This window comes from Neopsephotus bourkii, unplaced genomic scaffold, assembly GCF_033783945.1.
Source record: "Neopsephotus bourkii isolate Nb327-2 ecotype Australia unplaced genomic scaffold, CSIRO-AGI_Nbou_v1 NB_1358, whole genome shotgun sequence".
In the NCBI taxonomy this organism is placed as follows: domain Eukaryota; kingdom Metazoa; phylum Chordata; class Aves; order Psittaciformes; family Psittacidae; genus Neopsephotus; species Neopsephotus bourkii.
Genome location: NW_026901837.1, coordinates 4,329,029 through 4,541,054, shown reverse-complemented (window position 1 = coordinate 4,541,054; position 212,026 = coordinate 4,329,029). Strand labels below are relative to the sequence as shown.

General features: G+C 42.7%; 2 protein-coding genes and 1 long non-coding RNA gene across 8 annotated transcripts; 2 read left to right on the top strand and 1 right to left on the bottom strand.

The window, feature by feature from the left end:
- The first annotated feature begins 24,881 nt into the window (after window positions 1-24,881).
- Window positions 24,882-167,531, top strand: FYN (FYN proto-oncogene, Src family tyrosine kinase). Of its 3 annotated transcripts, none has more exons than XM_061366828.1 (14): window positions 24,882-25,278; window positions 87,670-87,739; window positions 110,904-111,038; window positions 125,929-126,186; window positions 126,786-126,882; window positions 130,940-131,038; window positions 132,131-132,234; window positions 136,743-136,892; window positions 140,704-140,859; window positions 144,394-144,573; window positions 146,374-146,450; window positions 146,553-146,706; window positions 155,003-155,134; window positions 164,570-167,531. In XM_061366828.1, exons 4-14 carry the CDS (start codon window positions 125,940-125,942, stop codon window positions 164,776-164,778), a joined length of 1,605 nt encoding a protein of 534 aa, XP_061222812.1. In that variant the 5' UTR covers window positions 24,882-25,278; window positions 87,670-87,739; window positions 110,904-111,038; window positions 125,929-125,939; the 3' UTR covers window positions 164,779-167,531. The 3 variants fall into 3 exon arrangements, with proteins under 3 accessions (XP_061222812.1, XP_061222810.1, XP_061222811.1); XM_061366826.1 differs by lacking the exon at window positions 140,704-140,859 and adding an exon at window positions 140,068-140,232; XM_061366827.1 differs by lacking the exons at window positions 110,904-111,038; window positions 140,704-140,859 and adding an exon at window positions 140,068-140,232.
- LOC133219488 (uncharacterized) lies at window positions 166,101-186,634 on the bottom strand. Its single transcript, XR_009727453.1, has 4 exons — window positions 186,495-186,634; window positions 186,345-186,396; window positions 170,736-170,797; window positions 166,101-166,372 (listed from the first exon to the last, which is right to left on the bottom strand). It is a non-coding gene; the product is annotated as an uncharacterized LOC133219488 (long non-coding RNA).
- Window positions 174,311-201,346, top strand: TRAF3IP2 (TRAF3 interacting protein 2). 4 transcript variants are annotated; one of them, XR_009727452.1, is made up of 11 exons: window positions 174,311-174,524; window positions 182,204-182,290; window positions 182,555-183,310; window positions 186,478-186,667; window positions 188,901-189,076; window positions 190,456-190,544; window positions 192,292-192,360; window positions 194,663-194,779; window positions 195,777-195,863; window positions 195,959-196,033; window positions 200,745-200,808. XR_009727452.1 is itself a non-coding variant. In XM_061366824.1 (11 exons), exons 3-11 carry the CDS (start codon window positions 182,275-182,277, stop codon window positions 200,889-200,891), a joined length of 1,635 nt encoding a protein of 544 aa, XP_061222808.1. In that variant the 5' UTR covers window positions 174,311-174,524; window positions 175,041-175,143; window positions 182,204-182,274; the 3' UTR covers window positions 200,892-201,346. The 4 variants fall into 4 exon arrangements, 3 of the variants coding, with proteins under 3 accessions (XP_061222808.1, XP_061222807.1, XP_061222809.1); XM_061366824.1 differs by lacking the exon at window positions 195,777-195,863 and adding an exon at window positions 175,041-175,143 and having other exon boundaries at window positions 200,745-201,346; XM_061366823.1 differs by lacking the exon at window positions 195,777-195,863 and having other exon boundaries at window positions 200,745-201,346.
- Window positions 201,347-212,026: the final 10,680 nt, after the last annotated feature.

Below are 212,026 nucleotides of genomic sequence, written 5' to 3'. Positions count from 1 at the left end.
GCACAGGGTTCAGGTTCAACCATACAACGGTGCCTGCCAAGGAAAAAACAGAAGCTTGTGTTTGACAAGATCTGGGGGGCATTTTTCATCATTTCAAAGCCTGTATCAGAAACCCATTCTGTTCCCTGCCCAGTACCACATTGTTAAAGGGTCTCTCCCAGTGTGTACCAGCACAAGTCACCACCAGGGCAACTGCTGCCAAGTAAGTTTCCTATTATGGAGAGCTAAAATCCTCAGACTAGAGGAGCTTTTGATTTGGGTTGGGTTGGGGTTTTCCTTGATACAAAAAAAGCCTGTGGTATTTTGGTTCACCCACAAACCAGGCCAGTTGGCTGCCTAAAAGTCATGACAATCCTGTTTCTTTACGTGGATGCATAAGGAGCAGATGAGGGGCACAGGCTCCCTCCTCACACTTTGCTGCTCACCCCACAGCCCTGAGTGGGGAATGCTCAGTCTGCCCTTCCTCCCATTGAGTAGCCCAAATGGAAAAAGGATGTAGTACATTTAGAGATCAATGGCTGAGAATGAAATCTCATACAATTTCAAGCTGCTCTTGAAAGATTAAAAAAGTTCAGTACTTTTTGGTGGCTGGGCCCGTTACACCAGTAGCAGACCTAGTATGGGCAATAATGTGAAGATGTATAGACTGCATTTTTTAAAAGGGACTATCCTCAATGACAACTGAGTAATTTAACACCTTGCACTGTGCTGTTACATTTTCATTTAGCAACTACGTGAAAAGTCATCATATCCCATTTTTAGATGGCCACCTCCCTGTTCACACTGATCTTTATAACAAGCACACAAATGCCCTTCTATATTTAAAGTGGGCTCTTCACAGAACCCTGGAAATTTCCACAAGACAGAGAGTTGAGGCCGGATATGGACAAGCACATAAGTCCCAGTTTCTGTAAAGTTTGCCTAAACTTTCAGGACCCATTCTCTATTCCCAAGCTTCCTCCACTCTGCTGGCACTGTCCCCATCCTCCCCCTTCCCTGCTCTCTACCCCAGCAAGAGGGGGGTGGCTCTGGCACACTCACCCTTTCATTTCCCAGTGCATCAATTGTAGGGATTTTCCAGAGGGTTTTTTTTAGATACACCTGTCGTTTGTTCAGCCAGTGCCACAAAAACATATAAACCTGTTTTACCTGAAAGGGGAAAGCAGGCTAGCCTCTCTCTGCAATTAAATTGAGCTGTCTGTCAGCTTTCAGCCAAGAAAAAGATGCCAGCTAGATTGAAGGAATCATTTACCTGACTGACATCTGAAGAGAAACAGAGTTGAATCCCCTAAATGAAACTTTCTCTGCAGCCACAGGGCAAAAGATCTATCCTGTTCCCACGGTTTTGGCTGTTCCACTCCAAGTCTGTGTGAGGAATGGTGGCTCTGATCTGTTCTTACTTTAAATAAATTGGCTGGCCCATCCCTAACCAAAATCAGTGTTTAAAATGTGACAGAGAAGCAGCTGTCCAAAAGCTAACAATGAGCTGATGACCCAGATGTGGAAAGTAACTGCCAAAATCTCAGGCTGTAAAATACATGTATTCAAAATTAGTATTACATAAATATTGCTAGATACCAATACAGAAGCTACAGAAATAGGCTGGGAAATTGTACTGATTATTTTATAGATTTTATATGTGCTAAGTACTCTTTAAATAAATTAAAAAAAAAAAAGAGAAGTGAAGCAATAGCAAAAATTGCACTTGATGGGAAATCAACTGGCTAGAATCCATGCTGGTCAGAAAGAGAATGATTGCATGTTATAATGAGTTGTGCTGAGCAATAACTGAGTGGAGAAATGGAAGGAAAATTGAACAGCAACATCTTTCTGTCTTCCCTAACAAGACAATGTCTCAAAATTTAGCAACACTTTTGAGATGGTAAAAAGTAGCTTCAAAGCAATCAACAGGAGAGGCGGCAGCCCAGAGCTGCAGAGTCCAGACAGAATGGAAAAAACTATGCTGAATTTGGTTGCTCACATATTCTGTCCCTATACAATGGATGCAACATGAAAAGAAAGTGGTAAGTCCAGAGTGAAGGCTTGCAATAAGGTCAAAAATGAAATCCAAGACAGGAAATAGATGAGCAGAAGGGCAGCACCATCTTCTGATCACCTGTGTTAACCAGCAAGACCTCTCCCATGTTTGCATTTGTTTTTGCATATTGATGTGAGCTCTAGACTTGGAGCCAAGGGACTGAATTTTTATTAGACACAGTCTGTCAAAGTGTAGATTACAGTAGCGTAGCAAGGTTTGAACAGCCTCTGTCTAACTCAGCAGGACTATGACTGCTCTCTATAAATACACACTGGGTGGGGGTAACTGTCAGGGTGTGGGGAGAGCTATTTCAGCTAAAAGAGATTTCACAAGAAGAACGAACGGCTGTGAAGCGGCCAGGGATGAATGCAGTCAAAGCCTCAGCCTACAGAGGGGATAGGCTGTGCTGTCCCTGGTTTGGAAACAGTGTCTGCCTCACTAGGCACAGCCTGGCTTTGCCCTGGTCCAGCAGGAGCAGCAGGTGGGCTTGAATGTGCGGTGATACAAAGGATGGGTGTGAGAAGTGATTCAAAGCCTGCAGGCTTCGCCGAGGTGTGTCTGGGCACCTCTGTGCTCCCAGGAGGATGAGGGCTGAGGGCAGCATCCGTCTGCATGCTGGGGACACCAAAGTTCCCAGCACAGAGCCAGTGGTACACACTGTCACCCTGGTACCATGTGCCTGTCTAGCAGCATCAGCATCTCGGGTCCATGCAGAACAGCTGCACATTGAGTAAAGCTTTCCCAAATACCTTGACTGAAGAGCCCAGATATCAAACCAGGGGATGGGGCATCCCCGCGAGGAAGCTGTCAGCACCAGTGACATCAAAATAAACACTAAAAATTAAATAAATATTAAAAATACTCAGGGACATACTACAGTGTACTTCTTCAATTCTAGTGTACAGAAACTCTCAGTACACAGCTGGACAAAGTTTTTCCACTTGAACACTGAATTATCTGGCTTGAACATGATCCACATTGCTCCCCTCAGAACAGAGCAGAAAAGTGGAGGAAGAGGGAAAGCTCCACCGTGAAGGATGGCAAAGAAGGTCGTAAATGTGGCATATGACAGGGGAGGAGATTCTAATGTACCAGCACCCCAGGGCTCTGCCACCAGTCTGAGGGAGGCCAATGTACTGCCCTGATGGGGGACTACATACCCCTTCTGCTCCATTGGCATGTCCCCAGTGCGCAGGGGGTGCTGGGCACGGGCACAGCTAGCCCATCATGCTCCCATCCCTGCTGCCAATTCACAGCAGGATGGCAAAGCTCATGGACCTACAGCCCTCATGTGGGTTGGTCCCTAAGTGTCTGCCTGCAGTACAAGTTTTCCTCTCACCAGTAAAGTAATTTTAGCAATTAGCTGGACCGTTACCATTACATTTAAAAGGCTACTGTCAGCTTACAGGTGGCCCTTTTCTTTTTTTCTTTTTTTCTTTTCTTTTTTTTTTTTTTTTAACCAGAACTTGAAATAAATGTCTTGAAAGGTTTGTTGGGGAGGGGGAGTCTGTTCTAGTAAAAGCAGCTGGGTTCAGGCGAATAAATATTATGTTACTATGCAATAGCCACAGCACAAACAAGGCAGCACTAGAAACCTAAATCAGAACCACCCAAACTAAAAACTGCATTTCAGTCCCCAAGCGGAGAAACAAACACAGAATGTAAAGGGAGATTTTTTTTAACTCATCTCAAGTCTAATAATTTCAGGTATTGCTGATAGTGCTAGTAAAGAAGTATGCATTTAAAATAAATAGAATTTTTCAGTACTGAAAGCAAGAACATAAACTTCAGAGTATAAAAGTTTCCGAAAGTAAAACTCTTCCATTTCCAAAACCAAAAGATAGCAGAAGAAATCTGATAAACATTGGACTCTTGGGTTTACACAGGCTTAGTCTGAAGTATGTGCGCAGAGCAGGAAAGCAATTCGCCCTTAAGAAACAGTGATCTCTAAACTGAATCTTCTTGTTGGTGTCCATCTAAATTCACTTCATTCTGTGATCTGTGGCAAGATCACACCAGAAAGCAGACCTTTGGTTTGCAGTCATGGCTTAGCAGCAGCATCACAGCACAATGTAAAATAAAGCTGTCACCAGACCTATACCGTCTTCCACTGCAATTTCAGAGGTTCACCTTAATGGTTTAAACTTATTCTGACTGAACAATTCTAGCGCTGTTGGATTTTGGAGCCACCTCAGAGTGGTGATTTGGAGACTTCCAGTGCTGGATTTACTCAAACAAGCAAATAAACAGTTCTTGTTGTGCATTTGTTTACATCTAATATCTGCCTGCCTTTTTGGCAAGACATAATGGCATAATTTGTAAAATGTGTAGTTTTGTTACGCCTGTTTGGAAATCTCACCTAGACAGACTATTTCAGCTGGTCAGTTTTCACCATAGTAGTACACAGTACGTAGTAAACAGTAAAATACTTTTCTTCAGACATGTAATCTTCAGACGTGATCTACAGACAACCAAGCGTTTATCAGCCTCCCCATCTGACTTCCTACATTTTGTATCAAAGCCCTTCACTTCTCTGGTGATGCTTTCAGATAAACATAAGTGGCTTTTCCTAAACGTGGGCTTTATATATAAATGATCTCATTCATAAGAGAAATTATGCTGTAAAAGGGATGGCAAAGAGAGAATAGCTGAACGGTGTGCCAGCTGGGGTATGTGATGGTACAATTTAAGAGGATGGTGGTGCACTGAAGGAAGGCTTGATCAGTACCAGCCCAGCTCACCCAGGACAATCCATCTGCTTGAGCCACGCACCCCATACAACTGGCTGGGAATATGGGAGTTCTGCTACAGCTCACAACGGAAATCATCTATTCCCCACAAATTTCAGTTATCTCACACATTCCTTCTTGACACACTATCTTTTGAAGCTCCATCTACCAGAGTTCTGTGGAAAAGCCTTCTTATCTGGAGCAGGCTCCTCACTGCAGTACAAGCAGAATCAGCCTTGGCCAGGGTTACCTGAAAATCTAACCTGAACTGCTGGTTTTCCATGCTTCCTAGCCACTGCTCTCCTCTCTTACCCCTCAGAACAGTGATGTTTATTATCACAGCTTATTGATGGCAGTGCCGGGATTTGTTTTCTTTCCTTTCAGCTGGCTACTGGAGGGGTCCTGCTGAGAGCAACAAACATCCTCATCCATTCTCAGGAATCAAAATCCACCCTGAAGTGATATTTTGGGAGTGGAAACAATCAGCTTCAAAGGAAAACTGACCATAGAAACTGTTTCTGAGCAGCACTGCTGATTCCAAAACTGTAGAGAGCAATTTAGGCTAGTAAGTCACCCAAGGGGAAGAGAAGCCCCCACATCCCTTACATGTGCCTCAGTGTTCAGAGCTTGGCATTAATGTGCCACCTGCATTCATGTCTTAAAACCAGTCCAGGCTTATCTGCTCTCAGGAGGTAACTTTTAGATGCCAAACAGCACTTTTAGCTCAATTCTGCCTTAAAAGCAGATTAAAATCACTTCTTCAAAACTTGCAACAAGAGGTATGGAGTTACAGCAGTAAATAACTTTAGAAGTATATTATTGTATGCTAATGCAATGCATTCTCTCATAGGAGAATGGCAGCCCCTTAATTGAATAGGAGGGAAATATTCCCATCCCTGTACATAGAGTATTGGGTCTCTCCCAGTGATAGTTCATACCACGTGGCCTAAAATTCCTGTTTTCCTCTCTCCAAGCTTGCAGCAAATGGAAGCACTTGTTTAGGTGAGAGCCTGTCTAGAAAGATGCTATTCTGAATAGCAGTCCCATAGAGAAGGAGGAAGACAACATGGCTTAGGTAGAAGAGATAGAAGACTGAAAGGTTGAGTCCGATCTTTTGCAAGTAGGTATGAATATGAAAAGAAGTAGATAGCCCTGGAAGAAGCTAAGCAGCTCTTTTCAGCTCCATTATGGGAGGCCTCCTTCTAGCTCCTCTTGCCCTTCTACCCGTGGCCACCAGCTATCCAAGTGTAAATCCCAGGTACGGCTACATGAGACGTATGCTGTCAAATTTTTACCACTACCAAGTGTGCATCAGTTGTATGCAAACCTTAAGGAGAGAGAGAAGAAGGCAGGGGAAATCACAGCTCTCTGTGTGATGGAGTGGAATAGCAAGATGAGCAGCACAAGGAAGAGACATGACTCCACCGGGGTCACCAGGGCTCCTGGTTGCTGCTGTCGGCTCCAGCTTCAGACCTGGAAGCACTGTGGAGGATCTGGGCACACATAAAAATAGTGTGTGGAAGAGTCCATATTTTATTAGCTGCTTTCCTGTTTTACATTTGCTGCTGGGCTGCTTTAAACCACATCCCAGGGTCTGAGTGAGGTTAATGCAGAGCTGTTGTGCCAATTCCTGCCTCCCTGGAGAGGAAATCCCCTCCCTCATCTTTCATAGCACCCAAGTGCTGCCAAGGGATCATCACGGGGCTTAGCACAGAGCTCGTGTTGATGCTGTCTGACTGTCGATCGTCCTTTGTTGTTATTCCTGCACTTTTCTGCCTAAGCAACAACTGCAGTAACTTTCCACCTCCAGGTTAAATCACCACCAAATCAAAACCAGGATTTCCATGATGTCGCACACACCTGTTTCTGGCTGTATTTTGCTTTGTTTGTCTCAGTTAAGAGACGTGAAAATCTAGCCAGTGAGTAAATCTGCCCTAAACTTTGACTATCGGCTAGGAGATGGACAGACAGACTCCAGGCATGGAGGGGACGTGCCCAGATGTGTCACTGCCAAGCTGCCTGATGCTGGAGAGATATCCCTTGTCATATAAGGCTTTTTTTAACTTCTCTCCACAGATCAAAAGCCCTGTAGACAAACTAATGTTGTTTGCCTCAGAACCATTTCTGCCAGAGGAAAGAAGAGAGTACCTGCTTGGGGACATCTGCTCTACATAGTCACTTCAGGCAGAAAAAGGGGAGCAGAGAACAGAGGCAACCAGAGTAACAAGCCACATCTTTCCTAAGCAATTTTTGCCTTTTTCTCCTTGGTCAGGAGGGCTTTTGGTCACAGCTGTCTATACAACCATTCAGAAAAGGGAGAGGGAAGCTGGTGTTTTGCACCATTTGGTCCTAGCGCTGGCAGAAGTACCCAGTTACTTCCCTCTCTAATCATCAACTAAAGAGCCTCATCAGATTTACAGTTTTTTAGGGACTCACACTGCCAGTACAGCAACTACAATGGTCTTTTTTGTTTAGGGGTGCCATGGGATTTACACAAAACCGCTAAAGCCTGGTGCTCACACAGGTAGTGGGGAAAAGTAACCAAAGCCCACGCAAAGCCACCCTGAGAAGGCCCTGGGCAATATGAAAGACAAAAAGGTGGAAAGCAGCAGGACAGGGAATGCTAGCATTGACCAGTTCTGCTTTGTTTTGGGGTGTGATCCAGCTACAGCATGAGCCTGGGTGATTCTCCCAAGGAAGGAGGGATCTCCCCAAGGATGAGTTTCTAAAAGAAGCTCAGTTTCTGCAGCCAGTTACTACACAAAACTTGGCAACTTGCAGCACTAAGCCTTTTGAAGGTGTTTTCTTCCCTCCTCTGTCTGTCCCTACCACTGAATGCACACCATGCCTGGGACCCCAGAGAGGAATCAGGGCAGGAAAACAGTTTGACTAGGAAATCTTTCCAATGTCAACATCCTCCATCCTGGGGCCTTGCTTTCCGGGAAAAGATGGACTTTGTATACACACGTTTGAGTGGACTGGGCTTAAAGGCAAAGATCCTTCTTGTGGGTTGAAAAAAAAAGATGAAAGGTATTCTACAGACTAAACAGGTAGGGCTCCCTGAGTAATCCAGTGATGTGTTTAGCAGCATTTAGCAACATATTTATTTAGACTGAACAAAGCCTTGGGCATTTCAATGCCCAGGGAAGCCCTGGAGCCACAGGATCCCGCATCTTCATCAACACTGCGAGCTGATGCTCCAGTCCTCAGAGAAAGCTGTGGTGAGTGATTAGGGATACACAGGCTATTCAAACTCTCAGGACCTGGGCTAGAACACCCATGGCTATGCAGATTCCTAAGGCTTTTGTGTCCCCAGCCTAAATTTCTACCAGAGCAGCAGAAAGCTGGCTTGATAAACTGCTCTAACTTCTCCATGTAGCCAGTCCAGCTAGGGCAGAGACAAGAAAGTGAACCAGCACCTTAAGCCTGAAAGTCAGACCAGTAGTGGCTGCTCCTGAAGAACAACCAAGCAGGATCTGCTGAACTGCACCGGTTAGTTGAACCAGTGGTTAGGAATTGCCACAGCATCATTGTCTCTCTACCATGCCTCATCCCTTCTCAATCTTAAGGCTGATGAAAGGAAATTCTTGACGCAAAGTTACCCAAATTAAGCTTCCCTTAGGGACAGATATCTCTGCCTAAAAAAGAATTTATAAAACAGGGACATTCATGACTGCCATGCTGAAATACTGCCATTTCAACAGACATGCTGTTAATTCTTCAAGACAGGAAGGCATGAGCATTTCAAGAGTACACAACACCAATAAGCAGGTTACGTCACAAGAGTGAGATGCATATTATTTTGAAGGAAGTTCTGTCCATAACTAAAAATAAACCGATGTTGTTTCCCTGTTAGAACTTCCTGTGAATCTTTAAAAAATACAGAGACACAACCAAGTCATTCTGTTTGAAGGAAATATTTGAGGTCATTAGCAACTTGCCTGCTGGGAGGTTCTCAGATCCAGATGTCTTTGTGGTAAATTTGCACAGAGCATTTGATATCCTATTTATCACCTCATTTACAAACCATCTGCAACTTGTAAAGTCAGCACTGCATTAAGAGAGGCATGACTAGTGGTAGCTCTGCTTAAATAGACAAGTATTGGGTTAAAATGAGGTTTCATTGTTAACTGAAAAGTTAACTTCCAGACATAGTTCCTAATTTAAAACATCTGAAAAATTAATATTCTCATTTGGGCATTTTTCCAGACCAGATGGTAATGCCTGGATGCTCTCTGGACAAACTATCTCATCTAGAGTAAGTGGCTAAATGTTTGGCTCACATTACACACATACTGCTGTAATGTATGTAAGTGAAGAATGATGTTGTGTTTATTAATCAACCCAGAATTAGTTCAGCATCCTGCATCATAGGTTTTTATTCCACTGTTGCTCCTGGCTTGCTAAAACCAGAGCACTTGTGTCACACTTTCTGACACTCCCCAAATACTTTGGCAGTTTCAGACTTGGATGACTCCAATTGCTTTCCTTTTGGAGAACTTCTTGAATCCCTTCAGCACTTGTCGAATTTACATCTTAAATATGCTATTAGTCTGATGCTTTTTTTTTTTTCCTAGAATGAGTGAAGATCTCCTAACTTATTTGTATTCCATGGACATAAACAGACTGAAAACACAGAGAGACTGCATGCACAGTGCTCCCTGCTCCTGGAACCTTCCTTCCAGTGGGTCTCCACTCCTTTGGTTTGGTTCTCAGGCTTTCCTTATGACACCTTCAAATAGTGCCTCTGTTCATAATTAATGAGAGCTTGAGCAGTCCATGGAAGGAAGTCACTTGCACCTCATCTTGACAGAAACTTGGGCTTACAAGGCTGATGGGCTCCAATGGACTCCAGGAAGCCATGCAGAAGAATTTTTATTAATATATATAAAATGATCGTACTGTCCTATATGATGCTGACGATGTCTCTGCTGGAGAATATCAGCCTGTTTGGGGCACAAAGCTTCAAAAAGGTGTAATCAGACAGAAACAAAAATGTGAGGGTGTAAGAAACTTGACCAGCTAGGAAAGGTTGAAGCTTGATCAATCTAGCAAAAAAACTCCAAAACACTAAGGAGAGATATTAAGATCCTTTAAGGCCAAAAGAGATGCAAAAAGTGAGAAAATAAATTAGTCATATGTTCTTTGGAGATAGGACAAGAGTAATTAATTTTGATTGCAGCAAGAGAGACTGAGGGTTGGTGCTAGAGACAGGTTCTTCTAGCAATAAGGACAGTAAATGCTGGAAAAGGTTGCCTAGGGAGGTTGTGGAATATCCGTCACTCTTGGTTTCTAAGAGTGATTTGACAGATGCAGGTTGGGAATCATTCTGGTATAGCACGACCTGCCTTTGGGCAAGGACTGAGGACAAGTTTATTCCTCAAGACACCATCCAGAGCTATTTATTTAACACTTGGTGATAATATGCCTTGTAGACAGAGAGGATTAAATACTACAAAGAAAAATATCTGAAGAGGGGGGAAAATAGTCTTGGACAATGTCAAGTGTTGGGGAGGTAAATGTGTGTTTTAGTCTTCAAAGAGTCATCTCTTCTGCTTTTGTTTTGTATAAAGCTGCTATAAATGATCACTTTATAGTCAGCATTAAGAATCTTGTTGACTTCAGAATGGTCACTTAGAATGAATAAGCTAGGTGGGTGCTGCAGTAATTTCAGATACGTTACTGAATTTCTTATATCTGTCCCAGTGGTGGGCCTCATGAGAGGAAGTGCATCTATTGCCTGGCAGAGCAAAGGGTTGTGCTGTAAAATGTTCAGAATATTTTTTAAGACATTGAAAGCTTGAAGTAAAAGATTTTGGGGCTTTGTTTATTTGATTGATTTAACAAAAAAAAAAAAATCCCCAACAAAATATACGCATGCAAAACCCAAAAGCAAACCAAACAAAAAACAACCAGACAACAACAAAGAATAAAATAGGCACACAAAAATCCCAGCTTCAGGAAGCAGAACTGAAATTTAAGGACCATGTACAGAAATGAAGAGAGACTTAAGTTAGTCATAAAGGTCTATGCTAAAAATATTAGAGATGTGGTCACAGTTCAGGTCATGGAGTTTCAACTTATCATGTCTCATACGACGCAGAAGGATTTCAGAGTATCCAGTAGGTGGGGAGATTGATAGGTTATCCCACTGCCCACAGGGGAAAGCGTCTGTCGCGCAAGGCTGAAGGACCATCTTTCAGCATTCCATTTGAATGGAATTCAGAACTTTTTCTTTACGTCTTAAATTATCCAGTACTTTTGCATAAGCCTCCTAAATCTTCTTCACTGTTACTTCAGTAAAATCCAGTACCACATCCATCATCCTAAGGTGCCTTCCCCAATAGCAGCTCATTAACAGATTTTCCAAATTCTGACTTCACTGATGTACAGGATTTAATGAACTGTTGAGATTCAAAGCAGAATTCAGTGATGGGAAAATTGAGGTCTAAAACAGCAAAGACATAAGATGACATATTTCTAAGGGCTTCACAGCCTTTATTTCTGTGAATATTCTCATCTGCACTAGTACAAACTGGGAGCAACTCCACTAAATATAGCGAGTGCACATCAGTGTAGTCCCACTGTGACATTATGATTGGTCCTGAAAGTGCTCTCATCAATTATCATTTAGATGCTACCTTTTTGAAAGCCTCTATCAATAACTGGTAAGAAAACAACTTAAATAAAGAAACTTCACAGTTCTACTCACGACAGAATGCCATTTTTTAAAAAGAGATTACCTATATTTTTTCATTTATGAAGCTGGTGTGCTTTGCAAATGCCTAGAGCACAGTCAAAGTACTTTAAGCATTTACAAGATGAATATTGCTAGCATGGGCATATTGTATGAAAAGTGTCTAAGTAGATGAAAAAATGGAATTTGAGACCTTTTGGGTAGTCTGGAGGTAAAGAAACAAAGGACTGCTTAAAATGACATACAGGCTGTTTTAACAGTCAGGATTTTCAAACCATGGGAAGTGGACTTCTAATAGGAATTAATGCTTCCATTTTCTTTCCAATATGCTCAAATCTGTCATAAATTGCAAAGTCCATTCAGAAGCAAACAAAAACTTAGAGAAATCCCTCTGGTACTAGTGTAAGCTTTAAACTCAGGTCTGACCAATGGAATGGTTTGTATATTTTAAGATAACTTTAATTAAGAAACTTTTCTATCAAGCTTTATATATGCACATGTGTGTGTGTGTATATATATGTATATATATACAGATATATAAAAGTGTCTCATAAACCACATGCAACTTAGTAATTTCTTTTTCCAAATGGAAAGTTTAACAAGCCTGAATGCAGTTTTAAGTTTTTAGGGTTTTTAGGGTTATTTCTTGAAAGAGAAAAGTAGGGGTTTAGTCCATTCAGTATAAAGAGAAAGCATAAATAACAGATCTAAATTACAGCCTAAGTCTCCCAAGTTAGTGTAACAAAAAATTGGAGGGGAAGGGGAAAAAATAAAGAGAATGGCTTTGTGTCTGAATGACAGCAGTAGGGGAAGATGAATAAAGAAAAGTGAATGCTGTGTGTTTGTATAAAGTAGAATAATTTATAGAGTTTGAAAGTCGTTGAACGCTCTTACCATTGATATATGAATACTCTTGATAGAGGAAAAGACCCTTGGTGAAGAATAAAGAAATTGCTAGATTTCAGTACTCAAAAAGTGTTTATGAAAAACCCATGCTGCATAAAAATAAAGATCACAGATCGTTATAAATGAGTACAATTAGTCGTAGTTATATAAATGTAAGTATACATTCAATTTGTGTGTACATATTAAAGGGAAATACATTAAGAGAGAAAACTGCTTTTCAGAGTAAGATGTAACACTGAGCAAAATTACAACACAAATAGGATATGTCTTTCACAGGAGAAAGCCTGAATACCTGAATTGCTATAGAGGACCCGGGAGCTGCCAGCATGAACTGTATTGGACTGAGGACTCACCACAGCACATTTCTCCTTCTTGGTCATCAGTGAGGGTGCTAACATTGACGTCCCATACTCCAGTGGCAGCTTCACTTGCGTAGAAATGCAGATGGCTGATTCTGTGTACAGTAACTATTGGAGTCAAACACAGTAACTTACGTTTTTTTACTTTTCCCCTGCTTCATTTGGTCCAGTGAAGCACTTCCAACATCCTGCTGCACAGTTCAGGCACCCAGGCCAGCTTGCTCATCTGTTTTTAGCACTAAACTGAGGCTGTTCAGGTGAATGTGAAGAGGTATCTATATGGCAAGGGTCTTCTTGGTCCCCTACTTTTTTTATTAGCTCTGTCAAGTATCCTGAAGTCTCCTGAATTTGTGCCTGAGCCTTGAGTCATGAGTTGGTTAAGCTCTTCACAGCTACATCCACCAGTGCCTTTATTCTTATGTGAATGTTTAAATATGAAACATGAATGTTGTTGTTACTATATATGAGATACATCCTCAGTGGTATTTATTGGATGTTTTGAGCATCTCACCCAGCTTTTGACTGACCAAGCAGACCAACAAAATAGTTCTCGAGAGCTGTTTCTAGCATTTAATTTGTACCTTCAAACAGCTACTAATTAAAAAAAAAAAAAAAAAAAAAAAAAAACTTACTACAATATGCTTTCTTCCTTCCTTGCAACTTTGAAACTCTTCCATAATTGTCCTAGCAGAGATTGTATCACTATCAATAACTAATCCCTAGACTGGACGATGACAACTGTAGATAGGCAGCGTAACACCAGCTACCGCATTTCCTGACTGTAGTTCCAAGACAACTTTGCTCTTTGGTGTCAAGTTGGTGCAACTGCTAGGAAAGCCGGCTGGGTTTGTAATTCTGCAAAGGCCCATCTACACTTGCAGTGTAAGTATATCTCAGGTAAGTCCAGTGAGCATGCCAGAGTCAGGGCTACCCTAGAAATAGCAGCCAGCTCTGGAAGTGTGGGAGAACAGTGGAAGAATGATGGGTACCTCCTGTGCTCCTTCCCCACACAGGAGGATAGGGTTCAGGTCTGAGCCCTCTGTGCAATGGTGACAAGGACCAAAAGCTTTTCAGAGGGCTCTTTTTTCAACAGCAAGACTCACTGCAAATTGGGATATGTATTATGAATAAGCAAGGCACTATTCAAACACTGTTTTTCTAGGTCTGTCCGGGCATAGCACCTCCTACAGACATCCTTTCATATCAGGCCATAAGCTCATAAGCCTCTCCAGTTGGTAAAAGGAAAGAGGGACCTTTCATGCTTTCTGTAAGGACACTGAAGGAGGAGCAGCTCTGCCTCTCCTTGTCACCCAGGATGTGAGCAACAGCTGGGTCAGACGTGCTTTTTATTCCCAGATTTTTACACAAACAGCATAGCAGGCCTCCACAAAGAACTCCATCTAGCAAAGCATATACTTGTCACCCCAGCTGCTGACTTCCAAACTAATATTAAGGAGAATAGGAATTAAATTCTGTTAATGGTATGGACAAAATAATGATTATGGGCAAGTTTCAGCTTCTACATAGGCAAGTCCTTCATTCTTAGTGTCTGCCTTTCTCTTCCAAGAGAAACTTACATTTAGCAGCTCTAGTTGCTTTTACAGTTAGATCTACTCCAAGGAGCATAGCATTAACATGCCTGAACCCACCAGATGCCAAAAGTCTTGACCTGAATTGGTGGTTCATGGCATGAGGCATACGAAGCACCCAGCAGAAATCTTTGTTTGGGTCCCTGAAGCAGCATAGCTTCACCCAAGTAGCAGGTTTGTTCAAAAAAAAAGCAGCAGGATGATACGGCTCTCCCATTGCAGAAGAGTTAATGGGATGCTCACTGGTGGAGCTCTGCAGTGTGCTGCACTGCAGTGTTAAGTGGCAATATCCTCAGCTTCCTAGTTGCCATTAATACTGATTAGATCTTGTGTCTCTGCACTTAGAAGAGATGTGGAACACAACACAAGTACTGTGCCAGCAACAGCTCAAAAGAATAGCCCAGATCAAAACAAGGAGAATAAGACATAGATTGCCAATTTTCTGGACATTTGGGGATTGTTTATGGAGGGTTTCCCAGCTCTAGTATTTCAGTGATAATATCTGGCAAATGCACGTTTTGCAGAGAAAAACATGCACAGAGATTCAGAAGACTGAGTAAGGGCACACCATACATGGTGTGATATAAAATACTAGTTTTACCTAACTGACCTGTTTCTCTGCATCCGTGAGATGTTCATAGTCAAGTTCCTTTTATTTCTCACTGTGCTGAACCGAGGAATTCCCTTTTCCCTACAGAAACTGACTCAGTGGGCAATTAACATGGTTTTTTGCTCTTTTTGTAGGACTGAGAATCTGGTCCGTTTGACTCCCAGCATCTGTGAGGTGTTGAAATACAAGCCTCTGAAAATTAGATTGCTTTGTTAAAAAATCAGCTTTCACTTAAAATATTCCAAAACCAAGGATGTCCAAGTAACTTTTGCATGCCTCAAAGCACAACAATATAACAGGCCTCACAGAGAAAAGGGAGACTCTTGGCTTGAGATTTACATTTTCCTTTCTTTAAATTTAAATAATAAAAATATTTCTCAAAGTATAAATCTCTTGGGCACCATCAAGTTATGTCAGCAAATAATTCATTAAAGAACATTAGCTCTACTACTGCTGTTTGAAGTGTCAGAGGTTTCTGTGACTGAAACGGCCTGTTATTCCCAAGGATAGAGAAAAGAAGAGCACGATGCTGTTTCAGATCACAGTGGATTAAAACCAAACCAAACCAAACGGTCCTTAATAAGGAGATAACAGTGAGGGAACTCATTCTAGCAGATTCTAGAGCACTGTAATAGCATACCACCATTCGTAGTAGGGTAAGGCTCTGCTCCCTTCCTATGCACAAATTGCTTGATTGCACTTACTGCCACAGTTTGTTTCCTAATATTCAGCATGACGTTTCATGTTTCTAGCCTTGGGCTTAAGTGAGTTTGATCCAGCCTGGCCTGAAATTATTGGAAAGACTGCATTTATTTCAGTGTCCCCTTTTTCTTATTGCTGCAGCCTCTTGGCTTCTCCAGTGATTTCTCTCGCTTTCATTTTGGCTGGCCTTCAAGTCCTTCCAAAACATCATGCCTCTTGTTCTGTACACAAGCACAGGCAGAAAGAGGGAGAGACAAGATAATAAACTGTTCAGCTCAATCCCTTTGCCATGTGAACTGGCCAAGGGGCACAGATTGGTTCATTTGGCAGTGGTGGAGGGAATGAACCAGGCCCCCCTTTTCAGCAGCCCTCAGCAGTCACCCCAGCCTCCTCCACTACTCCCACTCTGCTGCAGTTGCTAGTAACAGCATAGTGCTACACTGCAGCTCTCAGCATTTAGTGTAGTCAAACACTACACAATGTGTAGTCAAACACTACACATTGAGTTTTTGAGGTCCCTAAGTGCGATTCCACATCCAGTCCTGATATAATGCCCCCTATTTTGGTGATTTTCGCTGTAACATTTGATTTTGTCCCCCAAAAATGAGATAAGAGTGTGAATACTGTTCCTTGTTTACATTATAGTATTTACCCTACTACCTACAGAGATAGTATCACTTTGGATGACCTGTTTGCTTGGCTGCAAACTCCCTGGATTTGTGAGGTATTATAAAAAGTCAGGTGTACACTTTCCAGGTACGCTATACTGAAACATTAGGTTTTTCTCCCATTGACAGTCAACGGCTTTGCACTTCTGGTGCTGTGGTATTTAGTCATTATGGGCTGATAGATTTTGCCTGGCTTTATCAATCTAACATACATTCTCAGAGGAGTATAGCTTGTCCACAGTGTAGGCTTTAGCCCATCAGTGCTTCCCTTTTGTTGTATTTCTTGCTATCACTATTGCTGCTGTTTTCTGGAGCTGAGTACCAAAGCTATATATTCATCTTGATAGCAAGCATTTTTACCAGACTGCTGTTAACACTTTCTGCAGGGAATGTTTCTCCATTCAGAAATGGCTTGACATATGTTTTCTTTTTAGCAGCTTTCCTTAACGGGGCTACAGCAATTTTAGGCAGTGATTGAGCTTTGTCATTGTAACATGATGGTGACATAGAAGTCCTCTTCCAAGGTAAGTCATCTGAATAGAGTGGCCTGAGTCAGGGCCATTATCTGAAGGCAGTGAGGGTACCAGGCCTGCTGAAATGATTCCTGCTGTGGTCAGTGCAGTGTCTGATAGTTGCTTGCTCCCCAGCAGCCCAAAAGACAGGCCACAATGTGTGCACAGACAGAGAGGGATGAGCAGCCAAGGCAGTTTCAGGGCCTCAGTTAGGTCAGCTTTGTTAGGCAGTAGTGGAAAGCATCTGCAGTGTAGATGGGTGGGAATGAGCAGAAGTTGAATTTTGTCTGAGGCACTTTACACAGGGACTGACTCCTGGTCCCAATTTCCAAGTGGAACAGACTAGATCATGTTCATTCCTCTGTAGGGTAGGCACCTACACAGAAGATCACTCTGAAGAAAGCCACATTTGAGTCATCCAAGAGAAGCCAGGAGTGACAATTGAACAGTGTGGACAGTGTGCTCAAGTTCATTCCTACTCTATCCCTTATTTAGAGCACAGACAACCTAAATGCTATGTCCATTTCATCAGCTTTGGGTTGATTTTGCATATTCCCATGTGATAGGAAACTGTTTACCAGGTCTTTGATATCCCTGGTCATGTCTGCCAAACAGGGACATCTCCAGGTTTTTGGAGACACACTTCAGTTTCAGAAGGCACTCTGAGGAAGGTTCTGTAATCCAAGCACTGGGAGCCAACTGTCTTTAACTATGATGCTATCTTGTATGTTCAGATTGCCTTGATAACTCAAGTATTCTATGCATGTGGGTGGGAGTTCCCCTTTGGCATGTGCCCAGCTCTATAAAATGATAGATATGAGCACTTGTTTCATATGGTTTGTTCTCAGATTCCTTTCAGATGCTTCGTTGACAATGGTAAATAATTGGCTTGATTGCTTTCTGTGCCTTTCTGTTATACTTTTTTTCTAGCAATTTGAGCATCACACATTTTGGTTCATTTGCTGTACTTTCATGACCAGGAAATGAAATGAGCTATGTATATCTAAGTCCCTCTTTTCATTGTGTACTTCAAAAATGTAGCATTGAAGTTTCAGCATCATGGACAGACGCTAGCAATAACTCCTTTAAAATGCTATCTAGCGATTCAATGTTGTTTTCTACTTCAATTGCTTTACATCCCCAAACTTAATGATGAAACAACTCACAGTGAACACAGTAGCTAGACTTTTTTCAGTATGGGTGCCTCTTGGTTCTGTGGTGATAATGAACTCAGTCCAAAAGCTGCCAGCTGTCTCTACTGCAGGAATTGGTGCTCCAAAACACAACTCACATCATGTGGTTGCCTTTTCTTTTACACTGTTGTATTTGGGGACAGGATAAATGATCACCTGTCCTTGGTGATATGTAATAGCTATATGTGTTAACCGCATCTCTGTCATCTTCTTTTTCTTCAGAGGTCAGCAGCTGTCTGGTGGTGGGGAAACAGCAGAAATAAAGTCTGCTAGTTTAAAAGCTTAATATTAAATCCTGTCAGAAATAATATTTAGATGCAGTTCTGTTGCTTGTACCTCTTTGGCACATAATCCTTGGGAGGTCAGCAAATGCCTGTGAAGGACATGACAGAAAAGTGCATTCTACTGTGTCTTCACCAAAATTTTAATCCATTTCCTGAACTCTTTCAAAACAGGTTGTGGCCATAATCAGCTCCAGGTGCTGCCATGTGGTTTCCTTGTTGGTGCAGCAGAAGGTTGTGTCTACTCCCACAGACACAGTTAGTTGTAGATCCAACTAATCCCACTCCTATTGTTGATGGGCATTACTGCTGCTGCAGGTGGAATCCTAAATGCCATTCCCAACTTTATCAAGATGAGGCCCATAATCTTGCAGGGGAGCCATGTGACTTACTTGAGTGCTCTTGCCATTACCACTGTTTGCCACGAAGCGCTGGGAGCTGTTCTGCTTCTCCAAAGCAGATAAGCCTCCTCCAGGAAGGTATAGCCACAAACTCCAGTTGTCTGTAAATGTGCAGCTTGTTTGGCTATGGTGTTTGCCCAGCTTTTCCTCATACAGTTACAGCATGTGGAAAGTGGCAGCACACTCAGGGAAGTGTTCAGGGACCCCTGAAAAGGCACTTTTGGGCACAGTTTGTTTGATTACCAGCCAATTCTCATAAGCTCTCAAATGAAAGAAGCACTGAAGAGAAGCAGAGCATAGGCATCTGAAAAGAAAGAGCATCCTGTTGGGTAGGAAAAGTGCACAAGAGAAGGGTGCAGCAAAACACTCATGCACAGAGAGTTATCATGATCTGTGTAACAAAAGATGTTTATCCTGCCCGAGCTGATACAGTCATTCACATGGTGACACCCACAACAGCCCTGTTAACCTCACCCTCAAGGGACTCAATTCTGACGGCAGCTTGAATTTTATACCATCCTATCACCATTACAGTACTCTAGCTGGCTCTGGTTGACTGAGTTCGTCTCTCAAACAGGGCTGAGGAAGTCTTTATCACTTCAGATATTTACTATTGCTCTGCTATTTGTTTTGCATTTGGTTTCCCGAGGGGTTTTTTGTTTGTGTCACAGGGTTTAATTTGTGACAGGGTTTTTTTTATGCCATTTTGTATTTGTGTCTTGAAGTTGCCTGAGGTTTACAGCAGCATTTCTTTTTCCACACCTTTGCAGTTCATTAATATTATGTACCTGCAAAATCTCACTCTTGGTCTCACTTCCTGCTTCCTTGACAATGTTGGTTTATATTTTTTCTTTTCTCACTACATTTGATCTTAATAACCTCACTTTCCATGATTATTTTATTCAAAGCCTTTATGCAGGGCACCCTTTATTAACCATCAGATTATTCATGTTTCCCTTTCTATTTCATTTGTCTAGTTTTTTACCTTTATGCATTTGGTTTTTACATTCATATTGGTACATGTTATCTCTCTTCTACTTAGTGGATTAACAGTTCTAGATCTGGTCCATCTTGAATTTTGCATTTACACGGGAAACTGTGTGTTACCCTTACATACAGCTCCAGCTTTTGGAGGTTTGTTGAGGAATCTTCTTTCAAATCTTTAAAAATCTTATACTCAAATCCTTTCAGATTTGATAACCACATGAATCTTGAACTGTCAGCAAGATGATTATCTGTTCCAGCCTTGGTTGCATGTGCAGAGCAGATACTCTTTCTTGGTGGAAACAGTCTCAGAGAGTGTTTAGATCTTCACTTGGGTACTCATCAGCTTAGTGCTGATGCATCTGTTCAACATGTGGCTGCATGTCTATCTCAGAAAGCAGTGTAGTTGCATTTATTTTGTTTCTCCTTCTGCCTGGCTTTGCTACATCCTATATCTGTTTTCCACTGCAAGTTAGGGTATGTCCAAATGATGAGCATGGTCTATTCATACAGACAGCTATGGCACAGTGCAATGATTATTGTTTTTCGTCAGCTTAAGGATCTAGAATTCATCCTTAATGATGGATACAATTACAATTCCCAAGCTGAAAAGGCTCCCAATTAGAAATTAAGCCGATGAGGGTGCACGTTCACTTTGGCATTGTCAACTAAATAGTCAATTTAAATACAAGAGGTGAGAACGAGGCGAGATGAGGGCGGTGGCATTCAAACCTGCAGCTCCACAACAGCAGCCCCTGGTGCTGCCAGTGCGATGACAGCCAAGGGGATAGCTGCTTCGTGGGAGATTCACAGTGAATCACATCCGTTTGCAGGTGCCAGCAGACACATTGTGGTCAAAGAGCACTGCTGGCTTGGATGTATTTTCCTTGGAGATAACAGCAGTGGAAAAGGCTCTGATTAATATGCTGAAAACAAATATGAATCTTATTAATCCTTACTTGGAATTCTGTCCAGAAGTCATCATGTCATTAGGAATAAAGCTAGTATCAATAAAGCAGTACTTCAAGGCCCTAGGTATGTGACTGGGATGAATGGATGAGGCAATAGAGTGAAGACAGCCTCTATGAGCATGAGCAGAAATGGGCAGTTTTGGGAAAGAAGGCAAGACAATCTGTGTGAAGTTGGGGCCCTGCCACCAGCACTCCATTGTCTGCAGGTAGCTGGAAACCTGCCTGTAAGAGATGCACTTTGTACCCTCCTAGTTGTTGTCCCAGACTGATGATCACAGCCGCTGCTTCTGGGTGGGAACTCAGCAGCCTCCAGGAGGAGTGCAGGCAGCCAAACAACTTTCCCAACTCTCTAATAAGCTCATTAGCATATGTCTTTGCTAACGATACATATGGAACCAGGCTACTCCCATATGACAGATCTCTGGGTTATTTTACCATTAAAAAACCTCAAACTGGGAAATGACATCCAAAAATAGATCAAAAGAACATGAGAAGTGAAAGGTCAGGAGTTCAACAGTTGAGTAGTGCCAGAACTGGGGGGTTTACATAACCTTGCCATATCCTCCCCGAGTGGATGCAGTAGTTAGTCACAGGCTCATGGGTCTTTTTTTTTCCAGAGAATCCTGACTCATTTAGTGATGTAATAGCCAAAAGGATTAAAGAAAAAAAATAGAAATACTGGTTTTTTTTCACATTCAGGAGGTGGCACTGTGCAGAAATCCAGCCCCGCAGTGGAAACAGAATTATTAGTTTTCTTTATGGGCTTCTACCTGCCCAGAATATCTTTAATTAATGTATAAAAATAGTAATAATCATGTTGCACAAGTAAGAAGACATTGTTATCCTCATTTTACATGTTGGGGACAGAAGCATTAAAGTCAAAGTTTTCTCTTGGGTAATATGAGGTATCTTTATGGGGTAAGTGATTTCTTAGCACCTACTTACATTTTAGACCTGAAGACTGCTATTGCTGGTTCTGTTACACAGTGTGGCTTGGAGACAAACAGTGACAGGCAAGAAAGAATTTACCTCTATTTTTTGGTATTTGGGGATAATCCTTTGGAAAGGGAACAAAAAGCCCTATGTGGACCTATTTTTTGGAAGACAGAGTGTATGTCTGCAGTTTATCAATGCATCTGCTATATGGTTGGTCTCTATAAGTAAATGAAGAAAGTGGTATTTAAGAATAAACTCAGGCTTTTTGCTCCAGGTTTATTTCATCACAGGGAGCCGTTCTTCCCAGCATATCCCTGATGTTTAGCAGAGGACTACTGCTGACAGCAGGAGGAGGATGATGACGTATCTTTAAGTGTATTAACTGTTCTTAATTTCTACAAAATTATGTAATGCAACATATACACTGCCTCACGTATCTCTGAAAAGATACTGTCCCAAAAAAAGTATTAATATATTCCTTGGCCGGATTATAGACGCACTGCTGTTCCCAGTGTCCTTCTCCTGCAGGATCCTTACTGTCATTTAAAAAATATTTTAACTGAAAGTCAGCACTTTTTACCAACTTTCACAGAGAGTTTAAAATGCTTATTTGGGTAAGTAAAAAATATACTTTTTTCCCTAACTTTAGTAGGATGTGAATGTTAATATCTCTGGAAGTTATTAAAAGATTGGTTTAATATTTTCATGTTATTCCTGGATTTCTGCAGGTAGCCCCATATGTGTTGTTTTTTCCCCATGATAGTGTGCAGCTACGGAGAATGCAAACACCTCCAGAGCTTATAAACAGATGTTTAACTTTCAGCAAATGCATGATCCCATTTGAAGATGTTACTCTTATAGTTTATCATATGCTTTGCTGGTTTGGGAAAACCTCTGTGCAGTGTCTAAGGGAACACTTCTTCTAATTTGTGCTTTAGGAATATTCTAGGTCAATATGAAAAACAGGCAGGTATGAACATTGAAAGTAGGCCCTCTACAGCAATAAGGAAGACCTCTTCTGCTTATTCTTTAAAGACATAATTGCAATGAAGTTTCTTCTGTCTACCTGCTTCCACAAATGGTCTATTACACAAAACGCAATGTGCTCTTTTCCAAGCCCTGCCAATACCCTTCCTCCAGCTTCCTCATACTAGCATGATTAGTGTTGACAAGCAGGATGAAGAGCTCAGCTCAAACCCTTCCCTTCCACTTCCAGGCTGCTGTTCCCACCTCAAAGAGGGTGTCCCCAGGGAGGCGGACCTGCCACCTCAACATCCCCTTGCACTAATTACCTGTGAGTCAGCCGGACCCATTTAGTACACCCCAGCCAAAACACCTCCTGAAAACACAGTGGGATGTTTCAGGCAAATACTGTCAGCCTCTTAAAATACTGTAGGCAAGTTCAGATACTTTTTTTCTTCACTACTCTGTAATTATTATTATAATATGCTGTACATGACAGGCTATAGGTGGTAAAATACACACAGCCAAAACAAATGGAAGCATCGCTGAGTGAGCAATGTAGACAGGGAGGAAGTGTAAGAGAGGATATAAAATGGTGAAGCCGATTAGTGACCTATTAGCCTGTAATTAGTGTACTGGTTTCAGTAAAGAATTTGAACATGACATTTGATTATCCTTCCAAAACACAGTCTGTACCTTCTATATGGTAAAATAAACTCTTTTTAAAAATAAGATCCTCTCAGCGTAAAGGCTAGGAAGGAGACTAAAAATGAGATGTCTAGGAGCCTGAAAATTTTGTTTGTTTAAATATCTATAGTCAGGTTTTAAATGAAAGTGACATGAGTGACATTCTCTTTTGAAATTTCCAACCTCTTGAAATTCTTTATATGCATTAGTGGGACAAACTCTGTAGGGTCCTGAAATGTAAGGATCAGGAATCGCCTACATACAACCTACATGGTCACCTAGACAGAGAAGTGAAGCACTTTTTTTTTTTATTGTAAACACAGAGCTGTAGACATCCTGGTAGGAAACAAGGTTACACCAGAACCTGTAAAACTGTAATTTCATCAGGAAATCAAATCAAGATAAAATAATTCTCTGGTTAAATACTGGCAGACAAAAATCAAATCCAGGCAGGAGAGAGAAATTTAAACCTTATTTATTGAAAACTTTCATTAGCTCTCTTTGCTATTTCAATGTTTCATTTAGTTTCTCTGCATCTGTATTTTACATGTCCCTTCTGTTCTTGTTGGAGCCTAAACTGTGATTTCTTCAGTGCTAAGGCAGAAAAGCTTTCCAGGAGATGAGTGATGGTGAGATGTGCCAATCTGTCAACACGGGAGCATCCGAGGTCACAGGCAGGGTAGTACTGGAGATGGGACCTAAAGCCGGAGTGTGCAGTGCTGTCAGTGGGCGTTGGAGGTGGACGCAAGCACCTTGAGAAATGCTGGGAGGAGTTAAGGCAGTGCTGAGGCCCTGAAGGGAACAGAGTGTACAGACACCTTTCCAGTCACCTGCTTGTAGAGCAAGGTGGAGGACAGCAAAGCCTGCATGTTACTGGGTACGCTGCAAGACTGGAGCCCCAGCAGAGGTGGCTAGCCGTGATGTGGGGACAGCAGGTACACCCCTGGAAGATGGCCATGGCAGGGCTGCACTCCTCCCCATACGGCCAGCTGAAACACCCTGTAATTAAACGTGAAAACTGGAATAAAACCATACCTCTAGAAGAGACCTGTGTATTTCATTGCCATTATTGCCTTATAACCCACTATTGCCAATTTCCCAAGAATTCCCACGAATTAGAGATAAAAAATCATAATAGTAAAACAAGACGCCGTCTTTCACAAAGAGGCATAATCTGATTAAGATTGTTCTCCCATTCATCGGGCTGTCGAGACGCTCAGCTCCCGCTCCCTCCTCCCCGCGGCACGCCGGCGGGGGACACGCAGCGGGGCGCCCAGCAACGGCAACCGCTCTGGCGACTGCAGCGGCTGGCCGCGACCCCCACCATGGGCTGGCCACCCTTTCTTTTCCTCCTCCTCCTTCTTCCACCTCGCCTCTCTTCACGGACAGCCTGGGGCAGCCTCCGACACGGCCCCGCCAGGCTTCCACGGACCGCCCGAAGCGGCTGCCACTGACTGTAGGCGACGGCCGGGCGCTGCCCTGTCCGCCACCCCGGCCAGCGGGCTCCGAGGGGTTGCCTAGCCCGCCCCGCCTCCCCCTCCGCCCGCCAATCAGAGAGGAGACGTCTGCCGGCCGCGGCTCGCCATAGGCCAGCGGAGCCGCCAGTCTGGGGCCACCCCCGCGGAGGGGCGCGGCGGGCGGGGGGAGGTGGTTGCCGGCTCCGTGCGGGAGAGCGGGGCCGGGCGGCGGCGGTGGCGCTGCGGTTGCGCCATCTGTCAGGAGCCCCGGTGGGAGGGAGCGCCCGAGCCGCGCTCACCCGGGCGGAGCGGAGAGGAAGCGAGGCGGCGGCGGCGGCGGCAGCACCACCACCACCACCGCGGAGAGCCCGTGCGAGCTCATCCCTACCCAGGCTGCGGCTCTGCCGCCGCACGAATCCGGCGCCTCCGCCCCCGGCCGGGGCTCGGCGCAGCGAGTCTGCCCGCGGGGAGAGGCAGTAGCGCCCCTCGCTGCGGGCGGGCGGGCGGAGGCAGCCGGCGGAGGAGCGAGGGAAGGAGGATGTGAGTGCGGCGGCGCCGCCCCGGCCCCGCGCTGCGCCGAGCAGAGCTGCCTCAGGTAACGGAGGGGCCGGAGCCCGGCGCGCCGACGCCGCCCTGGGGGGAGCAGAAGCGGGAGGATGGATGGATGATGGATGGATGGGTACATGGATGGAGGGATGGATGGATGCTGCAGCGCGTTCGTTTCCTTTGTGCACCCGAGCAGTGATGGGGTGCGGGGGCTCCTGGGGAGGGGAGGCGGCCGCACTGTTGCGGGTATCCCCCACTCACACATATGCCGAAGCTCTGCCGAGAGCCGCCGGCCGCGGCCTGCAGCGCGGGGAGGACCGGGGGCAGCGGCGGAGACCGCGGTGCGGGGCTGGGGCTGGGCGGACGCTGAGCCCTGCGTGCCCGATGATCGCCCGTGTCCGTGTCCCCCACCCCCAGGGCCGCCAGCCGTGGAGAGGGGAGGGGACACAGCACAGGGCTGTAGTTGTTGTCGCCGAACTGCGAAAAAGGGGAGGGGGGCGATAAATAAAAAGACCTTCTCTCCTTCTGAAATAAATCGTATAGGATTTGCTCGTCTGTGACAAAGGCCTCTTTCAGGGAAGAAAGAAGGGACGCACAAAATGCCCAAGGGTGGTAGGATGTGAAAAGAGTCTTGTTTCTTGTCTTTCCCCTAGAGCCTCTCTGTTCCTTCCCAGATGAAGCCGCTGAGCTGGTGCCAGTTCCTTTCCAGCCACATTTTAGATTAGCGAGAGATACCAAACACCACACCGTGGGTGCCAGCATTTTGCTGTGTCTGCAGAGCTATAGTGTACTCGTCACCCGACCTCCTTAATAACGCTCAGTTTGGTCTCCTTCCTCGGCACCTAGCCTTATTTCTGCCCTGTGTGGATTTTGCATGTGTGTGAGCGCTAGGAGAGGGCCGGGGGTCACTTTGTGAAAACAAGACCATACTATCTTGGTCTGTTCAGTGGTGGCAGGGAGGGCAAGGCTGAGTCGGTGCTGGAGGAGAAGGGTTAGGCTGAGTGGAAAGCAATCCTCTGCAGTTGTTCATCAATCACTCTGATATGCTCTGATCCCTAAAATGCTAAATAACAAGTGGGAACGGACCAGGCTTTCAAAATGCATACAACAGGACTGGGAACGCCTTTGAGACCTTGTCATTTTCCCCCTTGTATACAACCTCCTTAACTTCCACAACCTTCCCTCCACCATCGCTGCAGCTGTAACACTTTCCAGCATCTCCCCCCACCCTCCCCTGACCCAATTTTTTTTTCTTTTTTCTCCCCTTTTTTCTTTCTTTTTTTTTCCTTGATATCTTTTTAACTAGCGCTTTGTGGCCAAAGCTCAGAACAATTGCAGGTGAAGATCTGTTTGTTTATGTGCTGGCGGAGGAAGTGTTTTCATTAAGCTTGACTTGTCTGATCTCCCATGAGGAGGAACAGTAAGCTAAAGGGACACTGTCAACTTGAAATCCGGAGAATGTGCATGATGAATGGAGCGCTGTGTCCAATATTACACCCACCGTTGAGCTCCCTGCTGGAGAGCTGTGGTTTTTATAAGCCTGTCTTCTGACTGTGTGGGTTTGTCATGCAGTGAAGGAGTAAAAACACACTTCAAACAAAGTTCTGTTAAGTGAACAAAAGAGGCCAGAAGAAAAATACCAGAGTGGGAAAGGAGGGAAGGCAGCATCTCCAACTTCTCAGTTACATCTATTAACAACCACGGCTTGGCCCAGTTGGAAACTGGAAGGGGGAGGAGCTCATTTTCACACTTGGACATTTACTTTGTATCAGTAAAGTCGAAAGGTTATTAACTTCCCTCCAGTGATACAAGAGTTTCCAGCACCTTGATGTACCTGGTCAGAAAGCTGGTAATACTCGATGAGTATCAGTAATTTGGTGCCTTTTCACGATTTTTTAAGAACAATTTTAAGAAGGGAGACTCTTCGAAAAAAATAATAATAGGGTCCTTCTTGAGCCTCTTTTTAACCCACAAAGCTATGATTTTGATGAAAAAGAGACAGGAAGATTGCCTAATTCTGTATTTTATTGATAGTAGGCTTCAGATTTCTCTTAGTTTGTCAAAATGTTCACGTTTCCTAGACAGTGCCTGTAAGCCTGCTGTTTCTCCTCCTCTAACAAATTACTGTCTTATCTACATGGCTCATCTTTGGCAAAAAATAAGAATTTCCAATGTGAGGTTGTGTAATGGTAGGCCACTGGCTGTGATGTTTTGCAGTTTATGCTTCGGGCATGTTGTTTCAGAAATTCTGTGTTGCCCGCTGGTGGAAGATGTAGTGGCATGAAATACCAGTTAAGTATACAGCCCTGAACAGGCTTCCCTGGAAATCTTTTTGATGTTGAATAAATGCATGTCTTCAGTGAAGGATAAACAACTTTGGTGTATGGGCATGGCAGTCAGTGTAAGACAAGAGTGAAGAAGCTGGTACTGCAAAGTTGCATATTAATCATTTTCATTTTAAGTATCTTTAAAGTTAGGACCGATTCACTAATTTCTATTTCAATTGAGTAAGATAAAACATTGCTGAGGAACTAGTTGTTCTTGAGATACTATACTAGATTTCACAACCTGTTTATGCGAAATCCCTGAATAGTGTCATTCAAAATGCGTAAGTGGAGTCTGATACTGGCCTCTGTGGCCACTGGCCCTATGGCTTAGTTTAATTAAGCTGAATATAATAATCTGGATGTGGCATGGTCTGCACTGGGTTTACAGTGTAATAAAATTGTGGCTAGACAAGTGAAAACCGTCTGGTGCCTTTGTAATGATTTAACATTGTAATATGGTACATCTACAATATCATATATTTAGTTGTGTTTAAGGAAGGCTTTAAAGCTCTCGGCCACTTTACACCTGATTGCTTTTATTTAACCAGCATCTTCACTTTACTGTCTTGCTCATTGTAGTGCTTTTACTTCAGGGAGAGAAAGAGTTGTACACATGTGTTTTTCCCTTCCTCCTTCTCTCTGGGGCATGCATTAATATTTGATTCAAACTTGTTTTGTAAAGTTCTGCTTAATTCAGTTTGGGCACTACTTTGAATGTATAATAATGGCGTTTGTTTGTGTCATGGACAGCAGTTTGTAATTTGCTTTATGGGCAGGTCTGCTGCCGGCAGTGTATATTGTCCAAGTGACCTTTCTTTGAGAGGGAGGAAACCAATAACTCCTGTCCCTTCCCCACCCTGCAGCTCCCACAGAATTGGCTCACAAGTAATTTTGACCCATTACTCCAAAATCAGGGCTTGAACCAACAAATCTAATTCACCCTAGCTGTCTCATGGAAATCCAGCAATTAAGGCCTCCTTTGGTGTCAAAAAAACTACAAATCTGTGTCACGCAAGTCTGTGATTTACTTGGGGTAAAGCCCACAAAACGATGTGCATGTTTTTAGCATGGAGCATTCTGAGGGCTTGCTACCAGGGTGGTTATGACCCCTGTAGATCTCACACGCCTCAGTAGGGGACAGGACGTAGCTGCTGGCTGTGCTGTCCTGAACATATTGTGCACCTCAGAGCCACACTGCCAGTGGTCCATGTGCCAAGGAAAATGCTGCCAGGACCACCCAATGCAAAGGGCCTCAGACGGAGGTGAACCACCAGTGCTGTGTCTGCCTGTGTCCTGGGTGTTTCGCTTGGTACCACAGTGGCTTGCTTTTAGAGACTAAAAGGATCATAATAATAATAAACAAATAAATAAAAAAAACCAAACCACTTTGTATTTCAATAGGTGACAAGTGGTTTCATGCTGGTAAGCTGCCTCTCAGTTTGAGAGTGGTCAAGTAAAACCTGTCTGCAGGAAATGTCCTTGAACCCTGAAACTAGAAACAGGCCTGATCTAATGGGAGCTTGCAGCCAAGGAGAAGTGTCCTGTGGTTCTCCTTTTCACCGGCCACAGGAAAACAATGACATTTTGAAAAGGATTTTTGGAACTTGCCTTCGCTTGGAATGGGAAAGAAAACTGAAACATATCAGCACTTATACTGGGGTAACTGAAAAATAAAATTAGTCCAAGTCAATCAAAACATGCCACCTCATGTTGCTTGTGACGGTTTTGAGTGGTAATTTGTGATGACAGCAAGGATTTCAACTCAAAATATGAGCACCTGTTTGGAACAAAATAGAACCTTTGACACCTTGACTTTTAATTGAAGTCTAAAACCAGCAACAGTTTTACAGAGCTTTTAGATATGGATAGAATTTTCTTGCCGAAGATGACTGTCAGATTTTTCCTGACCAGCTCTATTCCTTGTATACCACGAATTTGAATAAATGTTTTTCATCTGAGAAAGCCATCAAAAGCTAGCCTGGCAATATCAACTGGTTGGAGTTAGATGGCCTTAGTGAAATTGTTTTTCCAACAGCAGAGGGGACAGCAAATGAATTTTTGATTTGCTGTCCTTCCCAAAATGCAGCTCTATTTCTTTTATCAAAGGCATCTCAATTTGAATGGATCTACTCATGTTGTTCGTGACAGGGTGATATGAGGTTACCCTACATTTTCCAGCTCAGCTTCTCCTGATTCAGGGAATTCTCGCACCTCTGAAAGTTGCTTGTTCAACACTATAATTTTCTAGAGTATCTGTGAGTAATAAGTCCTACTTGATTAAACCAGTAACCTAAATTTTTAGGCAAGTCAGTTGATGTTCTTCATGTTAAGTCATGGTTAGTATGCTGAGCTATACAAGGCAGTTGTGATGTGAGTGTTTTGATGGGAACAGGGAAAGTCACCCCTCTACCCTAATTTTTTGGTATTGCTGGGGTTTTTAGGAGGCAGCAATGACTGGATGACTTTTCTAGCCCAGGGAAATTCTTTGTCCCATCTTGCTTTAGATACCCTGTGGCTACAACCAGAAAGGATTGATGTTGAAAAGTGGCTGTTGAAGTGATATGCTGAGTGCTTTGAAGTACAAAGCAGCCCAGCCAGAGCTCCTCAAAGGAGCCAGAGCTACTTTTAATAGTATCCGATCCTGTGCTGTGAAAGCTGTTACTGGGCTTTCCCCAAAATCCATGATCCTGTGGTGAGGGTCACTACCAGCAGCCAGCCCTGAACAAGGGCTCTATCTTGCATAGTATGCTTTCCTTCACAGCTCTTGTGGTGGCCTGGGAAGGAGCTTCCTCAATTCTCAATGCTGCCTTGCAGCAGAGCATGAGAGGTCTAAAAGACATAAACATCTAAAGCCTTCAGGGTTGTAACAATTTATCTGAACCTGAAATTGAGACCTTACATTTCAGGCAGAGTGTACCATCAGTACTGAAACTTACAGAAGCACTTGAAAAAAATGTTGTTTTATTCACTAAAACTATGTCATTTGCAGTGGTGAATTTGGAAAGTGTTCTGAAGCTGAAAGTGATGGTAATGGCACCAGCACAACATACGAAGAAGCAGAGAAGTAGCTGGGATGAAAGGACTTTGAATAGACCAAGGGAAGAACTAGCTGAAGCAGGCAGAGGAAGCTGCTTGTGTGTGTGAGTGAGGACATTTGCTTCAATAGTGGTGTTTGGCACCACTTAAACTTGCATATAACTCTTAGCAATTTTTGGAGGAGGAAACCTCAAATGATTGGCTTGACGTGGATGAAGTATCTTCTGTTTGAAATTGTCCTTTTCCTCTTGGCTTCAGTTTTCCCATGTTAACAGATTTTACCAAAATAGTTCTGAAACCTTTTTGTTATGGTCCAAGCTGAAAACATCATTGCCAGATAATTTTTATCTTGTCAGGCCTCAGTTTGCTGTGTGAAGCTATACAGACGTTAAACAGGGTATGAGAATAAAGAGTAAATTAAATACCCGTTCAGTTTTCTTTAAGAAAAACTTTTTTGTTCCATTAAAGTTCTCTAATGACTGTATGTGGTGGTTCCTAGCACCCCTTTTCTTTGAATTTCTATTATTTTATTTGTGGGGGGGTTGTTTTGTTTTGGTTTTTTTTAATTATTATTATTATTTTAAGCAAACAAAATTTAGAATTCATTTGAAGGCTTTTTATTGCCTTAATAAAGACCTGCCAACCTCCCTTGTTTTTAGAACAACCTGTGTGTGAAAGAGCACTTTGCATAACGTTGATCTTTGACTTGCAGCTGTACCACTTACAAAAGAGGCAGCTCTGAAGGTTTTCCTGGCATGACTTAGAACATCATGTAGTTCCTATCTTGGCTTCTGATATCATTGTACAGATAATTGTTGATTTTTTTTTTTAATCCCTTCCCTCCCTCCCCCTCCTCCCAAATATGTTGTTTTCTTCCCTTTGTGAGTGACCTTTAGACTGCAGAATTGCTCTGGGGATTGTAATTGAAGTTGATGCTATTGCCCAAAAATAATTGGGAAGACTTGTTGCTGGTTAGTCCAGAAGTTCTCCAAGCCAGAAGCCACAACAGCATGCTGTGTTGCAGCACCGTGCTGGGAGGTGAAAGCGTTGGGCACCTAGCTGAAGCTCAGATTAGTAATGACGTTGGTGAATGACCTTGTTTGGGTTCCTGGCCATCAGTGAGGTGCACAGTAATAATGCTCATGGACTTTTTCTGTCTCTTTTTAGCCCTTATGAACTTCACAATCATGTTAACAAGGGCTGTAGCTATCTCTGTATCAGCCAAAATCCTGCAACTCTGGGGGCTGTGTTAACTTTCAAGAAATAATGGAAAGTATCACTTCTCCGCAGAAGTACTTTTCCTTCTTCCGTGACAACTTAATCCCATTCCTGGTCATTTCTTAGGATTTAGCATAAGACCAGCTGATAACCCTGATTCGGAGATGGCAATGATTGTGTCCTACAGCCAGCTGCTTTCACCCCCGAGGGAGGAGAGAGCAGGTGTAAGAGAAAGCAGCTCTCAAATTGTTAAAAGAAAGAATATTTGTTCCTGGGACTGGGTTTTTCTTTGTGAGTGCCTCTAACTAGGAAGCAGTGATAATTTTTTTTTCCAGGAGAAAAAAAAAAAGCAAGCATCTCTAAGACTTGTAATGAAAACCCTTATTGTTTGACTGGGCAACTAGACTGTTTCTTGTCTTAAATTGCATGTAAGTGCTCAGTGTTGATTTTTAATGGAGGATTTTTTTATAGTGAATGACCTCTTATACTTTCAGACCTTTCTGTGGACAGGTCCTCTGGCATGCTGTCACTGTATGCTAATGATATTTGAAAAGAGGTAACAACTGAATAATAAGATTAGAGAGGGGAAGCCCACATCCAGTCAGATTTTTGTCTGCAGACCAGCAAAAATGCCAGTTCTGTTGCTTTTCTGCTGTCATGGAAAGTAACTGAAAACTCCCAAGTTTCCTTCTGGGGTTTGGCTGTGAGATAGCCAATAGATTATGAAATTTCTGGTCATTATCACTCTGGGCAGCATTTGAATTGGTGATTTCAGCAAGAGACATCCCAGGTCCATTTCCAAATTCATGGATAACGTGCTGTTTCCACCCTTCAAGAATGAATAAAATGATGTGAAGCTAATTCTTTGAAAAGCACAGTATCTGAGGTCATTCATAGTTTTCATTAAAAACCTTTAGCTGAATGTGCAGGCCTTTTGTTTCAGATATTAAGTTACCCAGGTGTCTGAATGGTGAGTGATCTTATATTCATAACACCTCAAGCTTTGAACTGGTGAGGAGGAATAGCAACTGGATTTTTATTATTTAATTCCTTTTCTATTTTATTCAGAAAGACTGAGACAAACTGCCTTTAAAAGAAAAAATCAAACATGTGTTTAATTAAACTCATTTTATTAGCTGCAATCACTCCTGAAAAAATCTGTAAGCCCATCAGCATAAAGTTGGCATAAGGTCAACGTACAGAAGTTAGCAAACTGAAGAGCCAGATTTAACTCTCAGTGTTAACAGGCTGTATGCTCTCAAGAAACTCTACACATCACATTGGTTTCAGTTTCTTTTGACCGCCTCTCTAGAAGTTTCCCTTTTGTAGGAAATGTAGCGAACCCAAAAATTTATCTGAGAAAAAAGCTGCTAAATATTGTGACCTTGTGGATACATCCCTTACATCTGAAGGTCAAAAATGAGCTTTTATGCACTGGGGGAGGTAGAAGACAAGCATTGACTGTTTTTCTTGCTTAGGGCAGCATTACCGGACATGCTTAAAAAATGCAGAACTGCTTGTCCTAATGTTCAAGTGGGCCTGCCAAAAAGGAACAAATAGGGTTGCGGACAAAGTGCACAGGGAAGACCGTGTCCCTTTTCTTCCTTCTCCTCAGTCACTGCAGGCAGGATGGAGAGAGAATTGGTATGCATTACTTCATGACTTGACATTCAGGACAATTTGCTGCCATTCCTGTAAAAGGTTAAAACCCTTTTGTTTATGTGCTTTTATTGAAAACTGGGGGCTTCCTTCCACACACATCAGTGTGATTCAGTGACTTCTTTAAGGGTAGGGTGACCTTGTCTCTGCTCTTGCTATGTTTTCAGCAAGTCTTAATTTGAACTGTTGTAAAGTTACATTGTTTGGGTTTCTGTTTCCTCCCCATGCACAGAATCATAGAATAGAATCATAGAATAGTTAGGGTTGGAAAGGACCTTAAGATCATCAAGTTCCAACCCCCCTGCCATGGGCAGGGACACCTCACACTAAAACACGTCACCCAAGGCTCTGTCCAACGTGGCCTTGAACACTGCCAGGGACTGAGCATTCACCACTTCCCTGGGCAACCCATTCCAGTGCCTCACCACTCTAACAGTAAAGAACTTCCTCCTTTTATCCAGTCTAAACTTCCGTTTAAGTTTTAACCCGTTACCCCTTGTCCTGTCACTACAGTTCCTAATGAAGAGTCCCTCCCCAGCATCCTTACAGCCCCTCTTCAGATACCATGAGGTTTCCGTGCAGCCTTCTCTTCTCCAGGCTGAACAGCCCCAACTTTCTCAGGCTGTCTTCATACAGGAGGTGCTCCAGTCCCCTGATCATCCTCGTGGCCTTTCTCTGGACTTGTTCCAACAGTTCCATGTCCTTTTTATGTTGAAAACACTAGAACTGTACACAGTACTCCAAAAGAGTTAGTTTTGCTTTATGAAGCTGTCTGTATAGCTGTAGGTATTAAACAAGTCAGCCAGCTTTTGCTTTTGTAGTGAACTCCTCCACAATTTGCCTTGTAAGTTTGTGTCCTACAAAAGACAAGTTTTCATCCTTTTAGAGCTAATGTGGCACAGTGAGACTATGCCAAGAATAATCTGGACCTGAATGTGATGGTGGGTCAAAAAAGCACTGCTTCGTGTTTACTTCCTTGAGTAGAACAGGCCTCAGACTGGAGATGTGTCCGCATGGCACTATGTGGAGGTGGACAGAAGAGCTTGTGTGTAAGAGTCATGATAGCCCCAGCAGCCCAGGAGGAATGTCCTGCTAATGTGCCTGCACTGTTTCCAGGACCACCATGATGTCTTCACAGCTGGTGTGAGTGAATCTGTGCAGCAATATGTGGTGCTGTTGAGGCTGTACTTTACCTTTTGACAGAAAAAGAGACATGCGAGCAATGACCTGAAAGAGTGGATTAACTAGATGAATGTTTTGTTATTTGTTTGTTTGTTTGTTCTTTACATTATCTGCCCCACTGCAGAAAGGTGGTTATGTTCTTCAGGAGCTCTGATAACAGCTACCAACAAGCTTTAAAATTATATGGTGCTGCAATTGTATGCAGCGTTTATTTTCAGTCTTTCTTAAAGGAGGATGTGATCACCAGTCAAATTGTATCACCATGTGAATGGGGGAGTACTTCTTGATGAGCGAGTTGTTTCCAAAGTGAAGTGATTTAGAGGGCTTGCTGTCTCAGATTTCCTTCAAAGGGTTAATATGTTTTGTAGATTTTTTAGTGCCACTGGACCATTGTTAACACTCTCTTCCAAAAGTGAAATAACACGGATCTTAAGTGAGCAACTCTGCGAGGGTAGTAAGATCTGTGTTTGCTAGTAATGTAGTCACCCCAAACTGCAAGAGTAAGCATGTCTTCTGCGGTCAGCAATACATTGCCACTGTGGTGCATCATTTCTGAGAAAATATCTGGAAGATGGCAGTCAAACCCCATGATGCAGATACTTTATGATTGTTGGTATGGGAACTTGCTGAACCTGTGTATATGGTGACAAGTACATAGCTTTGTGCTCTTTCACATCATGGTTTAAATCTGGGGTGGGGGGAACCAGTAGTTTTCTTTGAAGGAATAGTCACCTGCAATTTTTTGCTTCTTTTTATTCCCCCAGTCCTATTGTTGGGTTTTTTTTTTCTATATCTAAGCTCTCTCTAAAGCTAACAGACTTCTCTTCTAAAAGTATTTTTTAATGAAGTACTTTCTTCTGTTAAACCACTTTTTAATAGTCCTCTGCTAAGGAGTTCTTCTTTTTAAAATTTAAACAGGAGAATCTAGGTTTGAAGGGACCTCTGGAAATCATCTGCCTGCACAGAACAGGGCTAACCTCAAAGCCGGGTCTAACTTCAAAGCCAGGGCCTTGTCCAGTTGGCTTTTGAGTATCTCCCAGGATGGATTGAAAAAACCCATCTCTCTTGATCTTTCCTTCATAAATCAAGTGCTGCAGCATCTTGGTGGCCATCCACTGGACTCACTCCAGTATGTCAATCTTTCTTTTCCCAGGACTCCCAAAACCAGAACAAGTACTGCAGATGTGGTCTCACAAAGGCTGCATAGAAAGGAATAATTACTTCTCTCCACCTGCTGGCTAATTAAATTGCTTATTTGGTGCCAGATCTTCAGTTGCTGTCAAGTGTCTTCACTTCTCTCAAGCTGGAAGGGTGGAAACCCTCCCTTTCAGGGGAATGCTTGTAAGCTTCTCTGTCACCTCAAAAGATCTGGAACAGAGATGGCCCTTTGCTTTAATTGTCTGAAGCAGATGACAAAACCAGGGTTTACATACACAAAACTGCAAAGGTTTCCATTTCCCTGTAGTGATTTTTTTCACCAGACTTTCATGCTGCATACAGCAATATAACCTGAAGTAGTAAGATTGTATCACAGTGATTATTTTGCTAAAACGGTGAAGAAAATGCATAATAAACAGCATGTGCAAAGAGATTCATTGTGTGTATTCTGTTTGTTTTCCTAGCAGTACTTTAGCTATTAGCTAAGTTACCCACTTTAAATTTAGTGTTTGGTAGCAAATATGAGGATTGAAATAACAGGCGTGCCACCCAGATGAACCTCAGGAGCTGTGAGACAGTAACATGTGCTTAACATTTTAAATGCAGGCATTTCTTCACCATCAGATTTCTGAGACTCTGTCACTGGAAGTTGTAGGTGACTGAAATACATGTGACTAGCTATAGTCTGTGCCTTTTAGGGGTTTAATCTTTTTACACAGTTTTATTTTTATTTTTTTTATATTTTTTCAAACACACACAAAATAAAAGATTTATCTTAATGGATTGAGTCCGTAAATTAACATTTGCCTGAAAAAAAAACAAACCAGAAAAATTGGAACACAGGAGTAGCCCACAATCATCCCCAAACCTGTGCATGTGGGACTTGTCCTGCAGTTGCTGCTGCTTTGAGGAGCATGAGTCTCATCTCACATCCCCTAGCTTAGATATTGTCATGACCCAGTGTGGAAGAGCAGCTGAAGGCATAGGTCTTCTACATCCATATGCCTGCTTTAATATCTAAGATATTACTATTTATCTTAGGGAATTCTGGCTCCCCAAAACCTGTGGTGAGCTAAGCACCTGGCATGGTGAGTGGACAGTGTCTGCTGCTTGGTCAAATGATGGCAAGGGAGGTGGCTGGGCTGCGTGGTTGCTGTGCCACAGGGACCTCCTGGGTATCTTGGTAAAAACAAGAAAGAAGCCTTAAAACCCCAGCGGGTGTAAAAGGAATCATTGGTAGAGAGGCTTGAGCTGAGAAGTTGGACAAGGCAGGGGAATTGTCAGGCTTCCCGCATCCTCTTCAGTACCTGATCTTACCAGGGAAATTCTTAAAAATCTCCCTTCCTACACTGGCAGTTGCCACCACTGTTTTCCTCCTGTGATTTTCCTTTGGGTATTTGTTCTAGCTCTGTGGCACTGACTGTGGCTGCCAGAGGCTCTTTTAGAGGTCTTTCTTTCACCTGGTTTGTTACCGTAACCCTGCTTACAGCAATCCTCTCTTCATGCTGCTTACCTCAGTCTTCTCTGTTGCTCCCTTCCTTGCCTTGCCCACAAATCCTCTCATAAACAAATGAGCTGTTTATCCTTGACCTAATGGGTGTTCACAGTGCTCCAATCATAATGCTGCAGAAGTGCTTATATTCACGGCAATTAAAAAATAAAAAGGTGGATTATTTTTTGCCCTACCCCGAGAATTAGTTGTGCATTTTCACTCCATGTAGTTGTCACTGTAGGTTGAGTTGGTCGGGCTCTGAGGTAAGAAGCTTCTCCTGGTACAGAAGTGAACCTTGAGCTATACAGCTCATTCAGGCTACCCAGGCATCGTTGCGTAGTAGAAGAACAGTGTGCAATAGCTATGCCGAAGTGAAGGCTTACTGCTAAACTGGTCCCTGTATTGTGTAGAGACGTGGAGTTTTGCCTGTTGACAGTAATAAATGCACCCCCTTCCAGATCTGTCAGGGACCTTCCCCACTCCTATTGGTCTATTGGCAGTGCTGGAGAACAGCTCACGCCATGGCCACTCAGGTGAGGTTGAACATCTCGGGAGCATGCGTACTTTTGTTTATTTGCTATTATTTTAGTCAGAAGCTGGGGTCTCTTGGTGCTGTATGTAAGCTTTCATAGAGGAGATGGTGAGAGTTGAAAGCATTTTGAATTTTTGTTCCAGTTTGGATTTATGTTGTGTGAAAAGCTCACCAGCTTTCTGATGTTTGGTGGCAGCTTGAGTAAAATAGTTTCAGTGGGAAGATGAGGGGGATGCATATCAACTCGTACTTAATATTTGTTTAAACAGGTTATGCAAGATAACTTCAGTTATAGTTAGCAAACTAGAAAAGTTACAAGAGGTGTCCTTCTTCAAAGAGTGTAAAGTATATTATTTTGGTAGAAACTCTAGGAGATGAGGTAACAGCACTGAGCACAGGAAATCAATACCTCCTCCAAGACAATGCCAGCACCTTCAGTCTGCTGAGTCCTGTCCCTGACTGCTCTTCTGAGTAAAATTTGGATGGTGGCAGGACTGGAAGCAAATGTTAAGAACCCTAGATATTTAAATACTGCAGTGGTTTTGGAAGAGAAGAGGAGGCTAGAATTTGCTGAAGATGTTACATGGGTTCATTGGGCCACCAAGTCCAACACAGGCTAGTGGAAGCTGATGCTGAAGATCTGAAAGGTTGCTGTATTTTTCTCATGGAATAAATGTGTGTGTGCTTGTTAACACCTTCTAATTAAAATCGCACTGGAGATCAGTTCCACCAGTGTGACGCAGGTGTTTTTAACATATGTAGTTTGATTGCCCTGCCTGGAAGACTAGTTGTTAGAGTTGATTTGTGGCTAATGTATGCTGTTTTGAAATTGCTGGTACATAGATGGGTGTAATCAGGAGGCTGATCCTAAAAATGTTCTCAGTTCTGTTCTTCTATTGATGTTGGTAGATGTTTCTAAGCAATGCACTGACTTCTTTGTATATTGTTTTTAATGTGTCTGGAAAAAAAAAAAAAAGAAATAAAGAAGCAAAGGCCTCTATAAAAGGAGTGGTAAGAACTGGGGCATTGCTCAGTACGAGGCACTTGAGGCTATCCCGGTGTGCTGTCTGGGGAGAATAAGTAATTTAAAACCACTTTCTCTGTTTTGCAATAGTGCAAGCATTAGCTGTGCTGCCCAGACAAACAAGCCCACCCACTCCCCTCCCCCAGCCAAATATCATACCCTTCTGAAGATGCGGATGCCTTCCAGGATAGCTGACCTTGAGCTGTTCAAGCACACCCACTGCCTGTGTGCAATACATGTATGAACCAAAAGTGTCAGAAATGGGACTTTTATGTTGTAGATGTGAATCAGATTATTTTTATTTTTTTCTGTCGTTGTCTCATGACTTTATTCTCTGACAAGCTTGTGATGGCTTACTGCTTGGAAAGCAGCTCCTTAGCTTTTGACCTTAAGCACATCATGTGTTGACTGCTGTTTTAAGGTGATGCTTTATTCTCTGTTGTAGGAATTTCCAAGTGGTAATCTTGTAGAGAATCACTTTTTAGCAGCTTAAAACCAATTATCACATTTGCTAGAGGCAAAACAAGGGATACAATGTATTTAAAAAAGGAGGATGGTTAGGGGGGATCTCAAATAACTTACCCTCTAAACCTTAATTTTGCAAATTACCTTTGCTAATGCACTTAAATCTGAGTATGTGCCATATGCTAAGACTAGAGGTTTAGGATATGCCATTGCCTGTATATGTAGATACTGGTTTTAAACAGTTTTTTCTTTGGGTTTTGGGGGTAGTGGGAGCATGTGTTAAAGAAAGAATCTGATCCCTTTTAGAATCAAGGGGAGAAAGACCTGGATAATAATTTTTACTAGTTAGTAGTGGCTGAGTCCTGGAAAAAGCCCAGCATAAACCTTCTTGGCAGTAGTTCTTGATGTTTATTTCCTTTTTTTCTTTACCTGCTGTTCTCAAGAAACTGCTAACCTAATTTTGACATTCCTATGAGACCTCATTTCTGATGAGTTTCCAGAATTCCCAAAATAAATTTCAAGTTCCTGGTTGGCACCTGTGGGTTGGGTTTCTTTGCTTCAGTTTTTTAATACCATTTAATTTTTTCCTTCTTTACAAACTTGCTTTCTTTAGGAAGAATATTTATCAAATAAATGAAGCTTAATACTATGAAGTAGAATAAATTCTTCAGGTCTACATAATGAATACTTGAAGATTTATGCCACTTTTATGGCTTTCTGAAACTGTACCTGCAGTCTCCTCTCTCTCTTGCTGTAGTGTGAGAGACCACACAATACGGTTGACTGTATATTGCAAAATCTGAAAAGTATTAAAGAGTATAGTGTGTGTGGTGGTTAATATAGAAAGGAACGGTAAAGGCATGGATTGTTTTATATTCCTGATTTCCTGTAGGAATAAGCCTTACACAGTTCTTTCACTTGTCCTTCAAATTTGAAGCCTTTTGATCTCTCAGTGTAAATTTGAAGACTGCTGTGAGTGATCTTCATGACCTATTTATTTTCAGGAGAGGCAGGTGTTCAGAGGAGACACTATGCTTTTAACCCTCCTGGAGGGACAGTCAAACTCAGTGCTTATGGATGTCAGACTAGAGTGCTGCAAAACTGAGTGAGCACGTCTGTTTTGCTCAACTAGCCACAGCTCTTCTCTTATCTCTTTAGGATGTCAGGAGATACAAAAGAAAAGGATAGGTGAAAGGGAAGGCTCCCTTGGGTCCAAGCAACTAGAAAGTGAAGGGGGAGAAGAGGTGGATGCATTGGTCAGAAATGAAGCTTCATTGGCCCGATGACTACTACTTGGTATTTGCATTCAATGACCCTTACTTCTAGGAAGTTCAAAACTGTGGCCACTTGATATCTGACGCAAGTTTTTTTTTCCCCTTAAATGCAGAATCTTTGTCAGTAGACTTATTTATCAGGCTTTTATAGAGCAAAAGTAATCCAAGCCACTTGAACTCACAATGCTCAATAGAGGATTTTAAACTCTGATAGCCAGTTTGCCTTCTAGGCATACCCAGCAATCTCCCAGACTTGCTCTACCATCCAGTCAGCATTTTAGTGACATGACTTGACTGCATCTGCGCCTGAGTAATGCTCCTCCTGAAGTCTGTCAGAAAAATATTTGACTAATGTGTAACCAGAAATAATGCCTTACTATGTTTAAATTCATGTGGGTAATACCCATAATATGCAAATCTCTTCTTCTTAGAACAGGGATTTTTAACATCCTAAGAGTGAAGTTTCATTTGTATCTTTTTCATTCTCCAGTCCCGTAACTGTCTGCCTTGTCCCTTTAAGGTCCCACCAGTCTGATATCAGTGACAATTATGGGAACTGCTAGGTATAAGAGAAATTTGGGGCTAAAAGGAGGAGAAAGGGGAGAACACAACACTTTTCATTCTCTTTCTAGGCTGAGGTTTCTATCTTTGTGTTTTAATGTAGCCCTTTCCTCTGAGAGTATCAGGCTCTGACTGTTCATATTTGTTCTGTGTTCTATGAACAGCAAAGGTACCAATCAACATGCTGCTTTTTTTCTGTGCTGCTTCTGCTTTTATTGGACTCCTTCAAGATGAATGCATCCTCTAGAGAAAAAGAAGGAAGGAGGAGTGGGGGGAGAGGAAGAAACCTATTGCTAAATCTATTTCTGGGGGGTGAGAAACATAGTGTTTCTTGGGAGTTCCTGTTGAACACTGGATGATTTGTCAGGGTTGGTTGTTGGTTTTTTTTTTGTGGTAAGCATCCTACATCAGTTTTCATTGTGTGGGACTGGACAAATTTTGCCACTTTGGCTTAATTTGATACTTTCTTTTATTAAACTCATACAGTGAAAGGGATTTATTTGCCCATGTGAGGGCTGTACTGGATATAATCAACACTTGACAATGCTTTTTTTTGTTGTTTTTTTAATCTGATACTGCTCTGGGGCTTGTCCTTCTGCTGAAGGCTTCCGCCTTCATAGATGTGATGAAGTAGTGCTTTTCTGCACAGAGCTCCGAGTTGGAGCCTTGTAGTTACATTGAGGCATGCTTTGTGTTGGTTTTACGCTTCCTGTTAATTACCCGAGTCTGTAAGAGAGCAGAAAGGATGTCTCTGCCCATTGCAGGCTTCTCAAGCCTTGGCAGTTTGCTTAGACTGGGGTGTTGGCCCTGCTCATGGTGAAAAGGGCAAAGCAGGGTGTGAGTGTCTGTCTGTCCATACTGCTGTTGCTGGAGTATCTGTGCTGACATTTCAGTGTAAAGGCATCCTGATAGCTGTAGGCTGGCAAAGCTGTACTTACAACTTACAGCTTATTTAGGCACTTAACAGTGTGAACATCGTCCCTCGCCACAGAGATGATGTGCACCATAAGCTCCAGTAGGTTCAGCTGCAGCTACTCACAGTCAGCACAACTCCTCCTTTTCTTCTCAGTCATCTTCACCTAACTTCTAGAAGGAAAATATCATGTACACGGTAATTAGTTTTAATCTTCCATGGTTTATGTATTTGTGTTGGCGGCTAATACATGTTCAGCCCAGAGAAGCTGCAGGTGCTCCATGCCTGGAAATGTTCAAGGCCAGGTTGGACAGGGCTTGGAGCAACCTGGTCTAGTGGAAAGTGTCCCTGCCCATGGCAGGGGGAGTGGAACTGGGTGATCTTTAAGGTCCCTACCAACCTAACACATTCTATGATTCTATGCCCGGAGCAGACCAATTCTCAGCTACTTCTGGGAGTTAGGGTCTTGCAGTTGAAATAGCTCTGCTGCTTTTTGAGGCTTGCTATATTCCTCATAAAAGAGAGTGAAGTGGTTGGAGATATGTTACTCCTAAAGTATTACCAGTACTTATATACAAATAACCTACTGCTTCTGTAAAGGAAATTGTTTTTCCTAGGTACTGGTATAACAAAGAATAGTCTTTTATTGCCAGCTCAGTTGCAAATATGTGCCCAGAGCTTTCTGGCTGCTGTTAGAGCATGTACATCAACAATATTCAGTAATGGGTGCTAAATGGGAGGAGTGTCTGCCCATAATCTCTACCAAGTATCTCACTTGGTTTTTTGCAGTGTCTGTATCCAGTACTGCCATAACATGTATGTATTTAAATTAGCATTGACTCAGGATAGGTCTTAAACCACAAAGCACACAGACATGATGAAATAAGGGCGGGTGGGTATGAGGTGAGATTTTATGCATCTGGCTTTTCTGAACAGCTTCAGAGAGTGGTACAAAGTTGTGCATCATAGAAATTTTGGATGAGGAGGGATCTTAAATCACTTCTGCCCTAATAGTACACGTTAGAACATGGTGAACACAGGTCATTACTGGATCCCAGATGGTTCAAAGAAAGATGCACAACTGCTCTCTTCTACACTTCCGTTATTGGACAGCTGACATTGGTATTTGTACAGAGCACCTCTATTATCTTCAGTGTACATGGAGAAACAGAAGACTAAAAGGGCACAGGTCCTGAAATAAAATATGCTGTCATTTTGTGCAAAAAATTGCCTCTTTGTAAAAATCTTTTCCATCTTTCAGGGCTGCTCTTGTACTGTTTTCCAGTTCTCTCTAACTTTTAATCAACCTGACCAATTCCTCTAGCCTCTCTGCATAGGCCATGGCAGAGAAAAGACTTTCAAGCTGGTTGACAAAGAAGTCAGCTGATTCCAGAGTCTGATTTGTCTGATCTGTAGGTAACTGAACTGGCGATTTGAGGACTTAGGCTCTTCCCCTCTGCTGGTAGCAACAACCCAAAAAATCTGTTGTTAAATGAAGTGCTGTGTACACCCCTGCCCTCCCTCTCAATTCTGGTTAGCACAGAGGTAAAAGCAGCATGAAGTTTCCAGTTTCTCTCTGAGCTTCAAAAGAAGAGGCTGTGCATCAGCCTGCCGATTAATCACGGGTACTCGTGTGAGCAAAATTTCTCAGGGGATGAGGAAGGTTTGCTTTTAGCAATCTCAAAATAGCCTCATTTCAAAGAACATTTCCACGATTTTGTGGTGTGTCCCCCCCGAGTCAAGGATGCAATAAGTGCTTGCAACATTACTGTGTGTGCACTACAGTTTGGGTTTTAGTTGCATGATGTGATCCTGGGCTTTTCAGCTGAGAAGATCCCTGCTTCCTTCAGTGCATCCAGGAGCAGACTGAGACGATAATGGGAGAGCTTGGCTCCTGCCAAATCACAGCTTCATCAGTCAGAGGAGCTGGGAGGTGCCACATCAAAGAGGTGGGGAAGTTTGTGGGAAGGAAAAGGCAAGGATCTGCCAAGCACACACCGTTATGAAAAGTGACTTATTTTGCTTTGTAGCTGTGCTAATAGACTGAGGAGTGACTGGAGAAGCGTTGAGTACGTGGAACTGCAAGAGAAGTCAATAGACTCATTGCTGTGAGTGCAGTGAATAGTCAGGCCTTGGTTGTCTCAAACTGGGCACGTAAATAAAGAGCACTTTTGAATTTATTTTCTCTTTGTCATAAAGTGCCAATAAAACTCCTGGTATCTCAGGATGCTATAAAAAATGCGCCCTTTGTGAGGAAAAATTCAGGCGCTGAGCACTGCGGGGACCCATGAGTGAACTGGTTGTGTTCTTAGAGCAAGCTGGGAAGAGTATTCAATGAAATGATAGTGAATGTCAAAAAGAAAAAAATAACCCACAGTGTTAAATGACCACATTGAATAAGCACCAGCCATTTTAGGTACTGAAGGAGACTGTGCTCTTATAGAAAACTTGGTGTGATCATGTAATTAAGAACTTCATCATGGTGAAGTCATGGGCAGGTTGGGGGAGGGCAGACAAATGAAAAGAGCACAACCAGTAACAGCTCTAGAATGTCTATTGTTTGTGTGTGTAATTTCATAACCTTAACATTTTTGTCAGACAAATGTGTGTAACAAACCTTTGAATATGGATCTGCAGTGAGATGGGGAGAAAAAGCAAAGAAAGGAGTGAGTCTCTGTATTGTTCAGATATGAAGCAGCACACTCAATAACTGGAGCAGTCTCACTGCTAAGTGGTGTTACAAGTCAGCACATGTGAACCACACAAATTTGCTGTTGCCTGCAGTGCTTGTGGCAAAGATAACAAGCCTTTGTGTGAGCGAGAAACCAGAAAGGCACAATGCAGAATGGAAATTTGGTGCTGCTGGCATCATAGGCGTTGCAGGTTCTTCATCTCTCCGTTCCTGTGAGTGGGACGGTGTTGTATGCACTGGGGAGAAATGGCCTGAGCCCCAGGTCGGCTTTCTGAGGCACCCGAGTGGGGTAGAGGCAGTATATTTTACACTGGGAGGAAGTCTGGCACTCTGGAGGATCTTGCAACTCAGGCTTCTATTTTTGTGAGTATCTGGCTCATGCCCTATGGTTTGGGGTGGAAAAAAGTGGCCTCTTTTCTCTTTTTTGTGAAAACTAATGATTAGGAATCTGGTCTGTACCTTTCCAAGAGCTCAGTTACAGAATGTGAAGCAGCTCCCCAATGCACATATATTAAACCTTGCTGTCCTTTGCAGGTAACACAAAGCAGAGTCAGAGCATAAACTAGCGATCCTGCGTCTGTCAACACTGTAACTCCGTTTTATTTTAAACCTAATTATGCTTGAAAGGTGTAGGGGAAATGGAGAACTTGATTTTGGCACTTATCAGCACAATCTTAATTAACCATCACCACCCCTTTCCATGCATTTCTGTGAAGAGCTGCAGTCCTACGATCTCACTTCCCCCATCTCATTTGACAGTTAATACTCTCAGGTTAATTTCTCTTGACCTTATAATCTAGTCTATCTTCTGTTTAAAAATAAACTGCAAAACACTTCTCAAAACTGTTTGGAGGGCCCACCCCTGCATGTCAAAACACAAACTCATCAAGTCATCATTGTCCTTTTCTGACTGTCAGCAAGAGACTTCAGGGAAATACATAAATCTCTGGAGCACTTGCAACGGGGGTGATATTATGAATGCACTTGTGCTGGTAAGAGAGATTATTGGATTCACAGAAGACATGCAAGGAAGAAACTATATATGACTTGCTAAATGAGGTGTTTGTAAATGAACCCTTTGTTAAATGTGAGCAGACATTTTCTCACCATTTGTATGGACAGTGCAAGAGAATATAAAGCAGTCAATGAACAGCTGGTAATGTGGCAGTCAGAAATTTTATAAATATGAATAAAACAGAAACATTCTTTTTAGTTTCCTGAAAACTTCTGGTTTTCAGAATTATGACAACTTTTTAAATTGAACATGACAAGCTTGAAAAATTTCAGATAGAGTTCTGGAAAGTTGTTTTATTTTTTTTCCCCCTCTTTTGTTTTACTTTATTGCTACCTTCTTGGGTTTTAGAAGGAAAGGGGAGAGGATTGCTAAAGAAGGTTAGGGGAGAGGAGATCTTGTTTGGTGATTGACTTATTTGAAGTAAAAATAAATTTAAAGCCACGAAATAGCATTTGATTCGTATAATCCCTGGCGTGCTTGTATAAGCTGCTTATGAATTATAATTAAAACAAAAAGCAAAAAGAAATCCCCAAAAGCCCTTAGTCAGAAGTATTTTGGACACTTGATGAAACACTTTAAGGAGTCTAAAAAGAAAAAAACCCCAACCATTTGCTGTTCCCATTAGCATCATTGTATTAATAAAAGCTGGTTCAGTGCCCATACTGCATGTCCCCAACACAATGCTGATGACATTTTGAGAGAGGTGGGTAAACATTTATACTGTGCTCTGAGAAAAGGTTACATGAAAGCCTTTCGATGCAACTTGAATTCACAATTTTGCTTTTGCTTCTTTAAACAGAAAAAAAACAAAACCCAAAACCAAACAGGTCAGATGCATCTGCGACAGCTTTTCTTCTTTGGGCTTAATGGAACAAAGTAAACCAGGTCACAAGTGTTGTATGTATATCAAACAGGTTTTGTATCATTGCTTCCAGACTTATATATGTCTGTTTATTTAGGAATATACTCATATCCTTTAACATACAAATAGTGTGAGGCTCTACAAAATGTGATGCTGCTTGTGGTGTAACTTTAAGAAAAATGCATTTGTATTCCAGGCGTACATTTAACTTACTGCATTGGAAGGGGCACATCCTGTGACTGGTTTCCTGCAGTCTCCAGAGGACAGTAGTCTTTTCCATTGTCATTTTTTCTGTTCATGTAAAACAGAGTTTATCTTCCGTCTGCCATTTCCTCTTCTCCTTCCCTCTTTGTCCCTTTCTGGGGGGCAGGGGAAAATAAATTCTCCCTCCGGCTTGTGCAGATGTTAGCACTGCAGGGAGCTTCTCTCGCATCAGCTGCTGGAAGCATTTCCCAAATGGACCATACTATCCTTTGGTCTTATTCTGTCTTTTTGCTTGGTTTACTTAAGATTGTGCTGGTTTTGCACTGACAAATTTACTTCATTGCAATAGTGTGTGTTTGAGGAGAAGTGACCATTTTGTGATTAATTTTTGAGGCATGCATTGATTAAAACAGCATGCAAAGGAAAAATTATTCAATTAAAAAATATATGAAATACAGCTCTAGTCCACTTCTCTGAGAGTCCAGGAAAGATGCTTTTAAGCAAGATTACAATAGTACATATTGTACTATTGTGTGACCAAAGCATCCATGCCACAAAAATACTGTGAAAAGATAACAGATGCCCACAGTATTGAGGGTTTCACTTCTTTAATAACTGAAATTTTCTGCCATCTGTTGCTCTATTAACACTGCTTTCATTCTACCTGTGGAGCTCAGTGAAGCCCAGACTTCAATCCCGGTGTGTCTCAGTGCAATGAAGATCTTGCTTGCAAAACTCCTCTGAAGGCTGTAAGAAAGAAATGCCATAAAGAAATGCTAAAAAAATGAAAAAAGTCATTTCAATTTATCTGTATATGTTTTTCCTTGCCCTCTACTCCACCAGTCTACTGGCTTGTGATACCAATGTACTGTTTTCACTCCCCAAAATCACTTCAACCCAGACTAGTTGGAGTGTCCGAGCACTGTTCTGTTGGAGAGGCCAGGGAGTGAAAACCATGTTGACTTACTTTGTGTTCAGGGAAAAAGTGATGGTAGTGTAATGGTCTTGGGAGATGTAGCTTGTGCTGTTCAATCTCAAGAAAAAGTAGTATTTATCCACAAATAGAGGGATGTTAGTACCAGCCACAAGTCCTGAAATAACCAGTACCTGCAGGTTTTTGGTCCACTTTATTCTTCCTGTGCCTACTTGCAAGTAAATTGCATTTTAGTAATACATCTCCTGATCTTTAGAGCTCATGGAAAGCTAACATAGTAAGTAGAAGGCTTCATACTTGCTAATGAAGTGGACAGTAAAGAGACTGTGAGCCTGCTGAAGTCAGCAGTGAGGAAGAACGTGCTCTTTCTTGCAAACAAAATGACGTTTAAGTGGATTTGTATTGTAGACTGTGAGAGAAGAAATGAAGATTTACTGATAAAGGCATACTAGCAATTCTATGTTTGCAATATTTCCTTTTCTGTGCTGCTTTCCTCCCATCCTTACTGGATGTTTATTTGTTTGGAAATAAAATGTGCCTGGAACTGCTCTCAAGCACAGTGTGCAGGCAGCAGATCACAAGAAAGCCTGGGAGTTTGAGCAGGTGTCTGTTGGAACGTGGGTGAGGTAGAGAATACCGGGGGGGGGGGAGTGTTGTTCTTGTGGGATTTTTGCTGGGAGGAGGTGCTGGAGACAGAAAACTCAGCCAGGACAGGAAAGAGTCTACAGAAGACAGAAATGGTGAAGCTAAAGCAAAAAACCTAGCCTTGAAATAAGCAAAACTGCACAGTTCTGTAAAATACAGATGAGTGTGGATGGAAGCCAAGAAGCCAAAAGAAGTTTTTAAAAACCACCAGAGATGCTGTAAGTTCATTGACCAGAAAGCTGTTCAGTTGTGTTATTATAAAACACAGAACTATGCATTTTCGTATTTCAGAATCTGCCTGCTTAGGATGTGGCAGGACAGAGCTTTTTTTTCTTAACCTGGGTTGTCCTTAGGGAGTGGGATAATGCTTTTGCATTGTCCCACTCTGGTGAGAGAGCGGTGAATGCTGAAATACGGAAACGCTGAACCAAGCTGACACAACAGCTCGGAACAACAAGCATGGAAGTGGCTGTAGGCATAAGGAGGATACAAGCCCTTGAAGAGGGATTGAGCTGGGGAGAGGGTAAGCTGGAGGGAGGTTAGTGACTTGTTCAAGTTGTAAGTCTGTTTGGCAACGTATTCCTACACATACCTTTGTTTTATGAAGCACATATGTTTGCAGTGTGAATACTTGCACGTGCGTTGACAAATACGCTTGATTAAGAAGGCTAGGAGAGTTGGCAGCAGAAGTCTCAACTGGTGGGAGGAAAGATGAGAAGTTTTGGTTGGGAGCTGCAGGTGGTATGTGGCACAGGGAGCAGAAGCTGCTGTAAAAGGGTTTTTTTTTCTGGGGTCTGCCTGTGAAAGTAAAATTAAAATAAATTTAAAAAAAAAAAAAAAGGAGGGAAAGGTACTTTGGTGAGGTGTGAAGGAATGTCTGAGTTCAGGCCCAGAAGTCAGATTAGACTTGCTCAAGCTGTTGTAGTGGTTTTTCAAGAGAATTTACTGGAAATAATGACAAGCAGGTGGAGTGGGACGGAGATTCTCCATGTGGGGAGCAAGAGACAGCCTCTTTTCTTGAGTTGTCCAGAAGACAGCAGCTTTCCAGGGAATGGGAAAGGACCTGGACTTACTTACTGGGGCTGTGGTTTACAGGGACAAGGAATTTGATTAAGCTAATAGGAGACATACTTTAAGTCTCAGTTTCACAAACCAATGTGGAAGCAATTTCTGAGGAATCAGACCCCACTGCAGAAGGCCAGAGTCATCTCTCATGTCCAACTGAAGTAATGAGGACACTTCGGCTTCCAAGGTGGTTTTGCCAACCACAGTGATGGTGGAGCTGTTGTGTGAGTATCCCTCTGTGAGAGGGACAAAGTTACCTCAAAGTGAAAAGCAAGGTATGCTTGGCTGAACCAGAACTGCAGGCTTGGTGCTGTGGTGATTTACACAGAAGTTACTCGGGATAAGAAAAGATGGTAACCTCTCTGTCTGCTGGTCCATACATACACATGGTAAAATGTCAAGACACTTCTGCATATTTTTAACTAGCTTGGAGTGAGGAATGTACTGGCTTAAGATTCTCATGTTTGTTGTCAATTGCTTCATGTTTTTTTACTTTCTTGGATTAACTTGTGGAGGGATGAGGTTTTGCATCTTTGGGGGCTTTTTGAAAGGCTGTGGTCTGCAGCAGAGTGGAGTGGGCAGCAAACAGTGGCAAGAGATGGGAGACAATTCTAGATGGACTTAGCCGTACAAACAAGCATCTGCACATCTCCATTAGGAAAGCAAGCGTAATGTCAGTAAACCACTTCCCTTTAATCCATTTCTTTATGCCTTTATCTGAAGATAAAATTTTAAATCCAAAGTACTGAATAAAAGAGTTGCATAAAGGGCAGCTATTGCCATCCCCTGGAGCATAATGTTCAGCACAATAGGAAGTACTTTGGCAAACCTGGAAATCACAGTGAAGAAATAGAACAAATGTTCAAAAATGCTCTTAATTAACTTGCATTATCAGTAACTGCACTGAGTTGGTTTCTCATTTAAATTTTCAATCTAGAGCTCCTTCTGACTGGAGTATTTCATCATTACTGCTGTGATTTAGCCTTTGCAATTGGGACACTTCAAAAGTGATGGGCTTTCCTATCTAAGAAAAAGCTGCACCAAGTTGTGGCTTTAAAGCTTAAAATTCATTCTGATATAAATGAGAAAAGTGTAGCTTTGCTGTGAATCTTACTTTTTTGAGAAAGATGGAAGGTTTTCATATTTATTTAGACAGTGATGTTTTAAAATTTGCATACAGTTATTTGAAAGTCCACCCTTTGTTGCTGCAAATGTCATTTTTAGTTCTAAATGAAAAATGACAAATACTTTTCCAGGATTCTGGAGCTCAAGGATTAATGTGGTTGAACTAGTTAAATGTTAAATCTATTCAAAGTAAAACTGCATAGAGACTCAAATGTTCTTGCATGCAAGTAAATCCTTTTTATATTGAGTCTGGTTTGCTGAAGACGTAACTGCTCTGCCAGCTTGTTCTGTACAGATAAGTTATGTTATAGGCACTCTATTTTAGGGTGCTATATTTGCTTTTTGCATTAATCCTAAGCTGAGATTGCAGTTTGATTCTGCTTTGTATTAAAATGGGAGTCAGCCTTTTAGAATGGAAGGGAAGATGCGGTAGAATGCAGTGTATTTTATATATAGACTTTGTATTCTTGATGGATAGTAACAAAAGTTTCTCAAGAAAATTGCATGGACTGTGATAGAAGTTTAAATACTTCTCTCATCTCCTTCAAGTAAATATCACTTAGGACTTCATCTGAAAAGAGTCTTCAGTGGGCCTTAGTTGACTTTGGTTACATCTGTGAGTTAAAAGTATTGCACATCCAAACACCATCTTTTTGTACCACTACGTGCTGTTGAAGCGTGTGCTTATCAAATGACTGAGAAGTCTTAATCCTGTCCCTTGATTTAGCAGACTGGCCATCTATTCCATCATATCTAATTTAAAATGGGAAGGTTTTGCAAAATGGTGGTCAGGATGATGTTTTTGTTTCACCTGACTTATAAAAACCCATGGATAAAACACTGCGGAAAAGCCGCCTTGGGATTCCAAGTTCAAGTACTCACAGACTGGAGAGTGAAAAGCATTTATGCTGGGACAAGTTTCAATGCCCTGTGTTCTGTGAATAAAAGGTTCCTTTTTTTACCCAGCTACGTTCTTGGAAGTGGCTGAGTTGTTTTGGCTGCAGCTCCTCAGAAAACTCAGCTTGAACTCAGTGTATACAACTTCAGCACAAAAGGTCTAAAGAGTCACAAAAGTATCCTAAGCAATGAAGAGAAACATGTTGGGAAGCTACAGGTACCCCCAAACACAAATTGCTGGTCTTTTTCTTTAAGATTTGTGATTTAACATTTGCATGTCAGAATTCAGTATAGGCCGTTTCCTCCTTTTTTGCTGGTACCATTACACAGCCTTTTTTTTTTTCTTCTCCTCCATGTTAAACAAAATCCAGAGTTGCTACACCTGGGTCATACCTCTGGCACAACAAATCCAGTACCTAGTCTCTGACTTAACCGGATCATTGAGCTTTGGGAAAGGTTTTTAATACCACAGGAGACAGGTAGGAGACAATGAAATTTCCCTCACCTCCTTTGTAATTAGTCTGTAATAAAACCTTATGCATGATGTTTAATAACCCTTCTGACACCATTACCAGAAAGCTAGGTGCTGTTTTGTGTATAACAGAGTATGGAGAAATGGACCTACATTCCCGGCACACTGATTTCTCATGACAGTGACTTCAGCAGGCTACTAGCTTATAAAAAAACTTACTCCTTCTACCATTGCTTAATTTCCATAATGCCACCTCCTCTTGAGTTTAAGTCCCTTAAGGGGCTGCCATACCCAGAGATCATAGAATGGTTAGGGTTGTAAAGGACCTTAATATCATCTAGTTCCAACCCCCCTGCCATGGGCAGGAACACCTCATGCTAGACCATGTTCATATTAGACCAGGCTCTGTCCAACCTGGCCTTGAACACTGTCAGGGATGGAGCATTTACCACTTCTTTAGGCAACCTGTTCCAGTGCCTCACCACCCTCACAGTAAAGAACTTCTTCTTAAACCAGTTACCCCTTGTCCTGTCACTACAGTCCCTAATGAAGAGTCCCTCCCCAGCATCCCTATAGGCCCTCTTCAGATATTGGAAGGCTGCTATGAGGTCTCCATCCAGCCTTCTCTTTTCTGGGCTGAACAGCCCCAAGTTTCTCAGCCTGTCTTCATATGGGAGGTGCTCAAGCTCCCTGATCATCCTCGTGACCCTCTTCCGGACTTCCTCCAACAGCTCCATGTCCTTCTCATCTTCTTCCCTCCTTAGATGAGACAAGTCATGTCCTACATTCACTTCACCAGCAACTGAACTGCCTGGATGGTTCTGCAGCTGCCAGATGTTGTCAAGTGCCATGTCTTCATATGGGCTTTTCTGAACAAGATGCTAGTCTGGGCCTCAGTGTTCAGGATTGATGTGGTCCTGAAGTATTTTTTCCAAGCAAACCAGGGAATATATGCAGTTAATGAAGCCTCTGATTGCAAAGATGTAAATGTGGTGTTGGTCCTTTCTGAGTAGGGACTTGAGGGTGATCTAAAGATTTAAGATAAGAGGATATATATACACACACACACATATATGAAATCAGGAAAAGAGAATTCATATAATTTGAAGCTGTTTCTAATTGCTTCTGCCATGTGATAATGAAGAGAATGACTTCGCCCACTCCTGGTAGCAATATCACTAAACTGCAGCCCCATCATCTATAAATAGAAACTTAGCAATATTCTTTGTTTTCCTGACTAGTTCTGAGTACTATGAAAGCTGTACAATTACTGTGATTGAATCAAACAGAAACTCATCCAAGAAGCAAGCAGGGTGTTTCCAAAAATTATCTTGGTCGGGGTATAATAAGTTTTAAATCTGTGCTGCTATATATAAAATCTGTGGCCAAAAACTTGGTAAAAACTTCAAAAATGTTGTTTCTGCTTCAAAGAGAAGATTTATTTAGCTTCCAAGTAATCACAAGGCAAACATGGCTGTGGTCTGTAATTTTTATGGATGTAGTTAAAAGTATTTTTAGAGGTTTGAGAACTGTTGATAAAATGACAAAGTGCTTGTGCTTCATGAGCATTTCCAAAGCTCTAGACAGTAGCAGTGATAAGTTATGCATTTCATCCATAAATAATACATGTTTATGTTAATGTATTTAATCATTAGTATGGTATCTGTGCATGAATTATTCCATCTCCAGCCTCACACTACCCTTGTTACTTTCTGTTTGTCATTACTGAAGTGCATAAGAAGTAACTTTCTGCTCTGAGGGAGAAGGCTGTGGGGTGATGTCCATCATCTGTCACACTTCTGTCAGCTCCTTTATGGGACATACAGACATACAACCTGTAAGAAGTGATTTTGTCTTGTAAGTGTGCCATTGGGCGAAGGGGGCTGTTTGTGGTTTCTCTTTCAGTGTTGCATTGTCTGAAGTGCAGCTTCCCAGTTCCTGGGTACCAAGGAGTGTACAGAGATACTGGTGCTTACCTCTTTGAGGAGTGTTGGTGTACTGGGAAAGCAACCTTGGCCTTATCAGGTGCATATGTTATTTACAGAGATCAGAAAGATGCCGCAAGAGAGCTACAGCAGGCTGTGTGATACTTGATTTCCATGCCTAAATGTTCCTGTGACTATGTCCCCCCACCCTTCTGGGTGTCTCAGGTTGGTGGCTGGGTGGGTCAAAGCAGTGGTGTGCAGGAAGTGCGAGACCTCTCCGTCAGAGCCCACTTTGGCCCCTGGACACAGACTACAGGTGGTTTTAGCCTTCCAGGAAGTTGGGGCAGCTCCTCCTATACTGAAGCAATCTGCTTTCCTTTCCTTTTTTATTTCGTTGGGTTTGCTGCTGGTGGGTTGTTTTTTGTTTTGTTTTGTTTTGTTTTGTTTTGTTTTTGTTTGGTAGCTTTTTCTTTAATACAACTGGAGAAGCTTCTGAACTGCTACTGGTAATGAGCAGCTATTAATAATGAACAGTGGTTGTAAACTTAAATCCTGTCAAATATAAATCTACTTTCAGCAAAACCACAGAAGTTGTTGTAATTTTAATCAGATGTTAGCCCTGCCGTATTTAAAAAAAAAAAAAAAAAGAATATGAAGACTTTAAATTCTGGGAGGGTGTTGAAGTGTAGCAAATTTGTAACAAAATGTATAAACTTTGGCCATGTTGCTTTCTTGGAATAAAATCGCTCTGGGATTATTCCATCAAATTAGCCTTGTGGGTAAAATAAACATATAACATGGAGAAAGGTGCATCTTTTAACAAACTTGAATGTGCAGGTGTTTGTTTGCCAGAGATGCATGTTGGTTCTGTCACATTTTTCTTTCTTCTGCACTTCCTTTGTTATATTTTGTGTTTGATTATTTTTGAAATCCCAAGGAGCAGCTCTATCTGTACTGTAACTCATAGGGTAGAGACACAGTTACGTTTTGGAGGTCTCTGAAGTGCTGCAAAATAAGCGCTAAGAAGTAGAAATGGGAGAATAGAGGCTTCAGTTAAGAGTCCTTTCATCAGGATATTCAGTGTTGCAGCCATCTGGTAAATGGCAAAAATCAGGCCAAAATTGCCAAGCTCCCACATTCTGAAAGAAAATTTTCTGTAAACCTACCCCTTTAAGCTTTTGAAACACAAGGCTTTATAAACAATTATCATGGTTTATAATACAGAAAACAGTATTACAATAACTATGTTCCCTCAGACAGCTTGTTTCGAATCTTTCTTCACTTGGTTTCATAGTATGTGTGGTGCTTGAATAAAGTATATTCTGACAGCTTCTAATTGTTAGCAAGATTGTAGCAATGCAATTCCTAATGCCTTCCTTGGTGCTGTCAGGCTCTTGCCTTGGGTGAGCTCTTTGATTTTTACTGTTAAAATGAAGCAGAAGGTTATGTCATGGCGCAGCTAGTGCTGAAGCCTGTGGCCAGAGCCACAAAAGAGGCTCCTTCTCTTCTTCTACAGAGGGTGTGATGAGCTGGAAGGAGGGGAAAGCATGTGGTCCTCTGATGTGACAGTCCTGGGTAAAGCTGAGGCAGCCACATTAAAACAGATGGGTGAATAAGCCCCTGCTGCCTCTCTTCTGTCAGTAGTCTTGTATGTCATAACTCTTGGGAAGGCAGCTGGGTAGAGGAGACAAAATCTGTGGTTAAATAGTGTAGTGAGCTTAGACTGGTATCTCAGTGGGGGGGAAAGCTCACTCCACCCTGTGTGAAGTGCAGACTGCCAGTGTAGCTTGCATCAGCAGAAGGATGGATTCAGAGATAAAATTCTGCAGTTGTGAAGGAAATGCTCCTGCAACACTGATGTCTAGTTCATAAAATGAGACAAGAGATGTGTCTGTCTATTGTGGTGCCTGATGTTGGACAAAGGGCTCCCGCTCCCCATCCCAAATTTTCTTGTAAGGCTTAATTTGTCATCCTGGTCTCACCAGTTTGTATTTCTTGAGATTCCTCAGGACTCTAAAGTCCTGAGAATGAAGAGCTTAATTCCAGCAAGTGTGTGCCTCCTCAACAGAATTGTCTTATCTAGTGGTTCCCATTAGAATGTTGGACAGCAAGATGGGGAGCTCAGCTTCCAGTCTTCCTCCCCAACAGCATTTCTGTGTCAGCATCACATCCCTCCTCCTTTGATTTTTTTTTTTCAGACCAAATTTGTGTGGCTTTGATAGAAGGGAAACAGTGTTTTCTACCAAAATCAAGTATTTGCTGAAGGTCTCTTCTTCCACTACATATGTCATCGGCAGTCATAAGAAAGCTGGAATCATCATGGCTACTGAAACAATTAGGTAATTTATTGTGTGTGTTTCAGTAGCACTAATCAGAGCCAGATTCAGCCAAAATAAAATTAAATTCTATTAGCTTCTTCACCAGTCAATGGAAGCATAGGAATGTCTTCTAGGATCTTGATGAGATTTCATTGCACAAGCCAGGAGGATTTCTCTTAATTGAGTCTGATCTTTAGTAGTTTGATGTTTGGGATTGCTTTCTGAATCTTTTCTCTGTGCCTGAGAAAGCAACCTTGATCTTCTGCAACCTAAGCTGAATCTCACAGGCTGCAGGCATGTGAAATGCCACAACTTCAGAGACGCTTCCTTTGCCAAAATGACGGCTAGATTGCTCCGTTTCTGTGTGGCATAAGCATTTGGAAGTTTTTCAAGTATAGAAACTGTTGTGTATAGCAGTTTCTTAATGGATAGATTTGATTTGTTTCTTTTGGGGGGAGAACTGCACTGGAGATTGCCTTTATGTCATTGATGTGTAAGTTTAAATTTACCAATGTGTTTATTAAGGGTTCTAGCTGATTTTCTCATTTATTCTAGAAAGTAACATTTCAGGTGTCTTGATTAAAACCTTTAGGATTATTTTTTTTCTTTTTGGTTTCTCTTTTTTGTTTCAAAATCTTTTGTATGAGTCTAAAACCTTATTTTTCACCTTTAAAGTACTTTTAAATGGCTGGGTTTTGAATCTGAGTTTTAATGAGTCAATATAAATTTATTCTTAAATTTGACCAGCGAGATGAAGAGCAATTCAGTTTTCTGATAAGTATGCATGAGGCTTTTGATTATTGCTTTCTTTCAGAGTATTCTAATGAGTACAGTTTCATCCTTTTAGCTGCTTCCAACTGGGAAATTAACTTCTAAGATATTTGCCATCAGTGCATGTGTGCAAGAAAAAAATTGCTTACAAAAGTTTTGTGAAGGTGATTTCAGCACGATCTTTATTTAGTATTTCGCTCATTAAATGAGTGTGGGGAGCACTATCTCCTTAAGAGAAACAAAGCATTAACAGGAAGCAAGTCATTATAGGGTATGCTTTTGCAGCTCATGGGTTTTTTGAGCGCAAGTGCTGTACAAATGCTCAGCCCTTTGCCTTGACTAACTCCATGCTCTCCTGCCGCTGTTAAAACAGAGTAAATGTATGCTTATGGATAGGTAGAGCACAATGTGCTAAGCTTTCAGTAGAAGTTCACAAGCTACCACAAGTTATTATGTGGCCCCAGGTTCTTGAAATTTGAGTTGCACAGATTATGTTTCCATCTATCAAGAAGTCTGTGTTAAACGTTTTCCTTGTGGTTGTGTTACTACAATCTGCATTTTAAGACAGAGGGTTGGTTTGAAGGAGGCCATATTCTTCGTTCAGAGTAAACAATGTTTCCTGATTAATCTGGGTAAGGGCTGTAGTTGGCTTTGTGTATGTGTTTAGTTCTGCTACAGATGGCCATGACATTTGAAACTTCTAGATAAACTTGTGCCTATCATCATATGTGGATTCAGGTTCTAATCACTCACTTCTCTTGAGCTGCCATTTTTTGTTAGTCTCTGGCCATGCAGGATGTGTAACTTTAGGACTGAGCCCACTTAAAAATAGCTCAAAAGCACCTATATACTTGGTTTTGTTTAGTTTTCGCTGTTTCACAGTGGCAGCAATCTAAAATCAAACCCCATTTGGAGGTTTTTGTTAGTGATTTTTTTTTTTTAATTGCCTTTCTGAATATAAATAGCACAAGTTTCATTCCTTGGTAATGTGTCAAGCTGACATTTATCTTGGTGAAAACATAGAGGAGTCTCAGCTTTGTTGTGGTAAGGAAGCCAAAAACTTAACACTACTTAGCTCCGGAGTGATGAGAGGAAGGATGGAAATGAGAATGAGAATTAAACTTTTTCCTTTTTTGCTTTCCTCCCAATATCATGATACACTGTGAAGTGACTTTTACTGAAAAATAATTTTGGTAGCATATTTTAAAATTCTTTTGCAGTTCAGTAGTTCAGCCAAAATATATGCTTGTTGGGTAACAGGACTTGATGCATGCACATACGATGAACTTATGCATGTATGAATATGTTTCCACAGGAGCTGGAAATCAAAGCAGCACCCTTAACAACTGTATCCTATGCAGTTCAGAACCAGTGATACTCCATTCCCATGTGGAGCTGCCTTCACATCACTGAGGGCTATAAACCTTCTGTGACTATGTAACATTTGATGCAGGTGAATGCATGTTGCAGGGTTACAAACTGCTCAGCCTCATCTATAAGCCGAGCCTAGATTCTTTGTCACCCTATTTTAATAACAGAAATTTGGAGATTGATGGGTAATTTGCTGAAGTTAATGAAAATACTTTATTTTTACATCAGTGGGACTCGAACCAGGCATTGACAGTGCAATTTCTTTGGCAAAAAGGCTCTTCTGTGGTATTCTTTCAGGGTACTTCTGTAAAAGCAGTGTGCCTATGGCTGTGTGTAATCATTTTCCATCCCTTTTCATGTGCTAGTTTCTCTTTATCGTGAATAGCTAACAGCCCTTTGTGTTTGCTGTGTGCATGGCTATATGTGCAGTGCTATTGCTGGCTGCTGAAGAACGGATTTTGAACGAAGCTTTTGGGTGTGTACCGAGAGCTCAGCTGCAGATGGGAAGTGCTTTTCCTGTGGAATTTAGATTAAAATTGCCACACATGATGTACAGTTCTGCAATTCAAAAAATCTAGATTAGGTTGTAACTGATAAAACAGATATTGAATTTTTATATATATAATCTGGCTGGATTATTTCATTCTTCCCAAGCTTTGTGATGTCTGTTTACATTACGGCAATTTCACTAAATTCTTACAGGAAAAACTTAATCAGTGTTTTCACCATTAGGTGAGAGCGGGGGGTTGAAATATTACTGCATATTATTTCCTGTAAGTTCTCTGTTCATGTATGGGTGTGTAATGCCTTTTTTTAAGTGTGGGTGTATCTCTGAATATCATCAATTATGCTTACAATGAATAGGCTTTTTAAACATACATATCATATCACATCATGTGGTTTTGTGTTTAATTAAACATGTATCTAATCCTACAGTTGTTAATTTGTCAAACTCACTAAAATTTATAGCCATCTGATCAAGTAAGAGGGCTGGATAAAATCTCATATAAGCTCTTAAGGAAGTGCATGTCTAGGAGAAATCTTTATTTCTAATTTTAAATAGTATTCTAGTACCATGTAAGCTTTTGGTTATTTAGCAGTTAAAGTATTTCCTCCTGTTTTGATGGTGAATTGCTGTATCTGTTTCATTTTCATTGGATCATTTCCTGTCCACAAAAGACTCTATCTTAATTCTCAGCCTTTCTAGTAAACACTCAATAGATAGGAAGTTATAGCTTCATAATAGATCACATCCATGTGAAAATCTGTAAACATCCTTTTACATCCCCTTTTTTTTTTTTTTAGATTTATTCATTAGTCATTCCTACTACACTGCTTGCTTTGTGTGACAGCTCAGCTAGGCAGTGCTTGTAAAATAGGAACCTTTTCAGTCTGTCAACACACCAAACTAAAGCTATACAGAGAAGGTGTATCAGTTTGAATGTTAATGTACTGCATGTAGCCTAAAAACCAAACACAGTAACCTGATAGGCATTTTTTGATGGGCAAAGGAAGAGCTGTGCACAAACACAAAAATTACCTACTACCTGGAAATATTTAATTCCTCTTTCCCCCTGTTATCACTCTGGAAGAGGTTATATCAGGAATGGGATATGCTGGTGACCACAGATTAAATGTGTCCAGTGGACAACCTGAAACATTAATTTTTTTGCTGAGTTGGTAGTCCTGTCCATAAGGTGATCAGAATATTTCCCTAGTTTATAGTTTGTTTTTTGCATTTTGAAGAATATTGGTCTTGACCAGTTAGGTCTCTGACTCATAAAGCTTCATGCATGAGGTTCTTGCCACAGTGGAAACTCTGTTCTGGTCCCCATCATGAGCTTCAGGAACCTCAACACAGTGGTGAGTACCTCTGGGTCTTGGACACCATGGCTGATTGCCTGTCTGCTCAATGAATCTGGCATGCCTGGTCCTGGTCCAGAGTGAAAATGGAGCCCCCTGAGGTAGCTGGGGGCCTACTGCTTCCATTCAGCCACAGCTTCTCTTTGGTTTTGCCCCATTATACACCCCAGTGAGGAATACGGGAAATAAAACTATGTCAAGAACATCAGCTCAGTTGAACATATCTCTTCATTGCTTATGGATCAAGACAAATAGCAGTTACCTCAGTCCAGATGAACTTTTTCTATACCTTTTAGCATAATTTCTTATCCATGTTTGGTTCAAAAGTTGAGATTTATTTCCAAGGTATTCATGCATGTGTGTATACATAATATATTAATGATTTCATCATCTGCTTTCTCATAGTCACTGACTTCATTATAATGGCTCCTAGGAGAGATGCGCAAAGGTTTCTGCCTGAAGTTGTTTGAATTAAAACCAAGGCCTGAGAACAGGGCAGGTCTTAATTTCTAATTCCAGATACCTCACTGTTGATGTTCTCGTGTTCAATTCCTTTTCTAACTAATTTGGCAAAGTGATGCTGAGGCTATTTTTCCTAAGAAACCTACAAATCCTGTCAGTATTGGGGAGGCAAGTATCTATTTCCTTTCTGCCTGTGACTTCTAATCTCACTTAAGAGTCCATAAATAAATGGCAACCTCATCAGCCTCAGAGGTGGCTGATATAACTTCTCTGGAGTCCAACGGCATCACTTTTGAGGCAGTCACGTCTCCTTATCTCAGCTCAGGGAATGCAAACATTGATTTTGCATCTTTCCTTTCTCATTCTAGCCAAAGAGTGAAGGAGTGTGCTGCCTTCCTCCCAACTGAATTGAGATTGTGAATTCAGCATGTCTGAGGCCTGAGGGGGACAACTTCCCTTCACCTGCTGAATTAGCCTGGGGGTTTTGCGGGGTTTGGTTTTTTTTTTAAACTATTATATTTTATAACTGCAAAACTGACATGGATATCATCTCAGGTCAGGCCTTGATGTGCTGCTGTGATGAAAACCAAAGCAGATAACTTCTTCAGCCTATATACTGTAAACCCCAGCTTTCTTTGGATAGTGTTCTTGAATTTCAGATCTGTCTGCTTTTCTGTTCTTCCCTTCCTGTTTCACTTTCATGCTTCTACCCTGTACAAAATAGCCTACATGTCTGCTCTGTACTATCGAATGTTTAGGGGAAAAACAAGTATCACTTTCCCAAAACCTATTGGACAGCCGGTATAAGAAAGGAAATGGCTCGATTCGTGCATTTGAATTATTGACACGTTGTCCAAATACTTCAGATTGCCGAGTCAGGAAAGTCTTTGCAATTAAAACTTTTTCAATGAAAACAATACTTCAGAGAGCTAGTTCTTTCAAATAGATAAACCATGCAGAAGCACAACTATGTACTCTTTTCTGACAGATCTAACATTATTGATGAATTAGGAGCTCTACTGGGTTAACCTTAGCTGGACACCAAGTGGCCACCAAAGCCACTCTGTCACACCCCTTCTCAGCTGGACAGGTGAGTCAGAATATAATGAAAGACTCATGGGTCAATATAACGACAGGGAGAGATAACTCTCCAGTTACTATCATGGGCAAAAAAGACTTTGCCTGAAGAAATTAGTTTATTACCAACCAAATCAGAGCAGGATAATGAAAAATAAACAGTAAATCTTAAAAACACCTCCCTTCTTCCAATGCTTAATTTCACTCCTGTATTCTGTACCTTCTTCCCTGCAGCAATGCAGGGGGATGGGGAACGGTGGTTGTGGTCAGTTCTTCACATGTCTCTTTTGCTCCTTCCTCCTCAGCCATGGAGTCCTCACATTCTTCCCCTGTCCCAGCGTGGGGTCTGTCCCATGACAAACAGTCCTCCATGACCTGCTCCACTGAGTCCTTCCATGGGATGCAGCCTTTCAGGAACAGACTGCTCTATCGTGGGTCCCCCATGGGGTCACAAGTCCTGCAGCAAACCTTCTCCAGTGTGGGCTCCTCTCCCCACAGGGCCACAGGTACTGCCAGGAATCTGCCTCACACAGGCTTCCCCTGGGATCACAGCCTCCTTCAGGCATCTCCCTGTTCCAGTGTCGGGTCCTTCATGGGCTGCAGGTGGAGATCTGCTCCATCACGGACCTCCATGGGCTGCAGAGCATAGCTGCCTCACTGTGGTCTGCACCATGGGATGCAGGGGAATCTCTGCTCCTGCACCTGGAGCACCTCCTGCCCTTTTTCTGCACTGATCTTGCTTGGTCAGTGGCTGTTGCTCTTACATATTCTCATTCTTCTCTCTGGCTGCAATTGCTCCTGCACCAGTAACTTTTACCTTTCTTAAGTACATTATCCCAGAGGTGCTATCACTGTCATTGATAGGCTTGGCCTTGGCTAGTGACGGGTCCATCTTGGAGCAGGCTGGCATTGGCTCCATCAGACACACAGGAAGCTTCTGGCAGCTTCTCACAGAAGCCACCCCTGAAGTCCCCCACTACTAAAACCTTGCCGTGCTAACCTAATACAGTGGCTTAGATTTTAAAAAGTGAGTTCTGACTCTGCTTCCCCTTAAGTTCACTGTAATGCAGAGTGTCATGTTGTTTATGTTTATGAAGAATTAGCATTTTTCTCATGTTTTGTGCTTTCCATGATCCAAAAGAAGTACAGCTGGTTGGGTGTTTTTTTTCCCCACATAGTGTTCCATTTTTATTCCTGCATGCATTATCAGCCAGAGAAGATTCTGCAAGTCTACTATTCCCTAGCCTCTTTTGGAGGAATGAAATGGAAAAATAAGCAAACCTAAAGGTAGCCCAACTTTGCCACCATTCTTTGCTCTGATACTGACAGTCTCACACATCCTGATGTGTTATTTCCTTAAAACACCCAATCATAAGTGTCCTTTTATTTTAATGCTATTCAATATAATAAAAATTGCATAAAGATTCAAAGAGATCAGTATCCCGTAATCAGAATAAATTTAAGAAAAAAAATCCCAAACACGTAACAGGACAAAAGCACTAAAAACTATATATGAGAATATTCCTTGTGTATTTTTCATCTTAAAATAAATGATTCTGCAGCTTATGTTACATGAGTCTATTAATAATGAGTCTATTAATAATCTAGCCAACTTCTGATGAACATGTAGTTGATTAGTATCCTGTGGTACTTCATAGCAAAAGCTGAACACAGAGCTGTTACAATTATGAAGGTTTTGTTCCTAACCGAAAATAATACTGTGTCATCACATGGTTTAGTAGTAGTAGTAGTGAAGGTGGTTTTCGTGTGCCTATATTAACTAAGTTGAAGTTGCCATTGGTATGTTCAGTCCTGTGAAGTCCATCTGATATGTTGGAATAGTAATACTATCGTGATTCTGTGATACTCTGGGTAATACCTACTCCTACTTAAAGATGCTTCCTGTGTGGCAATGTTCACTGAACCTCTTCTGTGCTCAAGTGGGAGACTTTGGTCTATGAGATGTCAATCTCTCACCCCTACAGAACACTAAACTGTCTCCTTCCCACACAGTATCACTTGTGCAGAGTCGCCTCTCAGCTATCTGTTGGCTTAACTGTAGCAATATTTCAGATGTAAGCATGTGACTTTCCAGTTGTGGATGACTTATTTTCTACAAAAAATCCCAAAGCTGACTTGTGTTGTAATGTCCACTGTGCAAACCATGAACAATTGTTCCAAAGAAACCACTTGTATTCCCTTCCTGGGGAAAATGAGAAGAGCATCAAAGATCATTTCTGTAGGGTTTCCATCCTACACATAGCTCTACTACTGGCTGTTGAGCAAGTCATGGTGACTACATGTGATGGTGGACTTGGAGGGGGGTAGAGGTGAAGAAGTGTGGGAGTGAAAGCTCTGATCTCTTGGCGCACGGTCAAGTATCTGAATTAATCATATATCTGGATCTTACTTCTTCTAGAGTGACTGCAGAGCAAGACATGGTGGAGCTGAGAGCAGTAACTCCTAAGTAGAAAAATATTTGCTGAAGACAACGAGGCAACTGTTTATAGGCAAAGCTGTGTGAAGACAGATCTGCAGATAGGGGTTAATACTGCATACCAATTTTTAAAATGTAAATGGAAACTAGTGGATAAATGATAAATGTAAAACAGAGTATCTGCTTCTGTGAAATGCTTCTTGCTGGTAAGCGTGAAGGGATTTAGTTCTTATTAACCTCCCATATAGAAGCTAATAACTGATGGTGTAATAACAGTAGCTATCTTGAGAATTGTGTGGCCTTGAGGAAAAAGAGGTAGTTGCTTCATATCTTTGGCTTTCCTTCTGTGCAGTGGTGCCTTTTGCAGTGCTGCTCAAGAATCTGCCATTGAGGTGCAAAGGAAGACAGCCATTTGCCGTTCAGTGCCTTAGCAGCACATATCTGTCCCATTCTTGCTTTGCAAGGAAAGTCAATGTAGACATTAGTAGGGACACTTTCAATGTCTGACTAATCCCAGAGTAAAATAGGTTCTTACATTGACTGTACAAATGTGTGTCTTGCAGGATGTTCAGATGGGCTTTTAAGACACTATTCTCCTCCAGCTACCTGTCTGTCGTGCTTTAACCAATGCCAGACAGCTTGTTCACCCGCTCCCCCCCCCCCCCTTCTTGCCTTCCCCCTACTCCTGGAGGGACAGAGAGGAGAATCAGAAAAAATGCAACTCCCACAGGTTGAGATAAGAACAGTTTAGTAACTAAGGTATAACACAAATCACTGCTGCTACCACCAATAACAGTAATGATAAAGGAAATAACAAGGGAAGAGAATACAACACCTCATCACCAGGCGACCGATAACTTGCCCCCCCAGCCTGACAAAGCACCAACCGATACCTCCTCCAACCCTGCAGTCCCCTCTAGCCCTTCTGGGTAACTCCCAGTTACATCCTGGGCATGACGTGCTGTGGTATGGAATACTTATTTGGTCAAGTTTGGGTCAATTGTCCTGTCTCTGCTTCCTCCCGGCTTCCCTCCTCCCTGGCAGAGCATGAGGCCCACAAAGTCCTTGGCCAAACCAAAACATCATTGTTTTTCAGCTCTGTTCCCAGCTGAAAGTCAAAACACAGCACTGCACCAGCTACCAAGAAGGAGAAAAAATGACTGCTGCTGCTAAACCCAGGACACTGTCCCTGTACCAGGCATCATAAGAAATAAGGATGCTGATGATTTTAATCTCTAACTGTTTATGAGGCACCCAAAGGTGGTGCTGTCACAAAGTGACCTGTGCTTCTGGGGGCTATTTGAGAAAACTGCCTGGAAAAATCTGGCCTCATCAAAATGCAAAGTTGCATGTGTGGGATAACTAATCACTTAAAATAAAATTAATTTAGAAGTCTACTGCTTTTGGTGGTTTAGAGCTGTTTCATATAATGTTGAACTCCTTATCTGCATAGACCTCAAAGTGCTTTGTAGGCTGGCTGTACTTTGCTAGCTTGGGATTGAGTCATTTCATACCAAGTTTAAAGTTGGATTTTATTAAGAGTAAGAGGTATTTGTAACTTTTCCATTTCAGGCTCTGAGGAAGCACTAGACCAGCAATTTTGATTTTGCAAGTGCTGTTTCCCCAGGATGTATACAGTGAATAGGTTTGGGTTTGGGGTTTTGTTGTTCTAGTTCTCCATATAGCCTTATAGGCACACTGAAGCCAGGAGTTTTTATCTCATATGTCTGAGAAAAAGCATATATGTGATATCCCAAATGATTTGTCTTTTTCCATATTGGTCTTGAGAGCTGGGCAAACAGTAGACTAATAGATCTTTTAGATACTTAATGGAGTATTTTCCTTTTGGGGCCACCATTTCCTATTAGGAGCAATATGATATTCTGTGCTTTCAGTGGGATCTTGGTGTCAAGAGAAATCTCCCATGAAACAGCACTCCAATGAAGCTTTTGAAACTGGAAGCTCTTTCATTTCCTGAGATACCTGGTTCAACTTACTAAATACATGTAAAGAGCATTGTGTTGCTGAAGTTGTTAGCGCCCTTGGTGAGCCCTGAATTATTCTCCTTCTTCCACTGCTGTCCTACAAACACACAGCTGGCGGAATTGGCAGTGGGCGTATCAGATACCATGTAGCATCTGGGATGGGAATGGATTGAACAGCTTGTTCCAGTCCTTTGCGTTTTTCTCCTCAACAGAAGTTTGTCAAGGTATCTACACTTGTAAGGAAGGAAACTTCCATCTTTTTTTTTTCTTTCTCTGTGAAAGGTAACTGAAAACTGCTGTTCCTCTGCTTCTGGCACCATGCTCAGGTAATCATTAGGACCTAAACTGCCCACCTCAAAACAGGTGGGCTTGTTTAGTGAGTTGCCATCCTCACTGGTTGCAGAAACCTATGCGAGTACTACACAACCTAGTTTTGTATGCTCTTCCAAACATGGGAATGCCCAAAAGGATGTCATTTTGGGGTGCACTGAGGAATCTTTAGAGTGACCACAACAACAAATAGCACATTCACCCACTGTTCTGGCTGTTACCAAGTAAGCTTCCCCTCTGAAGCACAAATAACTAATCACAGCTACAAAGAGCTGCAAGGAGCCAAGCTCAAAGGAAAAGCAGACCACCACAGATGTTTTGCAAGTTGAGAGCTGCATGGTCACCCAAGTCAATCAGGTTACAAGTAGTGAAAGCTTCTGTGTTTTACATGCATGCATAAAGCTAATAACTGCTTGCAGATAAGTTTAGCTGTCTGGATGGGTGTCTCTAATGCAGATTATATTCAGAAATACAAATACCAAATGTTTTAAATCCTTCTTTTTTAGTCACTTGTGCATACCACAGACTTTCTTATTTTCTATTTAAATGAGAAGCATGATCTAGCTATTTTGCCACATTCTCTTTCATGTAAACTTGAAAGAACACGTGAATACTCAAAATGCTGTTGGCTTCCCTGTTAAAGTTTTAAGGCTAAAGCCAAGGAAGTGCTTAAGGATTTAAACGTACATCAAATAGGATTTAAAAGCCAAATTCCTAAATACCCTTTTTGGATTTGTCCCTAAATCTTTTAACAGCAGTCGCTGTGTTCATCTTCACAGTCTGCCACACCTGAGAAAGCTACAAACTCTCTCTCTGTGTGAAAGCACAGAGAGGAGAGCGAAAGAGGGCACAAGTTAGAGGGAAGCCATGAAATTACTGGAGTGCTCTATACTACCCTGAAGTGAAGTTCCCCGTTTGTTGCCCAGAAGCCTGGAGGATTGAAGAGGGAGTTAGATCAGTTTGTGTCCTCAGCAGCATGAGCTTCCTCTGAAGGGGTTGTGCTGTCACCCGCCTCTGCAGAGCAGTAAGGTGAAAGCCATTGCTAGCACTGGTCACTAGTGTTTGCAGAGGGAACTTGCAGCTGATGTAGCCAGCATCAGCATTCCTGCCTCCAGAGGGATGTTTCAGCTGCTTCCTCCTCAGAAATCACTTACTCCTCTGAGGAAACAAGCAGCAGCTTCATAGCTGGAATGAGTACATACCTGGGAGAAAATGGTGGCATGAAGTAGAGGATGCTGTAAGTTCATCTTTGAGAAACTGCTTGTCAGAGCACTCATACCAAGCTCTAGGGCCTTTGTCTTCCTGTACTGCCTGACCAGAGATGGTATTTCTTGCCAGGTGAGGTTTTGCCTTGTGACCATTCAGGGCATGTGCACACATATTCTAAGGTGCAGCTGCTGGAGTCTTGGTTATGAGATATGCAGTGCTGGAGGAACTCTGTAAGAAGTCCCACCACATCTCCCAGAGAAGACACTGGCTTTGGTATTTCCAAAACCCACATATATTTTTTGACCTGATGTTTCTTACTCCTGCTGCCAGCCTTGCTTCCCTGCTGTGGTTCCCACCAGGGACCCATTGTGCGGATCTCTGCTAACCGACCTGTAGATCAGCTACTACCAGTGGTAAGCTGCTTGTGTCAGTGTGCAGGGGAGGAGCATTAGCTGGTATTTCTTCTTCTGGATGTGGAGGTACTTCCCCTCAACATCCACCTTCTTCAGCATCCTGCAAGTTCCCTCCTGTAACTGGGCAGCACCACCTGACATTCAATTACACTGAAATTGCATTCTCTTCACCTGCTATTAAGGCCTTTCTTCTGCCGCTGGTAGGTTTTCACCCCCTACTCTTTTCTCCACTATGTAAGACTTTTTCTGAGGTACACAGAAATGAACATCTGGTGCGCTATGAACCTGCCTTCCAGCATGTGTGTCCTCTTTAGTTCCGGCCACACTGCCTGAGTTTTTGTGACTAATATTTCTACTGAAGTGTTGGAAGAGAAAAGTGATGGCCAAAAATATCCTCTCAAATGTGGGGTTTTTTTAGAAATTGCATTCCCTTCAGTATCTAAAGTGGTCTCACTTTGGACCATTTAATTTCATAAAAATACCGGTATCTGTGAAAAAAAATCAATCAATCAATAAAAATCTATTCAAACCCTCCAGCAAACTGAAGGCCACAGGAAGAGCTTTCAGGTGGGCACAAAAGGTGAAGGCTGGGCTACCTTCTGCAGTCCCTGCTAGGAGCCCTTTAGTTTTCCTTGGGGATGTGCATGGGACCACAGGTCCTGCTGTCCACTCATGTATCAGCTATGCTCTGAGCAATGGTATTCTCCAGCTGGGCATGGACCCTCTCTGAGTGCTCTCTGGCTGCAGAGCTGCAGAGCAGCATCCCTGGCAGAGAGGCAATTGAGTTGATAATCTGGACAAGCACCCAGGTTTACTTTTCCAGTATATGCTGAAACTTGCTTTTGTTTGGGGTTTGGGGCTTGTTTTCTTTCTTTGAGTTTGCTTTGCCTTGCTACCAGTGCAGCTTAAAGGTGAAATGAAAGGTTGCGGTTCATGTCTGAGATTTCCAAACAAAAGGCTAAATGGTTTATTTGTCCCTTTTACCTTTTCAAATGCCTGCAATGTTATTTTCACTAAGGTGTTGTATTTTATGTTAGGAGAGAATACTCGTGGTTTTCTGAATGAAGCTTTTATGGTGGATTCTGCTACCCTCTGAAAAGGAACCTCTTCCATTTTCCTGACAGTCGGAAGCAGCTGTATATGCTTTGTGTTTTTCCCCTGTCTGTGGGAGCCTGCTCCTACCGAAATGAGTGGGCAATTTCCCATCAGTATTGTCAGGAAGATGATCAGACAAAGCAATGTTTCTACACTAGGAGCCTTCAGTGATTTTCATCCTTTTGATGTAAAGCAACGGCCTTTGCCCCAGTGAAGATCCTACTCCATAAAATCCCTGGCAACAAGAATGGTGAGTTCTGGTTGCAAAGTGATGACAAAGAGCATGTTTCTCCTCTGTGGCAGAAACTTGGAAACTGTTGGCACAGAGAGATTGTAAGTTAAACACTCTAAAATATTAAAGTTAGAAACTCTGGAAGACAGAGGGTGTAAAAACCTGTAAGAGTCAAAAAACGCACATAGCTGATGACTATTTAGGGATGTTGGGGATGGACTCTTCATTAGGGACCGTAGTGTTAGGTCAAGGGGTAATGGGTTAAAACTTAAACAGGGGAAGTTTAGATTGGATATAAGGAGGAAATTCTTTCCTGTTAGGGTGGTGAGACACTGGAATAGGTTGCCCAGGGAGGTTGTGAATGCTCCATCCCTGGCAGTGTTCAAGGCCAGGTTGGACAAGGCCTTGGGTAATATGGTTTAGAGCACAGTGTCCCTGCCCATGGCAGGGGAGTTGGAACTTGATGATCTTAAGGTCCTTTCCAACCCAAACTATTCTATGATTCGCATCATGTGAACACTTAACAGCATAAAGTGGACTTAGCAGAGGCAAAAGCACCAGGAGCACTGGAGGTCTGGCTGAAAGTGGGTATAACACTCTGATGTTCCAGAGATTTAGGATTTAGTACGTGTGATTTAACTTGCTCAGCACGCCCAAGTCTAAAGTATAGTTGCGGCTTTTTAATGCAATGTAAAAGAAGAGGGTTTGGATTTTTTTTAAGTATGGAAGCTATCTTTTTTTCTTGCTAGTATTCATGTAATGACAGTTTATGTTGTGCCCATGGATGCGTTTAATAAAAATTCTGCATCTGGTAGAGGAAAAAAAAATAGAACTTGTCAAAGTTCATCACTGAAAGCACTTTATTGTGGCTTACTGAATGTAAAGAGCTAGTAGATACATTCAGTCATTTGGAGTCTAAAGAGGCTGATATTTCAGTTTGCCCAGTAATCTTGCTTTTTAAGTCCAGAGCTTCAAGAAATGTTATTTGCTGTGGTTTGTATGTATGAGTTAAGTACAGGAGACCTGATAGGGCTCTCTGTGCAAGATGTGTCAGCTGGAGCATTGCTATACTCATCTTCAGTGCCAAGCAACTCCAATTACTCTTTGGTCAAACAAACTTTTTATTCATTGAGGTGCAGTTGTTTGCCAGAGCTATTTGCAGTCATGTGGCAGAGGGGGCACAATTAACACATCGTAAAAATGAATATTTTTTTTAACAGTGTATGTTATGGAGATGTAATGGAGCCCCACTGGCAGTGATCTGAGAGCCAGGGTGAGGATTTGCCAGAGCAGAGCAGAGCACTTGAAATTCTCCAACTAGAAGGAAGGAAAAAGTGTGCACGAGAGAGCCCGTGGGAACAGCGTTTTGGTTAAGCAGCGTCCGTTAACATTGTCAAACTGCCTGTCTCGAGCTGTTAAGACTGATAAACTGCCAGTAATTATAATTTAGAAAATCAGCAGCTGCCAAGACCATCACGCACGTCACGAGTTGTTGGACTGGTTTGAAATTACTGTTTTTAATAAAATAAAAAAAAAAAAAAAAAAGGAAAAAAATTCCTGAGCCTGCATCTGCTCCAAGAATAGCACTGAGTTTTAACACATGACAGTTGGTGCTGGCAGTAGTTATTTTTGTTGTTTGGAGTAGGCTTGCGGGATGCTTTCTTGGAGTGCGTCACTACTGCTGTTTACCTTTTGGGTAACAGAGCTATTGAGATATCTGAATATTTGCAGCAAATCTAAATAAATAACTGAAGTTAGTGGGATCTCCCTTCCCTTCCATGCCTGTGACACTGGACAAAGAGAGAATTAAAAATACCGCTTGGCAAAAGAAAAAATAATGCATTTTGCAGTTGATTTCCAGCCACTGTAAAGAAACAGATTGAGGGTGCAAGGGCTGAGCAGGTCAGGGCAAGAGCTTAGAAGCAGCTTTGGTGGCAGACTACCTTTGCTTCTTCCCAGCCCTCCCAGACAGCCCATACATAGAAACCGTACCTTAAGGTAGGGAAAATATCATCCGTTTTCTCCTGAAGGAATCTGATTGTAGCCATGCCCAAGAGCTAGGGATGATACACATACAGCTATCACACAGCCATGTAGAAGCTTCGCTTACGTTTTTCGTAGAGTTTTGTGATTTGGTCAGTCTTCAAAGAGTAAGTTGGTGCAAAGTCTCTGAGTCAATGAGGCTGAGTCTGAAGGACTCCAAGTTTGAATTTCCAGATGGCACAAGAAAATATTAATTACATTTTAGCTCACATTTCAGTAGGTCTACCTTTCTGCTTACACTGAGTGCAGGGGTGTTCTCTGATTTTCCCTCAAGGCTGTGGTTCAAGACAGGTCTTGCTACGACCCTGGCAGTGTTCAAGGCCAGATTGGATGAGGCTTTGAGCAACCTGGTCTAGTGGAAGGTGCCCCTGTCCATGGCACGGGGGTTGGAACAAGATGATCTTTTAAGGTCTCCCCCAACCCAACCATTCTATGATTCCAGGGTGACATGACCACCCCCCAGAGTTCTTGCTCACACTCACTCTCCTGTGTGGCTCATCAACCACTGTTTTAGAATTTAAAACTGTTTGAAGTGATTGATTTTAAACCCCAATGTCTCCACTGCAATGTAACCAGCAGCCAAATCAGTTGAACTAGGGTAGTGAAGAATTGCAGCAGAGCAGCCTCTGCATCTAATGGGTAGGAAAAGCTCAGGGTTTTTCTTCATCAGCACTCATAATTTGCATCGGATCTACACATTTACAGCTAGTGATGTCATATATCAGCTTAAGCTAACCCTTTGTGGAATACAGGAGAAATTCCTCATTTCAAACAGTATTTCAAATACTGTGAAGCAAGATGCTTATGACTTGGAGAGTACCAGATACTGTTGTGAAAATATACTGCATTTCATTATTTAATCTATGTGAAGACTTTACTGTGTCTAATTCTGTTAATCTAAAATTATAAACAAATTGTAAACAAACTTAACCTGATATAATCTAATTTTCATCATAGACATAAAGTGCTATTATGTTGGGCAGTAAATTAGCTTAAGATAATTCTGTCTTTAGAAAATTAGCTTGTAATCAACAGATTTATAATAAAGTCTTATGATATATATACCCCATAGATTTTAGAGCTCTGTTTTCAGTTCAGGGCTCCCATTAGTCTAATTTAGGTTTATTGGTACAATTATTAGATCTAAGATATGCCTTTTTTCAAAACCAACTGAGACTGTCAGTATGAGATAGTGGAAAGATGAAGTATAAGGGAACTATCTGTGAGGGATTTCTGTGCAAAGTTGATGATGGATGAGATTTAGGGGCAAGGGTATATAGTGAGAGCCTTAGCTTTGTCTAGACTTCAGAAAGGCAGGGGACAGGGATGATATCTAGGTTCTGAACCAGGCAAAGTGAGGTTATTTTAGTCTGAAAAATAAAGCTTTTGCTTCCCCCCTAGTCAGGTCTAAACTGTAATCTCCAGACAGTGTGGTACAGTTTATTAGCCAAGTATCTCTGGTCTCAACATTTAAAAGCCCAGCAGCACAACTTTGCCAGATATGGATGTAAAGACTTGATTGCAACTTGTTTGTGGAAATATTTAAACAAAAAGATATTTTAGGTTGGTTGATTTGCATGTGCATGTTTTAGTTTCTGAATCGTCTACATTTTTGTACTTTGAAACAGCAAATCTGCTGCTTTGTTGTTTTGTTTGTTGGGGTTTTTTCAATTTATTGAGAAAAATCATGTGCCTGCAGTTTGCTCAGCTTCTTGTCTGAGCAAACTTGTGGAAATAATTAATTAAGCTTGGATGGTAAGCAGACCGTGGATCTGGGTCATTTGTAGTAAGTAGGTGAGATTCTGTGTGATGATTTTGCAAAAGTAATGAGAGGTGTGTACAGGAGTGAGGGGTTTTAGCTGGCTGGTGCTGTATGATGAATCAGGATTAAAGTGCAATACTTTTATGTCAGAGAGTCTATGAAATGTGAGGATATGTGAACATGTTCTCATTTGCAATCTTCTGAAGGGCTGTCAGGGGAAATCTGGGATCCCTTACCTCCTGGTTTGTCCATGTGCTGTTCCAAGGAACTGTAGTCTTCCACAGGTATACTTGGATTAGCGCTGGCTAAGAGTCTGTAATTAAACGTGTGCAGCCTGAGAAGCCTGGGAAGAGCAGCCCATTTCGGTTATGTGTCTGTCGGCTGGATGGGCACAGCTCAGAGGTGGGAGCGATGGGCTGGGCACTGGCATCTCTTTCACAAGGGCTGTCCAGCCAAGGGGGCTGGGGAAGAGTGCTGTCACTGTGCCAGTGCTCAAACCATGAGTGACCTTTTATGCTGACAGCACAGGGAGACTTTATCTCTAGTATAACTGGAGGTGGCAGGGTGTATGTCAGGGAGCAGCTTCCCTTTCCCCATGCCCCCCTTCACCCATGCTTTTAGAGTAAAGAGAGTGTTTCTCTGGTTAAAAAGCCACGTTTCACAAGGACAGGAATCAAGAGACAGTTCATTTCTAAGGAGAGTTGCTATAAATAGCTTGCTCTGTTAACATAAATTCTTTCACTAAGTGAATCCTACAAACAGGGTTTTGTTCCAAGCCTACAAAATGCTTTCTATGCCCTTGTCATTTTGTACATGCTTGTTTGGATGCCAGCACTTTCCCCCTCAAAATGAGAGGTAAGCCTTACACTTGCAGGGTGACACTGCTCCATTGATGGAGTGAGGGAGTCAGCCTTCATAAAAAGACCTGCTAACAGCTTTAATTTTTTTACATCACTTATAGAAAAAAGACCACTGCACATTTTTAAGGCAAGTAGGGTAGAACTTGCTGAAATTCATGCTCACCAGTGTTTAAACCTTCAACTAGACTAATGTTTTCTACTGCCCTGCTCTCTGTTAATGCTTGCAGTCAGCCTGGGTTAGGAGCTGTAGCTACTGCCAGCTTTGAAAGCTTTGCAGGGCTTTTAGGAAGCTTGTAATTGCTCCACTGTGAATCCTAGAGTGAGAAAGAGCTTGCCCAGGAGGAAAAAGTCTTCTGTTACTGCTAGTGCAGCGGAAACTCTACGGACATAAACAGCCCCAACTGTACGATACACATCTGTCATTCTGCAGAACTGCAGCTTTTTATTTTCTTCCTCTTAAATAGTCCCGCTACTGGAAGCCCTGTCCTGGGGAGAAGATTTTCTGTTTAAGTATGTTTCTGCATTGACTATCTGATGCTCAGTCCACATCCTTTCCCCATCTCCATGAAAGAGCAACCAGCGAGCTGTTGAAATTTTAACAGAGCTGAAAGATGTGACCCAGAGGTGTCTGTCTGGAAGAGGGAAGCGATTTCAAGGTCAGGCAGTTGATAAAACACATGTGTTTATGAGGAAGCATGCTCTCACCTACTTTCTGTCCTTTTTTTAAACGCTTCTCTCTGCTTGCAGAGACTGTACTGGTTTTGCCCCCCATACACACATATGACAAGGTCAAACAATTCCCTTTCTTGGTAACCTTTCATGAATGAGGTGATTCAAAGTAGTTGCTATAGCTGTATGTCTACATATGTGGGTTAGAAGTGGAGTTAGCAGTGGATGGGCATTTAAGTAACATGGGGAGGGGAAGCAGACCAAATAAACTGGTTGTCATCCAAGTATTCACTACTGCAGTGCATGGCGAGAAGGGCACATTGATGTGGCAGGTAGCAGTTCTGCAACGGCTGTCCAGCTGCAATGCCTGTGGCTGTGTGGGGCTGTTGTAGTCCCAGATTCTGTTGACATTACGTAAGAGTATATGCAAGAGAAATGAACTTTAACAGTTTTGGCATGTGCAGTTTAGTTTTAAAATATGACTATTCATTAGCTGTTGCTGATGATGTTTACCATTAAAGTCTTCACAATTGGCCCTTGCAGCAGCTCCCAGATTGTGCAAATGGTTTTTGGAGGGGAAATTAATTAGCTGATTTGCATATTCAAAAAAAAAAAAAGAAGTCTTGCCTTTTTGTGGCTCTCAGACGCACATCTCTCTTTTTTCCCATAGGATTGTTATGGATATGTACTTTCAGGGATTGTGCTGCCAGCCTGCGCCATTCATATATTTGCAGAGTTCATAATCGATTGCATTCGTGGCTCAAAGTGGCACACGTGCTGCTCTGAATGCTCCTTCTCAGATATCTCCTGCTTCTGGTAACCCACATTCTGCAGCTGGAGGCTGAACTCCGGGCACCGCATGAATGGTGTGTCTTGTGTTTCAGTGAGGCAAAGTGAACTTGATTCGAGGTCACAATCAAATGTGACATTTCCTAAATTTGTGAGCCCAAACTAGTTACAGCACTAAACAGCAGAGCCTGTGAGTGCTTTCTGTGTGCTATTTCTCGGTGATTTACTGGGCATGGGGGGAAGGTTGAATGTGCTTTTATAACCCTGATTACACCTGCAAAACTGAGAGTACTGAAAGTACAGGGAAAACAAATCAGTGCGAATTCATCACTTGGGGTGCAAAAGACTTACCCTTACAGTACCGAAAATCCACTTTACTTTCCAGGGTAAGGGTATCCAGATTACAGCCAGTGGCCTAGATTAGACCTGCCAGCACAGCTCCTCTAACCTGCAGCCTGCTCCTCCCTGCTCTGCTTTTCTTCCCTGAGGTCCTCGCAGACACAGCAAGAGCAGGCAGTGACCCAGATGCACTGCTCTGAAAGTGCCATTTGTTTCCAGCACTCAACGTGCTGGAGGATTTGACACATGGCTACACACATATCCGTCACTGCACCAAAATACACATCTTTGGTATTGTAAGCGGTGTTGTATCAGCTAAGTGACTGCTGACAGGCCTAGTAGCTGCTCACACATCCTATGAGGTGTATGGCAGTGTGGGTGCATGGGACTGCAGCCCTCTGAACATGGAAGGGTACATGAAGCTGTATAACGTAGAGCTGGCTACAACAATAATTTTTAAATTATTATTTGACAGCTTAAACTCTTTGGGTAAGCATTTTGCTGTCACACCTTTTGTTCCCAGTCATGCTATGAAAACAAAACAAGGGGAAAAGCCTTTTTCCATTTTCTGGTTTTGGCAGGGAGTGCAGGACTGTGTTCTTTCACTGATTCTTCTCACTACAACTCTATTTAAGATGACTTTGCCAACAGACAGAGCTATTACATGTATATATGTAAATATGTATTTATATACAAATATATAATGTAAAAATTATCATAAAGCCATAGATATGTAGAAACACATATATCTGATTAAGATGGGAATGTAAAATTAGTCCTCTCTCCCCTTGTCCAAGCTATAACCTCAGTCTTTTTCACTTCGTGGATACCAAGCCATCGGGTCTCATTCAGCATAGCTAAACAGATATCCATTGATACATCCCTTCCTCCCTCCACCTGCAGCTCTCCCCATTACCTCCCCCCTCTGTTGCCATGGACAACACTGGTGTGCCTCAGTCAGGCCAAAATCTGTCCATCTCCCAGTTTCCCCTGTCTTTACTCAGATCAGCAGCATCTTCCTACATACTGTCTCTGAAGAAATACCCTGTGCGATAGCAGTTGAAATTCACATCTAAGCACTCGTTTGATTCTTGAACTAATGCAAAATCCTTTTCTCTGGCCTCTTCAAATGATGATTCCATCTGTCTAGAATGTCTTTGCAAAAGGAATTTCCCCCCCTTCTTCATTTTTTAAGTGTAACCTCCCCTATGCATTCCTCTGCTGGTTTCTTTGTTATTCAGCACAAGGTACCCATCTTCACTAACAAAGCCTCTTGCTCCTTCCTTACTTCCCATCTGTCAGCCAAGAGGGCATCTTTCTTCTCCAGGCACCCTGTGATGCCTGTCTCTCCAGCACACAGAATTTGCTTTCTAACAAGTGGACCTAACCCACCCTGTTAATGTTGGTAGGAATTTCTTCTTGTCCTTTAGGTCTGTCCTTTAAAAATACTCTTTTTTGGGGGTTGTTTTTTTTTTTTCCTGAGATGCAAGCAATACAGAGTCCCTACCCAAAGTAGCTCACCACCCATCTTTCTCTTTCACACTGCAGCACTTCATCTAACAGTAAGCACTCATTGGAGGAACTTTAGACCTTACCAAGTCTAAGGCCTTAGCCAGCATCTCCTGTCATTGCAGGCTTTTAAATATAGGCTCAACATGCATGTGTTGTAACCATGGAAATGCAAGGAAGGCAGGGTTTGCAGGCAGGGATCTCTTATCAGACCAACTGGCATGGCTGAGGGCTGGGCCAGGGCAACACAGGGGTGAGGTTTTGGGCTCAGGAAGGGGGTCAGAGCTCCAGAGCATATCTGTTTTCTCTCAGCTAGGTCAGGTGGCCTAATAAAAAGAATAACATAAGTGTGGTTGATCCTGCCTTGGGCAGGAAAGCGGCCTAGATGGTCATTCAAGGTCCCTTTTAATCCTGTGGCTCTGTTTTAATAGGGAGAGCTGACTTCTCCTTCTCTGCATGTTGTGCATTCAGGCATATGCTGATCTGCTGCTGATACCAACAGAAGGTCTCTGAATATCCAGAAACCAGAATATCCTCATTAAGGATCAGCTCGGAGGATGTGAGAGTAATATATTGCTCTTTGAGAGGAGGCTGACTTTGTGCAGCAATAAAACACGAATATTAAACAGGAAGCCAATGACACTTCTGAAACATGCTTGAGACAGTAATCCAGATGCTGTTGGGGGATATGGTGCAGCCCTTAAGCCTTAGTCTGTGCTACTCTTTTCTTTTCTTTTTTTTAATACTGCATCTGCAGAGTTGGGGGCAGGGAGGGGGGGCACAGCAAGAGAAAAACCAGATTTCTTAGCCTAGTTTCCTGAGGAAGTGGGGGTTAGGCTGTTAACCCAGTGTGTCTGTGCACCAGTCCTCCTCTTCACAACTTTGCAGGCTGTCTCTAACCAGGGAGGGGGCTTCAGGGGCAGCATCTGGTTTCCTGGTCCTTTTTCCAATGCATCAGCTGCTGCAATGAGATGGGCTAGATGCAGGCCACAAGGGCAGGGTGCCACGGGCACCTCCAGAGCAGCTGGCCAGTGGCTGTAGCAAGGCTTGCCCAGCAAATGGGGCTGGGTACTGACCACCAAGGGTGTGTGGAAGCCAGGAGGGTCAGGATGCAGCCCAGGAGGGACCCACATTGTAAATTTAGCATCACAAGCCCAAACGAGCTCGAAATTCAGATTCATTGGTTCCACCATTGAGGCATTCACTGAATAGTAGTGACATTTTAAATCCATAGAATATTTCAGCAAAATAAATGCTTTTGTGTGGCTTTTGTATGGCAATGAGGTTTCTATTAATGTAGTACAATCCTGGAATTATGTGACCCCTCTGTTTATTCTGGTTCACGCTGGGGCATTCATTTTCTAAGGGGAGCCCTGATGTATTTAAGGGCAGCATGAAAGAATAAAGACTTGATCCCACACTTGAGGCTGAAGCATTACGTCATTGCAAAATCTTTTCATTTGTACTTCTAGTGTGTGTTGTCCTGAGAATTTAATTTCCTGGTTTTCATTGCGGGAGAGTCTTTTTTGGAAGGCACTAGAGAGCAGGGCTTTTTCTAGAAAGTAAACTGTCAGAGTGACATTTTGGGATTGTTCTTTTTCTTTCTTTCCTGGATACAGAACTCAACCAACATGAAATCTAATCATTCAAATCATAAAAATAAGTACCCATGAAGTAGCATGAGAGATGGCCCTCTTTTATTCACTTTTCTCCACCCTCAGCCCTTCCGTGATTCTTCCTAAGTTGTGCAATTATGCTTCTCATATTTAAAACTCTTATTCCCTTCCACTTTGTGTTGTATGACAACCAAGGACCTTATTTATTTGCTTTACTTGTCTCACTATTAAAAGAATAAACCAGCATGTTACCTTTTCTGTTCTTCCATTTCCAGTATTTTTGTTTAATTTGAAACTCCCAAAAAGATGTAAAAACAACTTAAGAAAAATGCTCTCTAGAGTAATCCTTTAAAGAGCAACAAACAAACATTGCAGATTGGTCCTAAAGGCTGTGCTTCCTTTCTGGGGAGGGAGGGAGGTGGGGAGAGAGGATGTTTGCTTCTTAGCTTTGCTCTAATCATCCGATCTGGGATTTGATAAGCTCCACAAGTCTGAAACTGCTGCCTCCTCATGTCTTCCCCCTTCCTGCCTCTCAGAAGATTAAAGTGAACATGGCAAAAAGGAAACAGTTTATTTTCAGTTCCTTGTAGTTAATAACTGCAGTGCAGCGTTTTCATTGTTTGTTTTTTAATCGTGTTGCTATGTTCTTTTCTTACACTGTTTACTTTTTGCTTCATGGACTCTCTTTGGTACAGAAATAGGTTTACAAACAGCTCACTCTTGAAGAATTTCAGCCCCTTTTCAACATTTTAATATTTCACATCAGGAAATATGACCACATGTAGGTAGCATAGTTCTGCAATGACAGCCTTTGCCTTCCTCCCCAGCCCCACCACCACCACCTCGTGGGGCAGGATTGCAGACCCTGCCATGCTTTCGTTTCACTCACAGACAGTTTTGGAATTACAGTAGTTAGGAAAACAAAATGTACAAAATATGGAGTGATTAATCCATTAAACTACTGCATGTACAAGATAAAAATAGTATTTTACATCTTTAAAATTAGCTAAACTTGTGATTTGACTGAACTACAAGAAGTTCTTAGTAATACACAGGTCCCTTTTCACCCCCAGTTTGTCCTAAGAGTACAGGATATATGCTGAATTCTTTAAACCTTTAAAGCCCAGAAGTAAATTGGCCAGGTCCTGAGACCATTTCTTCCTATGTGTGTCTTTTATGATTTCTTGCACAGTGGGATTGGCTGACATTATGGTACTGTTGTACTGCAATATTAGCGTATACTGTATATTTTCATTGTACATCATGGATATAACATCCTTAATTAAAACCTTGCATACTGATTAAGCACAAAAATGTTTGTTGCATAGCTAGAATTCTCTCTTAAGGGGAGGGTAAAATCATTTATAAACCCTATTTTTTTGTATATAAGCCTCTATATTTACTTTGCAGTGTAATTGCAGTTCTAAATAGCCTTTAACTGCTTCCGTGGAGTGTTTGTACTTACGCTGTTTAGCCAGTTTCTGCTAAAGGTACTTTAGGGTCAACCCTGTATCTTCAGAGAAAAACATTTTCTTCGTTGAGACAAACTGCAAAATCAATTATTAAAACAAAAAGCTTCTAAAATCTTATGCTTGCCTTTTTTCCCCTTTGCTTTGTCATCTTTAACAGTGACATGAGTGCTTATTTCTGGCCACAGAAGCACTCTACTGGTGCCACTGGGATATTAGGCAGGTAAGGGTGTGCAGGCTGAAGGGTGCAGCAGAGGGATGCAGCGCTGGCTCCAGCCACTACATCTCTCCCTCAGCTCCAGGGGTGCTCAGCATCCTAGGAGCCAGCTCAGAGGGCTGGAGAGTGCAGTATCGTCTTAGGACTATTTTTAGACTCCTTTCATATATTTAAAAAAAAAAAAAAAAAAAAGAAGTTTAGGTCATAGTACTTCTCATTTTTCTGCAACTCAAAATGCAAGCACTCTTCCCGCAATTAATGAAGTAATTTTTCTACTGTTTTGAGAACTAAAGTTGCTGCAATCACATGCTCCTCATGCATAAGTAACATTTTCAGTCTGAGTATATGCATGGTATTGATCTTGCTAATAGGTTCCCCCATTGATTGCTCAGGCCTCGTGACTGACTATGATGCCCAGACATGGGGGCAGGCAGTTCCAGCAGGGCAGACCGATGTATGCAGGACACAGGCTGGCTTTCAACTTGCAAAGAGATACACACTTGCTTCTGTTCCAGGCAGTGGGATCTTCTCAGAATAATTTCAAAAAGCAAGATTTAGCAAAGGGCCATGCGTGCCATTACATTTGTCTTTCTATCCCTTGTACCCTCGCCGTGTTGTGTTCCACTTACTCACCATAACCACTGGCTGTCCCACCAGGTGTTAATGCTTTTGGCATATTATGTCTCTTTGCATTTGCCTCTGTTAAGTGTACACATCGACACATTCTGCCTGTACGGGTACTTTCCATGCAAGAGTGCTTGGTTACAAGCTGCCTTGATGTTTTCAGGTCCCAGCTCCTTTATGGTTCAGCTCTCTGCTGTGTTACAAAGCAAGTTGATGCCTGGAAAAGGCAAGTTTTAGCAGTGAAGATCTAGCTTTGAATATAAGAAGGATTTAGATTAGTTTGTACTGTTTGAAAGCTGAGAGAAGAAAAAGGTACTAATATCACCGATACTGAGCTGCCAATATCAAGGGTCTAAACCTGCCTGCGGGAGTGAAGCATCTCAGAGAGAAGGAGAACGAGCAATATGCTTTGGCAGGACTGGATGCCACAGGAAACACAGGACATGGGGACCAGCTGGCAACAGCATGTGTGCTAAAGATAAGTCAATAGATCCAGTCTGTGAGGAGATTAAAGTGTTCAGTTTATGATCTTTAACACAATTTGTGGTTTGGTTTCTTTTGTCTTTATGAAAAGTTCAAGCAAAGAAGGATTTTCCTCATGTTTTTGTGCTGTGCTTCCTGTTTCTTAGGACTTGTCACTGCAACAGTGACTTTTCATCTGAGCTCCTCCTGTTCCAAATGGAAAGGGGAGGAGTTTAAAAGGTATGTTTTTAGACAGCCACAAGTTTGATAGTGAAGACAAAACATTCTTGGTTTGAAACCATTAATCTACTTTGTGACTCCTTTCAGGGAGGGACCTGGTTATCCTTACTTACATCCTGAAACTGCATGAAGCTTTCAAGTAACTGTTTTAGAAATCCAGTGACTTTCACATTAAAAAATGCAGGATGCCTGCCCTGTAGCCACTGTCATCTTTCCAAGTTTTGGCGCTGTTACGTGGGAGGACAAACCAGCAGAACAGTAGCATTTAGTCTTAGTTGAGTCTTCTAAAGGTGTTGCTGGGCTTTTATCTCAGCTGTTGTCCAGGGTTGTGTCTGCACTTGTTGCAAGATCTGCTTCCTGTGGGAGCTCCCTCTTTCTGCTGCTCAGCTCTTCCCCACTCCATTGACGACTGGGCTTTTTCATATCATGTGCCTCCTATCTGGGGCCCTCACTTTGCAGGGGGCAGTTTCAGACTAACAGGGAGTCTTCCATCTCTGTCTAAGAGCAAGCCTAAAAGTTTCCCTTAAACTAAATGTTTTATTGTTGGCAAACTTTCAGATGTTCACAGGATAAGGGCTCTTATATGTAATATGGCATTACGTAGTAAAAGATTGCTTTATGTAAGTGAAGATGTGCAGTTCCTTTATAAACTGGCCATATAAAGTGAGCATGCAGGAGGATGGTTTTTTTTTCTTGTGTGCAATGCTGCTTTTAGAAGGTTCTTGGGGTTTTGTTGTTTTGTTTTGAGTTTTTTGTTGTTGATGGTTGTTTGGGGTTTTGGGGGGGTGTTCTTTTTTTTAGTAGAATTAGAAATCTTATGGTGGTGTGAATAGGCAGAAAACACTGCACCCTAGGCAAAACTGAAATGCACACCTCTGTGCATTTGTTCCAGCGCTAGTGTCAGCAGCCTCCTGGGTAACACTCTTTACCCTGTCTAAAACAAGTAACTCAAAACCCTGTTACTGTAGGGCCATAATAACCTACTACTGAAAAATACTTTCTGTACTGAATCATGTCCCAAAATGTATGTAATATGATGTGTTGTAAAATACGACAGATGGCATTAGAGCATATGAACAAGGAATTCTACTACTCCGCTGACTAACCAAGACTTTCATTACAAAGTGCATCCAGCTCATTTACAGGTTACACATCCTGATCCAGATATGTTTATTTGTAAACTGTTCTCCAGCCTGAAAACCTTAATCTTCCCTGTTTTTTTTGCCAAGTAAAATAGCAGCCCAAGCACCAGGATGCCTCCTTCTACTTGAGGTTTGAAAAAACAGCAGCAGAGGCATGCTAGTAATAGAAAACTGACAGATGTTTATCATTATGTAGATTTTCTTCTATGTCTGAGTATCATAAACTCAATTGCATCTACTACCAGTTGAAAAGTATTTAAGAACACTTATGACTTCAGTCAGCCACTTATTCCAGCTGGGTGAACCTCTCATGAACTGCAACGACTGCAACATGTACCAAACCAGAATCCTCTGTGTAGCTGTTTTTGTGCCTTGAGTCATGTTATTATCTGTTTTAAATGGTGGGTAAATTGTCACGGAACATTTTTTGCTTTAATGAATAATCAGGGGGGGTTGTGGGTTCACATCTAGGATTGTTCATGGCGGACCTGATCCAAAGATCCTGGAAGTGGGTGGGTGTTAATGGATTTGGGAGTGCAAGCTTGAGAAAAAAAAAAGGTAGTAACTATATCTGTTGTCAGTGATTTCTCTTTTGCCAGTAGTAATAAACTTAATTCTGATCTCAATATGAACTAACAGAAATCTATCTGGAAGGCTGATGAGAAAAATCAGGGGTTGTCTTATGAAGCCTGTGATGTCATGAAACCAAACACACAAATGATGCGTGGTTGTGCTACTCACCACATTCTGTTTCATGAAATACTTATTTCTTTACAAAAAGAAAGTAATTTTTACACAAGGCTACATAAAAACACTGCTGGTATACATGCAATACTGGGGAGAGTGTATGTTGTTTTGGTAGAAACCTCCAATTTGTTGAAGCTGGTGCTGCTTACAGTAAAAGTTAATAGAATCATTGAATCATAGAATAGTTAGGGTTGGAAAGGATACTGATTATCTCCCAAGACTTTTGTTTTTCTTTAAAGTTTCAATTCAGTCTCTCTGAGATTCAGAGCAACTTCCCATGTCTGTTGATGAGCTAAGTATTTTACCATGTCTTACCATGTAGGAGATGCTTGGACAGCTTTTGTTTGGACACTACTTCCGTATTGGCAGTGACATGTGTCACAGTTTGGGGTGATGGGATCAATAGTTGCAGCTACTTATGGAATCTGATGCTCTAAAATCTAATACTGTTCAATTGATTATACTTTAAAACAGCCTCATTCTGATGGTAAGCAGAAGGGGAGTTCAATATGATTATTTTTTTTAAAAGGTTCTCATTTTGAACACTTTTCCTTAGCCTGAAACTTCTGCTCTCCCTTTCCCACTCTTCCCCTGGTTGGAGTAATGAATAAACCTAAATACTTACTCTATGTCATTCAGATGGTGCCAGCAGCCTGTTGGATATTGGGGTATACCTTTGGACACATATAGCCAACTCTTCCTAACTAAAGCAAATCTAAACCTTTTATGATAAATTCCTTTTGTTAAAAGAACTACTTGTGCAAACAGACTTATCCAAAAGAAGGACACCTTTCACTGAGTAGTCAGATGGCTACTTCTGGGTTTTCGTTTTTCCCAAACACAGTAGCTTGGGAAACCAAGCCCTCTTCAGTAGTAATTTTGATCAGACAAACTTTTTGTCACCTCTTCTATTTATTATACTGATTACAAAGAAGCCAAAATTGGTGTGCCTCAAAGCTTGTATTCATTGATTTTGCACCTCCTAGGCTGTAAGCTGCAAAGTTAGCAAAACTTTTCTGAAAAGTGTTGGTCAGAATTTTGACATAAGTAACATTATCCAAAGCTTTCAAGAAAAGTGAATATTCCTCCTACATGCTTAGGCAGAATGAAAATCATTAAGGATAAAACCGATTCTGGACAGACCCCAGGCAGAGCACAAAGAAAGAGTGAATAATCTTTGGTTTCCTCTGCAAGGCAGGTCCAGCCCTCACCCCCAATTATGCAGCAAAAAATGTTCCCTTCCCTCCTCCCTCCCTGCCCCGCTCTACGTTGAAATACCTCATCTCTTTTGTAGCCAGAGAGACAGAGCACGTTTTGCATCATCTTCTAAAATCAAGCAAAAAGCTTTTCATCTGCCACTCTCAACGTTCAAAAGTTCTTGCAAGGCTGGAGATGTAGTAAATTGTCTCTCTGTCTCAAATTTAACTAGCCACTTCTTTACCTAGCCCTCTTGCTTGTTTTTGTCGTACATGGTCTCAGTGGACAGCTTGGACTAGACTCCTTTAGCATGTATAAAGACAACTGCCTGGAATCCAGTACCATAACAGTGCAGTTTTTCTGTGGGTTGAAACTAGCACTGCGGACAGATAAACAGTAATCAGACCTGCCGTTCCCAAATCCTACATTTGCCTCTCCATCCTTTTCTCTTTCCCTAGTTTGGTTTTTGAGGGTTTTTTGTGGGGTTTTTTGTTGTTTTGTTTTTTTTTTTTTTTTAAAGAAACCAAACCAACAGTTTGTTTTCATCCCAGTTCCTGCACAAGCATTTGTGCTGGGGTGAAGGAGGGAGGGAGTGCTGCTGGGGCTGTATCCAGAAGCTCCACATCAGTGCCAGGGGGAGCTCAGCCCCTTTTGGCAGCAGTGCCCGCCCCTGTCTTTCAAGTATTCATGGGACCAGCAGTGTGGAGTACAGAGTTTCACTTATTCATCACTTCTCTGGGGAAATTATTAAATCAGTCTCTTGGTGTAAAAGAAAATAATGAGCTAATCTAGAGTCGAGGTGCTATTGGATTGTTTCAGATCTGGCTCATCTCTTAAACTCCTAACTTTTCTGCATGTAAATGTTATCCAATTAGTTCAGAGGCAGAAGCAGAGTTTCTTGACTCGGTTTTTTCTTTCCAGGCCAAATGCCTGGCAGCTAGGGAGGGAAATGGATGGCACTGGAATAATAACCACCTTCCCTGAGTTTGAGCAAAGCAGTTAAGACCAATCCTTTTCTCAGTGTTTTCAGAAATTCTGCCAAGCTCTACGAAAGGTGTTGGGGGAGGAAGGGGTGTTGGGGTTTTCTTTCTTTATTCCTTGATATGGCCAGTTGTTTTCTCAGCCACTAAACAAAGCAAGCAGAGAAAAGATGCTTTGCTTGTAGTTTTGTGATTAGAAATGTCTGTTCCTAAAATCTTTCACAACAGCCTCATTTCATTTGTAATGATTCTTTTTCTTTTCCTTCTCTCCCCACCCTGAACCCTCCACCCAAAATGAAGCTTAAGCCTTATGAGATCAGACATCTGGTAGCTAATCAGGATTTAGAACAGAGTGATACAGTTCCCATGTTTTATAGAAGATTTATTTGGTTATTTCGTAATAGAAATTTTATTTTCTTAGCTACTTTTCATGTAACGATGACCAGTAAAAGCAATTTGACCTAAGAAGCCATTCCCCCTTCCTTTCCTGTGAATGCCTACAGCAACCTTCAGGGGAGGTGCTAGTGCAAAGGTCTGTGGGTTCTGCAGCTGAGGCAGGTTTCCACAATTAACAATACAGGGTTTCAAGTAGTCTTTGTATAGCTGTAAATTGATGCATCCATCAATAATTCACGGATACCTCTTTCATGGAAGCTATGGGGAGAATGGGAGTTTAGAGCAGTTCAAAATCAGTTTGATTTCACTGGAGTGGACACTTGGGCACTGAAACCTGTGTGCAGTTAATGCTCCCAAAGCTGAACACTAGCAGAATCACAGCTCCTGTCTTCTAGGAGTTTACAAACTAAATGCTTTAACATCATTGTTAGTCTGTGCTCCGTGAGTTGTTCTCTCAAAGATTTTGCCTCAAGGAAGAATAAGGAGTAGCTGTCATGTGAAATTTACTCAGGGTTGGCAAAATGGTGGCATTTGTCACTTCTGCTCTCCGTCTTCTGCAAAGTGGCACTAGTGTGTGTCAAACTAGATATTGTGTTGACTTACTTCTTCTCTCTCTTTGTTCTTCTTGAGAGCACCATGTAATTAATATAGTCTAAAAACGTAGTGTGGCACAACCCCTTATTTATTTCTTTGTGCAGTTTTCATACAAGGAGGCTGTGAGAGAGCCTTAGATGCATTATATTTCAAAAACACCTTGCTAAAGCAAAATCACTAAGAGATATTGGGTTGAGCAATTTTTTTAGGGCCGGATCTAATATAATTGGCACACTTGGTGTGTGCTGCTGCGCATTTCATGCTGTTGACCTCGTCTCTCTGAAGTCTGAATAGCTATCGTGTCAGTGACAGTGATGTGTCTGAGCAGTCTGAGGGAGAACTGCAATTACTATAACTTTCTGTATAATACTGGTGGAATTCAGTAATGAGTTGTGAAGGTTCATATCCAGTTACCTCCTTTCCTAAAACAGAAGAAATTGTGGAATTTTGGTGGTAAATGCTAGCAGAATGAGAAAGAAATGTAACATAATTTGTGGTGTTCCAGTCACTAATTTTTTTCTTTCCCTTTCTCTCTCGTCTTACAGGGCACATTTTCGAGCCATTTTTGAGGAAATGTGGTGAATGTAAGCTTGCTCTCTTTGGGGGGAAATTCTGGTAAGTGGTGCTGTCTTTATCAGTTTTGGTTTTCAATTAGAATTTCAGAAACATTGTTTTAGATTTTTTCAGTGTAAATTTTTTTAGCTGACGGGAAGTACAGAGACGTAGTTGATTGTATGTGGTTTTCTCCCTCTGCTGTGGAGACTCACAGCATGAGAAGCATTGACAGAAAACAGCATGCTAGGCCTCAGGGCGAGGAATGTAGTTTCATTTGCTCCTGTGGCATCTGCTTATTGTGTTTGTAGCTGTTATAATCTGCACAAGAGTGTGCTAAAACCTGGAGAAGAAACACAAAGGCCTGATTTAAAAACAAGGGGAAGAAAAAAACATGCCAGTGGTATAATAAATCAGAAGCAAAAATAATGTAGAAGGAGCACAAAGAACGCAAAGTGGTAAGGGCGTCCAATCATTCTGAAATCTTTCCATCCATTCCCAGAATGTCAGACTGGCACACTTGCCACATGGGGCTATGATGATTTGCTTATGCCTGATAGTAGTAGTTAATGCAGTTAAATGCTCCTGTGTGTTGTACCAGTTTTCCTGTTCCATCCCACAAGGACAAGCTTTGCTGCTTCTCTGGCTGTTCTGTATACAACACTTTTAGAGGCATGAGTTTCCTACAGACTTTGGGTCCTAGAGTCCTATGGGCATGTGGCACATTGTCTGTGATGCATCTGTGCTGCTGAGCTGCATTGCTCTTAGGAAAAGGAGGCAGAGAAGAAAGTGAGCTAATTAGTGACATGCCCCAACTAGAGCACAGTAACCCAGAGAAAGCTCTTCCGACATGCAAAAAAGCAGCAAATCTGGAGTAGTTTGTAAGCTCATCTTGCTTTTCCCCCTAGGAAACTGTCAATACATACAGTTCCAGCTAATGCCAATTCATCATTGTCACCCTTGGAAAAAAAAAGCCAGCAGAAGTTTGTTCCACTTCTTTCCCTTGGTCAGGCAGGATATTGGACTGGTATTATTTCTTCAGGCAGCGTGGGCAGATTGCTGATGGAAACTGGCTTATTCTCCACTGGCAGAAGACTTCAGAGCTGAATAGCCTGCAGGGTAGAAAACTGAAAATCAAAGATCGGCTCTGTGGGAGCACTTGTTCTTTTCTGCCATTTAAAAAACCAGATGTTGCTATATCGTACACAAAAATCTGGATTAGCTAGCAGATGTTTAAATGTAGATCACTTAGCCTTCTGCATACTCTTAGAGATAAGGTAGCCAAGATGAGAATTTTATACAGAAGTGGACCAAATGCGCAAAACGTCCTGGGCAATGGTACAATGGTGAACCCTGCTACAGCTCATTCTTTTAAACAATTTCCTCTCTTCAGCTTGGCTTTTCTCACAATTGTGCATTTAGTAAGCTTGCACCTATATCCATAGATTGGGAAATATAACCAGCAATTATTTAACTAGAATTTAGTTGCAGGGCCAAAAATAAGCCACAGACAAGAGCATGAGCTCATTGGTCCATAAGGTTTTGTACTAATTTCTGTTAATGCAAAAGAAGATAGAATCTATATCTAGTTTTCTTTTTGGTGGTAGTAATGATACTTTGCTCCTAAAAGTTGTCCTTACAGATCAGCTGATCTTTGTGTGAGGTGTGACAAAATTATGGTGCTCACAGGTTAAGGAGTAGTCATAATTCAGAAGTAGTGATGCCATGTAGCACCAAGGAAGAAATCAAAAGCCTTGATTTTCAAAATTCAACTGGCTAGAAGTTCTGTGGCTTCTCTGGGCACCTGTTCCCGTGTCTGATCATCCTCAGAGTGAAAAAAATGCTTTCTTGTCCCTTGTTATTGCATATTATCAGTTAGTGCAGACTTTGCATCTTCCCTGCCTGTAAAAGGAGCCTTAGAGAAGACCCCAAAATTGGAGAATCTGCTTCTTGTGACTCCAAGGAAATGTGCTGACGCAGAGATGAAGTAGACTTGTTAGTGGGGAGGGGAAGTGGGGGGGGAAACCAAGCAAAACCCCAGTCTGGTTCAGAAAGGTTCTTCTTGGGTGATGTTGATCTTAAGGTCCTTTCCAACCCTAACTATTTTATGATTCCATGATTCTGTGTTTCTTAACCCATGTTCAGACTTGAAGAACATGGATGCTTCACTTAGATGAATCTCAAAACTTGGGAAAAGGTTGGCTGACAAACTGATGTTTGTGAAAATGACCTGTTTTCCAGACTAGCCTAGATATATAAGCCAAAGAAGAGACACTTCTCACTGCTGAACTGTAAATATGCTGGAAATTTCTCAAGCCAGTCTAGAGCTGTATTTGTGCCACTCCATGCTCCAGGATTTTGCCCAAAATTTAATATTGTTTTCCTGGAGGCATTATAATATGTAAACAGACTGCAAATTTTGCTTGTTTTCACAGCTGTTCCTTCCCCTCTTCCCACTTCAGACTGTTTGAGACAGAATAATCAAGAACCTTGAGTTTCTCTTCTATAAGGACCTCTGAAATATCTCTGACCCCGCTGTAGGTTTGCCTAAGGCATTCCACATTCCCAGGTAGTTTAAAAATAAATACAAAAAATATAAGACAAGGAACCCGTTTTGCCCAGTCTCTGTCCCTAACCCACTGCTTCCAAGAAAGACTGGACATCAAGAGAACGTTTTGAATTTGCCTTGACATAGCAGCTGAGCTCTGAGGCTCAGCAGTTATTTATTCATCTTGTATCAAAGTCTTAGAAAAGGTCATGCAGCCTCCAGATCAAAAATTCATAATGGATTTAGGAGCTGATTAGGGAAGTATACTTGAATGCTGGGAGGGAAATCTTGGCTGAATTTAAAACTCCCTCAGCTAAGCTGATGATATCTTTCTGAGCCGTGTGAGAAGAGACATCTTTTGAATGAGATTCTTGTAAAGCAGCTTTGCTGATGTCAGAGCAGATAACTTTGTGTGCCACTACAGGTTTGACCTGTCTTGAATTGAGCATAGCATTTGGCAAGATGTCATGAAACGGACATCTTCCCACATCAAATGCTTACACGACCTCAAGAAGTCCCAAGAAGCATGGCTGATGTAGGACAGAAGACAGTGTGATGTGTTTTGTATTTTTTTCCCTAGTCGGACTGCTCTTTGCTAGCCCAGAATCCCCTTAAAGCTCTTGCCTTTCATAGGAGTGTTTTCTATTCCCAAGCATGGCTTTTGATGAACAGGATGGTGTTCTCTCCCTGTCCATCTAAACCCTGTAGTTGGTCACAGCCATCAAGATCAGTGGCAGATCAAACTGTGAAGTGAATAGCGAGAGGGTCTGCTGTATTGTAAACCTGGCCTGCATCTTTCTGTGCCAGGTGTGCCTGTACCATGTATGCCTCTTCCCACAGATTTCGCTTCCCAGGAAGCTTTGAATGGTTCAAACACAAGTCTTGAAGCTGAATGTATATCTTGAGGCCTGGAAGTCCACTGCTCTTTTCAATCTAAATTTAGGCAGGGATGATTCCCCAAATGGAGCCTTTCATGTTTCAGCTGAAATCTGAGATGCTGTGCTTCTATCTGCACACTCCTCTGTAGTCCAGAAGCAACTGCACATCTTAAGAAATGGTTTCAGCAATTTCTGGTTGCTCGAACATATCACAGAAGATTCGGATTTCAGCTGCTAAAACATGAATCTGCTATTTTATTTCAGGGGTTTGGGTTGGGGTTGGTTTTTTTCATTAAGGACAGTCAGATTTTTCTTCTCTCTTCATTTTAAGCAAACAAACAACAAGCAGGTAATGCCTGCTTTGATTTTGAGTAAGTATAGAAAATTTATTTTCAGTCTATACACATTAAATATGTCTGCATTTAGAAAGATTGTGATGCCTTGTCCATTCCTAGGTGTCTGATTTTTATCATACAATTATTTACATCCTTGATGTCTACCAAAAATGTTACTGAATTTTTCTTGGTGATCCTTCACACTTGTCAAGTTCCTGACATAAAATATTACAGGACAGCTATATATTATCTGCAGAGAGCTTGCAATATGGGCTGTCACTGCAAAATTAACCTGCTGTTACTTTTGCTTTGTTACCTGTATTCTGCTGTGTAAGGCGCAGAAGAGGTTTTGCCAGAATCATTAGCTGTTCTCTGCAATTAGGGCTGACCTGGTGCTTTTTGGTCCTATTTCTTGTAGCTTTTCATTTTCCAGAGTCATTAATTTGAGTGCTGATGTGCCTCATAATGTTCTGCTACATATCTTTGTTATCTCTTCCTATGGGCTAAAGATTACCATGCATCTGTAGGAAGGAAAGTGTGTGGAAATATTTGAGCATTTTTAAATAATTATGGGGATTACCAAGATTTGCTATGCTATGCTTGTAATTCCTTCAGTTTTAGTCTGTTTCTTTTCTTCTGATCTAGTCTGTGCAAAAGATGTGCATGTTGGTGCTGCTGGGTGTAGTAAATGTTAAATCTGGTCCATAAGATTCCTAAGGAATGCAGCTTGTTCCTTGCCCAGAACTGCATGTCTCCACTCCCAACTAGGTTGGATTTGGTCTGCTCTCTTAAAGAGATGTGAAGCGTCGTTATACTTGTGTTCAGTTTATTAAGTCAGATAACCCTACACGAGGAGGTTATGTTCCAGTCTCCTGCAGAACAGATTTTTGTGTCTCCATAGAATCACAAAATGGTTAGGGTTGGAAAGGACCATAAGATTGTCTAGATCCAACCCCCCTGCCATCTCTGTCATTTTCCCAAGTGTTTTCTTACATCTCACTGTTAATCCATTTAATACAGCTCTTGTTGGGGGGTTTTGTGTTTTGTTGGGGTTTTTTTTCATGAGGTTAAGGTGATCCGATTGTTCGAATTGCTCAGCAAAAGAGAGCTGGTCTGTGAGCTGTCCATCAGATGTCCCTCTTGCTATAGACATGGGAGAAGAAATAGGGAAGGACAGGTAAAACAGCAGATGGAGCAGAGCACTGTGTGTAGCTGTACCTCCCAGCTTTCTTAGCTGGCTTAGCAGCAGAGATGTTTGCAGTAGATCCTGATGATACAGCAGCTTGGAGATCCATGGCAGGATTTTACAAGTGATGAATTGGTTGAGTTTGTTGGTTTGGTTTAGATCTAGATAAGAAGCCCTCCAAGTGTGCTTTTGAAAGAAAAGCATTAAATCTGAATATTCAGATGTTGGTTTAGGAAGTGTTACATCAGCTTTGCTCTTTTCTGCATGTGTGTCAGTGTAGTTGACACAAAAAACTCCAGTTCCATCACACTGGAATGTTCTCATACCTTCTGTTCCTCTTTCTCCCCTGTAGAAAACTGAATAAAAACATGATTCTATGTATGTGATACACTGCAGGGCCATCTAACCCATGAGTAGTTCAGATTTAGATACGGAACAGCCTTGCATCTGGTTTCATATCCAGTTCTGATCATTTGATATTAAAATGTAAATGCAGCTTGGAGCAGGTAGGTTCCACCCAGCTGGTAGTAGGATCCTGAGGTGTCGAAAGTGGGATGTCCTGGGAACTTAGTTGCTAGGAAGCATCACTTCCTTAGCAAGCTCATGCAAACAAATAGAGATTTATTTTTTCTGAGGTTAGTAATTTAGTCATGTTTGGGAGTTTTCTGCAGAGATCAAAACACAAAGATTTTGCCTTGACACCTTGCAAGTTTATGGTCCAAATTGCAATCACAGCACAAAAGTTCTTGTGCTGTTCAAGGGGTGGCCAGAAGCTTTTAACATGAGCACATCGCTCCAGTTTCCCATAACTTGTTTCAGAATTAACTTGGAAAATTTTGACTGACATCATGCCAAAAATCCAAAATGGCAGCAAAGCAAGGACAGAAAACACCTCCCAGCAAACATCCAGCATAGAGAGTATTGCCAAACTTGTGTTTGTGCCAAGTTTATAATCAGGCAGCAGCAGGGTCTTGGTGGGTAATGTTCTCAACCTGCAGCTAATGAGCCCTGTAGCACAAGGAGTGAGGAGCATCACAGAGAGAGGCAGGGCTTTTACGTGGTACCTGGTTTGCATGATGCATGTGTAAGAGAAGGATCATACCTGAGATTACAAAGAATAGAGAGCATGACTTCTCGGCATCAGATAAGGACATTTCTGTGGACAAGACTTACTAAATGAATATGTGTTGTAGTGATAAATACATCTATATGTAGAGTTTAAGGTGTGACCTGAGTGTGTTGTATTTTTGTAGTACAACCACACTGATGCTTTACTTCCAGTATTTCTTTTATGAAATGCAGGGGGGGAGGTGGTTAATGTAATTATCTCGACATTAATTCTGCCTCATCAATACTTCATGGATTTAATAGATTTTAGAGCTACAATCATTTGGGAGATTATTTTATCAGCTAAGTACAGCAGAGATTGCTGAAACGAAATGGAGGACAGAATGCATGTGTGTAATATAGGATGCTGTGGTATCAAGAAGACTATTATTATGGGATTTGTTTAGGAGATTTCTCTCTGCCTTTTGTGAAATGTCATGTTGGGTATTAAATACTCTGTGAGCAGGCAAGTTATCTCTTCAGTAACAGTTTGGTACAGATCTCTAGGCACAAGTGTCTGTTTCACCTCATAGCATAAACACACTGCTCTGGTTCTTCATCTCCTACTGTGTCTCCCTCTTGCTTAAATGCTCATCTGGCACGAACATAATGAAACTGCATATAAAGGAGCATGAAGAAGAAGAGAGATTTCACTGCAGATTACCAAAGCTGGATATTTTTGGACACCGGGTTATTTATATGAATCAGTTTGCTAAGCTCAAAAATAAAAGGAAGCCTGGGACACAATCCAAAAAAAACAAGAACTGAAACTAGTGTGAAGATAATGCATTAGTGCATGTTTTGAGCGTGCCTGCAGTGCTGTAGCACAGTTCCCGTTTCAAAATTAAATGTAAGATGGGCAGATCTTGAAGGCCAGTGCTCAGTGGTGAGGGAGATTCCTGCTTGACCTGTTACTCTCCATCAGCTGAGGTGGAAAATTTTGATAGGGAGCCCTCTTCAATGTCCTGCAGGAACCCTGCTAGCGGTGGTGAACAGCATTTGTGCATTCTGAGGGATCCCACACAGCCTCCACTGGTCTGGAAGAGTCAGCTGTTCCCAAGACATGTTATCAGGGAAATCATCAATGGCAATATTTAGTGAGCATAAATTCATGAGAAGTTTGTGTTCATACTGAAGGTATCACCCTGAAAATCTCAGAGCTAACAGAGGCTTATACAGCCGCATGTTTTGTCCTTCTGACCTTTATACTTGTTCTCCACCCACCCAGAGAAATATATGTAAGATAGCAGGTCATATTGCTCCTATTGTTTTTACAGAAGAGAAAATAATAAAAGATTCAACTGTGTAAATGTCATTCCTGGCCAGCCCATTTAGTATTATGAGACTGGGAGAAGTCTGCTTTGAAACTTTCCCTCTGGCAGAAGCTTGAAAAGCCTCGAAGCTGGTGTGTATCCTCAATCATGTCATGCAACAGCAGTAGTGAGAAATATAAAATCTACTAGATCAGTCTGCTAGGATTTTGAATGCTGTGCTGAGGGCTGAGGATCTTGCCTTTCTAGTCTTACAAGGTGGTATCTGGTCCTGTAAGAGCCTTTAAGACTGTACTGATTTACTGACATAAGTTTTGCCTTTTTTTCTATCAAACTGCATTTCTTAGCTTATATTTTGTGTTGTGCTAAAAACAGAAATAGCATGAGACCTTTTGGATTCCTTAGAAAATTATTAGTTAGCGATGTGCATGGATCCTAAATGTGATCTGAAATGGTAACTACTTTATTCCCTGGCTAACAAACCTTCTCATTCATGCAGTTAAGATGCTAGCTAGAAAGACGACTGTGTGGCAAGAAACTGCAAGTGCACACTTTGGAAACAGGATTTCAGGTCATTTCTTGTCCTCTTTAGCTACTTATAAAAAGTTAAAAGCTTGCCTTTTCTTTAGGGGGACCTTAAACCTATGGTTTATGGTGCAGTATGCTTAAAGCTACTAGTTGCATCGATGCACCAGCGCCTATTGGGTGCTGGGTCTAGTTAGCAGTAACTGGAGTGAATCATCAGTTTAGGAAAGTCCTCATCTTGCTATGGTATTTGTTGATTGTGCATGACACTTAGGAGGTTTTCTCCATTCTTTCCCTCTCTGTTAATTCTGCAGTATTTTAGGCTATTAGTCCCTCTTGGCATGATGCTCCATTTACATCCTTTAATGAGAAATATTTGGGCCACTACATGTCTTTATCCTTTCAAGACAGGCTGATGGAGATCCATTACGTGAAATTCTGCTCCATCCGTTGAGCAGGGTATCTCCAAATACATCTCTAGACATATACAAAATACAGAGATGGACAGCTGATGAATGCTGTAGACTTCTCTTTGTTTTCTACTAATGGTGATTGTGCCAAATGTGTTGAGAAACACAGAGAAACAAATTTGTGAGTGAAATGGTGTACTTTTTGGCTGGGAAGACAATGCAACATCCACAGTTCCTGATTTTGAGATACCTTTTATGATAGTTTTGGTATCTGGCAAATGCCTTTGCAGGAGCTCAAGATCATTCCACTTGCTTTGCTCTTGAGTTTTGCCCTCTAACTGACTGTAATTATATAAGGAGGCTTAGTTTGAGTCTAACCACTAGCTTTCCTGTATGTCATTAAACATTACTGGGGGATTAGGATGCACAGTTGTAAATGACAGTATATATCTTCGTTTTCTTTTGGGGATTAAGCTGCTTACAAGCCAAATGTTTCAGATGAGAGAGAGAGAGAGAGAGAAAGCATTATTCAAAGCTGACAAAGCAGAAGGAACATTTGTGTTGAATTAAGGGGCTGCTTGCAGCAACCTTTTGCTCACCTCGAGGAAGTAAAGAGCATGCTGAAGGTGCAAGGTGCATTGCCAGTGTAAAACAGAATTCTTGCATATTGATACTAAAGTATTCATCATTTCTGGGATAGCGTGGCATGTGCCTTCCACGTGTGTATCATCCTATGCGTGTGGTGTAGATGTTACCCAGAAACAGTTACTTGGAGAAATTTGTCTGGTCATGCATGTGGAATATGCCATTGACTAGTAACAAATCTTACATGTAAGTAACTGTGGCTCCTGTCTTGCCCTGAGTGGCTTCACGTGGTTTATGCTCAGTAAAAGATGTAGCACCCTCCATCTAATTATCTCTTGCAGGAGAGTGCAAAAGTATTGTGTTTTGCATAGTATACAGAAAGCAGCCCACCTTGAAAGTGTTTCAGAAGGTGGGTGTTGGGCAGAGCTCTGAGAAAAGAGTTGTTTCCAAGCAGAGAGACTAAAGCATTCAAGCTGCTCACTGTGAGCAGTCAGGAGACTTTGGGTAGAGCTCATACTCAGATGATTTTGTTACTTTACTTTTCCCACCCACTTTAGGTCCCCAGACTTACATCTGCTTTTACCCATGCTTTTATTCATGTGTGATTTGAGTGAAAGTACGTGAGACCTGAGTTTTAAATTTTGCGGGAAACACAGACCTGTTACTCTGGTGTTGCAAAACACCTTTTATAGCACCTTTAAGTTTCCAGAAATCAAAAGAAAAATATGTTTTCCTTTTGAGGCATATATTTAAGACATCATTGAAAGTCATTTGTATTGCAGGGGACTTTGCTGTAGTAAGTGTTTCTGTTGCTTAACATCAAAAGTTTCTATTGCTCTATTAGATATTTCTGTAGTTGTATTTCTGATATAACAAATAAAGAATTCCTAAGCTGTGACTTTTAAGCACCTCTTCTTCTCTAAGAAAACTATTCCTCAATTGTATGAGAGACCAGTACCAGTTTAGGCCACCATCCTGCTTCAGCAGGCACTGTCACAGTGCTGCTGTGCAGAGATTTTTTGTCTCAAATTTCCACTATAACCAACAATTCTCATGGTATTTTTTTTCCACAGAATATTTCTTCTCTTTTTAAAGCTATCCATGAATATAGTCGATGTCTTGCTAGCTACTTTTTTTTTTTCAGACCTCTTAAGTCAAGGATAAATTCCAGAAGCCTTATGGTCTGTCGTTAGGCTCCTCTGTGCTGGGGATGCTTCTACTTGTCACCCAGACACGGACTTTCCTTACTATTTAAAACAAGAAAATTAAAAAGAAAAAAGAAAAGAAAGGGAACCAAACCTTTTCAGTTCCACCCAAGGCACAGCTAGCAATTTGTTGTATAGTTTCTTCAGGTTGATAACATGCTCTGGTAGAAATCTGCTCTTCGATGGACAGTTCTCTAATGACATTGGACAGGGACGGCAGCATATTTAATATGCTTTGCAAGTCAGGGATGGTTGAAGCACGGGAAAACTGTGAAAGTTGAAGAGAAATCCCCTTGGAGCTTGCTTTGTTTGCTCACAATTTGCCCTTTCTCGTGTTTAGCCAGTTTGAGTCTAGGTCAACTGCCCTGGGCTCATCTGTGTCAGTGGAGTGGGGGAGTGTGAAGGGAGCTTTTTTTTTCCCTTGCTTTTTTTTGTGTTGTGGTGTTTGTTTTCAGGTTGTTTTTCTTAACACCCAGAACACATGAACAAAACAGCACACAGTTCACCAATGAAATAATAGTTCACACAAAGGCTGTTGGTTAAGGTGCCATGAGAAGTCTTGGTCAGTTTGACATAAACTAGCATGAGACTCACCAAAGGTAATTCTCTGGTTATGCGGCAGGTAGCACCATATTTTCTGTGTTAACAAACTTGACTGTAGTTAACACAGCCAGCAATCTCGGATTAAACTTTGTGTCATTGACAAAAGTAATTCCTTCTCATGTTGCATGCTGTTTTCCCGCAAGAGTCTGAAAACATCCAAGCCATCCCAATCCATTTGTTAAATTTTATAGATGTTGCTCATCTTCTGGCTAAATAAAAGCTGGAAAAATAGGATTCTTTAATGCAGCCCAGTTAAATCTTTTGCAAAGACTCTTTAAAGTGTCAGATACAGCTTGCAAATAGCAGAGACTTACACTGAAGATTATTTAAATCTGTATGACATCATCAGTGAATAATTTAAAAGACCATTTATTATGAAAAAGCATTCAGTAACCAGTGGAAGACTTATGTGTGTGAGAAATCATATTTTCATGCACTGCAACTCATCTCATCTGTATTATGTTTGTTCTGGGTAGAAAACAGTATCTGTGACTGGGAGCCTCTTCAAGGAGTTAATCATCAAATCACCACCGCTGTGATTTACAAGAACAGCCTTGTAAAGCTTGAACCTTTTGAGGCTTTCTGCTTCTTTGTTGGTCTTTCCAGGTCTAATGTAATTTTAGCTACTTCTTAGCAATTAGATTAGGCACAGGCAATTTCCTTGTAAAATTGCCTGAGCAGCTCCTTTGGTAAACTGTAATAACCTTGTTGTGGCTCACAGGCATTTGGCAGGATAATTAAACTGGACTTCAGTGCCACAAGTCGGTACTCAGTTAAACGCCACAGATCTGCTCAGGTGCTTAGTTAAGTTTCTATATACATAATTTCTGACACGGCAGTATGTGCCTTCTATTTATGATTTCTGTTGCAATCTATGCATTGTTTGCTCTGGAAAATGAGAGTTCTGGAATGTAAGTACATTGAATGATTAAGCACTTGTATATCTTATCCCACAAATGTGCCAACATTAGAAGAATTCATGTTGATTTGTGCCATGTCTTTCTTAGGTATTTGCTTTAAAATAATTCCCATTAATGTGTGTATTTTAAAATAATGTTGGTTTAAATTAATACCCCTGAATGTTCAGGGATTTTAAGATAGAGAAAAGTTAATAATTTCACAGAAACCAAAACACAGGATCTTTCCAAATAAGCCTGAGAAATGTACAAAATTGACAATTACTTTGTCGTGCTAGGTCTGTATTGATTTTGTGCTGCATGACACATCCTGCTAGGCCTTTGTGCAGAAGAAACCACAATAACCTCCTGCCCCATCCCCTGACAACCTCACTGCTTTCTGACTGCCTGTGCCTGGTACCCCTGCAGCTGTGCCCATCATCACAAATGCACCTTTCAATGTTATTTCTTGAGCTTGATCCTCTTCATTTCAGAGAGCACAGTGAAAGCAGAGTGTTTGTGTCCACACAAAGACATACCCTTGCATCTCCAACCAATAGTCTGATTGTTAAAAAATACTCATGGGTAATTAGTACCGTGTATGTAGTTAATCGATTTTAAATGAAATGCCACTGGTGCTAGCAAAAAAGGTCGTACTAGGTTCTGTTATGGCTTTGAAAAAAAACCTTTTTAGTGAAAGCTGCCTGTGAGAAGGGTATTGTCTTTGTGTGCTGCCAGTGACTAAAGAGAAACCAGAGGTGCAGTTTTCACAAAGGGTGCTGTAAATTTTATTGTGTTTTCACCTAGATCTTGAGTTTACCATGTGGATTTTAAGAAAGCAGCACTTCAATGTAAGGAGGCAGGTATGTCCTCCTATGCACAGCAAAAGGAGCTGGTGTGCCAGCAGTCTTGTAGGTGAGATAGGAACTTCATCTACAGCTCCCTAGTCTATCACGCTTATTATTAGACAATTCTGCCTTCTAGGCAGACAGATTACTTCGTATTTTCATTCATTAATGATGTACCAGACAGCTCCTCCCCAAAAAGCTCATCTCTTCTCTTATATTCATAGCCCACATGCAACCAGCAACATGTAGCTGCCAGCTGGCACTCTGGCATTGAGTGCAAGCTGCTAGCCCTTTCTGCATCTCCTGCTGTCCCCTCTTCCCCTCCCTTCCCAGCTGCTCGGCTCACCTGCCTGCTCCTCTGTGTCTTGGATTGCGTCAGTCTGTCAAGTCTCCATGTGTCCTGTTCTATCCGATCTCTCCAAGATGAGGTGACCTCACTTGTAATCATAGAATAACAGAATGGTGAGAGTTGGAAGGGATTTCAGAGATTATCAAATTCCACACCCCTGCCATGGGCAGGGACACCTTCCACTAGACCAGGTTGCTCCAAGCCCCATCCAACCTTGCCTTGAACACTGCCAGGGATGGGGCATCCACAGCTTCTCTGGACAACCTGTGCCAGTGCCTCAGCACCCTCACAGGGAAGCATTTTTTCCTAATGCAGCAGTGCTTGTGTGGTTTTGTTATGGAAATAGTAACCTCTCAAATTACAGCACTTCTTGTTGTGAGGGTATGCTCAGGGGTGACTTACATTTTAGTTCCAGGTAGAATAAGTAGAGAAGAGGGAGTACTGAGGAGAAAATGAGCGAGCTGTGCCTATGAGCAGGAAGGTGTGGGTTGGCTTCAGTTTCAGGTTTTGCTGTCAGGTGCTTGGCACAACGGCTCTTTTGAAATCCTTCTCCAGTTTTCTGTGTGAGAGATGATTATTGTCACATTGCTAAAAATTAACTCTATTCTTGGTCTCTGTTCTGCTCCCAGAAATCAGGCATGCTCTGAGGTCTGGGAAAGGGAGTCCAAATTAAATCTCATGGTAGAAGGGGGAAAATCCACATTACCAGTCTCCAGCTTGCCCATTGCAGGTGGGTTGTGACTGAGAACAGGGAAACAAGGGACGAAGGGCAGGATGAAAAAAACACAGCCAGGAGAAAAGGAATAAGTGAAAGTCTCTTGAGTCATTTATACATAAATATACAACTCTCGAGTGCTTAATCTACTCTCGGCAAGTGGTATCTGATAACTAATTTTCTCTCTTCCCCGTTCCACACCCTCCCAGCATCTTCAGAAAGGCCATGTGACAGGAATAATAAATCACATCATTTTAACAAGATACAATGGAAATTATAGATTTAAAATTCTATAGATGCCTCAGTAGAAAGAAACTGGCTGTCCCTAGGATGACTGAAATATATTGTTACTCACACTGTTTTCAAGAACTTCTGGAATTATTCAGGCCCCTCCACATACCACTTTAGCACAGCACTTTTAAGTAAACCAGTGTTAAATTCATCAGGGTCTTGTTGCTCTTACCACTTGAGGACAGCCAGGGCCTGACAATGGGAAAGCTCAAGCTTTGGGGGAAGTCTGGATCTAATCTTTACTCTAGGTCTCTGAGCTGGAGCTACGTGCTGCTGCTGTTTTAAGGAGAGAGCTAGGAGCTCAGGCCAACACCTGCAATGGTGTCCTGTTCTGTTGCATGCAAGACTAACCAATTTGGATGCCTTTGGCTTTGGAGGGGAGAGAAGTGGGTGAAAACCGTAGGTGCTTGTATGCTTTGGGCAGCCAGGTGTCTGGAAAGCCAGTGTCAGCTGAGGGTGTAGAAAACTCTTGCTCCTCTGTGACCTCCCTGCTGCAGCCAGAGGCAGGTTTCAGGGGTCTCTTGGAGATGAGTGGGAGGCCGTGGCAGGGCTGTGCTCATGCAGGCTGAGAAGAGAGGTCATTGTACAATGGCTCAGGTCAGAACAGGAGGAAAACCAAGAAAAAATAAGTAATTTATTTCAAGGGGTAGTTTGTGAGCAGAACAGTGACTTGGGACATGGTTCTTGCAGGTGCTCAAACCAAGGACACAGCCCATTGGCTGCTGTAGGACTGGCGCATCCCAGAACTGTAGATGAGGACAGCAACCAAGCTGGATAAAGCACTTCTTTTACTAGAAGGTGTGTCAAAACTTCTTTTAGGTCTCTCAGTAAACCCTGTCAAACCCAGCACGTGACTGTCAACAGAACTGAGGGCTTGTTTGCCCTGGAAGGTTGCCATCAGTAAATCTGAGTGTAAATTTACAGCACCTGACTACTTCATAACAGTTCCTTGAATATGGAATATGTTAATTTGTGTATAGTATGCATTGAGTGTGCAAAATGTTGCTGTTGAATAGAGAGTGTGCACTGAATTTCCTCCTAATGCTCTCTATGGTAAACTACAATCTACCAAGCAGTTGTTTGGCATTTCTTGCATCCTGTCTTTCAGCTTTACCACTTGGATTAGAGCACAAGTTCTAAAAAAGCAGGAATTTGAACCATGCAATTTCACTACAAAATGTATACCATGCTTGTGTTACGTCAGTGAATTGTTGCATTTGTCTCTAGTTTCTAACAGAAGTGAGAGGAGGCTTTAGATAAAGTGCAGCAGGTCTGCATATGACCTGGCAAACTCCCAGATCACTGGGGTTAGAAAGGGACTCTGGAGATCATCTACTCCAACCCTCTGCTCAAAACAGGATCAACTTAAAGTTGGTACCTCGTGTCCAGCTGGGGATTTGAGTATCTCCAGCAATGGAGACTGACCTGCACATCTCCTGATACTTGTTTGTAAGTATACGGTCCAGCACAGTGTTTTCCATTGTCAGCCCAGTCACCGGTGTTAGGAATGAATCTCCTGGATTACTTGATTCCTGCTGATTTGGGTTGGTATTTTCTGCCTTTTCTCACGTTTAATGTACCTGTGGCTGCTAATTCTTTGTGCAAACTGGTTGTTTTCCGTGATTAAATCTTCGCACCCCCTCCTGAAATTGTGCTCTGTAGAAAGCAGTTCACAAAAGAAAGCTAAGTGAAGCTTGTACAAAAATGAAACATGTAACCCACCTAATGTGTTGGGTTTTATTTCCTCCCCTTTTCTCACGCTTAAATGTAAAATAAGCATTTTACTGTAGGAACCAGGCAAAGGCTAATTTGCCTCATTTGAATGTGAAAAGGAGCCCACATCCTTCCTGTGCCCTGCAAAGAATGCAGAAAGACTTTACAGAGAAAACAGATGTACTAATATCTATCATTTGTTGGGGGAAGGGAGAATCCAGTGTGCTACCTTTATAGCATTGCTGAAGTTGCAAGAAAACAAAAGCACCAGCATACAAAATATAGTACTGGGAAGCTGACAAAGTTAGGACTGCTTGCTCTGCTTACGTTTATGCTTCTGGCATCCAAAAAACTGCTCTGAAAAAAATATATACAAAAGAAAACATGTAACCACATTTTTCACGCTCAAGAAAATCTTCACTGAAGATGGTTAAGTGCCCAAATGCAAACAAAAAGCAGAAGCTCGAGCCCAGCCTTAGGGAAATCTGCATTTCAGAGACAGTGTTGCCTTGCCAGAAGAGTGCACTACTGACATCATAAACAAAACAAACATAACTCTTTGAAGTATCCTTGATTTTAGTTCTATTTTTAATTCCCCTACCTCTCCAACACATAAATATGAAGTTAGTCCTATCATCTCACCAAAAAATGCAGACTACAGTGGGGTTTTAATGGTTTAATGTTTTTTAGTGGTTGTCTATCTTCCATGCTACAGCAGCACTGAAGATGATAGAGAACAAATGAACTTTTAATGTTATTTCTACAGCTATGGGATCCAGTTCAGAATACGGTTCTTTCCTGACCCATCTGTTTATCCCTTCCTGAGAACTTCAGCAATGAGCACTTGGAATTTACCAGTCAGCTTGTGAATCCACTGGTGCTCAAAACTCCCCAAATTCAGCAACCTGTGTGATGCAGATTTGGCCCTGTAGCAGAATAGAGTCTCTGCCAGCTTTTAGCTTGCAGACAGAAGGTAGTTGCATATGGCCATTTATAATTTATTATATACATGTATTGTCAGTAACAGTAGTAAATAGGGTAAGTGTAAGAGAATGCTTGAAAATCTCCTCTTAAAAGGCTACCTTAGACTTCCTAAATTAAAAACTGGTTTTGCAAAAGCAGATAAATGAAGCATAGCAGTCAGGTTTTTTGTTCAGAAGTGGTAGCTGGGTAACATCCATGGATGTGTGCAGTGCTTCGTAAAGGTTGTGCTGTTTCCCTAAATGCAGCACAATGGCCATTTTCTGACAGTCTGCAATACTGAGGTTCAGGACTACAGCAAAGGCCCTTCAAAATTGACACTTCCTGCTTGATGTACTGTTTGCATCTTTGGAAAGTGTTTTAAAACTATGGCATTGACACACAAATATCCAGTCATGGACCAGACAGGCCCAATAACCTTGAAAAGAGAAATTTTAAGCCCACTTACTTACCTAAATCACTTACGTGAATGTGAATGCAATAGAATAGCTTGAGGTGTTTGAATCGCAGTTTAGCTGCAGGCTTGTTTTGTAGGATCTGGGTAAATAAAATCTTGCCCTTGAACTAATGTTCAAGGTATTGGAACAAACATCTTAATGCAGTACACTGCAGAAGGAAGGAAGTGGAATAGAAATTAGATCACTTTACTTTCGTGCATTATTTCTTGTAAGTGTAGTCTTCTTACGTATGGAATACACATTTCCTGTTGTAAAAATATTGTAACAGCCTGCAGTAGCCAGACAACAGATAACCTACTGTTGCTGAAAACTAGAGTCCAGATGGAAGTGTTCAAAGCCTGCAAAAGATTGGATCTCTTGTGGTCTGAAAAGATAGTGAGTGTGAACTACATAACTGCTGTGATTGTCATAACAACTGTAGCTTTCAATATGGAAGAAATAGTAAAATTTGACTATTCATACAAATGGTAGTGTAAAGATATGAGTACGTTTGGTTCTTGCTTTTTCATTTATATCATCTATGCATTTAGACAGACTCATGTGGGGATCTTACCCTCAATTTTTCATGTGCTTTAATCTTAGACTGCAGGTGCTTTATTTATCTCTGTCTACAGTAATACAGTTTTGCAGCCCTATCCTGCAAGTTGTCTCATAGCACTTGTAAGTCCCAGCTGCATTAACTGCACTATCTCTGTGCTGTGATAACAGCCACAGAGGTGGGAATCAAATTTAATAGCAGAATCATCAATCATAGAATGGTTTGGATTGGAAGAGTCTTTAAAGATAGTGTAGTCTGACACTCCTGCCCTCAGCAGTGGCACCCTCTACTAGACCAGGTTGCTCAAAGCCCCATCCAGCCTGGCCTTGAACACTGCCAGGGATGGGTTAGCAACCTGTGCCAGTCCCTCACCACCCTCATCATAAAAAATTGCTTCCTATGTCCAATCTGAATCCACTCTCTTTTAATTTAAAACTGTTGCCCCATACCTGTCACTGAAGGCCCTGCTAAAAAGTCTCTCTCCATCTTTCTTTTAAGCCCTCTTTAAGTATTGAAATAAGGTCTCCCTGGAGCCTTCTCTTCTCCAGGGTGAACAACTCCAACTCTGTCACCCTTTCTTCATAGGAGAGGTGTTCCAGCCCTGTGATCATTTTGTGGCCCTTGTCTGGACCCATTCCACAGGTCCAAGATCTTGAACTGGGGACTCCAGAGCTGGATGCAATATACCAGTTAGGGTCTCAGAAGAATGGAGTAGATGAGGAGAATCACCTCCCTTGACCTGCTAGCCACACTTCTTTTCATGAAGCTCAAGATACAGTTGTCTTTCTGGTCTGCAAGTGCACATTGCTGGGTCATATCTGATTTTTCATCCACCAGTACCCCCAAGTCCTTCTTCACAGAGCTGCTTAATTCCTTCAGCTCCCTGTCTGTACACGTACTGATGATTGCTCCAACCTGAGTGTAGGATCTTGTACTTGGCCTTGTTGAACTTCATGAGGTTCACAGAGGCCCACTTCTCAAGTCTGTCAAAGTAGCTCTGGATAGCATCTCTTCCCTCAAGTGTATCAGCTGCACCAATCAGATTAATGTCATCTGCAAACTTGCAGAGGACATCCTCTGCCTATGCCATTAATAAAGATATTGAATAATAAAGACAGTACCAGTATCAGTACAGACCCCTGAGGGACACCACTTGTTACTGATCTTCATTTGGACATAGAGCCACTGACTGCAACTCTTTGAATATGGCCATCTGGCTAATTCCTTGTCCATCTATCCATCAAATTTGTATCTCCAATTTAGAGACAATGATGTTGTATAGGACTGTGTCAAAGACCTTACAGGAACCAAGATATATAGTAAATTTTTATTTTCATTAAAACTGCCTTCTTCTTTCTAGTATTAGAAAAATGTTTCAACCGTACTATTGCATCATGTCAAATGCTTTAAAAAATAAAACATTACAGCATGAGAATTCAAAGGATTTCTTAGGACAGAATTATTTTTGATCAGCCTTTGTCCTCTGACTTTCTAGAGTAGCAATTCCAAAGTTATCTTTCTGGATGGTTACCCAAAGGAGCAAGACACCACACACTCCAGGGACTATGGTGTTCTTAAAGCCCTTATTCCTTGAACATTACAACATTTACACAGGTCCCAACTTAGCTGAAAAAGTTCTGCAGCGACTGATGGTCAGCCAGTCTGTGGACCACAGGTTGTGGCCACTGTTTGGGAGCAGGTCACATGAAGGGTGACAAATGAAAAAGGACTAGAGTCTGCTTTTTAATTTATGTAGGAGCAGTTTGATGTTCTAGATGAAGTAGTTTGAGTGGCTGTAACACATGATCTCTCTTCTTTCAGAGACCATGCTTTTTATGGACATTCAAAATGGTAATTTTTATGTCTTCATTGTGGTCAGAGAGCAGATGCAGACTTTTATTGTGGTACAGTGACCCACACAACTAGCTGCAGAAAAGGGAAGCAAGAATCCATCTCTTCATAAGACTTTCTCTTCTTGGAAGCATTCCAGGCACACAGAAAGAGGAAGCCTTAAGGATCTCATCTGGGTTTTGCATGATACCATTACAGACAATCTGTCTGCATGAACTGATGGGGAGCTGGAGGAATGGGAGAAAAGGAAAACTGTGAGTAGCAGAGGTGGAAGCCTATCTTAGGAGAGGAGATAAAAGAGGGTGGAGGGCATGAGCTTGGAGTTAGTTTCTTTGTTATGTCTTCATTACATAAAGTTGAGGGACAAGGCACATTCAACCCTTGTTATTTTCCCTTATGAGTTCTGAAAAACTGTACCATTAATGTGGGGGTTTCTCTTCTCCCTTTATACAGAAGTTATTTCAGAAGCAACAGTGACCAGGCGGAGAAGAAAATCCTTAGTTTAATCTTTTATTCTCACAATAGTCATAATGGCTCCCTTGATCTGGTTTCCTACCATAATTCATCTTCCCATGGAAAAAATACCCCCAGCATCTGTTCTTGCTATCCCTGTGCAGAAAAATCAGTGTTGCCTTCAGTTCTCCCCCATCAGACTATACAGCTTCAAAGCTTCTAGAGATCGGGCATTGAAGTGAGTGGCAAGGCAGGAAGGTTTATCCTGACAATCATATTGAAATCAGGTCCATGAAGTCCCCTGAATTTTAGAGGAAAGGGAGAAAGGAAAAAAGACGAGTTTGCTTTAAGGTGAGTGATCTATGTTAGGAACAGTGTTGAATGTACTATGGCCATAAAGGACTGAATTACACTATTCATTAGACATAGAACAGACATTTTGTGCATGTTGTGTGCAAAGAGCCAGTGATATATAGAAGTCATGTAAATTTAAGCTATAAATTAAATGCTCTGTATACATCCAAATGATACTTTAAAAGTGATTGTCTTGGTTCTCCCATTCTTGGACAGCACATGCTAGTTTTGCTGCTGAGAGGTGGGCATGTGTTTGGCTAGGGTTTTTGTTGTGCTTTGTTTTCTCTTACTGCTTTCTTCAGTGAGGAGATTGGGTAAAACTCTTTTCTGGTCTCTCCTGAGATCAGCACATTCGATCTGCCTGCGTCCAAAAGAATTATGTCAAAGCAATTGCTTGTATTTGTTTCTTAGTGTGTTCTCCAGCAGCACTGTCGCTTGAGGGTCAAAGTGGAATACATTAAGCTGGAATTGGGGCAGAAACTGCAGCCACCCTCAGGTCAATGATGCCTCTTGAGATTTGCGAAAGTGACACTTCTGGGGTTCATTGCATTAACTTCCATAGCATTTCTGCATCTGCTCTGGGTGACTGACAAAGGTAGATGGGATGGTTAGTCTCACATTCTCCCATTTAATTCTTGCTCTGTGCATCTGAAGTAAAAGGACAATCCTTGCATCTGCCTTATTTCTTAATATTTTGAAAAGATTTTTTAAATCCATGTATTAAATCTGTTTGCTTTTATGTAGTTTCCATCATTTTCATTTAGGAAGATTACCACAGTTACTTCATCTATAAAAACACATTTGTCGAGTCTACGCTATGTGATCCTTGTAATGATACATCTTTTGACATAAGCAAGCCTTTACAAGGCTTAAACACACAGTTGCACATATGCTTAACAGAACATCCTAATGATGTAGGATGTAGCTGGGGTTGTGCCAGAGGAAGAGGAGAAAAATGCACCCAGGAGAACAAAAAGTATTAAGATGCAAAATTGCACAATTCAAAGTGTACTTTAGCAGGCTCCAATTCATCTTTCATCAATAGGTCTGAAACCTTGCTCTTGATCAGCTTTCCCAAACTTTTGGTCTCTTAGTGACTAAAGAGCTGCCAATCACAGTTTTGGTTCTTGAGATCTGTTGATAGTAATACCAAGCACAGCAGAGACCACGTGTTGGTGTGTCTATGAATGCATGTGCACACATATATATACACCACATTTGGACAGGCCTTTTCCCTCCTGAAAATTTTAACAAGCTTTCCTACTTTAGTTCAGCCTGCAGAAGTTTTGTACTACAATAGCTTATTTAAGATGAGATGTTTCTGTTAGGTTTGTAACATTGCACTGAGATTTTTCTATGCTACATATGTGTGTGTGGGCATCACTTACTGAAAGTGATTCCCATATGTTTTTTTCCCACTTGTTGAATGGAAGAATATCTGCATGATCATAATTAAATATAATGAAACGATTGTGTGAAATAACGCCTTCTAAATCTCTAGAATGGCGTATGTGAACCAATGCTGAGCTGAAGTAATGGAGATTATTTTATCTGTTTTATTTGCAGAATTTACACTGCAGCATTCAGTCATAAGTGGGCTCATTCTAGAAGCTTAAAATAAGCTGATGCCAGAAACTGGCACAAATCAAATGCTTCCCAACCTTCCCTACTTTTGCACACTGACAGGATTAATACTTCCTGGCCAAAGGCCCAGGTTAAGATAGACAGCACAGACAAAAGCTTGCACTGCGTCCTTAAAAACCACCAAACAAATACTGACAGGCTGTGGGATAAAGCAAATTCAGTAGCCAAGGCCCCCCACTGGTTGCATGGTCCTTAGAAGCCCACCTGCCAGACCCCTTCCTGGGGACACAGAGGCAAAAGCTTTCTTGGCACCACCCAGTTCCCTTGGCAGGGTGAAGGGGAAGAAGACAAATGGATATCCCAAGGGAGCTGGGAGGTACCTGCGGGAGCAGTATTCATGTCCACTTACTTGCGGCACTTACTTGTGACGCTAACTTGTTTTCCTGAAGAAGGTAGCTAGTCCATCAGTCCATGCCAAAAGTGTGAAGTTGGGAGAGGAAGTGTCTGTCAGGTATGGAGCACTGCTTCCCTTAGCCTGATTCTCTGAGGTCACCTTCTGTGGCTGGGGGATCTTGGAATGGGTTCCCAGGCAGATCCCTAGGACAAGATCCCAGTAGCAGGCAGCAGATGAAGTGAATTGCTGAATCAAGGAGTCGCAGGTGCTCTCTCGATGGCAGGGCTGTAATAACCCCCACTGGTTTCCCGAAAGTTGTTTTCTTGCCATCTCAGAGTGAGGAGATTTGCAGTGAGGTTTTGTGTGGAGGTACTTCAGAGGTGGCTGCCTGTAGATCCTGCAGAAGATGGACAGTTGAGTGTCATCCATACTTAGATGGCATCCCAGCCCCAAAAGGTTGGGATTTCCCCTGGAGATATTTGTAGGCCATGAGCAGGAAGGCTGCTGGGATTACTGCCCTGAGAGGGGAGGGTTTCTTAATGGAAACACAAAGCACTGTCTGATGCAGTGACTACTCACCTGACCTCCAGCTTTATGCAGACAGTAGATCTCACCTGCAAGAGCTCCTGCTTTATGCCTAAAACCCCAAGATGCATGGGTGTGCATCGTTTTTAAATCAAACACAGATTTTTTCTCAACTTTGCAGAGATCAACAGTACATCACAGCCTGTGTTGTAAAGGGTTAATTACTGGTTAATTGCCCATAGCAGATTATTGCTGGAAAAGCAAAACAAAATTGCTTGTTCACAGTCTGGATTGGATCAGTTTCCAGTTTCAATGCTTCTTCCACCTTTGTTAGATTAGAGCCCGCTGTTGTAAAATTTATTCCCTGTATGAATACTCTTATACTGTGAACAAAATAACAAAATTCCCTTTAGGCTCTTTGCGTATAACAAGGCCTTCTGCTACCCAGTGTCTTCAGTGTTTTAATCTCTCTCCCCTGAACACTCTTCCATTTTTTCCAACACTTCATTTGAAAAATGAAGCAGACGAACCTGACATGTTATTCATGGAGCACGGGATCTGGAGCCAAATGCAGCATCACTGTAACCTACCTACTCATCTTTCCATTTTCATTTGTTTGTACAGCTGAGGCTCGCATTAGCCCTTTTGGCCACAACCTTGCGTGGGGGATTCATGTCAAGCTGATTGACACCCAGGACCCCAGGTCTCATATTCAGTCTCTGCTTTGGAGGATAGAGTCCTCTCTCTCCCTCTCATCCTGTAAGTACAGCCTGTATTCTATATTCTATAAAGGTGATTCTGCACTTGGCCATTTCAACACCTAATGTGGTTTCTCACACTTTCTACACACCCCAGTTGCTTTGTGTCAGGCTTTTCCTTTTGTTGTTTGTTTTTGCTGTCCCCAGTCTCATATCTGACCATAAAGATTTCACTTTAATCCAGGTCACTGATAAGTCTATTAAATCACAGAATCATAGAATGATAGAATAGTTAGGGTTGGAAAGGACCTTAAGATCACCCAGTTCCAACCCCCCTGCCATGGGCACGGACACCTCACACTAAACCATGCCACCCAAGGCTCTGTCCAACCTGGCCTTGAGCACTGCCAGGGATGGAGCATTCACAGCTTCCTTGGACAGCCCATTCCCGTGCCTCACCACCCTCACAGTAAAGAATTTCCTCCTTATATCCAATCTGAACTTCCCCTGTTTAAGTTTGAACCCGTTACCCGTTGTCCTACCACTACAGTCCCTAAAACAGTAAAGGGATACCTGCAGGAACCCAATAGGAACCCATCTGTTTGCTAATAAATACTTTCCCACTTACAGTTACACTTTGGCTTCCTTCATTTATCAACTTTTTAATACATTTATTGTGATTGTGGACTCAGAATTAACTTCAGTGTAAAGTATGTCTGAGATTTGTGCCTGACCTCATACAGTGCTGTCCACTTACGGAGTCCTGCTTTCCATGCACAGATGGAGACACTCCATACAAGCTTCAAAGCATTCAGTTTCTTCACAAAGATGTTCTACAGAGCAAGTCAAATGACTTAGACTTTTAATACTATCAACGAGGCTGCCTTTGTCAAGCAAGCTTGCAATTTTTGCAAGAAATTACTTCAACATAGTTTAGCAGGATCTCTTTTCCTTAAAGCCAAACATATTGACTTTAGATATAGAGCTTTTTATATAGATATATTACTATGTATATTTATATCATGAACTGAGTCCTGTGTTGGTCCTATGCAAAATACTGGAAACTGCCAACTGGCTTGTAATTGCTTTTACCCTTCTTAAATTGTGGCCCAAAATGCCCCCTCCTCCTGCCCCTGGTCCTTCCCCAGGGGCCCAGAACTGCTTTACATGCAGCAGTAGCAGCCCTAAGGCTAGATATCTAAAACCTTCTTAGACAAGTTTAATTCTAGAAACAAATCCGAAACACCTAGAACCATCCATTGGCTGCTTAACATCCCCTCTCCAGGGGCTGTTGTGGTGGAAAGTTGTTTCATCATCTTTGTAAACAGATCATACTACCTTTTACCTGTGTGCTAAACAGAAATATTTATTTAGTAACTTCTGCTGCTGTCCTATTGTTGTGAATGATGCTACCACTTTTATTATTCAGGGTATATCTTTCATAATCTTCTTAGAAAAATGAAAGATTATATATCTGATTCTATCTGCCTTAATTTTTTCTAGTATCTTCCTGCTTCTTCTATGTAATCTTTATTTTAGCTTTTTTACTTGTTACTATCTTTTCCCCTTTCCCCCTTCATGTGTTGGTTTTGTATATAACATTTTGTATGTGTTTTCACTTCCCTGGTAAACCCAGCTGCTGAGTTTTTTCATTGTGTTATTTTTTTATCTAGCTCAGTCTTCTTTTTGAGGTTCTAACATTGTAGGCATTTAGGAGATATCTCAAACCATTCCCAGATACCAGTAACTTTCTGTATGTTCTGCCTTCAGCCTGATTTGACTCCCATTCGCTATTATTTTGTGACACTGCCTCTCAGAAAGTATGTGCTGTGATTTTAATTTATGCCAATATGAAGAGTGTATGTTCATGTATTGCAGAAAACGTTACTAATCTGGATTTGATTGCAGACAGTGTTAGTTATTTGCACAGAAAGTGTTGGTCCTTTTCAATCTAAGCAACCAGTAACTTTCTGGTTTATGACCATTTCCTTCCTACTGAGACCAGATGTACAGCAGGGATTGTCTGGCTTCTCTGCTAAATCATGTATGGCTCGCAGGCATTTCAGGTGTATCTACGTCATACAAGCAACAGTAAGTTTTGCTTCTGCCAGCACTGCAGCTCCTACCTGTTGCTATCTCTGGCTGAGTTGAACATGTCAACAGGTCCTGCTGCCCTTGGCCTGGTGGGGTGACCACTGTGGGGCTCAGCTGTGTGCAGTGGGTTTAGCTGCATCCCACAAGCTCTTCACATCGTGGTCGTTGTCGTGTGAAGTGCTCCTGAATTCTGCATTCCCTTTTCTGCTGCAAGGCCTACATTCTATATGACTCATGTAGTTAATTGGCAAGAGCTTTAGTTCACAGGGTTAGGAAAGACGGTCTTTCCTTTAAATTGGGAGCTAAGAGCTTGTCATTTGTAGCCTTTTGGAAAGTACAGAAGGTCTCCAGCATAAATAACACAGGGTTTTTTACACTTGTTGTATATAGGTATTGAAGAACCCCATCATCCAGTGGGCTGCAGCAATTCCAGTGGTCTGTAACAGATACCAACTAATACCCCACCATAGGTGTATTCATAAAAATGCAAGATTACTTGCTTCCAACTTGTCAGTCACTCAGACAAATGTCATTTGTGACATACAGGGCCTGGCAACTCCCCTCTTCCATTTGGACTTCTTAAATCAGCTGCAACTTTTTTTTAAATATTCTAGTGATCTAAATATCGCTATTATTTTTCAAGAGTATTATTTTGCATTGCTACTCTTCAGGCAGAGGGTTTATCCGTATTTTAGATGCTCATAATTAGCATATAGGCAACTGAAAAGAGTCATCTTCTTACAGCCTCTGCTTTGGTGAATGTTGTACTTGATATCATGGTTTTGTGCTGAATGTGCTTTTGGTTGTTTATTTAACCTGACTCACCCAGCCAGCCTGGCTTACAGAGTGTGCATTCGTTCCCTATCAAGTCACTTTTCCTTTACAACACAAATCTGATGCCTGTCCTCTGTGCTGTTCACTAGTTGTTAACTTCATCAGACTTCAGTTCTTTGTCCTTTTGTGCTAGAAAATGGAGAGGAAGTGCAGATGGAATCTTCAGATCTCCTGAATTGTTGACAGTTGTGTAGCCTACAAGGTGTATCAGAAAACAGTCACCTCCAGTGAAACCGTGCCTGTCTCCTCCAGATTACCTTCCAGTCCTGTTCTTGCCTTTGTGTCTTAAATACAAAGAAACAGAAACCTCTTTTGATTGCCTCTGCTTCACACACTGCTCTTCTTATTCTGCTGAGGATGGTTGGAGCCATCCTGAGGGGCACTTTGGGTCAGTGCTTTACAACTGCTCTTGCTCAGACAACCAAACTGGGAAGGGCATGCAAGCAGTGTGAGGGGGAGCTCAAACACCATCAAAATGTTGCCACAGCATCCAGCAGATGTGTATTTGCTTGGTCATACATGTACTATGGCTTGTGGACCACCTGATGATTTATGAGCCCCAGTGCTCTCTGGATCACCAGTCAAGGATCACCACTGTAGATTATTCTTTGTGCTAGGTTGAGCAAATACTCACTTGGGCAAACTTCCACACTTTGTGCTGTGTGACTAACAGGATCGTCAGGTGGGGCTTTAGAGCTTTGCAAATGTACCTGCATTCACAGGTCAGTTTTAAAGCACAGTTTATTCACCTAAGAGAGAGCAAGAGAAACAAAAAGATAAATAAGAAGAGAAATAAAGAAATCACATTTCCTCTGGCTTGAGGAGAGGGGCTATTAAAAAATGTTTGCAGCCGCTGGTTTGGTCATTCAGTGAAAAGTAGAAAGCCAGACTAAATCCAGTCTCCTGACCAGACGCAATGCCACGCTTGACAGATACTTGCCTAGCTTTCACATTGTCTTAGGCAATGAATTCCAGGTTGTTTTGCTGTCCTTGCCAATAGAAAGGATTTTCTTCCCTAACACCTTGCCTAAATATCTACAGTTTCCTTTTAGTCCATTATTTCAATGTGACTTCCTGCTTAGGCCCTGAAGGATTAAAGTAGAACTTCCTATAGCTGCACTGACGAGATTGTTCCAGCTTTAAGCTGAAGGCCCAGGTTGTGGACCTGAAACTTGGAGTCACTACACACGGCCATCTCCTGCAGATCATTCCCTGAGCAGTATGTGTAATGACCTCAGTTTGTAATGAAATCAGATTATCTCTTCTACTTGCCCCCAAACACGGCATAAAGCTTAAAATCTGCCGTATGCTTAGTGATACTTGGGTTTTTTGATCAATGTGGAAGGGCCCTGTAGGTGGTTGCTGGCTTCTTCAGGAAAATGCTCACTAACCCAGAAAGTATTTTTCATGGCTGGTACCTGATCCCTTTTTAAGCCCTATCTTCTCTGGCTAACAGAAGGGATCTTCCCTCATATTTTTCCCTACAATCTCCCCTTTTTTAAACTCCAAGTCCTGAGTCTTGAAGTACCATTTGTGTTCTTCGATGGTTTTTGTTGGCTCATTTTCCTTCAGAATGTGATGTTCCAGTTCAAGCAGTGCAGCCACCTAGGAGTCAGGGCAGGCTGTGGGATTAATCACAAAAACCAAAAACTCATCAGTCCTACAGCCATGTACACTCATGCAAAGACAAAGAGGATAATGCATTGAGAAGAGAAGGCATCTGACAGTGTTGTGTTCCTCTGTTGCTGCTGCTGGTATCTTGAATGCTGATATATTTTCAGGAGACAGAGGGAGACAGGAAGAAAGAGAGACAGAGAGGAGCAGTCCTGCTGATTGCCCCATCCCAGTTTGTGTAAGTCATTTATTTCTAGGAGCATTTCCCAGCTTTTTGGCACTAGGGACTGTATGTGTTTAAAAGAAAAGAGAGACTGAACATAGACTTCCTAGAATACAGCCCTGGTGTCATAGATGCAGCCTGTGGCAGCGCAGAATTGTATGACATAGGGACCTGCAGTTTGTTAGGGTAGTTGGCAAAACAGAGTTGAGAATCACTGGTCTTTGTGGCCTCCTGGTTAGACTGTATGCTTCAACACTGTCACACTTCTGTAAGAGGGAATGCAAGTTAGGACCTGTCTCCTTCCATGTCCATTGTCCAGGTTGTTTTTCACTACCATATCAGCCTCCCACTCTTGTTTTCCAGATTTCAAAATCTCCGCTAAAAATGGACTAGATGGTAATGTGTCATCCTGAAAAATTCATCTCCAGGCAGTATTCCAATTCTTGCCTGCCCGGTTAACATGGTTCAACTGTGTGCCTCTAAAGTTATTTTCTGGACCAAGAACATCACTCACATATTACTCACTCTGGTGGGCTGACCTTGGCCAGCAGCTAAGGCCCCACCCAGTCACTGGCTCAAGGCCCCCTGGCAGGATGGAGAAGAGAACTGGAAGGGCAGAGAACTCATGGGTTGAGATAAAAGCAGTTTAATAAGTGAAGGAACTAAAAAGAAAACAAGTGATGCAAAGGCACTCACCACCTCCCACCATCAGACCCATTCTCAGTCAGTCTTTGAGCAATGGCTATTTTCAAAGGATTTAGCTTTTACTGCTGAGCACAACATCATACATTATGGAATATCCCTTTGGTCGGTTAGGGTCCACTGACCCAGCTGTGTCCCCTCCCAACCTCTTGCCAGTCCCAAACCCACTCACTGCAGGGACAGAGTGAGAAACAAAGAAGGTCTTGATGCTGTGCAAGCACTCCTCAGCAATAGCTAAAACATGGGTGTGTTACCAACACTACTTTGGTCACGAGTGCAGCAGTGTTAAAGCTGCTGAAGAAACTTAACCCCATCCAGACCCATCACGTTTACCTAAGTTGTCATACAGAAGCAGGCTGCCATACACTGAAACCACAGTGGCAACAGCTGGGTTTAAGAAAACAGGTCTCATTAGTGGCACCGTTTTGTGTGTGTGTAAGTGTAGGCACAGTTTTCGTGTCTTCTGGTTAACTGATACAGTCAGTACCTTCAGCACTCTGGTTGCCTGCTAGCCTTTGTCACCATGTGGTTGCCAGCTTGTCTTGGGTCTGTACCTGTAAGCAAATACCTTTGCACTGCAGCTGAGACTGCAGTGATGGTGAGAAGACTGGGGATTTCTTCATGAGCTGGCCACAGCCACATTTTCACTTATTTAGGAAGGAGAGTATTTTTTCCCAAATGTAACTGAACAATTAAGGAATTTAAAAAAACACTTCTAAAATATTAGTGGTAGCAAGCTAGGTGAAGTGAGAACCCCTTTGAGAGGGAATGGCTTCTGGAATGTCTCAAAGTAAATAATCTGATTTGAGACTCAGCTTGCTCCCATTTCCTTGCTGCAACATCCTCTGAGTTCTTCAGTCACAAACCACAAATCAGACAAATCGGACAAGGCAGAGAAGAGCTTAGTTTCATTTGTGCATGAGCAAAGAGGGGTGGGAAGAGAGCAATGGAGTTTTATGAGAGAAAATATCTCTATACCTCTTACATATTCCACAGAGCCAAACAGGCAAAACTTCAATACCGCTCCCTTTGCCCTCTTTCTTCCCTGCCCATACTGATTCACATTTTGCATTCTGTTCCATGCCGCTCCTATACTGACGATCAGATGAACATGCATTAATTCTGGATAGATTCTAAAAATAAGGATTGAAAGAAAAAAAATCAGAGCAGTGTGAATCGACCTGCAATCATCTTTCTGTTTTCTTAATGGAGAAAAAGAAAGAGGAAATCAGAGGAGACACTGTTTCACATCTTCTCTTTCCAAGATAAAATTATTCTGGCATTTGCAGCAGTTGTTCTCTTGATAGAGGATTTTTAATCTATATACTTAAAAGGCACTTTAAAATTTAGGCACATTAGCTCAAAATGCTTATGCAGACCATCCACCCACTCCACTCTGTACATGAATAGAGCTACCACAAGCAGCCTGATGAAGGAAGAATGTAGCTTGAAATCATGCTATTGAATTTACATGTTGTTTTCGTGTGTTACTCGGAACCAAGGATAGACCCATCCTTTTGGGGGAGTTTAATGGTAGAGTAAGCAGTGTGTTTACTCTGTGTAGCTGCTGCCTTTAGCTGTTAATTTCAAAGCTTCCTTTAACTCATTTTAGGCACAAAAGAAAAAAAAAAAAGAAATAAAGAAATTCTAAGTGCAGTTTCGAGTCTGACTTTCTTTTTGGTTCATGAATGTAAAACCTGCAGGCTTTCCTTCTTTCCTCTAAATTACAAGGGAAGTTTAGATGTTGGTGGGAAAAGAAAACCTCTCAGAACTGATCTCCCTGTGCTGCATTTTTCTAGGGCATCTTTTTTTTTAAGTAATAAAAGCCCTCAGACAGTACAAGTCATAACTCGGCTGCTGTTACTTTAAGAGAACAGAGGGTGAGACTCTGTTTTAATCACTTCTCGTGTTTTGTTCTGGTTTGGTTTTGCTGAAAGGGGTCTATCACAGAGAGTGAAAAACAGTTCACTGCTTTATTGAAAAAGATGAGGCCATGACATTCACAGACTTGGCTGGCAAAGAATCTGTAGAAAACTGTGAAGGTGGCGACATGTGCTTTGTGGGCAGTTTGGAGGGTTTGTCTCCTCCTCTTGCATCGGGTTGCACTGGGGAGCTTTTGATTATGGCTGCTCGAACAGCCACATTGTGCTAATGCATCTTCTTGTGGTCTTGCCAGGTGACCAGCCAGCTACCAACCAGTCCCACCACCACAACTGTACCTCAGATAAGCACCACACATGGACACGGTTATTGTCCCTCCTGCCCAGATGGAACACTGGTTTACTTTTTCCTCACTCGCTTGTAATAAATAGGTTGTATAGATATATAGATAATAAATGTATTGTCTAGATTTTGATAAAACTCTTGCCAGAGAGGGACCATATCCCACCAGCAGGATGATAGATCTACTTGTCAAGATGTTCAGTGCTTTCTTCCTGGCACTCAGTGGCCACCCGCCCTGCCCCACAAACAGCTGTGCTCACAACCTGTGACAGAAGCTAAGGATCTGGTTGCAGTTCAGTGAAAATCTTCAGCATGCACCTTCCCTGCACTGGTCCTGGCCGCCAAGGCTGGCTGAAGCTAAATGGGCAAGAAGCAGCTCAAATCTTCATCTTTGATAACTGGCTTTTAGTTCAGGTTCCAGAGGGGCCAAGGAGGGAAGGCAACCATAATGCTATACTTTGCAGACATGTGTTACAACTTAAACATCGTCTGTAGTGTCAGGAAGCTGTCGTTTCCAGGTTTGCATTCTCAGTCACTCAGTAAGTGGGGAGGAACAGCAGGGCAGAATATGGCACTTCAAAGCGCCTTGCAGGGTCTGTTCTTCTCATGGCAACTGCTTCTTTTCTCAAATCCCTTTTACCACCATTGTAGAAGACTTCCAAAGTAACTTTATGCAGACAAAAAACAATAGTAAGAAAGAACATTTATTGCTGTAAAAGGCATTTGCTTTGAGCCAGAGCTGTACTGCAGCAGGAGCTCTTCTAAGACTGTTCTTCCTACTTCTCCAGCCGTGGATGTCCATTGACACTAGGCAGTGGCCTGACTTCTGACTGCCGTAGACAAACAGGCAATTAAACTGCTGAGATTTTTTCTGCTCAGCCCACTAAAGCAGAGTCCGGGAGTGAAGTGTTAAGGGACCCTCTTTAAAAAACCAAACAAATGCAGCTCAGACATTTCTCAGTTCTGTTTTCCTCATGAAAATGCTGTTTCAGTGTAGTCATTGATCCCGATGCATACTTGACTTGAAGTTTTGCCTGGTGTTTCTGGCTTTTTGTTCAGGAATACCACATTGTGTATGTGAGATTTCCTGCGTATCTTTAATAGTCAGAGGACATCAAGTGGTAGCACTGTATCTTCTCTGATCTATATTTTTTAATGCAGTATGATAGTTGTGGTGCACACGTAGATTTGCAGGCATTCTACACAAATCTGCAGTCTTCAGCCTCTTTCAACACTGAAGCAGATCTATCACACTGCAGTAAAATTCTGTTCTTTCAAGACTGGGCCACTAGCATAAAAGTTATATGTATCTATATAGTAACCCACAGCCCACAAACCTGAGAAATAATGAATAACACCCTAGAGTTAAAATTATTTCTAAGTATTTGTTGCATCTTTCTGACCTGCTTTATGATTCCTAAAAACTGTGGGATCACTGGTCAAGCTGGAATGAAGGCAGTCCTCTAAAAGGTCCCAGAGTTAATAGATAATAATAGTGCAACAATTGTTGCTATTTTATTCCATCTGTTTCATTTGAGTTGGCTTGAAACTGACACAGAATTAATTCTGGAAATCCGAAATGCTCCCATCAGCATATTTATAAGTCAAAGAGAGGTCAGCAAGCAGACAGCATGAGAATTACTGACCTATATAGGACTAATTTTAAATGCCCAGCTTCGAATGCCTTCCTAATGATATGTAACAGTCAATGTGGGTGAGCAAGACTTTCCTGAAAATTGGGGGGTTTAATGTGTCTCAGGCTTGTGTTTCAAAATACGTACTCCACCAGTTTCCCTAGAGAGCTACTAATGGTGTCATGGAAAGTAAGACATTCCAACTTCAGGGAATTGATTATTTCCCCTATCCAGCCTGCAGGAGGCATGCCACAAAAAAATAAAGCCTCTTTTTAAAATTCTTGCAGTTCTTCCTCTTGGAAAGCCTTTTCTGTCCTTCTTGCATCTTCACAGTAACTCAGAATGTGGCACTTTGAATATTAAATCCTACTGTAGCTCATGAAATTCGGCTTATTTGATGTCACAGACTGGTATTTCTGTGGTGCTTTCAGCAAAACATAAAACACGAAGAAGATATCCCTTAGATAATATATTTTTCACAGCCATGCTGGATGCAACCCTTGTTTTGATTTACAAGCAAGTTCACCACAGAGACTGGATAAAAGCCAAGGATTTTGTTGTTCTGACTCCCTTTTAACATAACCGTGTCTTAACTCAGTTTTCCTGCTGGTGCTTTCCAGACAAGATTTGTGAGATTTGGTCAGAAGAAGGCAGTTGACAGTCACCAGTCATCCAGCCTTTCCTTTTTATGTCTTTCACTGAGAGAATTTCTCCAAAAATTATGCCATCAAGTTTAATTCCAGAGAAAACCAACAGAAAGAAGAATGCACCCTACTGGGTCTGACCCGCTCCACGTCTCTTCAGTAGGTTGGAGCCCTCTCCCGTGGTTGCCTCCTTTCCCATGTAAGGGATTGGAGGATAGAGGCCATGGCATGGATAGGAGGGTGCAGAACAGACAGGTGCTTCCCTGCATCTCCCTGTAACCCTCTCTCAGACATCTTAAGAACCCACTTTCTCCTACAATACTAAAAAAACAGGTTCTGAAAAGGTACCATAATTCAGAGTTTCAGCAGCAAGTTGTGAACTCTTACGGAAAAAACTGATGCTCTGGAGTGAATTTACACCAGTCTTCCTCCCATCCATCTTTTCCTGATGGCTTACAACTACAGAAGCTAGACAAAGCAAAGGCTTGTCAGTACTTTTTGCTTTTCAAATACCACGTGTTGGAGCTTTCACTTTTAAAATACAAATATGAAAAACTGACTTTTCCTGGTACTACTGGGCTTTTCTAGGCTTTGATTAGGTTACAGAGAGCTGCTTTTGTTTCTGTTAATGGAGTGGATGTCTGGCTTTGGCAAGTGTTTCAGGCTTGGCTTCCATTTTGCATCAAGAACCAACAGAAAAGCTGAAGGAGGGCAATTTACAATTATAATAATAGTGTTAATAACATCTGCTTAGCCTTCATGTTTCCTAACTGAAAGTAATTGAGGTGTTATAACTATATAAATAAGAATGATACAATTAATTTTATATCTTTTTTGAATAAAGTTTCTACCATGAGGGAGGAAACTACTATCCTGGTTAAGCAGATGTTGGATTGCTTGCAATGTAAATTTTGGAGTCCAAGAAATACAAAAACAAGAAAGAAACAAGTAACTTAATGGTTGTTTTCATTTGTCTCTAAGGGAGTCTCAAAAACCATGTAAATGCTTTGTGTTTTCATGAAAACACGTTTTATATTGCCCATAAAAATACAACTTTAAAATAAACTTTCTTGCATTAGAAATGTTCGCTTTCATTAGGCTTGTTACATACCTTTTAACAATACCAGTGTCAAATTATGACAATGCTGCATGACCCATAGCTCACACATCTGAGAAAATCTGCCTTTCCTAATGGAAATGGAATTAAAATCATATTCCTTTACTGTAAGTTGCGCAGCATGTTGGATGAACAGCATTGTGTGCTCATCTCTGGAGAGTTTAGTGTAAAACAGCTCCAGATTTTGCTTGGTGATCTCAGAGCTGGCTGAATAACTTCAGCCTTCCACAGCTCCAACTGCTGACATGCAGGGAGATGGGACTTTTGGATATTAAAAGCCTGCTCTGTGATACTGAAGGAGATTAGGCTTTGGAATCTATTCACTGACACAAAGGCCAGTGCTGAATGGAGGTTATGTTTATTTGTCTATGAAACCCCTGAGATAGCTGAAATCACTTGTAGCATGTACATGCATACATGTATTCTCTCACATTCAGCCAGCTCCCTGTGATGCTTTGAGCCAGGAACAGACAACTTTCAGGGACTTGGCTTGAAAAGATGCATGCATGTGACACCCTCTGCCACATTTTACACGAGGCTACAATCAAGCAGTCTTTATACTCAGATTGTCTAGACACTGAGACAAAGGGGGAGAGGACAAGTGAAAGAAAAAGCCCTTTTTGTCAGTCATTCATTTTGCATGAAATTTGCCTTCCCTGTGTGCTGCTATTGCCAGCAAAAAGATAAAGGGAGCGAAAACCAAACAAAAATCAAGAAACTGGTAATTTATTGGTTTTCTATTCATATCAAAACCCCAAACCATTATTTTTCTGCAGCTACCAGTACATCTGTATTCCATCACCTCATTTATTCTTTCTTTTTTTTCAGAATTAATACTTTGAACAATTTTATTTTTGCAGCTGATTTGTTGTTTTAACTTTTTCCTCATCAATGTGCAAATGAAGTGTGTAGAGCTGTCTTGTCAGCACTTGTAAATGGGTATGTGAAATATTCCCAGATTTCAGTGGAGATTTTTTTCCCCTGCTCAGCTGAACATTTGTGAATGAGCAACAAGAAAACCTCTTTCCTCCCACTGCTTTCCCAGATTTCATGTTTCCCATCTTTTTTTTCTTTCATCCTTTCATTTTCTTTTCTACTTTTTCCCATGAAAACATGGGAAAATACAGGGAAAAATAAGAGGAGAAGGATAAGTGGGAGGGAAAAAGGAGGAGGCAATAGAATTTCACAGGGAGGTAAGCTTGAAAGCCAACATAGATGCTGCTGAGATTCTTTAAATAGTAAAGCCTGCATATCACTTAACATTTGCATCTTTTAAGCAGTCTGCTTTAATGGCTTACTCTTCCCTGTCTGGATAGTATAGTCAGAGCCTCTCTCTACCCTTTCGAACTGTGATTTCCCTTGTGGCATCTCCCATGCCCATTTGCTCACTGCCCGTGTTTTGCTCTCCACACAGCAGAGGCACGTTATCACAGAGGTGTGGCAGGGTCCAAGCAGTGAATCCCATACTCATGCTTCACACCTGAAGTATCCCTGTCCTCTGCCTGTGCTAACAGCAGTGAGATGAGCCGTCGCACCCTGGGGCCCTCACCCTCCCTGTGGTCTTGCTTCACTCCCTGGCATTGCTTGTGGGGGTCTTTGGTTCTGAGAGGAGCCAGGAAAACCTGACCTCTGAGTGACATCCCCAAACAGAGGGTCTTCAGAGGCAGACCATCCTGCTGTTGGAATGGGTAAAAGCAGCAGAGATATCTCTGCAAGCAATTTTTCACAGCTGGCATGAAGCTGGCCAGGGCACTTTTGCACCCCTTGCTGTCCCTGTGGGCTCACCTGGACTCACTGCTGGTCCCAGGAATGGACAACCCGAAGCTCCAGCACGGTGCCTCACATCTCCACACCGATCCAGCTACCAGGGCAAGCAGAGACCAGCTGCAAACCCCTTTTCCTCTACCTGCTGTCACTTTATTTTATTGAGGGATCCCAGATCATGCAGCCCATTGCAGCAAGTGCAGAGGCAGGAGTCCAAGCTTGTTTCAGTTCATGTGAAGAGACTTGAACATTTTGCTGAGTCCGTGTGGTGTCTTGAAGGAAATAAATACAAAAAGAGCGCTTTTGAGTTAAGCTAAGAGCAAGAGGCAGTAGGTCGGTGCTAACTGCAGGCAATACAGCTCAAGGAAATACATGAAAATGGCACTTGTTTTTCTGACTGGGCTTGTAGAATAACTGGAGGTATCTTCAGACTGTAGAAAATACCCTTCAGCAGAAGGGGTTTTTTGACTGGGCAGGTTACATTTAGGAAGCAGGTATCCAGACTGTGGAGTGCCACAGACAAGCAGGGAGTTGCTGCATAATTTTTCAGGCATTAGCAGTGGAAGAATATGCTTTTTCTGAATCCCATGAGTTTGTCAAAACCAATTTCCTGTGTTGATGCTGGGGTAAGGCATAGAAAATAGCCAGCCTGGCAGCTACAGAAATACAAGGATATTTGAAAAAGGATAGGCTTTTTATTTACCCTAAATGATGGATATTGGCTGAAATGTGAAAAGAAATATGGGGGGAAAGATGTGCTTCATTATAATTTTCTTTTTTTCTATTTTCTGCATTTTCTTCCTGTCTTTTTATATATTCCAGACAAAGTAATTTTTAAAATTTTTTTCTATTGTCGCCTCCCTTTTTTCAGCCCCAGTGTTTAGAGTCTGTTGTTTGTGTGCCAGGTTACATACAAGAGCCACCATACCAGTTCAGATCAAGGGTGCATCCAGACAAGTATCTGATTCCCTAGATTCACCATGCCCAGCTTCAGAAACTGAGGTTTTGTGTCTTGATTCAGCTCGAGTCAATACAAAAGACTTCAGTAACACCAGCGCATGGATTATAAGATGTTAGAGCTCACAGATGAAAAGCAATGCCAGGTTAACAAGGCTAACCTTGTGGGGTTGCTTCTAAGATGCAGCTAATCACCTTCTATCTCCATCCACCTAGAGAGAGGTAGGTATCTAAAATTAAGAGAGATTAACCCAGGCCCTGGTAATGCTCCATGAGGATGCTGTACAAGAGGCTCAAGAACTAGAGCAATCTTTTCCAAGCCACACCTTCTCAATTTCCTCCTGTCCGGGATCCAGACTTTGAGATGCTCCTTGGTTGACATGTTAACTTTTCTGGGACTTTCTCTAGTTTTATCCTTCCATTCGGTACCGTTTCCTTTTGTTTTAGTTGTGCCATCTGACCGCTCCCTCCTACTCTCCTGTGCTGTAATAACTATCAGCTCATTGTGTCTGCTTTTCTGGCTGTCACACAGAGCTCCAGCAATGGAAAAAGGTTGTATTGCCTTGTGTAGTCACTGAAGTCAGCTCTTGTGTAGTTGGCAATGTCAAACATGAACTACGAGCTAAGTGCCTCATTCTGTGTTTTGGGGGGCAGACTTGAGCACCTCCAGCTGCGCTTTTTGGGTTAGCCCTTTGCTTGTCACGCTGTCCTGGTGAAGGGTGAACGAGATGTGTTTCATCCTGTCACTACCTCCATGCAAGCCACTGCCTGGCAGGGGTGGACAGAGAGCTGCCATTACCGTAAGAGCAGGCAGCACCTCCTTCCCCAGACCTCAACAGGAAACCACTGGGAGGAAGGGTTTGTGTGAGCTTTTTCCAAAGTGGTGTTCAAGGCCAGGTCAGACAGAGCCTTGGGTGACCTGGTTTAGTGTGAGGTGTCCCTGCCCATGGCAGGGGGATTGGAACTAGATAATCTTAACATCCTTTCCAACCCTAACTGTTCTATGATTCTATGTTCAAATGACTGTGGGGTGTTTTCAAAGTACTTCTGAGCACTGACCTTAATTAGATCCTTGTCATATGTGGGTTTGTGGAGATCTGGTGAGCAGCAACATGTGAACACGTGTCCTTTCCTTCCCTCCCTAGGATTTTAGATAATGGGCTGTGTGCAATGTAAGGATAAAGAAGCAACAAAACTGACTGACGAGAGAGATGGCAGTTTAACTCAAAGCTCAGGCTACCGCTATGGGACAGATCCCACTCCGCAGCACTATCCTAGCTTTGGTGTGACTTCAATCCCAAACTACAACAACTTCCATGCTACAGGAAGCCAAGGACTGACTGTGTTTGGTGGAGTCAATTCCTCCTCTCATACAGGGACACTTCGTACAAGAGGAGGAACAGGTCAGTTTCAAAGTTGTCTTTCAGTGCTCTTAGTAACTATCAAACACATAATTACAGCAGAGTCACGACTGTCTCAGCATGCTACTTTTGGGAAGAGTTGTTTCATAAAATAGCACAAAGAACTGAAGTAGGGCTGGAGCTGGGTTTTCATCCCTACCCGTGCTAACTTGCCAGTGCTAGTTCAGCTAGGGGGTGAGAAATTATTTATACATGCCCAAGTAGCCAACTGTCTGCCTCATTCCTCTACCGGGGAATGAAAAGTGTGGTCTGAGCCACCTCAAGTAGTTAACAGAAAATGCTTCGCCTGGCTATATCTAACTTCTCTCTTCAAAAACTCCCTTTGTCCACTTGGGATGCTACAGTGTGCATGGGTACCAAACCAAGAGTACTATTGACTGTACAGAGTGAAGGAGGTGGTGTGCCGCTGGCTGCCTAAAAGCAGAAGGATTAGAATAGTTGATCAAAAAGTAGGAGGTTTCAATTTATTTTGCTCCTCAGCAACCAAGTATGTTATATGTTGCTTAGCCACCTTTTCCCTTGGTGCTCCTTCCCCTACAGTTTTTTGTGATGTAGTGTAACTCACCTATCTTCTTCTTTAGGTGTAACTCTCTTTGTGGCGCTTTATGACTATGAAGCAAGAACAGAAGATGACTTGAGTTTTCACAAAGGAGAAAAATTTCAAATACTTAACAGCTCGTAAGTTTAGCCTTGGGAATATGCTTTTTAAAATTCTTATACTGTTGGCAGTTATATTTGTCTGCTTGGTTTATTAGTAAAATCTAACGCTGGGTATTCAAGATAGGTAGGGGGTTTACTCTGCGCTTACCGGTCTTTGCATTTAGTGCACTTTTGCAAAGTGCTTTATTATTGAAAAGCCAAACCTTAAACCACATGCAGCGTTACTTCAAAAATAAGCATTAGATTGTGTGATTCACTGCTTGGAGTTCACAGTGAACTCACATTTAGGACTGAGAGTACTAGCTCTGTACTTTACCAGTAGACAGAATTTCTGCAAGGCGTGTACCAACACTTTTTGCAATCTGTTTGCAAGTATCTCTACACACAAATGAGCTAAAAACTGATTCACAAAAGAGATGTTACCCAGATTTGTGTGCCAAGCTTAAAAGCTTTTTTCTTTTTTTAATTTTTGTACTTTTTAAAAGAACCTTTTAAAGGAAGGTGATGCAGTCAGAACACACTGGGAAGTTCTGTTAAGTGAGAATGCATCATTGTATAGTTGTATTACACACGAAAACTGCACTTCTATCCTGAAAATTATCAATTTAAGATTAATTTTATGAACTGCCCATGTAAAAAAATCCCTTAGCAATTTAAAAATAACATCTGAAACTTGCTGTGCTACTGACCTATATCTGATCATCTTGTAGTTCTTGGCTAAGAACATAAAGTTGAAGGCTCTGTGCCATGTTCAGTATTGCTGTCATGGAGAGGTAAAAATCAGTTAACAACCATGTATGTCACTTTCTAGAGGCTTTGTGACACTGCTCTCATCTTTTCTTTTTGACACTATGTGACAGTGAGGCAAATTCCTCCCTGGTGCAATTCCTGTCAATTTAAATAGAGCAACTGCAGGGTTGGAGTTGGCTCAATGTGCATAAAAGTTAAACAAAAAATAAAAATCAGGTAATTCTGCGGAATATTTCATGAAGCTATGAAGCTGAAGAGCTTGGATGTAGATGAAAGCACAGAAACTTCAGTTATGGCTTGTAGAGGGAGCAGCAGTTTAAAAACCTCTACTTCTAAATTAGCGCTTGGGAAAAAAACCCTTTTTTAACCTATCATCCATTTTTGTTCACACTGCCTGCTGCTTTCCCAGCCTTGCACAAACTGTGCCATAACTTGAAACAAGAAGAATTTCCTTGCATTATGAATTCTTCGCACACACCAGCTGATGAAAGCAGGGGGTGCTCACCAGGGCTTGCGGAGCAGTCGTAGTTGGGGTCAGTGGGACAGAGAGATTCCCCTACGTGTGAGTGGTTGCAGTACATGCATTTTGATGCAGGTTATGAAAACAAACAAACAAACAAACAAAATACACAAGCATCCATGGATTTTCCTGTAGGATTATAGAAGATCAGTTCCCATCATAAACATGGACCTAACCACACTCCTGGAGTAGTGAAAGCCAGGCTGGGAATCTCCAGAAAGCAGCTTTCCTGGGAGAATGATTCCCCTCTTCACTTATATCAGAAATTATACGAAAGAAGCTCATTTTCTTAAGTCTGCCAATGCTGCTTGAATCAGAAACACATACGGGTGCAAAACTAGTTTCTCTGGAATTTTTGGACTGGCTTGGATATGGGTTTTTTTTTACCTGTGAGCAAACAAAATTTGATCTGTGCTATAGATTGGAAAGTCAGGACAGCAACACCTGAATTGGCATACAAAGTTTATCCCTGTGATTTGAGGTCAGAACCAATACCAAGGGCAGTCTGGGGGAAAGAGGTACCTGCAGGGCTGGTTCAGAGCAGAGCCTGCCTTCGAGGCTCAGAAACACCAGCCATCTCCAATATCCCCACTGACACTGCTGTGCACCCTGGCTCACCCCAATGACTAGCCTCCTCCTACCAGCTGGGTGTCTAAAATTAAGAACTGTGAAAAAAGTCTGCATTCCTCCTCCTTTCTGGCACTGCTTTGAGAGATTTAAGCTTCTCTGCCAATGCAGAAGGGGTTGTTCCTGATGTGATCAACTATGGGACTGCTTTTTTCCTCCCTAGATGCAGTAAAATACCTCCATCTAGTGGACTCTCCATACAGTAAGGAGAAGAAACATAATGGTACAATTTAGCAGCCACAGTATGGTATAATCTCTCAGAAATATTCTACAGCAACATATAGGGGAAGGGTTAACACTTCAGCTGGTAAAATTAGGGTTACAAACAGAAAGGGCCGCTTGCCTGACACACTAAGGCACACAGGTGTGTTAAAATAGAGTCAGCTGCCAGCCTCCAGAAAAGCTACTTGGTTTTCAGTGTTTTGAACTGTAGAATTGGAAACGTCTCCTTTTTGACTAATCACAGACATTTTCTAGTTGTTTTCCATAGAGTTCATACACCTTCAGACTGTTAAAGAAAGTGAAGTGGAAAATTTAAAGGAAGAGCTCACCTTTACACAACCTTTCCTGTCAGTAATAGCTTAGACGATGTGTTTTCTGTAACTGCTAGTTTACAGAAGAGGCTGAATTCCCTGTCCGCATTTGATAATATTGTTTAAATAGTGAACAAAACTCTGTTCTACAAAGGGGGAACTGAGGAAGAGTTTCTAAGCAGCCCAGAAATAGAAAATAAAATGCTTACTAGTATCAGTAGGAGTTAAGCATCAGTGAATCTAGTGCTGAGAATTAAATACAAATTACTATATTCCAAATCATTGCATCCTGTAAAAAGCTCAGAAATAAACTTCTCCTAAAGCTGCACATTCTACAGCAACACACATTGTCTAAAGGGCAATACCATGTTCCACTGTGTGCACCAGTGTACGACAAAAATTGATGCTAAGCCTGTAAAACACTGCTGTAAGATGGTCCTGCATGAACCTCTTCATATTTAAATGTTGTACAAGAATGTTTTTTATAAGTATTTGGAAATGCAGCTCAGTCCTTTGCTACTTCAGATACCTCCTCTTGGTGGCCAGAAGAGGGAATCTAGACAATGAAATGTGATCCTTAAGGGCCATCTAAAACTCCATGTTGATTGATGGCATTTTGATGCCTTTGGGTTGCAGGTTCATTATCCCCATAGTTTAAAATTAGCAGTGAATGTGACAGTGTGTCATGGTTTAACCCCAGTCAGCAACTAAGCCCCACACAGCTGCTCACTGGCTCCCTACCCCAGTAGGATGGGTTGGAGAATCAGAAGAATAAAAATAAAAAAGCTTTTGGGTTGAGATAAGGACACCTTAATAGGTAAAGCAAAAGCTGCACACAAGCAAAGTGAAACAAGGAATTAGTTCACCACTTCCCATGGTCAGGCAGGTGTTCAGGAAAGCTGGACTCTATCATGCATAACGGTTACTTGGGAAGACAAGTGCATTGAATATTGTCCCTTTTCTTCTTCTTCCCCCGGCCTTATATGCTGAGCATGACACCATATGGTATGGAATACCCCTTTGGTCAGCTGGGGTCAGCTGTCCCACTCATGTCCCCTCTCAACTCCTTGTGTACCCCCAGCCTACTCACTGGTGAGGTGGTGTGAACAGCAGAAAAGGCCTTGGCTCTGTGTCAGCCCTGCTCAGCAGTAACTAAAACATCCCTGTGTTACCAGCACTGTTTCCAGAATAAATCCAAAACACAGCCTCATATGAGCTACTATGAAGAAAATTAACTCTATCCCAGCGAAACTCAGCACACGGTGTTCAGTCTGGTAGCTTTTCTATAAGCTCTCTCAAGGGTCTGTATTAGAATAATTGCTATGGAAACAGTTTTCAATATTCTAGTTTAAATGCAGCCCTCACCAAACCCAATTTTGTTGTTTGCTATGCCTGCTTATGCCATTATGCTATGTGGGGAAGGCTACATTACTAATCACCACTGAAATAATAATAGGTATTAAGAAATATGTATATTGTTTGGGTTTAGAGGGTAACAGCACTGTCAGAAGCACATCACTGATGAAGTCAGGAGTGGCTGTGGCTTCTTACACTACACAGCTGTGGGTGCTGTTAGCAAAGTCAGATCATTGTCTTTACAGCTGTGTCTCACTCTCACTTCTCCTCTTCACCTCTGTTTCTGCAGGGAAGGAGACTGGTGGGAGGCCCGGTCCCTGACAACAGGCGAAACTGGTTACATTCCCAGCAATTATGTGGCTCCAGTTGATTCCATCCAAGCAGAGGAGTATGTTTTCTTTTTGTTGTAAAGAGCCATTAGTGCTGTATTTAAAGGAAGTTTGAGGAGTTGGTTTTGATTGATTACAGCAATTTTTCAAATGACTTACATTATTTTTATTTCAGTACTTAACTGCGCTGATAAATAATTAGGTAATTAGTAACAAAAGCAGCACAATCTCAGTGCTTTTTCAATGTCAAAACAAAGGAATACAACCTAAAGGAATATAGTTCTGCTTCCTTTCTTTAGGCGTCGGCTAATTTCAAGCTTTAAGCAAAAGGTGCCCTTGCTTTTCCTGAACCAACCTGTAAAAATATTTGGACTCAATTAGTGTTCAAACTGTCTATTAAAGAAGTGACGCTGTTTCACCAAATACCTACCAATAGGCAGGATGCCTGCAATGCCTACAGCATAATGAAGACATACCTATGTGAAAAACGGAGCACTATGTGCATCCGTATTCTTTCCAGTATAAAAGATACAGTGGAGGAGCTTAAGCAGCTGAGCAGGTACTACTGTAGTCTGTACTTCAGGTTGCACTTGTTTGGTTGTGAAACCAACCAACCAAATTGCTGCAGGAAGGAAAAAGGTACCAAAACTCTGAAAACCTCATATAACCACACTAAAGTGGTTGCATCTGGTCCTTCTACTGAGCTTTTATAGCTGTGCTGCAACAAAGAAATTGAATACTAATGCATCAATATGTAAGTCAAATGTAGTTTATAGCAACATCTGTAAAAATACTGCTTTTTTGGCAGCAACCCATTTTTCTGCCCTTTTCCTTGTCTGTCCCTTCCTGCCAAGGTTTGTTCTCTGCCTGTTGAAGTCTGGCCTTTGTCGTGAGACACCAGACAAGCACTCTGAGCCTCTACTGGTTATAGGCTTAATGCACAGTGCTATTGCACAATGTATACAACATCTAATACACAGTTTGTAACGTTAGCTTCCCACCACAAAAAAAAGAGACACAGTATGACAAAATTGGTTGAATATACTTGAGTAAACATAGTTCCTGGAAGTAATCCTCCATGTCTGAGCTCTGTAACACTACCTAGTAATCCTGTGTAGCATCTGTCTTACTATTTCTGATGTTTCCCTAAGGTGGTACTTTGGTAAACTTGGCCGAAAAGATGCCGAGAGGCAGCTGTTGTCATTTGGAAACCCCAGAGGTACCTTCCTGATCCGGGAAAGTGAAACTACCAAAGGTAGGCTGGCCAAAGCTATTCTGACTGCAAATGAGAATATATATAAGAAAAATTGTGCTAAAATTGTGAAATACTGTTTTCAGTGGCATGAAGGTAGAGAGAAGTGCCATCTTGCATATGTGTGTGCTAGGGAATTAGATGTCTGGACACCCCAGGTCTTCAAAGAGTGAGTGTTTAAAGCAGAGGACCCAAGTGCAACCAGTGTCATGCTCAAGTCATGCAAAAGCAAGATGTTCTGCTCTGCTGACACACTCTGCATGAACATTGCACTGTCTCTCAATATGTTTGTTGAGGATATTGCTATTGCAATGGAGTTGGGTGGAGACTGGCCCCCCAGGACCCCAGCTATGTGGCTTCAGGACGAAGGGTGTCTGTTTTGGGGTCCAGGCACAGCCAGGTGGCTTACTGTGAACAGATGCTGGGAATCTCCAGTCTAATTTGATGAAAATTACTTCTTACATCTGAATATGCAGAATATTTGAGTCTTCTTGTCTGGAAGATGTAAGATAAGAGTCTGAGGGGGAGGGAGGTACTGGTTATTATTTTAGGAAGATTAGGGGACTTTTTGGCCTTTCCTATTTGAAATGCTGGATCTCTGCCGGGGGGGGGGGGGGGGGAAGGCAAAAAGTAGTTATTTTTAAATTTATAGATTAACAGTGAAAAGACTTGAAAATATTTCTAATTAATATATTCATAAAGCATTCAACTGTATCCATTCTGTTGAAGTCACGTGTAAGGATGCTATCTCTTCCTTCCCTCTAAAAAATCATTGGAGGAATTCCAGTTTTCTTGGGGGGTGTTATCTTTGCTTTTACTTCTGTTCATGAGACCTGTCAACATCTTCTTCAAAGTATGAAAAGATCTCTCTAATACATATAACTATTGAGGAGAAAACCACAAAGTAAAAACAAACCTGGCCATTTCTCAATTAACCAGCAATCCAAAACTAGCTGTGGGAAGCATAAGTCACTAGAATTAGTGCCTTGTTAAGTTCTGAAGTCTAATGATGGTTTATGTAATTAAAGCACTGACTTGTCAGTGCTTTGATCAGAGCACATGCTGCCAGCTAGAGTTAGCATGCAACGTGGTTGGAGTCATGGCTGGTAAAGGGGTTTAAAGAAGAGAAACACTACTTCCCATTGCTCTCTACCTGACCTATCTTCAATGCTGCATTTTGTCACCTAAAATTGTAAGTTTTACATTTTTGACTCCTGCGGTCACTAGATTCTTCCTTCAGTGCCCTTAACTCTGAAGACTGTTTCTGGTGCAAAATCTGGATAGACATGCTGTTGTTTCAGACAGATAATTTCCCATCTTGTCGCCACACAGCTTACCCGTGCCTTACATAGCAGTGAGGCATTCTCACCAGGAGCAAGACAGGCCCTAACTTGTTTTTTTTCTGCAAATAGCCTCCACCTGTTTGTTTTCACCAACAGTTGTTGTGATGTGTGCAAGGAACAAGATTTCATTCCACTCCGTGCCAACAGTCTTAAAAACTCACTCATATCCATGGATCCTAATACCAAACACAACAGTTTCTCTAAACCACATTATCAGTTTAGTCTGTTTTCACCATTTTTTATACACAGATAGGGGATATGTTTTGCAGGGCTGTTTACTTAACTAAGTCAGGGCTTCCTTTTCTACAACTTGTGAGACACAAAAAGCGCTGGAGAAATGGAATAATCCATCATGGATGGACTTGTTGCAGCAAGCTTAATTTCTCTGCATTTCAACTTAAGGCTTTATGCATCCTCAGGCTAAGTTTGCATCAAAGCCATTGGGAAAAAACCAAGCATGCATGTTTTTTGTCAAAAATGCCTATTTCCCTTCTGATCCTTGTGGTGTTTCAAGATGTTGTTACAAGAAAACAGAGGGAGCTTGTTGTTCGTAAGAAAGAAAAAAGTCAGCTGGGAGGGCTCGGATGGTGCATTCTCCCATAAGTCTCCTCAAAAATGCCTTACCCCAGCTAGTCATTTTGGGCTTGAGGCAGGAATTGTTTTGTGCCATAGAATTGTCCATTATGTTTTAAATAATAACAATAATAAAATTAATCAGGATCATGTTAAAAGTATCATTGTGGATGACTTCAGCATGAATTTAACCTCCCTTGATCATGGTTGCCTTCACTTCTTGCTTCCAAAATAAATCATACAGGCCTGGCTTTTCATTTTTTCAATGCCTGACTACCCAGGTACTTCATCAGCTCTTGTCTGTATAATATTTCACCTGGTTTCAATCTCCACCCTTCAAGGCTGTCTGGCTTTAGTTTTGTTAGGTTTCTTAAAATTCATTAGTATATTATATTGTAATGTCTTCTTTCTAGCTAAGTTTTACTAGGTATAACTCTTATATTTGAATTTATCATCAGATAATAATGAATTGTATAAATAACCAACAGCCTAAAGAAACAAATAATGAAATCCATCTTGGTTCTTGTTCTTTTGTCCATATTTGAACTAAAGCTCCAGTCCTGCAACTTGATCTGAGGTCAGCGGGGGTCCACCGAGGGCCACCCACACGGCTCTGATTGCAGACCTGGAGCCACAGATTGTTTACATTTTCCTAAAGAATCTAAAATAGTGACCAGATAGGCAGGGAGCGTGACTAAAGAAAATACAGCTGCTGCCAGTGCAGGAACTCGCAAAAGCGGAGGTGGAGAACACTGCCTGGAAAGCTTTGCAAGCAGGCTGACAGTGTACGACCCAGAGTGGTGCTAAAACCCATGTGCAGGATCTGTTTGCAAACCCCCCAGAAGCTTTGAATCCCTAGCTGAGGGAGATGTACGTACCCAGTGGGAGATCCTCGTCAGAAAAATATCCCAAGCAAACAGTGTTTTTCTACACTTAGAAATAAAATCCTTGTCACTCCTCTCTGGGTGTCTCCCACTCACATAAACCAGAATCATCTGTGCAAGTGCTGGCTCTTTTCCTCCTATTTAGAGGACAAACAACAGGGAATTTGAGAAGTCCTTGGAGTCAGGGTGGAGACATTTTGTCCACTGGAACTCCCTCGGTGTCAAGCCCCCCACCTGCATGACCTGTTGCACGTTAATGTGGTCAGGGAAACTTCTCCTGGGGAGACACCCGGGAAAGACCTCTTACGCCAGGAATCTCAGCCGCCTAACTGGGGGGGGGGGGGGGGGGGGGGTGTTCTTTAAACCATTTCACTTAGCTGGAGGTGGTTCTGGAGGATGTGAACATGCCGAGTGTGTTGAGAAGGATCCTGACTTGGGATAAGCAGCAGTTGGTGCTGTTTCCTATCAGACCTGTGGGAAATCACCTTTCAGTTTGTACAAAACTGTCTGCCAGCAGTTTTCCTTTCCAGCCCTTAGCTGACACGGTTACCAGTGGAAGCAGCCCAGGCTGTAGAAGGACCTTCCTGACATCTCTGCAGTTCAGCATAGATCAGCTGACAGTTATCTCCAGGGTTTTTTTTTTCTTTTAGTGCCTGGATTGACTTTGAGTAAACACAGTATTTGAGCTGGGAGTGAGGCTTTGCTTTTGACGCTGTAGAGAACCAATGTGTGGGTGTCACTGTATGTAGAACACAACTATGCTTCAAATTAAGACACCCGAATGTGCAGGTCCCCATGTAGGTTGCCAGCCTCCCTTTACAGTCAGTGGGAAGCTGGGGTTCAGTTCAGCTGCCCACAGCTGCAGACACCTAGTGCTAAACTTGCATTACACCATTGATACCTACAGTGCCATAACACTCACGGAAACTAGGCTGCGATTCAGCTGCCCTAATAGCACAAGAAGCTTATGTGTGGGCATCTAAATCAAGCACTTGGCCTACCTGTAGACAGCTGCCGCTACACCTAAAACTAAATCCAGCCCCACAGGTGAGGTTCCTTTACCTGGACATGAGCATCCAGAGCTATTTGAAATGCCTACAGGGCATCTATGTGGTTTGGACAAATGTGACAACCTGTGGGAAAACTGGATGTCCTGGGGCATCTCACATGGCACTCAACCCCTGTGTTTGGGCATCTGAATCCCACCAGTAACCTCTAAAGTACCATCGTGGATTTGGAAAGTGAAACACATTGTTCTTGCAGATCTCCTGGTGCACACAGTCTGCAGAAGGTACCACCTTCCAAAGACCATGACATACAAAGTATGCCAATTTGGTTGTTTAATGTTTATAAAGAAGTTTCAGGTCCATCTGCCTAGCAACCCTACACATATATAAAGCCATTATCTCCAGTGCTTCCAATGAAAATCTTGGTATTTACCACTCACTGGCATTTACCTAAGTATAGTATTTGCAAGGTAACCTGACACTTAGAACAGGAAAAGTCAATTTAACAATCTGAAGCTGTAAATGTTAAAATGTGACTTTTCATTTACACAGAAGTCCTGATTTCTTTCTAGAAAAGTGTGAAAGGGACATGGTGTGAACATCATAAGATTTCTGTGATACTTAGTTTCTGTGATACCAGCAAACCCAAACCTTTGTGTCTAAAAGCTACTTACAATTTTTTATTTCTCTTTTATTTGGAACAGGTGCCTATTCCCTGTCTATTCGAGACTGGGATGATATGAAAGGAGATCATGTCAAACATTATAAGATTCGTAAACTTGACAATGGTGGATATTATATCACAACTCGGGCACAATTTGAAACTCTTCAGCAGCTGGTTCAGCATTATTCAGGTAATTTTTCAGACATTACATGGCACTCTGAAGTGTTTTAAAACAAAAGTGTTTGCTGCTGAGCTGAAATATGTGTAAGACACCCTAAAGAGCCATTTGAGCTATGACTCTTGCTTGTTGCAATGCATCTTCCATTATCTCTTTCCCATTACAGTTATAAATGGCATTGAGTGCCGTTCACAGTGTACAGGGGCAGGGCTTTTAAAAGCTAGCACTCTATGAGATAAAGGTTTTGCCTGCTCTCCCTTTTTTAAGCAAACAGAATTACTGAATCTGACTTGCACATCTAAAAGCATGAATTCCATGTGCGTAAGCAAGTGCACACTATTCCTGTATTTTCCTATTCCTGTATATTTTCCTAATAAAGCACACAGGGAGCTGCACTGTGGAATTCAGTCACCTAAAGCAGTGACCAAAAGGTTTGCATATATTATCAGACTCAAATTTTCCCACTGGATTTATGTTCAGTGTGCAAAGTATTAACATTTAAATGACAATCGGTCTAATTTAAGAAAGCCATGGCAAGGTGGGCGTTTCTTTATACATAGCGTTTGTGCCCACCCTCCAAGCTCTTGTCTTTTAAATTCCTGTGATTAAAATGTGACATGCACTATTCAATCCAAAAGTGCATCCTGCTGTCACTGCTGATTGGTGTACAACAGATACAAATTTAAAGCCCTCCAAACCAGTTACATAGGACAGCTGGTTCTGAAGTAGAAGACTGCCATGCTACCCAGTACAGTCATTTATATTTTTAAGCAGGAATTTGTATTTTGAATTATTTTGCTTTTATTTTTTCCTTATTTTAGGTTTTTGTAAATTAACAGATGAGCCCAAATGCTCATTGATCAAAGAATTTTCATAATTTTTGCTTGGGAAATCAGCTTCTCTGTGGGGTGTTTTTTCTGTATTCTTTGTATTCTGTCTGCTGTATTCTTATGCTATTCATACTAGACATCTGGCTGTCTTCTCTGACCAATTTCTGATGGGTGTATGCTGCCTGGGAGAATTTCTAGGTGTTTCTGGTGACTCTAGATTAAGCTAAATAGCGTATAAAACCTCACATCTAAGGAATATAATTTCAACCCCATTATAGCAGCTGCTATATGTCCACTTTCAGCTTTCTGTGGTCACATAATTTGGATGATGTATTTTCCATGCACAGATGCAGAAACAAATAGATCTGGAAACAGCCATTTCTGTGCAACACAGAGGCATAATCAGTAGGATCCAGATAAGAGTAGTTCAGGAGTTCATGGTACAGACCCACTCCAGAGGTTTCACCCGTCATCTCCCAGACCCAGGTGAACACAGGAGCCCTCATTCTATGCCAGCCCCAGCTGACACTAGACATAAAGGCTGTCTCTAACAGCCTGCTCTCCATTCAGAACTGTGGGAGGTAGATTATCACACCACCTTGTGAGTGCCTAGATTTACTTCTAGGGACAATTCAAGGATGCCCAAACAACCATAGGTCAGTGCCCTCACAGCAGGACAGCTATACTCTGCACCCCATACTTCAGCCTTCGTCTCTTAGCTGGAGCACCCCTCTTGTCCAGACAGCTGGAAACTAGGTTACCCAGCTAGACACTGCACAGTTTGGTCTCATGTAAGCAGTCCTGGGTCAGGAGCTGGAAGTACAAAGTGTACCTTTGGGCAGATACAGCACAGGCATCCCTGCACTATGCTCCCACGCCACTGCTTATTGCCGAGTTGCCTCTTATCACAGCCCCTTCTTACCTGGATAATGAAGTTAACTGCAGTGTCTGGACTTTCGCGGATGAGATTTGCAAAAGAAAAATGTTGAGATCCCCAAGGTGTCCTGACATCAGACTGAAGTCTGGGAACACGTCTGAAGTCAAAGCATCATTCACCCAATACCTAACAGCCAGCATGTCAAGCATAAGCTCTTGTGCATGCAGTCCAGGCTCAGCTGGAGCACCAGCATGCCAAACTTTGGGGTTTGTTGTTTTTTTTTCAATTGAAGAAAATGAGATCTTAAAAACCTCTAGTTTCTTTCTACAGCTGTCCAAACTCATGAGGAAGCTTTCCAGATACAATGCATATTTTGAGTATTCCCTATCCTAGTATTGGAATTATCTTGGAATGAGACATCCCAAATGGTCAGCTAATTTTCCCTGGTTTATGGGTCTTTGTTGTCTTGCTACTGGAGATGCAACAAGGTCCATGTCAGGGTGTCTGTAGGGACATGCCCAGCACGCCACAACATTTGTACTGGGGAGGGAGAGCTTGGTGTTGCAAGGAGCTTCAGTGCTTGCCCATTTTTTGATGCTGAAACAAACTCTTCACCGGCTCAGAAAGAAATCTTGCACAGGAGAATAAAGATTATGTTTGAGTCTGAAATACAATTTCACCTTGTTCTGCTGTGCTGCACCTGTTTTAAGACACAAGGTGCTGTGCAAGCCTTAGATTGTAGTCTGCTTTCTGCAGCATAGCATACTACACAATATGTATGTGTATATATATTTTTATATATCATTGTTTTCACACCTGCTAAAATATCTTGTGACTTTTGTCACAGTTCATGTGAAATTTTGCAAGAGATAAGTATAGTGAATCTGCCCCAAATGATGTAGGACAGGCTGCATATGCTAGTAAAGGTTTACTCTAGAAAGAACAGCAGGAAGTCTTTTACAGGAAACCTACAAAACCACCTTTTCATGGAGTAAAACGTAGTAAATACCTTTTTCCAGGATACCTAGAAAAAATCAGCAAAAAAGTCCACCAAATTTTCATTACTGTGATTTTCAGAAAAAGTGACTCTTCTCTGTGTTTCTCTTACCCAGTACAGAAACAACCCAGTTTGGGACTTAGAGATGGTTTTTAAAAAGTTATACTGTACTATAGTATGCCAGTTACTCATGAAGTTACCTTAATGCAGCATTGTGATGAAAGGGAAATCCTGAATCCACAAGAAAAAACACTGGCAGTCACCTTCCATTTCAGGCTGTGGAAGCAGAGACTGAAATATTTCCTGTTCTGTCTCAAATGAATATGTTTCAGTGTTCAATTTCTAATCTTCCAGGATGCTTTGTGGTATGCAACTAACAACTGTTGTGAGTAGCATTGTTTTTATGCTTACTGTTTATGTTTCATGTCACACTTTTTTTTCTTTCCTCTTCCTTGCTGTTGGCTTCACTTCTGGCTCCATCAGAGAGAGCTGCAGGTCTTTGCTGCCGCTTAGTAGTCCCCTGTCATAAAGGAATGCCAAGGCTTACTGATCTGTCTGTCAAAACCAAAGATGTCTGGGAAATTCCACGAGAATCCCTACAGTTGATCAAGAGACTGGGAAATGGGCAGTTTGGGGAAGTATGGATGGGTATGGAGCAAAATAATTATTCTAAAATAGCTCTCTGTGTGGGAATTACAAGATGGAAGGTGAAAATGTAGGACAGTGTGACCCGCAAGAATAAAAAGAGCAAAGCTCAAGTTGTTAGGAAAAAATGTCTTTGGAATCACATCTTTGACTTTGAAATTCTTTAATCTTCCACTTTCAATGTAATTGATGGCAAAAGAAAACTGAAATTCTGTGTTTCCTTGCAAGGTTTTGATTTTGACAAATTACGCCTGTCTTAATGATAAATCAAGGCTACATAGTAGTCTGTTAATTATACCAAGGAGCCTTTTCCTGCAAGCTAACAAAAAAGTCCTTACCTTCAGTATCCAAAAATCAGTGTTTGCAAATGAACTTTAATGCAGTGCTGAGAGACGAGTCACCTTCCATCTTTCTCAATGCATGCATAATTTTGGATTATAAGTGTGTTTTTTTTATGAATTTCCTCTCCCATAGAGAAAGCTGATGGTTTGTGTTTTAACTTAACTGTGATTGCTACGAATAATACCCCACAAACTGTTGGATTGGCTAAAGATGCATGGGAAGTTGCACGTGATACATTATTTCTGGAACAGAAGCTTGGTCAGGGGTGTTTCGCTGAAGTGTGGCGTGGTAAGGCAGAGAATATATTTTGCTTTGGATGGATCTTTTAAGGCCCTCTTGGCAGAAATAAACATTTCAAGTAGAGATCTTAAAGCTAAAATATCAGAATAGTAGGAAATGTTAGTTTATATTGCCTAAACCAGTCAGAGCTAAATACAGTAATTTTGGGGGAAACTTCTTTTCATATGCACACACCTTTATGAGAGGTTAGGGCATTCAGATCCATTGGGTTTATTTGGGTGACTACACAATTGCTAGGTTTTAAAATTGGAATAATGCTAAACTTGTAAGGCCGTATGGCTAACCAGAAATTAATCTGGTAAGACATTTTTCTTTCCCTATGTGTTTTAGCACTGATGGGATCAGACCTTGAAAATGCTTCCATCCATTCTCCCAGTTTAAACATAATAGCAAGTACCAGCAAGCTGATATTGTCAAGCTAGCTTTCCCATGCATCCTCTTCTTTAAGTCTGCTCTGAAATTTGTATATTCAGCAGAAGCCTATAACTTGATCCAGAGACCAGGGACAATAGAGGCAAGACTTGCCTAGCCCAGTTGAACCCTACTTTAAAGTCCAGAAATACTGACATTTTCCAAATCCACTGACATTGTTTTCTGTGCACTCACCAGCTTTACTTACTGCCTCCCTCTGTGGGCTTCATTCTTTGAATAACTGTAAAACAATAGCAATTTAAAATATACATAAATCTTAGTATGGCCATAGCATTGAAACACAATATGGTGGCTATTTAATGAGAGGTGGGCTCAAGTTTTGTGCCAAGTAGCATTCTGGGTAGCCTCTCTAAAATGACCAATTCAAATAAAGAATCACTATATGTTGTTTCTCCAGAAAAATTTGGTGGAGCAGCTTGGCCTTTCTTTTTGTTGCAATGACACAAAAGTATGTACAACCAAAATAACCAACAGGCTCTCCTGGCTTCTTGCAGCTGTTTTCCATTGCAAGACTACAGCAGAGAGCATGGCAGCAAGTCTGTGAAATTTATAGAATTTATAGACTAGAAATACACAAATTTATTGGATTTCACAGAATTATGGTTGACCTGTTTCAAAGAAAGCTACCTGTGTTTGCTACTAGTGTCCCCAGATAACTGCAGTTTCACCTTCTTGTCCTCCATATTGAATGCGTGGAAGAGTTTCTAGTTGAGGTCAGCTTTGTGTGCTGTAGATCCTAAACTGGTGCAATAAGCTAAAGGAGCTAATGCAATTAAAACCGAAAAAGATCAGCTATGAGAAATAAAGTGCCAAGTACCAAATATCTGTCAGAAATGTGAAATTATGATTACAATTATGACATTATGTTTCTTAATCTCCATTATAAATATGTTAACAGCTCTGAAACATTACCAAATTGGAATAGATTAACACAGTAAAAATTAATAAAAAATGCATGAAGTAGTAACTAGCTACAAATGGGAGGAATGCAGAGGGAAGCCTGTGCTACTTTTCTATTAGAGAGAAACACACCAAACCACAGCGAGAAAACCTAACAATTTAAACTGAAATCTGGGCTGAGAGGATAAGTTAACCTTTTTGTTTGATTTTGGTCTTTTTTAACTGGAGAAAATGTTTAAAAATAGAACTGATGAAAAAAAACAGAACTTCATGGTAACAGAACGAATCCTGGGATACTTATTAAGGCAATGCAAACAGATACTACACAGTTAATCTTTAGTTAACACACCAGGTAAAATCCTAGTCTATCAATGCCCTGGTGCCTGTGAAACTAGGGTTTCATTCCTGGTTCATATAATTTGTGGTGTCTTTGCAAAGTGGCTGTGACTCTGACAGTGCCCTGTGGTTTGGAGCCTCAGTGGCTCCAGATAAAACATGGTCACTTTCACCGATCAGAAAAGACTTTGGCCACCCTGGTTGAAATTAGGAGGCAAAACTGCATTCTTCCCAGTTTACACAGGAGTGCCATTAAAGCAGCTTCAGCTCTAATTTGAAAGATTGAGTGAAGTTAAAACCTGAAGAGTCCTCAAAGAGCACTGGGATAGCCATGGTAGTAACTTCAAGACATTATTTCAACACTGGTACAGGAGACAGCATGTGGCATTGATATGGCAGAAGAAAACCAGGGCATCAGCTTGCACTGCACACTTTTGGCTAATATGTGCCTCAAGCCCCCACTGACAGCACTGTGTGCTGCTGCGGGAATTGCCCTCTAAGTGACGGATGTGCCAGGCATTGGCTCCCCACCGCTCCTCCGCTTTCCTCAGCCAGGCAAGGCAGCAGCTGGGACCTCACCACTTGTAAAATACCCAGTCCAGCTCCATTTTATGGTCCGGCATACCAGCTGATCCCTGGTAACTGTTGATGTGCTTTTAACAAAGACAAGCCAGGCTTATTTTACACATTGCCCGTTTGATGATGTATTGATTTACAGAAACTGGATCTGAGTCTTCATGCACTTTGCAGGCCTTCTGCTATCTTCATACTTAAGTGCAGAGAAGCAACTTTTTACCAATGTGATTCATTCATAATGTTGTTCAGCCTTATCACACAGCAGCTCCCTACCAACAGACTGCAGGTCCCATTCAAAGCCATTTCAGCCCTGGCTCTGAAGCAGGGTTCTAGCAAGTCTGGGCAAGGGACAACCAGAAGGCACTAGGAAAGGGATATTTCTGCCCATTTTAATTTTCTTTCCTTTCTCTTCCCTAGCCTCCCATCCCTCAAGAAAATGTTAAGACAGGTGGGTGGTCTGGGGTTTTTTTCTTCCCAGTCCTCCTTCTCCCCTTTTCAAGTACTCGAGTCAAGCCCCACTTCTTGCGTGACACCCTGAGTCAGCCTTCGCTAGCTGTCTCCAGGTCCTCGTACAGCTGTTGCACAGAAGCTGTTACAGAAGGCTTGGCAGATGATGGCTAAAAATTGATTCAACTTGTCCATCTCAATGCTGACTGCAAGTAAAGAACAAAGTAAAGTAGACAGGAACCACCTCATTTTCAATAAGCAGCTGTTGGGCTTCTGGGGATGAGGAAGGGAAGCAAAAAGACGCCTTCTGGTTTGGAAACACACCTATGTTTCTAAAATGAAATTGATTCAGAATTTGTTTCTTGGGAATTTTTCTTAGAGTATTTTTTCCCTCTGACTCAGAACAAAACCAAAATGTTAAAATGGCTTGCAAATGGAAAGTTCTGGGTTTAACCAGTTTTGTTATCCAAATCTGTAGCTGGAGCTGTGTTGTCTGTAGCAACTACTTGTTAACAAGGGAATATATGAAGATGAGTTTCAGCAGTCCAGTGCTTCTTAATCACAGAAGGTTTCTGTGGACATTAGTGGAAACATTGCCTGGGTAGGATAAAAGTGATTGTGCCCCAGTGCCAATGGGAATATTATTCCTCAGTATAATAAAGAGACTAAACTATGAGGGAGGCGTGGGAGGAATACAAGGCAACATGGGAAAGCACACTTTAAAGAAATAATTATATTGTGTCCTTGCTAGTTTACTCCTTGATTACATTAGGCATCAGGCAAAAAAAAGGCACAGAAGATGTTTAATCTAACTAATATCTATGCTTGCAGGTACGTGGAATGGAAATACTAAAGTGGCTATCAAGACCCTGAAGCCTGGCACTATGTCTCCAGAATCCTTCTTAGAGGAAGCCCAGATCATGAAGAAGCTAAAACATGACAAATTGGTCCAACTTTATGCTGTGGTTTCTGAAGAACCTATCTATATTGTCACAGAGTACATGAGCAAAGGTGAAGCCAGAGCTGCTGCCCTTGATAACAGTATTTTTTATTTACTGATGTTTCTCAGGGGTACAGAGAGAAGTGCAGTGTAATGCATGAACAGTGTATGAGGAGGGAGAGAGGAAACAGGAAGCTAAATTCACCTCTGGCTTCAGAAGAATAATGAATTAAACTCTGAACTGTGCCCAAAACATGAAATCCACTAAATGTACACAGAAAATTTGCACTAGGTGGGAGAGAAGCTGGTGCAGCCTAAGTAGTTCCAAATGTATTAGCGTATAAACTTCTCTGACAAGTGGAGATTTGATTCTTCTAGATTTGAATGATATTACATGCTGCTTCCCAATATGCTAGCTTTTCCTGGCACCAGAGTTGATGTGACATTTTCTTTCAGTGTTTGCTTGTCAGCCTAAGATTTCTGGGCCTTTTTTTGGCAATCCTGAGTTCTGAACATGCACCTCACTCTCAGATCACAGCTTAATTTTCAGTTCAGCCCATTTTCATTTTAATACATAATTTGCACATACAATTCTTTCCCTCCTCTTTCCCCTTCCCTTTCCCCTTCTCCCATGTCTTTTTCTTTAGCTATTTAACCAGTAACAATGTAGTAAAATGAGAAGAAGAAAACTTTTTGCTCCATCAGATCTCCAGCAGGGGTGCTGAGAGCAGAGCAACAAATCTGCTTGTTTTGGAAAAGCAGATGAACCAAATAGGAAACATAAGTTCTCACAGGGAAGTTTCACTGTACGTTGGAGGATACACTCAGAAATTTTAAGTGCATTTTTTTAGTCTATTTGGAGTGGATTTTTATTTTCCTGGCAGGTGCCTGCCCACCTCCCTCCTCAGAGGCATCCAAACCCTGACTAACTCACACTTTAATCATATGTCTCAGTGACAAGCATGTGCTTTTTCCCCTTTAAAAAAACCCTTCTGAAGTATGTGGTTTATTTTGGCTTACTTTACTAGTTTTTACTGTAACATTTAACATCTTTGGATCTGAGCTTGAAGCTGATGATTTATCAAGGGAGAAACGCCTAATCATCTGTCTTTTCCTCTTATTTATTAAACCAATTCACTAGCCTTATTTAAAGGAGACTGCCACAATTCTCTGCATCCAAGATTGGGAAGGGTGCTATAGAACCCTAGGGTTTTTAAAAAGCTGCAGGGGCCCTCCTTGCTTTCCCTTGCAGCTCAAATTGCGTTTGCTAAAATTGCTTTCATTCAACCTCTGCTTTGTCTTCTCTAGTTTTGCTTAGTGGCCTTCAAAAATTAGAGGTTTGTGCTACATTTAGTTATGGGTTACCTTGAGAAGAAGCACTACTAATTTCTAAGGAAAATCAGCCTTTGTTAATGCTAGCCTCTTTGGGCTTGCCAGGCTCCAGGCTGACCTTTTTTTTGGAGCAGGTTGAGCCGAGATCTGACTTTTTCCATAGCTTGTATGGCTTGGAACCAACCTGATGCTTTGCAGCTAGCTGAGGCTTTTAGAGGGCAGCATGTACGTAGTTTCAAAGAGCATTGGAAAAGTGAAGAAAGATCATTTTTCTCAGTAACATTCAGGAAAATTAAAGCAATGTTGTTTCTTTTCCCTGCCACATTCCTTGGACTAGTGATGTATTCTTCTGCAAATCAGCCTTAAACAAGAGTGAAACTAGTATAATAGGAGAATTCTAAGATATTGTGGGTTTTTTTAATTTGTCCACTTGAACTTGAAATATTGTTGTATTTAATATTACACAAATTGCTGCACCTCCATCCTGATGAATAGCTATTGTTTCCCTAATGTCTATTATGTCAACTTTGCATTTGCAGGGAGTTTGCTAGATTTCTTAAAAGATGGAGAAGGAAGAGCTTTGAAGCTACCGAATTTGGTGGACATGGCAGCCCAGGTCTGTCTCGGTGTACTGAGCACTTATGTGTGTAGGTTTTATAGCCCGTGTATGTCCGAGTTCATTTTAAAATGCACTGGGTTTGTTTCATTCTTTTCGCAGGTGGCGGCAGGAATGGCGTACATCGAGAGAATGAATTACATACACAGAGATCTGCGCTCTGCAAACATTCTGGTGGGGAATGGCCTAATATGCAAGATTGCCGACTTTGGATTGGCAAGGCTGATTGAAGACAACGAATATACAGCCAGACAAGGTAGTTACAGTGGAAGGCATAGCACTGAGTGTCAGTCTTGTGCAGGGGAAGAGTGGAACATGGCTTTAAAGAGCACTTTCTCACATGCTTTTGGGTTGCTTTCAATAAATCCTGAACTCATATTAACTCCTAGCTCAGAACTTCACTGCTGAATGAATGTCCTAAAGAGAAGGTCTTATTTAGTTGTCTTAACTTTAAACTTTCACCAAAGTGAAACAGAGATAATGAGTGAGAGCACAGGTGGGTGAAGTGACAGTAAAGACAAGATCCTCTTGGTGGATAGCAAAGAGGATATGTTATTTACCAGCCTTGAAAAAAAAAAAAAAAAGCCTGTGTAAGCTACTTCTTTCATAGTGTGCCTTCTAGTATGTACTGACTGCTATCAACATTGCTGTGCTGTTCTTATTTTCTTTATTCAAATTGGCCAAAGAATTGTGTGTATGTACAATGAAGCTCTCTCTCTCAGCACTGTTTTCTCTGGGAACTTAACAAGTTACTTTAATAGGAAAGCCATTTTTCAGTGCCACACAGAGTGCTGGGCACAGCCGACCACTGGTACGCTATTAAAAAGTATCAAAGAGTATTGTAGCTTTTTTTAAAGAAGCATGTGTGTGTTCAGACTGAGCCATGACACAGGCTCTTTGTAGTTAGTAATTCATTACAAGTCATGCTTAGTTGTCAGATGTTGGTCCAAGTTTGCAGAGCTGCAGTTTTGTTCTCTTTCTGTTGGCTGTACATTGATAGTGCTTGCTCAATATGTGTTGGTAAATACCATCCATTTCAGCGCTAAAGCCAAAAAGTGTCCCATTAAACCCTGCTGTCTGTCATCAGAAAGCACAGATTGGATATATACTTCGTAACCTGCATTTACCCCTTCCTGTTGTGAGTCTTTTCTCTTGACAAGAAGTCCCTGTTGCAGCACAGATTTTACCATTAACTCTTAGGAAAGAGCTAACCCCTTTCTGTAACTTTCAAGTGTTGACAGAAGGAGCCAGAGAGTTTCCAGCATGCTTTGTCTTGGCCTGGGAGCAGCAGCTCTCATGCCATTTGAATTGCTGTCAGCAGTACCTAGTCACACCAGTGTAGACCACATGCTGCTTCGCATTTGGATGGCAAGACCTGATTATTTTGGGGGGGGACACACGACATGACCTAGAAGAACCTCTGGTTGGTACTAATGCAGAGTAAACCACTACTGATTTCAGCCTGAGGGTGGGAATTGCTCCTTGGTAGAAGAAATAGTCTCATGTCATTCTTTCCAGAGTAAAAAGTGCCTGCTGGCTTTGGTAGACAGAAAGCTGCCTGCTTGCCCTTCCCCTGTGCAAAACAAGAAGAGTTTCCTTGAAGAAAGCAGCCAGATGCAAAATGGCTTTGAAACGGTGTCCTGTATTATCTCCATTTCTCTCTGGTTTACTGCTATGTCTTTTGTTCCCTCTGGAAGCCACCCAACATATATTTTAACATGACTAATTATTTGGTTTAACAGACAAGTATGTGACCTGCTTCTGTCCAGACCTCTTCAGGCTCCTGATCCCTAGGAAATCCTCTGTTAACCTCTTTGCTTCCTGGTTTAAATTTCTCAGAATAATTTTGCCCTCTTCACATGTTAGAAAGCCATGGAAACCTGCCTGACTCATGCTGAGGAGAAGCTTAGATTTTTTAAGACAATTAAATTATTGGATTTTGGGTGGAAAATCTTTGAGATGAGAAAAGCATAACACCAGGACTGGCAGGGAGAGGGAGTGTAGACATGGGTATCTCCTGCCCTTCTTCCGTTGCAGGAATCACTTGTGTTGTGGAAAAGATGGCTGGGAAGGGAGAAGTAGTTTGGCTTTTAACCTGCATTGCTGATGATACAGAGATCTGGATTGCGTTTGCCTGGCTTTATCTCATGGTACAAGTATGAAGAAGTCACCCATCCTTCCCATGCTTCAGAGCAATGGACAGTACTTTCTTCCCCTGACCTCAGGGTCAGGCTTTAGTCCTTCAGAGCTACAGGGTTCCTTAAAAAAGACAACCAAGAGCTGTAATCACAGGCACCTTGTAGATGGCTTTTGTATTTTTGTTAATGTTCTTTTGACCCTTTCTTAAGGGATAGCTTGCTTTAGGGAGGGGTGCATTTTTGACCAAGCAGCGCATTCTCAATTTACATTTCATTACAACTAACCTGGCTTTCATGCCAGTTGGGCAGCCAGGGTGAGCTTAGGACCTTCAGCTTTCTAAAGAAGAAACATGGCTTCTAATGCCACTGGAATTTTTCTTCAAGTGGGATTCAGTCCTGGTTTGTTTAGTTAAACTTCAGTTGGAGCAGCGCTTGGTGGAGACCACAGTATCAGGAGGAAATGGTTGCCTCTGCTTGTTTCCCATGACCTATTACTTCAGCCTCTGAGGGGATGCATCTGGGGACTGCTCTGTTTATCTAGCTGACTACTGCTTCAGTGGGAATTTTGACATGGGAGGAGAGCCTAGCCAGCAGAGGGGAGGGGGATGGGGAGCACTCCAAACTGGCAGCTCTTGTGGGAGAAAGGAAACATTTTGCCTTACAAAATCTGAAGATTAAAGCCTCTGGTCACTCTCTCCTCAGCAGTCCTCCTTCTCTCAGCTTAAGTGTGCTAGTACAGAGCTCATTGTCAGCATGGGGAAGAGGTGGTTTTCTGCAGCCTTGCTTGATCTCCTACTCCCTTCCCCCACTGTCACTTTTGTCTCTGATTAAATATTTTGAAAGGAAACAGATGGGGATGCTTTGAGCCCCAGAGGGCTAAAGTGAATGATTCCTGAACCTGTATGGGTATTACTTAGCCTGGTGGTAACGTTTTACGGAGTGGCTTACTTTCTTTTTGGTCTGAACAAAGGAGGCCTGACTGCTCCTGATTTATGAGAGGTAAATAAAAAGCAGTTCGTTGTCTGCACTGCCATTTCTCAGCAATCATCAGGAAGGAAAGAGATGGTCATGTCACTAATGATTTAGAGTGTGTGACTAGCAGCTATACACTCCCATTAAATAATACCAACAAAAAAAGTTCTTGGCTTGTAATTTGGCTCCTCTTGCTTTTAGAGGAAGTGAGTAATCAAAGAGGAAAAACATGCCTGTTAAAGTGACACCCATTTTAAAGGCTATGCTGGTAGACTGTATTGCAGCCTGCACCACTGGAGCTTGCTTCTTTTGGCTGTTGCTGTTACATCTACATCTTCCTCCTCCCCCCACCCAAGTGTCAGGCATTCAGGCTTATTTCCTTGTATTGCTGATGATGCTTATGTCAGCCCTGTAAGGCAAGACTTAAAACTCCTGCTATCCTACAGGACAGAGAGAAACTTCCCATCACGTCCAACACAGGATTTCCCATGCAGTTCTGCTACTCTTCACACTGATGTGGTTCACAGCTATGCGCAGTTTTGGCCAAGCACATGGCATTTCTGTGGAGAGTGCCGAGCGCTCCGCAGAGTTGCAGGGGAAGAGTTGTTACTATTCTAAGTAGTAGCAGCTGATACAAATTTAAAATTGCCTTAATGAAAAAAACAAAAAGAGCGGAGTTATTTTCCAGGCCATGTTTCGACTGCATACACTGGCAGCACTTGCAGCAGTGCTGCTCCACGCATACATGAAACAATAAGGATCTTTCTGATGCCTTCCAGACAAGTCAGACCTATTTCGGGAGCGCTAGTATGTGTTTGTAAACTCTCAGATCATTTTTGCCTCTGTAACGCTTAGAAATTTCTCCTTCCTGCTCTGCCTAAAAACAAGCGATGCTTCTTACTTTCATTTCCTAGAAATGAGCAAGGATATTTTTTCCCTCCTTCCAGGCTCTCCCCAGTTCTTTTGTAGAGACTTGGCTCTCTGCTCACCAGCTCATCAGATATCTCTTGTTTGTGACTGATTATACTGCAGGCTGTAATCCAGGGGTTTGTTCTTGCTTTTTACCTGACATTCCTGGGGCCAGCCATGGAGCCGACGAAAGGTCTCTTGCTTCTCAACAGGCAGCCCCCGGGGTCCCAAAGGGACTGATACACTCCTACAGAGATGCCATCTGCTCGGTGAGAAGGAGCATGGCCAGGTCAAGAGGAAGGGCGAGGGGAAGGGGGGTGCGCAGGCAGAGGGTGAGAGGTGTTTAGACCCGCAGTTCCGCGCCTTGTCCCACTGCTTCCTGGGGAGGGATCAGCCTGCAGAGTCTGCTCCTGATCCCTCATGTTTTGCCAGGCTTGTAATTTCATGTTCGTTGTCACAGCACAAAAAATGTAATTGCACAGTCCCTCCCACACGGCACTCATCATTGCCTGCCAGCGCTGACTCGTTTCCTGTTACAAGCTTGCTTCAGCACTTTGGTTTTACCTTTTGCGGCTTTCCCTTTCCAGCCCCAGGCGCAATTCAGTTCTGCACTATGGTCTCTGGTCGCTAACCCAGGAGTTCCCCTGGTTTTGGGGTATTGGAGCTTGAGGTGCTGCCTTGGGTTTTAAGGTACGAGAGGTAGCAGCTTTGTAGAGTTTCTGGAAACAGGATCATTATCAAGCTGACAGTGGCTCTGGGGCATGAATTTCAGAGGTTTCTGCTTCATCGAGATTTAGATCTGAAAAACAACAAAGCCCTGAGGGATTTTTGCTTGCCTCAGAAGAAACCATGCTGCGAGTTGTATGGCAAGGTCACTCAATTATCCCAGCCCCCTCCACTCCTCACCACGTGACCTGCTTATAGCCAACGACAAATTACAGCAGGGCCACGATTGATTTTTCCCAAGGAAATCCTCCTGGGAGGTAACCTGTGTGAATGCTTAGGCAGAGGTCCCAAGAACAGGGCTGAGCCTCACAGAAATCCTCAGAGGTAGGAGGCAGTGCCAGCTGCCCTAACAGTAATATCATACCAAGCAGCCTTGGCTTGACGTAGCTGCGAGCAGTGCAGACACCCAAAAAAGGCTTTCCTCAGGCTGAAGTGTTTCAAAAAAGGGACAGAGATAAAAGCTGCAGATTAGTCGCTCACTGTGGGACAGACTATCCTGACCTAGTGAGTGCACTGTGTGGTTGCTTTGTGCACATGGAGTTACCAATCCGCTAGCTTGTAATAAAGTAGATTCCAGCAAAAAAAAAGAAGATAAATCCCCACACACCCTGATGTAAAATCTGCCTTCAAAGTAGGCTGCCTTGTCAGCTGCAGTAATTTGGCTTATCAGATTTATTAACATGCTTGTCAGTAATATGCAGTTTATCTGATGATCCGATGCTGTAATTTGTTTGCAGCACAAAGTCAGCTGGTTTAATAAGCTGCTGAGGCCTGGGCAGAGGGAGAGGGTAGGGTTTTAACTGGTGTGTTGGAAGAGAGTAAGCACAGAGACTGGGTCAGGAGCCACACGTCTGGCCTGTGAGAATGCTTCCTATAGCAGTAGCAACCAGGATGCTTCCTGGTGGTGCTCAACACATTTGGGATTTTTGTGTTTTCACAGAAGTGCACTGCTTATGGCTCCAGTGCCAGACATTAGACGGGAGGCAACACCTTGGGGGTATCCCTTTTAGACACACACATGTACCCCCATTCACACAAGCTGTGTATGGTTTCATGTGTTACAAAGTGCATGCATTGTACCTTCAGCTGTGCAAGTGGCCAGGCTGGTACGTCCTCAGTAGTCTCTGCTCTCCCACTACTGATGGCTCTGCCATACTGGGTTGCAGGCTCTCTTGGACCATGTAGCCTCCAGCATGCATTGCAGTGCCAGAAAGCCATGAATCTGGCTATGCTAGCAACCTCTCTGCCAATCTTGCCTTTCCCTCCTCCCCATCTATCACTTCAAACCAAAGTTCAGGAAATACTGCACGAAATGGAAAGCATGTGCTTTTTGTATTAGTCGCTTTAGCCAGAGAATCACCTACAGCAGGGGCAACATAGAAATGGAATGAGTAGCTATCCTGTCATCACAAAATCCACAGCAGAGACCATTTGTCTTCTCCAGCAGTGTTCATCACAGCCCAATGGCTTTTGTACTGCTCTAGCTCTCAGGAAAAGGGATGTGCTCAAGTGTCCTCCCTTCTCACCTACTATTTGCTTCTCGTCTTCCCATGGTCCCATGACACACCATATACCTCCCAGTGCCACACTAGCAGTAGATGAGGAAGGCAAAAGTACTGAGGGAGTTGGCCACAAAGGAGTCTGAAAAGATTTCTTTCCTCCAGAGATGAGTTGTAAGTTGTTGTTACCTTTGGCTCTGAGTATGAAGCACAAGGGAATTAGCCCAGGTTTGGCTCAGCTTCTCAGAAAAACACAGCTGATTAAAGAAAAAATAAACAAATAAATTATTGAATGAAATGTGTGCAACACATGAACAAGCAAACCCTCGTGTTTGGCTATCTCACACACCACCAGCCAGGGTCCAGGCCTTCAGGCTGCTGGCCAGCCTGGAGCAATTCATTCAGCTGGCATGGCGTGTGTGTACTGTCTCAGCTGCACGTATGAGAGAGCAGCAGGACATCAGCCCTCATATTCATGGCATGCCTGCATAACCCTGTCTAAAGCCATTCACTGTTGGCCTAGGGAACCTGACCACCAGATGAACTTAGCCTGCAGTTTTTCCAGGGATCAGTACAGGGTGTATAGCCCTAGGATCTGCCTGTGGCCTGGGGAGCTGTTTGCCAACCCCATGTGGCTGCTGGTACTGCTGGAGCAGAGCCAGTTTCCAGGCCAGAGGCTCAAGTGGTGGCAGGCTGCTCTGCAGAGATCTCAGGCATCACAGCCTGGGCAGTTTTTAAGAGAAGATGAAGTTCTGTGAGTTTTGTGTGTTTTAAACTAAGATTGGCTCCATGAAGAAGTGTATGTTAGGGAGATTGAAACCAAAGCCAAGCACCCAAATTTTAGCTCCTGCCTGCGTATGAGCTAATGAAAATACAGAAGAGGCAGACTTTTTTGAAAGTGAATAGACATCCAAAAATCCTCTGGCACCTTTGCAAATCTAACCGCTGATGCGTTGATACTTAACTAGACTCAAGTTCCTGACTTCAGCCATTGGAGATGTAAAACTTCATGTCTGTTAATTTAGCAGGATTTACTTGAGCAACTGCAGTTTTCCCTAGAAAATGTATTTGTTTCTAAGTAATATTATCTCTCAGGATCACTCACATGTAAAGCAGGAAAAGTTTTAGCATTTAGTGTTTTACTAAGTAAAAGGAGATGAGAATTATTAACATGTTTACTTTGTACTCCGAGTCAAATCAAGTTGTGACGTATAGCAAAAGACATGGGGCACTGAGCACTGGATGTGATAGCAGAACAGCACCAGCAGGGAACTGTAAACAGTGTCATAACTTCACTCCCTGAAAGTGATTTGTCCGCATTGTTACACTTTCCACACTCCTCCTGGAATCTGAGGGAACTTTTATGAGAGGGTGGTGAGAAATCAAAGTCAGTCTGTTTCCAAATTCAAGAGTGTTTGTCACTAGGGATCAGGAATACGCAACACAATTCTTTTGCACCAGGGAACAGTCTGCATATTTTTTTGTACATACTACAAGTTAATTATTACCACAAGACTTTTCTTTAAAGTCATCCTGAAAATATTTTCCCTAAGAAAACAGCAAATGATTGGAAAAGCAAATAAATCAGTGTTTAAAGACTTGTTATCTTACCATCCTTACCACAACTGGCTTCTGCAAGCTCTGATGATGGATGAGCACATTAGAACTGCACGTATTTAAGGCACTGCAGGCTTTTCAGTGCCAGGAGTTTAAAGTACACTGTCAGGTTATAAATCACAGGCCAGATCTGTGCCTTGACATCATTGCACTCCAAGCAACTGAAATGGCAGTATTGTTTTTAAGTCCTTGCATGTTTCTAATGAAATACTAGGTTTGGTTTGAATTTACATTTTTACCATGTTTGTTTGTTTTGCATTTTGCTCAGCTTGAGCAGTGAAACTGGGAGGTACATTCCCAATAAATCTCACTTCAATTCATACACGCTAGCAGTGTTTGACTTACAAATATCACAGGGACATGTTAATCTAAAACATTTTGGGAGAAAGAATTTTTATTCTATTTGCCTTTTTTTTTTTTTTTACATTTTTTTCCTTTTATAAAACTTCAAACCTGAATTAAAATGTTTTAGCCATCTCTTGGGGTGTGGGACAAACCCACCCCTCCCCTGCTAAGTCTTTCCTTCTGCCCTATGTGTTCCACCCACCTGTCTTCGCTGACCATACTCCATGGAGCCTTTGTTAACACTGCTGCAGCTCTGTCCACCCGCACATGCTGTAGAAGACAGCAGTAACCTGCAAACTGCTACTTTGTTTCTATTCTGATTAAGACTCATTTATTCTTTCATTAGGTGCAAAGTTTCCCATTAAATGGACTGCACCAGAAGCAGCATTGTATGGAAGGTTCACAATAAAGTCAGATGTGTGGTCGTTTGGAATCCTACTGACAGAATTGGTAACAAAAGGGAGAGTGCCATACCCAGGTAAGAAAACAGCCTGAGCCCTGCTTCACCTTGGGAAAGTAGCGGGAACAAGCCATATGCTCAAATTAGAATGCATACTTATTTTCACTGGGCTGAAAGGAGGATGGTTGGTTATCTTGCATAAGTTTTGTGTATGCCTGAAAATGGTCCTGACTCTGAGAGCTGGTGTGTGATGGTCATGATAAAATGGCTACAGGATAGAAAATCCAACATAATAATTTCTGCTTTTTTGTAATTGTTCACATTTCACTTAATATACTTTCCAGGCAAATAATGAAAGCAACTTAAAATTACTATGCTGTGGAGTAAATAATTCTTATAGTATTGCATTCACTTTAAGATATCAACAGTTAAACTCCCAGAGCGGCATTACTTCATTTATTCTATCAGTCTGTTTCTCTGTAAGGTTTGATGACTGTCTGAATGTCTGGAATTACCAAATCTCTTTTTTATAAACTCTTAAATTTCAGTCCTTGCTTCTGAGATGGATGGAAAGGATAGAAAGTAATTCTGTAATATGCAGGCCAGAGCTCACGGCAGGGTCACAGTGGGGCCAGATTCTCTGCATGGGGGAACTGGAGGCCCCATGGTTCTTTGTTGAAACCCTGCCAAGTATCCAATGGATTAAGATTTGTAGGAGAGGTGATTGGATCTGCCTATGCAGAAGGAGCTTTTCATTCTGTTGCCCCCCTGAAGATTGTAGGCATTCAGGTGAAGGGGAAAGTGTTGAGGTGAAAGTGCATTACATGGAAAACAACTTAATCCCTTCATTTTCTTATCAGCACAGATGCTAACAACAGTGCATCCAGCTGCATCTTGATTATTTTTACTAAAAAAAGAAAATAAATAAAAAAACCTCTCTAAATATCACTGGATTTTCTCTAATTACCACTGTATGGCTGTGTGCTACAGCTGATTTCATGGAAAGTGCCCTAAAGCAGTTTCAATTTGCCAATCTGGGCTGTGATCAAGCAGTCAGATCTATACATCAAATTGCACAGGAGAAGCATCAAGGTGTGGAGTTCAGTTCATCATACCACTTCAGAAGGTTGAACTCAGCAAAACTAAACTCCCAGTGTTTTACTGGGAATCTCAACTTTGCCTGCGTCTACCAGTCAGCAGCTGATATTTGCAAAGATAATACGGGGACTGAGAGGCTTCTTTTCATCAGCAGTAGTTTTTGGCATAACAGGGAGCCGCTTAGCAAATCTGTGACTGTGACAACAGAATGAGGTAGCAGAAAGCAAAATGACATGTTTCTGTGGGATGGATGACACCCTCTGCCCAGCATTTCCCCATGCAGTTAAAGAAAATGGGGTGTTGCCACCAACGCAGAGTGGTTATATCAGTAGCCAGCACAAAGGTCTTTCTGTCACAAGGATTATTGGCAATGGTGTAGGAAAGCCATGATTTCCATGGGTTTATTGAGGGTTAAGTGCAGACATGGCACAGTGTGCAAAGGTTGAAGACAAACAGGATGTGTGAGACTTAGCTGATAAGGTGTTGCTCCCAGAGGATGGGCAACACTCCTCCCTGGGCTGCAGGAAGAGGAAATTCCTAGTCACTACCAGCAGAGTAGGTGCACAGGGGCTCTCACCAAGCAGGGCAGAGTTAAGGTGTTGGGCTTTTTTTTCCCCTGAGCTCCACACTGGTGATTGTCACGGTTTAAACCCAGCTGATAACTCAGCTCACACAGCTGTTCGCTCACCCTCCCATTCATCCCTCTGGATGAGACTGGGAGGAGAACTGAAAGAATGTAAACCCCGTGGGTTGAGATAAGAACCAGATAAATACCCAGCCGGACCCAAGGAGCAATCTGGGCCTTCTGGGTAACTTCCCCCAGTTTATATAGTGGGCATGACGTGCTGTGGTATGGAATACCTCTTTGGCTAGTTTGGGTCAGGTGTCCTGTCTCTGCTTCCTCCCATCTTTCTGTGCCCCTCCTCACTGGCAGAGCATGAGACTGAAAAGTCCTCGGCCAGAGTAAGCTACGTACCAACAACTAAAACATGAGCATTGTTCTTAGACTAAAGCCAAAACACAGCACTGCACCAGCTACTATGAAGATAAAAATAACTGTGGCAGCTGAAACCAGGACAGTGGGGTAGAGGTGCTAGAAGACTATCCTTCTCTCTTATCACATGCAGGAGCAAAGACACACACACACACACAGGAAAAATACTTCCAGGCAAAAGTGGCCCCAAGTTAACTGTGGACACACTGTTGGCCATGGCAGCAGAGGATGTCTGCACTTCCTCAGGAAAAAGAGGCCACTGGCTGTGCATTTAAGTGCTTGCAATATATAACTTCTTGTAGGGCCAATGACAGAAATCTCAGGCATGGTCTGTATCCTGAAAATGTGGACAGTTTTATTACGTGGCAGCTTGAGCACATCAAAGACAACTAGCGGCATCTCTGCTCTTTCAGCACCATCCTCCCTCTTCATCCGTCACTACATAAAGCCCTTACACACTGAAAGTCCTTTCGGCTCACTCTCCCCTACCCATGCTAGGAAGACATCAAGTAGCTGAAAGCAAATTTCTGCATGTTACATATCACAGACTCAGCAGTTTTCTAGATGGTCACGTACTGTCTTGCTTGTGCACTGCATGAGCATTACACCAGGGCTCTTCCTCCCTACCAGGACTCCCACCCTGCTCAGGCTGGAGGCCTTTACCAGTCTCATGGTCACCATCACTCTCCTTCCTGTCAGTTTTACCTAAGGGCAGCCTCTATTTTATATTTGAATTTCCTCAGTCTTTCAAGATTCTTATTCAAGTTCATTCTCATTCCCTTAACTGGGAAAGCTTTTATAGGCTGAGACAATGATGGAGGGAAACCGAGGCCTTCTCAGAAGGGTCTGTCTTTGCATGTAGGTTAAAAAGAGGGCTTGGACTTCCCAAGGTGACAAAGACCTCCTGAGCTCCTCAGGAAAGACTCCTTTTTCCCCTGACATAGAAAGGATGATCCATCTCCTGCTCCATGCTGGGAAAATGAAGGACCTCCTGAAAGGATAAAGCTTCATGAATTCAGGTCTCTGTCTGAGGCAGGGAGTAAGGCTCACCTGCACCCACAGGGCTTTTCCTCCTGTCACGGCATGGCTTGTGAGAGAAGGAAAAGGTGCGAATTCAACCACCCTGAGAGGCAAGACTCAGCCCGCCTCACCCAAGTATATATACAACCTACAGGTAAGAGAATGCAGTTTGTAGGCACTGCCAACCACTTTGGCACCCAAGGCATGTGGATTTGCAAGCTCTCGAAAGGGTCAGCCTTGAAACAGAGGGTCATGGGGCTGTCACTGTGCTGTAATACCCGGTTTCTGAAATAGTTGTGGTCATGTTGTCCTGACATTCCTGCTTACAGCTTGTAGCAGGCCAGGGGGGAGTGGGGAGAGGCCCTCAGACAAAGGCATTGCTCTCTTGCTTGACAAGATCTTAGTGCCTGGAGAGGTTATTTATAGCACACACCCTAGTCCTGTGGTAGTAGCCGTGCCCGCAGGGCACTGTACGTCATGTACATGGAGAACCAGGGCATTGCTTTAAGGTTGCATAGAAGGAAGGAGAAACACAGCAAAGAGGACAGAAGGCAGCAGGCAACATTTGGGAGGGGAGCAGGCTGTGTGGAACAGGACTTGGCATTCCTTGTCCCCCAGATTTCAACCAGTTCCTGATGCCCCATTTTGGAAGAGAGGCTGAAGCAGTGGAGGGATATACGAGCAGTAAAGATTTTGCTAGCAGAGATGAAGATCAGGCTAGAGTTGATAATCAAGCTTTGCCCCAGACCCTATACTCCCACAAGCAAGACTGACCTTTTGACAGATGTTCTCATCTTCTTTCTTTAACCAAACCTGTTTCTCTGTCAATGGCTGTAATGGACCACTATCATGGCTAATTTATTTGTGCTTTTCCTAGCCTTCCCTAATGCTTTCCTATTCATTTCACAAGGCAGCAGGTTGAAATAAGCAACTTGCACAGCCTTTCTGGGTATTGAGGTTCTATTTCCAGTATTACAGCGAGGAAATAAAAACTAGACATGGGCAGAATAGGAGGCAAGTTTAGAAAAAAATAGTCTGCTTAGCTGACCTTTTTCAGTTTCAGTTTCTTTCCCCTTACACAAATTCCCTTTGTATCTTAGTATATATTGGGGGGGGGTGGGGGCAGGGGTTTTTAATGGAATTTAAGAACAGGAGGCTGCTTTTCTCTAGTAGTATTCAGAGAATTTAGCTTGTCTTTCAGATAGGCAAAAATCTCAGCTGCACTAAACAAGCACCTCTGATCTTGCTCTTCTGCTTTCTGCTGCACTCAGCCCATCAAGAGCATTTACGTTTTATGTCTAGTGTGACAGCCACCATGATGCTTCCTCTGGCCAGGTAGGTCTTTGAGGTTGGACTCCAAGCAGCTCTGCAGTCCCTCAGAGTCCTCCTTATCCCTGAGCAAAGCTGGGCCACAAATGCTAGCAGAGTGCAAGGTGTGCTGCCCAAGCCTGAGGCCAAGTACACATCAGTGAGCCAGCATATGCATGCGTACCATCATCATGGATGGTAGCTAAAGAGCTGAGAGAGGTGCGTACTCAGCACATAGCACAGACAAACTTAGCTGGGTTTCTTTCTAGGCAGAAAAGCTCCACTCACAAATGCTGTAGCTCAAAGTCACATCCCTTATATCAAGCTAACAATAGCTTACTTAAAACAAAAACAAAACAGAAAATAACAAACAAACCCCACAACAGATATCGACAGCCTAGCTTTGTGGTGTTTTGAGGATGAGAATTTATTGGGGGTTTTCAGGCCTTAATTTCTAAATGAAGTGGCATGGCTTCCAGATTTTTAAAACTGGCTGCTACTTTTGCACAGAAATAATTAGGTGGTACTGTACTCTGTAAGAGCAGTATTATGCTTCAAGGGTGTCTTTCTTTAGGAGCAGCTTTCCTGTTCCCTTCAGTGCACTGTTGTGCCTGCAACCCTGGTCCCTGCCTTAGTCCCATATCCCATCCCTGTGCCCTTACCTCTGGCTTTAATTTGGGATTATCCATGGAAGTTAGGAATTCGGCCTCTGGATCAAACTGAACAAAGGCCAAAATCTGAGTTGTCTCCATTGTACCTCTCTCTTTTGAGAGCATGCTCTGAGTGCCAATGTGATCTAGCCCCTATGGAGGACTACACATTTTTACCTTCTCAACTGTACCAGAAAAGGGCCAACATGTCTGAGGAATCTTTGAACATGAGCAGAGGCACACAACTCAGGGTCCTTGGAGAATACCGCATTTGGGGGATGGACAACAGCTGACCTGTTGTTTTGAGAGTCCTGCTTTAAGCATTTGTATTAGTTTGATCATTGGTCTCAAAGTATGCAGTGGGTCTTGAAGGAGCATAATTCTCAGTCCAGCCACAGAAAGCAAGAATAAAGTGGCTTAAAACCATCACTGTCCTCACTGGACTTCACGTTGCCCAAAGTAATTTATATAGCTTATTAGCTTTTGATGTGGGGATGCTGCCTAGTTACAGCAATGTTTCCTGTCTTCTGGAAAATCATCATTGACCAGATCTGTGCTATTTGTACATCTGCTGTGCTCCATCTAATCAAGCTCCTCAGAGCACACCAGAGCACTTTACAGTGTTTTCTTTAGCCACAACTGGAAACTTTATATTCTCTTTTGTGTCTTATTACTGCAGTTTTTCCAGTAAAAGTCAAGCAGCATTGCATTTCTGTCCCCATCCACATGGACAGTAGACTTTTATTATACTGAGCATTAAAATGGCCATATCGTGGCATCCTAAGATTATGGAAGGCTTCACTAATAAAGGTGGATGGTGGGAGGTCATTTCATTTTCGGTCTTCTCAGGAAATAGAAAGCTAATGGAAAAGCCATCTTTTGGAAATTGGATGTTGCCTCCTTGGTCCAAATCTTAATTCTTGAAATATCATGAGCACAGACTGATTTTTCAAGCAGGTGAAATAGCTGTAGTCTACAGAAGAATATTGCTAAGTATTTTATTCCACAGGTTTAAGGTTTTTACGATAAACTTTTAAGGGGCCTAGAAGCACACTGCAAGCAGAATTTCATTTATTATTTACTAAAAGAGTTGCAACTCTTGGGTATTCATTAGGAGAGAGGAGTTGTACAGGCTGCTCAGATATTCTCTCTGTGTTGTTAGAAGTACAGACACAACAGGCTCCTGCTATCAAAAGAGAAACACTAAAATTTGCAGGATAAGATACACAAATCAAGACAATGGGTTTGTAAACATAAACAGGCTTTCTAAGAGGTAAAATGTATACTCGGAACACTGCTATTTTTATAAGGCTGAATGACAATCCAAGCAATTTTGGAACAAATGTATTTGAGACTCCTCTTTTAAATTAGCAGCACATGTCAAAACCGACAGGATTTGTCTGGTAAATTATAGCTGCTGCTGCCCTTGCTGGATGTATGAATTCCAGTAAGGAACATGAAGATTGCTTGGGTTAGTTTCATGTCTAGGTTCTACTGGGAGGAAGGGGAAAGGAGAAAGGAAAGGAAGGGCATTTTCCTGGATTATACCGTGATGAGAAAACCTGTCTTAACTGAATTTCCAGGGACAAAAAATGACTGATTTTAGGCAGCAATGCCTCTTTTATGTTCTTTTTTCTATCTTTCTTTCTGTTAAGAGGAAGTGAAGAGCTGTTTATGTTTTTCTTCCCCCGCTTTCTCTCCTTGGGGCTTTTTCTCCAGCATACAGTTTGTTATGAAGTTTTGGAATGTGCTTTGCAGCACTGAGTAATACACTGAATAAAAATACCAAACATTTGATATCTTAGTTTAGTTGGAAAGGAGATTTTTGCTGCTGTTGCTTCTACTCATGTTGTACTTAAAGGGGTACTGCCAAAACAAAACCAAAGAATGCAGTTTGATTGTGGCCAGGTATATACAGAAGATGAGTTAGTGCTAATACTATTTTCATACTCTTTTAATACATAAGAGAAGCAAAGCACAACAGAAGTGCTTACCCGAAAACATGAGGTAATTCAGCTGATTCAAAGACTTTGAAAGTAGGATATGAAAAAACAGTGCAGGTTTTTGTTCTAAACACAAATTTAAAATACTAATATTGAGAACACAACATGAGCAAGACGCCAAGAGAGCAAGGCCAGGAGGTTTGGGTTGATGTTGCCTTTGTGTTGGTGATGACTAGCAGACCACTAGTGTTGCTTTGTAATCTATCAAAAAAGTAAAATATGTTTGAAAATGTTCTTGTTGGATGATGAGGAACACCCAAACATTTGTTCAGTGCATGGCAAGCTTTTCTGGTTTTTTTGTGAGCCTGTGTGACCTAACATCAGTTTTGGAGTCAATAACACAGGAGAACCTTAACTCTATGCCTAATCTGATGTCTGCAGAGGACCATTATTACTCTGTTTTCATCATTCTGTGGAGTCCTAACCACAGACCATACAAAGTGTTTGCTCCTACTCATAAACATCTAAGCATCTAACACCAAAAATACAGTGAGTGATGCAGGTGATAAATCAATCACAAGAAACCACTGTTAAAGTGTTGGTCTGCAGGTAGGAAAATATTGCAGATCAGTAATCTAACCTTTATGTTTGTAATTATCACTGGTAAAGGGTAAGGAGAGGTTGGGAGGGGGGGGATGAGGCAGTCTTCTGGGAAGGTTTCTCTGTTCATCACAGTCAGCATAAGACACAGCACATCAGTGCTTGTTTGAAAATCGAAGGTGCTGCAGTAAGTTAATCAGAATGGTGAACTGACCAGGACATGGCCAACTGAGAGCCGGAATGATAGTGAGGCAGCCTGGGAGAGGCTTTGAAAGTGAAGGCAAGCAGCTGGTATTTCGTAAGCAACAAGCAGCAAGTGGCAAGACCATGTAAGAGGTGATTACAGTTACAGCCTAGAAAAATGATCCTTGGAGAAACAGTGCAAACGTGTATCAGCAGGCGGAAATTACCCTGTCAAGATAAGAGGAAAAAGTGTTTTGCAATAATAACATGAGATGAGAATCTAGATGTGGATGGTCAGGAAAGGCTGTATTTTGCAGATGATTCTTTCAAAACATCTTTAAGAATTAAACACAAGCAGTATATGAGGACACAGAGTGAAGACCAGATCCAAGGATACAGCTAAGTCACCAACCTAAATGCTATGCAGTGTTAAGGATATTATTCCCACTAGTTAGGGTGCAGACAAATGCGTCTGTATTGAAGGTGGTTGAATTGTTTCTTACAAATAAGTTTACAAAACATATAAGGTAGAGGTGATCCCCTGGGTCCTGAAGGTGGGACAAGAAAATTCTTCAAGAGGACATCCTGAAAGAACAGAGTGGAGGAGAAGCGGGTAAGAATGGTGTAATGGAAACCAGGAGAAGGATAAGCCAACAGAATGAGCAACATCAAGGTGCTGATTTCTAGATTTGGTCACAGAGGAACTTGATTGTCCCTACTAGTTCTCCTGCCGAGCTGATTGGCAGGACCCACTATATTTTTCAGCAGAGGGCTGATACAGGGCTTGCCAACTGGCCAGCCACAAAGCTCACAGTCAGTGTGCACACCTTCTCTGAAATACTTCTGCATGCCTGTGGTGCCAAAGGAATTCCTGGAAGAGGTGTTTAAAGTTGAAGTTGACTGCAATTAATGTATGGTGAAAAGCACTTCAGCAGAGGAACCAGGGGTTGAAGGTGTTGCACAGAAAAGTCAAGGTAGCAAAGTGCATAGCTTGCCTCTTAGAAACAAGCATTATGGTAGTAGAACTTTTTACTTTTGAGAGATCGCTATGGTTCTGCAGTGGGCTGGTTTGTTTTGCTTGGTATTTGACTTGTCTTCTGAGCAATTTTGTTCTGTTCTGGGTTGGAAATGTGGAATATATTTGAACCAAGACAGATCAAGGGAGTGCAGATCAGCAACAGTAAGCTGTTGAACTGACCTTGAAGGTAATGCTGCTGGTAGCACGCTGGTACATCCCTGATAGCCTAAGTATCAGGATTTGTCTTGAAGCCTCTGCAGAATGACCCCACAGAGCAGTTCAAGAAATGCCCATATTCAGTGTGAGGGTTTCAAATATTTGTCTTAATTTCTAGAATTTTGAATAGTATTTGTTGTAATACATTTATTTTCCTTCACCACTTAACGTGATATTTCATGGCTACTATTGTTGGAGGGAAAGTGCCAAATCCTCCCCATTGGGTGTAAGCCAAGAGGGTAACCATGGTAGCAGTGTTTTACTCATCACTGGATCCTACAGCCCTTGGCTGGGAAAGAAAATAATCCAGACTACCTTGCAGTAGATGAAGAAATAAACCAAGACACTGGGGTGGTTTCATTTTGTTTATCTGAACCAAAAGAAAATTTGTATGATCAAGAAAGCCATATGTATTGTCGATTGAGATATACCAGGGTTAATTTGGCTGTAATTTAACAGTGTTGATTTGTCTGCATTTTACAGGCATGAATAACCGTGAAGTCTTGGAGCAAGTAGAACGTGGTTATCGGATGCCATGTCCTCAGGACTGTCCTATCTCCTTGCACGAGCTTATGATCCACTGCTGGAAAAAAGACCCAGAGGAGCGTCCAACCTTCGAGTATTTGCAGGGTTTCCTTGAAGACTACTTCACCGCAACAGAACCCCAGTACCAGCCTGGTGACAACCTGTAAACCCCTGGTCTCCAGACACTGTCACCAATTACCAGGTGTTTTTCAGCCCTGCCCCACCTGCCCTTCAGCTTCCAACTCTGTGATCAGTTTCTCCAGAGTGCAGCATCTTCCAGCACCGCCGTGCACAGGAGGGGCTGAAGCTGGGAACTTCCGCAGCCTTTGCCTATGACCACTTGTCCTAATAATCTGAATGTCCTGAATGAAAAGGAGAAAAACACTTGTTTGTTTTTTTTAATCAAAGACTCCAAAACTGCATTGTATTGATGTTATGTAAACTGCAAAACCTCTGTTCATTGTAAATAGTAACTCAGTGCCAATAACTGATCCTAGTGCTTTCCTTTTTTTAAAACGCAAAACCTATGTGATTTTAACTAGTCTTCTCCTGATTCAATTAAAAGTATTATTTTCCAGAAGTGGCCTCTTTGTCTAAAACATTTTTTTTCATGTTTTAACAAATAAAAAAAAAGTAAAATCAGGACAGGTGTTTGGTTTTTTGCTTTTTTATATATAAAATATATATAATATATATACATACCTGTACATACAGTATATGGGTGCTATTGCAGAGGAAATTCATTTGTGATCGAATGAATCCTGCTGCAGCAGTACCCAGAAAGCGATAATTTTACTGCAGACATGTAAACACTGGTGGGATTCTGAAAGCCAGTGATCTAATTTTTGGCTTTTGCCAAGCATGATTTTTTTAAATTGGATTGCACTTTTTGTTTATTATTATGTACCTGTAGATGGTTGTAACTTTGCTCTTTCAGGAATCATGTGCTGTATTTACAGTAATGTTTCCAATGTTTGACAAGTGTGTGATGATTTGTTCTTGAAATTAAAACGAACATATTTAAAGCAAGAAAACTACACCATCACCGTTTGAACTGGAAAATTGAAACTGCAAGGACTTCTTGTATCAAAACATGTATACTGAAATGTTTCAAAATGATTTATTAAACAGTGTAACCACATTCAGATGGTCTTAAAATCATAGCATTTTAGCCATGTCCACCTGCTAAACCATTGGTCATGCAACTAGGACTTTTCTGTTTTATGTGTAACATTTTTCCATTGTAAAATAAGTGTGTTAAATGTCCTGTACTGCTAATGAAATTACTTTCTCTATGTCTGCAAGTTCTCCAGTGGAATTACTATGCACTTCTTTACATTTCATGGAGGATGCACAGAACAAAGTATTACCTTTTCAGTTGTCTGTACCAGCCTTGAATTACTTACATTTAACCAAAAAAAAAAAAAAAAAAATTCCTTTCTATTTCTATTGAGTTTTTAATACTGAGTTTCAAATTTTAAAGTCTTAATTACATTTTGTTATGGTTTATTTGCAAGTTTACATTTTAAAACTGTTTAACTTTCTTAATTTAGTAATTAAAAAAGGAGCATTTTACATTTGGATAGTTGTTCTTTTGTTTAAACTGTGGAGATAATGGTGGAGAGGAGATAAAAGCTTTTCAAGAAGGGGTGTCATGCCATTTGGAGCACCATTTTTCATAGGAGTATGCAGAGCAGTTACCTATGGGACACCATTTTCCACATTATGAAGTCAATATGTTTTTAAACAGCTGGAGTTCAACTGTAAGGAAGATGGCTGAATGCATCACTAGTCTCTCATTTCTCTGTTCCACAAGCAGTTTATTCTTTAACAGTTCTGTTGCATTTAACGTGAATATCTTTACAAGTGTTGCAGGAAAAGATTTTCTATGCCTTGTATTCCTTTATTGCTTTAAAATATTGTGGCCAAGTAAGACTTCCTGACAGCTGGCAATTTTTTTTTAATCATTTCATACCTAGATTGTGAATTCATATTCTGAATACTCACACATTTGCTAAGAAGAACCTTTCTTCCATTCCTGAGAACTAACCCAATAATGAACTGAGATTCAGAGAAAAAATTGTCATCGTTTCAATATTTTATATAGAAAACACTGAGAATCCTCTTGCAAAGGAGGCTTCCACACTTAGCCTTTCTTGAAGTGTGAATTTATATGGCAATGTTCTTGTTACCAGATTTCCATGATAAATTGGTTAACATTTTACATGTAGAGTCTATAAGTAATGTTATGTACATGATATATTCAATGTTTGCTGTACCTGTGGCTGTGGAGTACGGAAGAGGCCATAATTCTTGTTGGACTTTCAGCTTCCTCTTAGTACTTGCAAAGCAAGTCATGGTCCTCTTTTTCGCACAGCTACCCCCCTGCCTTAAAACATCATCAACTGAACTGAAGACTCCATAGTAACACAGTGAGCTGGCAAAACCAAAATGTCACCTGCTCAGCCTATTGCTCAGTAGCAAACCCTGGCCATTCCACCAAGTTCCTTAGCAGCCACAGACTTAAGTTCAGTTTCCATCTGCAATGCAGGATGAGCCTAAACCATTAGTTTTGCCTATGTTTCTCACTGGAACTAAGACTCAGATGGGGCATTGTCGGGGTTTTATGGCCTTTATTTCTGATTCTTGGGTTTGCTGTTTCCTGTATCGGATTTGGTCTATGAGTACCATGTTGATCTCTGCCACATCTCTGCCTGCAGCTGGCTTGTGTGCAGACTGGTGCCACTGTTGAGTGGCAAATCCAGACCATTTCTCACTGGTAACTCTTCTGCTTATTTTTCTTAATGTTGGGAGTTTTATTGTTTGGGTTTTTTAATCTCTCAAATAAAAACATTAGCAAAAATTTAAACAAGGTTGTTAGCATTTTTGCTATAAATTAATAAAATCTTTTTCTTAACCACTGTGTATGTACCACAAATAGCTGTGGTGACTATAAAAGTAGAATTATGTGATCAAGAACCTCCTGTTTCTTCCTTTTTTCTTTTTTTTTTTTTTAATGTAAGGCTAAATAAATCACATCCACATAAAAACCACTGTCCAAATGCTCCCCCCAGCCAGCTGACCTGACTCCCAACTGACCCTTGGTGTGGTGTAGTTCCAGAAAAGGTGACTTTCCAGCAGCTGAAAGGATGCCATGAGGTGACCTGGGCATCTCTAGGTCAAGCTTAATCCTGTACCAGTCCCAGGAAAAACAACAAGCAGAAATGCAACACTGCTGCGAAAGGGACAGTTTGTAGAATTAATGCCTGTTATCACAGTTCTGTGGGAAGGGAATGATTGACTTGGTGGGTCTTCAGAAAGGACCAAAGTGTGTCAAAGGCAATAACATGATATTCTTTGGCTTCTGCAAACAGTGCTTGACTTTGTTCTATGTGATGCTCTGGTTTTGATTTAATTACCACTGTAGAAAAACAAAGCAAATGCAAAACAGAAAAGTTATTAACTTATGAAATTGCACGAATAATCACAAATGGAAAATCTGTCTCCAGTGCAAGTGTCTCTCCTAAGCCTCTAGACTGGAAAGGACTATCTGCAGACAGAGCACAGATTGCTAAATGTTTTTGACCTGGCCACATAACTTCAAGGTGAGTGGGAAGTTGCTCAAAATTATTTTAATATGCCCCATCCTTTTCTCAAATGCTGCAATGAAAAATGCAGTACACTAATGACTGCTACCACATTATACTAAAGGGGCTTATGGGCCTCACACGAGGCTGAGCCCAAGCATGCAAGAGCTATTAGGAGATATACAGTAGCTCCTCTTCTAATGTGTAGACAGTATTCATTCATCAAAGAAGAATTTTCCTGTCTAATGGGAAATTACCACCAGCAGTGCAGACAAAAGGATATTTATTTTCTCCAATCGTGCAAGCTTGAGGGTCTGTCTGTCTTTCAAGAATAACTGAAGTCTGTTTGTAGCTCAGATATCTCATTGTGTTCTACAGTCTCTAAGCAGTGATTATAATTTCCTGTGACTCATACACAGAGAAATTTTATCACTGAAGGGGCTCCCGTCAGTTGGGGCAGCATTCCCTGCCATCTTAACTGAATAAGCCACTTCAGTTTTGGATTTTCCAGCCCAGACCAAACTAGAACCTGTTCTCTTTCAACGGAAAAGGGAAGGAGGTATCTTGCCAGGATGGCACTGGTGTAGAGTGTTAGTCTCTCTCAGTGCTTCTGAATTTGCCAGGAGAACTTTCGACAGCTAAAACCAGATAATGGGGGCTCATTTTGAATGTTAGAGGGGAAATGCTAACTGATCTTAAGTCTGTGAGCTATCTTCTGTTGACTTTTTAATACAGCCAGTGTTTTCATGTGTGTGTGTGTATATCTGTATCTCAAAATGCAATTTGCACACAAAAGACATTTATGCCTATACAAGCATCATTCCATTCTTTCTCTGCAGCTGAATGCTTAACAAAAATGTAGGACTGAGACATGAATAGATTAGAGGACAGAATGGTGTTAAGAACAAAAGAGCTTCTCTCTGTTGTTTTGGGGTTTGGGGTTTGTTATTTTTCTGTTGTTCCCTGTCTCCTACTGCATGTTCCGTGTCTCCCACTATTCCCAGGCTGGAAGAGGGAGGGTAGCGGCAAGTACTACTGCCGCAGCCTGGTGATGACTTGGGTCCCTGGCTACTGCAAAGAGCAACCTGAAGCTGACTTGATAGTCAGGGCGAGAAGACATGTCTCCCAAGGGCATGGCTGCAGTTTGGGCCCTGTGGTGTGGGTTTGCAAGAGGGCAGAAAGGAATGCCTCCCAAGAAAAACAGGTCATCAGCTGGTAGGCTCTGCATCATGTCGTGCAGAGGGAGATCCAAAGGTCGCAGCACCAGCTGTGCTCAGAGTGCCTGTGTTTCACTGTGCCCAAGGATTTAGGTGATCAGATTAAAGCAGGCTGGTAAGCAGGAACTGCAGTTTATGTTACCAACTGTAAATATCTTCTCTGTTACAGGGTAGAGGTAAATAGTGTATGTCCAATGGGGGGGGGGATCACAGGACTAGTGTCCCTGTGACTTGGGAAGCAAGTGCTGCATCTGCCTGACCAGGCCAGATGGAAGTTCAATTGTTCAGCTCATTGTTGGGAATAACTCAGCATTAAGCTCTGTAAATAGCTAAAAGGGCAAAGAGCAAAGAAATGAGATTATCCTCCTTCCTCTAGAGCCAGACTACAGCTTGCCAAGGGCTCTGGTTTGCTTTTCTGTGCATCAGCATTTGTTGCTGAGCCCCCGCACCAAGAGTCTTGTGAAGTTTCCCCAGCTCCTTATTGTCACAGTTTCACACAAAATCCCTGAGCCCTGTAATGGATTGATTTTCATCGGAAAAGAAAAAAAGAGAAAAGGATGCAGGGAAGCTTTCTAACCATGTTGTAGCCTTACTCACATGTCCTGGGGCTCACCCTCATTCCAGAGGCCTACCTAAAAGCCCTGGTACCCCCTATACTTTATTGACTGCCACAGTTCAGGCTGTGGACTGCCTTCCAGCCCTGATACACTGCTGTATTTCTCCATTGAAGAGATGCACAGGAAGGGTTCCTGGTGTTGGAAAAGTTGTGTGGTGGTCCCAGCTAGCTCCTCCTGGCACTGAGCAGTGCCAGGGGCAATTCTGATGCTGGGCCAGGCTCCCAGGGGGAAATAATGATGCAGAAGGGGCCTGCAGTTTCCCTGGAGGCTCCTTTGGCTCCCACAGACACTGTGGTCCTGGCCATTGGCAGCAGCTTGGGCATGACTGTAGCTGCAGCTGGATCTTGGGGTGACTTGGCAGGGACTGTGTTGATACAGCCCACAGTCCCCCTGACAATGGAGAAGCAGATGCTAACTCCTCCTCCTAAAAAAGCAGAGGCAAAGAGCCAAATGAGGAACCATTTTGCATCTTGAAGACAGAGGACTAGGTACATTTGATGATATGAGAGCTCAAGTGTTCCCTCAAATTCCCATGCCTCCCAAAAGCAGCACGGCCGCCAGCTGAGCTTTGTACATGACCTCATATACATCCAGAGTATAAAGCACATACTGCATACTGAACATTTGCATATGTTACACATCTTTTGTTCCACTTGGGTGGCCTTCTCCTCCCCTTCCCCCTACCTCTCGCCCCATTACTCACCCACACAGCTCCCCTCACGTTATTCTAGACGTGTCATTTCTGAAGGACTACACATCCCAGTCCTGCGGAGAGTGGGTGCTCTGTTAATTGTCAAATGTTGGGTGGGTAATGATCAATGGATGACTAATTAGAAGCAAGAGGGAATGAAATAGGTATTACTTAGCTTCTGCTCTTAATTAAGAGCATGCATAATGCTGTGGGGAAAATCTTAGCAAATGGCAGGAGGGTTTTTGTCATTATGAAAGGTTTAATTAGAAACATTGCACAAGCTAACATCCAGGTACTGTTTTCTTTCCTTTCTGGTGTCTCTCCAAGGCGTGACTGAAAAATGCCAAAGCAAGAGCCTTAAAAAAAAAAAAAGGAAAAAAAAAGTGCAAATTATTTTTTTAGGCATGTGCCTAGCACTCTAAACAGCAAGACATGAAAGAAAGTCCCAGTTTCTCTGCAGAAAGCAGAGAGAAGCAGCAACGAGCAAGCCAAATCTAGAGGACTGAAGCAAGAGTGTCATGTGTGTTAAGCTAAGGGATAAATGTTCATTGCAATGTCTCCAGGTTAATTCACAGCACCAATGTTAAAAGTGGAGCAACATGACAGTGCTTTATTTGAACAGTTAATCATTTGGAAGCAAAAACATTTATGATTTAGTTCTCTGTGTAGACGTGGTAGGAAATACAGAAAGCAGCACTTGAAGTTGACATTATCTTGCTAATCAAAAATGAAATATTACAACTCCTGAAGGACTAGCAACCACTTTTTATAAGAAGTCTCCATGTTAGTTGCCTTGCCAATGAAAACACTCATCCTGCACTTGAATATTAATCTGTACTTTCTATGACGGGCCCAATGTGATGCATCACATTCTGCTTGTAAATAACGTACAGATGAGATACTAACTTTAAAGAGTCAGAGCTTGATCCAGATTTCAGTGAAGTCAACATGAAGACCTAAGAAATATAAAACAGGCCTTCATAAGGCAATTAGGATGGCCTCAGTTTTGGGGATGGGGGAGGCTTTTGAAATGCTGAAATAAACTTGGATATGTGTTCTCTGAGTTTCCTGATCCAAAAAACCAAGTTAATTGATAGCAGTTTCTACAATTTTGTGGAGAGTACTTAGGGTTGGACTGGACCCTGTCTGCAGACAGTGCTGTTCACACAGCCAGCAGAGAGTGTCTTTCAAGGTCTTTTTTTTCCCATTTCTCAGGCTGCTAAGAAAATACATAAAGCTCAAGTGAGAGGAAGAGCCTCAAGTACCTGCTGGTTTCTGGGGTCTGGCAAGTTAGAGAGGACAGACACTGGCCCATAGGTGTGATTTCTGGAGCTGGAAATGCTCACAAGGCCAGATTTCACAGTGTATTCCCCAGGCATCATGTCCTTGGGAGGAAGGCTACTCTGCACTCCTTTCTTTGGGCCACAAATACCCTTCAAATGAGTGGTCAGGATCAAAGTAACCCCGCAGGCCTGAATGCTGAGTGAGCTAGCAAGGGCATTTCTGTCACAGCCACAACCTGCCTCCTCCAGCCAACAGAGAGCTATCTACAGGGAAGGCAGGTAGCCACTGCTATATGCTGGGTGTCGCAGCCCCATGTTCAGGGTATTACCAATGGATAACAGAAGACTGAGTGTAACCAATGTTGGCATGGAAGCTCACTCCACTGCGTGAAGGGAGAGGTGTTTGTTGGCTACACAGCTCAGCCCTTTACAAACAAACCCCACAAATGTGGGTATAGATGCAACATCCCCATAGGATACTCTGTGCACTGAGCTCCCATGTCCATCTGCGACTGCCCGCACTCCCTGGGGAGCTGATCGACACACTGCAAACACTACGTCAGTCCTTCATGTAAGCCCAAGGAAGGTCAGGCGCTCCTCAGAGCAGCTCTCCCTCCCTGCTCCCATCCTCTCTACGTTCACCTAGGTCCTGATTTTGGCTCCTGCATGTCCTTGGGCTGCCATTCCCCACTGTGGCACACAGGCTGCAGTGGGGCCATTGTCGTTTCCAGGCAGGAGGCTGTCAGGGAGGCTGGGGAGCAGGGCAGCAGGCAGAAACAGGTGTCATGCAGCTCATGGCTCAGGCAGCTCTGTGGAAAAGGGGTGTTCATGGTGCAAAACAGGCATGCAGCGGAGCCACCATGCTTGACTGCAAACCAGAGGGATTAAACCCTCAGCTGACTCAATCAACTGTGGTTGTAATGCAGCCACTCTTGCTGCAAGCATCAACTGCCCGTCATGGCCGGGTCAGGCTGGGACCCGCTGACAGAGCAGGGACTGCATGGGCAGTCTGCGGGCAGGGAAGGACAACTTTGGGATGCACCAAAAGGGAGCCTTGGTGTCCTGTCGGCCTGTGCCTCAGCAGGGGAGGAAGGAGGGAGGGAAGGAAGGGGTCAGGATAGCCAGTTGGTGGGTCAGGCTGACATGGGACTTCTCCTGGAGGAAGACAGGCGCAGGCTGCATGGCATCACTGCACTGCTGCCAATACAATCGTATCTGGTGTTTGGCTTAGGGCACATGCTGTTCCAGCCGCTTGAATTTTCCCACCAGAAATGTGGGCAGTCATTCCTTGGCAAGAGGAAGTAAGTGCCTGGCTCATGGCTTTGCCATGGGGCTGACAGAATGGCAGGCTCCCAGGGAAGGCTGGTCCCAGGGAGGAATGCCAGGCAGGTGACTCCCTCCTCAGACCCTAGTGTCAAGATGCAGGGTCTAGAAGGGTGCAGGAAGGAGAAGTGGTGGCACTGCCTGAGCTCAGAGCTCAGCTATGGCTTGGACATCCCTGTGTGGCCGGACTGGCCTGTCAGGCATTCAGGCAGTGTGTGACGGCAGTCCACGGAGGATGAAGAGCCATGCACAAGTTGCATACAAGTCAGACTCCTCCCAGGGTTAAGTGAAGCAAATGTAGGCTAAAGATCAGGAAGAGCTTCTTGGAAGGGAGATGTGCTGAGTGGGGGGGGGTCAGGAGAGCAGTGTAGGCTGGGATGCACAGCTGTGTCCAGCGGGCTCAGCAGGGATTGCTGCTGTGGAGCCTGGCACTGCACCAACATAAGCAGCCACGGCTTGATGGGGCTCTTTGAACCCCACTGCACCGTGCCATCAGCACCAGTGTTACTCAGCCTTCAAGAGCTGCGCACATACATAAGGGTTTCAGCTTGTAAGAAAAGCAAGTTTCTACTCCTTGGGGGTGTAGAGAGAAACTTGGAAGTGTCTAGGAGTCTAACCTAAAGGAAAAAACCAACAAACAGTCGAGAAATCCCTTTTTTTTTTTTTTTGTTCTCCATATAGTTCTTATCCCCATCATGTGATTGTCTTCAGTAGTCTGAATCACAGTTGGTTTAACATTTGGCATTGACAACAAGCGACTGAGGACGGAAAGCAAAGGATGACTTTCCCGGCAAGGCGCACTATTTAGGAATCACACCGGGTTTCCCCTACAGCTGTTTATCTGTGGGGCTCACTCAGAGGCAGCCTGGCTTCCTCAGAGAGAGGGAGCGAGCCACACGCAGGAATGTCGAGAGAGTTTTAAGCTTCAAAGTGTCACTCCCCCCCCGGGGCTCCCTCTCCACCGCCGCCACGTTGTGCCGTGCCGTGCATGCCTCTTCCACTTCCTGCTGCAGAGCCAGTTCTGCCGCTTACCTGGGAGAGGCAGGGAGGGTGTCGTAAAAGGAAGAGAAAAAACCACCCGGCCGGCTGAGGAAGGAGCCCCGGGCACGGCGAGAGCGCGGCGGGGTGCGCAGGAGGCACTCCAGCCCTCTCGCTTTCCTTGGTCAGCTCAACGTGAGCAGCCCTCGCCTACAAGGTAAGAAGTGTGAGAGATGTTGCCTTTCTCAAGCCCTGTTTGTAATTAGCTGTTGTCCCACTTCTGGCTCTCAGTGGGTATTTTTCCCCCTCAAATTGCTGTCTGACTCGCTTTCTCCCCCTTCTCTCGTGCAATGATAGCCTGAGTTCCACAGATGTTTACAACATGTTTCAGCTGTTTCATTGAAGTTTTGGTTTGTTTTTTTTAAATCAGGAGGGTTTGGGGGTAAACACTGGGAACGGACACGCCTGGTGTCGAAATGTTGTCCTGCCTATTTGCAAAGCAGCCTGGCAATGCCTGGCAGCCAGGCCTGATCCCGCTCCCGCCCTGCGCGGCTGTGCAAGCTCAAGGTGGTTTGTTGGCAGACAGCTCTCTTCCCCTTCTCTCCCTCTCACTCTCTCTTTCCCTCTTCCTCTTCTCCCTCTTGCACTTCTCTTCTTTCCTTTTCTTTCACTTCCCTTTTCTTCCCCCTCTCCACCTCTCATTCCTCTTCTTTACCTTTCATCTCCTCTCCAGCTGCTCCAGGGCCATATAGGACAGACCTAGTGAGGGAGAGGTGGCTGTGAAATGTGAAGAAACAGGGTTGTAGACCCCTTTGGCACAGTTCTGCATGGCATTGGTATGGAAATAGTGGGTAATTAATTAGGATAAAATCAGCCATATAAAACCTGCTCCCATTTCACACAGTAGCTGATTGTTTCAGAATGCCACTTTTCTAGGGCTAGCTTTGGGTGGGCAGCTGGGCAGTGAGAACAGCAGTGGGCTTACTGGTCTTCAACCGCAACCAGTAACCACCAGACAAGAAATTCTCATTTCCTGGAAGCCCCAGGCCGTTCAAGGCCTGGCCTAGCCACATCCATGTCATTTCAAGCAGTCAGCAGTGCCCTGCCACACAGAACAGGGCTGTGAGTCCCACAATAGGTGATGCGGAAGACAGGGGTGCAAGAGGCACAGGAAGGAGGGATGGTGACCTCGTGATCACTCATCACTGCCACTGGCTGTTAGGAGCATCTGCCAGTTGTGCTGCAGCATGCAGTGCCATCAGCCTCTGAGGCTTGGCCTTCTCTTGCTGAGCACCAACAATGTCTTGAATGCTGTTCTTTATTTATTCTTTTTTTTTTTTAATGGGGTTGGGTTTTCTTTTGTCTTTGTAAGGCAGGAAACACGGCATGTGCAATTATGGCATTCATGTCTGTCAGTGCCCTCCACCCCCCGCAGCAGCTTTTGAAGTTTGGCAGAGAGTACACGTCTGAAACATATACATTTCTGCACAGTACATGAAAGCAAGCAAGCGAGGCTGTTCTCACGCTGGCAGAGGGAGATACGTCAGGTTCCCCCAGGCTTATCCACACCCCCCCACCACCCACATGCCCTGAGAGCAGGGAGGGACAAGGGATGCATCAGCCCCACAAAATACCAGAAGTTCTCATCCATTTGGAATTGAAGGTTCCAATGTAAGGCACAAAGCTATAGAAAAGCAAGCTGGGGAGATTTATGCCCCTCAGTGTGGTCCCCCCTGTCCAACCCCACTTATCTAGCCGCAATTTTGTGCCAGGATATTTAGATGTCCCGGGGCCATGGAATATCCCAGTTTGGGGGTTATTCAATGCCTACAGGAGTTTTATAATAATCAGAAATGAGTGGGATGTAATCTCTGGCAAACAAATACGTTTTTAAGAATACCTAAAAAACATTGCAGACATTTTTGTATTTCACAAAGATTAGAAAACTGTCAGGAAATGCTGCCTATATATGAGATGCCTGTTTGGATCCTGCTTCAGGGTGTTGTACTTCTAGTTTCTTACTACTTACTGCCTAACATTCCTACTACATGTATATGTCATGGGCAGAGAGAATGAATGGAGCAGCCCTGAGGAGAAGGACTTGTGGACATTGATTGACAAGAAGCAGTGTGCACTTGCACCCCAGAAAGCCAACCATATCCTGGGTTGCATCAAAAGCATTGTGACCAGCAGGTCAAGAGAGGTGATTCTTCCCCTGTACTCCATTCTCATGAGACCCTACCTGTGGTACTGCATTCAACTTTGAGCTGCCAACACAAGTGGGATGTGGAACTGCTTGAGGGAGTGCAAAGTAGGCCATGAAGATGCTCTGAGGGCTGGAGCACCTCTCGTATGAAGACAGGCTGAGAGAGCTGGGCTTGTCAGCCTGAAGGAAAGAAGGAGACCTTAGAGCAGCTTCCAGTACCTGAAGAGGGCCTGCAAGAAAACTGGAGAGGGACTTTTAGCAACAGTATGTAGTGACAGGACAAGGGATAGTGGCTTTAAACTGAAAGAGGGTAGAATGAGATTAGACATTACAAATAAATTCTTTACAGTGAGAGTGGTGAGGCACTGTCAAAAGTTGCCCAGAGAAGCTGTGGCTGCCCCATTCCCATCAGTGTTCAAGGCAAGGTTGGATGGGGCTTTGAGCAACCTGGTCTAGTGGAAGGTGTCCCTGCCCATGGCAGGGGGGTTGGAACTAAATGGTCTTAAAGGTTTCTTCCTACTCTAACCATTCTGTGATTCTATGAAATCAAAGTCTACACTAAAAAGGCAGAGAAATATCAGGTCTACACTAGCCTTTGCACCATGTATTGCGCAGTGAGCAACATGAAAGCTGCAAAAGGGAATGTGATGTTTGCCATGCAGGGAGGATGTTCTCCTGTTTTCCTGGCGTATGTAGACCTTCATGCCATGAATGTAGAAACTATGTAAAACCAACCATATTAACCACTGTTGAAGAGAAATGTTGTTTCCATGTTCTTTTTCTACTTTTACCAGAAGTCATAAAAATAAACATTACCTGCCCTAGAGGTCTTAAAATCTGGGCCAGGAATGTGACACATTGCCTTAGTCTTCACTGAAGAGGGTACCCAAAGGAGAGGATATGCCTCTGTGATGACATCAGCCAAAATTCTTCATGGTGAAGTGTGAAACTCTGGAGCTTGGATTTCCTTGACTGTTTATTTAGGTTATAGACCCAAAGCAGTTCCCATATTTGCACTTGCTCTCCTAAAAGAATTTGTCTCTGAGTTTTTTTGAGGAACGCTATGTGCAGTGTTTCTGTAGAAAAAGTTGCACTTAAAGCAAGTATACTTACACACACTTATCTGACCCCATGGCCCCAGCATTTGTTGCAATCTCAGTGTGTGCATCCTCGTGGCAGCTTGCAAATTCTGCATCTGCATAATCCTGTCTTGCAGACAGATATCAGCAGCATCAAAAAGTTTAAAGGACTCATCCAAATTACACAGGAATTATTTGGAAATCAAAAAATCCGTGTTCAGCCCCACCTTTTGTGATCCCAGCTTTGCCTTAATCTATACCTGTGCCATTTCAGAAATGCTTTGAGTGATGAATAAAAAGCCCTTCCCTTACACCACAGAAGGTAAGGTTTCTTTTTCATCCTAGTATTTTCTTTTTTAAGAATGTAGACAAATATAACTTTGATCAAAAGAGAAAAGATATTTTCTCCCTCTCCAGAAAAGACAGGAAGCACAGCTATGCTAGTGTTGCAGAGACTCTTCTGTTTCCTCACGACAGAAGTTTTCTAATCAAAAGCAGATAGACGGTTGGTTGTGTGCTTTGGGACAGTGCATCCTGACAAGTCTTTGTGCTGGGAAACAGATGAAATACTTGGCAGATTTTACAACCAGCCACGAGAAAACTGCACAGATAAGCCTGAGCCTAACACCCTTCCTCTCCCTGGCCAGCCCCTTGCCTCCATCATATGTTTTTAGGGGATTTGGGTCTTGCTTCAAACCTTCACACTTGAGTGCTCAGGCTCATCTCTACCAACCTGCAGAGAAATTTGTTCTTTTTTTATGCTCTCCCAGCAGTGGTGAGCCTCCCACCCAGCAGGAATAGTGGATGAACCTCTCCAGCTGTAGGAAGGCTCACAAGGGACCTGGGATGAGGTTTCTTCCCAGGAGCTTGAGTCACTGAGCACACACCCAGGAAGGTTATTTTGCTGCATTAATGCACATTGCAGAACTGGATGCATGAGCATAGGAAGGAAGTGAAGGAGAAAGGGTGGTTTACAGAGTTCCTTCAACATTTTTGAGAGCAGTCTAGGCCTGGCTACTCTGTCCTTTTAAGAAGGGCCTCTTCACTTTATTACAAGCAGAAATACATGCAACAGCTCCAGCTGGTTATCACCAATCTCCTACATAGTCATAGGTGCAGGTGGGATATTAAATTCTCAAAGCTTTCTGGCAATATCATGATCTGACTTGAAGATGCAGTATCTTTGGAAATGAGATTGGGCACATTCTACATTCTCCAGCGGTCTCTGTGCCAGAAAAGGGATCAGGCTACAGGTTTCTAGGGATATTTCAATATGCTGAAGCATTCCTTTACCCTAATTCTTCAACATGGGAGATCTAAGTGAATGATTTTTCTGTCCTGTGAATAACTATATTTGCAAGATAAGCTAGCTAGAAAAGTCAAAGGAAACCTAATGAAACTAGCACGAGGCAATGTAAAATAACAATATAATGGGCTCAGCACTGGGTCTTTTTCCAAAAGCCTGTTTCAGCTGAGCAGAAACAAAGTCCTGAAGCACTGCTTTTGGAGGAGGATGTTTCTGAATCATCTGTGGAATTTCCAAAGCAGTGTGGGGATTTCTGTCGGGAATTCCCATCCACATACCATTCCCGGCATTGCTGAAAAAGCGTTCAGCATGTCCTGGGGTTAATTTATCCTCAGGGCTATCTCTACCTACAGAGCTCTGCTGTTGTAACAACTTCTTTCTCCAACCAGAGCTACTGAGGGAGGAGGAGGATGAAGTCACTTTTCTTCCTTTTTAATGATGTGTCTGTTTTAACACCAAAGCCCTCAGCCCCTCAGTGCCTGCTACCTCAGCCCCACAGGAGCAAGGGCTGTGCATGAGTATCAAAACTCAGCTTTTGTGCTCAGCTATCCTGCAAATTTCATATTAAAAAGCTCTAGAAGCTTTTGCAGGTAAAAGCACAAGTGCTGGAGTCAGATCTCTCTTCTGTCTGACTAAATTATTTTTACTCAGATCTTTGGATTCTTTTGGAATTTTCAGAATGTTTAGGTCATGTTACACAGGAAAGAAATAAGGCTGTCATTTAAATATTGATTTGAGTATTAAGCATTCATCCATTCAGAGGACTAAACTAGTAGGAAAGACCTATTAAACTATTCTGAAGTAAGTCAGTTGAAGAGTTTAGTAGCTGATAATTTGACATACAGTTTAATAAGGTTTTAATATCCCTCCTCCAAAAGGCAGAGTAAATACAATAAATGACAAACTTGAAGGAAACACGTCTGAATTTTTCTGCCCATGTTGTGCCTCTCATTAGGTTCACGCAGTCTGTGCATGATCCATTTCACAGACAGACAGATGGCAGCAATGGAACTGAAAAAAAAAAAAAAGACAAAAAACTTTGGAGGTCGTAGCCTCCAAAGGAATTTATTAACTTCTAAATCCCATCTGACACCCAGTCTAAAACCTACTGAAGTCATTAGGGAGATTCCAATTTACTTCACTGAGCTCTGGACTGAGTTCTCAATTTCTCCAGAGAAATCTGTTCTTCTTGTCATCATGCCTGAACTAAAGGCTGTTGAATATAGAAGATCTGAATTCAAAGTGTTAATTTAGCATTTTGATCACTACTTCAGAGACCACCAAAGAAGCATCCTAGTGTATGATTCACTATAAATTCATTTCTGAAAATCCATGTTTGGATATTTGCTGAGGATTATATCTAATGAGAGGGATGCTCAGACAACAAGTGTAGCTAAAGAGGTAGAACTGTGCACCTCTACCGCACAGCTGAGCTTGTGCTTTGTGAATGCCAGGGTGAATTTTGCTTAAGGAGCCAGCTCACTGGAGGTGCTCAGAAAGGAGAATAAGAGTTTGCAATGTGATTTGAGCTGCTCCAGTGCGAGTCATTCAGTTTATGAGCTAATGGACAGATATCCACAAGTTGAAGCATGTCTGAGCTGGCACTTCGAGTCCAAATGAACCAAGAGTCAGGTTTACAAAGCTATTGAGATGAGACAGAGGCAGATGCCTTGCAGGGAGTTTGACACCTAACCTTACAGACGCTCCTCTAAGTCTGGCTGTGGACCACTCAGCAACTTTGCACCCTGATTTTTGTAAATCTGACTTTGCACTGTGTTGTCCTGGTGAGTCACCACCACAAGGCAGCCACCATTTAATTTAAACTGCAATCTGACCAAAGGTCCCCGGTAAAGACTGGTTTGCCAGTGCTGCACACAACAGCACAACATAAGTCCCTGTCACAGTCCTGTGCTGATTATGAGAGCTCAGGGTTTTCCCTTTCCCAGCACATCACTTACGACTGTCAGTGAACCGTGACTCAGCTAGCAGGCTGGCTTTAGTGATGTGGCATAGAGGAAAAGGGATGCAAACTGCAGGGAGAGATGCGTGATGGTGGTGAGCTGGCTGTCAGGATTTCAAGCCTGGGTGCTTGTATCGGAAGGAGCTGGTTTGGCACCAGACCCAGTGCTCTGACGCAGGGGGCTGCAGCTGTCAGAGGAACAGCATGGTCACTGTGTTGGTACAACTAATAGCAGCTCTGAGGACTTGCCTACGTGGGAAAATTTACCAGCATAATTATCCCACTGTAATTATCCCGGGATAAGTCTCTCTGTGAACGTGCTTATTATAACATGGGGTATGTATGCATATAAGGCAAATCTTCTGCATAGATAAGTTTTAAGTTAGACAGAGGAGGAATATTTACATTGCAGCCCAGCAGCAAAGCACAGTTTTTATCCTGCTTCCCAGCAGATGTTACACGCAGAATTTTCTATGCCAGAGATACTTTCAGGAGGAAATATATGTAATCTTATCTGATCAACATGAATGTAAAGCCTCACTCTTGCCCTATAGCACAGGGCACATCATTTGATTTTACAGACTCGCTGTGAGAGGCAAGGTGAAGGTTGAGACACTGGCTTACACCTTTCTGTCATCTTGTTCAACTGCTTTTAATACTGTGGTCATTTGAATGTGTTCTTCATATGACTTTTCTGGTCAAGCTACTGTGGCTGAAGTTGGGAGAAATCCTTGGGTTACTAGAAGTTCCTCAAATGTGTTGTCATTTTGATTTTTTTTATCAGGCTTTCAAGCCAGATTCTGTTGCCAGTGGTCATTCCTGTTGCTTGAGTGCTTAGTCCATTCTTTGCTAATAACTCGCCTGCTGGTGATTTTAGCTTCTCCAGTGTGATAGAAGAAAAATGGCTCAAGCATGAAGTGGTTTGATAAAATAAGCAGCAACTCTTGGGAACAAGCTTTGGAGTGAAATTACTCAGCTGGGTGTGTGGTGAAGTTTAGAGCTGAAGCATCAATGTGAAGCTATTATTAGAAGGTCTGGAGTAGAAGAATTGCAAGTGATTACATTCCCTGGAATATGCCAGAGCCAAACCTCCAGAACTAAGTAGCCTGCTCTTTTGTCAGTTGCAGAAATTACCTCTGAGAGGGAGTTCATGTGCTTTTCCCCCTCCAGGCTCAACAGGAACACTAAGTTCCAGAAATCCCATAAAAGCATCTGTTTTGCGCAATGCGATTTCCAGAACTCTAACTGGTATTTCTTTTCCAGTCTTTGAGATGGAGTTATTTTAGGATTATTGCCTATGTGAAACTGTACCATGTTCACAATAGTTGTTTCTCTTGTTTTCCAGTTTGCTGGAAAATCCTGGCATTGAAGTAAGGCAGCTGACTCTCATTTCCGGTGTGACTACAAAACTTGGAAATGGCCTCTGTATCAGGTTAGTCCAAAATGTAACTCTGTGCTAGCCACACTCCAGCTAACCCTCTATTCTCTTGCTTTGCCAAAATTCAAACAGACCTTTTTTGTTGCTTTCTTCCTGTCTTTTTAAAAACCACAAAAACACAAAGAATACATATTGGAAAGGAATACATACTGGTTTTCAGTATTCCATCTTATAGTCGCTGAGTGAAGACTAATGACAGGCATTTGTCTGCATGGCTGTACGTCTACAGTGTTTCTTCTGTTTCTTCTACTTTTTCAGGCACTTCTATGGGTCAAAGCATACCAGTTGAAATAGATGAATCCATGCCATGGTCCCCATTTCCCAAACATATCTTGGAAAAGGCTTTGCAGTCTGCTGGAGAAGATACGAAGGATGAGGAGTCCCAGAGACCATGTGTTGCTCAAACACCTGAGCCTGTGGCAAATGCATCGTGCCTCTGCAGAGCACCAGCACATCATCAGTCAGTGCCATCCACGGAGCCAGATAGCAGCTTGTGGTCCAGATACAATGATCCTGATGTCGATGGGTGTTTCTGCTCCCCCAGTGAATCAATAGCTGGAGTAGTTGCCTCCAAGATGCATCTTGTAGCTATGGACAAATCAGGCATGCAGCCAAGATCGCAGCTTTCAGCTGACACTGGACACAACTCCAGTAAATCAGAGCAAAGCTTGTCTGATGCTCCTGAGGACTCACTGGAGGAGAGCAGCCAATGGAGTTCACGGTCACAGCAACACTCAGGAAACAGACCCCCAGCAGAGCTGGGGACTGTGGACACAGGGTACAACTCCCAGTCACGAGATGTCATGGGCGTCAGGCACCTGGATCCCCCTTTACCACTGGTGTCCATGCTGAACTCCCAGGACCTTCCAGGACCACTGATCTCCAGAGTGTTTTTTGGACCTGAGCACCAGCAGTGCCCTATGTGCCAGCACTTGCCCCATCCTAATGCCTCCTCACAAGCTCATGGCCGCTTTGAGCACCGCTGCCCGGCAGAGCAGCACCCCCAGGGCCCATGTGAGTAGCACGACTCATCCCACCAGAGGTTTTCAGTTATATCATAGCTGTCATTCACCAAGCTGGTGTTTTCCTACTGTACTTAATGGCAATGCATGGCATGTAATTATTAACCTTTTTAAACATCTATTTGCAGTCCATTTTGTATTTCCAGATTTTCAGGTTATTCAGCTGGACTCTGAGGCAGAACCTCTGAGCTAGATAAAAAGCTAAAGAGGTCACAGTTGCTCATCAAATGAAGGTTAATGATTTTGCCTAGAAACTGGCCTTTGTCGGTCACACTGAACATAACCAGTCTTCTCCCTGCTGTTATTTCATATTCTAGTCATTTTCTTCCTCCTTGCATCAGTCATTCAGCAGCCTCTTATACCAACCTAATTCCTGTTGTTTTCATAGATTTACTTGCTCCTACTTGGATCTCCAAAGTTGAGAATTTCCTGCCAGGATCAGGATGGGAGGTTACCCTTGATCTCTGTAAATAGTGTCTCCCAGCATTATGACCAAATTCACCCATGTGTTTTATCTCTATGTGAAAAGAATGTGACATCCATCATCCTCTTTTTTTTTTTTCTGTTGTCAGCTGAAATGAAAGCTCATTACTTAAAATGGAGCCCTCTTAACTGCTGGTGATTGTATTACTGAATGCTGATGTGACTCTGTCAATATGGGTGTTTTGGCTCTTGGAGACTACAGTTTACAGCCTGCTATTAATTAGTATTCCTTTTCAGTCTCGGAGATTTTTATCTGTTATGAAGTGAGCTTTGAACATTTAACAGCAATATCGTTGTTTTAATATAATTTATATTCCATTAGACTCATGAGACCCCATCCCATTTTGGGCTGGCTTTGTAATGAAAAACTGTAGGCCTGTTCTGATAACCTTTTTTTTTTTATAACCCTTTTTTTAAAAAAAAACCAAAACCTGTTGACTCCACAGCATTTACATTACATCTGTTTAAGGAGTTTTGTTATTCCAGCAATGTGCTATAATTAGGTATATGAAAGAGAGAGGGTATCAGAGCCTCAGTTTTCATCACTGATCTTGGGACTTCATAAATGGGCTACAGATGGACTTTCAGCTGAACATTCGCAAAATGTCCTCTGGTTTTCTTTTTGTACCTTCTTTCAGTTCAGCTTTAAGCAGACAAAAACCTGGTTGCACAACACCCCGCAGTATTTACCTCCATTTACCTCCTCCGCCAGCAGACATTGTGAGAAGTAGGACATTTACTGAATGAGGCCATTTTGTTTTTAAGCAGGAGCTCTGAAAGGCTTTCTTTAGAAAAAAAATCACTACCGTTTCAACCATATCCAGAGGGCAAAAGAAGAAAATAAACTCAGATGGCTGGAGCAGATTTGGTCAGGACCAAGAAGCTGGCAACTGTACTCCTGTTTCTCGCATGCCTGGTACAGCGTAAATCACCTCCTGACAGCTCCTTGCATTTCAGATAATTGTTGGGCAGTGGCAACCCACAACAAAGCTCTGCAGTTTGTATGTTGCAACATGCCTCTCCCGGGGAATAGCAATTGTGCCCGTAGGCCCTAAGCTGGCTCCGGACACCTGCTATTTGAGATACAACAGCAAAACTGCTTCTAAAGTCAAAGAAATCCTTGCAGCAATGCTATATGTCCAGAGACCATTATTTCAGGTATTTATATATGAAAGCTGTTGGTGTGATCGGGCATGCACGCTTGGCCTTGCTGTGCTTCTGCACAGCAGTGGTTGCATCCATTAAAATACTGTATGATCAGATAGATCCAAAGGAAGCTGGGGAAACATTGGCCTACAAACCTGTAAACCAAACTGAATTTCCCAGAGCCCCACCACATTTCCTAGAGCTGGTTATGAGAAACCCATGAGGAGACCATATTTACTTTCAATTTTGTTCTCCCATCTTCTTTCATAGAATCCTAGAATAGTTAGGGGTGGAAACAACCTTAAGATCATCTAGTTCCAACCCACCCTGTCCTGTTGCATATAGTTAAGAGGGGAAGCAGGAAAATCTCTTAAAACAGTGTCAACAAATGTGAGTCTCAAATGTTATTACAGACTCACAATTTCATCAGGAATCTCTTTGCAGTTGTGGGGTTGGGTTATTTTAAAGTATTTGCTCCTGGAATTGGACTGTCTCATCAAAGCTTTGTTTCCTTTCCCTTTTTTTTTTTGTCCTCCCTTTTAAAAAAACAGTCTAGGCCTCATGGCTGCTAGGGAAGGGAAAGCATGACCACAGAATAACTAAAAGGATTTAAAAAACCAGGCAGGGGCTGGGGAGGGAAAAGCATTTGAGTACTGCAGCTTTCAGAGCCAGCTCATAACACCATCATCATGCAGTGCTAATAAGCCTTGCCAGGCTGGACTTTGATCTGTGCACAGCAGCTTGAGAGTGCACAGAGCTGCTGCCTAATGAAAACTGCACACAGAAAGACTGGGGAAGGGGGAAGGGGGGAGAGAAAAAAGTAGTTTTCCCCTTTTGGGGAAACAAACAGCTTACATTGCTTTCAGTTTATGCCAGCAGTTCCACTGTACGTTAGTTATTAAAGAGCATTATGTGTGTGTGGCCAACAACAGTAAGGTTTTTCAGAATTACTTGAGCAAAATTATTACTTTGGGTTTTCCCTGCAGCCTCCTGGATGGCAACAGGAGCAGCAGCAAGGCTTTAAAAGGTCACTTAGGCAGAAAATTCATACAGGGTGAAGTAACAAACCAAGAGATTATTTTTTTGCTTTTCATTTACAATAATCACAGCCTGTTTAGCTTTAGTGTTGCAAACTGATCTGTTCCAGGATTTTGCATCTGCTTTCATGAGAACGTTGGGATGATTCATTTCCACAAGTTATTGCCAAAAAGAAATTAAAAAAAAATAAAAATAACCAAAGAACACTGAGGCATGGTAAATGCAGGAACAAAGCAGCCCTGAGTGTTTAACTGTCAGTTATCCCAGCTAAGGGTGGGGATCTGAACCTTGCCAAATGGGAAATGGAAACTTCAGACTGCAAAATGTTCCTTAATCTGGCTTCTTTCAGGCCAAGATACCTGCAAATGCCTCCAAACTGCTTGGTTTCCCAAGACATGGAGGAGGACGTGCCTGGAGAGGAATAAACACAAACTGAGGGAAACTGCATTGGCTGAAATGATATTTGCTGCCTTTATTTTCTCACTCTCCCAGATGGCAGAACGCCTTACCAACATTTTGAACATGCACCGCAGCCCCTTCCTCCTGTTCCTGGACCTTGCGTGAGAATTATCCGCCCAGCCCAGCAAGTCATCCCAAATTACTCAGACCTTCATGCTGCCCAAGGCACCAGAGGCCGACCACCCCAGAGGACATGCTCCTCCCCTGGTCCACCTCGATTCCTGTAAGTATGCCCTCAGTAGGGGGGGAGCTGGGGAGAGAGGGTTGTGCACAGTGGAAGCTCCTCTGACCTGACTGTGTGTTTTCAACCAATAATTCTGAAGCCTTGTAATGTTAGTGTGCAGGGGCACATGCAAGACGCTGGGTAGTTTTCTTTATTTGCTGTTTTACACCCAACAGGGTCCTGACCTTACCCTAGAGAACTTCAAAGCCAGATACCTGATATGTTATTACAGCGCACCCTGAAATGCATGCGTTAAGGAAGATAAATGCTGAAAGGTTAAAGGGATGAGGGGTTGAAAAATATCTCAGTTGAAACCTTAGAGCTATCCTGCCTGAGAGCAAAGGTCAACTCAGTGGCTCACTGCAGTCTCGAGCTTTACGCTGTACCAGCCTGGGACGCCTCAGTTATTGGCATCCAGTGATTTTGTTCTTATCTCCTCTGCAGTGCAGAGAAAAAAGGGAGAAAATCCCATCTGTTGCTGATATATCTCTACATTGCTGTTTGCAGCTTTTTCCATGATTTTTCATGTAGTAGTAAACCATCACAAGGCTAGCACTTTGTATCCAGGGCTTTTTACTGCTTCTCAAATATTAATTTACCAGGCCTTATATCTCCCTCCTTGTAAGTATGTCATTAACAAATGGAACATACTATCCAAGCAGAGTTTACTCCAGACTCAGCTATCTAAAGACAAATTGAAGCGTCAGGTATTGAGGACATCTGGAATCAGACTGGTTTTATTTAAGTGCCACATTACCTTTACAGGTGCTAAACTTACAGGCATCTGTGTTTGAAAATGTGCACTTAACATAACACGGGCAGAAAACTGGGAGAATTGGTGGGACGGTTGGTGACTGAAATATCACACTGTTCTGCCTGTGAAAAGTTAGCGGCTGTGACAGAATAGTGACAGCAAGATAGTGCAGTACCTGCAGGCAATCGAGCTTGTATGAAATGTAAAAATATTAAGGAATAGTGGGTACCCTTTGCAGTAGTAAAACTTAAAAACAGGCTCCTAATTTTTGGCACATTTGTTGGATAAGGTGAACTTTTGGGAAGATCTGTAAATCAGGCACATGATAGTTTTTTGTGGCCATCGATGGGGTATGTGTTGCTTTTCTTGGTACTTTCTTCTGCTAAAAAAAATCCAGAACGTGCGGGGTCTGTCCTGCGGCTGCCTGCGTGGTGTTTGCATTCTGATTCCAGGAATGGCAGTTATATGTTCATAGTATTTGCCTATAGAGTATTTTGTAACAGAAAACATCTGTACCAAAATGAATAAACCAAATCTTAATGTGACAACAGAAAACATGCTGTGACCAGCTTGTCATCATTCATTTAAGGAAGGCAAAGAGAAAAAAGAGAGTGGGCTTGATTGACTAAACATCACTGCTCTGTGGGGAAAAGCTGTCAGAGAAACCTAGCACTTGTCCAACAGATTCAACCCAGCAGAATCAAAGCACACCTCGCATAAAAATCTCAATAGATTCCCCTTCCTGACTTAAACTGTGAAGCCAAAGTGCAGTAGAACAAGAACTGATAATGTTCCTAAAGTCCCCTTTTTCTCTTCTTGCTACAATGGGGAAGATGTTAGGCAACATAATTGCAAGTCTGGAGCGCAGATCCCTGCCATGAGAAACCCTTGTGTCTGCTGTTGCTGCTCAGGAAATTAACTTTGTTCCCTCTAGTAAACTTGGAATTTTGTCTAAAACTGGAGACCCTCCAACCTATGCCAGTGTTCAAGGTGGAGTGCCCTTGGACCTTCTTTTTCCCAGTTCCCACCTTGCACTGTGCCTCCTTGTGCTGCACAGGGCATCCTGAGAGCCTCAGAGGTGCCATGAAGAACCCTTTAGATATGGGAAGAGGTTACACAAGTGCCTCTCTGCTCCCATGCATGCATAACCATATCCATGATACAGCATATATTTTTCACTCAGAAACAGCCTTTGCTTTTGCTAATTGCAAACTGAACAGCTTTCAGCTGTGAGGTGCACTTACTTCCTGTGGCAAATGTTGCTTCTGCAGTAAACTGCTTCTTGTGGTAGACTGTCACCAAGGTATCCGTTCAGAAGATGCTGTAATAACTAAGTAGAAATGCCAAGCAAAGCATTTCTGCAAGAACTTTTCCTAGCTGATGTGCAGATATAAAGTTTTTAGTGTGTTATTAAAAGACAAAAAAAACATTTTGCCTGAAAAGGAATACTCTTAAGTCCTCACTTGCTTTTCTTTCTAGAAACCAGCTATACAACCAGCTACCTAATGGCCAGCTGCCCCCCAAGGCATGTGGCTCAGATGAAGCATGTTGTTGTCCTTGTGACAATTTGCCATCTCCAGCTGCCGTCCCAAGACCTCTCAGTAACCCTGCAGCCAAGGGAACCCTGAGAACCAGCAATTTGCCGGAGGAGTTGCGTAAGTGGTTAGCAAATTTGTTCTGTGCAAGATTTTACAGCACACTCTGCAAGCTTTAGGTGGGAAAGCTCCGGGGGGGAAGAGAGGGGGAATGACATTAAGACACAAAGACAACAGAAAAGAAAACACTGAGTGTCATCGCATCTGTAGGGTGTGAGTGTTTGGGTTTGGAGGGATGGAATTATCTTCTTCAGTCCTGAAAACATAATTCTCATTAATTGCTTGTTATTTTGTTTACAAAAAATAAATACCATTTAGATTGCTTTCATGACTTCTTGCTAAACAGGATGTCCCTTTGAGGCAGGAGGCACTGAAGTTTACAGTAAAGGACTAATAACAAACAAAGCCTTAGGGATAAAGTGTTTCAGCCTGTCCCAAACCAGACAAAGTTGTTGAGTCTCGACCTCATTTCCTCCCTGACCTGGTGACTAGAGAGAGCTTTGGGCAAGGAGCCCAACACTGAGGGCTGAGGACAGCACAGGCACTGGCTTTCTTCCCCTGGCATCAGCCCCTGAAGAGCTTTCACCCTTCAACTCCTATGGGAAAGTCAGGTTTCAGAAAACTGCCGTTGTTCTTAATGCCCTGCTGTCCAGCAGATGCCATTGCTAAGAGCCCTCTACATCTCTCCTGAGGTTTTGATTTTTTTTATCCTTCATTTTTTGCATCATCTCTCCAATCCAGAGAGTTGCATCTCTCTGGCCTGTAGGAGTGAGTTATGACACCAGACAACACTCTTGGATAGACCCTACTTTATCAGTGTGTCCTAGATGCAGGAATTACTGGATAAAATTGTGTCATTTGTGATACAGACACAGCTGCATTAGATTAGCCAGCTGGTTTACCCTGACTGCAGGTCTATGATTCCTTAGTTAGTAAGAAAACCTCCACAATGGTAAGGCCAGCTGAAGACGTTGCTATCTTCAGCCATCCATCCTGCCTGCACAGGGGGTACAGCATGCATAAGGGCTTCTCCGGCTGTCAGTCAGATCTGTGAGGTCTGGGGGAAAGCTGTGCTGGTTGCAGACGGTGTGGGTGACATGAGCTGTAGATGAGGACTCAACCTCACATATGCCAACAGGCTGGGGAAGAAGCAGCTCTGGTAGAGAGCAGGGTGAGCAACAGAGTGATGGTACCCTCTGCAGCTTCCACAAGGGTGCTTGCCAGCAGTAAGGCAGTAGGAGCTTAAATCTAGAGCAAGGTTTCTGTACAGTGGGTTGAGTTCAACACCAAGCCACTGCGCTGTTCCCATCCATTTTGTAAATCTGAAGAGACATAGGTGGGCAGAACGTGCAGTGCAGTGGAAGGGGAGGGCTCTGAAAGTCACCATTCAAATGTTGTATTTTAATGCCTTGCATATTCCTGTGGATCCTTTCTCCTAGGCAAGGTCTTTATAACCTATTCAGTGGACGCAGCAGTGGAGGTTATGAAATTCGTGAACTTCCTGCTTGTAAATGGATTTCAAACTGCTGTAAGTATTCGTTCTGGAGAAAATGACTTTCAGCCAGGAGAGGAAAGGGACATTTTGTAAAAAGCAGAGGTGATACACTGTCCACTTAAACGTGTTTCTGTTTATCATTTGGTAGGTTAAACAAGGTACAAATAGATGAATTAGCCCAGACTTTAAACGTTTAAACTTAAATGATTTGCCTTTTCATTTTCTCATGTTTTAACTGAATTTTCATGCCTTTAAATGTGCTTTAATAATGACCCTAGAAAATTTTATTTAGTGACACCAGATACCAGATGGGCAATAGTATGAAGTTTTGTGAGCTATTCCATTAACACTGTCTCATATTTGATCTGTAATATCAATATTAAAAAGGTCAGTTTTCACGTTCGTCCAATCCCAGCTTTTTTTCTGTGGTGCTGTTACATCGCTGGTTCTTCAGATGTGAATACCTTTCTGCTAAAAATGATCTAAAATCAATGTATTTCACAGAGCTTAATGAAACAGCCTGTCTCATGGTTTCATTTGCTTTGTTATACTTTTAAAAGGGATTCTAAATTCACTGGCCTGAAAAGGTCTGTGTCCAACTCTAATTCCATAAGCCATCCAGATTTTCATTTAATTTCTCATGAGCTTGCTTCATCATAATGGCCCTCTCTAAGGGAACCATCCACAGAGGCTCTAGGATTTGACGTTCATCAAAATCTTGATTCATATTTTCTTATTTCAAGTGCATATGCTATCTGACCTCTCAACCTTCACTCTGGCTTCAATTCAGGAAAGCATTTAAGCAAGTGTCTATCATTAAACTGAATGAGACTTGGTGGGAGGCTTTACACAAGCTTATTTATTTTCATAAATCAAAGATTTTTTTCCAGAGACTGTAATTGTACTTCTCTCCGGCAGTTCTGTACTATGACCAATTCATAAGAAAGCTCTGGACACCACAGAGGTATGGAATAGAAGGCTCATTAATAGCACCTTTGCTGGACAGGCAATTCTTGGAGCCTGCTGCAGAGTAATAAATACAGCAAAATGGCCCCAAAGCAGGGAAACAAAAGGGGGAAAAGACTTGCGAGCATAACATGACTTTTTATCAAAAGGTTGGAGAAGTTAATACTTACTGCATTGGTCACAGTCATTGATTCCCAGTTCCTGGGAAGTGAGTGGCATTGGTTGCATTCAATCCTATGAAGTCCTCTGCCTCTGCTGTTGATGAAATCTGGGTTATCCGTATCAGTGACCTGCCTGAGTTCCCACTACACACCCTGAAAGTTTAGTTCAGTATGAATCTAAGACGTGACACCCAATATATACCATAGCAGCCAGAAAACAGTGGACATTTGCAGCTGTACAGATAGAGAATGTGGACAACTATCCACCTTTGTGAGGTGTTTAGAGAGGTAAAAAAGCCATTTTGCAAGCATCACATATCTGACATTCACCAGCAGTGATTGTTTCTTGTTCTGTTGAGCAAAAAATGCCTGGGAGTTGGGAGTCGGCAAGGCAAGGTGCCTGGTTAAATGTCTGGCTCACTAGGAGCCCAGTGGTGTGCCTGCAGCATCTCCCCTCCACCTGCCTACAGTGCCCATCCAGTTCGACTCTGGGCTTCTGGGAAAGGGGAGTAGTTATGTTTGTACGTGTTTCTTTGCTTAGGGAATTGGGCATGCAGTTAGAAGCTAGGGAAAAGAGTAGGTGCCTTTTCAGTGCCACCAAATGAGGAGGAAAGGTGAAAGGATGCTCATCACAGACTTTCATTCTCTTGCAGATTGATATATTTGAGGACACAGTACGAGGTATTGACATCATTAAGTGGATGGAGCGGTACCTAGGTGATGTATGTAAAGGCAATTTAACCTTGTTCATGGCAGAGGTGACCTGAGGAAAATGGTCGAATTATTCTAATAGCACTAGGAGCAGAATCAAAATGCAAGACCCTACTATCATCTTCCCTGCCCCTATAGAAATGGCAGAGGCCTTGCAGAGAGAGCGCAGACAAATCTCCTTCACTTATGTATCTTATGGTCCCAAAACTCGCTCTTTAAGAAATGAAGTGCTAGTTCTGGCATTCCTGCCAAATTCCAGTGCTGGCTGTTACATTCAGCCTGAAGTTGCCAGTGGAAAAGTTGTTTCTCCATCTCATTTTTAAGTAGTGGGGTTTATCTATGCTTGGTTAAAATGATTATCTGTATTTCATCCCGGGCTGCATAGTAGTGGCTAGTGTTCATCCTGCTTCTCACCTGTAGCTTTTACGTTGCTGTCTAAAATACTGAAGGGTTCTTCTGGATAAGCCATGCTGTATGCAAACTGAAATTGGTATTCTGTTAGTCAAATGATAAATTTCCTCTCATCACTTTGTATCTATCCAAGCAGTAAAATAGAGATTTATGTTGCTGCCAATGGAGTCCCCTGCAGCCGCATCTTTCTTTGAAGTTCAACTAAGCAGTGAGCGCACATCTCCTTTAGGAGCAAGCCAAGTGGTCCCATTATTCCAGCACAGTTAGACACAAACTGTCAATTATGTCCCTCGACACATGCCATCATGGAGTGGTTTCAGTTCATTTGTGCTTTGCTGGGTACCCACTGGGACTCTGACTCACTCTGGGCTTATTTCCATGGTTTGGGAGCAGGATGACAAAGTGGTGGGCTCTCCCCAACCTGAGCAAGGAAGCCTCACCACCTGAGACAGCACTACACAGGTTTCCAAAAGGTGTCCAGCAAGACACTTCAGCTCAGGTGCTCTACCGTGCAGAACCAGCTTGGGGCCTCTGCTGTGGCAATGCAGTCAGGCCTTTTGAGGCTTTCATCAGGACAAATTAGGCTTGGGTTTACCATGTGTAATGGAGGCACTGAAACTAGAAGCCAGGGTGAATTTGCTTTTGCCAAGATCATTACCATTTAAAATACAAACTGGCAGATCTCCTTTGGGACTCCTCCACAGTCAGTAGGAGGGCCCAGTGTGTGCAGAGAGTGATTCCCTTCCTCCACATGAGAATACTTCTCTGGCTGCCCACCCCAGAAATGTTTGTTTTGCTCCGTTGACTGTGGAGGCAGTTTCTAACTTTAAAACCCTTAAATGCGTGAGGAAGGAGGGACTGCTTGGACACAAGCGGGGGGATGTGTGCAGCTGGGCATGTCTCTGCAAACCCTCAACATCTGTAAGCGCTTACATGCATGTCAGGCGCAAGCAAAAGTAATTCTGGAGTATGTTAAGTTGGTGTAAGGGATAATGGCTCCTTAGTGTATTTGACCCTGTGGTGAGGCAAATTCCCTTGATACTGCACAGAAGGAAAGAGTTAATTAGGTGCCGAGCTGACTATGAGCCACAGACTTGGAAGCCTTACACAGCCTGATGTGGCAGGGATGAAAGACAGGCCCTAGGTAAACACAAGCAGGAGGCTTTCATCTGCTGAGCCTCTTCACTGGCTCACCATTAAGGAGGAGAGGCATTTCCCAGAGATGAAGGATGAATCCTCTGAGGAAACCTGAGCTCAGTGGGGGCCTGGGATGAAACAGGATCTGGGCTGTCCCAGCACGGCAAGGAGCATTGCCTTCAGCCCACTGCAGCAAGGTGGGACAAAGCTGCTAGGTACCCCTAAACGTGCCCACATCTGCCACTGCAGTGTCCACCACGAATATCAGCAAGAACAGTTGCCATTTCTGTTGCTGAGAGCCCTAGAGGTATCTTCCATAAGCAACTGCCTTTAGTGTCTTTATACATAAAAAGCTGTAGATGGTTAAATAGATGCACTTTTACATAGCTGAAAAGATGCACTTTTACAACATAAGCTGTTGGAAAACATTTAGGGCTGAATATGAAGATAAAACTTTTCTGTGTATGCACATAGACGCTCTACACTGATAAAAAGTAGCTTTTTATGACAGGGATTCCAACTGTAAACTGGTAGCTGCTAATATATCTCTTGACATTTAGATTTTCTATATTATGAGATCTTGAGAAATAATGAGGAGAATGAGTGCACAAGTTCTCCTCTATTTCCTGCCAGAATGAATGAGATCCTCTTATGTTTGCCAAGAACATAAAGATCACTTAAAACACAAACTGGCAGATTTCCGATCTGCCTCTACCAAACACACTGCATTTCCCAATTTCATAAAAGTGCTTTTTTCCCTAACAGAAGACGGTGATGATAATCATAGCAATCAGTCCAAAATACAAACAGGATGTGGAAGGGGCTGAATCCCAGCTGGACAAGGATGAACACGGCTTACATACTAAGTACATCCACAGGATGGTAAGCGAGGACATGCATTTGCTGTTTTACAAAGACTGTCTCTTCTTCTCAAAAGACAAATCTGTCTCCAAATGGCAGGTTCTTTGCTTTGTTTTCCCTAATCCCCATAGTTAAACGCCCCCTTTGGAATTCATTAATCCTCCCTCTCATCAGCTCCGTATGCTCATTAACATCTGCTAAGAGGTTCAAGGAAGAAAAATCCTATTAAACATGCTCATCTTATTTCTCAATATTCTTTATTGTTCAATGATTTTTTTCCCTCCTTTACCTTCTTGAACCCTTGTTGCCCTGTCCTATATAGCTCTGAACACAATCTTATCTAACAGTACCTGACCTCCCCTCCTATAAACCAGGCCCTGTTGCTTTGGTCATCCTGTAACTGAGGTCTGTTTTCTGGCAGCAGTAAAGCTGACTGAAAGGTGGAATTGAAAAGCAAAGGCCAGAGCTGCAAAGGAAAGCTCCTGGGTGGTGCAGATTGACAGGGGGTCAAAGAGGCTCATCTCTGCAGTCTGTCACAGGATGGACACTTAGCCCAGAAGTGCCCACAGAGCCATGAAACTCACGTTTCCTCCCTCAGTTTGCAGTTTCCTGTCCTTCTTACCCTGTTACCCAGTTTATATGTTACTCAGATTCCCCAGTTTGATTCTGCAGTCAAATTTCTCAGAAGCTGTCACCAGCAGATGAGCCTGCAGCAGTACTTTTGCTGTCCTTACAACTGGGATGCCTGTGTATGGGAACATGGGGAACAGGCTATCCCAGCTCAGACATGGAGCTAGGACATGGGGGACAGACTAGGTCCCAGTTTGGACACAGCCAGTGTTCAGCGGAAATCTTCCACCTTGCTGGAGACTGAACAAGGGCCTTAGTCAAGTCAGGCGTCACTGGTTCTGGATGGATTTCATGGGATTGCAACTGCAGCTATATCCACAATTATTTCACACTGCAGAACTAAATGCTCAAGTAATGTTGACAGATCTTTCCTGTATCTTTTCTGTAGTAATGAAGAATCAGATTAAGTGGCCAAACAAAACGATACCGAATCCACCAGCAATAGATCAAATCACTTAACAGAAGAGCAGTTTAAGTAAGCAACAAATGTTTTTATGCATAGGATTCAGATGCATGCAAAGAAAAATTAATGTGTCATTACAATAAATCTGGCAATTTGTTCTATTCTAGATGCAGATCGAGTTTATACAACAAGGAAGCATGAACTTCAGATTCATCCCTGTGCTTTTTCCACATGCCAGAAAGGTAACACTTATACGTGCATATATACTTGTCACATAATTAAGCACATATTATTTTGATCACAGTGCACCAGATGAAATCTTAAAACCCAAACCCTCAATTTCTTGGTTCTTAATATCCCACTAGTAATATTCCAAAGCTACACTTTACATTAAAAGTTTAAAGTTTTATGCACATACAAATAAAAAACATTTCATCCGCAATATAAATCAGTGCATAAATGTATTTCTGATGATAAGTGTACAACTAAAACTGAAATTGTCTTTAGCATTGAAAGAATGTACATGCAGGGAGACAGTCTACCCAGCAAACATGCTTTTTATATTAACCCTTTTATAATTCTGTCCAGATGTAATGCCGATGAGTGAGGTGGGAGAGATTTATGACTGATGTGAAGTGAGGATCTGGGAGAGGCTGGGTTGAGAATATAAAAATAAAGAGGATAATAAATACTAAAGTACTAGTCTGTTGCTTGAACTTTGATGGGCCCTTCGAAGGCAAACTGTAAGGTTTTTTAGGACTTGCAATTTCATCTGCCCTCCTTACTGGTTTTGAAGATTCATTTGAGAATAAGTAATGCAACAGATTCCTGTCTCTTCTGCCTCACTCTGAGAGAATCTCTTGGATTGTTTTCAAGTTAAACAGCTTCAGTTATAGTTGAGAGATTGCATTCTTCCCCAGACACAGAATGGCTATATTGTACTCATGTTCACTTTTCACTGCTAAATGCTGTGTGCACTGTTGGTAGCTGTCATGTTACCCCCAGGTACAGGTGCATTTTGAAAAAGTATGGAAAGTTCCTTACATTTCTTTGGGTGCCCAAACTTTGGAATGTGAGCCAAAATTTAGAAACTGTTATTAGTGATTGTAGAGCTGTGCCATCCCACTGCACTTGTGGATTTTAGTGGAACAAAGTTCTTTATTTAGGCACAACTTGATACATGCTCAGAAATTTCAAAACATGTCCCTGCGTCTGTAAAAAAAGTGAGGTCCCTTGGAATGAATGGTACCTCTGCTATTTCATGTCATTCAGCTCCCTGCCTGAATGATCTCAATCCGATACTTGCCTTAAGTGTGAAAAGCTGAGAGGCTGCCCTGGTGGGAGCTGGGCAGACCAAAGGCAGGGAATCAGGCAGCATTTTCAGTTATGCTTTGCAGCTTGATCCAGGGGGAGAAAGACAGGACTGCTGCTAACCTTGGGGCCCCCCAAGCACCTGCCACACAATCAGCCCATGTAACTTGTAGCCATTTGGCACCATAGGGTTGCAGAGAGAGGTGGCCCAGGAGGGTCTGTAGCTGCCCCTGGGGTTTGAACAACAAACCTGCATTAATTTTGGCTGAACTTCATATATCACAAGACTATTTAGCATATAGGGGCGGTTCTCTCAGACAATGAGCTATAAGGGATTTCCAGGGTTGGTTTATTCAGTTGCTCCTATCAAAACATCAGTCTCCACGCAGCCTTCTTGCCCATCCTTTGTAAGTCCACATCACCCTTCAGTTTTTCAGGACGTGACTTTCTTATCTAAATTATGCAGGTTGTCATTTTCTATTGCCGTTGAGCTTTGCTCTCTTTCCTCACACATTTCTTTGGTACATCATCTAACTTCATCTAACTAGGTAATGATGAATATAACTGAGGACATGGTGGGTAGAAGGAGAGCACCAGACTATGAGCAAGTTGCAGTAGTGAAGCCTGTAGGCAGTCAGAGGAAAGTGAGGCACCTGAAAAATGCCACATATAGATACAATTAGATGATGTTGGCAGACAAACTACTTTCATTTTGTCTTTTTTTACATTGTTCGTTACATATTCAAGTACTGCTGTAGCTAGTAGTGGAAAAGAGCAGGAAAGCAAGGTCGGGAAGGTTACATCTTGGGATATGGCTATTAGATGACAATCTCATATGAAGCACATCATAAAGCACTGCTGGTATGTGAAAATTAGTCAGCCTTCAACAAGAAGGGAACTGTGTGATCCAAAGAGTGTTCATTAGGAAACTGAATAATGAGGGGGAAAAGCACAACACACAGTTAAGGTGGAATTGGCATTTCCAGCTTCCCATCATACACTACTAAAGGAAACGTGGGTCTTGCTGGTTCAAGGCTTGCATCGAACCAGTCCTCAGAAATGTGTCCTCCTGATCTGGTCACCCAGTGACCAAAGCATTAAGTTGTGACTTCCTTAACATGGAGGCTCCCTTTGTCAGAAGTGAGGCAGCTGGACAGATGAGGTGAGCAGGGTTAGTCCCAGGGAAGCCAGGGGAGCTCAAAACATGCTGCGCCAACATGTCCCTGCATGCACAGCCCTGCCCTCTGCACTAAAACGCTCTGCCTTCTTCCTACCAGTTTGATCCTCAGAGTCATCAAATACTCTCTCTGTGGCATAGAGGGAATTTCCTTATGGCTTACAGATACACAGCCAAATAGAAGTAATATTAGGGTGGTAAGCATTTTCCCCTTGCTCCCACCTGCAATGACAGCCAGTGTCACTTGGCAAGGACACTTTGCTCTCCTTGTGGATCAAAATAGCAGCTATAGTTACCCCTTTACCCCTACACACCTCCCTCAAGTTAAAATTATTGCCAGAGATGATTAACGTGCAGGTGCTTTTTGCACTGAGTTCATTATGGAAGATATTAAATGCAATTGGCCGCAGGAGGTGTTCTGGAAGAAAGACATAGAGCCTTCTCTGGATGTATAGTGCCTCTCTCATTATATCCTCACTTGCTGGTTTCTTACCTGCTACACATTTCTCACACTAATTTCCATTTTTTCAAGCTGAACTAATGATTTCCCATGTGGATCTGTATCAAATGCTTTACTGAAGTCCAGACCGACTATGTCTACTGCATTTCCTTCCTCACAAAAAATGTAGTTTCTTATCAAAGACAGAGAGAAGGCTCATTTGCTGTATTTAATTGCATTTCCTTATGTAGCTTTTAACAAGATTTAGTAAAGAAACAAATTTTACATAGTAAGAGTGTGCACATGCATGCAAATGCGGTTATCTTTCTTTCTCACAGAAACATTTGAATCTCTTGGCCAACTTCAAACAGTTTTGTGAAAGGAGTAAAGATCGCAAAGATTAAAATCCATTCCTATGCAAAACCAGACTTGCAGGTGGAGGCAAGAGACCTTACTTGTGCTGCTACCAAAGGGAGCGCCGCAGGATCTTACCCTTGTTGGGCAGTGAGGTGTCCACCTGAAGGAGCGACATTTTAAAACCTCCACTTTGGGGAGACCCTTGACCAAAGCTTATACTTTCTCAGCCACTGGAGAAAGAGAGGAGGGCCAGGCTTGATAGATACTTCTGCCTCTCACCAAGCTGCTGGTTCAGAGGCCTAGGTGGGGTCAGAGTAATGGCTGTGTAGGTGCCTGGGTGTCCTACCTCCTTCTTCTTTATATAAATCCTATCGATCTAACAAAGTAGTTGCATCAATGAACAGTAACCACTCCCTGGGCAGTGGAAACGACGCAGTCTCGTTCCTACAGCTATACAGGCCAAGGAAGAGACAGCCAATTTGAGAAGCATGAAGCTTGGTAATGAAGTATTTGGTCTGCAGTTAGGTTGTTTGCTGGCAGGCTGGACGTGTGCTGCCCATGCCAGGGCATCGCCTGGCAAGGTGCCACAGACACAGTGCATGCCAGCAGCTTTTTGCTTGGTCCTCTTGAAGCTAGCTCTACTGGCTTGACAGGGACTGTGCTGCTCCTAACAGGGGCTACCTTGGGAAAATACTGTCCTGCTGAGTAAAGAGGACCAGGGAGCAAGTGCTGGATGTCTTGGCTGCTCATGTTGCTTATATCCTGTCTCCCTTTGGCTTCTGTTCTGGTGTCTCCAACACAGCTCTCCAAAAAGAAATCTCCATAGTGGTCATGAGCTGGTTTTGGTCAAGGATCAGTCTTTGACCCTATTTTAATTAGTGGTATGATAATGGCCTTTTCACCCCACACATTCACACTGTCTGTATGCAAATCACCCAAGGCTGTGGAGGAGACATGAGAACATGAGGTCAGAGCAGGGTCCTATCCACCAGCCCACTATCACTGTCCAGGGCCATGGTGGTCCCAGCTTCATTACGTTAATGAGCATTAGCCAGCCCCTGAAAGGGGGCATCTTCCCCAGGATGCAGAGTGGGGAGGGTTTGATTCTGCTCAGCTGGAGATGCATTAGACTCTCCTCAAGCTCAGCATCGGCCTCAACCTCCTGCTCAGGAGATGGCCAGAGGACACCACACTTGGTGAAGCAAAGTGCAAGGAGAGGGGGTGAAGACTGCCAGGATGGCAAATGCTCCTGGGGTCCTGCTCAAGGTTGAACATGTTGTGTGGATCTTTCAGCAGCTACTAAGGTGGCAGCCTTTCCTTGGTAGGGGCACTGAGATGTCTGCCTTCTTTTCTCAATGTTTATTTTCACAAGCCTTTAGATGCTTGTCATTGAGATCAGACTCCCTTTGAAATGTAGTGAAATTAGCCAATGTGATGGCAGAAAAGAAAGAGAGACAAGCAAGCTGTGAGATCACACAAGGTTCATTCATCTAGGAACCTAAATACAACTCTGAAGCCAAATTAGAATTTCTTGTTGTTACGGGAAGTGCCTGGAACAGACAAAATGAAATCTTGCTTGGCAGGGTCTGATGGAATCTGCAAGGTTCTGGTACAGATTCAGGAGGATTTATGGGATTTCATGCCTTTTTTTTTTTCACTTGTTTTTCAGGAACACGTGCCTACCTGGCTGCAGAACACTCACATTTATAACTGGCCGAAGAATAAGAAGAACATCCTTTTGCGGTTACTGAGGGAGGAGGAATACATTGCTCCTCCGATAGGACCTTTACCAACACTCCAGGTTGTACCGTTATGAACACTATTGCTTAAAGTGCACGACAAGCAGTTGTTAAAGGGTTGTTCTTGGCAGGGAGCCAGTGCTCTTCCAGATGGCTCTTTCTGATGACAGAAGACACTCTTTCTGCTAAAGGGATTGGTTGTTTTGGGTAACTCAGGCTCGGCTTGTTCTCTACCATGATCAACATCTATTTCTGAAGCTGATGGGGCAGAACTCTCTTCTCTAGAGTTTTAAGAGCTGAACATGGAAAGAATGCCCAGTTTTATTTTAACATCTGTTTTTAACATTTTCCTTTATTAGTCGATATAGCAAACAAATACCAGAAATAATGTTGCAATAAGTGTAAAATAAAAATTACATCCTTCTCTTTGCTCAGGGTTTCTTTAAAGATATTCCTGTCTTGTATAGCATTATTGAACAGTTAATTTGTACATACACTATTAAATATATTTGCCTTTTGCAAGGCAACCTTATATATTGCGTCAGCTTTTATTATTGCTGGGAACAACAGAGGAATGGTAACTGTTGGGTAACACAAGTTTGCCTTAGCCTGTCTTGCATAAAGATACTGTCTTCAATTAGAGGACTCTCAGATCTGAAATCTCTGGAGTTCCATTTCCTCACAGCTTGGCCCTGAACACCTTCAGTGTGTTGCAGCAATAGTCCACAAATGGAGAGCAAAATGCATGACTACATGTGTGCTGTCAGTACCATGGAACGCTGCAGTATTTTTTACAGCAGGCCTCTAGTTTCATTACTGCTCTTCAGCCCTTATTTAAAACAGAGCATGTCAAAGGACAACTGGCATTTGGAAAGCCAGCAATTGTTAGGAGAAGTAACATTGACTCTTGCAACTTGTATGAAGTGTGGAACAATAAAATACTCAAAGATGTTGGAGGGCCACAGGGTATTGGCAACCATGGAAGGCTCAACAACACCACATCTGCTAAAACTTGAACTTTTTATTTTACAGAGCACATAAATATGACTTTGGTGAGGGCCCTTTTTTGAAAAGCTGCCTTAACCACACTGAGATAACAGTGGGCCCTGTTGGCTTAAAATTCTGCAGCCCTTATTCTTTAGAGTAGTTGTCCTGCTCTGACACAAAGCACTTCGTGCCCGCTCAATGCAGGCTCTTTCCAAAGATCCTCCTCAGCTTTATTTTTGTTAATAGAATTACCCAAACACAGCTTTATAAAACAGTACATGTGCTTGGGAGTCCAAAAAGTAAATCAGCCAAGAAATTAATACTCCTGCTACATTACCCAAAACATTTACTTAGCTTTCCACGCAGGTGATGCCAGTGTGGTGTGTTGATACAGGGCGTGCTTTGTGGTGCACATGAAAAAAAACCTGAAGAACCACATTGCAGATATAGTCACATTTTCCTTTAGCAGGCTTGTGCATAAGGAGTTGCAGCCATTTAAAGGGAACTGGGACAGGGTGTGTCCAGTGTTGTCAATTGTCACAATTTTGATTGCGGTATTTGCAGGTATTTCTTATAACTCCAGTTTCTAAAGGGAAGCTCAACAACTGAAACAGGTTCGTACCTGACATTGCCAGCAGCTTCCTGACAAGGCACAGTAAAATTGGGTTGGGTAGTGATACTTCTTGTTATCCACTTGCATGTGGGCTGAGTAGGTCCATTTTCTATGAGGTAAATGAAAACTTAAACTTCCAATTAAGAAAATAACTTTCTAGTCTATGGTGACAAGCATGAAATTGTGACAGAAATCCTTCTTAAAAGCTCAACAAAGTGAAGACAAAAGGAATGGGATGTGGGTACCTAAACATCAACATTTAGGGTCACTTGAAGTGCCTTACAGTATTGAGCTCAGCCTCCAGGTTAAGCAAGACTCCTGAGATGCTATGTCATACCTGCCAACTCAGTACGGCTTTCTGTGGTGGTTGAAGTGTTTTAAGACTGTGAACTAGTCTGCCTCAAATGGCTTCTGAGCCCCTCAGCCAATCTCTACCACATTTAATAGGGAGAATCTCAAAGACATTAAATGCCTATGAATGATCTTCATGGAAATAATTACCTGAGCAAAGACCTAGCCTCAACCTTCCTCATGCTGGGGAAGAGGCAGTGGTGGTTGAGGTCTGTGGAGGTCTCTTCCCAGAGGTGGGCAGCTGGCCAGCTAGAGCTCACAGAGTCACAGCTGGCCACTCTGCCCCTGGACAGGGCTGGCAGGGGGTCAGGGGGCTTTTGGAGTGCACAGCCTGGGAGAGGCTGGAGGAGGAATATCTATAGGGAATGCAGCTGTGTCAGTTTTCCTCCTTGCAAAGCAGCATATTTAGGAGTGCAGTTAAGCATTCAAAATGATTAGCCAGGCTGGGTAGTAAATTCCTTTCATCATTTTGGCTGTCATCCTAAAATATGTGCTCTAGATTTATCACAGATTTGCTTGGTTTGGGCCAGGGAATTTCATTAAGTAACTCCTGCATCATGTGATACACAAGGTTGCATTAAATGGTCCAGTGATCATTTGTATTCTTCTGTTTCAATGATCCTTTTCTGAAAAACAATGCTAGCAGAGTGAGGAACTAAAACTAAGCACTGGTGTTTAAGAAGTACAAAAAGCCCAATCTAACTGCTGGGGTATTATTTGTTTTAATTGAATAACAATTCCCAGGATTCATTGATCTTTACATTAGTTAGAGCATCCTACAAGGACAGAAACCATGATGGGCAGAGTGTGAGTAATGAGCTAGCAGCCTAGTGAATCATTTCCCCTAAAGCTTTGTATTTGTAGAGAGACAGATGGTGGGAGCTGTGAAGAGGGAGAGGGAGGAGAAAAGCCGTTTTCTGCAAGCAACAGAAGCAGAGATAGAGGACAGTGAAAAAAAGAAATAATCAGCAGGTAAGGGAGAAGAAGAGGGAGAGAATACACTGGCTGTTCCAAAACTAACACACTAATGTTAAAATGTGTTAGGGTTAAGGGAAAATACAGGAAGGAAATTACAAAAAACAAGAGCTTTGTGGCTGAGAGGGTAAAAATTTACCAAGAATGGCCCTGAAAATACATTTGTAGATCAACTCTCAAGTCAGTTATTAACTTCATGTGTAAATAATGGGGAAGTAGCTGAAAGTATGCAAGCCTTTCTCACAGAGGCTGGGAGTGCTGCCCAGCTGGAGCTGCCAAGCAGCAGGTACCCACAGATGAAAAAGGCACTCCTTGAATGGTGACAGTAGCACCAGAGATTTCTCTCACAGCACCTCTGTATTTGCAAGGGGTGTGCAGGAGAGGAAATACACTGTCCATAATATGAAAATAAGAAGCAAAGCAAGAGAGTTACAATACCTAACACTGGGGTGAGCAGAGCATTAAGACAAAGATCATTGAGAAACAGCCTGCTTTGCGGCCTTGCCAAAACTTAGATGACATTAATGCATGTAAAGATATTTTTATGTAAGTCACCTGCTTGACAAAAATACGGCTGTAAAGCTTTTATTCCACAGTTAAGCTGTATCAGCCTCTCCAGCAAGGGGAGTGTATGGTGGTTCTAGTACAAAGTTAATCCAATAAAGCCTTGCAAGCAAGACATGAAACACTGCCCTAAGAGCTCATTTTCTCCTGGTAGGCTCTTAACTGTCATCATTTGGTGCCTTTTAAGAAAATAAAACAGCAGATATCCCTGCAAGCATCTCTGGGACCAGAAGCAAGGCAGATAACAAAGCTGGCTCATTAGAGCAGCCCCACCGAAGGGCACCTTGCTGGGAGCATGCCTTTCCTTCCTCTCCAGACGTCTACCAGGCTGCAGGTACCAGAGACCCAGGCATCTTAATAACCTGGGCAGCAAGCTCAAGCCACTGGTCAGTGTGGTCAGGGAGCTCCACAGTGAGATGTACTGAGGGAGGAAAAGGAACAACTGCCACCATGCTGCTGCTTCTTTATCGTGCTTTTCAGTTGTCAGATTGAAGGCACTGGGAAAAGCTCAGGGGGATACCTGGTCTTAAAAGAAAAGGGGTGAGGGAGAGAAGGGGGAACTACATGGCCCCACGGTGCAAAAGGTGTACTGTGGTCACAATGCAAAATGCGTCCAAGAGTTTCCTCACCCTCAGTGTGCAGAACAAGTACACGTTATCTTCCACAGCAAACATCTCTCTTCTTATGCTTTGGTTTTAATTTAACAGATTCCCCCATGCCCACACCTGCCGGAGTCTGCCACTGTTTAACACACATTTGGGAAACAGCCTGCCTGGAAGGTCATGGCTTTTGGCAGCCTCCCCCCCTCACCATCCTTTATCATGACATTGCTGCAGGAAAGCACTGCCATAATACTGGGTTCACAGTACTGTTGGGTTGGGGCTCCTCCTTCTACCCAGTCCCCAGCATGGGTCTTCTCAAGTTCAAGGCTGCCTCATAGCACATCAGCATCATCAGAAATCTCCACTGTCTCATTTCTGCTTGAGCTATCCCAATAGCTGCTCACATGGGTCCCTACAGCCAGCATGAACTGGCACACGGACATCTCACAAAAGCCACCTGCAAAGCCCTCTCTGAAATGCTAGGCCTTCAGACATGCACCTTGTCTGATTCTATTATAATTATTGGAGGAAAAGCAATGTATTTGTGTGATATTTGTATTAAAGCAGTAACTGCTAACAGTGAGAGGTGTTCTCTGGTCTGCAGGAGGAGCATGTCTGGAGCGAGCAGAGGTGTCCATCATGTGCAGGCTCTGAGCCAAGGCCGCAGACAGGCAATGGATGCTGCTGCCTGCTCAGGCAAAGCCAACCCAGGCCTCGAGGCACCAGCCTGCAGGAGAAGGCAGCCTCTCCAACTCCAGCTCCAAATTAAACCAGGAGAAAGCTGGAAGAGCTCAGCCCCACTCCAGCCTTTGCAGGATCAGAGCCCTGCCTCAATCTGATCATGGAGCCATGCACAGACCACAGCTGTGTGTCCCTGTCTGTGGCCAAGATCACTTGTAAACAGACAAAAAACCTTATAAAGCTAGGTTTCCCAGCCTGACCAGATCTGCCAGCTAGGCTACATTTCAAAGGCTCGCTTGTGTAGATGGCTCTGGGTACTGCATGCCATTGTGCAGATCTGTGCAAACAGGAAGAAATGCCACCAAAACCAAAGGCAGGAGATTTTTAAACAGTTGCTCTTCACTGATAGGTATCAGGGGTTTCAGGTTCCAGCACCCGCTTGCCCACCTAATCCTGGGGTCAGGGGAGCTTCACAGCAACTTCTGAAGCTGCCAAACCCACAGGGCTAATGGACAGACCCAGGGAATGTCAGGCAAAACACAGATGCTCCCAGTGGGTGCAAATCCCTGCAGGACTAGCTGTTGTGGAATGGGGAAAAGGGTGGCCCAAATCCTACAGGGAGTAGATGACTTCCCAGCACCTAGTTTGCAAGTTGGACAGATGAAGTCCTTTCTGTTGTACTGTATTATATCAGTCCTCTAAGGTGGTGGTGGGGTTAATGCATGCTGTGGGGAAGCCCCAGAGAACTACAAAAGTATGGGTTTTCTGGGGCTGCAGAAAAAGGCACTGTAATGGCAGACACTGAACAAAAAAGAACCCGAGTGATTAAAATAGTTAATAATTACAATTTATTTTTAAAAATCATGACCAGCACCACCTGCAGTGAGCTCATTCTGGCTGTACTGCATTCTTTGGATTTTCCACTTCTTTTCTTATGTGGGAATATTATCTTGGAGGCTTTCTTCAAAGCTGCTTTCCTTTACTTGGGCTGACAGTCCTTACAACATGTCTGTTCTGTTTTTCATCAGATACCTCCAGTGAAAATCTGCTAAATGTGATGCTTTGTGCCACTGCAGTACCCTCATACGCCAGCCTCGGGATTTCCAGCAAGTAGCAGGTGCTGCAGTCTGCTATTGAAAAGCCTGCAGTCTTCAAAGGAAGCAGTTTAGGGACAAACACTTCTAAACCGAGAACACTACGGGAGGTTGAGGTGAATAGCCCAGGAGTAGTGAGTCTTTTATCCCTAGGCTGGGAGAGAGCATTGATCCCAGCTTGGCACTGACCAAACCACAGTCAGGTTAGTATCTGGTAGCATCACTTCATTTCTCACTGTGGGCATCTCACTCATATGTGTGAATGCACATGGCCAGATGCACAACACACCCATCATAGTTTTCCTCACAGATCTCCCCTCCAAGCACGTTGTGCAGAGACACTGAGATCCAGCCACAGCGTCAATACAGGCACTAGTGGTTCCTGAATGCCACATTAGTAGCATGCAGCAGACAACTGTCCAGTTCTCTTCACAGATACCCCTACCAACGATTCCAGGTGCTTGGTAACTGGCTTCCCCCATGTATAGGGCAGTGCGTATGGCACTGAAAAACCATTTGGAAAACAAAACTTTATTCTCCACTTTACTACTGCATTGCTGCAGACTGCAGAAAGTCAGCAACTTGCTCTGCTCCAGCCTCCTTACCCAAGAAACCGAGACATTTAACATTTAAGTAAAGTTATTGGTGACTTATTGATTAAAGTACTATGTGCATACAAGCAGTATTTATTCTTATAATGTGAGGGTCCATTCTCCTCCCAGCCTTACAAGAGGCACTTTTTTCTTGAAGCACTGGCTGTGTAGAAGCTGAAACAGCAGAAAGCCAGCACTAAGACTGTCCCAAAAGAGAAATGAAGGGGTGCTCTTGAAACAGGCACAAGAGAAACTAGAAAGACAGGGAGTACAAGAAAGAAGCGAGAAAGAGGAAGAGAACTATACTGTAATAAAATAGAATTTAGTAGGAAAAACTAACCAGCTAGCCTAGATTCATCTGTTTTCTGGCTGCATTTTAAAAGAGATAAAATAATTTATCATTTACTATTTTTAAAATGAAGAGGGGAAAGACAGCAAAACAGTATCCTCCTCCAGGCATTTGTGTCCTGTTTTAAATTATTAGTTGGAACCCAACCTAGAAAAGCAGCACGGTTCCTCCTGAGGACACAGTCATACCAATGCTAATGGTATATTGGTGTATCAGCAGTTCAGAGACCAACAGCTGCATCAAGACAAGACACCCAGGTACAACGCACAGGGAAAACAGGGAGTTTCTTCCAACACAACAAATGAAAACCACGTTATCTCAAACCCTCACATTTACTGATTGATGCAGCCCAGACTCCTTGCTCGCTCCAGGCTGCAGGTAATTACTTCCAGGACTAATTAAACCGTAGAACGGTCATTTCCCGAGGTGAGCAGCTCCAGAGAGGAGCCTCGAACCCCAGAGCGGGGGACACCCCGCGGCCAGGAGACTCAGCTCCGAGCGGCGAGAGCCCCCGAGGGAGCCCCGAGCCCCTGCCAGGCCTTAGCAGGAGCCGGCAGCTCCGCTGAGGCGAGCACAGACTCACAGGGGGCGGGGCCGTCCCTCCTGGCCCCGCCCTGAGCAGGTAAAGCCCGCCCCAGGGAGCGCGGGAGCAGCGCGTGCCGCCAGCGGGACGGGGGAGGTGTGGTCACAGACCCGGGGCCCGGTCTGGGAGCTCTGCTCTGGCTGCCCTAGCGGTGACCACCGTAGGCACCCAGACAGAGCAGATGAGAGGGGAGGCTGCAGTGCAGAGCTCGGGGTGCAGAGAGTGCCTGCACTGCTCTGGTGAGGGGGAAGTGCACAGTGGGCAGGGCTGCACTCAGTGCTCCCTGGTGGAGGCCCTCCTGCAGCAGGGGCTGAGCTGCGGGACGCTGTCAATAGCAAGATGTCAGGGAAGCTGAGAGGGAGCAGGGCTGCTTGCTCCAGGCCCGAACTGTGCAGGGGCTACAAGCGTCCACCACAGCGCATACAGAGAAGGAGGAGGGCAGTAATCCGGGAAGCTGGGAACTAGTAACAAAACAACCCCAACCAAAACACAGAAACCAGAACAACAGAAAAAGGAAGAAGAGGTGATTGTCCTGTTGTAATCGGCGCTGGTGCAGGCTCACCTTGAGTACTGGGTGCAATTCTAGGCCCCACCATTTAAGAACATGAAGGTCCTTGAACGCGCCCAGAGGTCAGCAGCAAAGCTGGTGGCAGGGCTACAAGGCATATCCTGTGAGGAGCGGCTGGGTTTGTCTGGTTTGGAGAAAAGGAGGCTGAGAGGTGACCTTATTGCTCTCTACACCTCTTCCCAAGGAGGTGAAATGGAGAGGGAGGTGCTGATCTCACTGGGATCCATTGATAGGACATGTGGGAATGGTTCAGACCCCCGCCAGGGGAGGTTTAGAGTAGACATGAGGAAGCATTTCTTTACGTAGAGGATGGCCAAAATCTGGATGAGGCTTCCTAGAGGGGTGACCAATGCCCTGTGCCCATCAGTGTTTCAGAGGCATTTGGACAACACCCTTAATAACATGCTTTAACTTTCGTCCAGCCCTAAAGTGGTTGAGCAGTTGATGATCATTGTAGGTCTCTTCCAACTTCCAATCTTTTTCTCCCTACTTCCTTGTTTTCCTAAAAGTACATGCTGAGGAAATACTGGATGACATTTCTTCCCAGCCCTGCACTAGTGGAAGGGATTGAATGGGTATCATGTTCCATCACAGGCATTGGCTCTGTCACTTTGTGGGAAGGAGGCCTGTGCTTTCTTATAAGGGTGAGAGATGCAGATTGTCTCTGGATCATTTGAGTGTCTGAACAGACTTGTGAAAGACACGTGTGAACCGGTTTTTGAAACGCTTCTGTATTCATCCAGTTTATTTGGGTTTCCACAGGATAGCAAAAGACCACATCTCTGACATCAGTGAGGCTCAAAGATCGAGCTCTCAGCCTGAAGCAGGATATGCTCCTGAGCTAAATGGTTGCAAATTTGTTTATATGGGCAATAAGTTCTCATTTCCTTGTGATTTCCACCCATCCGAATCCCACCCTTCTCCCACATACTAGTGTTTGAAAATGCTGGAGTTGTTTCTTTTGGAGAAACAAAACACAAGAGCCTGGGAACACCACCACTCCACCGGGAGCCTATCTAGCCCAGTGCTCCCTCTCCAGTGGCACCCTGTACATGGCTAAAGGAGAGTACATGAGTAGTGCAGGTCTACTTCTGTCAGGGTCCAGAGGGTGTTTAGGCCTCAATGCCTGGGACCGGCCTGCCTTGGGACCTGCACTGCAGATAGCCCCTCAGACCTGTGCCAGAGCTTGTCATGCAGAACTATATGCATAACATATCATAGCTGTTCTGTTCTATTCTGTTCCACTGCGTTCCATTCTGTTCCATTCCCTTACCTGCACTCACAATGAGTCGTATAATGATGAGACCATTATTTACCTGAAATGCCAAGGGGTTTTCCAGCACCAAAACCACTTTCAAAGACACAAATCAGTAAGGTTACAGGTGGAAAGAGTACTTTATTTATAAATAAAGTTATTTTAGTTTAGTTAATTTTAGTCTAGTTTAGTTTAGGTTATATTTTCTTTTTCTAAATCTTTCAGAGTGGTGCCATGGTAGCGCGAGAGCAGTGCAAGAACCCAGCCAGAAAGGGCCGGGGAAGACCTGACAAGGGGTGGTGCTCAATGCTACAGAGGACAGCAGCTAGTCCTGGGGCCATGCTGGGGCCACCCTGGGAGTGCTGAAGGCTGCCTCCCACTGGATGCGGGGCACGAGGGCCAGCTGCATGGAGCACGAGCAGCTGCCTTTGGGCTACAATAGCCCAAAGGAGCCCCATGAAGGGGCTGTGCTTGGCTGCAGAGGAGGCAAAAAACCCTGGGGACACTTGCTAGTCCAGCCTGGGGAGAAAAAAGCCCTTCCTCCCCCAGCTGCAGGACACGAGGGCCACCATCATGGAGCATGAGCACCAGGCCATAATGCAGAGCACCAGGACCAGAGAAGCCCTGACAAGTGGTCATGCTCATGAAAAAACATGGCAGTCAGGTGAAGTTCCCAACTACTGGAAAAAGGGACATATAACCTCCATTTTCAAGAAGGGGAAAATGGAAGAGCTAGGGAACCTCAGACCAGTCAGTCTCACCTCTGCGCCTGGCAAAATCTTGGCGCAGATTCTCCTGGAAGGCATGCTAAGGCACATGAAAAACAACAAGGTGCTTGGTGACAGCCAGCATGGCTTCACTAAGGGGAAATCCTGCCTTACCAATCTGGTGGCCTTCTATGATGGGGCTACAGAACTGATGGACAGCGGTAAAGCAGTTGACGTCATCTACCTGGACTTGTGCAAAGCATTCGACAATGTCCCGCATTACGTCCTTGTCTCTAAATTGGAGAGACATCAATTTGATGAATGGACCACTCAGTGGATAAAGAACTGGCTGGATGGCTGCACACAAAGACTTGTGGTCAATGGCTCAATGTCCGGCTGGAGATCAGTAACGAGTGGTGTCCCTCAGGGATCGGTGTTGGGACCGGTCTTGTTCACACCTTTGTCTCTGACATGGACAGTGGGATTGAGTGCGCCCTCAGCAAGTTTGTGATGACACCAAGCTGTGTGGTTCGGTTGATACGCTGGAGGGAAGGAATGCCATCCAGAGGGACCTTGACATGCTTGTGAGGTGGGCCAACGCCAACCTCATGAAGTTTAACCAAGCCAAGGGCAAGGTCCTACATCTGGGTTGGAGCAATCCCAGGCACAGCTACAGATTGGGCACAGAAGAGATTCAGAGCAGCCCTGAGAAGGACTTGGGGTTGCTGGTCGATGGGAAAATAAACATGAGCTGGGTTCAGTGTGCGCTCGCAGCCCAGAAAGCCAACCGTACCCTGGGGTGCATCAAAAGGAGTGTGACCAGCAGGTCGAAGGAGGTGATCCTGCCCCTCTACTCTGCTCTCATGAGACCTCACTTGGAGTATTGTGTACAGTTCTGGTGTCCTCAACATAAAAAGGACATGGAACTGTTGGAACAAGTCCAGAGGAGGCCCACGAGGATAATCAGGGGACTGGAGCACCTCCCATATGAAGATTGGCTGAGAAAGTTGGGGCTGTTCAGCCTGGAGAAGGCTGCATGGAGACCTCATAGCAGCCTTCCAGTATCTGAAGGGGGGCTGTAGGGATGCTGGAGAGGGATTCTTCATTAGGGACTGTAGTGATAGGACAATGGGTAACAGGTTAAAGCTTAAACAGGGGAAGTTCAGGTTAGATATTAGGAAGAAGTTCTTTCCTGTGAGGGTGGTGAGGCACTGGAATGGGCTGCCCAAAGAAGTTGTGAATGCTCCATCCCTGCCAGTTTTAAAGGCCAGGTTGGACAGAGTCTTGGGT

What these genes read in the sequence shown, in the direction of transcription:
- FYN (XM_061366827.1), top strand. Translation starts at nt 125,940, where the DNA reads ATGGGCTGTGTGCAATGTAAGGATAAAGAAGCAACAAAACTGACTGAC. An exon ending in TTTCAAATACTTAACAGCTC is followed by an intron (nt 126,883 to 130,939) that starts GTAAGTTTAGCC and finishes CTGTTTCTGCAG; the next exon opens with GGAAGGAGACTGGTGGGAGG. An exon ending in AGGGAGAGTGCCATACCCAG is followed by an intron (nt 155,135 to 164,569) that starts GTAAGAAAACAG and finishes TGCATTTTACAG; the next exon opens with GCATGAATAACCGTGAAGTC.
- TRAF3IP2 (XM_061366823.1), top strand. An exon ending in CAATTTGCCGGAGGAGTTGC is followed by an intron (nt 189,077 to 190,455) that starts GTAAGTGGTTAG and finishes CCTTTCTCCTAG; the next exon opens with GCAAGGTCTTTATAACCTAT. An exon ending in TGGAGCGGTACCTAGGTGAT is followed by an intron (nt 192,361 to 194,662) that starts GTATGTAAAGGC and finishes TTTCCCTAACAG; the next exon opens with AAGACGGTGATGATAATCAT.